This window comes from Meles meles, chromosome 11, assembly GCF_922984935.1.
Source record: "Meles meles chromosome 11, mMelMel3.1 paternal haplotype, whole genome shotgun sequence".
NCBI classification, from domain to species: Eukaryota; Metazoa; Chordata; class Mammalia; order Carnivora; family Mustelidae; genus Meles; species Meles meles.
Window position 1 is genome coordinate 2,163,465 of NC_060076.1, and position 279,434 is coordinate 2,442,898.

The 279,434-nt window shown below is 61.3% G+C and overlaps 3 protein-coding genes and 1 long non-coding RNA gene across 6 annotated transcripts; 1 reads left to right on the top strand and 3 right to left on the bottom strand.

The window, feature by feature from the left end:
* Positions 1-47,438: 47,438 nt before the first annotated feature.
* LOC123953189 (ficolin-1-like) lies at positions 47,439-53,413 on the top strand. The gene is made up of 9 exons (XM_046023204.1): positions 47,439-47,541; positions 48,823-48,936; positions 49,168-49,221; positions 49,743-49,778; positions 50,556-50,585; positions 50,969-51,096; positions 51,573-51,702; positions 52,283-52,417; positions 52,949-53,413. The coding sequence occupies exons 1-9, from the start codon at positions 47,439-47,441 to the stop codon at positions 53,194-53,196; spliced, it is 978 nt and encodes a 325-aa protein (XP_045879160.1). The 3' UTR covers positions 53,197-53,413.
* Positions 53,414-63,044: 9,631 nt separating this feature from the next.
* Positions 63,045-64,180, bottom strand: LOC123952685. Its single transcript, XR_006820691.1, has 3 exons — positions 64,025-64,180; positions 63,640-63,902; positions 63,045-63,198 (listed from the first exon to the last, which is right to left on the bottom strand). It is a non-coding gene; the product is annotated as an uncharacterized LOC123952685 (long non-coding RNA).
* A 2,037-nt stretch (positions 64,181-66,217) lies between these two features.
* LOC123953150 (ficolin-1-like) lies at positions 66,218-72,592 on the bottom strand. 2 transcript variants are annotated; one of them, XM_046023122.1, is made up of 9 exons: positions 72,449-72,592; positions 70,703-70,816; positions 70,418-70,471; positions 69,860-69,895; positions 69,054-69,083; positions 68,543-68,670; positions 67,922-68,051; positions 67,221-67,355; positions 66,218-66,689 (listed from the first exon to the last, which is right to left on the bottom strand). In XM_046023122.1, the coding sequence occupies exons 1-9, from the start codon at positions 72,528-72,530 to the stop codon at positions 66,442-66,444; spliced, it is 957 nt and encodes a 318-aa protein (XP_045879078.1). In that variant the 5' UTR covers positions 72,531-72,592; the 3' UTR covers positions 66,218-66,441. The 2 variants fall into 2 exon arrangements, with proteins under 2 accessions (XP_045879078.1, XP_045879079.1); XM_046023123.1 differs by lacking the exon at positions 69,054-69,083.
* A 12,859-nt stretch (positions 72,593-85,451) lies between these two features.
* COL5A1 (collagen type V alpha 1 chain) lies at positions 85,452-227,302 on the bottom strand. Of its 2 annotated transcripts, none has more exons than XM_046022302.1 (66): positions 226,752-227,302; positions 191,643-191,810; positions 186,176-186,389; positions 184,776-184,938; positions 163,444-163,575; positions 162,515-162,652; positions 161,906-162,145; positions 160,782-160,940; positions 160,590-160,646; positions 156,832-156,873; positions 156,571-156,633; positions 153,715-153,789; positions 152,805-152,897; positions 151,230-151,286; positions 150,317-150,370; positions 149,896-149,949; positions 147,897-147,950; positions 146,625-146,678; positions 145,496-145,549; positions 143,870-143,914; positions 142,131-142,184; positions 141,584-141,628; positions 141,010-141,063; positions 140,747-140,791; positions 140,033-140,086; positions 136,093-136,137; positions 135,208-135,261; positions 131,914-131,958; positions 130,882-130,935; positions 128,505-128,612; positions 127,717-127,770; positions 125,776-125,829; positions 121,619-121,663; positions 121,440-121,493; positions 120,334-120,378; positions 119,846-119,899; positions 118,930-118,983; positions 116,243-116,296; positions 115,422-115,529; positions 114,388-114,477; positions 114,239-114,292; positions 112,955-113,062; positions 110,286-110,393; positions 109,432-109,485; positions 108,547-108,600; positions 108,339-108,446; positions 107,270-107,323; positions 107,073-107,180; positions 105,919-105,972; positions 105,447-105,554; positions 104,821-104,874; positions 104,473-104,526; positions 103,181-103,234; positions 102,510-102,563; positions 101,789-101,896; positions 101,625-101,678; positions 101,480-101,533; positions 100,405-100,512; positions 98,773-98,826; positions 98,000-98,035; positions 97,530-97,583; positions 96,707-96,962; positions 95,768-95,880; positions 93,560-93,628; positions 90,257-90,490; positions 85,452-86,609 (listed from the first exon to the last, which is right to left on the bottom strand). In XM_046022302.1, the coding sequence occupies exons 1-66, from the start codon at positions 226,879-226,881 to the stop codon at positions 86,463-86,465; spliced, it is 5,529 nt and encodes a 1,842-aa protein (XP_045878258.1). In that variant the 5' UTR covers positions 226,882-227,302; the 3' UTR covers positions 85,452-86,462. The 2 variants fall into 2 exon arrangements, with proteins under 2 accessions (XP_045878258.1, XP_045878256.1); XM_046022300.1 differs by lacking the exon at positions 93,560-93,628 and adding an exon at positions 93,690-93,758.
* Positions 227,303-279,434: the final 52,132 nt, after the last annotated feature.

The window sequence follows — 279,434 nt, forward strand, 5'->3', positions numbered from 1 at the left end:
CCATTATTAGCACTCAATCAAGCACCTGTTTTAAGATAGGCCCCCGGAAAGTGACGGCCCGCAGGACGGAGGAATACGTGTTCGAGAAGGGCAGGGAAGCCACGGAACCACACGACTTTGTCAGCGCGGCTCCCTGCCCGGGGGTGGGGGGTGAGGGGGCAGAGGGCAGCCGTGAAGGGGGTACACAGGGCTGCAGGCGCGCCCCGGGGGGCACTGGGGAGGAAGGTGGGTCTGGGGACGCTTCCCGTTGCTGAGCAGCCTCCTGAGGGAATGACCCCCTTGGCATCCTCTGAAGGCTCTCCGAGGTCCACACCAGCAGCCTCGCGAACCGATCGTGACAAACGCCTCACACGTGCCATCTGGGTCGCTCCAGGGCCCGGACGACCGGCCTGGTGAGTCTGTGTCCACAGCAAACTCCGATAATTAAACACATCCCGTTTGGAACCATAAAATAACCTCACAGTGAAGAAACCTGACAAGAACCACCTCCCAGGTGACCGAGGTCCCCACCAACCGTGGCGAGCCACGGTGGCAGAGTGGACCCCTGACCTGTGGGACCAGAAGGAGCCTTCCCTCGGGGGTCTCCCTAAACCCCCCACCCATCTAACTCCCAGCAGACAAATCCCAGCTGAGGGCCCTCTAGGAAATCCCTGCCCTGGGCTCCCAGAGCCATCAAGGTCACCAGCAGGAAGGAAAGTGCGAGCATATCCTATGGAAACATATCCTAGCCCTTTGTCCAAGATGACTCTCCTCTTGGCTTTTCCTCCCCTCCCCGCCACACAGTAGGGCTGACGATGCTCTCCTCTGTTAAGGTCCTTCGCACCTTCTGTGGCTCCCGTGGCTCCTGCTCACCTGTGGGCAGGGGAGGGGCAGCCTGCTCCCGGGGGCCAGGTGCCCTGCCCCCTCGCCCTCCCCAGGGACACCCTGCTCCCCGCCACGCACGCCCGTCCTCGTCACCTAAGCCTTCCCCACGACATGACATGGCCAGTCAAGGCTGCGAGGCCCCGTCTCTGTGCTCAGTGGAGGATATTTTCAGCCAAGCAAAAAATACCTTTGCGGGAGGAATTGTTGAGATCCCAAGAAAAATAATAATTGCACAGCGCATCTGTCGTGAAGTCTATTTTGGGAGCGCTTTTCTGGTGCTGTTGATCCCACCTTAACTAGGGTTGTAAGAAGTGACGCCCGTTTGCTCCTGTAAAGCGAAAACCCTAGGACACCGTCGTGCAGTGTAGCTCTCCAGGCCAGGCAGAGGCCCCGTGCGGGGTGCACTGGACATTCCCTACAGCTTGGCAGAGGAAGACCATTAAGGCCCGGAGTCGGGATCGGGACAGCGAGCGAGCTGGGCCACGCTGATGGTGACAGCTGCCACCTTCAATCCAAGCACCGATGACAGCCGGGGGCAGCCGCGGCGGCTGTGGGGCCGGAAGGGAGACATGGGGGGAAGTGCGGGGCCGGGAAGGGAGAACCTGCAGCCCCCGCCGCTGGGGCTGCCCCCTCCCCCACCCCCACTCCTGCCGGCGCAGACCTCAGCCAAGGGGAGGCCGGGGGCCGCCAGGTCTTCGAGGGCCTGAAAAGGAAGGCTGGGCTGCTTGGGGCATCCGTCTGGTCCCGGCTCCTTGGTGGGTGTGCCTCTGTGGTCCCTCTCCGTCAGCATTCCCCACCTGGCGTCGCCTTGAGTCTCACCTGACTCCGAAGGTGGGGGCCAGCGCCGAGCTTTCTCAAAGCTCCCTGGGCCATGGTAACGAACACTGGTTTGCAAACCTGGGTGGGGGGGGGGGGGAGGGGCAGCGGCGGCGTCCTCCGCTCGCGGGATGGTCCCTCTGGACGCTCCCCGGGCATCTCGGATCCACCACACCGAGAACGTTCTCCTGCGTGCTGCTCCCTCAGACTCCTGTAACCCCGGGAGCGACTCCCACCCACCAGAAATCAGGGCGTCGCGTCTCACTCCCCCCCTCCACTCCCACACCCGTGGCCATGTGGGGTCAGAGCCGGCCTCTCCACCGTGAGCTCCGAGGCCTCCAGAACTCCACGGGCTGGACCTGCTCTGACATCGTCCTTCTCCCTTCGGCCACCTGCCCGGGTTGGAGGACTCCGCTCAGAAGCCATCTCCTGGGGAGGACCCCCCCACCCCGACCTTCTCAGGCTGGGTCCCACTCTGGCCCACCCTGGAGGGCTGCTCCGGCTCCCCAGAGGTCAAGGCCACAAGCAGGTGTCCCAGGGCCCCTGGCAAAGAATGGGGCCTCTGTAGGTATTTAGTGAACAGACAGGAAATGGGTGACACCAGCAAAACTTTGATCCTAGAAACCCTGGGGGCACGTTGTCTCCGGTGCTCAGGTGCGGTGAGTGGTCGGGAGGACTCCGTGAGGGTTCTTCTGTCCTCTGTCCTCTCCTGATGGAGCCATGGGCTGAGCCCTCCTGTCCCGCGTCCCTGCCCTCGGCTGCCATCTCTTTGCTCACTTGGGCTGCTTCCCGCACTGCCCGCCTTCCAGCCAGAGGAATGCTCTAGGGCCCTGCGACTTCTCCAAACCTTTAAATACTGATTTCCTGGGGCACGTACAAGTCACCAAACAAATAGGAGTTTAAAAAGGCTTCTTGCTATTTGCTTTGTGGTTAATTACTCGTTGTCTCAAAGCAGAGCGGGAACAGCACGGAAGGAATCTGGAATTGTCCTCAAAGCTCCAAGCAAAGGACCCTTTTCTGTCTGCTGAAGCCTTGGGAGCCTTGGAGGGAGGGCCGGAGACCGGGCCAATGGCGAAAGGAAGCATGTGGCTAGGATCAAGCGGGACAGCGGGCTAGAGCGCTGTCCCCTGCCCGCAGCCCTGCACACGCCTGTTCTGCCCAAGGGACCTAAAGATCTTCTCTACCAGCGATTTCCAAACTCTGCACCAGAATCTCACGCGGTATGTGAAGGAGAAATCTTCCCTTCCCCCTCCCCTCCCTGGCAGGCAGGGTCACCAGCGTTAGCAAATAAAAGGACAGCGTGCCTAGTCAAATCCGAGTGCCAGATAAACAATGAATGATTTTTTTGTACGAGAGCACCCCACACAATATTGATGATATGCTTACACGAAAAAGTTACGGTTATTTATCTGACAAAAAGAATCAGACCTAACTGGGAGTCCTGTGGAGGTTGCCTGCCCTCTCTAGACCAACTAGTCCAGTGGGGAAGCTATCCTAGACTCTAAGTGACCCTCCAAGAGCCAGATGACTAGCTGGTGGACAAGACTACTGGGAGATCTCCTGATTTAACTACCACCCATCTGTCCATTCATCTAACCACCAATACATCAGTCAACCACTCACGCAACCGTCCACTCACCCACCCATGCACCACCATCCATCCATCCTTCTACCATCAACCATCTACCAGCCATCCCTCCATCTGTCCACTTAGCCATCTGTCCACCCGTCATCCATCCCCCCCCTTGCCTTATCCACCACCCACTTCCATCCAGCCCCCCATCTGTCCTTCTAGCCATCCAAACATCTACTGCCCAACCATCCTTCCATCCTCTCAACCATCCGTCCACCCCCACCCACCCACCCACCGTCCACCGTCCATCGTCCCCTCACCCAGCTATTTTTCCATCCACCAACTCTCCACCCTACCCTCCTATCCACCATCCACCTTCCATCCGTCCACCCACCATCCACCCACCATCCCCCATCCATTCACCCCTGCGTCCAGCCAGCCTGCTCGCAAGTAAATATCTCTTCAGAGCCAAGTGGGCTCTGGGCCTTATGCAGCTGCTGGACAAACAGACGTAAACAGGTGGACTTCATGACCCAGGGAGGCCTTCATGAGCCACTGGGGGAGCCGACGGCAGCCCGCCACTAGCCTACGGAGCAAGTTTTCTGCTGCTCTGATCACAGTGGGCGTGGAGTGCCCTGGGAGCCCCCCAGAGAGTCCCACACGCTGGTGGAGGGAGGGGTGGTCCCGGCAGGTGGTCCCGGGCTGTGTCTTAAAGGAGGAGAGGCACCTGCTGACATCTGCTAAGGAGAAGGGAAGCAGGCGCAGCAGGAGAGCGCGGCCGCGGAGACTGGGATCCAGCGCTGGGGTCCGCTCCCCCGAGGCAGCGGGGCGGTCTGCGGCACCAGGCATTACCCTCGGGCAGGGATTCACCAAGTCAGCACGACTGGCCGGTTTCGACAAGATTAATTCTTTGTTTAACTCCATCTCGGTCTCTACCCTCTTGATGCCAGAAAAGTTGGGACCATGAAAATAACTGTGGCTCCTCGCGCGTGACCCCTGAGTTTGAGGCTGGAGGGGCAAAGACCAACGCAAACATGCTCCCTTCTTCCAAGCGGGTTATGGTCTTCCCAGAAACCCCACGGCGCTGAAGGTGGGGTCCACGGTGCCGAGAAAATGCTCGCAAGGATCGCCGCGGCCTTCACAACGCTCGGAACCACGGCAAGCGCCTGGCAGAAGGCCCCCGCCCTCGAGGGGTCCCAGGACGAGCTGGTCGCTGCTCTCCAGCAGGCGTCACCAGGGCGTGTGGACATGTACCAGCAGACTGTAGGGACACACTGTTTGTCCTGCACGACGTGCGGTTGGGCGGTATTTTGATCAAACACCATCATCTTCTATGTACAAGCTGCACGAGTAAATAGAAAAATCACCCAGTCCGCCGCCCCATGAAAAATTACTCTCGGGTCCGTCCTGCACGCACTTCCCGAGCGGTCTGGCTAATTGAGTATGGGGAGGGGACGGGGTGTCACCAGCGCCGCCGTGAACCTCACGTCTCCATTTCAATAAGCTGGAGCTTCCAGAACTTTCCGCAGATGTGTGGATTAAAACTGTACTCGGTGGCTTTTTAATCAAACAAACCTTACGGAGGTTTCAAAATCACGAATCATTTAGGACACTGCTAGACAGGAAGCCCCTTTGGGAAACGATTTCCCGAGGTACGGCATCACCCAGGTTGGGAAGCAAGTCCTTCTCGTCAGCGCGGGCCCTCCCCGTGGGCTCCTGTCCACACCTAGTGAGACAGGCTTCGGCTTCGGCGTCGGGGAGAGAGGGGGTGCCGGGCTGCCCGGGGCTGGCTCTCGGGCCGGGAGCATCTCTGTAGGGCCGTGCTCCCTCCCGACACCCTGGGGAGGGTCCTCCCTGCCTCTCCCAGCTCCTGGGGGCCCAGGTGTCCTTGGCTCAGCGCGGAGTCCCTCCATCCCTGCTCTGTCCTCACACGGCCTCTCCTCTTCTCCCTGCGACTCCGCTGCATCTCTCATGAGGACACTTACCACTGGATTTCGGGCCACCCCAACCCAAGATGATCTCAGCCTGAGGCCTTCAGTTAAATCTACAAAAAAACTTTACCTTTTTTTGTTTTGTTTTGTTTCCATTCCCAGGTCCTGTCTGTCCTTCCTTGGTTCTCAGGGTCCCTTTTGTGGCCTCCTGTCTTCTGCCTGACAACCAGTTCCTCTGCACCCTGCTCTCTGCTGGTACACCGTGCCCCACCCAACTCCTCCCTGGAACTCGCGGCCGACACAGCGGAAGGTGTCGGAAGCGGCTCCCGGTCCCCGGCTCAGGGCCGGCGTCCACACAGCCTCGAGATCGGGGTTCGGGGTGGTGACGGGCTTCCTCCACTGGGACCGTGGACTTCTCCCTCCATGTGTCCCTCCAGCACGGTGACTCTGGAGGCCGTGGGGGACGATGGCAGCCCCCCGAGCGGGCTGGCACGGGCACCCGAGCCCCCAGCCTGAAGGGTCAGTCCCGCAGCCGCATTCCCAGCCTCCTGGAGGGAGACGCGAGCATGCTGACGCTGCAGACCCCAAAGCGGGCACGCGTGCCCTCGCCCCAGGCCGGCGGGAGCTCCTCCTGGGAGCTGCGCGCGCTGCCGGCCCTGGGCACTGTGGGCCGAGTGCCCTCTCCGAAAGGCGCTGTGCGTCATGTGGGTGCTCCTCTGCACAGCTCTGGTACTGACAGGCGGCCAGGACCGATGGGCAGACAGACTCGGGGAAGACCAGTGAAAGCGGCGGGCGGTGGGTGTGGGAAGACCAGGTAGGGGAGGGGGGCCGGTGTGACGTGGTCCCCTCCCTCCTCTCCTGCCGGCACACAGTGTCACCAGCGCTGTGGCCGAAACCAGCCCAGCTTCTGCCTCCCACAGTTCCAGGCTCAGGATCTGAAATCAAGGCGCGTGGAGGCGCCCGGAGGTGCCCGGAGGAAGAAGCTGCTTCCTTTCTTCGTCCCGCTCCCAGACACACCTGCTTCCCTCAGCTCCTGGCCGCCGCCTGTGACCTCCGCTTCATCCAGGGCTCTCAGCCCCCACCTCCAGCTCCCAACACCGTGCTCGTCTCTCCAGAGCCTTCCCCGCTTTGCTATTCCCTCTGCCTCGAAGACCCCACCAGCCCTTCCGACCTGGGCCCCCTCTCACACCGCCTCCTCCAGGAAGCCCTCCATCTCCTCCTGCTCCCCAGCAACTCCTCCCTCTGCGGGGAACCCAGCTCCCTGTGTCTCTCCGACGCGGACGCTGGGCCAGAACTGCACGAGCTGCACAGCCGGGCGGGCACGCGGGTCCAGGTGCTCCCGGCACCTACTCCTGAGCCCGGCTCGGATCCATCCACGGCTGCAGGGGCTGGGCTTCCTCCCCTCCTCCTGCCGTGGACTCCGGGCCACAGCCAGCTCCCAGGGCCCCATGGAACAGGCTGACGGACCCCAGATCAACACACAGGTCCGACACCTTCCAAAGGCTCCACCTGCCCTCTGGAATTTTAGTATATGTGCTGCCGAAGCGAGCACCACCTGCCCTCTGGAAACCCAAGGTGCTCACCAAGCTCCGGGAGCAGCACCCCTCCCAACCAGGACAAAGCCCTCCTCTCTTGCTGTCTCCTCAGGGACATCTGAGGTCACCCACGTCACTTCCAAGTCAACCTCGGGTCATCTCCTGGTCCTCAACACGTGGGGCAGCTGCCTTCTCCACCCCCTAGTGTGCTCTTGCCCCTTCCCCTCCCCCTTCCTACCCGCCGGCCCTCCCACCCCCTGCTCCCTCCACCCCTGCCCCCTGCTCCCTGCCCCCCTGCTCCCCAAAGCACGGGCTGAGGAGGAAAAGAAGCAGCTTTAATTTGCTAAAAGCAGCTGGTTTGGCTCAGCTCATGGAGCCTGAGCAGTTCTAATTAGCGCCATCCAGTACTGTTCAGAGGGATTTTGCAAACTTAGCAGCTCCTGGTTTTTCCTTTCAGCGTCCCAGAGATCAAGTCACAAGAGGAGGCCCAAGGAGAGCCCCAGGGTGACCCTGCAGAGCGCCCGTCTCTGTGTCCCGGCACAGCCCCGGCAGCTAAGCAGGCTCCGCAGGCAGAGGAAGGGGGGATGGGTGGGCACGGAGGCTCAGGACGCAGGTGGGTCTCGGGCCACACGCGGCCACCGTCAGGAGGCCTGCAAGCCAGGCCTCGCTCACTCAAGGCTCCTGGCTGTTGGGAATCTCGGGCGGCCACCCCACCTGTGAGCTGGGGAAGGCTGTCATCGTGGGTGAGTGGCCGGGCAGGTGCCTGCCTCAGTCCCCGGGACCAGACATTCTGCCAGGCTTGGATCAACTTGTCCTTGTACTTTGTCTAGCATTGACTTTCTGCTCAGTCTAATTTCTTCCTGGAGCTGACTTGGCCACCGAACGGGGCCTCGGCCGGTCTGGAAGTACCGATGTCTGTGTCCTGACTGTCAGCCTCCCGCGCGGCTCGGGGAGGATCTGCAAAGTAAACGGATGAGCAAGTTCATTCACGGACCGATGTTAGGGACTGAGACCAGGTCTCCCAACAGTGTGTTCCCTGACAGCCCCTCAGTGTGTTGTTGTAGGGAGAGAAGGAGGGAGGAGAGAGGGGGAGAGGAAGCGACTCTGGGGACCTGCTCACGGTGACACAAGCCCCCCCCCGCCCCCACCCCACCCCGAGCTGCATCCCAGCCCCCAGCTGCCCAGCCTGGACTCTCTCCCGCACACCGGGGTCTGACGAACACTGATAAGGCTCGTCGTCGGGGAAGGTTCGGCTGAGCAGACCCACCTTGGGGGAGGCCATGATTGATTAAGATTTCTCCCTGATGCCCACGGAAGATTTAGATTTTTCTAAAACAAGGCTGGGAAGACAATTCCAGGAAGTGGGAACCGAATTCAAGGCAGACCGGCCCCCCAAGGGCTGCTGCGGAGCCCTCCTAGCGTGGAGGGCTCCCCCACGTCGGGAAGAGAGACGAGCACCCCATAAAGCCTGTTGAGCCCGTGACGGGGCCCAGGACAGGTCAGCTTCCCGAGGAGGCTTCTGTGGGCACCCACTGCCCCTTTCAAGCCACCCCCACATCCATCCTCTCATTTGGAGGAAAACCAGCGTTCCAGGAGCGCTCGGAGCGCGCCGTCTACGGGGCAGATGGCGAGGAACCCAGAGGCTGTCCAGCTGCGCGGCCCACCCGGGAGGGCGTCCCCCCCGCCCCCCCCACTCCCCCCAGCGGCCCCCTGACTAATGGCCAGCAGCCCACCTTTCCGTGAGAAGCAAGGGGTACGGTAACAATGCCAAGGTCGGGTGTCATCGGCGCCGGTGGGATGCGAGGAGTTCATACACGCTCCTCCCTGCGTCTGGGGAGTTTTGAAGGTTTCGTAACAGAAGTTGACAACAAAGAAGTGAAGCAACCCGAGCGGTGGCCGGCCCGGGCTCCAGAGTCAGGTTTTAAAAGCTTTAGGTCAAATGATAAAATGACGGTTAGAGCAGACTCTCGCCGGCACTTCTTGCTGCAAAGGAAATTTAACCTGCACCTTCTAGATGCTCGTCTCCCCGGCGTTGACGCTCAGACGCGTGCGGAGGGGTGTCTCCAGACCCCACACCCGCGTTCAGTGCTCACGGAGGCCCCGAGTTTGCTCCTGCGGGTGCCGATGGCCCCCCGCACCCGGAATGCTCACCTCTCCGGGGAGGGCCCCGTGGGGGCACCGGGAGCAAACCTGCCGGTCAGGATTTCACCCCGAAAAGCACCACTGACTCTGGGGGCGCAGGAGGCCCTTGGCAAGGTGGTGGTGAGGGTCCTCCCTCCCTCTGTGCATCCCTGGGCCTCAGCTTCTTCGGCCGCAGAACAGGAGTGTCCATGGTCAACCTCGTAGGTTCACCGCGAGGATAAAATCGATGAAACAGGAGCCTGGCCCCTAGCACAGGGCTCGGTAAGATCTTCACCCGGACCGCACTGGCTGCCTGGGCCCGGAGCGGCGTCTGTACAGACGTTCTGCAGAAATCGCGGATGGCCCCTCAGCGGGCGGACAGCCACGTGCGGAGACCCTCTGGAAGGACCCCCGTGCACCCCTCTGCAGGCTCCTACGGGGTGGACATCCCTTCCTGCTCCCCCAGCCAGATTCTCGAGGGTCCAGCTCGGGCTTGCAACGGAGAGACCGAGGAAACAGGGCGGCTCCTTTTTCTGGGGAGACTGACCCACTCCTGGAAACCCCTGGGCAATAATTCAAGACTGCGTCCAAGGTGACATCAGGCCCAGAGCGCGATGCCTGCAACCCCCAGCATGCAAGTGAGAGGTGTCCGGAGCCTGGGCGGCAGGCGTGCCAGGAGCCGGGAGCCGGAGCAGGGCCCGTAACAGGAGCCGAGGGCCGGGAGCCGGGGGTTCTCACCCTGAATGCTCCCTGCATGCTCCCTGCACACCTGTGCCTGCACTCCTGACCAGGGGACCCGCGGCTCCCTGCCCCTCCAACAACAGTGACCCCCTCTTCTCACACCTCCCTGTACCCTGGGCTCTGCAGACATTGGCTTGGGACTTGCGTGTGCATGTCTGGTTCTCAGCAGCCTCCAAAGGCACCTTGTGCACAAGTCACCGTATTCACGTCCAGACCCTCGGTGCCTGTACCAGCCACGCCACAGGAGGGAAACTCGGAGAGACCGGGCCCTGATGACCACCAACAAAACAGCAAGTGGCACCTGCTGGTTGCGGCATTCTGAGCTGCCCGACGGAGTCTGGAGCGAAAGGAGGAACCACATCCTGAGGCTCATCTGCTGACATTCTGGCGTCCAGTGCAAAGTGACAAAACATTTGTGGTCCCCGAGGCCCCGTCACCAGCTGCCAGGCCCACCTCCCGCTTGATGCCCTTCCTGGATGCTGGGCAGGTGTGGCTTCCCACCAGCGGCAGACTCGGTGCCCGGGGCTTGGGGGTGTCCTGGGGCCCGAGGTCTCCAACTGTTTGTTCTCACCGGTCCGTCCGGTCTCCGGGGCTCCAGGAGGCAAAGGCTCTTTGTTCTTCCGGTTCCTCACCAGCGGGTCCCTGGGCCCCAAAGGGCAGCACACAGACGGGGGTTTTAGGAAGGTCCAGGCACTTCGCTTGTCCTGGGGAGCTCACCAGGCTGCCACCATGCCTGGAAAGGACCCTCAGCTGCTGGGCGGGGAGACTGAGCAGCAGGGAGGGGCACGGTGCACCGCAGACCTCCAGGGGCCAACGCCCTTCATGACATTCAAGGTTGCTGCCACAGCGAGCGTAAACACTCCCTGGGACGGCTGAGGAAATCTGTTTAATTAAGGATTAAGTCTTAAAATTAAATTATGAAGAAACCCGTAAATCCCTTTTGCACAAATTGGAATGAGATGGCCGCTGCACCCTGGAGCTCTGGCAGGTGCCGCCCCCAGACGAGGCCCCAAATCAGAAGGGTCCCTCTGCAGGGCAGCTGGGGAAGGAGAGTGGATCGTGGAGCCTGGATGCCAGCTGTGCCCCAGGCTGGGTCATCACCCAAAGCCTTGTGTAGCAGGTCCCCTGAGCCTCCCCGAGCACGGAAAGAACGGAGACCCCAGGGGAGAAGCGGCACCACCTGGGGCCCAGGGAGACACGAGCCCCGCTGTCCCGTCCACGCTGGGCTGCTGCACGGCCCCACGGTCTCCCTGGAGGGCCGTAAGTCCGTTTCTCAGAGCAAAGCCGCTTGAACCGAGGAGGGAGCAGTGTTTGTTCTCCCTGATGCTGCGGAGCCCCTGATCTTCCCTCCCGGTTCTGGAGGCGCCCTCCACAGCACCCCCAGCACAGGCTGGGGCACGCAGGTGGTAGGGAGGGGCTGCCGCAGGCCGGATCCCTGCCCCCAGCAAGGGTGCACGCGAGCTCCGGGCAGGGAGGGGGGCCCATCACCCTGCTGTCTCTGGAGCGGAGGGAGGAGGGCCTGACGGGTTCAGGGTGGGCTCCAGCCGAGGCTGGGGACCTGCTGGGGAGAAGGAGCTCACCGGCCGCTGGGAAGTCGGGTATGGTGATGCCCCTGGCGGCAGGGCAAGGGCCAGCCCCATCTCTGAGAGCGCGGGACGCCACAGAGCTGATTCCAAGTCTGGAAGCAAATTACCAAAAAAACAACTTTCCCTGCTGAACACTTGTGCTCCATTCTGTGTGCCCGGACCCAGACCCGGGAGGCCAACAGGGAGCTCTGCCGCCAGTCCGCACAGGCAGACAACACTGAGGGCTTGCACGGGAGGAGGGCCGGGGAAGCTGGCGGGGCGACGACAGCGGCTGATGGAGGAGGCAGTGAAGGGCAAGGTTAGCGCTGCCCGGCTGCTCAGATGCTCCCCCAGGGCAGCGGTGCCTTTCCTGCACACCCACCACCGCGCACCTGTCCCCCCGCCCCTCCGGCCACACCACGGCTCTCCCACAGCCTCCACCTGTGACCTGCTGCCAGCAGGGGTTGACGACTCTCCCTGCCAGCAGGGAACACTGGGACCCTCCAGGGATGCCCCACCACCCAAGGCCATCTTGTTCTGAAATCTTCAGGGAACTTTATCCCATCATTTCTTTCTGGACTGTTTGCATCTGCCCCACCAGCGAGGGCTGTGTGCATCAGAGCTCCTTGGCGTGATTTGACCATGAAATTGAATTAGCCTCTTAAAAACTGAGTCCTAGAATAATCCATATTGGCAGCCGGGAAAATGAACTGGGGCCCCTCGTGCCCAAAAAGCTAGATGCAAAACACAAGGACACCACCTACATCCCACCACACAGTCCAACTTCCTCCATGCTGACCTGCTGTGCAAAGGCCCTGCAGTGAGCTACCTTTAAGCCCTGAAGATGCTGACCTCCTGCACTCCTATTACAGAAACATGTCCAGCCCTCCATGGCTGGGCTCTCCCCCTTACTGTCAAGAAGGACAAATGAGAGCAGACAGCTACTTATCTCATTCCCATTCTACATAAATTCCTAATCCTGGATTACTCAAAGTCTGGCTGCAGAGATAAAAGTTCTGCCCATTAAATGACAAAACAGACAATGCAGATGTGAGGGGATTAAGTAGTAAACAGTGTGGTTCTTAGCAGGGAGCAGAGGCACACGTGTGTGTAGGGAAGGACTTTCCTGGGAGAGGAGACTTTCACACCAGGGTTTGAGACAGCCAACATTTTACATCCTTACTGCTCTTGGGGTCAGCAGTTTGGGTTGGCCTCGGCTGGCCGCCTGTGGGGTCCCTCACGCAGCTGTAGACGTGTGGCATTGGATGGTGCCAGATGGCTCCAGTGGCCTCACTCATGTGCCGGGCAGTAGCGGCTGTTCTCTGGGCCTCTCTCCCCTCTGCACTGGGGCTTCTTTACACAGTGTCTGGGCACAGCAAGACAGAGGGTGAGACCTACAGCTCCTTCTCCAGCACCTCTAATTGTCCAAACGGGTCTCCAGGTCAGCCCAAAGCAACAGGTGGGGAGTAGCCTTCCCCTGTTGAGGAAGAATCTGCAGAGTTACGGACCAAAGGGGCCCGTGCTCAGGGAGGAGCACATCCAGCAGCCCAAGAAACAATCCAACACCCTTGGGGAAACATCAGCGTTACAAACCATTAGGGTCAGATGGGACCTTCCCAAGACATCAACCTGACCATGCCGTCAGGGAATGGGGCAGCTGGTGATAAGCCACAGGCCAGCAGCACCAGGAAAGCAACTCCAGGATCACCGCACAGTGCAAGGAGAGCTCTTTGGCGTCACTTTGAGTGGGAAGGAGGAGGCGGCGGGAATCAAGCACACGGCTAATAGTTAGCCGGGGCCAAGGGGCACATGTGTGATCCCCAGAGTTCGTGTGATGGGCTGCCCTGGGTCTGACCCTGCGTGGAAGGGAACTCCACTCCTCTCAGTCCCCAGCATGAAGTTTGTGAAGCAGGTCTGGTCCGTGCTCATACAATTATGTCCACATTTATTGAGCACTTTCTGCATGTAAACATGTTGAATCATGACAACACCCTTCCAGGCAGCTACTGTTCTCTTCTTGTCACACACCCAGCTACGGTTCCTTCCCCCACCTGTGATGTCCCAACAGGTAACATCTTCTTGCCCACTCCAGGGAGGGGGACTCAGACCCTGAGGAGGCAGCTTTCAGGGTCTGGAACCTGAGCAGGTCTCTGTTGGGCTTTGACACATACTTCAAAACACCAGTACATTTAAATCTTGAAGCAAGCATCCAGCGGAGCAAGGAAGCCCCGCCTTACCTCTTCCCTCACCTCCCCATCATGTCCTTGCTCAATCCGGGAACAAACAGGCAGAGACCTTCCTGTTCCCAGCCAACATGGACTCTAAGGAAACCAGGGCCCAGTGGTGGATATGGAGAGGCACTACCCAGGCCCCCTTAAGAATGGCCTGGATGCTCTGCTTTGGGCAGTGGTCGGCACACAACCTCCAGCCATCAGTGCCCTTGCAGTCCTACCAGTTTCTGCTTTGTGTGTTTTGAAGCTCTGTTATTAGGTGCATACATGTTGAGGACTATTATGCCCCCTTTTAACTGACCCCTTCATCATTATGAAAAGACTTTCTTTTGGTGATATCTTTGCCACAAAATCTTCTTTGTCTTATAATAGAGCCAAAGCAGATTTCTTTTGATTACTATTAGCATGATATGTCTTTTCTTATTCATGTTCTTTGGGGCTATTTCTGTCTTTATATTTAGTATGGGATTCTTATAAGCTAAATACAGCTTGTTTACCCAGTCTGTCAATCTCTGCCTTTTGTTTGAGGTGTTTAGACCATTTACACTTAATGTGATTATTAATTAGACGGGTTTTCAATCTACCATCTTGCCTTTTTTCCCTATTTATCCCATATATTCTTTGTTCCTTTTTCCTCTTTTCAAAGTGCTTTTAAAAAATCAACTGCAATTTTTTAAAGAAAATTTTAACTCTTTTGTTGGCTAATTAACTAACCCCTTGTTATAGTATTTTATTGGTTACTTTGAGACTTATCATGTACACATTTAGCTTACCAAAGTCTGTGTTCAAGGAATACATCATTTCACCTATGAAATAAGAGCCTCGTGGGCACCTGGGTGGCTCGGTGGGTTGAGGCCTCTGCCTTCGGCTCAGGTCATGATCCCAGGGTCCTGGGATCGAGCCCCGCATCGGGCTCTCTGCTCAGTGAGGAGCCTGCTTCCCTTCCTCTCTCTCTCTGCCTGCCTCTCTGCCTATTTGTGATCTCTGTCTGTCAAATGGATGGGTAAAATCGTTAAAAAACAAACAAACAAACAAACAAACAAAAAACCCTCCATCATCACTGTCCTTCCTTTCCCCCTCCTATGTTATAAACTTCATAACACTTTTTTGTTTTTGATTTAAATAGATTTCCATATGGTCTTATTTTCCTTCTGCTTAAAAGACTCCCTCTCGTGCTGCTTGTAGTATAGATCTGTTAGTGAAAGATAGTTTCAGCTGTTGCATGGCTAAAAAAACCCTTTTTATCTCACCTTCATTTCCTAAAGATAATTTTCCTGATAGGAGAGTTCCAGCTTACTCTAAGAATTGATAGCATTTTTTTTTTATCTGAACAGTGACGCTTCTGAAAAGTAAATAAATAATTCCATTTATATTAGCCTCAAAGACAATAAAATACTTCGGAATAAATCTAAGCAAGGAGGTGCAACATCTCTTACTTTGAAAAACCACAAGACATCGATCAAAGAAATGAAAGACACAAAACAAATGGAAAGACGCCCGTCCCCATGGACTGGGAGAACTGATATTGCTAAGGCGTCGATACTACTGACAACGGTCTGCAGATTCCGTGCAATCTCCATCGAAATCCCCACAGCATTTTTTTCCCCACAAAATAAGAAAACCACCTTCAAATTATATGGAACCACGAAAGACTCCAAATAGCCAAAGCAATCTTGAGAGAAAAGAACAAAATAGGAGACACCGTACTCCCCGACTGCAGCTTACTATAGAGCTGTAGTAACTAGACAGGGTGGAACTGGCATAAACACAGGCAAAAAGACCAAAGGAACAGAGCTGAGAGCCCAGGAAAACACATGTTTGGCCAACTAATACTTGACAGGGAACCAAGACTACTCTGTGGGGAAAATACAGTCTCTTCAGTTAGTACTGGTGGGAAAACTGGATCTTCCCAAGTAAAAGAACAGGATGGGGGCCCCCGGGGGCTCAGTCATCAAGCGTCTGCCTTCGGCTCAGGTCATGATCTCAGGGGCCTGGGCTCAACTCCGCATCGGGCTCCCTGCTCAGTAGGGAGCCTGCCTTTCCCTCTCCATCTGCCTGCTGTTCCCCCTACTTGTGCTCACACTCTCTGTCAAATAAATAAATAGAATCTTTAAAAAAAAAAAAAGAAGAATGGATTTGACCTTTATCTTACACTATTCACAGAAATTAACTCAGAATGGATTACAGACTTAAATGTAAGCTCTAAAACCACGAAACTCTTGCAGTTTTCTTCCTAGAAGAAAATGAGAAAAAAGCACACTGGTATGGGGCTTCATAAAGATGTTTTGGAAATCACACAAAGGAACAAAATAAGAAATAAACAAGTGGGACCACATCAAACCGAAAGGCTCCTGTAAGCAAAAGAAACGGTGGACAAAGCGAAAAGATGGGCTGGGAAAAACATGTGTAAGACTTATATTTGTTAAGGGGTTATTTCCAAGATGTGAAGAGTTCATACAACTCAACAGCAAAAAAATCCACAACTGATCCAATTAAAAATAGACCTTTTCCCAAAGAGGACATGCAGATGGCCACAGACACACGGAAAGATGCTCACCATCATTGGTCATCGGGAAACACACATCAGAACCGCAATGAGACCACCTCACAACCCGCCAGGTGGCTAAGATCAGGCACACGAGAAACACGTGTCGGCGAGGAGGCAGAGAAAGGGGAACCCTCTTATCCTGTTGGTGGGAATGAAAACGGGTGCATGCACTATGGAAAACAGTATGGAGGCTCCTCAAAAAGTTGAGAATTAGAGCTCCTGGGGGTCTCTGGCAGTGAATCATCTGCCTTCAGCTCAGTCCTGGGATCAAGTCCTGCATTGCACTCTCTGCTCAGCGGGGAGTCTGCTCCTCCTTCTGCCTCTCCCCTGGCTTGCGTGCACTCTCTCTCTCTCTCTCTGAAATAAATAAATAACCCCCCCCCCCTTTAAGTTAAAAGCAGCAGTACCATATGATGCGGCAATTCTACCTTTTGGTGTCTGTCCAAAGAAACAAAAATACTAACTTGAAAAGTTTTCTGCATCTCCAAGTTCACTGAAGTGTTATCTACAGTAGTCAAGACACAGAGACAACCTAAGTGTCCACCGATGGGCGAATGGGTAAAGAAAATGTGGTGCGTGCGCGCACACACACACACACACACACACTGTTCGGTCACAAAAATAAGGAAATCCTACCATTTGCAACTGCGTGGCTGGGCCTTGAAGACTAAGTAAAATAAGTCAGACAAAGACAAATACTATATTATCTCATTTACATCATTAAAATACCAAGGTCAGAAAATAAGATTGGATTTGTGGTTCTCAGAGGCTGGAGGACGGGCATGGAAAGTTGGGACCGGGAAGGTGGCGCTCAACACAGTCAACGCTGCTGAACGCCATAGAGGAACGATCCCAAGCGAGTAGCCTCTAAGAGTTCTCACAAGGGGAACATCCTTTCCTTCTCTCTTTATTGTGTCTGTGGGAGACGATGGAGGTGGACTGAGTCCGTGGAGGGTCATCATTTCTCATGGATGTGGATGAAGTCGTCGTGCTGGGCACCTGTCACTCCCCGTAGATGGATGTCCGTCCCTTCTCAGAATGCCAGCTTGACAGCCCTGCTCTTCTCCAGACTCCAACGAGGCTGATTTCTCTGCCTCAGGTTGTTCCAGCAAAAGCCCTGACCCGTCCTCCCCTCCTCTGCATGCACGGGTCCTTTTTCTCTGGCGACCTGCAAGATACTCTTGCTATCACTAGTTCAAAGACCGAGAGTATTCTGTACCGTGGGGTACCTGTGTTTGGGGTTTGGGTTCTTGGAACTCACTGGGTTATATAGACTGTGGGTTTATAGTTTTCATCAATTTGGAGAATGTTTGTATTTTATTTCTTCGGGTGCCTTGGTGGCCCCATCTTGTGTCTCCCTTGGAGACGTCAGTCACACATCTGTCGGGACGCATGCGGCTGTCCCACAGCCGCCACACTCTGCTACCGCTTTCTCTTGTTCTCTGTGTTCTGCGTGGTGATGTCTCCACGGCTACGTCTCTAATTTCCCCAGGGGTCTGCTCTCCAGGGTTGGCTCTGGCGCCAAGTCCTTCGGATGATCTCCTCCTTAGAATTTGCTGTTTCCACGTCAAGAGCGTTGACTCCGCTCCCTTGTGTCTCCCGTGTCTCTGCATGTCATGTCTACTCTTCCCTGTGGCTCCTCGTCCACATGGGACGTGGTGACACTAACTGGACTGTCCTCCCCTCCCAGTCCTGTTGTTGGTGTCATTCCCAGGTCAGCTTCTATGGGCTAATTTTTCTTTTTGGTGTGGGTGGTATCTCCTTGCTTTCTTCATGCCCAGTAAATTTTGGTTAGACGCTAGTTATCACGAATTTAACCTTGTTGGATACCCAAGATTATATATAATCTGATAAATTCCTTGGCTTATTCTGGGACACAGTTAAGTTACGGGAGACTTGTTATCCTTTCAGTGAGCTTTTCCGGATGAGAACATCTGAGCCATCCGGAGCCACGCTCCTCACTGCGGAGGCCACGCTCTTCCCGGAGTCCCATCCGATGCCCTGTGACTCATGACGTCACACATGCCTGGTCTTGCATGTGTTCCTGGGACTGCTCCCCATGATTCTTTTGGGTGTTTTCCCCCCTGGCCTCACATGCTTATTCACTGAAAACCCATAAGTCTCCTCTGCTGACGGGCCCCCCGTCTTCAGTGCTCTACCTTGTGGATGCTGACCTCCAGGGCCCCCCAAACTCCCAGCTTCATTTCCTCCACTTTGTGAGAATTCAGGGGTCCTCCCAGCTCACCCTTCTTGTCTGCAACCTAAAAACTCTCTAGGTAAGCAGGTGCAAATGTCCTGGGGCTTCTTTCCTTGGTCTCACACCTTCCAGGGTGTATTTCTTTTTTGTTTGCTTTCCAGACTCCTGAGAGCCATTGTTTGATACATTTTTTTCTAGCATTCTGTTGTTTTGTGTTGTGTTTTTTCAGTCGTGTCAGGAGGGAGAGAGTAATCTGGTTCCTGTTACTCCTTCTTGGCTGGAAGCTATGTTAGTTTTCAAATTTTCCCCAGCCACGGAAAGGTTTCGCTAGAAACATTCACTCCACAAATATTTATTCACCAAATGTAAATACGCCAGCCAGGGGCCTGGGCACGGGGAGGAGAAGTGGGGGCAAGACAGATGGGACCGCCGCCCTCAGAGGTGAGAGAGACATCAAGCCAACCACACAATGACTGTTTCATTACCGTCGTGATCCCCGAGGGTTATGAAAGCTGACGGCATCCAAGCAGATGCGATCAAGTCAATGTGATTATCCGTGAAATGTACATTTCTGGGAAGTGACTAATGATGAGTCATTTGCAGAATCAGGTAGAAGAACAGAAACGGGTCCAAATGGCCACGGGAGCGAGGCGCATCCTGGTGGCGGCTGGGGGCAGAGGACGGAGCACAGGGCCTCTGGAACACCCGCCTCACCTCCAGAATGCCCAGGGAGACGCGGCTTCCGTGTCACTTGTCCCTGCAGCCCCCTCCTCCCCGCAGCCAGCAGCCAGGCGAACATCCATGCAGCACACGAGTGCCAGGCCTGGACCGGCTGCTAAGAGCTAAGGAACAAAGAGCACAGAGCCCTTTGGTGGGTGGGGCCGAGCGAGAGGGGGCTCGCCAGGTGCTGGAGTTTGAGGAGGGGCGGAGGACCCCCCAGGCTCTCACTGACTGGGCAGGTGAATCCGTGGTGGGGGCAGTGGTCAGAGGGAAGGAGAGGGACAGGGGTGAGGGGGCCAGTGGGGGCTCCTGGGGCAGGAGGACAGGAGTGATGCAGGAGGAGGGGGCAGCAAGCTCCCGGGAGGGGCTGGGGGCTGGGCTGGAGCCGCCTGGGACCCTGAGTCTGCCTTCCCTTGGACAACTCGATCTGATGGCCCCAAGCACCCACGTGTCCCAAGAACCATCCGGGCATCGGCTGGACAGGACGCCGTCTCGGGGCACAGGGTCCGTCAGATGAACTCGGGATGCAAAGGGTTAAAACCCTCATCTTCTTGGGTCACCTCAAAACTGGAGCAGAGCTGGAGAAGCATTTCAGCGGGTTGTGTGGAGCCCTTCTGGGCAGGATGGAGCCTCCACGGAGTGTCCTTGCCCTCCACCAGGTGTGCTCCAGACACGCGGAAGCCATCGTGCCCCAGAGGCTCCAGGGCCAGGTGACGGGGGTGACAGGTGCGTCTCCTCGTGGGCCGGGGGCAGCGGCCGACGGGACACCGAGGCCCCCCAGCCAGGGCTGGAGGAGCGGCTTCTCCCTGCATTGGACAGGAGCGGGACGCCTTCGGGACTCTGCCCGTGGGCTTGACCCTGCGGCGCCCGTGGGGTTTCAAGCCGTCCATGCAGCCTCACACGGTCTCGGCAGGAAGGACCAAGCAGACTGAGATCCTCAGGGGCTCTGAGGCTTTAACACAACTCTCCTGGCTGTGCCCCCGCGGCTCCAGGAGGCGGCAAATGGGCCAAGATGGCACCGTCCCTGGATAGCCAGGACCCCACATCGGGGTCCTCGTTGGCCTGTCCTGAGCTCTAGAGAGGACCTCGTTCCACGGGAGGACCCGGGACCTCTTCTGCATGGAGGACACGGCAACCTCAGCTGGGCCGCAGGTGTCCTGGGAATGAGGACACCCCTGCCCGCATGTGGAGGGGCTGTGTCTCCCGTCCCCCCCCCCCCACTGTACACTCCCCGCAGTCCAGACGCTCCCGCTGTCAGAGACACCTCAGGGTGGGGCTCGCAGGACTGCGCAGGGAAGGGAGGCAGCTGCCTTCGACGCCTGATCCCAGACGCCTCCGCCTCGCCCGGCCAGCGGGAGCACCCCCGGGTCAGGGCATCTGGCCGGAGGGGGACCTTGCCCTCAGCGAGGACGCTGGGCTGGGTGGGCGGGGCCGGGTCCTGGCACGTCCTCAGGAACCCCGGTGCGGGGCCGGCTGGCCCTTCCATTCTCCGTGGCTTGCACGTTCTTGCCCTAAACCGCCTTGAAAATAGCAACCCATCGACACTTGGCCCTTGCTGGCGGAACGCACTGCCATTAATTATTCATACCGAGACGGTTTTAGGAGAGGCCGAGCACTCATTGACTGGGAAGTACGATTATTATTTCATTAAAGATTGATCACACATGCGGTTGGTCATTTAAGTAATGACTCTGCCGGCGCCGTTAATTGAATGACAGATGATCCCACCCTTGCTCCTCTGCGTCGATGCAGAGTCTACGGAGAAGCAGGGGCCCCTCCCCCACCCGGGGTCCTGAGACAGTCAGGGCAGGGCCATGGGAGCTCGGGCTGCAAAGCGGGTCGGCGTGGGGCTCCAAGGCACCAGGCCTGGCGTCGGGGCCCCCGTCCAGTGGCCACGGACCCACGCACAGCCGCCAGCTCTCAGTCCACAGCGAGCATCTCCAGGAGGAACAGAATTTCAAGGTCGTGAGACAGATGCCGGGTGCCGTTTAATGTCACTTGGTCACAAAAAGCAGGTTGATTGATGGAGGTTGATGGTGGGGACGGTCCTCCCAGGTCCTGTGACGTCCGTGTCGTCTGCATGAAGTCAGAACTGCGTGAAGTCCAGCCTGTGGGCATCCGAGGGTGGCACGGGGCATGCACGCGTTCGCTCACATGGGCTCAGTGAGTGAACGTGGGAACTGAGATCAGGCACAGCCCGCTGCCCACACCCCACTGACTCTCCTCGGTAAGTGCAGAATAAGACGATTCCCAGAGAACCATCCCGGGGAGACCATCCCCCCCCCGGCCCAGCGCCCACCGCAGAAGCCCCCAGTGCCCACAAGTACTGGCACCGGGACCCTGGGGACAGCCTGAGAAGCATTTCCCGGAAGACAGTGCCGCACCAGCCCCAACCCGGCTCCTCCACGGAGGGCGAGTCTCCAGGCAGAGCCTCCAGCGAGCAGCAGGCGGGAGAGAAGGTCTGAAGTCCTGGGGTCTGGGGTTGTAGATCACAGGGATGGGGGACAGGGAGCAGGTGCGGGATGGTGACGGGGAAGCTGGGGTGCAGGGGATAGGTCTTGGGCTCCCTGGAGGAGGTGCCCTTGGGGGGCTCCTCTGCCCATCTCAGAGTCCCTGCACCCAGTGGGGGCTGGGGATGAATTTCCCTCTGGCCCAGACTGTGCTTTCCCTGCCCGGACCTGTGCCCCTGCGAGGTTTCTGCCCAGGTGCGTGGCCTCCCAGACCCCCGGGCTTCTCCAGCCATGCAACCCCGGGAGGCCACTGAGCCCCCTGCCTGGCCCCCTGGCCCCATTGCCCTTCCCTGGGCTGACACCAGGCTGCCTGTGGGGTGGGGAGGCAGGGGGCAGGGGTGATGGACGGCCCCCTCTTCCCACCCCCTGCTCTTCCCACCCTCGCCTGAGAGCCGGGGAGGCAGTCAGCCACATTCGTGCCCAGAGGAGCTGCCTGGAGCTTCGCCTCCGCTGAGAATAATGAGGCTTTCGTCTCCATCAGCGGCTCTGGCTTACTAAGCACTTCCCCGCTGGCATTTTGCGCCCGCCACCACCACCCAGCTCTCTCCTTCCAGATGCAAAAACGGGGCTCCAGGCGAGTGAAGGTCAGCTGCTCTCTCAGGAGGGAAGCCTCCGCTCCTCCAGATGGCTGGGGTGCCCTCAGACGTCCCCTTCCTGCTGGGGCTGCCTGGGGGACCCCCCAGGCGGAGTGGGGAAGCGGTGACTCCCCCGAGCTGTTCATCTGCTGTGTGACCTTGAGAAACTCACGTTGCCTCTCTGGGCCCACGCTGGGGCCCAAATGTTGAATGTTCAGTTCCCAGCCTGGAGCCATTTGCCGCCACCTTCCCCGATGAGGTCACCAGATGGAAGGTTCCAGGGCCCAGAGTCCCCAGCGTCCCTCCTGCGGCTCACCTCCTCCTGGTCCTCATTTCTTTTCGCTACAGAAGGCGGGCGGGAAGCCAGGCAGGGGACTACCTCGAGACCCTGGAGAAGGAGGCGCCGGGGGGCTGAGCCCACCGCCCACGCTCCGCTGAGATGGGCTTGTCTCCTCGGTCGTCAGCGACCTCTTCTCCATTAAGGAGCGAACGGTCGCTTTTGTAGACGCCCATCTCTGAGCTCCACGAAAGGGAATCCGTAGAATAAAGGACTGGCCCAATTACATCTCTGCTTTTTAAGGAAAAGAAACCCAAATTTAGCACCGTGGGAAGCGGAGCTACAGAGAAAAGCAGCGCGAGCGAACGTCGTCCGTGCCCCGGGGCAGCCCCTTCCTGAGGGAGCGGGGGCAGGACGACCTGGGCGGGCCACGGCGCTGAGGCTGTGTCCACGCTCGGCCACCGTGGGTGCTGCTGCGTGGGGCCCACCTTGCAAGCCACAGGAGAGCTTCTCTCGTGGAGGATGCACTGGAGAGGGGAGAGGTCCCTGCGCCTGGAGGCCGCGCCGTCTCGTCCAGCCAGGACGGCACCCGCTGGGTACAGGGTCCAGTCACTCATTCTGGGCCCGGCAAGGAGCGGGCCTTGCTGAGTGGTGTTTTAATTTGTTCTAAGGTTGCTGACCACACGGAACCAAGCTGTTCGTAATGACGAGTGGGAAGCTGCGTGTAAGGTGAGCCGTGAACGCCGCTCACTCCGTTCCCGTCCGCATGCCTGGCCCCAGCCTGGCTCCGCTCGGCCACAGCCCTCCCCCTGCTTCCCGTCCAGCTGCCAGAGGGGCCTCTCGCGGACCCGTCTTCTAGTTGAGGAACCCGAGCGTCAGGGCGCCAGTGGCCCAGCATCCCAAGAGGCTCGGTCATCAGGACAACCTGGCTAGGGGCTCCCTCCCCGAAGTCCCTGTTCTCACCAGGGGTTTGGGCCACAGGGGACCCTTCCTGCCCCATCCTGGGCTGCGAAGCCCTGGGTGGGGGGGGGTGTCTTTATCACGGTCTCATCAGTGTGTCCGGCTCCAGAACTGTCTCTCATGGGACACCTGTGCCCATGGAGTTCGCCTGCAGCCTCGGGTCACAAAGGAGAACATGGGCCCAGACACGAAAGCGGGGACCTGGGTCACCCAGGGGCGTGTCCAGCCCAGACTGTGGGGGACGCCACCCACCAAGCCCGACCCGGCTCGGGGCTGCGGCCTGTGAGTGCCGGGCAGAGCCGACCACGCTCCAGGCCGCCAAGAGACTGCTGACCGCCCCCAGACCAAGGCTGTGGACCCTGCTGGCGGATGAAATGAGTCTCTTTGTCACAAAGAAACGCGAAATTTGGAAAAATGGTTCTTCTCTGCACGGCGGCCTCAGGCCATTAAGTGCCTCTGTGGCCCATCACGGAGCATAAGGACTGGCCCCTGGTGGCCTTTCCAGGAAAGCCCATTAGCAGTGGGGACAGTCCGGGGACAGAGGAGGGGGCCGCTCCCCAGCTGGCTCCATTAACCTCGTCTCCTTGGTTCTCAGTCCATTTGGACGAGCTCTTCTCACGGAGCCCGGAGCCCACTTCCGCCCTCTCAGGACGCCATAAACGAGCTGCGCATCCCGGGGAGGGGTGGCGGGGGGGACGGGGAGCCACGGACACGGAGCCTGGCTTGTGGACGTCTCCCCGACAGCTGGCACGGCGATGCTCCTGGTGGCTCATTGCAGGGACAGTGGCAGGGGCCCCGGGCTCAGCCCGATTACTCTCACTTTCTCCCGCCCCCGCCCCCGTTCTAAAGGCCACACACATACTCGTAGAAGCCTCAATGGAGAGAGGCTTCATCCCTTGCCTCAGCCTGCAGGACCCGTGGGCTCCCACTGTGCGGGGTGCACTGACGGGCAGAGAGGGCACAGACGTGGGTACGGGGTTGAGAGAAATGACAGCTAATGACTCACCCACGTTCACGGTCAAGACGGAGGTCCTCAGGGCGGGTGCCTAGAGAATCAGGAGAGCCTGGGGAGGACCATGAGGCAGGCCTGGGGCCACGCACCTGCCCCGAGCAGCCTGACAGGCCGCGGTTGGGGTTTCACACCCACGGGGTCAGCTCCTGCCGTCAGGCTGCCCGGCCTCAGCTCACTCCCGGGGCCCAGCGGGGGCTTCCCGGCATCGCACCCGGTGGACACGGAGGAGAAGAGGCGGAGGGAAGGGTCAGCGTCCGCCCCTTCCCCTCGCCAAGACGGTGTATTAGCTCTTACTGCTGCGTAAAGCGTGACCCCAAAACACAGAGGCTCACTGACAACCCTTTCCCATCTCTCGGCTTCGCAGGGTCAGGCCTTCAGTCGAGCTTACACGGGCACTGTCTCGGGCGTCTCGGGAGCCTGCCGTGAGGCTTGGCCGGGGCGGGGTGGTCTGAAGGCCAACGGGGCGGGGAAGCCGCTTCTGAGACGGCCGGGAAGGAGGCTTCGGCTCCTCGTAGCATGTGGACGTCTCCCCAGGCTGGCAGGTGTCCTCACGTGCGGCAGCCGGTGTCCCCAGGAACTCAAGGTCCGAGAGAGGGAGCAAGGGGAAGCCGCAATTTGGTGACAGTCTCCAGAGCCACTTGCTATCCCGTTGTCCACACTCCCATAAGGTAAGTCCCGGCCACGCCCCTGGAGGGACGGTTGCTTAAGAAATTGTAACATGGTGTAAGTTGTCTGTGAAACCCGTCCCCGTTCCTCCACGCGACGTGCGGCGGCGGGTGCAAACACTCCTTAGTGCCGACCCCAGCCGCGCCCTGCGGTCTTGCTGTGGCGCCGACCCCGCCCCTGCGAGGAGGCGTGGCTCGCGGCTTGGCCGGAGACTGCGCGCTGTTTCACGAGCTGTTTCATGACACACGGGCGCAGGACGAGTCCCCGGGGCCACCGCTCGACGGCTTTGACTCCCGTCCCAGGGGGCGTTCACGCTGCAGTCAGCGCTCACGGATCTGAAACAGACTTCGGGCGGGCACGGGGTCGGAGACGGCCATGTGCACGCTGTCCGCGCTCTCCTCCTCCTGGGGGCTCTCGGTCCCACAGGACCCGGCCCCATGAACGGAGACCAGGTGCCACATTCCACTCCAGGTGGGCCAGGACACTTCCCAGGTGCGTCCTGCCTTGCCCTCCCTCTCTGCCACCTGAGCCCAGGAAGGTGGGCCATGAGCCAGGGGGCTTGGGTCCCTGAGCGCTGGTGTGGCTTTGTGTCCACAGCTGGCTTCTGCTAGAGCCCACCTCGCCCCTGTGCCCGGTGGTCTCCCGAGATGGCCTCCAAGGGGCACGGGACTGCGTCAGAGGACACGTGCAGGGCAGGCAGCCGTCCTCGTCCTCCGGGGTTCCTCTGTGCCCGGCCTCCAGCCCCCACGAGCCCTCCACAGACAAGGCAGGAGCTGACCCACCCAGACGCTCTCACCAGGGCTCGGGTCCTTCCTGTCTCTAGCTCTTGTTGCTGTCCCCTCCCCCTGGGCTGCGACCTGACCCGGTGGACTCAGGTTTCAATAAAGGCGTGTCCAAAGAGCCTGCCCTCCCAGTCCCTGAGGGGTGGACAGCCTGAGCAGCGGTGCCCCCCAGCCCGGGGAACCTCTGTCCCTGCTAGGCACAGCCGGGCTCCCTCCTCATGTCCACCACATGCCGAGCTCCCACAGGGCTGCTCCGTCTGGTCCAGCTCAGCACACAGAAGGCACAGGGGAAGCTCATCGTGTGAATGACGGGAAACAAAGACAAGTGAGCAAATGTGTGGCCGAGGTGAGTGCTGGGCCGGAACCATGTCCCCCCAAAATCCTAACCCCAGAACCTCAGAACCCGACTGTGTTTGGAGGCAGGGTCTTTGCAGAGGGGACCGAGTTCAAGTGAGGACATTAGGATGGCCTCCCCCAGGGGCACTGGTGTCCTTATCCAAAGGGGAAAGTAGGGCACAGGCGCACAGAGGGACAGCCACGTGAGGACACGCGGTAAAGACCGAGAGGGACGGGCGCACGTGTAGATGACTGAAGGGAGTGGGACTCGGGGACCAGCCCTCAGGTTTGTGCTCCGTGGACCTCCAGAACGGGAACCGGGCCCCGCCGTGGGGGGACAAACACATGGCCGGCTCCGGGGGACGTCCACCCGCATGTACAGAACAACGGGGTGTGAGGACGCAAGTCCAGACAGCGAGACCCAACCGTGGCGGCCGACGCACAAGGCCCTCAGAAGATGTCGCGAGCATCTCCGCGACCTTGGCCACACAGTGCGTCCTCCACTGTGACCTGGAAAGCACAAGGAGCAGAGGGAAAAGACGGATCGTCGGACACGATGAAGACTGAAAACTGCACACCCGAGGACGCAGACGCGGAACGGCCTGACAGCGCGGGAGGGGACCCGCGTGCGAGCCGGGCGGGGCCTGTATCCGGACGCAAGGAGTCCTTGTGACTCAGTAACTATTTCAGAAAGGAAAACACCCAATCGTTTGAAGGGCAGAGGATTTGCAGCGACATTTCGGTAAGTCACATACGCAAACAGGCAGCCAGCGGGCACAGTGATGCTCCTTATCACCGGCGATCAGAGACGGGCGTGGAGACCACGCCCCGTGTACCCACAGGGACACGGAGACACGGGGACACGGGACGAGGAGGGGCGGGTCCACAGATTCGCACCAGCACAGGGAGGCCGCTCCCCTCGTGCGCGCTGCCTAACGCTCACGCAACGTCTCCCAGCCCCTCTGCCCCAGGGAGGCCACGCGGTGTGAACCCCGCCTGTCCGTCCGCCGGACTCTCCCGTCCCACCTGTGCAGGAGGGTCCTGGGCAAGCTCAGGCAGACGCTGGGGAGGGACCCCTGTAGCAGTGCAGGATGTCAGCAGGGGCGCGGCCCAGAGCTTCGCGGGTCTCTAGCAGATGCTGCCAGCCCAGCCCGGCGGCGGTCGGAGCCACGGGCAGTGCTGCCTGGAAGCGGCGGCAAGGGCGACGCCGGGGCGCGACCCTGGGGTGGGGCTGCAGTCGGGGTTAGGGTTGGGGTTGGGGTGACGCTACTTCTCAATTTGCTTCTTTGATTTCCGCCTGTACCCGAAGCTCCGGAACGGCAGTGCATCGCTCCCAAGATCAGGGTCCACGAGTGAGGGGGGCACGTGCCTCTGCGCCGACCCTCCCTGAAGTTGCCCTGGATCGGCCCTGCTCTTGTCGCTGGCCAGTGGCACGGCTGTGTCCTTGCCCGCTCCAGGCCTCTCCCGCTGGTTGCCATGGAAACGCCTTACACTTGGTGGAGCCCTGGTTAAGACACCTGCCAGGATCAGTGAGACACTGTGGCCGGGCCGGCCGTGTGTCAGCTGAGTGGCTCAGAGGGTGGTCAGGAACCTGGCCATCGGGTGCTGCTTTGGACACGCCCCCACGGGGGCCTGTCTGCCATCGGCGATGGGCCTTTGGGGCTCCGTGGAGCTGGGCTGAGAGACCTCGTCGGCCAGCACTGTCCTGCCATGGCTAGGGCTGGGGACACGAAGTCCCTGGGCGAGCACTCAGGGTGAGACATGACTCCAGCATCTGCCTTCGTGGGGTGGAGTTCGGGGCAGGTGTGCTGGGGCAGGTGGCCCACTGGCCTGGGCCCGAGCATGGCTCTGTGGCTTGCTGTCCATGACCTTCATGGACGCCTCTGTCCTCCTCTGTGAAGCCGCCCCATCCTCCCCGCTGGCCGAGCGGCCCGTGGAAGGTGTCATGCAGCAGGACAGCCTGAGGTGGTAATGAGGTGCCCGGGCAGGGAGCTGAGCTGTTTCTCCGGCTCCGTGCCCACAGCAGCCTGGCCAGGCCCCGAGCTCCCTGAGAAACCAGGGTCAGCTGTTGGTGACTGTGGGGCTGCCCTGGGCAGTTTGGACCCAAGGACGCCCCTGGGTGCCGCAAGGCGGGAAGAGTCTTCTAGCACATTCCGAGGGAGCCCAAGCCTTCTGCTCTGCTGGTCCAGCCCCACAGACCCTAGGCCCGGGGTTTCCGGTGATGCTCCGGCCTCTGGAATTAGGAAGCCTGCCCGGGGATTGGGACCATGCTGTGGTCAGAGCTCTTCCTTCCCTTCTGCCTCCCCGAGGCCAGAGCTGCTCATCTGTCAAGTCGGTCCAGGACCCTGGCCTGCCGGCTCCCCACGGGGCTGTCGAAGGCGAGGGAGCGGCTGGGCGAGGCCGAGCGTTTGAAAGCCGCCCGCACAGGTGGTTATCACCACGGCCAGCACGGCCTGTCCGCCCCAGCACCCCGTAGCAGAAGGACCTACATCTCCTGGCTGGAGGCGAGACGGGGGCTGTCCGGGCTCAGGGAGCACGGAGCCTCATTCCTGGGCAGGGGCATTGGCTTGGACGGAGGAACCGCGGGCCGCACCCTGGCAGCACCTGGATGAGGGGGGGCTCCTGTGAGCGTGACGGGCCCGGGAGGCGAGGGGCACGGGGACGCAGGCGGGAGAGCAGGTGCGCGTTCTGCAAGCCCGTGTGTGCATGTGCGTGTGTATGTGTGTGCGTGTGTGCACGTGCGTGTGTGTGCACACGGGGGTGTAAATTAGGGCTCTGGTCAGCACATCGCGGGGGGAGGGGCGGATGGGGGGCCACGGGGGGGGAGACAGACTTCCCCACCCTGGGCCCTGCACCCTCCACCCTCCAGAGGCTTTCTTGCCCAGGCAACGGATCCAGAGGCTTCCGGCAGGAACCGGGAGCTCAGGACTCCAGCCCACCTGCATCCAGCCAGGAGGCCCGGCCCAGCCCCTTTCTCCCCCAGGTCAGATCTTACAAGGGCAAGGGCAGGGTGAGGCCACCTGGAGACAAAAGGTGGGATGCGAAGGGCTCACTGCTTCTCCGTAGCCTCTCACCATCCGCCACGGTTTGCAGGCAATTCAAGCGCCTCCTGCCCCGGGGACCTTGGTGACACCCTTGTGCCCACCTGGGGGGGGCGCTGCATCCCTCAAGGGGGACCTGGGAGGCAGCACTGGCCAGGGACGGGTTTCAGGCAGAGGCACAGAGGCCCCCAGTGTCCCAAGAAGGGACTACACAGAAGTGGGCTGAGCTGAGCCTTGGGACAAAGTGGAGGCCTCAGCCCATCTGAGTCCTCTCACGCCTCCGGGCCTCAGTTTCCTCTTCTCTAAAAGGGGTCACAGCCCAGAGTCACAGCCTGAGTGAGACGACGCGTCCATGTTAGGGTCTCTCTTGTATCCGCACTTGGAGCACGAGGCCTGTCCTTCCTCCCGAATGAGCAGAAGGGCTCGGCCCGCTTCTGAGGAACATGCCTCCCCCCATCCCACCTGGTGGCTCAGCCGGGAGTCCTGGGAGCACTTTTCTGGAACCGAACACCGTGGCCTGAATCCGGCGGCTGCTCAAGGTGACATGGGGCGCGGGCTGCTCACGGCTCTGCACCTTCCTCCCCTGGGCGGCCCGTAGTCTGCGGCAGGAGAGGCGAAGCCCAGAGAGAGGCTGGTCCGGGAGAGACCAGAGCCGGGGCGGCTGGGAGAGGAACCGAGAGCCGGTGCCGGGAAGCCCTGCTGAGCTCGCTCGAGGAGAGGGGGACAGTCCCGAGGGGAAAACCGCTTCGCGTACTGCATTCATTTCTTCTGTTAGACAAAGTGCTCCCTCCTGGCTCCCGCCCAGGCCTCCAGAAGCCAAAGTGCTTCGCCAGCCCCGACTCTGGGTCCCCATTTGGAAAGATCATCGGGACTGCCCAGGCCCACTTAAGATCCGGAGAGGGGACTCATTCCCGCCGGGTGACCCCAGGGAGTAGAGGGCAGGATGGCCCCTCACCCACCTCATCACAGCCCACGTGGGCAAGGACAGGCCAGGGGCAGAACGGGACAGCCAGGCTCCTGGGGGGGGGGGGGGAGGTGGAGACAGAAGCCCCCCGGCCAGCCTTGTCCCCTGGGAGGTCCGGAGCTGGTCACTCCTGGTCAGCTTCCTGATGGCCCCATGCGGATGCTCTGGGACTGTTGTAGGGGGACCCACAGGCTGCCTGTGGCACCGAGACCTCTGGGTCCCTCCATGTCTTTGCTGCTTTCAGCTGACGACCCTCAGCCTGGGTGGGGATGCCCGGTGGGCACCTGGCATGCTGCTGCGGGACAGGGAGGTGGGCGTCAGGCAGAGCTAGCCTCTGCCTGGGTTTTCATGGCTGGGCACCTCATGGAGCCCTCCTGGGGCGCGCTGAGGCCCAGCTGTGCCCATCCCCATTTACACGCCCAGAGACGGAGATTCCCGAAGTCCTTTGAGACCCTGCAGCAAGCCCGGAACCGGGCCGAAGGGTCTGTCCTGGCGGCACTTTCTATCCAAGCCCCCCGTGGCCCCTGCTTGCGCCAGGAAGGACCCTGGGACAGCCCCCCCAGCACCTCCCGCCCCCCCAGCACCTCCCAGGATCTTTGAGTGGCCTCCTGGGGGTGGGCGGGGATTACGGGTCTGACCCAGGCAGACTGGAGGAGAACAGTGTCTGAGAAGAGAGGCTCATTCCAAGAAAGTTCGTCTCGGCCTCAGTTTCCCCCGTGTAAAACGACCGGTGTGGGTAACATGCAACCTCTGGGTTCCGAGAATCAACCCTTTGCTACTGGAAGATGGTCAGGAGAGAACCTCAAAGAGAAGCCGGGTTCAGAGAGGCACTGCCCCGCCCCTGCACGTGCCCTGCCCCTGCACCAGCCCCACCTACACGGGACCACCTTCAGCCCCTCCCACTCCGTGGCAGGTGCAGGGTCCTGCCCTCCAGGTGCCCTGTCGGGGGTGGGCGGGGGAGCCCACGAGATGTTTAATTTGTCACCCGTTCCAAGAATGGTGGGAAAATCATAATGATTCTGTCTTGAGCAGCGAGAGTATTATTTACAGCTTCAAACTCTACAACAATTCGAATGCAAAACAGGACGTGCTGTATTTATAGCTGTTTGCCCAGCTGGGGAGGGCAGCACGGGCACCCAGAGCGGAGCGCTTGGCTCGCAGCCGCTCGCTGGGAAAATGGTGAGTCCGCCAGCCCTCCCCGGGAGCTTCGAGCCGGAAAGTGTGCACGTACCAGAGAAAACCGTGAACAAAAGCAGAGGGAAAGAGCCCTCGGTGGCAGCCCAGTGGCTTCCTTTTTATTGAAAATTACATTTTTATTGATTCCTGCTTCTGTGCCTGGCGAAGCTGGAGAAGCAGGCCGGTACGACGTGGACGAAAGACGCCCCCAGAGCCTGCCCACGGGGCGGGGGTGGGGGGCGGCTGTCTCCAATCTGCGCCGAGGGGACGGGTTGGGGGCAGGCACACCTGACTCAGTTTCCCTGCTCCTGGGAAAAGAGCCAGCCGGCACAGCCATCCCTGGGGACGGAGATGATTAATGAGCAACCCAGGAGAGCTGTGAAAATGAAAAATGTCCTCACCGTCCCAGGGATTAATCATCATATAATGCTTGTTCCATATCTGTGCGGGGACTTAATTACATACCGTCGGCGAACGGCGTCCCCTGCTCCTCGGCCGAGCCTGCGGAGCAGAGTGTCGGTGGAGAACAAAGCTCTCCTTTGCAGCAGCAGAAAAGCTCTGGCAGCTTTTTCACACAAGAAGGAACAAAAGCAGCCTCAGATGGAGACGGGCCTTGCAGGTTCTGAGGCTGGATCGGGGAGAGTCAGAAATGGCTCTTCGCTTGTGGTTCTAAAAATAGGATTGATCCCATTTGCCCCCCGGGCTGGCTGGAAGTGTCCTTGGCCCCACAGGCTGCCTTCCCGAAGGGGTCAGGAGAGCACGGACGCTCCCAGATATGTTCCCTGCATTGAGTTCGAGCTGACTCCCTCCAGCTAGTTTCTGGGGTGAAGACCCTGGTCGTGGGGGAGTCTTGGGGGCAGAGACTTGACCTGTGGACACTTCCTGCTGCGGTAGGCACTGGGCATCTGCTTTTTCCTTCCTGAAGGCTTGTCATAGGTAAGTGCGGGTTAAAGTCCTCCAATTCTGAATGTCACCACACGTGAGCGAGAGCCTTCCACGTGCTCTGAAGATAAGAAGTGTCCACACACCTCCGTCCACCCGGGACAGCGGGCGTCCTTCTCCACCTGTTAACCCGTGCAGGGACCCCTTTCCATCTCCAAACCAGAGATCCCGTCATCTGGTTGATATGAAAGGGCACATCTGAACTGGTCTCCAAGATCAGACAGGACCTGGTGAGAGAGACGCCCAGAGACGCAAGTTGAGACACCAGTTACAACGGCGGGTCCAGGAGCCCCAGGGTGACCCCATTTCCGGTGGTGATGGCAGAAAGGCTCCTGCAACAGAACCTCTTGGTTTTGTCCCCTGGAAACTGGAGATGATAACGGGACCTGCTTGAGACGTGAGCAATGACTCTCATCAGTGAGGGTCCAGCGCTGGCAGGGCTCCATAGCAACACCCCCATCCGCCTTGGGGCAAAGCTGAGCGCTCAGTCCTGCCCTCCATGCCCCAGAGCAAGGATGAGAAGCTGCGGATGAGAAGCGCGCAGACATCTGACGGGTGGAGAGGCCCGAGGCTTGGCTTTGCCGCCACGGAGCCGGGCAGCGAGATGCCAAGCTGACAGGACCCACCACCCCGGCTTGGCTCAGTCTGGGTCCCACTCGGACCACATCCATTGTTGTCGATGTTGGGGTCCGTTATCAGAGGAACGAGACTGAGACAAAGTGAAGGTTATGTGAAGCTTTATTCTATGCCAAGCATCAGAGGTCAGACTGCCCGGCCAGGGCCGCCTCCGAAGAGGGCGACGCCCTCCCGATCCCACAGGCTGGTTTTAGAGGGCAGAACCGCAGACCCAAGGTACGTGGCTTCTATTGTTAAGGAGTTTACTCCCGGAATCAATACCTGGGACCATACCAGGAGCTCCGGGGGCGTTTATTCCCAGAATGAAGTCCGCGGATATAAAGAACAATGCGGCCACCCAGGCACTATGGAGTCGCTCTGGCTAAGCAGGCCCGAATAGTCAGACAGGTTTTAACATTAAATCGGCCCTAACGGTCAACCGCAAGGTGAAGGAGCTCAGCCCAGGCTGCTACCCACCGCAGCACCCGCAGAGAGCAGGGAGGGAGCCGGCAGAGGGCCGTGTGGGGACCGCGCCCACCCGCACCACCAGAACAGACCCGGGTTGCCGTGGAGGGCGGAGCCTGGCCACTTCCCAGAGTCCACGGTGCACCTTTCACACTGCCTTCCTGCAGCCTGTGGGCCTGAGGAAGGAGGGGCAGCCCAGGGGCAGGGTCTGCCCAGAACCTGGGAGGTGTCCTGATTCGAGCGGCTGAGGGAGGGGCAGCCCTCCCTGGACGGTGAAGCTCATCGCCTTGACAGGAGAGCGACCGTTATTCCGGTCAGATCGCCTCTCGCGTCCTTCAAACCAGACAGATTTGATCAGAGGAAATAAAACTAATTTGAAGGCTGAGCCCCACAGGGAGAGCACCCATGAGACCGCTGGATGCTCTTGGTGGGGGACATCTAGGCTCAGAGGCCGCACCCTGGAAAGGGCGGGAAGCTTCCTCCTCGCCGAGCCCAGGTCCCACACTCCTCCTCCGGCCGCAGCGGGCTCTGTGAGCTGTGCCGCTGGCCTAAGGCTCCTCGAGGGTTTACACTGCAGATCGGAGGTTCCCTCCCCACCGGGCGGGGATGGTGAAGAAAGACGGTAGGTGTTGGTGTCTGGCCGTCACCATCCAGCGCATGCCCTCTTGGACACGCTTCCCGTCAAAGACGGTTGAAATGTGCACGTGGGCTCTGCGCCGTCCACTCCACAGCCCACCAGCCCCCCCCCAGGTTGGAAGCATGCGCAGGTGACCCGAGGCCCCAGGGCCACTCCTGCCATCGACACGGCACAGAGCTCTGGGCTGCCTAAGCCCTCTCCCTGCTGTCCGCGCAGCTCGTGGGGCCTCTAGGGAGATGCTCGGGTCTTTGTCCTGAGCAAAGGCAACAGAGAACACCCCGATGTCTAGAGCATCCTGGGACCCAGGACGGAGCCCGTCAGGACCGGGAGCTGGTATGACCCTTCACTGACTTGTCTTAGGAGGACTTGCCGGAGCGGAGGGAGGGCCGCAGCTGAGACCCGAGTGTGTGTGACTCGCAACTAACTGGACCTGAAAGAGGAAACTGTGGCGGGGGGTGGGCCCTGGGCTCCCGGCTGCGGTTTCCAGCCGAACCACGGGGGACTCGGCGGTTTGCTTGTTCTGAGGAAAACCCCACAAGCCGCACTCTGACCTTGTCTTGGTTCTTGTTTCCCGTCCCTTTTGCAATGTCTCCTTTTAATAGGCTGTGTGGGGAAATCGCCCAGATGAAAAGCTTAAGAAACACCACAGCCGGCTCACCCAGCCCCCTCATGGGGTTTGGAAATTTCTAGATGGGTTAGTGTGCTTTGAGTGACTGGCCATCTGGTTTGCCCAGGACCGAAGGGTTTTCTGGGACATCGATCTTCCACTGCAGACATGGGGACATGGGGACATGTTCCCAGGCAGGGAGGGTACGTGGGTCCTGTCAAGGTCCCTGGTGGTGGCCCAGGAGCCCCACCTCCCTTTCCCTCCCTCATGGGGATTGGCTAGCGGACAGCCAATCAGAGGCTTCCCTGGGAGTTTCCAGTGGGATGTTGGGTCATAGTGTCCCTTGTCTCCCCGGTCACAGGGTGGGACGGTGGTGACTCGTCAGTGACCGTGGCAAGGGTCTCTTGCCTTCTAGAGAGCTGAGAAAAAGCCCCGGCAGGGACACCGCGTGTGCCTGCCTGTGTCAACACACCCCTTGTGGCCAGGATGACCAGGATTGGGGATGCCGAGAGGACAGTCGGAAGGCTGCGGTCCCACCGAAACCTCTTGCCCCGAGCCCCCCTCCACCAGGCAAAGAAGCCGCTCCGCCAGTGGCTACAGGGGATGCACGGAGGCCACGGAGGCCACGCAGAAGGGATCCATGTGCAATAAATAACTCCCAGCGCTTTCCTATAACAACGTGTGTCCCAGATCCGTGCTGTTCACTCTGCCCCGCCGCGGCCCCTTTCAGCGAGGCTGATCCTGTCCTCACCCAAGTTCAGAAGCGAAATTCACTGCGGTGAGCGCACGGCCTGGCAGCCCCGGCCCGTGCGCTCACGCAGAGCAAATTGAGGTGCACAGCGGCTCCGGGGGCAGAGCTCCGGGACCGGTGGTAAGCGCATCCGGTGTGGTTTCGTGGCTTTGGTCCCTCTGCTGCCTGTTTCACGCCTCATGTATATGACAGCCCGGGCCAGGCTCACACGGGACCAGCAGGCCCACAGCCACTTGGCCGGTATGTGAGGTCAAGAGCAAACCGGATTGCATCCTGGTTCCTGGGAACAAACAGCAGGGGAAGGCTTGGGGATTTTGCCAAGTAGTTTAACATAGGTGAGAACGCACGCCCAGACTTTTCTCGTGTGAAGGTACACACAATACACACTAAGCCAGCGGCACAGTAAACCAAACAGAACAGAACAAGCCCCTCCGCTTCCTGCTCGTCTTCCTCCAGTTTCCGGAAGGTGAAGCTGACCTCTAACCTGTGCAAATCAGGGGGGCGCCCCGTGAGATCCGCTTTCTCTGCAGCGTTCGGGGCTTGCAGACTCAAGTAAGATACAAAAACAGGACCCAGGCACCAGGGCTCGTCCTCGGGGGAGGGCTGTCTTTGTCTGTGGCCTCAGTGAGCAGCGCTATGTGAACGCCTCCTGCCCCAGGGATGCCGGAGACTTCGAACGGGGATTATCTGCCTCCTGAGATATAAATTCCAATTTACTCTGACACAAACTATTACCCTGCGAACGCCGGTCATCTGTCTTCAGGTGCCCGGCGGATACTCGGCGCCTGCGTCATTATCTTGGGGAAGTTGAAGGGGCGCGGGCTGGGGGCTGCCTCCTGCCCGGCTCACCTGGGCTCCGCCTCGCCCTCTCCTCCCCACGGCCGGCCCCATGGCACGCTTCTCCCGCCCACCCCCGCACGGGCTGGGGAGCCCCTCGGATAGAGGTGGGCCTGGACTGCAGCCAGCCTGGGGGTCCCGTCCGGGCCAAGGAGAGGCTGATGGAGCCAGAAACGAGGAGATGAGCAACGGGAAGCCAGGCGGGCTGGGCTGCACAGAAAGCAGGGCTCTGTCCCCACCCGCAGAGGCAGAGGAACCCTCTGTTCCAGGTCTCCCGGCTCAGTCCTGTGTCTAAGGCCCGTCCCTTCTTCTCAGCACTGCACGCCTTACTGAGATCTAAGGCCCCCCAAGTCCCCCCACGCGCCGTCCCACGCTTGTTAGCATCTTCAGACCATCCCCACACTCAGGTTTAGGTCATTGTCATCCCCTCGGAAGAAACCCCCTGCCCTTGGCTGTGCCCTCGCTGCCCGCCTCCCCCAGCCTCTTCCCACCTGCGGATCGGCAAGCTCATGCACACAGTAGGGCGTCAGCCCTTCCTGCCTTCTTGTGCCCCGAGGCTAACCAGTGTACGGATGGGCCACGGTTGGTTGATCATCCGTGAGCTCACGCACACTTCGGCGGCGGCCAGCGGTGCTGCCCTGACCGTGGCATCCGAGTCCGGTGCGGATGCGTTTCCAGGTCTGCCGGGGACACGGATGCGTCGGAGGGCCGTCGCCGGGTGGCCTGGTGGCTCTGCGTCCAGGACCGCGTCGGGGTCTCTAGGCGGCTGCCCATTTCACGCTCCTGGGCCAGCAATGTCGTGATATGTTTTGTCTCAAGCCTGGAGACAGGGGGCCGGTGAGCAAGGACACTTCAGGGCACCGACGTCCTACAGACCTGGGGATGGTTGACCCCGAGCAGACTCCTCGCCTCAGCCGGGGGCCTCACATGCACCCCATGAGGCTCAAGTCCTAGAGGGAGAGCCGCACATGGCCAGGGTTCTACGGGAGGATGTCCAGTGACCCTGGGGTCCCAGCGGGGAGCCAGCGGAGCGGGCAGGTACAGGGTCTGGAAGGACTGTGGGGGAAGATGCCTCGCTGTAAGAAAGGAAAACCGAGGCTCTGAGCACGGGGGTGACAGGGGTGTGCGCAGACATGCGTGGACGCATGGGTGTGCATGCGAAGAAGGAATTCCCATTCTGGGGAAAAGGGAGCTGGTTTTGTCAGCTTCGGTTTTAGCGAGTCACTGATGTTTTCCCACGGCGGTGACTTATCCGGAACATAAAGGTCAGTAGACTCAACAGATGTGTTGGTTTGTCTGTGGACGTCTTGGGTCCACGAAAGCCAAAGCCGTTCGTTTTCCCTGGCATCGATCAATTGGGAAATACAGGTTTTCGAAAGGTGCCATTCGCAGTAGGAACCGAAGCCATAAAGCACGATGGAATGAATCTAACCCAAAATTTAGAACTCTGCTGTGAGATGTAGAAGCCGACCCAAATAAATTGGAAGGCCTCCTGGCATTGTAATGACGGCAGCAGTCTCCAGATTAGCCCACGGGTTCAGTGCGGTCCCAGGGGGACGTTCTGTGGGGCTCGCAGGGGACCCAAGCCTTACCTGCAGGGACGAAAGGCCACGGAGGGTCATCTCAGTAAAGTGGGCGGACTTGTCCTGCGAGAGAGCGAGGCATCCCACAGGGACGGGACGCAATGCAGCACCGGCCCTGGGCCACGGACTGGAACCAGCAGCTCAGGGACATGGCCGGCCGCGCACACGTGGGATCTTTCGGAGGAGCGGGAGCCCCGCACGGCCAAGGAGGGAAAGACAGGCTTGGGTAGATGGTTGTGGAAACCCGCAGAGGAGGGGGAACATCACAGAGCGTCCCCGTGTGTGAGGGGCTCACGTGGCAAGGAGCGTCGCGTGGAAGGAAGGACCAGGTGCCAGAGGAAGACGAAGGAGGATGGACGAAGGAGGATGGACGAAGGAGGATGGCCAACGGGAGGCAGGCACGGGCTTTTGGGGCTTAGGAGGCTGGAAAGGTCTCATCAATGAAACTTCAAAAGCAGAAACTGTAAGCTCAGAAAACGTATCTGGGCAGTCGGTGGGGAGCTGCCAGACGGAAGATGTCTGCAGCCTCTCGCGCCCGCACGCGATTAACGCCTGCAAAGTGCAATGGAAAGGCAGGACGTCTACGAGCCAGAAATCAGATCAGGCAATGAGGGGAGCAGTTTCCGTGACAGGAAAGCCTTGCAGCCCAAAAGCTGGGCCAACTGGGCCACAGCCGGCCCCAGACAGACAGTCGGACAGACAGCTGGATGGACAGCCGGGGAAGGCAGGACCCAGTGGGGACGCACAGCCATTCTGAACGACAGGCCAGTGTTACTAAGGCAAACTAAGCATCTGCAGGCCCAGCACCCCGAACCCTCACTCCGGTGGGACCCTGGGGAGATGTTCGCAGGTCCCCAGGAGCCTGCGTGCAGCCCCATGCTGGAGTGGGGGGGTGGTCAAGGCCACACCGCACAATCCCTGGGGACGCACACACGTCAGAGATGACCAGGACGCCTCTGAGTGTAACTTGGCAGTTGAGGACAAAGCGTGGGTGTGTATTAAGACGGATGTTCCCAAGGGTCACACACACACACACACACACACACACACACACACTCTGGGAGCTCGGTGCAGAAAGCAGAATTCAGAATGAAGCACAGTGAATGCCATTGACCGAAGATAAAAACACACACACAAAAATGCACTTTGCAAGAACATGGTTAAATTTTTTTAAAAATCCACTGAACACATTACAGCAGGAGGGGCCTGCAGTGTGGGGTCTCAGGACAGAAAGAGGGTGAGGGCAAGAGGGCGTCTGGAGATCAACCCACTCCAGCCCCTGGGGGCTTTTAGGGACCAACTGCCCCCCTCATTGCCCTGTGCTGGCGTTTGCAGAGCCCCTGACCGGCCTGGAGCCCCCCTCCTCACCCCGAGCACACCGGCCGGGGGATTCCCGGGAGCACAGGTGCGCCCGTTCTTTCCTGGAGATCCCGAAAGAGGATTGGCCTTCCCTCTGGGCTGCTCTCCTTTGCTGGGTCTCCTCCTGGAGACAGAATTCACCCCGCTGGGGAGACGAGGTAGAGCGGAGGAAGGTAGGGAGAAACCGGTGTGGGGGGAGGGCGTCCTTGTCCACGTCTAAGGTGTCCCTGGAGACGGGAGCACAGGCGGGGTTGCACCTCATTTCCCCCCAGAGGCCTTTGGATGAAGAGGACAAGGTCCCTGCTGCCCTCAGAGATGCGGGTCGTGGCTGTGATGGCCCCGTCCCTGCTCCTCTGGGTGCAGGTGGCTCAGGTCAGTGTCCCCACCCGCAGGCCACAGGAATCCTGCTCTGCACCTGGACCAGGGGCGGCTCCCCCAGGCTGACCCCACGTGGCCAGTGCGGCTCCCAGGCCCCCCGCCTGCTCTTCCTTCTCCACACCAGGGACCGTCCTCGGAAGGTACGACCTTCCGCCAGGACCGCTCTGCAGTGTCTTTCAGCCCTTCCTTGATGGATGTGAAACCAGGGGACGCCCCTCTGTGCAGCATGACCGTGCTGCTGGCCACCACCCTTGTTGGTCCAGGGACAGGGACCGTGGGTGAGGTTACACACCGAGCTTGCCATGGGCCAAGACGGCCAGCTCAGTCCTCTCTGGGCACTGCCTTCCAGGCCACCAGCGCCCAGCGAGCTCGCAGATCCCTGGAGTGGGGTGTGCAGGGCAGGAAGGGGCGTGAGATGGTGGAGATCTCGAGGGCTGGCCGAGCAGTCAGGGCACCTGCCGCACTTGTGGAGAGAGACGGCTTGCTCCTGGCAGCCGGCAGAGCCAGCCCCGCCCAGCAGCGTCCCTGGGGGGCCCCGTTGTGCCCTTATGGGCCCCTTCTTCCATAGAAAACACGGGAAGTCATATATTGTAACTGTGGGGGCTCAAAGACAAATATCATCTGGGGTAAATCTTGTTCGTTTTCTTCTGATTTTAAAAGAAATAAAAAATAAATGACAGTGGGCCCTTGAAAATGTCACACGTTGTGGACACTGTGTCCCCAGGGCCTTTGTGGACCTGTCCATGCTGGGTGCCCACAGAGCCTCTGCCAGAGCCCTGGCCACTTGGGCTGCTGCCCTCTGATCCTGGGCGCCACAGGAGAGCTCCCCCTACCCCCCGGCAGGACAGCCATGGCCAACCCAGCGGCTGGGGGCCGGGGGCACGGGGAAGCCACGAGTAGGTCATCGGGACTGCCGAAGCTTACAACAGTGACCGAGAAGCCAGGGGGCTCCTCCACCTGGTGGTAAAACACAGAGCGGAAGCTGAGGCTGGACCCGATCCCAGCAGCCAGGCCGGGGAGGGCGGCTCCTTGGAGCTGGGAGGTGGGGTGCGGTGCAGGGGAATGGGCCGCGGATGCCCCTGTGTGCCAGCATCCAAATGTGGCTCCTGCTACCCGGGCCCCAGGGGCAGGCCTGGAGGGCTCCCAGGTCCCCTCTGATGGTGCGTCCACACACGAGCAGTGGATGGCTGGCCCACCGCACAGTGTGAACCAGCTATAGGGACGTCTCCAGTTCCTGGAGACAAGTAGTGCTCAGCCGCTTGCCTCTGCCGGCCCCGAGCGGTCAGCTCCAGGAGGAAGTGGGCCAGACCCTGGGTGGCTGCCCTGGTTGTAATCAGGGGGTGTTGGGGCCCCAGGCCGCGGGGAGTCGCAAGTCCTGATATTATTACGACAGCACTTTGTTGAGCCATAAGCCACTGAATTTTATAGGGCGACCACTTCTGTCCTCCCAATGGATGGCGTCAGTGTCCCCCGGATGAAGGGGTGGTGTCCCCTGTCCTGCAAGCCCAGGGGACAGTCACTCCCTCTGTCCAATGACACCCTCCTCCAGCCAGTCTCCTCCTGGTCACTCAAAGACCCATGGCAGGATTCACATTCAGCACCAAGAGCACCAGCCTGCCAGGAGTGAGGCAGGAGGAAAGCTGATACACGGGCACTTTTGGGGAGCCGCCCTTTTTGGAAGCTGACACACCAACACTATCACACAACGTCCTCTCCTTTATGCCCAGTGCACGTTTGTGAATTTCAACATTTTTGCAGGAAGCGGGATTCCTTCACGTTATGTCCCGGCAGACCACACCTCGGGGGACGGGTCCGTCCTGCCCCAGACGGACGTTCCGGTTGTCTGAAGTTCGGAGCCTGACGTTCTTCAGCAGGTGTCCCCTATGCCTGGGCACACACTGCTTTGGAGGAAGACTGGGTTTCCAAGAGCTCGTCCCAGAGCTGGAATATGTGTGCGACTGTAGGGAGCAATGCTGATTTCCAAAGTGGCCATGCAGTGACCCACACTGAGCGGTGCTGGAGGACGGCTCCCCTCCTGCTGGAGCAGCCTCACCAAGCTTGGCATCGCCCTCCTTGCCGGGAAAGTTCTGCCCTTTGGTGAGTGTACATGAATCGATCTCGTGTGGCTTGAATTGCATCTTTCTGCTGACAAAGCAGGAAGGCATAAATACCCAGTAGTGCAATTGCTGGGTCATAGGGTAGCTCTACTTTCAACCTTTTGAGGAACCTCCAAGCTGTTTTCCAGAGCGGCTGCACCAGCTTGCATTCCCACCAAGAGTGTAGGAGGGTTCCCCTTTCTCCACATCCTCACCAGCATCTGTCATCTCCCGACTTGTTAATTATAGACATTCTGACTGATGTGAGGTGGTGTCTTGTTATGGTTTTGATTTGTATTTCCCTGATGCCGAGTGACGTGGAGCAGTTTTTCATGTGTCTGTTGGCCATCTGGATGTCTTCATTGTAGAAATGTCTGTTCATGTCCTCTGCCCATTTCTTGATTGGATTATTTGTTCTTTGGGTGTTGAGTTTGCTAAGCTCTTTATAGATTTTGGATACTAGCCCCTTATCTGATATGTCATTTGCAAATATCTTCTCCCATTCTGTCATTTGTCTTTTGGTTTTGTTAACTGTTTTCTTTGCTGTGCAAAAGCTTTGGATCTTGATGAAATTGCAATAGTTCATTTTTGCCCTTGCTTCCCTTGACTTTGGTGATGTTTCCAGGAAGAAGTTGCTGCGGCTGAGGTCGAAGAGGCTGCTGCCTGTGTTCTCCTCAAGGATTTGGATGGATTCCTTTCTCACATTGTGGTCTTTCATCCATTTTTGGGTCTATTTTCATGTGTGGTGTAAGGAAATGGTCCAATTTCATTTTTCTGCATGTGTTTGTCCAATTTTCCCAACACCATTTATTGAAGAGGCTGTCTTCTTTCCACTGGACATTCTTTCCTGCTTTGTCGAAGATTAGTTGACCATAGAGTTGAGGGTCTATTTCTGGGCTCTCTATTCTGTTCCATTGATCTATGTGTCTGTTTTTGTGCCAGTACCATGCTGTCCTGATGATGACAGCTTTGTAATAGAGCTTGAAGTCCGAAATTGAGATGCCACCAACTTTGGCTTTCTTTTTCAATATTCCTTTGGCTATTCGAGGTCTTTTCTGGTTCCATATAAATTTTAGGTTTATTTGTTCCATTTCTTTGAAAAAAATGGATGGTATTTTGATAGGGATTGCATTAAATGTGTAGATTGATTTAGCTAGCATAGACATTTTCACAATATTTGTTCTTCCAATCCAGGAGCATGGAATATTTTTCCATTTCTTTGTGTCTTCCTCAATTTCTTTCATGAGTACTTTATAGTTTTCTGAGTATAGAGTCTTTGCCTCTTTGGTTAGGTTTATTCCTAGCTATCTTATGGTTTTGGGTGCAACTGTAAATGGGATTGACTCCTTAATTTCTCTTTCTTCTGTCTTGTTGCTGGTGTAGAGAAATACAACTGATTTCTGTGCATTGATTTTATATCCTGACACTTTACTAAATTCCTGTACAAGTTCTAGCAGTTTTGGAGTGGAGCCTTTTGGGTTTTCCACATATAGTATCATATTATCTGCAAAGAGTTTGACTTCTTCTTTGCCAATTTGGATGCGTTTAATTTTCTTTTGTTGTCTGATTGCTGAGGCTAGGACTTCTAGTACTATGTTGAATAGCAGTGGTGATAATGGACATCCCTGCCGTGTTCCTGACCTTAGTGAAAAGTTTTCAGTTTTTCTCCATTGAGAATGATATTTGCGGTGGGTTTTTCATAGATGGCTTTGATGATATTGAGGTATGTGCCCTCTATCCCTACACTTTGAAGAGTTTTGATCAGGAAGGGATGCTGTACTTTGTCAAATGCTTTTTCAGCATCTATTGAGAGTATCATATGGTTCTTGTTCTTTCTTTTATTAATGTGTTCTATCACATTGATTGATTTGCTAATGTTGAACCAACCCTGCAGCCCTGGAATAAATCCCACTTGATCGTGGTGAATAATCCTTTTAATGTACTATTGAATCCTATTGGCTAGGATTTTGGTGAGAATTTTCACATCTGTGTTCTTCAAGGCTATTGGTCTGTAGTTCTCTTTTTTGATGGGATCCTTGTCTGGTTTTGGGATCAAGGTGATGCTGGCCTCATAAAATGAGTTTGGAAGTTTTCCTTCCATTTCTATTTTTTGGAACAGTTTCAGGAGAATAAGTATTAATTCTTCTTTAAGAGTTTGGTAGAATTCCCCTGGGAAGCCGTCTGGCCCTGGGCTTTTGTTTGTTTGGAGATTTTTGATGACTGTTTCAATCTCCTTACTGGTTATAGGTCTGTTCAGGTTTTCTATTTCTTCCTGGTTCAGTTGTGGTAGTTTATATGTCTCTAGGAATACATTCATTTCTTCCAGATTGTCAAATTTGTTGGCATGGAGTTGTTCATCATATGTTCTTATAATTGTTTGTATTTCTTTGGTGTTGGTTGTAATCTCTCCTCTTTCATTCATGATTTTATTTATTTGGGTTCTTTCTCTTTTCTTTTTGGTAAATCTGGCCAGGGGTTTATCAATCTTATTAATTCTTTCAAAGAACCAGCTCCTAGTTTCGTTGATTTGTTCTATTGTTTTTTGTTTTTTTTTGTTGTTGTTGTTGTTTGTTTGTTTGTTTCTATTTCATTGATTTCTGCTCTGATCTTTATTATTTCTCTTCTCCTGCTGGGTTTAGGCTTTGTTTGTTGTTCTTTCTCTAGCTCCTTTAGGTGTAGGGTTAGGTTGTGTATTTGAGAACTTTCTTGTTTCTTGAGAAAGGCTTGTATCAGGTTACGTATCTTAAGAAACAAGAGTTCTTAATGTCAACCTCACTTTTTAGACTTCTCCTTTACATTTGGAGCTTTCCTGTCCTGTGTAAGATGCCACCAAGCTTATTTGATATCTAACAATGCGGTCTACAACTACAATTGTCTTCCCTTCCACAGTGGGTCTAGCATTCTTTCAACATGAATTATGTTTGTACAAGGGCCAATGTGGTTTTCTTGTTTTCCCGTATGAATATTTAGCAGTTCACACCATTTTTGGAAGCCTTCTTCCTTCCCAGTGTTCTGTAGGGACACCACGAATGTAAACCAGGGGGTCAGTGAATGCCCGAGCCTGTTTCAAAACTATGTTCCCTTCTGTCATTTTATGCTGCATCCTGGAGCTACTATCACATTCTTAAATAGCTATATCTTTATGATGATTATGGTATCAGGTTGAACAAGCCATCCTTCTTTATTCTTGCTCAAGAACAACTTAGTTATTGGCCCTTTGCCTTTTATACAAATATTAAATCCACCTTGTCATTTTATTTCACAGTAAAATGGGCACTTGAGTGACAATGCAGTGACTCTGTAGATCAGTCAGGAGTTTTATAATATTGAGTGTTCTAATCCAAGAACAGAAAATATTCTTCCTATTATTTTGATCTTCTATGGTGTCTCTCAGCTCATATTTGATAGCTTTCAACACAGAGGATTCACACATATTTTGTTAGGATTCTTTATTTAACTTGGGTGTGGTTATTATAGCAAATTTTTAAAATGTCATCCTGTAATACCTTGTGATAATTTTTAGAATTATAACTTATTTTTGCTAAACCTATTCATTCTAAAATTTTGATTTCAGATCCTCAGATTTTTCACATATTAAACATATCTTCTGAAAATAATAGCAGCTTCATGTCTGCCTTTCCAATCCTTTTATACTTTATTTTTTCTGCCTTGCACAGACAATGCAATCCAGTATAGTACTGACCACAAGTGGAGATTATAAGCACCCTTGTTTGTTTTCAGTCTCTGCTGGGGCATTTCAGTTTTCACCATTAATTATGTTGTCATTTCTGTATCTGCAGCATCTGGGGATCTGTTTCTATCATCTATTGCTTTGATTCGTTCTTCTACATGTTGCCTTTCATCCTCATGAAACTGGTTATCTTGTATTGTGTTCTAATAGTTAATTTGAAACAATATATATATATATATATATTTGCTGAAATAATGTAGGTCCTGGGATGAAGTTATTCTCCATCAGAGGACATTTTTGTTAGTTTCAGCTGGAAGCCAGGGGGCACTAACAACCTCATAAGGCCTTACAAGAATTCAGGAGTTGAGACTTTTTCCTGGGACACACCGACATGTTTTGGTCCCTGCAAAGGCTGGCCATGGATGGTTCCATCCTCATGAGTGGAGAGCAGCCCTCTGGATCCCAACCCCTGATTCACTCCCTCAACCCCACATTTTGACCTTTATCATGCAAAATTGGCAAGGTCACTGAGCAGCTTCACAGCTGTCTTTTAGGGATTGGCAGAAAGAGGCTCTGGGTGCGCATTTTCCCTCTACAGATTTCTGTTGCTCCCAAGAGTTAGGCAAGATAACCCTTTCCTGTGTGGTTAACTTGGTCGTGCCTTCAAGCAAAACTTTTTAACATGTTGCTTGTTTGCCCTTAGTGGGTAGATGGCCCCAAATACTAGAATGCCATTTCCAAAAGTCAAATGCCTTTTATCAATCCAAATTTAAAGTATTTGTACTTGACAGAAGCTTACATCCTTTCTGATTCTTTGGCCCACCGATCATTAAGAACAAGAACTTGATATCTGAAAGTATTATTGACATCTTGCCTAAAATAATCCTATCAGCAATGCAAAGAGGAAGGACCCTAGTGTCTGAGGGCTGCGGCAGTTGGGGTCTGAGGGACATAGACCCACTACTTCTCTCCCTATCCTGACTCATGCCAGGAGAGCATTCCTGAACTGACTTCTCTCCACCAGACCAGTTACATCAATGAAGTCTAGACCTGTGCCTGCAGAGAGAGGCTGCCTGTTCCAGTAGCTCAGGGAGGCTGAATGGTGCCTCAGGCCATGCAACCCACATGTTCCTCTGTCTTTTAAACATTTTTTAAAAGATTTTATTTTTGTATTTGACAGAGAGAGAAAGATCACAAGTATACAGAGAGGCAGGCAGAGAGAGCAGGAGAAGGAAGCTCCCCGGTGAGCAGAGAGCCCGATGAGGGGCTTGATCCCATGGCCCTGAGATCATGACCCAAGCTGAAGGGAGAGGCCCAACCCACTGAACCACCTAGGCGCCCCTCCTCTGTCATAATAGACCGAGGCCACTACACCAAAACATGGAAAGCTTCGTGTCTTTGCAGTACACAGAGATGGACACAAGGTCCTAGGTGCCCCTTGACAGCCTACTCCTTTCAGGAAACTTCTTATCTGGCCACCCCCACTTCTATGGTTGGACCACAGCCCACACACCCTGGCCCAGGGAAATCTCAGTTTTACCCTCTGCTCTTCCTCTTGATACCATCCCACTCTCACTGGTGACCATGTCTACACCTCTCCAGAACCTCTTCCCAGAATCCCCACAACGAGCAGGATTCATAGCATGAGATATGGAGTAAGGCCTCAGGGGCTTGGGGGAAAGACGTATCCATGCCTCTGGAGGTAATGAACAGCCCCAGGGATCCTTGGTGCATTCAATGAACTCGACACAAAGGTCTGGCTCTTCTTGGGTCTGTGACTTCAATTTCTCCACCTGTGAAATTCAAACAGTCTTATCCACCTAATGGGACAGTGTGAGTGGCACTTGGCACAGAGTAAGTACTCAGATTTCTTTTCCTCTTCTTTCATGTTGAGTGCCCGGGGACTCACTCAGACCCTGAATATTCTGGAAATCAGGTGAGGGACGGAGATATCTTTAGTCAGCTCTTCCTCATACTCAAGGCCACAGAGTATTGTTTGGGTATAGCTCGGTGCTGGGAAGGGGGTTTGGGGTCTGGGCTTTCCTCAGCCACACACAGAGCAGACCGTTTCCAGGAGAGGGGTTCTGGGAGCTCCCTTAATGGGAAACAGGATGCCCTTGCTAAGGGAAGTGAACCTGATTTAGCAGAAAGCTTGGTGGGGCCCAAATGGAAGGAAACACCCTTGGCCATCACCTGATACTCCCCGTGGGTTGGACTGAAGAGCCTATAGCAAGTGAGCGTCCCTCTGGGAGTTGAGAAATTGCTGGCCCAGGCTGGGGCCAGCTTCGGTGCCCTATAAGAGCTGGGAGCCTCTTCGACGTGGGAGACCAGAGGACATGGAGCCAAGCAGAGTCACCCGGCCCCTGGGGCCCGCTGGTCGCCTCCTTCTGCTCCTCTGCGTCAAGACCCTGGCCACCCAGGCTGCGGACACCTGTCCAGGTGAGGCCGACCTGAGGGGGTAACTAGATCTCGCTAGCCACGGGTGAGCCCTCCACGTGCATCTTCCAACTCTCCTCATCCTCCTCAGAGGCCGACACCTGCCGGGCTGCTGGCGGGAGGGAGGGAACAAGCTGTGATGTCTGCCTCACTCTTGGGTCTGGGACAGGCCCCAGGAGCCTCACTTCTAGGGCTCCGCTTTGTCTCCAAGGAGGAAGAAAATGCTATTTACGTTCTGTCTCTGCTTGTGGGCCTCCCGGAGACGATCTCTCAAAGTCGCAAAGCCCTGGGATCTCACACTCACGTGGGGCTGTTAATGCGCATCCCTGCCCGTCGCCGCAGACGGTCTGGGTCAGTAGACGCAGGGGCAAAGGGAGTGGGGTCCTGCTCCAAATCCTAAGCAGGAGGATCAGGCCCTGAGTGCAGGAGAGCAGCCTCCCCCTTTGGAGGGCAGACTGATGGAGGAGGCACAAAGGGCACCTCGAAGCCTGTGGCACAGGAGAATCCAGAGGACAGGAGGGAGACACCCCAGGCGGTGGCAGCTGCCGCGACCTCCGCAGCAGCCTGGGGTGTCCGTGGCCCCCAAGGCACCCCCAGGCCCCGTGGAGGCATCTCTGAGCTTCGTCATCCACACGATTCAACTCCACCAAGGGAATAACCCTCTGCTCCCAGCTCTGCGGGCCCGGCTCTGTGTCCTGGGAGCCAGCTCGGCCCTCTCCAGGCACCCACAGGGACCCCTTCTGGCTCAGGACTTCCGTGCGCACACGCCTGAGGTCTGGGGGTGAATTTCCCACGGTGACCCCAATTCCCCAGGTTTCTTCTCGGTACTCGTTGTTCGGTTCTCCCGAGAGTCCCCGGTGTGCGGGCAGCTCCTTCCAAACGCCACGGATCCCACTCAGAGTCTAAACGGGGCACCATCCGATGTTCCCCCGCAGCCCTCGTCCGATGCTCTCGGGGCCCAGAGGACAGAAGCCCCGAGGGGTTGAGTGACTTGTCCGGGGACACACAGCACTGAGGAGCCGGGTTGCCTCAGCAGGGAGGACTCCCAGGCCGTCTCCTCCGGCCTGACCCGCACACACAGCAGGGCAGAGGGGGGAGAGAGCAAGTCGACCCCACACGTGAGAAACCCGCCTCCAGGTTGACCCTGTGGGGGTCCCCGGCGGTCTGCCCGGGCCCGAGGACAGCACACAGACAGGAGCCTCGGAGTGGGCGGCCAGTGTGCGGGACCTGCTGAGCCACCAGGCCCGGGGAAGGCACCGACCGTCACTGCGTGTTTCCCTGCAGAGGTCAAGGTGCTGGGGCTGGAGGGCTCCGACAAGCTCAGCATCCTCCGGGGCTGCCCGGGGCTGCCCGGGGCCGCAGGGCCCAAAGGAGACGCAGGCGTCAATGGAGAGAGAGGTACGGGCACCGGGCCGGGGCGGGGAAACCGAGCTTCTGCTCCTCTCCAGCAAGACCCGGGGGTGGGCTAGGCACCCGGCCCCCTAGTGGCCATGGCTGCTCCGTCCACCCTGGGGCAGATGTTCCGTGGCTAAGTGGCGCTGGCGGGCCTTAGGACCCGGGACAGAGAGGTCAGGTGGGATGTGGTGGCTGCACCTTTGCCCATGAGGTCCGTGTCCGTGGAATTTGCAGGAGCACCCGGGTCCCCTGGAGTCCCTGGCAAGGCAGGACCACCGGGACCCAAAGGTAACAACGGGATGAAGGGCGATGGCCCCTTGCGGAACCCCGGGCTCCGGCCACGGAGAAAGGAGAGAGGAACACAGACAAAGGGACAGGGAGACAAAAAGACGGGGACATGGGGACACAAGGACACAGGGAAGAGGACAGAGAGAGAGATGGGGAGGGACATGGAGGCAGACAGAGGGACAGCGGGCCTCGGGTCATACTTCCAAGGAGCCTTGGAGCTAACTTCCAAGTTAGCGCGTGACCAGGGTCCTGACCCAGGGAACGTGGTCCACAGGGACCTCTCCTTCCGGGGGACGGGATCCCAGGCCTCGGGGTTCCGCCCCTGCTTGCAGACCCTGGCATTGGAACCCTTGGAAAGCCACCGGAACAATGAGGGTGCCCTGCCCAGAGCAGGAGGCCTGGGCTCGGCCCCCACCGACCCCTGAGGGCAGAGCAGGTGGGGGGTGTCTGAGCACTCAGGCGGCCTCTCCCTGACCACACCCCCCTGTGTCGGGGGTCCTATCCTCCTGTCTCTGCTCCAGGGGACCGAGGGGACAAAGGAGTGTGCGGGGAGAAAGGTGAGTCGGGCTCACAGTCCTGGGGCTTTGTCCACGTGGGGGTCCCCGAGGCCGCAGTCAGCCTGGCAGCATCTGCCCAGGGAGGTCTCAGACCCGAGTCCCTCTTCCGTCAGGGAAATGCTGGGGAGCGCGCAGGGTCTGGGTCAGGGCTGGGCTCGCTGCCCGGGTCCGTGACGGGGCGGAGCCCGGCGTCTGCGTGCGGGAACCCAAGGGATGACAAGACAGCGTTACTGCTGAATGTGGACACTGCCCTTACCTTCCCCTGTTTATTCTCACCTCTTTATCAGACAGATTGTGAGAGGCAGAAAAGGCAACTCACAAACTCGAAACCCAGTCCCGTGCTCCCAGCACAAGTTAAGAGGGCAGGATTGGGGCACCGACCCGAACGCCCGTCGCCCCCCCAGGGTCTCCCCGAACAGAGGATCAAGGGGACGGTGGGGGGAGCTGACGCAGACCAGAGGGACCCAGAGGAGTCCATTCCCGCGCCACTGAGGACGCGGGGCCCTGAGGAGATGGCCGGCTCGGGGTGCATGGCGGGACCCTGAGTGACGGCACTGCCCCACGGCGCCAGCCCAGGCTGGACACAGGGGCCCAGCAGACCCGCTTCCAGGGACGGGCAGTCCCGGAACCCATGCCTGGGACTGGACGATCTGCCCTGGACAGATCCTGACCCTATGTCCACGCTGTGTGTCCCGGCCAGGGAGCACCTGTGGCTGAGGGGGACGGGGGGGCGCCCATTGCTAGACCGTGACGTGTGTGTCCTGTCCCCACGAACAGGAGAGCCTGGGCCTCAGTCCTGTGACACAGGTGACCGACCACGCCACCGCCCTCCCCCGCTTCCCGTTCACCAGAGGCCGGTCCCACGCTCAGCCGGGCTCCAGAACCCAAGGACCACACAGTCTTAGACACGTTTCCCTCCCGTGGCTACTCAGCCATGGGCAGCCGGCACCTGGCCATGTTCTCGGGAAGCCCAGATGTCCCCTGAAGACCAGGGGTCCACGGACTCAGGTGGGGTGGCCCTGGGAGGGGATGGCCAGGTAGACTGGGCTTGGCCGTCGCGACTGGGGACCCGGGCCTTGGAGTCTGTCCGGCCCAGGGTCCCCTGCACCCCCACCCACCCAGACACCCCAGTACCCACCGCACCCCGCCCAGGGCGCCCTGCCTGACATCAGCCTCCGGGTCTGCCCCAGCACCTCGGACCTGCAAGGACCTGCTCGTGAGGGGACACTTTCTGACCGGCTGGTACACCATCTACCTGCCCGACTGCCGGCCGCTGAGCGTGCTGTGCGACATGGACACGGACGGCGGGGGGTGGACCGTGAGTGTCGGCGGCCGGGGGACCGCCCAGGGGTGCGGGGGGACAGTGGGCCCTACCTGGGGATCCCAGAGAACAGCTCGTCCGCTGGCAGGGAGGACACGATCGTGTGACTGTTGGCAAACTGTCCAGATCCCCCCGTGAGGCCGACCCGTCCCCTGGCCCCGGCCGGGACGAACCAGACAACTTGGTGGGGCATAAACGCTATGGGAGGGACTGCAACGTTGGGGCGAGGCCCAGAGGGAGCCCAAACCTCCAGCTGTGTGGCTTTGGACGTGTCCCCACCCTCTCTGGTCCTCCTTTCTCCCCCTCCCTCAGCTGTGGGCTCTGCCCAGCCCTGGGGTCAGACATGAGGACGCACAGCCATGCCGGGGCTCGGCAGGGATGACCTCTGAGCCACAAGGCCTCCCCCCCATAGGGTGTCCCCTGAGCCGCGAACCCCATCAGGGCCCCGGTGCCGAGCCCTCCCGCGTCCGCAGGTTTTCCAGCGAAGGAGCGACGGCTCCGTGGATTTCTACCGGGACTGGGCCGCGTACAAGCAGGGCTTCGGCAGTCAGCTGGGGGAGTTCTGGCTGGGGAATGACAACATCCACGCCCTGACCGCCCAGGGTACGTCCCCACCTCCACCTGCCCCTACCGGGAGCGGAGGACTCCGCCCTCCTCCTTCAGGGGGCTGGCTCTGTTCCGGGACCCGGCCTTCATCTCACACACCAGGTGGGGGCACGTTAGGACGGAGGGGAGGACGGAGGGGACGGAGGACGGAGGGGACGGACTCCAGCAAGTGATCCGGACTTAGATCCCAGGACAGGAGGGACCAGCGGCCTCAGGGGTGGGCTCCCCGTCCAGCCCTGATCCCACCGGCGCCAGGGAGCGCACAACCTTCTCACCGCGGGAACGTGCCAGTACTTCCCGCACGGGGCGGGGAGTGATGTCCCAAACCGCCCGGAAAAGGCACACACGGAGCGTAGTGTCGTGATCCAGCGCGTGAGCACGAGGAGGGCATGTTGGGGGCAGAAGGACCCTCGCCACGTGGCTTCCACGCCCCGTCCTATACCCACGGACATCGTCCGTGACTGTGCCAACCCTGGATGCCGGGTCCACACAGCCCCTGCATCCATCCCTAAATTCCCACCTGCCAGCCCTGGGTCGAGGGTCCCTCTGCTGGGACCTCACAGCCTTTCTGCCCCAGGAACCAGCGAGCTCCGGGTAGACCTCGTGGACTTCGAGGGCAACCGCCAGTTTGCCACGTACAGCTCGTTCCGGATGGCGGGCGAGGCCGAGAAGTACAGGCTGGTCCTGGGAGCCTTCACAGGGGGCAGCGCGGGTGAGTGTCTGCCTGGGCCGGGGCCCGGACGGCAGCGCAGAGGGACCCGCTCCCCGTCCCGGCTCTGCGTCTTCCTCAGGGAGAGCGGAGGCGCCAGCCAGACGGGGCTCTCCCTCCGTACGTGAAGAAATGTTACCCACACCTCACGGGCCCCTCCAGGTGGATGGGACCCATTTAGTAGGAAGTGCAGGAAGAGCCACTCTTCTTCTTGCTGCCGCTCCTGACACAAACAGGGACCCGGTGATAACGGAGCCCATCTCTGTGGATCCCGGGTTCCCGCTTCACGGTGCCTGGTGCTCTCTGCTGAGCAACCTAGGAGCGCAGGGCCGGGAGTGGCCTCCCTCCAAGAAAGGGTGCCTGCCAGCTGGGAGGGACAGACGGGATTCCAGAAGACCTAGATCACTGTACCAGAGAGCAAGGGTTCACAGGAATCCTCTAGAGTTGTGCAGTGCACGACCTGAACTCCTCGTCACTGCAGTTCTTGCCTAGAACTAGGATCCAAATGAAACGGCCCACTCTCCCTCCATGCAGGTGATTCCCTGACATACCACAACAACTACCCCTTCTCCACCAAGGACCAGGACAATGACTCAAGTACGGAAAACTGTGCTGAGCGCTACCAGGGGGCCTGGTGGTACAATAATTGTCACCTGGCGAATCTCAATGGTCTCTACCTCGGGGGTTCCCATGGAAGCTTTGCAAACGGCATTAACTGGAATTCAGGGAAAGGCTACAACTACAGCTACAAGGTGTCGGAGATGATGGTGAGGCCCGTGTAGCACGGGGCCGTCCACGCGCACAGTGGCCGCAGGGAGGGCTGGTCTGGACCCTCTCAGGGCAGGGAGCTCGCGCTCGGGGTCCTCAGCCTGGTCCCTCCAGGGACCCTGTCGCTTTGTGCCCTTCACCCACACTAACGCCCCTTTTCCCTTCCAAGCTGGTGAGAACAGGGAACCCTGATCTCGGCAGCCACGCATGTTCTCAATAAAGACATTTGCTTCCTCGCTCGGCACACGTGGGCGCCACCTGTCTTTCCCTGACCACGGGTCACGCCGCCTCTGTTCCTTGGTTCGCGCCCCACCGTGGACGCTGAGGGAGTTTCTGGGGCTCTCGGGCCAGGGTTGGCGCACAGGGCCCGTGGCCGTGCCCTTTGCCTCCGCGTGCTGGTGGCCACGGTCTGTGGTCCCCCGGCCTTTAAGCCGCTGACACGGCAGAGCGGCCGGACACAGACCACGTGCCCACAACCGTAAGTCCTGAAGTCTTCCCCAGGCAGCCCTTGAGAAAGTGTCTGCTGACGCGGGGTCAGAGGTGACCTGGCCTGTCCCAGGCCCCAGCCCCGCCCCAGGTCCCCTACTCAGCCTCCCCACCCCCTCCCGGGCTCCCGTGGGACGCACTCGGGACAGCCTCAGACATTGAGCAAGGCTGGCACTTGGCCCTGTGCCGTTCGTGTCCTCCTAGACCCCCGGTGACCGCTCCGGCTTTGTGGTCTCCTTGTAGAGAATCTGGGAGGGCTCGAGGGGGATCCCACCTTCCTTGCCCCCAGGGTCCCTCCCGGGGCTTCGCTGGTCTAAGAGCCACACAGAGCTTCTGGCAGACGGTATGTGTGGTGTGTCTGGATCCTTCTGGAACACATGCCTGGTTTTCTCTCCGTTCCTGGAGGGAGATGTGTCCCAATGATCCGGAACCACTGCTCTGGCCTCGGGCTCCATGACCCGCCCCTGCTCTGGGGGGAGCCCATGCGGGACACCATCCTCAACCCCAAACCGCGGGAGGAAGGGCCACGGCCCGACCCAGCGCTGGGCAGTGAGGACCGTGTCCCCGTGGGCATGGCAGCACTCGGAGCCTAGGGTCTCACGTGCCCTGACCTTCAGCCCTGGAAATGGGGTCCTCCTGGGAATGACCTTCCTTCAGGAAGCCAGGATCTCAAAGAAACAATTAAACCCTGAGAAAGCACTTCGCCTCTCCAGAGCCGGGTCATCATGGTGCGAGGCCGGAAGAAGACCGTCAGACAAACACAGAAACATCCTGAGCCTGGCAAGCCGGCATTCTTTTGCAGTCGCGTTCGAAAAATCCATTCAATTAAGAGATGGGTTAAAAGGTTAAGAAAAAAAAATTGTAATTATTTAATTTGAACCTTGTCGGACTCCATTGACAAATGCTCTCTTGCTTTTAGGACCTGGTCAGGTTGTGAACGGTCCCTCTCAATTGCGGGCATCGGTACTGGGGGGAGCAAGGGGCTCCGGTCACTAACCTCAAGGAACAGCAGGTTCATTTGCATGATGGCCACCTGTGTCCCCTGGGCTGGGCTGTCCCCTGTCCTCCCTTGATGCTCCTCCACGGTTCGGGTCTGCGGTGTGGGAAAGGGGGAAGAGGCCCGTGGGTCTGTGCACACGCCCTCAGATTCTCGACTGTGCTGTGACCTCTGTGGTCGCAGGAGGACACGGGTCCTGCCTGGCAAGACTCGTTTTGGTGGGAGCTGGGAGCAACCCCTGAAGACTTGCGAAGCCACGAGGCCACCCCACAAGGTCAGGACAGTGCAGCCAGGGTTCCCAGCTGTCGGGGGAGGGGGCAATGATCCGGTCCAGGCCGAGGAGGGCCTGTCGTGTGCATCCACGTCCCTGGGAAGGATCGGCACTGCACGCGTGCGTGGAGCCATGGACGCCCCTGCCCCTGGTTTTCCCTCCTCGACTCCCTCTCCTCCCGGGTCCGCCCTCTCACATTTGAACTGCTTCTGGCCCCAGTCTGATTTCTGGTTTCCTCTGCCCTGTGCTGTCCATCGTGGGAGGAAGACCCTTCTCCCAGCCAGCATGGGTGGCCTGCTGGAGCCTTCTGGAGCCTCCATCTCCTTACCCAGTGGCTCTGGGACGCTTGGACTCAGTTCTTGCTGCGGTCTGCCGTCCAATGGGTCTTCCCTTCCAGTCCTGCACCTGGGGCTCTGGGGTCCCTGCCCTGGCCAGCCATCCACCCATGCCTGGAAGCCCAAAGTTGCCTCCCGGCATCATCTGTGACCGCTGGGCTTTGGGACTCCCAAGGGCAAGGTCCCAGAGCAGAGCTGCTTCCGTCCAGAAGAAGCAACTGTTTGTTTCACTGGGGCTGTGCCCAGTTCTGTGTCTGCCTGGGCTCTGCTGGTGATGTGACCTCGGGCCATCGCTTGACCTCTCTGCGTTCTTCTCCTGTGACTGGGGGAACGGGATGGCTTTGCGGACTCTGGGGTAAGGCCAGTGGGTGTGCAGCTTGGGGTCCGCGATAGACGCAGGGGTCAGTGATTGTGGTGTGGGCTCTGGGCATCGCCCGCCTCCTCTGAGCCCCCTCCATAGTCTCCCTCCCAGCTCCTAGGAGCCTCCTTGCCCGGGCTGGCCGCCGCACCTGGCTCCGGACTCAGCGTCCCTTCTGCCGTCACAACCTGGGGGGAGGAGCCCCTTGGCTTCTGGTCACTGTTGTATGCTGGGCAGCCCCTGCCCACCCACCCAGGGCTTCCCCGGGCCCCCACCCCGCTGGGGGTGTCGGGGGTCTGCCGTGGGTGGTCTGGGATCGGAGGTCGCTGCCGCATCTGCCTGCAGCACGGCTGCCCATCCGTGCCCGGCGTGCTCCGAGGGGCCGAGCAGAAGTCAGGCTGTCCGGTGTCTCAGAATCCACCAGGGAAAGTCTGCTTCCTCTCTCGTTCTCTCCTGGCCTGAGGAACATTACCCCCTTCCCGAATAAAGCTGACCTCCAGGGGCCGTGATGGGCCCCAAACCAGTTGTGGGCTCTTGCTCCAGGCTGCCAAGCCTGCTTGCTCTGAACCCCCTTCCCCTTTGCCTAGGTTCACAAGTTCTCCTAAGGCTTCAAAACCTTAGAGCATGTTATAAGAGAAGGACTTGGAAGGGGTCAGCTGGTGCATTTTAGGCTCAGGCGGGTCGGGGGAAGCAGGACACTGCTCATCAGAAGGAGATGACGTTTCAGGCTGCATTAATGAAGGCACGATGTCTAGAACTGAGGAGGAGACGCCACATTCTTGTCTGCACTGGTCAGGCCACACCTGTGCCTTAGGTCCTGCGCGTCACCCTTTAAAGGAACCAGGGAGGGCTAGTGGTCTGGGTCTGGTCCTGTCCACGTCTTGCCTCCTACAACATAGAAGGCAGCTCCGTGGCTCTGAGGGAAAACGTGAGAACCAGAAGCCCAGTTGTCCTTGTGTAGCATTTGCTGCTGAAGAGGCCTCGTGAGGGAGAGGCCCACCTGTGGGGAAACATAGCTGTTCGCATGCCGGATCCCCGGAAGCGGGGCCTAGGAAGTTGAGGTCTTGCAGACTGGAAAATGCTGGGCATTTCTAGACCCCAAACAGTGAGAGATGGGATTTTGTTCAAGCCCCCGAGGAAAAGACCAGGGGACCGTGTTAGGGACGAGTGGCCCTGCCTTGCACGTCACGGTCTTTGTGCTCAAGCCTGGAAGCCCCAAGCAGGCCTCGCCACGACGCTGGAGGCACAGGCGTGTGCACATCCATTAGCAACAAATGCAGCGTGAGAAGCGTGTCAGGAGGAGCGCGTGGAGACGGTGGGCAGGAGGGGCTGGTCCCCACCTCGCAGCCGCGCTCACCCACCCCGGGGGCGTCGGACGTGACCTGGGGAGGAAACACCTCTGTCTTGTCTTACAGCCCCGAGATAGGAAAGTTAAGCAGCTGGCGGTCGCTCTGCTTGACACAGAGGGGCCAAGGTATGGGCGGACAGACGTGGGAACGGCAGACCGGAGCCCGTATATGCGCCCTCGTCCTGAAACCCGCCGTGAGCGTGAGCCCACGTAGGCCCCTTCCTGTTTCTCTAACCACCCTCGAGCTCCTCCGTGGGGCTGTCGTTGTCCCCGTGACTAATGAGCCATATGGGGAGGGGGCGGCCCATTAGCCGGTCCCTGGAGCCTCGCAGAAGCCTGGAAGCCCCACCCGCCCACTGTGCAATGTGGCGGAACTCCCAGTCAGGAAGCCCGGAGAGCCAGCAGCCATCTGGAAAAGTCCATCTGTTCCAAAGCAGCAAATACGCCCCCCCGGAGTCCCAGGCCCTCCATCTCGAGAGGGCGTTCCCGGTTTTAACCCGGGCTGGACGGTCAACGCCCCATCCTGGGATCGGGAACAGGTGCAGCCGCTCTGGTCCCTGCTTTCACGCGGGAGGAGGACCGGTGGCTGCCCGGGCCCCGACCGCCCCCGCGGGCAGCCCTTGTGGCGTGACGGGGCAGTGGTCAGTGGCATCAGAGCTCCTCGGCCTGTGGAACGGGCCCTGCCTCGCTGCAGAGCTCAGCTCTGGAGGGGGCCCAGTGGAGAGCAGGACAAGTTTAAAGTCCTTGACCCAGGATCCCCAGAAGGAGCCGACTGCGGGGCTGCTACCCGGGACATCAGAGTCAAGGGCAGAGTGCACATCCAAGCTAAACAAAACCCCCAAACCATGTTGGACAGGCTGGCGAGGGCCCTGAGGCAGTGGTCTGCACCCCTGAGTGGGGGGTCCCACGTCTGAGGAGCTCAGGCCTGGCGGTCGGCCGGGGCCTGGGCTGCGGCGTCTGCGGGTGGCCGGCCCGGCTCTGCTGCTCCTGGCTTCGGGCCGCGTGAGCGCGATGGCGGAGCCGCATTCCCACTCAGGCCTGCGTTCCCGACGCCTGCAGCATCCTCTTATGCACAAGCTTGGCTGTTCTGAGCCACGGGGAGTGGGGCCTCCGTTTGCTTGCCCTCAATCACCCACCAGTACCCCGACCTGCCTGAAACCTGCAGGCGATGGGCTCTAGACTGGGCTGCCCCTCAGAACCATCTGGGAGGGTCTTAAAAAGTCAGAGTCGGGGGCTCATTCCAGACCTACAAGACCGAGATCTCAGTGGGCAAGCGGGGCTGTGTCTGCGGACGGCTTCCTGCTGCCTCTATGACAAGCCACGTGGGAAAACCCACGCGCCACGCCGGTGGGCGTCTCTGTGGACCCCCAGTACCCCGTGCGCCCTCGAGTCCTCAGAGCACAGCGCCAGACTGGCAGGGCAGAGCAGAAGCCAATCGGAACACTAAGAACGTCGAGTCGGGATTGGGTTAGCGCACGGTGGGGTGACGTGCCCTCCGTGTTTCCCACACAGGGCCACTTTCACAGAGAACTCTACGGGCTTGGAACCGGCAAGCTCACCCCGGAACTTATTTCTGGAGAAAACTTCACAGACGAGGGAAAGCCATGGCATAGACGCATTCTTTACAAAGTCACAGGTCTACCCAGTCCCCACCAGGAGGAGGGTGACGGTCCCCTGGAACGAATCCAGGGTGACCATTGAAACAAGGTGACCGGGGTAGCCCCAGGGGGAGGGAAGCATGAGGACATGCTCCCCAGAGTCCACGAGTGGATGAGAAAACAGGGACCGGCCACCTTATGAACTCACGACAGGCGTGGGACCAGGTTCAGAGATTCTCTTTGGAGGCGGACGGGGACAGGGCTGCAGGGGACGGGGTCGGAGGAGCCGTCGGGGCGGGGTATTGCTGGGACAGAGCCCATGCCCCCGGGGGCCGCGGCTGGGCACAGCGCAGGAGAGGGCTCGCAGACGACACCGGACTGAAGCCGGGGCTGGGGATGAAAACCTGGAAAACAGGCGGGGGCGGGGGGGGGGGGGGGAGGGCCAGAGCAAACTGCCCACGCATGTGAGGGGAGGCCTGGGAGCAGGGGGGCAGGGTGGAGGGGGTCCCAGCGAGCCTCACGCACCCCTCCCAGCACAGGCACGGGGGCAGAGGGGAAACCTTAGAAACCCCAAGGAAAAGGGTCACATGCCTTCAGAGGAGAAACCCTAAGGTCTTGTGCAGAAACAAGAGCATCTCAGGGCACCCGGGATGGGGGAGTCCGTCGGTGGAGCGTCTGCCTTCGGCTCAGGTGGTGATCCCAGGGTCCCGGGGATCCAGCCCCGTGTCAGGCTTCCTGCTCAGCGGGGAACCTGCTGCTCCCTCTCCCTCTGCCCCTCCCCCTCACGCGTGTTCTCACACACCCTGCTCCCTGCTGGCTCTCAAAGCAATAAACACAAAATCTTTGAAAAGAAAAGAAATGCCGGCGTCTGGAAATGCTGGACGTGCCCTCCCCAGGGCTGAAAAAACTGCCCGCCGAGAATTCCACACCCAGGGAGGGCTCTTTCCAAGACGAAGATGTTTGCCGGAAACCAGAGGACTGAGTTGATCACCGGCAGACCCACGCCGGAAAACAAGCAAACAAGAGACCAAAAGAAAAACTCCAAGAAACAAACGGAAAGCAGGAAGCAACAAGAGCAAGGCACCCGGGGCGAGGGGGTGGACAGGCCACGAGGGGCAGAGGGGACAGCGCTGTGCCATCCATGCCCACGGGGCTCCAGGGGGTGGCTGAAGCAGGGTCGGGGCAGCGGTGACAAAAGGCAGGAGGGGGGCAGTCAGGGGCTTTGGCATTCTGTGCTGGTGAAGGGCCCGAGGGACCACTGACCTCGTCTTTAAAAGGTCCAGGGCGATGCTCGGTCACCAGCGTCCACTCGGAAGGTGTGGGGGCGCGTGTACACAGGGGAAGCTGGTAGAGGGGCCGTGGGGTGATGAACGCACCCAGGGGACGCAGAAGGGCCCAGAGAGCAGAGAGGAGGAGCTTGGGGACCAGGCTGCGGGAAAGCCCTCCATGGGCACCTGTGGGCGGGGCCACGGTGATGCTCCTGCCCCTCCCCCCCACGTGGGGCTCCCAGGGCCCCGCCCCCTAGTTCTCTCCCTTACTCAGGGCAGATCTGGCCATCACCGAAATGTCCCCATTTGAGTGTAGGAAACTCTTCCTTGGTACTTTTCCTTTTAAAATTAATGTGTGGTTTCTGAAAGCTACAAAACCACACAAAACAAAACACAATGTAACTTCCCTGATCACTGGTCATTTACGTCTGGTCATCGATCTTGCTTTTCCACTCACAAGACCTGCAAATCCTCACAGTCAGCTTTCCCGGGCCTTTGACGACGGCACGTTTAATTCATAAGTACCCTCGACACTTCAAATTGCAATAATAAAGTGTAAAAGATTCAAATCCCTTCTTGGGCTGTTCGATCGTCTAATGAACAGAATCGTCCTCGTGCTAATTAATTTTTAGAAACCGGAGTAATTTCACTCAGAAAGGCAATGAGCCCACAGCCCCCCAGGCGCCCCGCGTAGACGCGCACCAAGATTTCCACGCAGTGATATGAGACCAAGTTACTTACACGTCTAAGGTGGGGTTCGTGCGACTTTCTCGGCAACGGGGCAAATTCTTTCAACCTAAGTGTGAGATACCGAACCTGCCCAGATGCCTGAATGCAGAAGTCGTAATTCCATGACTTCTTGCGTGAACGATAGCTACACTTAATTCACGTCTTCCCGGGTTTCTAGGGTGACTTCCTCCTAAGGAATAAGGCTTCGTCCCCGTGAGCAGACGTGGCTTTCCCTGCAGACTGCGGCCAGGACCGGGTGGGATCTGGCCAGTGGCTGGGCTGCAGGGGGCCGCACCGAAGCAGGGACCCGAGATGGGAGGGAAGGGCGGGTGCATCACCCCCATTCCTGGGCCCAGGGAGCGCACGTTCCGTACAGCCGTGGATGCAGGACGTACAGGAGAGTACACCTCGTGGAAATGTGGCCCCGATAATTTTATCCCGGTGGAGCCAGCGGCAGATCGCCGCCCAGGAGAAGAAACGGGGCACATGGGCCCCACGCAGGCCGTCTGCGACCCGTCCCCGAAAGCCATCGCTGTCTTGGCTTCCTTGTGTCTGTTTATGGCCCGAATGTGCAACCCCACGTACCACATACTACGGGGCATCTTAACTTGGAGAACAGCTTGGCGTGCGGCGGGCTCCCAGCCCTCACTCCTGAATCTGGCCCCGCTGCCGCCCTGCCTGGGCGCTCGCGTATCCGCGTCCTTGGCCGCACTCGCCACGGCTCTCCCGTCCTTGGGGAGCAGAAGTGCCGCCGGTGGGGGGCTGTGCTCAGCTCCCAGCATTCAGCCCAACTCTTTCCCAGGTCGGTGGCATCAGCCCCAGCTCTCGGCCGGTGCGCGAGCATCCGCCCAGAGCCCCGCATCCCTGCGGCCGCCGGCCGTCCGTGTGAGTGCGTGATCGGACCTCCTTCTGGTCCTAATTCCCGTTTCCCCGAGAACTCATCAAGCCGAGAACTTTTAAAAAAATACGTCTGTGCTGTGGATACCATCTTTCGGGAAGCGTCTGTTCAAATCTCTTACCTGCTTCGTGCTGAGCTGTCCTAATGTTCTGACTGATCTTAGGAGTTCAAGTTCTGGACGTGAGGCTGCTTTTCCTGCCAGCTGCCGTACGGAGAATCATACACCCGCCGCCACAGGCTCCCGCCGTCATCCCCAGACCGCGAGGACCGTGTCACCTCACATGGCCAAAGGGAGTCGGCAGACAGCATGAAGTTAAGGACCCCGAGATGGTGGGGGCGCGGGGGGATGGTCCTGGGCGGTGCAGGGGACCGACCCGACCTCCCATCCTTCCACGCAGAGAGGCTTTCCCGGCTGTGCTCAGAGGGAGACGGGGGCCCCGGGAGCAGGGCCGGGAGGAGATGTCGCGGGCTGTGAGGCTGGGGAGGGGCCTCAGCCAAGGAACGCCAGTGGGCTCTAGAGGCTGGAAAAGGCAAAGAATCAGACACCCCCCTCGAGTCCCCAGTAGGAACACATTCCTGCTGGTGACTCACGTCCTGCCCAGTGAGACCCAGGTAGGACTTCAAATGCACAGAACACGTTTCTGTCCCTCTAAGCCACCAGGGCTTTGGTAACGAGCTGCGGCAGCCGCGGAAGTCCGGATGTCCGCGTGGTGGACGGAATGTCTGAGTGCGTGATGTCCCTTCTATTCTCGCACGTGCTCTTTGGTAGACGGGGGCTTGGATTTCAACGTGGCCCAATGATCAACCCGTCCCCTGGTGTCTGCTGCTTCTAAAATCCCAGTTAAGGGTCAGTCCCTGGCCTGAGGACGGGAAGCGGTCCTCGCTCGAGGTCTGTGGGGACCTGGGGCTGCGGTGCGGGCAGGGCTGGCTGGCCGGCGGCCCCACGTGTCTCAGCAGGTGCGGAGGTGCCTCCCAGGGCTGTCCAGCTGCTCTCCGCAAGGTCCGAAGCTGAAACGTTCCCACAGAAACTTCTCCCCCTTTCTGAAGAGAGTTTTCTAGGTTCAAAGGGACCTTTGGGGTGGTGTGGATGCTGTGGGGGGGCTGCAGGAGTCTTGGGGGGAGCGGGTGGGGCTCCCCGGGTCAGTCAGTGGGGGGCGTGAGGCTGGGGGCTGCTCAGCAGGGGGACATCTCCCCAACCGAGCGAGCTCAGAAGCCCCCACTGAGCCAGAGCTGGGGCCGAGGCCCTCGGTGACTGCTCTCAGAAACGCAAATGAAACTGGACAAAAAAGGAAAAAAAACAAAACCCGGGTCTGTCGGAAAGCAAACCCTGAAAAATATCCCCTTCCTGCTGCGGTGCGGCGGGTATGTGCGTCGGACACACGGATGGGCCAGAACGGCTGGGAGACGGCCGGGTTCCCGGGCTGGGCAGCGAGGGGTGGCAGGGGCGGCGGGGGCCGGTTTTCACTGGGGCCAGCGTCGCCGTGCGGAGGGCTCTCCACCGGCATCTCCAGCCCCTCACAGCTGCGGCCCGTGGACTCCCCGCAACGTCCAGCTGATGCCGTTCGCAAAGCTCTTATGCTCCCCCCCCCGCCCCGCAGAGAGGGTTCAGGGAGGACAGGTGACCCCCGGGGGACCCCCCTTAGGTACCGCTCAGCACAGGCTGAAGTCCTCAGCTCATCGTCCTTGTGTGGCCGGAGAACCCTCTGCTCGGGAGAGCGGTGTGCGAGGCTGGTGTGGAAAGGGCCCTGCCTTCAGGAGCCTGAGCCCTGCATCCCTCCCTCTGCACGGGCGTCCACGAAGCTCCCAGGGAGGGACAGTCTGCCCAGGCCTCGGAGGCACACGACCCCCCCCTTCCCACTGTGCGTTGCCCCCGCTGCTCCGCAGGACCCTGAGGACTGCCAGGGCCGTCCCCTCCCTGGCCAGTGTCTTTAGTCCCCTGCCTGGGCTGCTGTGGTCACCCCCAGCGGAAGCAGCAAGCCTCATCCGGGGCCGCCTGCTCCGTCTTCAGCCGTGAGCAGGGAGCCCACCCCCGCCTCGGCAGTGCAGTCTCCCCCCCAGCCTCCCTAGACCCTCTACACAATGGGGACAACAGGCCCTGCCCGGGGCTTCCCTCGGCCTCCCCCATCAGCCCATGTGACTCACGGTGCACAGCCCCCGGGCGCCTCTTACCTGCTCTGCCCACAGGAGCGCACAGCGTTCCGCAGCCCCGGGCTCCAGATCTCAGGGGCTTCTGTCTCGGGAGTTCTCAGGGCCTTCAGGGAACGCAGGTCCACGGCATTCCCGGGAGCGCGCGCTGTAGGAAGTGTCCCGTGCCATGAGCACAGTCTGGAAACCAGGCTCCAGGAACCGGTGCGAGATCAGCCTCTTCTTCCCCAGGCCCATGGGGAGGAGGATGGGGAGCCTCAGGCCCCACACACAGGCGCCTCGCTGTCCTGCGGGCACAGACGGAGAAGCCGGGACTCAGGGTGCGGAAACCCCACTGGGCCGGGCTGGACTGGGACGCAGGTCCCCTTGGCACGGCAGCCCGGACCCCTCTGCCCGGGCGGACACTCACCGGCGCTGCCCCCCGCGAAGGCTTACAGCACCAGCCTGCACTTCTCGGCCTCGCCCGCCGTCTTGAACGAGCTGTAATCGGCCGATTGGCAGTCGCCCTTGAAGTGTGCAGGGTCTACACAGAGCCATGCCGGGGTCCACGGCTCAGGGGCCCCACCACGTGGGGGAGTCCTTGTAGCTCAGCGGGATCGCGGCCTGGCTTCTGCTCGGCCCCTCGGAGCACGCCGGGCATGGGTGGGCAGCCGCGTTGCAGGCAGATGTGGCAGCGACCTCCGATCCTGGACCCCGGACGGCCCACAGCAGACCCCGGACCCCTCAGTGGCAAGGGGAGGGCACGGGGAAGCCCCGGGTGCGTGGGCAGGGGCTGCCCAGCTTACAACAGTGACCGAGAAGCCAAGGGGCTCCTCCACCCAGGTTGTGACGGCAGAAGGGACGCTGAGTCCGGAGCCAGGTGCGGCGGCCAGCCCGGGCAAGGAGGCTCCTAGGAGCTGGGAGGGAGACTATGGAGGGGGCTCAGAGGAGGCGGGCGATGCCCAGAGCCCACACCACAATCACTGACCCCTGCGTCTATCGCGGATCCCAAGCTGCGCACCCACTGGCCTTACCCCAGAGTCCGCAAAGCCATCCCGTTCCCCCAGTCACAGGAGAAGAACGCAGAGAGGTCAAGCGATGGCCCGAGGCCACACCGCCAGCAGAGCCCAGGCAGACCCAGGTGCGTGTGGACACAGAGCCGGCACAGCCCCAGTGAAACAAACAGTTGCTTCTTCTGGACGGAGGCAACTCTGCTCTGAGACCCAGACCTTGGAAGTGCCAAAGCCCAGCGGTCGCAGACAGCGCCGGGAGGCCAGTGTGGGCTTCCAAGCATGGGTGGACGGCTGCCAGGGCAGGGACCGGCCTCGCACCATGATGACCCGGCTCTGGAGAGGCGAAGTGCTTTCTCAGGGTTTAATTGTTTCTTTGAGATCCTGGCTTCCTGAAGGAAGGTCATTCCCAGGAGGACCCCATTTCCAGGGCTGAAGGTCAGGGCACGTGAGACCCTAGGCTCCGAGTGCTGCCATGCCCATGGGGACACGGTCCTCACTGCCCAGCGCTGGGTCGGGCCGTGGCCCTTCCTCCCGCGGTTTGGGGCTGAGGATGGTGTCCCGCATGGGCTCCCCCCAGAGCAGGGGCGGGTCATGGAGCCCGAGGCCAGAGCAGTGGTTCCGGATCCTCGGGACACATCTCCCTCCAGGAACGGAGAGAAAACCAGGCATGTGTTCCAGAAGGATCCAGACACACCACACACACCGTCTGCCAGAAGCTCTGTGTGGCTCTTAGACCAGCAAAGCCCCGGGAGGGACCCTGGGGGCAAGGAAGGTGGGATCCCCCTCGAGCCCTCCCAGATTCTCTACAAGGAGACCACAAAGCCGGAGCGGTCACCGGGGGTCTAGGAGGACACGAACGGCACAGGGCCAAGTGCCAGCCGTTGTGGGGACCCGCTGCCCAGGCTGGGGATGGGGTCCCCTGAGGGCACATGGGTGGCGGGGGCAGAGAGGGCTGACTAGACAGCTCGGCAGACAGGGGCTCCCGGGCTAACGCCCCTTTCGTCTCTCCGATGTCCTGCCGGCTTAGGGGCGGGGCCGTCCATGCCCCGCGTGCCTGCTGGCCAGGTGTGGGGACGCCTGACCCTGGACCCTCGGACCGTGCGCCCCTCCCCCGGGCCGCGCAGAGCAGCCGCACGTGCTGCCTTATACCCCTCGGTCTTGTTCCTGCCCAGGGACCCGCAGGCCTGTGGTCAGCCTTGCTCGATGTCTGAGGCTGTCCCGAGTGCGTCCCACGGGAGCCCAGGAGGGGGTGGGGAGGCTGAGTAGGGGACCTGGGGCGGGGCTGGGGCCTGGGACAGGCCAGGTCACCTCTGACCCCGCGTCAGCAGACACTTTCTCAAGGGCTGCCTGGGGAAGACTTCAGGACTTACGGTTGTAGGCACGTGGTCTGTGTCCGGCCGCTCTGCCGTGTCAGCGGCTTAAAGGCCGGGGGACCACAGACCGTGGCCACCAGCACGCGGAGGCAAAGGGCACGGCCACGGGCCCTGTGCGCCAACCCTGGCCCGAGAGCCCCAGAAACTCCCTCAGCGTCCAAGGTGGGGCGCGAACCAAGGAACAGAGGCGGCGTGACCCGTGGTCAGGGAAAGACAGGTGGCGCCCACGTGTGCCGAGCGAGGAAGCAAATGTCTTTATTGAGAACATGCGTGGCTGCCGAGATCAGGGTTCCCTGTTCTCACCGGCTTGGAAGGGAGAAGGGGCGTTAGTGTGGGTGAAGGGCACAAAGCGACAGGGTCCCTGGAGGGACCAGGCTGAGGACCCCGAGCGCGAGCTCCCTGCCCTGAGAGGGTCCAGACCAGCCCTCCCTGCAGCCACTGTGCGCGTGGACGGCCCCGTGCTACACGGGCCTCACCATCATCTCCGACACCTTGTAGCTGTAGTTGTAGCCTTTCCCCGTCTTCCAGTTAATGCCGTTTGCAAAGGTCTCATGGGAGCCCGGGAGGTAGAGACCATTGAGATTCGCCAGGTGACATTTAGAGTACCACCAGGCCCCCTGGTAGCGCTCAGCACAGTTTTCCGTACTTGAGTCATTGTCCTGGTCCTTGGTGGAGAAGGGGTAGTTGTTGTGGTATGTCAAGGAATCACCTGCATGGAGGGAGAGTGGGCCGTTTCATTTGGATCCTAGTTCTAGGCAAGAACTGCAGTGACGAGGAGTTCAGGTCGTGCACTGCACAACTCTAGAGGATGCCTGTGAACCCTTGCTCTCTGGTACAGTGATCTAGGTCTTCTGGAATCCCGTCTGTCCCTCCCAGCTGGCAGGCACCCTGTCTTGGAGGGAGGCCACTCCTGGCCCTGCGCTCCTAGGTTGCTCAGCAGAGAGCACCAGGCACCGTGAAGCGGGAACCCGGGATCCACAGAGATGGGCTCCGTTATCACCGGGTCCCTGTTTGTGTCAGGAGCGGCAGCAAGAAGAAGAGTGGCTCTTCCTGCACTTCCTACTAAATGGGTCCCATCCACCTGGAGGGGCCCGTGAGGTGTGGGTAACATTTCTTCACGTACGGAGGGAGAGCCCCGTCTGGCTGGCGCCTCCGCTCTCCCTGAGGAAGACGCAGAGCCGGGTCGGGGAGCGGGTCCCTCTGCGCTGCCGCCCGGGCCCCGGCCCAGGAGGACACTCACCCGCGCTGCCCCCCGTGAAGGCTCCCAGGACCAGCCTGTACTTCTCGGCCTCGCCCGCCATCCGGAACGAGCTGTACTTGGCAAACTGGCGGTTGCCCTCGAAGTCCACGAGGTCTACCCGGAGCTCGCTGGTTCCTGGGGCAGAAAGGCTGTGAGGTCCCAGCAGAGGGACCCTCGACCCAGGGCTGGCAGGTGGGAATTTAGGGATGGATGCAGGGGCTGTGTGGACCCGGCATCCAGGGTTGGCACAGTCACGGACGATGTCCGTGGGTATAGGACGGGCCATGGAAGCCACGTGGCGAGGGTCCTTCTGCCCCCGACATGCCCTCCTCGTGCTCACGCGCTGGATCATGACACTACGCTTCGTGTGTGCCTTTTCCGGGCGGTTTGGGACATCACTCCCCGCCCCGTGCGGGAAGTACTGGCACGTTCCCGCGGTGAGAAGGTTGTGCGCTCCCTGGCGCCGGTGGGATCAGGGCTGGACGTGGAGCCCACCCCTGAGGCCACTGGTCCCTCCTGTCCTGGGATCTAAGTCCGATCACTTGCCGGAGTCCGTCCCCTCCGTCCTAACGTGCCCCCACCTGGTGTGTGAGATGAAGGCCGGGTCCCATGCACGGGGGGACCCGGAACAGAGCGAGTCCCCGGCAGGAGGAGGGCGGGGTCCTCGGTTCGGGGTGGGGCAGGTGGAGGTGGGGACGTACCCTGGGCGGTCAGGGCGTGGATGTTGTCATTCCCCAGCCAGAACTCCCCCAGCTGACTGCCAAAGCCCTGCTTGTACGCGGCCCAGTCCCGGTAGAAATCCACGGAGCCGTCGCTCCTTCGCTGGAAAACCTGCGGACAGTGGGAGGGCTCAGGGCCGGGGCCCTCCGGGGTCCGCAGCTCAGGGTCCGCGGCTCAGGGGACACCCTATGGTGGGGAGGTCTTATGGCTCAGGGGTCATGCCGGCCGCCCACCCGGCATGGCTGTGCGGCCTCATGTCTGACCCCAGGGCTGGGCAGAGCCCACAGCTGAGGGAGGGGGAGAAAGGAGGACCAGAGAGGGTGGGGACACGTCCAAAGCCACACAGCTGGAGGTTTGGGCTCCCTCTGGGCCTCGCCCCAACGTTGCAGTCCTTCCCATAGCGTTTATGCCCCACCAAGTTGTCTGGTTCGTCCCGGCCGGGGCCAGGGGACGGGTCGGCCTCACGGGGGGATCCGGACAGTTTGCCAACAGTCACACGATCGTGTCCTCCCTGCCAGCGGACGAGCTGTTCTCTGGGATCCCCAGGTAGGGCCCACTGTCCCCCCGCACCCCTGGGCGGTCCCCCGGCCGCCGACACTCACGGTCCACCCCCCGCCGTCTGTGTCCATGTCGCACAGCACGCTCAGCGGCCGGCAGTCGGGCAGGTAGATGGTGTACCAGCCGGTCAGAAAGTGTCCCCTCGCGAGCAGGTCCTTGCAGGTCCGAGGTGCTGGGGCAGACCCGGAGGCTGATGTCAGGCAGGGCGCCCTGGGCGGGGTGCGGTGGGTACTGGGGTGTCTGGGTGGGTGGGGGTGCAGGGGACCCTGGGCCGGACAGACTCCAAGGCCCGGGTCCCCAGTCGTGACGGCCAAGCCCAGTCTACCTGGCCATCCCCTCCCAGGGCCACCCCACCTGAGTCCTTGGACCCCTGGTCTTTAGGGGACATCTGGGCTTCCTGAGAACATGGCCAGGTGCCGGCTGCCCATGGCTGAGTAGCCACGGGAGGGAAACGTGTCTAAGACTGTGTGGTCCTTGGGTTCTGGAGCCCGGCTGAGCGTGGGACCGGCCTCTGGTGAGCGGGAAGCGGGGGAGGGCGGTGGCGTGGTCGGTCACCTGTGTCACAGGACTGAGGCCCAGGCTCTCCTGTTCGTGGGGACAGGACACACACGTCACGGTCTAGCAATGGGCGCCCCCCCGTCCCCCTCAGCCACAGGTGCTCCCTGGCCGGGACACACAGCGTGGACATAGGGTCAGGATCTGTCCAGGGCAGATCGTCCAGTCCCAGGCATGGGTTCCGGGACTGCCCGTCCCTGGAAGCGGGTCTGCTGGGCTCCTGTGTCCAGCCTGGGCTGGCGCCGTGGGGCAGTGCCGTCACTCAGGGTCCCGCCATGCACCCCGAGCCGGCCATCTCCTCAGGGCCCCGCGTCCTCAGTGGCGCGGGAATGGACTCCTCTGGGTCCCTCTGGTCTGCGTCAGCTCCCCCCACCGTCCCCTTGATCCTCTGTTCGGGGAGACCCTGGGGGGCGACGGGCGTTCGGGTCGGTGCCCCAATCCTGCCCTCTTAACTTGTGCTGGGAGCACGGGACTGGGTTTCGAGTTTGTGAGTTGCCTTTTCTGCCTCTCACAATCTGTCTGATAAAGAGGTGAGAATAAACAGGGGAAGGTAAGGGCAGTGTCCACATTCAGCAATAACGCTGTCTTGTCATCCCTTGGGTTCCCGCACGCAGACGCCGGGCTCTGCCCCGTCACGGACCCGGGCAGCGAGCCCAGCCCTGACCCAGACCCTGCGCGCTCCCCAGCATTTCCCTGACGGAAGAGGGACTCGGGTCTGAGACCTCCCTGGGCAGATGCTGCCAGGCTGACTGCGGCCTCGGGGACCCCCACGTGGACAAAGCCCCAGGACTGTGAGCCCGACTCACCTTTCTCCCCGCACACTCCTTTGTCCCCTCGGTCCCCTGGAGCAGAGACAGGAGAATAGGACCCCCGACACAGGGGGGTGTGGTCAGGGAGAGGCCGCCTGAGTGCTCAGACACCCCCCACCTGCTCTGCCCTCAGGGGTCGGTGGGGGCCGAGCCCCAGGCCTCCTGCTCTGGACAGGGCACCCTCATTGTTCCGGTGGCTTTCCAAGGGTTCCAATGCCAGGGTCTGCAAGCAGGGGCGGAACCCCGAGGCCTGGGATCCCGTCCCCCGGAAGGAGAGGTCCCTGTGGACCACGTTCCCTGGGTCAGGACCCTGGTCATGCGCTAACTTGGAAGTTAGCTCCAAGGCTCCTTGGAAGTATGACCCGAGGCCCGCTGTCCCTCTGTCTGCCTCCATGTCCCTCCCCATCTCTCTCTCTGTCCTCTTCCCTGTGTCCTTGTGTCCCCATGTCCCCGTCTTTTTGTCTCCCTGTCCCTCTGTCTGTGTTCCTCTCTCCTTTCTCCGTGGCCGGAGCCCGGGGTTCCGCAAGGGGCCGTCGCCCTTCATCCCGTTGTTACCTTTGGGTCCCGGTGGTCCTGCCTTGCCAGGGACTCCAGGGGACCCGGGTGCTCCTGCAAATTCCAGGGACACGGACCTCATGGGCAAAGGTGCAGCCACCACATCCCACCTGACCTCTCTGTCCCGGGTCCTAAGGCCCGCCAGCGCCACTTAGCCCTGGAACCGCTGCCCCGGGTAGGACGGAGCAGCCATGGCCACTAGGGGGCCGGGTGCCTAGCCCACCCCCGGGTCTTGCTGGAGAGGAGCAGAAGCTCGGTTTCCCCGCCCTGGCCCGGTGCCCGTACCTCTCTCTCCATTGACGCCTGCGTCTCCTTTGGGCCCTGCGGCCCCGGGCAGCCCCGGGCAGCCCCGGAGGATGCTGAGCTTGTCGGAGCCCTCCAGCCCCAGCACCTTGACCTCTGCAGGGAAACACGCAGTGACGGTCGGTGCCTTCCCCGGGCCTGGTGGCTCAGCAGGTCCCGCACACTGGCCGCCCGCTCCGAGGCTCCTGTCTGTGTGCTGTCCTCGGGCCCGGGCAGACCGCCGGGGACCCCCACAGGGTCAACCTGGAGGCGGGTTTCTCACGTGTGGGGTCGACTTGCTCTCTCCCCCCTCTGCCCTGCTGTGTGTGCGGGTCAGGCCGGAGGAGACGGCCTGGGAGTCCTCCCTGCTGAGGCAACCCGGCTCCTCAGTGCTGTGTGTCCCCGGACAAGTCACTCAACCCCTCGGGGCTTCTGTCCTCTGGGCCCCGAGAGCATCGGACGAGGGCTGCGGGGGAACATCGGATGGTGCCCCGTTTAGACTCTGAGTGGGATCCGTGGCGTTTGGAAGGAGCTGCCCGCACACCGGGGACTCTCGGGAGAACCGAACAACGAGTACCGAGAAGAAACCTGGGGAATTGGGGTCACCGTGGGAAATTCACCCCCAGACCTCAGGCGTGTGCGCACGGAAGTCCTGAGCCAGAAGGGGTCCCTGTGGGTGCCTGGAGAGGGCCGAGCTGGCTCCCAGGACACAGAGCCGGGCCCGCAGAGCTGGGAGCAGAGGGTTATTCCCTTGGTGGAGTTGGATCGTGTGGATGACGAAGCTCAGAGATGCGTCCACGGGGCCTGGGGGTGCCTTGGGGGCCACGGACACCCCAGGCTGCTGCGGAAGTCCCGGCAGCTGCCACCGCCTGGGGTCTCTTGGGTCCTCACCTCACTGCTCAGGTCAATGTAGACTTCATGTTTATTTTTGCTAAATTTTTTCTCATTAAAAAAAGAAGACTTGGCTATTTTAGGCACATTAGGAAACAAGACATGTTTAGGGAAGCAAATTAACTGTCCCCTGATATCCCTCACGGGTCCCATGCGTGTTTCAGGCCTCACGCATCAGACCTCTCTTGGGCTACTCAGTGTAAGTTGTGTCCCCGTCCTGCCCGACCCCACTAGGAGGAACGGAGTGGCCCGTGGACGCTTGGACGTGCACTTGTTCCGTCCCACCTGGTCCAGAACCTCCCACGGCCCAGCGCCACTGGAACAGCTTGTGAGAGCAGCCGGCCAGGGAAAGCCTGCCCTGTCCTCTCCCTCAGAGACATGGTGCGACTCCCGGGTCCCCAGAACCTGAGAGCCACAGAGCATTGGCTGGGAGGTCTCCCACGCCTGTGCCAAGGGCACACAGTCTGACCCGGGGGCGTCCGCCCTCTGCCTTCACACACCCCAGCAGTGGGACCAAAGGGTCAACTCCGGCTCATGAGCCCTGGTGATCGCCACCCCGGCTCCTGGACCCCGCTGACTCCCCCCGGCTCGTGGACCCCGAGACCCGGCGGAGAAGGATCCTGCGCAGGCTTCCCCACCGACGGCGCGGACGGGGGGCGCAGATCACCTCTGGTGGGGCTGCGTCTCCTCCTTTGCCCACCAGCCTCCCTTTCTGGAAAAGGACACTCCGAACGCGCTATCACGAGGAATGACGAAGGGAAGCTGGCGGCGGGCCGAGCTCGGGCCTGGCATGCGAGCGGAGGCCACCCGCGGCCGACCTGGTCCTGGTCCGTGCGGCTCCCCTGGCGTCTGACTCACCCGGACAGGTGTCGGCGGTGGCCCAGGCCCCGGTGCACAAGAGCACAGCGAGGGCCGTGAGGGCAGCTCCGCTCCGCTCCATGGCTCTGGTCTGTGCTGCTGCGGGAGCTCCTGGGCTCTGAGAGGCCGCGGCCGCCGCCTTGACCTCTGGCTTTATTTCTCACGGTGGCCACTTCCTCCCGAGGCCGGAGGTGACCCAGCCCCACACCCTACTTGATGAGCGTCCTGTGTGACGGCCTCACTTCCCCCAGCAGGGACGCTCTCCCCAGGAGGAGGCCCCCAGGGGTGTGTGGGACAGGACCAGCCTGGCTGTGTGCGTCCCAGAGGAATGCCCAGGCCGCCGGCCCTCTTCCCCAGGCTCTGCGGGACGAGCATCGGGGCCTCCGCAGGATGCCAGGCTTCAGAGCACCATTCGCTGGCGGGCGGTGGGGTCAAGTCTCCAGCGGGTCCAAGGGGAGGGAAGGGCAGAGTGGCCACCACCGGAGAGCCCCTGGCCCGGTGCCACATGTGGCCGCTGACCAGCTGCCCTGAGAAGGGGTGTGGGGGGCCAGGCCAGTGACGCGGACGGAGAACAGGCTGTGGGCCATGCCGGGGGAGCTGCACGTTGGGGGCGGCGGGCGGGGGCTGGGGAAGGTCCCACATAGTTGCCCTGGGCCGTGGGACCCTGGCTGCAGGCAGGCGCACCCCCGCGGGGAAGTGAGCAGTTGGCCTGTGTCCCCACCCCACTTGCCGGTAGCCCCTGTCCAGGTGTGACCTTAGAACCGTGACCCCAAGTGAGACCACAGCCTGTGAAGCTCAGGCGTCCCTTGGAGGTCATCTCAGTGCCCGCGAGCCGGCTCGGAGGGCCCTGTGGCCTCTTACGGGTTCAGGGGGGAGACACGAGGGACGGATGTCTCTGCTGCCCTGGGCAGCTTGGAGTGTGGCCCAGGTGCCATCATCCTGGGGCAGGAGAGGGTGGCCCCTTGGGCAGAGGACCTGCTTCAGGAGAGGTGACCCAGCTTCAGAGGAACCTCCAACGGTCTGGCAGTCGTGACCGGCTGTCTGCATGTGGGGTCACTCCTGGCCTCATGGCTGGCTGACCACACTCCCGCAGGGGTGGCATCCTGGCTCCCTTGCAGGGGGCTATCTTCAGGAGGATGAGGCAGGTCAGGACAAGCCTCTCCCCACGTGTCCTTTTTATCAAGTGCCCACAAGTTGCAAATAAGCCACAGGCCCACGGGGCCTATCTTGGGAGGGCACGTCCCATTACCCTCAACCTGGGCTGGTCCGCAGTGGGGAGAGGCCACACCCCAGCGGCAGGAAGAGGCGTGCTCCCTGGGCACCCGCGGAACCGGACCTCCCTCGGGGGTCGGCCCTCAAAGTTTGCGGCGGGACAGATGCAGACAGCGGGGCCCCCGGAGCGACAGCTGGAAGCTGTGGTGTCCCGCCTGTGTGGCCCGGTTCCGCCATCGGGGACGGCCTTCCTACAGCATGAGGACAGGTCGAGGGACCGAAACACACAGTCCGGATACTGGAGCATAAAGCCTCGACGGTCCGAGGTTCTGAGCGTTGGCCGCAGGGACAAGAATCTGGCCTGTTAGAGGGACGACCGGACAGTCCAGGTGAAAACAGGAGCCGGGGTCGCAGCCCCGGCAGGTGACCTGGTGCGGAAAGAGTGCTGTGTTTCAGCTGTGGAACAGGAGCCGAGCCCCGGGTTCCTCACGTCCGCGTGTTTGCCTGATTAGTTTTCTCAAGGTCAGCTGACGCCCGCGGCTTCCGTTAAGGGCCGACAAGCAAAGGCTGAAGCGAGAACCGGGAGACGTTCACTGCATCGACCGCTGATGATGCTTTCGGCTGAAATTCTCTAAGTGAGCAAATGGAGCAAGGATTACTCAAGGGGCCTCCGAGAGAGCCCGAAAACATGCCTCTCACGCCCTGGACTCCGGAAGTTACGATTCTAACACTCGGAGCAGATTGCACTTGGATTCACACATGGTAAAGACCGTAGCGGGAGGAGCGGTGGTCTCTGGGCAAGAAGCCAAGCAGGACCCCGGGAGACAGCACAGAGGGACATGAGTCCACAGGCAAGGGTCAGCCCCAGGTGTTCCCCTGCAAAATGAAGGGCGTCTCTGGTCATCGATGAGGGAACCAAGGCCCAGAGAAGGAAGGAGCCGGTCCGGGGCCACACAGCTTGTTACCCGAGCATCAGGATTAGAACCTGGCTCCCGGAGTCCGTGGGATGCTCGCGCCCCTGCCCCCTGCCTCCCTCTGTCCTGCCTCTGTCCAGGGTCCTGCCCCCTGCAATCCGGCTCAGCCAGGTCTCCGTCCCGTGGTGAGAGGTTTGGGTCTGTGCTCAGGCCCCAGGCCCAGGGCCCCATCCGCTCGCCCCTCATGGGCAGCTCCTACAACAGGAAGTGGCCAGTCCGGCCTCCCCTCCGGAGGCTTATGTGCCGGCATTGGGGGTGGGGGGGGGACAAAGGACTGACCGTACCCAGAGAGTGCATTTTCAAGGTCCCTGTTTGCATCGTGATGCTTTTGCCCTCATTCACGGACTTGCATCCCAGAAGATGCATTTCTCATAAGCGGCGCATCCCGGGATCCTGGTTTCCCAGGCGAGCTAACATCCAGGGTGACAGCAGACGTGCTCAGGCGGCGCTCACGGGCTCTTGTCCACGCCCCCGTCGTTGCTCTCTCCTGCCTCGTCTTCGCTGGGTCGACCTGGTTTCTCCGCGCTTTACGCTCCCTCTGCCTTGACACCTGGGCTCTGCCTCTTCGTGTGACAGTCGGTGGCCGGGCGGGGACTTGCTCAAGGCCTCTCCATCATCACTGTCCCCTTCGGTGACCAGCATGCCAGGTCACAATTCACATGCGAACGTCCCACAGGCCTTTCCTTACAGTTGTTATGGGTTTGCTGCTCCATGCTATGAGCCCCTGAAACGCATTTTTCTTATTTGAGTCTTAAAAATCCAATTGTCGTTCAACAGCCTCTTTAAAAGGCGGGGGAGTATTTTACACACATTTACCTTCTCTGCCGCTCTCGTCTTCCTCGGGATCTGCATCCCCACTCGGAATCCTAAAGAACTTCCTTCCCCGCTTCGGGGAACGTGGGTCTGTGGGCAACACGTCTCCTCTGCTCGCGATGCTCGGGAAGTGTCCTTAGTTCAGCGCCACTTGTAATCCCAGCTTCGTTAGAGTCTATGTGAACAGTTTCTGCCTCTCAGCTCCTCCGGACAGCCTTCCGCTGCCCTCGGCCCTCGGCCCTCCTTCGCCAGGAGAAGCCCCCCAGCCCGGTCCCCCAGCACTGAGCTGGTCTGGCCCCCACCCCGTCCCTGCTGCCTGCCTCTCCCGTCCCTCGTCCCCTGCAGTTTCCAGCCATACATCTGGGGTGGGGGAGGGGGGTTTCCTCCTTTTCCCCCAGCTTGGGTTCTATGGAGTTCTTGATCTAGAGACTCATGCTATTGCTTGAATGTAGCCATCTGGGGCTCATATTTCCTCATACATTCTTCTGCCCCGTCCCCCCTCCCCACCACTTCCAGCAGCAATGATACGGCTCTCGCAGGTCAGGTTGGTACCTTCCCGGTGATCAAGGTTTTATTCACGTTTTACAAAAACCTTGTTTCCCACGCTTCAGTTTGGGTATTTTCGGGGTTGTGTTGTCCGTTCAATGAATTCTTTTTTTTTTTTATTTCAGAGACTACAAGTTTTTATTTCTAATATTTACCATTGGTTCATTTCTTAAAGTTTCCTTGTCTCCTTTGAAATCCCTCACTTCCTCAGCCATGACACCCATCTTTTCTCGGACACCACATGACATTAATCTACGTGTTTTGCAGCCCGTGTCTGTAAGTTCCAACATCGGAGACACCATTCATTCATTTCCGTCGACTTTTGCCCTCTTGATCATGGGTTACATTTTCCCTCTCTTGCGTGTCTTGTAAACTTTGATTCTATGCAAGACATTGCGGACAAGGTGCTGCAGAGACTCAGGGCTCAGGGCTCGTTCTCGGAAGAGAGCTGAGGTTTGTGCTGGTAGCTCTGGGCCCGGGCTTGCTAGGGTGGCCCTATTCTGTCCCTGATCCTGAGGGATGACTTCAGTCTGGGGATACCCATCCCAGGGTTGTGTCTCCTGGGGTTTCAACAGAAAGCCTGACGTGTCTATTAGATCCATCGAAATGACCGCACTTGAACTCAAGGAGCCTCCGGGCACCGGGGAGTGCTGGCCTCTCCACTCTGCTGTGTCAGGCTGCCAGCGGCTCCCCTTGGCAGCCAGCCGGGGGCAGGGGAGGCTGGTGTGACGAGCTTTGGGCTCCTCCCCATGTGTTTTCTTGTTTTCAGGATTTCCCAGCTCACCTCCACCGCTCTGTAGCCTAGAGCTCTGACTCCAAGTCCCCAGCCTGCTAAGACAGCCTCCTTCTGCTTCAGCAACACCCCTCGCATCTCGAGGACCAGGGAGGGCCCTCAGGAGAAAGTCGGGAGCCGGCACCTGGTCCCACGTGTCTCCCTTCTCTAGGCTGACCCCACATCCAGTTTCTGCTTTTTGTCTCTATGCAGGGACTTGAAACAGTTTGTTTTCACCAGTACTCTAGAACGTTCTGTTTCTATGGGTGGAACGTTAAGACAATGTAAGCTATCTTCCGGTTTCCAGACCCTAGAAGTCAAAGCTCTTCATTCCACGGGTGGCATTTGAGAAGAGAACTGAAAACCATGAGTCAGACACGCAGTTTCTCGGGAACAGTCTTACAGAAGGGGGATGAGAGCTCAGTGGATCTGAGACAGAGCCAGGAGGCAGGTGCCGGGATAAAGGAGGAGCGCAAAGTGGGAACCAGCATGGGAGGAGCTGACTAATGCGGGAACACTGGTACCCACTCCCGCACCAAACAGAACCAACATTCAGGTGACTCTGACACAGACTCAAGAGTGAGAGCCGTTGGCCAGCACTTTCCGGTGACTTCCAGGGCCTGGCCTCTGAGTCCACCTGCTTTCCTTGAGCATGAGAAGTCCTCCCATGACAAGCCCCTCTTCCTTAACTCCAAATCTCTCACCTCACCTGGCCCTCAGAGCCCCAGATCGACATTCTCTGCTCCATCCATGAGCCTAGATCTGGAGCCCGATGGACTCCACTCTAGTCCCCACCAATGGCCGCCAGAGCCGAAGTCTGGGCCAAGCTGGTCTCTAACTGAAAGTTTCGCCAGCCTCTGCCTCTAGAGAACATGCCCAGTGGGGTGGGGGTGACCAACGCTCATTTGCAGTCTGTATGGTGTGTCAGGTATCCCCCAGTGCCTGCCAGGCCATCACAAGGGCCCCGTGGGGAAGATGCCAGGAAGCTGAGTCAGAGCCACGAGCTCAGGAATGCCTCCAGCCTTGAGGAGCACGTGCTGGGATTCGTGCCTTTCCTGAGAAGACCTGAAGCCCACAGACTTGGGGAAGCCAGCATTGGTTCTGGTGTCCCATGACTGGGGAGGGGGATTTTGCCAGGAGCCACCCAGCCAGCTGGTCCTGGGAAGGCCCTGGAGGAGGAGACACAGCCCAGCAGGAGGGCTGTCCCCCAGCCGACGGGGAGGAAGCAGGATCACAAGAGTCACAGCCAATTCATCGTCCAGACCTGGGCCAAACCCTCTCCTCCACAAATTCTCTCGATGACGGGTACTTGCGGGGACCCCTCCTCGGAACCTGAACCCCTGTGGTAGCCTACTGATGCCTCCCAGGTAGTGGAGCCCCAGGGACGCACAGTGGACACCTGGGTGCCCTGTTTCCATGCTCCTGTGGACCTGAAGGCAGGTTTGCAGCCCCTCCGTGCACGCACCCTGTGGCATTTGCAGTGGCCCAAGCTGGGGCTGCCCGAGGGCAAACAGACGCCATGATGCCACGCACCCTGAGCGCCCCCCAGGCTGCCTTGGCTGCGGTCATGGGAAATGAGCTCTCTCTGCTCCCCCATGGCCAAGCACCCCTCCCGTGTTCCTTTCTCCTGCTCCGGGATATCCACCTCAAGGGATCGGCTCCAGTGGCCAGCCCTCAAGGGCAAGGGGTCCCCTCTATAGACAAGCCCAGACAGTCCTTTCACAGACAGACAAATATCACAGGGGTAGGCACGAGAAATTCCAAAGACGTCCTCTGCACCCGTCCAAATTCTGCTCTCCCGTCCCTCCACCTCCTCCAGGGGCACACACCCGTCCACCATGGCTCAGCCTGTGGCTTTGGAGCCTCAGGCTTTGGCAATGACTTGGTCGCCCCCGGCGCTGCTCTGGGGCGCTATCCCTGAGTCCTCCTCAGATGTCCGTGAGCTCGTTGCAAGTCGGATGCTCTTGCCCGAACCCCCGAGAGGTGTTTGACCCTTCGAGGCTGCTCAGTGACTGATGTTCGCAGTGTGATGCTCGGCATCCTGAGACCAGGGGGCGAGTAGCCCAGATGTGGCTGGACGGACACCGGGGACGCAGAGCTCTTGCAGGACCTGGTGCTGAGGCCCAAGTTCACAGGCTCCTCATGCATGATCTCATCTGACCCGACAGCCTGGTGGAGCACCAGCTACCTCTATGTTACAGAGGAGGACACCGGGCAGCTGGCGTCGACTTCTGACCTGTCCCCTTAGGGGCTAAGAAACTAGCCTAAGGTCACAAGGTTGCCGAGGAACACCCAGCATTTGCATACACGCCTCATGAATGCGACAGCGTGCAGACCCCAAGCTGGCCCCCGGGGTCCTCAACCTCCCGGTATCCTCCCCTTGGGTAATCCTCTCTGTAAATGTGGGCTGAACAGAGGATTTGCCTGCAAGTAAGAGAATCTAGCAAGGTTGAGGGGCTGTCCCTTCCACGACCAGCTTACAAAGATTGTGCTTCCGTCTAGCTAGCGGACTTCCATCCTTGCTGGTTTGGATGATGCGTTGCCATGTTGGAAAAGCCCCATGCAAGGCGCAAGATGCCTCCAGCCAACAGTCATTGATGCCTGAGGCCCTCAGTGCAATGGCCCTCAAGGCAACGACTCTTGCCAACGACGTGAGCAAGTCCCGCAGGTCTCTCCCTGGTGGGGTCTCTGGGGGAGACATTGGCCAGGGCTGGCACCGTGCCTGCCACTGTGTGAGGCCCCAAAGTGGGGATCCATGCGAGCACAGTTGGCCTGATACGGGTGTGTTGTTCGGAAGCTCTAAGTTTTGGGGTGATTTTGATGTAGTGATGAGTAATACAAGCCCTGGAAGTGGTTCCTTGTCTGTCTCTCCAGAAACTCGAGTCTTCCAATACCCCATGCCGGTGTCCTTCTTGTAGCACTTCCTCGGTTTAAAGTGAATTTGAGAAAATACCGAAGGGAAAGCCAGATCCTTGCAACAGAGACCATGTCGGCTCCCAACGAACACCCGCGAGCTGGACGACTCCCAAACCCACATGACAGCACTTATCCGTTCGGGAAGGAAAAACAAGAAGGCAGGATGTTTGTGCAATGTGGCTTTTGTTGAAGTCTTTACTCCCGGAGGTCGCTGGGAAGTGGTATTTTCTTGCCCGGGACACAAAACACAGCCCGGCTGCTGGAGGGGCTGCTGGGCAGCGCAGCAAGTTGGGGCAGCAAAGGCGGGTGGGCAGATCTCCCCGTGTGCAGGGAGAGGGCCCTGGCAGCCACGGTTCCTGTTACCTCTTCTGGGGGCCCCTCGGATCGCTTCCTCTTCAGCTGAAATCGACCTCGTGATAAAGTCTCACATGTGAGATGGTCGGACCCAGCGAGACGATTTTTTTTCAATGCTCCAGACAGCGTTTGCCAGGTCAGCAGTACCTGACGCCCTGGCAGCCTCCACGGGCCATACGTTTCACACACGCAATGTGTTATCTGTTGCCTACATGTTTGCACCTCCTCCGTGTAGAGGAGCTCTACGGGACTCTCCGTACAGCTCGGACTTTGTTCGGCGCGATGTCTCAGGACCCGCCAGTTAGTGGTTGGCCTGTGAATCCGTTGTGGGTACAGACTCAGCCCACTTTGTGCCGTGAAGGGTGTCGTGGGAGTGCTGAGGTGGGAAAGGTGGCCGAGGGCAGGTGGGGGGGGCAGGCCGGAGAGGGGCTTCCACCTGCAGAAGTCTGGGTGGGCGGGAGGAACCTGGCTGTCTCTGCAGGCCCCCAGCCCCGACCAGTCACAGAGCCTGTGGGGTTCTGGCCACTCCCATGCCCAGGGCCTCTGCTTTAGAAGGTCTCGGGCTCCACAGAGAATCGGCACCTTCGGGAAGTGGTACGGGTGATTTCAGTGGACAGGCAGGTTAGGGGAACTGCCAGTGAGCAGACGTCAGGGGCCACCACCAGAGGACCACGTTGTCCCCACACCCAGCAGTGGCTGCCTGAGGCCACTTCCTCCCAGGAGCATGAGTTGTCCCCTCCCCAATGGGCAACTTGTGAAACCCATGTCCTCGCCCCTCAGCCCGTTCTCCATTCAAGGACACAGGCAGCCCGCCAGGTTCTGAGGGACCCCTGGTCCCATAGCAGCAGTGACCCTCGTGTCGTGTGTCCCATCTTACGCATGGGCAGACAGAGGCTCCGAGTACTGGGCATTGGTGGCATCTGAGTCTGGGTTACGGAGACAGCTGTCCCCTCTCCGTTCATCTGCCACACCTGTGTCTCCACGTGCAAACGGTGCCCGCACCTGCCGTGGTACCGGGGGTCTGGTCCCCAAGCTGGTGTCCCCCTCGGGCTCCCTGTTCCGCACTGCCCCACCTCTCTCAGCAAGCCCTGCAGACTCCATGTTAGAAACACCCAGACTGGGACCATTCTCAGCGTGTCCCCGCACGGTCACCTGTCACCTGGGGGACTGCAGACGCTGGCTCTGTCCCAACATGGCTCCAGGGGTGAGCGGTCCAAACACGGGTCCTGCCGCATCACACATCAGGTACACGCCACCCACACGCCACACACACGCACACACGCACACACACGCACACACGCGCACACACATACACAGGCATGCACCCGCACGCACCCGCACGCAGGCGCACATTTCCTCTCTCCCTTTCTATGGCTTTGTTTATGCTTAGAGAAAAGGGACACCTGGATCCCTTACGCATTTTAGCTTTCCTGGGCCCTCACCCTCCGGACGGGCTTCCCGCTCTTCTCTCCTTGTGTCCGTTTCCACCCGAGAGAGGCCGGGCAGGGCGGCCTCTGCCCCTGCTGGCCCAGAGCCCGACCTGTGGCTGACGGTCACTAAACTGGACGTCCCCAGACGAATGAAGGAAGGTTTGCAGTAGAACGTCTTGGGGGCGAGAGGAGGAGGTTGGGGCAAGGAAGACGGGGGCGGGGGAGCGTGCTTCCCGCGGAAGTCCCTTCCCAGAAGGACAGGCCCTGGGAGCAGGTGCTGCCACAGACATGGGGGCTCTCCCCGGGGTGTCCGTGGGCTCCCAGCCCTCCTGGGGCCCAGCTGCCAGGTTGACGCTGCTGGCAGGTGTGGACGCGCCCACCCACATGGGTGACCCACCTATTGTCCGAATGAAGGCGCTGCCCCCGGCCAGCTGGGACCGGCACAGCTCTTGGAGGCCGAGGGCCCTGGCAGGTAGAGAGGGACCTGTGTCCCGACACCTGGGGCCCGGGAGCTCAGCTCTGCAGCCACGGGGCCCTCTTGCCAGGCCGGTGCTCACACATCCCTCCCTCCTCCGTGCCCCTCCTCCCCCCAGCACGAGGCAGCATTGCTGGGACAAGGGGACGGAGGACACTTTGCAAAGCAGGAAAACTTGAACGGTTTCCAGCTCCAGACGGTGAACAATGGCCTGCTGGCTCCTTCCTGGGGACAGACGTTTCCCCGGCCCAGCAAGAGCGGACGCGGCCCCCCGGGAGCACTAACAGGAAAGGTCAGCGGCCACCCAACCCCCGTGGGCCCACGTGCAAACAGGGCTCCCAGGTGGACCCCGAGCTGTGGACCCTGAACCCCGCTCTGCAGCGAGGCCGGGCTGGGACACGGTCACTGCCACAAGTTCTCATCTCTCCCGACACCGAGGCAAAGGCCGGGGTCACGTCTCCACTCCCTTCTCCACGGGGCCCGGCCTGGACGTGGTGGCTGCGGGTGTCCGGAGAGCTCTTGCTGACGAGTTGCCGGGATGGACGGCGGGCGGAGGAGAGCGGCGCCTGCGTCCAGGACCGGGGATACCTCCTGGCAAGCATCCCCGGGCTCTGGGCCGCGTCCCTACCTGCTGGCTCTTCCCCTTAACCCAGCTGAGGGACAGGCGCTTGCGTCCGGCAGGTTTCAAGGATGGGGGAGGCCCAGAGACACCGGCGGCTCTGCAGGACCTCGCCCCGGGCAGGCCTCACCCAGGACCGGCTCTCAGTCCCCGCCCTGCCCGGGCCTCTGTCTTCTCCCCTTTGGGGCTGAGAGCAAAGCAGTCGCCTCCCTTGCCACACCCTTGGGTACTCGGGGCAGCCGCTGGGGCTCTGGGAGTCCCAGCCACTGACACCTTCGGGCTAAGGTGGCGTGGTCGCTGGGGGACAGCTGTCACGAACGGTACCCAGCATCCCGCCGCAGCCGCTGCCGGGCCCCCCGGCTCCACGGTGCCCCCTGCACGGCCCGCCAGCCCCTCTCCCTCCTGATTCCCCGCCGCAGCCCTCAGGCCCGTCCCACTGCGACGGGGGCCGCTCCTCGCGTGGTCCTGCCTCCTTCATCCAGAGCCACCAGAGTCCGTGCCAACGTGGTCCTTCACGCCGCTGGTGGCCGAGCTGAGCCCGGCATGTCCGCTGGCGCTTCTCTGCATCCACGCTGGTCCCCACAAAGGGTTGTCCCCTCCAGTCCTAGAGGTCCTTGGTCCCTGCTGGCTCCTTCCAGAACTTGTGTCTACCCTATACCACCTTCCTGTGCTGTCCAGAGCGCCCGGCCTGGCCGCCGCCCTTCCGGCTCCGGCCTCTTCCCTCGGGGATAACCTGCCCGCGGGCGCCGCAGGGGTCAAGAGCGGTCGGAACCACCCCAGCCTCCGGCCGCCCCGTGGCTCCGCAAGACCAGCTTCTGGCTCTCGGGCCCGTTTCCATCGCTCAGGACGGCCGGTAGGTCCGGAGCCCAAGCGGGCAGCAAGCCACCTGAGGCCTTGTGTCTGAGGCTCGGAGGCCCGCGACCTTGCATCTGGACGGAGGGGACGCTGCCGGCGCCAGGACCACACGCGGAGGCCTGCGGTCCAGGCTCCGGCGCAGCCGCAAACGCTCCCGGGTACTTGGCTTGAAGCAGCGAACGCGTCTCTCACTCCGCGGCAGTTTCCTCACGGGTGAGCCGAGGACCCCCTCCGGGTCCACTGGGGACGCGGCCGCTCCAGGGACCAAGGCTGACGGCACGTGAGAGGGAGCCCCAGCTACGGCCCGGGGGAGCCGGGGTCAGGAGCAGCTCTGGGGGTCGGCGGCCGGACGGGCCCCACGAGCTCAGGGGTGATCCGGAGGTGCAGCCGGACAGTGCAGTGGGGAGGCTCGGGGACGTGCACCGGGGCTCCCGATGAGGGGGAGGTCTGCTCACGGCCAAGGCCTGGACCCCCGAGCGCCCGGCCACATCCTGCCAGCCCCCCAGGAACGGCTCCGTCCTCCGTCCTGCTCGCGGGGGATGCACCGCCTTGGCGGCACCGCCCTCCCTCTGCGGCCGCCGGCCCCACACAGCGAGCGGCTCCACGCAGGGGGAAGGCCCCGGCTCCCGGGAAGACCGCCCGTCGCGTCTGTTCACGGTGGAAGCGGTGAGCTCACTCACTGAGCGACCCTTCAGGGACGTCTGCGTCACACGGGGTTACATGACTGTGAAAGACCCCTTCCTGGGCGTCACAGACAGGACTCGGGAACACGCCTGTGGGCTTCTCAAGCAATGGGCAGGTGTCAACTGACATCGTGTGTTTAAAGGGCCCGATGGCCTAGAATCCTCGCTGTGGGTTTTCCGGTGGTCGGTTTTCCCCCTTCCCACCGGACAGGAGGCGGAACAAGAACCACACCAGAGAGCGTCTGCAAACGTAAGAAGTACTTTATTGCAATATACCATGGCAAGGTGGCCTCGGGAGAAGGGGACACGTCTGACTTCCATAGAATGACAACAACTTTGAAGGGGCCACAAGGATGAGGAGGACGACGTAAGGGGGGGACTCGGGGGAGAATCACATGACCTAGACAAGGCCCACGGGGCACCGCGTGGCCGTCCTCGGATATGGCTTCGCTTTGGAAGAGACAAATGTGAGAGTCATTGGCACGTGTCAGCCTCCTGGGCTCGGGAGAACCTCGGAGCCAGACTTCTCTTTGGCGACAGCAAGACTCCACGTCCACGGGGATGCGGGAAATACTCGCGGGTGTTCCTGACGCCCGGGGCGGGGGCTCTGCTGTGGTCTCCCCAGCGGGAGGGGCGGCCCGGCGGGCAGAGGGCAGCACCAGAACTGCGGGTCACAGCGGCTCCCAAGGGGGCCGAGCAGGGCCCGGGGGCCCCGCCCACTCCCCCCAGCACCGAAGGAAAAGGCGTTGCTTTTCACAGTGAGGGGCAGCCCTTCCTGGCCGGTCCCTCGGGCACTCCGTCCGCAGAAGACGGCCCCCCGGCCCTCGCTCGCGAAGCAGCCCCCCAGCCCCGAGCTGCAGGCCGGCAGAGGCCGGTCCCCCGCATGCTTGCAGGTGGACATCCAGATTGCTCACGTGCGGGAAGCAGCCCCGCCAGCAGCCCCGAGAGACCCCCGGGTTCATTGCACATCTCCCCGTCTGCACAGGCAGCTTCGGTCAGTTCTGAGCACGAACAGGAATTAGCACCAAACGTTCGGCACACCGAAGACGACCCGCTCGTTGGCACACCGCGGACAGCGCGGACAGCGTCTTCGACCGTGGGTGTTTTCTCCAATCCCAGAAGCACAACGTAACGCTAGCACGGGCCTCGCCGCGGTCTCGGGGCGCAGAAGCACGCGGGCCAGCGGGAAGGACGGCGAGCGCTCACCCTCCCGTCCTCCGCAGGGACCCATGCTCCGTGTGGGCAGACACCGGGACGAAGAGAGGCGGGAGGAGGAGGCACGGCCGGGTGACCCCAGGGTCCCCTTTCAAGGAGATCTCAAAACAGATAGCACCACAAAGGAAAAGGGAAGAAGTGAGCACCAATTTCCATTTAATTATCATCTACAGAATGTGGTTTCCCCACTCTGGGGGACACTCTCCCATCAGGCTCCGCGGGGAGAAAAACGGGGAAAGGAAGCAATTAAAATTAATTTATGCCGCGATTTAATCTAAGTGCATGTAGGAAAGGCAAAGCATCAAGTTCTTTTTTTTTTTCCTCTCCATTAAAAAAAAATCCAGAGCGCATCCAAAAATCATCTGAGAAGGGGTCCGGCACCCACTGTTCAAACAGCAGCGCGGCCTCCTGCCGCCCTGGGCGGACCTCATTGCACGATCCTGGCCCGGCGGGGACGGGGCTGCCCCTTCCTCACCGGAACCGGACGCCCACCCTCCTCCCCACCCTCCCAGTGGGACTGAAGCCGGGCTGCCATGCGTGATTGAAAGTCGGGGACACTGAACATGTATGACAACACAATACAAATATTTACTTAAAACTCACAAAGACGAAAGCACCTTTAATCCATCGGAAAGGCACGTGCAGAATGACATTTGGCCCATGAATGGATCGTGTAGCTGAGAACAGAGGCTCCGGCTGGAAGGGGGTGACCTTTATGAGCCTTGCCTCTGAATACTTTTTGAAGGTCAGGGGAAATACACATCTTCAAGTTGAATTAAAAAAAGAAAGTGATCTCCAAATCCTGCAGCCCCACACCCCGGCCCGGCAGCCTCTGTGCGGACAGATCGGCCGGCGCGGCAACGGCAACGGCAAGAGTGGCCTCGTCGTCCCTGTGGCGTGCGGTGGGGACAGAACGGGGCTGGCGCGACGGTGGGGCCCGGTGGCTGTGGGCTGTCTAGGTCATGTGATTCAGCTCCGGGTGGGGGACTCGGCTCTTTCCCTTTGCTCTCTGTGGGTCTGGGGTCTGGCTCGGTGCAGAGCCGGGCGCAGACGAGGTCAGGGGAGGGACGAGGGGCCTTCACTGTCCAGGACGCCCGCAGACGGCGCGCTGAGGTCACGAGGTTGCTCTTGGGGGCCGGGCTCGTGGCTCCTAGCCCAGGAAGCAAGCCGGCCCCACTTCAAATCCGAATTTCTGGGACGCTTCACCGAAGTCATTGAACATGATGTCCACGATGGGCACCTGCTCCACCTTGGGCGTGTCGATCTCCAGAACCGTCTTCTGATGCCCTTTCCTCGTCTGGGAAGCAGAAGAGAGGCCTGTGTCAGTAAGCGGGGTGGGGAGCGGGGGTGGGGTCCCTCGCGGGGCGGACCCTCCCCCGCCCCACGCTCCTGGGCTCCCACACACAGGAGCCCATGGCCGGCAGCTGAGAAAGCGGGTTTGCGCCATCTGTCTGGGCAGGTGGAGGGAGGGAGACGTGCCTGACCGGGGCAGGCAGCGCCCCTCCCCACCCAACATCCCATTCAGCCCTCCCCGCAGTCCCAGACCCGCGCCCGCCCCTGCCAGCTGGGACACCCCACGGCAACCCCGCCGGGACCGGCTCCAGAGAGCACAGCCCCGCCGGAACACACCCGAGCCCCCGCTCCTTGTTCAAGACGCGGAGTTCTAAGACGGTAACGGCGGATTGCCAGCCCTGCCCTTGGCAATCCCACCCAGAAGCAAGAGGAGTCCATACTCACAAGTGTGAGAAGAGGAGGGAACCTGACCCACTCCCCGGTCTCGAGGAGTACCGGGTAAACTGGGGCACAGAGGGCCAGGGACAGCAGAGGGAGGGCGCGGCGTGCTGCGGTGAGCCCCTTGCTCAGACGGTCTGTTTTATCTCCGTGAGAGTCTCGAGTCACCCTTCGCTCAACCTCGCCACGGCCTCCAGGGAGGCTCAGAGGACCATGGTGGAGTTCGGACATGACCGCCACGGAGCCGGGCACCCTCCCCTGCCCAGCACCACTCTCAGGACAGCAGGTGCACCGCTGGCTGCTTTCTGGGGCAGGATCGTGGCCTGGACCGCAGCCATGCTGGGGCTCAGGCTCGGGCTCCTGGCCAGCAGCGCTGGCTTCTTTGGACCCCACGGTGGAGAAGGAGGAACTGGGTCCTTCCAGCTCTGAGCGAGGTGGGGCCATTGGGGCTCAAATCTCTGTCCTTTTGGAAGGACGGCAGCTCCCCCAGGCGGGGCTGTGCAGCTGTGTCTGGAGGCGTTTGGGGCTGTCACAGCTATGTGGGGGACTGACCTCTGGGGGGTCGAGGCCACAGACACTGCTCAACACCCTACGATGCAGACAAAGCCCCCAACTCCACACACCCCGCAGACGCATCTGGCCCCAAAGGCCGAGGAGCTCTGGTCCGGAGTCACGTCTCCTCTGCCCGACTCAAGGCGCAGAAGCAGGAAGGAGAGGTAGACATGATGGGCAAGAGGGTTTTAGCTCAATTCCCAGAAGATCTTCCTGACACTGAAACTTTGCAGCCACGGCCACGACTGCCCCAGGTGGCAGTGAGTTCCTGGTCAAGGGAGGCATTCAAGGACCAGCTATGCCGGAAATGGACTACGGTGGGAAGGGGCAGGCATTGGGAGACTGCATTCTGCCATATGCTAAGGGCCTTGGGCAGCTCACTGGACCTCTCCTGACCTCAGATTTTGCTTCTGCAATTAAAGAGGAGACCTGACCTGCAGCTCTTCCCCAGAACCTGCAGTGGCCCTAGAGGCGCTTGGTGCGTGGAGGCCAGGTTCTGCCAACACACCCAGGCCACCAGGAGACGGGGCCAGAGAAGGCAGGCCTTTGGCTCTGGGGTCAAGGAAGACGGGAGCTGGACCCCGGGCTGGCCTACAGCAGAGACCGGAGGGGGGCTCCGAGCTGGGCAGCATTGCTGGGAACCCCCGGGGGCTCCGGGATTTGCTTTGGCGATGAGCAAGACAGGGGGCATCAGGAGAAAAAGGGATGGGGGCACCAGGCTCCTCCTGGGGAGCTCCTTGGGGTAACAGGTGTGTGTGAGCGGGAGTGAGGAGCCGGGGGCGGCCAGCCCTTTCCCCGCCGGGGGTTCCCGACTCCCGAGAGGCATTTCCCAGTCCCCCTCGCAGGGAAGGCTCCCTTCTTCTGGAGAACCCGTCTGCTCGCTTCACCGGAAGGCGGGTACTGGCCTCACCCGAGTGTCTCCCTCCTGCCTCAGAAGCCAGGATGCTCCGAGCTGGGCTCAAGGCCCCGGGGTCCTGCCTCTCCTCTGGAGGCCGAGACACAGGGAAAATTCTACTTGCTGCCTCACGACCTTCTCAACACAGCCTGGGGCGTGCGTCAGAAGCGCGAGCAGATGCCAGGGGCGAAGGCCCCTCCCCCAGTGTGTCTGGACCCCGGGGTCGGACCCCTCTTCTTCAAACGGGGATGAGTCCTGCACATTCCAGCCAGACCCAAGGACTCACCCCACAGACCCCAGGATCGGGGGAGCAGGGAGGAGGGGCAGGGTGCCACGGGAACCCTGTGCTCTGGGCAGCCTCCCCCATCAGCCCCAAGGTGGCCCTGGGGTAGGGAGCAGGATCCGCGTTCCCCAGGGCGGGACGGGGCTGCCCCGTCCAAGGGCCTCAGCCAGGGTAGGATGCAAGTGGCGAGCCCGGGTCCCTTCCTCGGCTGCTACTGGGCAGCTTCGTGCACTCCCGTTTCTGCGGGACCCAGAAGCCCCGCGGAGCCGTCCACGACACTCCGGCCTGGCCGGACAGCACCGGATGGCCTCGGCAGACATGAGGGAGCGCCGTCACCTTGCACGCACGCAGGTCCGGGAGCAGCAGGGAGCACTAACCCCGAGGCAGGAGCAGCGGCTTCCCGCAAGCCCAGGGTGGCCGCTCAGGGCTCGGGGACGCCTCTCCCTGGCCTGGGACACCCTGGGACCAGCTCTGAGAGACGCTCTAGCTGCTCCGTTCACAAAGGGGGTGGGAGACTAAGTGTGGGAGCGCCGGGCCAACGCGCAGACATCTCCAGTGACGTGTCCACCCGGAAATGTGCGGGAGGGACGCGGTCTGGAGCGGGTGCTGAGCGTCCGGGAGAGCCTCCGGGCCACACGGGGAGGGCACGGCACCTTCCAGGGACGGGCCCCGTGTGCCAGCTGGAGGGAGGCCCTGCAAAGGGTTGGCCCTGGACACAGAGCGGGGCTGGAGCCCACGCTAGCCCTGTCCCCACGGGAGCTGGCCTGGCCACCATGGACAGAACCTCTGAGTCCAGAACTGGAGGACAGAGACTCCCAGACAGCGCCACACGGCAACCCCCACCCCCAGCCTCTCTAAGGCCACACGAGGGCCATGCCTGAGGGTTTCAACGGGACCGGACCCCCTGGCTCATGGCTGCGCCCTAAACACCTCCCAAGACACGAGGACACAGCTCCGAGCTCCCAGGTTGACGGCAGAGCCTGCCCCCGCCCCCCCCCCCCCAGAGGCACAGAGCCGAGGAGCTGGCCTTTGGGGGGGACCCCGACCTCGCTCTGGGAGGCCACAGGTGGGGTGCACAGGAGGGCAAGCGTCCCGGGGCCCAGGGTCCGAGGCGTGAACGCAGCTGCGGCACCGACAGGCCATACGGGCTGAGCAAGCCTCCAGTCAGGCCAGCGAGCGGAACGGCCCTTACTGGCGGGCGCACGGGGCCCGGGCACAACCTAGCACGGCCACGCTAGCCCGGGGGCTGGTGCCAGCCCCGAACCCACAGACACTGCCCAGCACCGTGCGTGTACTGGCCGCTCCCGGGAAGGCCCTGAGGAGAGACTCTAATCCAGGCCAGACGGACACGGGTCCCATGTCACAGCCGGCCGGGGCCAGGACCCGGCTCGCTGGCCTTCCCGTCCGGGCTCCGCTTTCCCAGACCCGCACCCTTGCCTGAGGGACGAAGGCAGAGGCCCCAGTCGCCGCATGCGATACTCACAGCACAGCCGTCCACCAGGGCGCGAATGTAAGGGCTATTGTCATAGGACATCTCCTCGTCGTTGGAGCCCAGGAAGCGCATGGCCTTGTCGTAGCTGCCCGTGGTGGCGTCGTGCCAGGCCACCGACTGGTAGCAGTTGTAGGTGACGTTCTGGTTGGCCGAGGCGCTGAGCAGCCGCAGGAAGGTCATCTGCACCACACCCACGGGGTTGCCCTCGGCGTCCACGTAGGAGAGCTGGGGGGACAGGAGGGGCGGCGCTCAGCAGTGAGGGGACAGGACCTCCCTCACGGCCCAGCCTTCACGGTCTCCGTCCGCGCGCTGTCTCCTCCGGAACGTGAGCCGTGCCGGGGCGCCGCCCTAGGAATGCGCCACACGCCCAGTCCCCGAGGCCAGAACACACTGGCTCTCTCGGCGGCTCCCCGAAACAGAGTGAAACGCACCGCATTTCTTTCTGAGACCTACACAACCCACCTGCCCTCCTGGCCAGGCTGGACCCTACTCATCCAGGGCTCAGGTCATGCACCTTCTCCAGGAAGCCTGCCCGGGCCAGGTGCCCTTCCCCACCCCGGCCTGGCTCACTGGCTGTTTTCCCTCCTGGTCTGCAGCCGTCCCCAGACCGTGAGCACCCTGGAGGCAGAGACTCGGCCTTGAGTTCTGTCGCCATGGCCTGAGGCCGGCTAAAGGAAGGATCTCTTGAGATTATGGTAATAGATGAAAAACATTTGGTAGGTGCCCTGGCCAGGGAGCTGTGGACAGTGCAGACAGAGAGGGCAGGGGGTCTCGGGGGTAACTCGGGCCGGCTAGGGGCATGCATGGGGCGCTGGGACGTCCCAGCAGCAAGAGGGACCTGAGCCATTTGGCCACAAGCTGGAGAGCAGGGTGACCGGGCGCCCTCCTGCAAGGACAGGGAGCCCCAAGATGGCACACGGGAAAGGCCGCTCCTGCCTCTCTGGGGCACAGAACCCAGAGGAAAGCAGAGCAGACCTTCCTGGCCTGGGTGCTGGGACTCAGCGGTGCCCAGGCCACGTGGGGGTAGCGGGGGCCACTCTGGGGACAGGACTCCCTGCCAGCAAGCCCAGAGCAGGGCACTAGGAAATGACGGTCCCGTTCTCAAGGGCCTTCCTGGTGTCACCGGCTCCCCACAAACAGGTCCTGAGCTCCAGGGGTGCAGGGAGGGCTCAGGGCGTCCCCAGAGGTGAGTCTCGCTGTCTGCGTCCTTGCAGACTCCAGCTTCCGAAATAGCCAGACACGGCCAGGACACACGGGTGCCTGCCTCCCCCGGATGAGGCTGGGCCTCTCCCCGTCTCGGCGCTCTGCCGGCCTCCCCGTGGGAGGCAGAGGGCGCCCCGCTGTTTCTGGGCGTCTGTGGAGGCCGTGCCGGACACACGAGAGCAAATGGAGGCCCGTGCTGTCCCTCACTCATACACACGTCTGCAGAACTAGCGGCGTGGAGGCGGGGGCCCGGCTGGCGACCCTGTCCCTCCCCGCCAGGGCCGGGAGGTCACCGCTGCCGCCCAGCACCAGCTCAGCCTGCAGCGACCGCACACTTCACGGTCAGACCCTGGGGAGGAAAACCGAATACCAACCAGCAATCCGGGCCATCAGGCGCTCCTGGGAGGACGCTCGACTGACTGGGAGAAGCGCGCATGCACGGGGACAAGCCAGAGAACAGCAGGGACACAGAAGGACCCGAGGCCCCCAGGGCTGGGCCCGCCCTCCCGGGGAAAGAGGCTCCGCACGCGTGTTCCTGGGCTATGGCCAGAGCGGCCCCGACCAGAGCAGAGGCCCGTTTCTTCAGGACGGGACCTGCTCTGCGTCCCGTCCACCAGGACGGTCCCAGAGAGCTGGAATCCCCAAAGGAGAAGCTGGTTTCCCCCGGGGCGTCCCTCTGCCTCCAAGCTCGGTATCGAGTCTGAAATGGGACAAAGGGGGGAGGCGGGCTCCCCAGGTCGGTGGTGGAAAGCGGGTGTTCTATGTAAGGTGCGGGGTGCGGGGCTCGAGGGGTGCCCGGCTGTCTCTGTCTGGGACCCCAGCTAGCCCGACCCGCCCTCATGGGCCCCAGCCCCCGGCTCGCTGGGCCCAGCCCACGCCAAGGGGGCGTCCGCGGCATCCTTCTGTGTGTGGCTGCTCTTCCCGAGGCGAGCACGGCAGGGGTGGAGGGAGGAGGAAGAGCAGGGCGGGAAGAGGCGAGAGGCCCGCCATCCGCACAGACAGAAGGAAGTCTCCACGGACGTGGCCAGGAGAGCGCGGACCTCCAGAGGGTCTGTGAGAAGCCGGAGCGGCTTAGATCAAGGACACGGAGCGTGGGCGGTGCTGGCAGCCAGGAGGGGCCTGGGGGTCGCAGAGCGAGGGGCCTTGAGAGGCGGGACAAGGCAAAGGCTGGCAGGAAGCCACCGCTCTGGGAGTCCTTGGGGACCTGGCCTCTGTGGAACCCCCTCCCGAGGAGGCCATGGTGCCCGCACGGACGGCGGCTGGCCAGGTGGGAATCACGGAGCTCCCACAGGACGGCTTCTAGGCGACGAAGGACCCCTCCCGGGGCACAGAGTGGGGCACGAGCAGTTCGGACGACGTGAAGGCAAGGAGCAGCGTCAGGCGCCTGCGACAGGTCCACCTCGACCTTTGGCCCTTCCACTTGCTAGAAAGGGGGCACAGGGCCCAGCTCAAAGCCCTGGGACGGTCGGGCAACATGCCCGAGCCAGCGGGTCAGCCTTGGGCCTGGCACGAAGGAGCGCAGACCGGCTGTCTCCGGCCGGCAACAGGACATCCCCTTCGCTTCCTTCAAGGGACACCTGCGTCTTTCCGATTCTGGGACGGATGATTTTGAGCGGCTCCCCAGGAGTTACAGCGAGGCTAACCGAGGCCCATGGGTGCACCGAGAAGCCACGGCCAGGCCATCAGGATGGCCCCCGCCCGGCAGCTGCAGAGGAGTGGCCTCCGTGGCCCCTGTCCTGGGGAGAGCTCGGTTTAGGGGTCTGGGACCCATGTCATCTGACCTGGCCACTAGGACTGAGAAGGAGAGAACCCTCCAGCTCCCAGTGTCTGGTTCCCGCTCCTGGCCATGCCCTGGGCACCCAGCTCCTGTCCCAGGCTGGACTGGAAATCTGTCCCCCGGCTCCCAGGCCGGACGAGCTCTCATCGGGGGACAGCAGGTGTGGGCGCCGAGGTGGTGTCTGGCTGTCACGTGCCGTGGAGTGGCTCGGCCGAGGGGGCGAGAGCAGGTGCGACGCACGGTGGCCACGCGTGCCATGCAGAGCCGGGAGCCAGGCCGAGCGGCAAGCGGGCAGCGTCCCGGCAGCCACTTACCAGGGACCCTCGCTTGTACTGACTATACCAGGTGGCAGGCCGCTCTTTGGGCCAGCGGGCCATTTTACTCTGTAAGACACGGAATGGACGCGTGTGAAAGGCGACTGCGGGAAGCCAGAGGCAGCCTTACCAGTTTACCGCGCTTGAATTCACTGAACCAGGAACCCGGGTTTTCTTTGGGCCAAGAAGTGATCCTGGCCTAAACACGGAGCGGGCGGGGGAGGGAGAGAAACAGAAGGACAGCGTTACTTCTCCCGCCGCCGTGAGCAGCGCCCCCCCCCACCTGCAAACACGCCTTCCCCCGCCCGACCTCGCCCCCCACGGCCGAGGGGGTTCCTGCGGTGTCGGGGTGCTCGCCCTGGGCCAGACTGCGCTGAGGCCTGGGAGAGGCCGGCCGCCTGCGACCCGCACGTCCGTGCACACCCGGGCTCTTGTGTGGGGCCCGCGGCTTTGGAACTATGGGAGGGGGATGCGTCCCCGGGTGCCCGAGGCACTGGGGACCGGAGGAGCCAGCGTGCACGGACGCGCCAAGAGAAGGACCCGCAGCTGCCCCTTGTGGGGTCTCATCTGATGCGCGTGTCCTGCATGGCTGTGTGTGGTGGGCGGGGCCTCCCGAGGTCGCAGCAGGATGCTGATGGTCACCCGGACAGACAGCCTCTGCCCAGAAGCGGGGGCTCCCACTAGGGGGTTGCTGGGCGCGGGGCCGCCGCAGTTCCCGAGGACAGACATAGCGCCGAGCAGGCTCAGGCGTGCTGTGGGGCCCATGAGGAAACGCACGACCCCCTCTAGGAGGATGGCCTGCCGCGGGCTCCAGGGCAGAAACGGAGTCACTCGCCGCACAGCCAGGGAGCACAGTGGACCGGCCCACAGGCCTCTGCTCCGCCAGGTCCTGGTCGTGCCCTGGGGGAGGCGGGAGCCCGACTCCCCGTTCAGTCCCCTGGGGCTCCCCTCTGAGCTGGTTGCGTGCAGTGGGGGAAAGAGGCCCAGCCGCCCTCCTGTGTGTGCTTCTGGGCACGCCCGCGTCCACGCTCAGATAACACGCGCCTCCTCCGGGAACCGGGCACAGGTGCGGGCGGCCGGCAGAGCATCCCTTCTCTCCGGGGGCTGAGCCCGAGGAAGAGCTCGGCGCAGTGGGGGTCACTCGGCCCCTGGCCTGCTGTCCGCCCGCCGACACCACCAGCTCGGGCTCCTGGGGCGCCCAATAACCCTCCAGCAGCAAGGCCACGTGTTGGCGACAGCTAGTCATAAAAAAGATGAGAAACGACGCCTTTTCCACCCAAATCTCCTCCCGGGGCTCTGCCAAGCCGGAGGCTCCTGAGGCCTGCATTTTCCCTCTGAGCATCAGGCTGTGTGCTGGGGGCGTCCGGGTGACCAGGGGCTTCCGGTCGGGGAGTGCACAGAACACAGCGGTCCCCATGGCCCCGTGGGGCCAGGCCTTCTGTCCAGGGGTTCTGGAGCTCCCCATAGGGACAGTGAGATGCAGGGGTGAGGGAACGGCACCCCTGCAGACCACAGGAGGCCTGACTCCTCCCGCACCCGAGCCACGACCTGCCTGGACAGCCGGCTGCCTCGGGGCATGGTGGGGGTCTGCATAGGCCCCACACAGAGGCCACTGCGTCACGGTCATCCTGCAGTTGGGGACCTCGTCTGCCTCAGCTGTCCTGCACCCAAGGGGAAAGCAGCCCACGTCCCCTGCCCGTCCGCACGCACACGCACGCCGGCCCCACACACGTCCGTCCCACCCCCCCATTCACCCCCATCTGCACACACACGAACTCGCCCACGGAAAGGATCGTTAGCCGCTGTCCCCCGACTCTATGCATCAGAACCTCGCTGACGAAAATCCCACCCAGAGCAGATGTGGGACACTCGTGCTGCCCTCGGGAGAGGGGTGCCCAGATGTCAGCCCAGATGAGAACAAGGCAAACGCCAGCTTCTCAAAGACGCATTGGGGGGATTGTGGACTTGCCCCCGAGGCACCCCCACGGATTCCGGCTGCTCTGGGGGCAGACCTGCGGGGCCGTGTCCGGAAGGAGCCGAGTGCCCCACGGTTGGAATCTCCACGTGGGGCCAGCCGTCCCCTCCCCGGCCACCGCGCCAGGCTGCGCCCACCCCGTCCCACAGCTAGGTCTACTTCTTGGGGAGAAACCGTGGCTTTGAACCCGACCCTGCCACAATGGGAAGGCAGCTGGGCAGGCAGGCACTCACCCCTTCGGACTTCTTGTCGGGGAAGACGCACGTGGCCCCTCCGGCTGTGAAGTTGCAATACACTTTGAAGGAATCCCTGGAGCAACCCTGGTTCGGGTCCACCCAGTACTCTCCTGCACGGCGGACAGAGGACGTGAGCGGCTCCCGGAGTGGCTGCAGAAGCCGGGGAGAACGCAGCCGGCCGGGCGCACAGGCCGCCAGCACAGGCCTCCCCGGGGCTCGTCGGACGCACACGGCTTTCCGGGCTGCGTCCAGAGCCACGACAGACCCATCCCCAAGGGCCCAGCTGGACGGTGGGGGCCACGGCGCCCGTGCTGCAGTGAGCAGGGGAGGGTGAGCCGGCCGCCTCGGTGGGTCGGCGTCGGACACTCACCACCCCGGGACTGAGCGAGGATGGGGAGCGTGGACGGCCCTGCAGCCACGGAGAAAGCTGCTCACACGTCCCCGGAGGCAAAGCCCCAGGGGCCAAGGACGCTGTACTCCAGAGGCTGCGTGTGGCTTAGGGCGGTGAGGACGGGAGGGGCTTTGGTTGGGGCTAGTCCGGTTTCCAGAGCACCGGCCCAGCGCACCCCGACACGGACGTCAGTTTTGGGTCTGACGCGGGCCCTGCCGACAGCGCCGACGCCGGCTGTGCCCGTGGAGCGAACCCTCCGGCTTCCTCTGAGAGGCAGGGTTTGGCCCCTTTCCACGGAAGGGTGACACAAGGCTCAGGGTCACGCGGGACAGCGGCTAAGACCGGCCAGAACGGGGCTCTGTGCCCCACAAAGCCTTGCCCTCCTTCCCTGGCCGCCCGGGACCCGGTCACGCCCCGCGACGCCTCCGTCGGCTTCCGGGGGAGAAGCCCAGGCAGCCCGCGGCACAGCCGTGGACACGGAGGCGGCGACCTTCCCGCGGCGCCCGCCCCACCCCGTGCCCGCCCGCGCGGCCCCGCGGACCCACCGTCCGGGAAGTCGGGATGGCACAGCTGCAGGTCCTTGCACGTGCGCGCGGGGTTCTGCTGCGTGCCCAGCGGCCGCTTCATCTGCTCGATCTCCAGCTTCAGCGAGTTGAGCGAGCCGAAGATCTCCTCCATGCCGTCCGCATAGTCCGCGTAGTTCTCGCCCGCCCCGTCGTCCAGCAGCTGGCTGGCGTCGATGTTCCGCCGCGTCCTCGACGCCTGGATCGGCAGCGGCTGGATGACCTCGCCAGGGGGGCCCTGTGTGGGCACAGGCCCAGGTGGGTCCCGATGGGAGCAGCGCCAGGGCCGCCGGGACCCCGTGTCCCGCTGCAGACGCCCGTCACCCCCGCCCCTGAGCACCGCACGCCCAGCCCTGCCTCCGGGCCTCCCTGCAGTGCGCCGCCCTCCTCCAGGCCGCGGCCGGGCCGGGCGTTCGAGCCTCTGCTGGGCTCAAAGCGACCCGCCCTCCCCTGCCCCACAGCCCAGCCTGGGGCCGCACACAGTGGGGCCACACGGACGCCTGCCGGTGTGGGAGCCCCAGCCGAGGACAGAGACAGGAATCGAGAGACTGTTGAGCCAACCAGGGGGGACCCGTGGAGGGCGTCCCACAGTGAGGCTCATCACGGCCCCTACCCACGCCCTGGGGGCCTTGTTGGGGGCTGCGCACTATCACGGGCACGCACACACCCAGTCTCTCCCTCCCTCCCGGCCCCGGACTCCACCACGTTCTAGAAAGTGGACAGCACACACAGACGCTCCCAGCACGGCCGTAGCATCGGGAGAGCCCCCCCCCCCGCGACTTTCAAGTCTTCGAAGGCTACTCACCGGTGGGCCGGGGGGACCTGGGTGGCCCGCCTCACCCTTCGGGCCAGTGGGACCCTGGGAGACAGAAAAGACCAGCTGTCATCACCGAGGCTGCTGTGACTTGAACCCCCTCCATGCTCCAGGATGATCCGCGGGGACCGGCGCGGAGACCATGAGGGACAAAGTTGAACACGCCAGGGAGAAGGATGGCAGGGACCCTCCGGTCCCCAGCCCCAGATGGAAGAGTCTGACGCCCCGAGATGGGAGTCTGGGGGCACCTTCCTGCTAAAGTGGGGAGCAAGAATCCACAGGCCGCGGTCTGTCGCGACTCTGGTGGGGGACACGCTCGGGACAGTCGGTGCTGGAGGAGAAGCCCGTGGGGACATGGCTGCCACCAGTCAAGAGTGTAGAAGGCCCGAGTGGTTCTCACCGAGGAGAACACACCCCCCACCCAGGGCAGAAGGGGCCTGTCTGGGGCACACACCACTTACCGAGGATCCCTTAGCACCTTTTGGCCCAGGAGGACCCTGTAGAGAGTGGGGGACAACATCAGCTCATGCTCGGGCGTCCCCTGGCCACTGTCCTTCTCAGGCCTGACCGGCTCTTCACCCGGAGCCCGCACCCAAATCCCCTCTCCCAGGAGTCCGTGCTTGTACTCGCTTGACGCGGGGGCAGGGCAGGGTGCTCGGCCACACGGAGAGGACAGTCGTGTCCGAGTCTGATCACCCTGCTCCCACGTCCCCCCACCTCCAGCTGCAAAACCATGGTTCAGGCAGCCAGAGTCGGAGGAACAGCAGGGAGAGCGTCAGACTGTGGGACTGCCTGGGACCTCGGGGACCCAGGAGGGGCAACTGGGGGCTCACAGCCCTGTAGGATGGCTCTGGCATGCCAGGGGCCCCAGCAGTGTGGGGGGGGCCCTGCACCGGGTAGTCCCTGACCCCTCTCATCGGGGCCAGGCAGTCTCGCTCACGCTGATGGGGACAACTCCTCGCCCTGCCCAGGCTGTCTGAGGTGCCACATCAGGTCTCCTAAAATGCCCGCCTCCCCGGCCTGAAACCAGGGCTCAGAGACCCCCCTCCCCGCTTCTGTCGCTCGGGGCCCTGACGCGGAGGGGATGGGCCACGTCCACCCGGTGGCGGCCCCACCCCGGGGCTCCCGGCCGTCCTAGAATCCTCCTGCCGCGCAGAGGCCCACGGCCCAGGCTCGCCTGCCCCCTGCTCTCCCCACAATGACACAGGACCATCCACCGCTCCCAGATACACACCGGCAAGCCGGGAGGGCCCGGGGGACCGATCGGGCCAGAAGGTCCAGTGATGCCCTGAAAAGGAGCAGAAAACACAGTCACACATCACTCGAGGGTCACAGACAAACTCTCCTGCCTCGAAGCTGCGGCCGTCCACGCTCCCGGTCTGTCCCCCAGCAGACGCCCTCCGACGAGGGGCCGGCCGCCGTGGAGGGGAGCCGTCTCTCCTCGCGGGGCCTGGCGGGGCCCGAACACGCTCCAGGAGACTGACCACCCCCGGCTGGCCGTCCGGGCCAGGCCGGGACGCGGGCATCTTCAGGGCCGCGGGGAGGGGTCTGCGTGTTGTCATCCCTGCGAGCGCTCTGACTGGAAATTCAGAAGCTCCACACCCAGGGGCTGGCTTGGTCCTGCCTTGTTTCCCATTCACGGCCTGTGTCTCCCCGACCCCAGCGCAGGACACACAGAGCGTCCCAGGGTCCTGTCTGCGCTGCCTGCCCGCCGCTCCATGTGCGTCTCCCCACTGGGAGCTCGCGGCCTCCGATCAGACCCTGGATCCGTGCAGGCCAGGCCAGCGGGCGCGGCCGGTGATTCGCGCTGGTTTTCGCACCCGGCACCATGGCTGTAGGGGCGCCGCCTAGAACCCAATTCCACACGGCACCCCCCGGGGCTGAAGGGGCAGCCGGACAGAGGGAGGCCAAGAGCAGGTGCCCTTCCCCTCCCCTCCGCCTTAGGGACTGGGGCAGCTCATCACCGTCAGAATCTAAGACAGTCTCCAGCCAGCACCTCCCACCGGGGACGCTGCAGGGACCGCTTGCGGTGAGGGCACAGGGCGGTGCTTACACTGGGGGCCGGCACCCCGGACATCTTCCAAACTCCCGAGGTCACGGGCTGCCACGGCCCGGACGGCACGGGTGCAGGACACGGCCGACGCCACAGGGAGGGCGCCGGTGGACGGAGCAGGGCCCCGAGGACACCCCCCAGGACCTACGGGGCCCCCGAGGGTCTCCTGTCACTCCCCGCCTCCCCGGCCTGCCTCACGAGACCAGTCCCCTTGCGGTCAGGCGTGGCCCGACGGGGGCACCGAGAAGGGCACGCGCACCTTGGGCAGCAGGGATCTCTGTCTGGAGGGAAGCCCGCATGTGGGAGGGACACAGATGCGGCAGGTCGGCCACGTGCCCCCACCCCCCTGCACGGCCCACATCGCCCTTCCCCTGACCACGGAGTCCACGTCCAGTGGCTCACTGTGCAGGGTGGGGAGGAGGTCTCCGGCCAAGGTTTGCAGCGCTGTGGTTTTTGGGGAAGTCTGGGGCCACGACTTCACATCCAGGGTCAGGGTGTGGGCCCCGCGCCTGTGTCTGGCAAACACGGGCCGAGCCTCGCCAGTGGCCTAGGCAGCCAGCTGGGTCAGAGACCTCTGCGGGGCCGTGATGTGAACCAGCCTCCCCTCTGTGGCCCAGCAGGGCCCCACAGAGGAAGCCAGGGGTGGCCAGTCCATGTTCGCGTCCCCTCCGCTGTTCCATCCAGAGATGATGGACGTGAGGACGTCCTTCCAGCTCTACCTGGACTCAGGTCCACTGGGCACCAGGTTATAAGCAGCTACTCAGCACCGCGAGGGGCCGCACTGGGTGGGGGAGGGGTTACCACCTCACGCACCTGTTCTCCCTTAGGGCCAGAGGAGCCCTGGGGGCCGGGGAGACCACGGTCACCCTTCTCGCCCTGTTCACCCGGAGGTCCGATGAGTCCAATCAAGCCTGGATGACCCTGTCGGCGGACAAAGGCAGGAAGGGGCGCTCACTGGGGCGGCGTGTCTCCGCCAACCCCGTGGGCCGGCTGGACGGGGCAGCAGGTCCCTGCCACGGGGACCACGGAGACGCCAGCCCACTTCTCCCGGCGGGCGCGTGCCTACAGGCAGGTCAAGGGACAAGACCGCAGGAACAACATGGACGGTCTGTGGTGAACATCGCACCTTGAGAGACGGGGAGACGTGGGTCCACGTACAGACCCATGTGAGGACGCGGTGTTTTCCCCAGTGGCTCTGTGCGTCGTGTACGCGTCAAAGCGTGCACCTTTTTGTACAGGGCACGGAGACTCGGAGACTCTGTGGACCCCGTGAGAAAAAGCTGCCGAGTATTACAGACGCTGTAATAATTTGCTATTTTTTTCCAAAAAACTTCCTACAGAGGCTGCCATGTGTTTGTTTTACATGAGCCTGCAGAAAGTTCTAGAAGGGTGTTTCCAGCTTTCCTTACTTCAGAGGCTGAGCGGTGACAGGCACCAGAGTGGAAAGGAACAGACTTCTCCGTCCCTCAGATGGGACTGTCTGGTTTGTGGACGTGCCTTACACGTGTCAGGAAACCCACGTGAGCCGAAGACATTCCCCCGACCTGAGAAGGCACGTGGGCTTGGCCCTGCTGCGGAGCCCTGGCCCTCGCCCTGAGAGAAGCGTCCCGGGCCACCGTGTCCAGAGGGGGCCACAGTGTCCAGAACGGGCGCGCTCCTTGAACCCTGATGCCCCTCCACCGGGAGCCTCGTGCAGGCCTCCGGGGTCCCCAGCGAGGGCAGGGACAGAGTGTCCCACGTAGCACTAGCTGGTTGTAGTTCTCAGTCCCCCAGGACCCATCCCCAACCTGTGGCAGGCACTGCCCGGTTGGGTGACTGATAGTTAGAAACCCCGTGTGTCTGAGGGGCCCCGAGTCACAGCCTCAGAAGCAGCTAAGTCCTGTCTTACCTTTTCCCCTTTGGGGCCAGAATCTCCTTTGAGGCCGGGGAGTCCTGGGGGACCCTGCAGGAGGAGACGACGGGGTCAGAGCTGTCCTCCCCAGCTCTGCCCTCCCCCACTGCTCCCCGGGAGCATGCTTGAGGTTATCACTCACCATGGGGCCAGGGGGGCCGTCAGGGCCTGGGGAGCCTGGGAGACCTTGTTCACCCTGAAACACAAGGGGCCGTCAGCATGAGCCCCACGGGCTCTGTCCCCGTGTCCCTGTGCCCACACCACACTCCTGTAGCAGCCACCCCTCTCTGGCCCCCGTCCACTCACCACAGGGCCCGGGATCCCTCGCAGGCCATCAGGCCCAGGCTTCCCGGGGGCCCCCTGGGGGCCGATGGGGCCAGTCTTCCCAGGAGGGCCTTCCAAGCCGGCTTCCCCCTGCAGGGTGCACGGACACAGAGGGACAGAGATGCTTGAGGCTGTGGCCACCCTGGCCCAGGACCCCTGGTCCGAGAACCCCAGACGCCCCCAGATGGCTGGGGCTGTTCCAGGTTCTCCACGCTCTGTGCAGGAGCCGTCCTGTCCCATTCTTTGTCCCCTAATTTCCTCAGCCAGCGGAGTTTCCCAGTCTCCAGAGATCCTGGCCCCCACGGCCATTCTGGGCGGCCCTGCACTCGAGGGGACAGGGCCACCATTTCCTAGACCTGCACGGGGCTGGATGGCTCCTGCCACAGCCTCCGTTCCCAACAGGACAGCTCAAGGAAGGGGCAGGGCCATGGGAGTCACAGGGAGCAGCCCCTCGAGGGCCCTGGGCACCGGGCGGCGGGTGAGGGGCTCAGTGCAGATGCCCCGTCTTCTGTCCCAAGCATGGGGGCGGCCGTGGGGGGACCGATGGCCTGTGTGGCCAGGCCCCTCCCTGTGTGGGGTGAGAGCCCCCGGATGCCCGTACGGCTGTCCTGGGTCCACACCTCTCACTCCCCACCCCACTCAGCCGTCACACAGGTGGGAAAGCTCTGGAAGCTCTGTGGTCACAGCCGGAGAAGCACGTTACCTTGGCTCCCTTCTCTCCCTGTCTGCCTTCAGGGCCTGCGGGGCCTGGGGGGCCCTGGAACAGAGCAAAGGAACAGCGTGTGAGAAGCAGCTTGCAGAAGCCAGAGCGATGAGCTCGGTGTCTGCAGGGAAACAGGCCTGCGCTCAAGGGGCACTCAGGGAGGGCAAGGAGGGTCAGGAGGTTGGGGTGGGGGCTGCCGGGCCCCGGCCAGCCAGGACAAGGCCATCGGAATGAGTCTCAGGGACCCCGGTTCTGGGAAAGACCTCTGAGTCCATCCGTGGGGGCCTCTGGCAGCCCGCAGTGCTGGGGCCCTGATCTGGGTTGCACCCTCAGGCCGGCTTCCTGCCACACTGGCCAAAGGCTCAGTATTCCCCGTGCAGAGAAACGCCGTGTCCCCCGCTCGGACTTTTGAGAAAGGTCTGACCCAGGGGGTGAGGCCTTTCCGGCCTCGTGGGTGCCTTTCCCCCACACCAGGCATGACTGATGGGTGTTTGGCCTCTCCCCGAAGCAGGGGTGAGGCCCCTAGCGGGCGAGACGGCTAAAGATGTGGCCAGGCTGCGGCACACACCCACCAGGACCAGCGAGAGCACGCGGGGCTGCGCGGGGGGCCGGGGGCCGGGGGAGGCTCCTGCAAGATGCTGGCGGCCCAGGACAGTCGCAGGATCACTTACCCTTTTTCCTGGAGGCCCAGACGGCCCTGGTTCGCCAGTAGGGCCTGGAGATCCCTGGTGTCAGAGAGAGAACACAGAATTTGGGAATCAGGGTCGGTCAGGGGCATGGCGGGTGTGGGCTGGCGTGAGGCTGACACACAGAGTCCCCCGTGTCCTCTGTCCTCGGCCAGCCCTGCGGCCGCCTCTCTTCCCGTGCAGCCGCTGCGAGAGGTCCCAGATGAAGTCAGGCTGTACTCGGCCTCTGCCTGGACCTCTGGGCTTGTGCTGGGCTGCGGCAGTGTGGGGAGCCCGGCTCACATCTGTAGTGTGGCCGCATTTGATCCTAGTTTTTTTAGGAGATTTATTTATCTGAGAGAGAGGGCATGAGCGCACAAGCAAGGGGACGGGTCGAGCGAGAGAGTCCTCAAGAGACTCCCCCACAGAGCAAGGAGCCCGATGCAGGGCTTGAACTCGCGACCCTGAGACTGTGCCCTAAGCCAAATCAGGAGTCGGATACTTAACCAACTGAGCGTCCGGGCGCCCCAAGTGGTCACATTTTAAGAGAGAACTTTCTCTTCAGACAGCAGTTACTCTGGATACGGGGGGGCGAACTCCGGCCACAGCCCCCTCACCCCACACACATCCCCTTCTACAGAGCGGACCCCCGAGGCACAGGGAGGGCCAGGGTCATCCCAAGTCACAGGCCAGGGCGCAGGGGGTCCTGGCCTCCAAGCTGGTCTCCCCAAGATTTCTTTGCTAGTTGTTCCTCTGAAACCAGTCACACCAGGCCAGGCCCATGGGGAGGACATGCCCAGCAGCCGTCTGCCTGGCTGGTGCAGGGCGGGGGTGAAGGAAATCCGGGAGGATGCCGGGCCGTCCGTCCCCAAGGGGAGGACCACTGGGGCGGTTCCGGACCGGAGAGGCCCGGCATGAAGCAAGCATTCAGAAACTCAGTGTCTGTTGGGTATAAGGTCGACTGTGAGCTCAGCCCTGGGGGCTGGCCGGGCAGAGCCCTTTGGAGGAGAGGCGCAGCCCAGTGAGGCAGAAATAAGGCCGTCCTGAAGCTCGAGGTAGGCTCGGGGCAGTTGTGGACCCCCCTGGTGACCGGTGCCAAACCCTGGGCACAGCGTCACTAGCTCTCAACAGAGCCCACAGGGGCTTGCGGCCCCTATCACGGTTAGAGCTGATCCTACAAGGTAACCAGGCTTGGGTTTTTCTCGGAAATGAACAGAGCAAGCTGCAAATCCCCAAGTGCCCGCCAGCCTCCACCAGGAAGCCGGGCCGGGGTCCCTGGAGGCCACGAGGGGACTCACCGTTTGTCCAGCTTCACCATCGTCCCCTTTGTCGCCAGGGGGGCCATCTTGACCCTGTGGGGACAAGAGCAAGTTCCTTCTGCCTCCTGATGGCGCCCGAGCTGCTCACCAGTGCGCTGCATCCCCAGGCCCTCCCTGAGGCTCCAAGTCCGCCTGGGCGGTGGGCACGGTGGGCACGGTGGGCTCAAGCAGGACCGCGCCCCGTGACCACCACCACCAGGACGCCGTCTGGAAGAGCACCGTGTCCCAAAGAGAGTTCGCAGAAGACACCCGAGAGAAAGAGTGGGGGCTGGCCAAGGCAGGGGCAGGGCTGCGGGGGTGAGGGCCTCGGGGGCCCGGAACACCTACCGCAGGGCCAGGCTCTCCGGGGGGACCGGGATCTCCGGGAAAACCGACAGGGCCCTGGAAGGGATGAAAACGGGCACATCAGGCCCTCAGTGCCTGAGCCGCTGCCGCGGCATCGGCTTCCCCTGACCCCTCCTCACCCAGCCCCTGCAACACCCTCGGTCCTGACGCCAGGAGGTCGACGCCTCATCGCAGCCACACCACCCCCGGCAGGACAGGCTCAGCGTCCCACTTTCTGGGCACACGGAAGACAGGCGCCCCGCCTGCACTTCTGCTCCCAGAGCTCCAGGCCAAGGCAGAGCCCAGACCTTCAGGCTTCTAGAATGTTCCATGCGCAGAACCCCCTCCGGAGGCAAAGCCAGGGCAGGCCATGGGAGGGGGCCTCCCCACAGACGGCTGTTCGTGCAGCATGAAAGCAAGCTGCCCGGGCTCCGCGTGGGGGGCCCCCAGCCCCCCAGCCCCCAGCCCCCAGCTCGCTTCCTCACCTGCACAGCCCTGTCTTGGCAGCTGGTGCGGAAACCCCTGGACTTTAGAAACGTTACCCTAGACCGCAGCGGTCAGCAGGCCTTACTGCAGCACCGTGAGGGTAACCCGCGCCCAGAGCCCGCCAGCATCTCAGAGCTACTCACGGGGCTGCCTTTGGGTCCGTCGTCCCCAGGGGGGCCTTTGGGTCCAGGGGGTCCAGCGGCACCAGAAGGGCCGGACTCGCCCTTCTCACCCCGTTCTCCTTTGGGTCCCTGGAGGGAAAGGCCAGTGTCAGTGTCCTCAGAGCCAGACTCCGTTTCCGAAAGCGCAGGGCTGGCCTCAGGCGTGGCCCGTTCCCGTGCGTGGGCCGGCAAGTGCCTGACGGGGCCCCACGCTGGGCCCAGAGGACAGGATTATGAACAGGAACGTGCGTGCGCACACAGGCATGCTCGCACACACAGACGCACACGCGTGCTCACCCCCATCCCCCTCCAGCTTGTTACAGCCCCTCCAGGAGCCAAGCATGAGGGGAAACGCGGCCCATCGCATGGATGGGAAAACTGAGGCCAAGTGTGAGCTTCCCACCCAGAGAGGACCACGGTGCTGTGCCCCCACGCCGCCCCCGACTCCACTCACCGGGGGGCCCCCTTCTCCGGGCAGGCCAGGCTCTCCAGCTTCACCAGGCTCACCCTGAGGAGGAAAGAGTCATAATGACGGTGGCCTGGAGATGAAGGGTCCCAGCTCCCAGCACTTAGCAAGTCCTCCCAGCTGTCAGGCCCAAGCGGTGCGGGCCCGGGGAGAGAGCGCGGTCACTGCACTCCCACAGCCCCCGGGTCAGACACATCCGTGTCAGGAGAAGTGACACGGGCAGGCTGTGACGGTCACCCAGAGTTGGGGACCACAGCACCCGGAGCGTCACAGACGGCGCCCCGCGTGAGCTGGGGGAGAATCACAAGGAGCCGGCGGAAGGTCTGGGAGGACAGCACGGACGGGAAGGGCCGGGCAGAGGTGGCCAGAAAGCATCATGTCAGAGGGCGCAGCCGCCCGGCAGAGGCCAGAGCCCAGAAGGAAGATGCCTCCGGCCGGAAACAGGCGCACGTCACGAATCCGTGGGCTTAGCAGGACACCACGAGCAGGACCGGTAATGCTCGTATCGTAAAAATGAGCAGTGTCGGAGGACTTCTTCCAGTTTAAGAGGCTGAAGTCAGAAAGTTCTGGGAACGGCGCACGAGGAATGCAAATGAATGGAAACGTGTCGGTCTCATTCCTTTTATCCCAAGGAGGTAGGGTCCGTGCGTCAGAAGCAATGCACACGCAGTGTGTGCCCGCCGCACACACGCTGTACGGGCACACGCACACGTGTGCACACACAGAAACCCGCCGTGCTCATGGAGGCGTCCCAGGACCCATCCCCCAAATCAGCCAGATCGGATGAAGCTCCCGGGCCACACGAGCACAGAACTGACCACAAGGGGGACAGCAAAGCGCCACCCCCGGCACTTCCAGGACGGAGAAGCAGACCCATCGGAGATCCTGGAGAGGGGGCGGGGCCGGCTGCTGGTTGTGTGGCTTGGGGATCGTGCACAAGGCCACGGTGAACAGGGGTTAGAGCCCCCAGCTCCCAGCACACACCTGCCAAGTGTCTAAGTGCGTTTGACGGGAATGGCCCAGGCACGCCCTGTGTGTCTCCGTATCCACAGCAGGACACACACACACACACACACACACACCCGGGGTCTCCCACACACATTCGCACGTCAGACGCTACCGCAGGAAGGGGCAGGAGTCACCTTCTCTCCCACGGCACCGGGATTGCCGATTCCACCCGGCGGCCCTTGGGGTCCGTCAGCGCCTGGAGCTCCAGAGGGGCCTCGGGGGCCGGGGGGACCTGGGGGACCCTAGGGGAAGGAGAGCCATTGAGCACAGACGAAACGCAAACCGCGGCCACAACAGGAGCGGGAGGCCGGTGCGCCCCGGACGCGCTTACCATCTGACCCACGTCCCCGGTCTCGCCCTTCTCTCCGGGAGGTCCTGGCAGACCCTGCGCAGGAACACAGAGGAAACTCAGCGGCGGGCGCCGCACTACCCCAGGACCCCCACGGCGCCCGCCATCTCCCCGCCCCGGCGCCACGCGGGCATCCGACGGCCTCCGCGCGTACTTCACGTGTGGCCGGGTAGGACACCCCCACGATGCCGTCTCAGAACCAGCCTGAGCAGACCATCCGAGGGTGCTCGGAGATCTGTGGACCGAGACCCTGGCTGCGGGGGCCCAGCCAACAGTAAAGCCTGCCGGGCCAACAGCAGGGAAACGTCGGAACAAATCACGTTACCGAGTATGTCGGCACGCGGCGCAGGGACGAAACAGTACGTCTTCAAAAATAAACCAAAAGGGAGCCGTCCAAAGACTACTGAAGCACTCTGGACGCGACTCGAGAAAGGGATGGGAGAAGCCGTGCACAGTCCTGCTACACACACGGCGGGACCCTCGGGCTTTCCAAAAGCCCCAGGAAGCCACACGGGGACACGCGCGTGAAGCTTCGGTGCTGAAACGTGCCCGAGCGCTCCCAGCCACCCTCCCTGGGTGGTCCGTGTGGAAGGCACCGCTTTCCTTTACGTGTTTACGATCGGCCGATCACTCCCGGCATCTCTGCAGTGAGCTCAGAGACGTCCCGCTAGTTAAGAGACGCAAATACGGACACGTCTGCAGTTATGGAAACTGGCCTTGCTTCTGACTAAGGAGGAAGTCCTGGGAGGTCCCCAAAGCCTGGTCTGAGATTCCCCACTCTTTTCATGTAAGGGGAGAGGGAAGGAGGAGGGGAGGGAAGGGGAGGAGAGAGGGAAGAGGGGGCAGGAGAGGAGAGGGAGGAGGGGAGGGCAGGGCAGGGAAAAGAGAGGAGGGGAGGGGAAGTAGAGGCAAGGGGACCGGAGGGAGAGAGCAGGGAAGGGGAGAGAGGGGACAAAGGGGACAGAAGGGAGGGGGAGGAGAGGGGAAGAGAGAGGGAGGGGCAGAGAGTGTCTGAGGTAGACCAGCAGCCGCCCCCAAACCCTGTATTTACCTGCAGCCCCACCGGCCCGGGGGGCCCAGGAAAACCTCTTGGACCCTCGTCACCTTTCTGCCCAAAGAGGCCTTGCTGGCCGCGAGGGCCTGGCTCGCCGTCGGCTCCCTGCAGGAGAGAGTGGGGCGTGGGTGAGGAGCAATTGGCTGTGCCCCGCCGGCGGGAGGCGCTCGGGATGTCGGGGGGTCCCCGAAGCACAGATACTCACGGAGGGGCCTGGCTGTCCGATGGGGCCCTGCGGACCAGTGGGCCCGGGTGGACCCTGTGTGGAAAAGAGAGACACGGTTGCTTCCCGGGTCACAGCGGAGGCCGAGGGCACTACGGTGCGAGGCCGTCGGCTCAGCCCCCCCACACGGCCACCGAGGGAAGAAGTCCAGCCCGATGGCGCCGGCTCCCTGTCGGCTCTGGGTTCAGGCCCGAGCGTGTCGTCATGGGCGGGGCAGGGGGCAGCGGCCCCGGAGCCTCATCTTTGCTCCACCACACCTAGGACCTGGGCCAGAGCCTGTTCTGAAAGCAAGGCTCCCCACGCCGAGCTAGGACCCGAGTGCAGTCCGTGCCTGGCAGTGTGACATCGGCCCCCACGCGTCCCCACGCACATTCCACGACGACCGGAACGAGTGCGAGAGGGAAGCCAGGGGCCTGGACAGCGCCGTCCTGGGCGTGCGCCCAGCACCCGGTGGCAGGAAGGTCCCCACTGCCAGGAAGGACCCGGCAGCCGAGGGATGCGCTGGGACTTCCGAGCACACAAGGAAAATGAAGGGGCACGGCTCAGGGGGCTGCTCCTGGGGGCGCCCGCGGTCCCCAGCGTCACGGGGCGGCCGTGACCCGGGCTGCGGAGCTGAACAGCGCACAGACCCCCGCTCTATTCCGCAAAGCTGCGACTGCGTCCTGCTTGCCTGTGGTGAGGGCTGCCCGCGGACACGAACACGCGTGTGCATGTGAGCACCCCCAGGGCACGCGTGCGTGCCGCCACCCACGCACGAGTTCCGGCGGGAACGGAAGCCCGGGAGCTGCGTGCTGCTCCTCCGGGCGGCCGCCGCGGTCGTGTCCGGGACGGCGCCAACATGGACGGCACGCGCGTGCGGCCCCATACCTGCTCGCCCTTGTCCCCTTTGCTCCCCTTCTGTCCGGGCTCCCCGATCTCTCCCTGCGGAAGACGAGGAAGGTCCGTTAGTCCTGAACTGTCTGCATGTTCTCCGCGCCTCATGATTACTTTTCCTGGGGATTAAGACGAATGTCCTCTCCAGGGCGGCCGGAGAGCGTTCCGAGGAAGAGACGCTTCCATAAATTTGGTTGATCTCCCTTCTCAGCAGCGCACGGGCGCGAGGCCGGGATGTCACGCGGTGCAGGGGTGTAGGGGACCGGAGGATCGGTGACAATACTGTCAGGTGCACGGCCTGCACAGCACCATGGGGACGGGGCAGCGACTGAGCCCCGGGGTGGGAATTAATGCCTCTAGCGTCGCTGCTCGGAGCTGCGCCCCACCCCCAGAGGCGGCGTCCCTGCGCAGGGACAAGTCAGAAGTGGATCACAAATGCCGGGTCCACCGGAGGAGCTACATTCCACCGTCCCCGCTGCGCGAGGACCGAGACACCAGCTCCCGCAGGAGCCGCGCGGGAGTGAGAAAGCTCGGGGCGGGAGGGGGCCTGGACAATGCGAGCGGAGACACTGGAGAACAGATACCGAGTGAAACCTCACTACCGCGGCCCCACGCCCAGCGCCGAGGTGCTGCATCGGGAAGGGGAAGGGAAGGTCCCGGTACACGGCACCCCGCGCACGCGGAAGCGTCTCCCAGGCCCCCCGCGACCACCACAGAACCGTGAGCTTCTCTGAAATCACGCACGGGCACCCAGTGCGCAGGGTGGGCCGGGGTCCCTGGGAGCCAGTACCCACGGGCCGTGCTGCGTGTCATCCATGGGCAGAAGGACCTGTCCCAGCTCTCCTTACCTTATCTCCATCTTCTCCCGGGGGGCCCACGGGGCCAGCTGGACCGGGGAGCCCCACAGGACCCTGGAGGCCGTCTCGGCCAGCTGGGCCTTGGGGCCCTTTCTCACCCTACAGAGGAGAGAAGATCCCTGGTCAAAGAGAGCTCCGTCATGGGAATGTCCCGCCACCACTCATCGCCCCGAAGAGGGGCCCATGGGCAGGGAGCCGGCAGTTTGGGCCAGTGACCATTGTCATGGTCCCCGTGGATGTTAGCCCCCGCTACGCAGAGGGCGACTCTGAGCTGAGCCCAGCCCTGTGCCACCTGCTTCCCGGGCACCGTTGCCTTTCGTCTGTGCCCTTCTTACAAAGAACGCTTTTTTTTTTTTTTTTTTTAAGATTTTTATTTATTTATTTGACACAGAGAGATCACAAGTAGGCAGAGAGGCAGGCAGAGAGAGAGGAGGAAGCAGGCTCCCGGCGGAGCAGAGAGCCCGATGTGGGGCTCGATCCCAGGACCCTGAGATCATGACCTGAGCCGAAGGCAGAGGCTTTAACCCACTGAGCCACCCAGGCGCCCCGAAGAACGCTTCTTTAGAAATGGGGAAACAGGCATGGCGGGCAAGCAGTGGGGCCAGGAGTCAGCCAAGCCGGATTCCTGAGCCTGCGGGTGGGACCATCTGTGCTAGTGGCTGAGGGCCTGAGCTCTGGCCTCCAGCCACGTTCCCACCCTTCCAATTCTCTGCCAACACCCGGGGCCAAACAGGCATGCACACGCCCGTCTCTCTGTTCCTGTAATTCTATTGGTTCATTTCCCTCATAGCTGCCCGTGGGAATCTCAAACGTCCTAAGGCCCAGCTTTGCTCATATTTCCCAGGTCAGAACCACTCTGTGAGCGCAGAACGAGGTTGGGGTGCGTGTTGGGGAGGGGGACGCAGGAGAGAACACGAGCTCTCGGTCTCAGGACCCAAACGCGGCCAGCATCTGCCCGGACATCACTGCTCCATCCCATCCCTTCCCACCGCACAAGTCACGCCCTGGGCCCTCAATTTCATTCCTGTCGAGATAAATTTCTACCCTAATGAAGCCAGAAAATGCCCAGGCTGCCTCTGGCTCGCCTGGAACCTTCCCACCTGACATTACTGGTCAGGTTGGCTGTGCTCGGAGACAACGGGCCTTGTCCTCTCTCCGGAGCTCTTTGGGGGGAATGACATGCTTTCGGCTGGTGAGTGCCACTCCGAGAGGTTTCCGCTCGAGTGTTTACTCTCCCGAAGCAACAGACCTGTTTCCCACTGGTCTGTGCGCTCTGTGCACACTGAATGCCCCAGCGAAGGTGGGCTCCTCGCACGGGTTCTGCTGGATGGGTGTCCGTGGCCCCAGTGGGAATGATTAGCTGCCGTCAGAACGCCCAGGCCAGACTGGATGGGCTCTTGCAGGGGCAGACGCTCCAGCCTGGTCTCAACGGGGAGCTCCCGCCCACAGAAGGCACCTGGGCCCTTCCCGCCCACCGACCAGAGCGCAGGACGCCGGAGTTAGACTGCATCTCTCTGGCAGGAGTCCGGCAGCGGGGGCGTGCTGACCCCACCGGAGACCACCTGCGTGCACATTTGCCCTCTCCCCCCAGAACGCCGCTCATGCTGACGTCTGACGGCAGACCGAAAGCTGGAGTGAAATTTGTCTCCACGGCCATTGGAACGCGAGGCAGGGGGGAGTTTGCAAAACCCGCGGGGTACCCAGACGCGGTCAGAGCAGGAGCCTGCCAGGGCAGTAACGGGCGTTTTGTGGTTATTTGGGGGGAGCCCTCGGTGAAGGGCAGCCATTGGCTTCCAATAGCAGTCCAGACAACACGGACCCGTTACTCTCTTGCAGGGAAACCAAGGCTGGGGCGGGAGGACTCACAATGCCTCCACGCTCGGCGGGGCGGGCATACATGTGGTCACTGAGAGGCTGGCTGTCGGGGGTCCAGGAAGAAACTTCCTCCCAACCCATCTTTTCTCCATTCCTGTCCCCAGACTAGCAGAGGGGACTCCCATCCCAAACACCCACCCTTCTCACACAAAGACCAGCCTGGCTCAGGCCGGACAGAGGGGCTGTGCACACAGCAGGAAGCTAAGACCCGTCCACACATGGTGCTCAGAGGCCAGACCGAGGCCAAGGCCACACTGGGACACACGCTGTCCTCAGCCCTTCCCTCTATCTGACGTGCCGGGACACAGATACACAGGTGCGACAGGCTAGGCCTTGGCCAAAATGCTCCCCAGGACCCTCCTGGCTCGGGTCACTCCCTGATAAAACCTGGCCAGCCCTGAGAACCCAGCCTTGGAGCTCAGTCAGGATGCTGGGAACAGGGGCGCCTGGGTGGCTCAGTGGGTTAAAGCCTCTGCCTTCAGCTCAGGTCATGATCCCAGGGTCCTGGGATCAAGCCCCGCATCGCATCGGGCTCTCTGCTCAGCAGGGAGCCTGCTTCCTCCTCTCTCTCTGCCTGCCTCTCTGCCTACTTGTGATCTCTGTCTGTCAAATAAATTTAAAAAAAAAAAAAAAAAGGATGCTGGGAACGTATAGACTTTCCTGGGGGACAAGCATGGGCTCCATCTACCTCCCACATCCTACAAGCCCCTGGGGCACCCACACTAGTGGCAGGGACGGACAAGGCTGGGGTGGGGAGGGCCCTGTGCCCCCGAGGCAGTACTCACAGGAGCTCCTTTCTCCCCCGCTGGCCCTGGAGGTCCTTGGGGCCCGGGTCTCCCCGGGATTCCGATGGGTCCAGCAGCACCGGCCGGGCCTCTCTCCCCCGGAGACCCCTGGGGTGGGCGAGAAGATGGTTCATTTCCAAGACTCTCAAAGGACATGAATACGGTTTCCCACTCTGCTCGCCCTCGCTCCAGATCCCTCAACAGCTCCCAGGGCCCTGGGCGGCACGGACGACTCAGACCAGCTCTGGGTTTCTCTTAGCTCCTCCCTTCCTATGATCCCAAGCTCGTGCCTTCCTCCTCCTCCTCCTCAGCTGCTCCCCTGGGGTGATCTCCTCACCTGGGCTCCTCTCTGGGGCCCGCCTGCCCACAAAGGGCTCCCTCTCTGCCCTGCTCCCCCACATTCTACGGGTGAGGCTCAAGACCCGGGAGCACCACTGATGGGCGGGAACCAGGCCTACTTCGAGGGTCAGCACTGGCCTTCATCGGAAAGAAAGGCAACGTTTCAAAGAAAGGCCTGGCTTCCCAGCTGCTGACTCTCTGAAACGGTCCATGACTCAGTTGGGAAAAGGTGGTCTGTGTCCAGACTCAGACAGGGCCCCGGGCAGCTCCTGCGACCCTCCGATCTGTGCAGCAGAGCACGGGCTGTGAGATGGGCCCCATCTGAGGAGTGGGGGGAGTCACGTCCATCGAGTGTCAGCCCAAGCATCTGTGGGCAGGGTGGTCACAGCCCCACATGGCTCCCGTGTCCCCCAGACCACAGAGGCAGCTTCGGGGACACCGTATCTTCAGAGGTCTCATAGCTGGCCCTGAATGCTGGAGGGACCATTCGGGTGACAGGCAACACTTGCAGGAGTCCCCAGGGCTCAGCTCTGGGGACAGACTGTATCTGTGCTGGCTGGCCTCTGCGTGGGCAGCCCGGGGCACGTGGGCCGTCCGGCCCTCAAATCCACGCTCTGGGGCGGGAGAGATCCGTGCCCTGCCACGGCCCCTGGCCCAGACCTACACTGAGCGCGCCAGCATGCTCCTCGCTCCCCTCAAAGCGCGATGGGACCTCGTGGCCCTGCCTTCCCTCTGCCCACTTCTCCACCTGCCCGCACCGTGCCCCTGGCTTGCTGTCCCCCGGGCCAGCCTGCGGCCCTCCGTCCCCCTCCCCCCATGGACTTCTCAGGACCCACAGCAGGCCAGGGCGGATGTGAGCGCTCTGTCAGGCCGCCTGTCTTGCCTGCAGACTAGGTCTTGAGGCAGCGGATGGAAGAAAACCTCGGTGCTGGCCACAGTACTCACCGCGGGGCCGGGCGGGCCAGGCGGGCCTTCACTGCCTTTCAGTCCCAGTGCGCCCTGCAGAGCAACGAGAGTGGGGTCGGGGCATCGTGGGGACAGGCCCCCGGGCTGGGCGGTGTCCAGCTCCCTCCCCCGCCGGGCCACTCACTCACCACTGGGCCAGGAAGCCCTCGATCCCCAGGGAAGCCGCGTAACCCAGGGGGGCCGTCTTTCCCGGGGAGGCCGGCAGGACCTGGGTCACCCTGAAACCGGAGCCATTGATGAGTCTCTGAGCAACGTCCAAGAGCTGGGGGGCGGGGGGTGGGGGGTGGGGCGGGCTTCCTCCCCCGGCTCCACCTGGGCTCAGGCAGCGTTTGATTTGTTCCACAGAGCTTCCAGAACTTTCTCTGGGGCCTAGCATGGGAGCAGAGGGGTCTCCGGCCAGCACGCCCATGGCCTCCTTCCCAGACTCAGAGGGCCCCTCGGGGACTGGGATATACACCTGCCGTGCCCACGTGTGTTGTGCCATGTTGGGGACACATGTGCGTCCCAGCTCGCACACGTGTGCACCCACAGAGGCACGCAGGATTTACCCGACCGGTGAGGTTTTACGCCGCCTCATGGTTTTGGGGTTTAGTCTTGCATGTGGCCGCATCGAAACGGCTGGCTTTGCTGTGTCCCTCCCTGGAGCGTGGCAAGGGGAGGGCTCGCCGTCTCCAGCTGATACACGGTCGTGGAATCACGACCACCACGTGGGGCGCCCTGCGGTGGGGAAAGGGGGTACGGGACCCACGCGAAGAGGTAGGACTGAAAAGCGACTGCTTGCCTTTCCATTTTTATCACTTATTCCTTCGCCTCTAGTGATGGGAAACTTTCTGAGGGTCACTTTCTGCTCAATTAGTTTCAGACACGAAGCATGTTTCTGGGAGCCGGTGTGGCAGCCGGGGGAGGGGAGGTCAGCAAGACCCGGTCCCGGGGCAGAAAGCCAAGGACGACCTGAGCCGCAGCCCCATTACCACCCATCCCTGCAACAAGCCGGCCCGCTTCCTCCTTCAGACCCGGAGAAAGCGGGGCCAAGTCTGCGGTCTGGGAAGCGGACGGGCACGAACAGCATTTGTCTGAGAAATTACTCATTCAGAGTCTTTCCAGGGCAGGAGAAAACTTCCCCTGGGAAGCCTGGGCTGGCCAGAGGCCCCGACCAACTCACCTTCGTGCCTTCTTTCCCAGCCAGTCCCGGGAGCCCCTGTTCCCCGGGGGGGCCTGGGGGCCCAGGGTGGCCACGCTCGCCCATCGGACCGGTCTCTCCCGTGGGACCCTGAGCGGGAAGTCAGTGTCAGCCACAGACATTTCCAAGAGACATGCCAGGGAACAACCTCTCTTCCCCAGCTCGGACAGCCCTGGCCGTGGAGGCTGAGGGCCCGCTGTGTGCCCACCAAACCCCATGCCGAGTCTCCTCCTTCCCATAAAAATCCCAACGGAAGAGAGCAGAATGGACGGGGTGGGAGTAAAAGGAAGCTGGTCCGTGAGGGGGTCAGGTTGCCACACCGAGGTGGGCGGCGTGTGACCCAAGGCCACAGCGGGTCAACGTCTCATTTACCGCTATGAGAGGAGGGAGCTCGCCAGGAAGCTCGAAGCCGTCGGTCCTGGCTGCGAGCCGCCCGGCAGTGGGAGCACCGCTGGCGGGTAGCAGCACAGGCCGGGGGCGCTGACCAGAGCCCAGGGTGGGAGGCCTGGGCTGCGGCGGGGGTACTGGGGAGCAGGGGAGATCAGGCACAGCGAGGCCCTGCCTGGCTGGCCCCGCCCCAACCGCCCGCCGGCCCTCTCTGTTCTGCCTGCGCTGTTCTCACTGACTGCTCAACAGAGCGTCCCCCGCTCTCCCATCTGGCTCCCTGTGCGGGGCTCAGCTCTGAATGCCAACGAGCCTGTGGGACGCGGGACTCTCCAGGAGCCGCACCTACACCTTCCGCATCCGGGGGGGGGGGCGCCACACGGATGGCCCACGGAGGCCAGGGATGTGCCGCCGCTCACCTGAGGCCCGACGACGCCCGGGGGCCCGGGGGGGCCGGTCTTGCCTTGGAAACCCTGCAGAGAGAGTCAGCACCTGAGCGGGCCGAGCGGCTCCCTCCAGAAGCCTCACGCCCCAGCCCCCCGCCCCGGCCCCAAAGAGCTCAGGCTCCCGACTTCACCCAGAGGGCCCAGCTCTCCTGTTCTGGGTCCGCATTAATTTCACACAGATAATGAAGCCAGACGAGTTGGCTTCACTCACTGCTTGCCACTGCCGTGTTTTCGTGCCGAAAAATAGATTTTAAAACCGTTTTCTTTATAATGCCGCTAAGTGTTCATTTTCCCAGCCGAGGTGCTGCCGGTTCTCAGCCTCTGGAACCCCGACTCAGGCGCGACCTTTGGGCCATTTCTCATTAGCAGCTCCGGAAGGTCATCCTGCGCGGGTCATTAAGGTCTCTGCCGCGTGACAGGTGACCTCACCGGCCCCTGGGCGTGCGTGGAAATGGCTGCTCTTGTAGTCCAGCAGCTGGAAGGTGCCGTGAGCTCGGTTCCGTGGGAATTCCTCGCTTCGGCCCGCACGCTGCTCGCGGGCAACGACCCCGGCTTCCCTTGGGACGTTGGCTGGCTGCACACACCTCCTTCAAGGAGCAAGCAGACTGCAAACTGGGAGGCTCGCTTTCTGGCATGTCTACAGAGCACGAAACATGCCAACGACATGCCACCTGCAGGGCCACGTGAGTTGGCGGAGACGTGCAGATGTGACGCCCAGGAAGCCGTGGGCGGAAGCTCCAGGACCTGGAGCGGGAAGCCGTTGGCCCCAGTGACAGCCAGAGGGCGAGCGGACCTGCCGGCGTGGCTGACGGTCAGGGGCGGTCCCCTGCCTCCCCGGGAGGACGGCCACTGTGCCGGCCTTTGAAACTTCCTGCGACGCCGCTGGACCGCGCAAACCTGTGGCGAGTCGGCGGCGAGTCGGCGTCTCTTCAGATTCTCAGAGGGCCCTTCTCTTTAGCCCAGGGCAGTGGCATACAACGCACGGAAATGGCCATTTTCCAAGCAGAATTCTTTGTAGGCAGCACTTCCAGGGGCAGAAATGAGGGGCGGGGGACAGGCTGAAGACCCCCTGCTTTGTGGGCCAGGGTCGACGTGCCCAAGGGGAGCCGCGGCCTGCGTGTAAAGGCCGGAAGGGCCTCTCTGCCGCAGAGGCAGGACCATCATTGGCTGCTGAGGATGGAATCGGTCTCCAGCCCCGGCCAGAAACGGGCTTCGGGTTCACATCTAGAGGAGTCGGTCTCTTGAGCATGTATTTCCTGAAGACTGAAGTCAACCCCTGACCAAAAAGACAACTTCTGGAGGATGTGTTTGGGTCCCCCGTTGGAGCCGTCTGTCCTGGCCGGGTCCGGAGAGGGCTGCTCCCCTGTCCCCGAGGACAGCCAGGCGCGGCGGAGGTCCTGGGGGTTCCGGGGCTACTTTCCCAGCAAAGACTTCGTTATTCTTGCCGCCTGCCTTCAGGGCAAGTCAGAGGGAGAAATCCACACACTTGGCAAAGCCTCCTATCTCGTCTCCTCGGAACAGCATTAGAGAAAAACACGCAAAGCCCAGATGAGATGATTTAATTTTTCTCCACAAACACAAGAGCGAGGTAGACTGCGCTCATCAGCCAGCACCCGCCGCGCGGCAGAGCGCCGGGAAGGTGTCATTAAAAGCGGTTTCATCACAATGAACCAGAGAGACAAAGGGATGTGTTTTTAGGGCGAGCACCAAGAAGACATTACATCTGGCGTTCCAAGTCTCGCTGGACACAGGGACCCTGTTGGCCGCGAGAGACTTTCAGAGACCTGTGACCCCAAAAAACCCAGCTGTGGGGACAAAGGGCCTCCCAGCAACCTCCCCCATCTCTCTGCGGACTAGGGGCTCCCCGGCTGTCTGAACCTGGAGCTTCAAGGTCACAGGTGTCCCTCACCACAGTTTCCCGCAGGACACGCCCGTGGTGGACACCATGTGCTGGGTCAAATCCCAAATGGCCCATAGGGCCAAGAAGTGAGCTTATTTCTGAAAAATGCTTTTGTTCCCAACCGAAGCGCCCAGATGGCACAGCTGAGGCCAGGCTCTCCTAAAGGGAAGGGCGAGGTGGGCGGTGGGCGTGGGGCGGCAAGGTGGCCGACGGTGAGCAGAGCCGGAAGCCCCCGTCTCCTCGGAGGAGGCCCTGCCCAGCTCCTGCCGTCAAGCCCGAGGCCGGAAGGGCCCGGAGAGAGGAGGCCCGGCCCGGTGCAAGGCCCGTGGCCGTCCTCCTGCAGCTTCCCGCATGGCTCCCCTCCTGACACCGCGGAGCCCTCCCGGTTCCCTCCCATCTGAATGCGACGCTGCCCTCACAGGGATTTCACGGAGGAAGAGGAAACCACGTGCAGGGGGCATCTGTCTGCCACGATGGTTTACATGTGACCTTGGACCAGAGTCGCTGGGACGAGGTAGAGGCCGGCACCTGCCTCTTCCCCCAGAGCTGCCCTGGGTGGTGCAGGCCTGCCCGGGGCCGTGCACAGACAGGCTGACCCCGGGTCCGCGGGAGACGGCCCGGGCCTCAGGAGCCCTTCCCGAGGCGGCCGCTCCCTCCAAGCTCACTGAGCGCAGGAGGCGGAACCCCCGTGCGGGGCTGCGGGAGAGGCCGGGCCAACCCTCATCCCTGGCCCCCGTGTGCCCACACGGCCCAGACTCACGGTCTCTCCTCTCTGTCCAGGGTGTCCTGGGAGCCCGTCCTTGCCCGGCGGGCCCTGAAGGAAGAAGCAAAGGGAAGAAGTTTTATTCGGTTCTGACATGCACGCTGCTTTGAGATTTAATCCCATACCGGGGGGTGACTGCCACCCCATTTCGGAGAAAATGCCTGTAGCCATTTGTCACGGCACCTATACCATCCCGAGGGCCGCTCTTCACCTCCCGGGGGGAAACGGAGGCAGGCGGCTTGGGGACCCAGGGTCCTGTCCTGGTCGCTGACCTCTAGGCATATACAGTGCCTCTTCCGAATTACTGAGGTGCGTCCCTCAAACACAGGTTGAGTCCTCATCCCCCACACCTGCGAGGGTGACCTCACTCGGACACCGAGGCTTTGCCGACGTCAAGTCAAGACGAGGTCACACGGCACTAGGGTGGGCCCTAACCCAGTGACCGGTGTCCTCACAACAAGACGGAGGTTTGAAGACCCCAAGAGGCCCAGGGAGGAGGCGACCACGTGAGGACAGAGGCAGGACAGGGTGAAAGCCAGCCGCCAACCACAGGAAGCCAGGACAGGGACAGGGGACAATCTCCCCCAGGGCCCCCCAGAAGGCACCCGCCCAGCCAACTTCTGCACTTGGGAGCTTTGGCCTCCAGACTATGAGAACATGTCGCTGCTGTCGGTGGTCACCCGGCGCAGCCCCTGCACACTCACACGGGCCCCGCTAGAAGGTTGTGCTGCTCTCAGCGAGAGCGAGCTCCGCGCTTCCGAAAGGCAGCTCTCTCCAGCCAGTTTCCCGCCCACCGGCCCACCGGGAGGGCCCCTCCCCCCCCCCCCCCCCCCCCCCCGCACAGACCCCCCGGGGAGGGACGAAGGTCTCCAGGAATCCCCGCGCCCGTGCGACAAGGAAACACATTACTTACAGGGGGGCCCTTGGGTCCAGGGAAACCGGTGGGTCCTTGGGGTCCGTTGGGTCCCTGGGGACAGAGCATGGTGGCTGAGCACAGAAGTCATTTCCCCGCGGTGTGGGCACCCAGCCGCCCCCACCGCTGTCATCCGGAGTTGTCGGTTCTCTGAGCGATGGTCCTCTCTGCTCCCACCACCCCCGGACCCCTTCTCCATTTGTTCCAGCCCCTCCTCACCGACGTGAACAAGGTCAGGCCCGGGAGCTGAGGGCCAGCCTGGGGCCGAGGGCCCAGTTTTCTGACGGCTCAGCCGCCTCTGAGCCCCAAGACCACGGCCAAGGGGAGGGGGTTGCTGACTTCGGCAGGCAGGAGACTTCACTCCCACCGACCTTGAGGGAAACCCACTCCTCCAGGAGGGTCCGAGGCACACCTCCTCTCCCCCCGCCCACCCCAGGAGGAAGCGGACGGGACAGTTCAGGCAAACGCTGCTCCCCAGAGATGCTCACCCGTTCGCCCGGCGGGCCGGCCGGACCATCGCCCCCAGAGTTGCCCTAGGGAGGGAGGGACAGAGCGAGAGGAGCTTCATTATCACCCGTGTTATTCCTGTTGGCGGCAGAAAGACTCTGGCCCGGGACAGCGCCGGGGTCAGGGTCACAGACGTCACGTGAGCCCGTGTGCAGGTCACCCGGTTCTCAGGAAAGAGCAGAGAGCACCTGCCCTTGGGGCACGCCCCAAACAGCCGTCTGTCATCTCGCCTCTGCACCCAGGTCAGACACTGAGCTGTGACCTGCAGGGCTGTGACATTTCCCCGAGGACAGTCCCCTGCGGGGGGACGAAGGCTGTGCTCCCACCAAGAAATACATCAAGAACTCCTGTGGGGAGGACGCGGCGTCCACTCCGAACCCCCGCGCCGAGGCAGCGGCCACTCCCTGGCCTTAGCGGCTCTCGCAGGAGAGCCTTACGCCCGCGTACGGGAGCGCGCTCCTCATGGAAGAGCGCACAGTGGCCTCCAGCGGCCACATCGGTCAGCCTGGTGCGGCCCGGCTCTGCTCCGCGGCCAACCAGAAGGCCCACGTCCCTGGTGGGAATGCACTTGGGACTGGCGTCCCGGTGGGACAGGGAGGGCCTGCTTGGCGGCCGTGCGGCTCCACACAGAGAACCGGGGGACTTGGCGTCAGTGCCCCTTGGCGGGAAGAGGGGACGTGGGAGACGGGCTCAGGCTCTCTCCTGAGGCAGAAAGAACTTTCTTTCCATTTCTGGCAAAGCTCTCTCTACAGCTTTCAAATGCTTCTCAAGAAAAGAAATAGGGCTTCCCCACCGGAACTGGATGGTGGGTACCAGGACGGTTTGGTGTTTATGCAAAGCGCTGTGGGCCCGGCTTCCTAGGGCCTCGGGGCTGCTGTCTCAGGGGTTCCAGTATCAGGAGGGGCCCTTCCCACCTCCACTCTCGGGGTCGAGACACGTGATTCCATTCAACCTGCCCGGCCCGGGAGCTGCTGGACCAGCTCCTTCTTAAATACCCTCAAGCAAATGTCTTTCTTTCGTTTCTGTTTCTCCAAATGAGAAGGCCACGGGTAACTGGCAGGCACCCCAGAAGACACTGAAAACCTACCTTGGGGCCAGGCTTCCCAGTGATGCCCCGGGGCCCTCGTTCACCCCGCGGACCCTGTGCAGGCAGGAGAGAGGAAAGGTGAGCTCAGAGCATCCCAGCCCTCGAGACCACCCTGCCCCTCCCACCGAGCAGGCTCCCCACAACGCGCTCCCGCTTCTGGAAGCCCGGAGGGCAGTTACCGTCGGGCCTCGTTGCCCCCGTGGTCCCGGCTTCCCAGGCGTGCCCTAGAACCAGAGAAGAAGGGGCTAGTCAGTGGCTCAAGACACCTGCCACGGCCTCGGTGCTGGCCATCTCCGGGTCACGGAGAGGGGGCTCGGCGACAGAAAGGAGGAAGGCCCCCTCCTTATCTTTGCTTTTACAGGAGATTTTTCCAGGCTGAAGGACTGCACGACACATTCAATACACAGGGCTTTGTGCTCCGGCTCTGGCCTGCAGAAATCCAATTTTCCTCCCGCACCCTGATGGATGTGTACCACCGTTATCTGGTTTCCTTCTCACAAGCATCAACACCCCTCCGCCCACCCTCTCCCTCTCTCTCTCCCAGCGGCGGAGGTGGTGGTGGGGGATCATTATTGCAAGAGAAGAGAAGAACGTCAACCCCTTTCATACATAATTTACTTTTGCTACTGTCGAGAATATTAGCCATTAAATTTTCAACAGGCTCCGCAGACAAGCAAACTTGCAACTCAATGGATAAATCACACACCCAAACTCATTTGCTTCTTCTAATAGAATGGGGACTCCTTTTTCTTGCTGTCGTTGTTCTGCATTTTCCAAACCACGGGAAACAGAGGCGCTGTATCTTTTTTTACCTCCGAAGCAAAGCTCTGATAACCGGTAAAGGCAGTTTACCCACGGCGTGCGGGAGCAGCGGGCTGAACACCACCCGGGTGTCCCCACCGCCTCTCGACTGATTTTCCAGAGAATCTCATCCCGGTTTCTACCGATAGCGCCCAAGACAGAGCCGTGCAGCTAACAGCCTGACACGCAGCCTCTCCCCAGCCCTTGTTTGCTACCAGAATCGAAACAGCTTCCTGCAGCCTCCCATCTTGAAGTGAATTTAATAAAACCGTGTATGATGATGAGATAATTATGTTGCCTTTTAACAATGCACTCTGGTTTCCCTGCTTTAATGATACAGCAATATCCTTTGCCTTCAAATAAATATTTGAATACGAAAATTAATGAAACATTTGCTTTCTTCTAACGGTTGACTCTCACCAGCGTGGAGGCCGGGGCCAGCCCTGGCTGCTGCTTGGCGTTTGGGGGTGCACGAAGGTGCACGTCTCTGCACCCCAGCCTCCACCCAAACCCCCACCCTCGGCACCCGGCCCACGGTCGTCCCGCGGAGACGACCCGCCCCAGCGCGGACAGCCGCCGTGGTCCACCCAGGCCTCCCAGGTCTTCTTTGCAAACTAAGCCACGCCAGAGAGGCACGGACGCTGCTGGACGGGAAGCAGCCGAGCACGGTCTTCCTGGTGGCTTGCCTGTGAGCGCCTGTCCTCACGTCCCCGCTGCTGAGGCACAGGCAGCCCCGAAACAGCACTGCTCGCGCCGAGAAGCCAAACGCAGATGGTGTCTCTGGATCCTGGTCCCCCTCGGCCACCAGCCCGGCGGCGCCGCCCTCCGGGTCAGCGGGGGCTCAGGGCCGGCGAGGAGTAGTCTCCGCCACCGGTACCAGGAGCTTCCGCTTCTCACCGCCTTCCCCCAGGTTCTCGTCCGCATCTCGATGATTTCCGCTTCAGACCCTCGGGGAGGACGCTTTAAACGCAGCCAGCGCCGTAGGTCAAGCAGCAAGACCTCACCGCGCTCCCCGGGGTGGCTCTGAACCCTGGAGACGCCGTCCCTTCCCTCCTCCACCACCTGCTCACCGTCCTCTCGCCCGCGGGACGGCCCCTGGCCCTGACCCCTGCTCGGCCCCCCAGTCAGGCCCGCTCATGCCAGACATCTGTCCCTGACCCCTGCCTGCCTCTGCGGTGACCCCTCTCTGCCCATCCTGCTTCGTGTGCTCTGAGCTCGCACCGCCAACTGCTGCGGCTTCGGCTTTGCTTACGGATTCGCCCACTGGCCCAACCTCTAGAAGGCAAGGTCCCCGAGGGCGGGGATGTGGGCTTCTCCGCTGCGTCCTCAGGGCTCCAAGGGCACCTGGGACACGGCGGCCGAGGAGGTGCCCCACGCTTGCTGTCTGTACAGATGGACAGACAGACGCAGTGTCAGGATGCCAAGAACTACCCCACGAGTTGGTTGAGCAGGGGCGGCGAGCCACCAGACTGCCACCGGCCCTGGAGGGTTGAGAACCACGAGGGCTCAGGGAAGGTCACTGTCACGGGGAGACAGTTCCTCTCTCCTTCCCTGGGGAAGGTTCCAGAACACAGACATCTCTCTCCAGAGGGGGCGCCGGGTGGACGCGCGTCCTCGGGGCTCCTCTCCCGCGCAGGGTCACAGGTTCTCAAATGCCTGTGGGACCTGGGGCGTGGGCAGCCCACGAGCGAGCAGTGAACGTGCGGGTCTCCCCCGGGCGTGCATGTAAACCCACGGTGGGATGAGGTTCGCTAGTGCGCGGGGCCGTCTCAGACGGCAGACACGGCCATGTTCCTCCAGATGCCCCATGCTCCGCTTGCCTCTGTGTCCCCAGACCCCAGGAGGGGCAGGGGGACTATTTCTCTCCCACGATGAGTGGACGTTCTGGCCGGTCCTGTTTGGCCGTGGCCCAAGCCGTTCCCTTTTATCAAAGTTCACATCTTTGGCCTCTGGCCCCGTCCTCACCGGGTAGTCACCACCACTCACAAGCTACAGAATCCCTGGGAACTCCCCGCATGGATGGTTTCCTCGGGGTGTCCGTCCTTCCGGGCCTGGAACCACGAGCTCACCGGTGCAAGCCCCAGGCCCCACACCGCCCTGCTCGTCAACCACCTCGGTTTCTGCGGTGCCCCCGGTGACCCGTGGCACCAACGCAGGAGGACAGCCCGGCCCGGCAGACGCCTCCACGGCCGGCACGGAGGTGAGGTCAAATCGCAGGACCGAACGCTGACTGTCACGACCCCCACCCCCGGAGAGGCTCCCTGCAGGGTGCTGTCAGAGGTCACCTGGCCTCCACCAGGAGCCACCCCCTTGTCGCCCTATGCTGCGGTGGCCTCTGTGAGCACCGCAGAGGACAGCCTCCCCTGAAGACACCTGTCAGACTCTCCCTCAAAGGAAGAAGCAGCTGGACAGACAGGAGGGGAGGGAAGTGGGCAGATGACAGATACGCGGACAGCGACAGACAGACAGGGAAGAGATGCACCCGCCGATGTCCATCCAGAGAGAGATGGGATCTACACGGAGACACAGAGCAGAGAGACAGAGCCAGACCCAGAGCCAGAGGGTGACGGTGCCCCGTGTTCACACGGCTGGCTGGCTCCGAGAGCGGTCCCACGTTCTCTGCCCCGTGCACCGGGCACACACGTTTGTTCACGCGGGTTTGGCTGGTTTGCCGCGTCTCTCTGTTTCCAGGAAAGCTCACAGTCTCTGCTCCCACCCAGTAAGGACAGTCTGGAGCACACGCTCCGAGCAGGTGCCGTCCCCGCCTGTGCCAGGGGCTGTAGTATGGGGCTCTGTGGGGCAGGCCTGTCCCAGCATACCCAAAAGCTGCACTCCTTCTGAGGCCTGGGGTCCCCCCACATCTCACAGACTGGCCCCTCGGTCCCCATAGGCCCGCGGATCCCGTCCTGAGGGGCGCCCTCAGGCAGCCTCATGTAAGCTCCCGGCCGGGAAGCCTGGGCCAGCAGAGCTTCGGGACGGAGTCGGGGCAGGGCTTCCCCCGCCCGTCCCCGCAGAGCGCCGAAGTTCACGGTGACAACGGGGACCACAGCACGCCACACTGGGCCGACGCCCAGTGACTACGGCAGCTGGGGGGTAACGCGGGAGGGGAGGGGAGCTTCCTGAGTCCGACGAGCAGAAAGGGTGACACACAAAGTAGGAGAAATTCCTTTTTCTCCTGAACGTAGCCTGGGGGACGTCACTTGGGTTGAGAGGGATGAATCCCGGTTTCACGAATGACCAGAGGAGCTGTCGGGGTCGTGGTGGTCATTAGAAAGCGCTACACCCCCCCGACACGCTTCTCTGTCCTGCTACCGCCCCTCCGACCCCACCGCCACCCAGCCTCATGCGCAGGACAAGTCTCTGGCCTGTGAGCCAGAGGCCACGAGCTCAAGGTCGGCTGTCCGGAAAGCAGTTTTGGCAGCAAAGTGGGTGAAAGGAAACGAGATATCCTAGAAAATATGCCCACATATACCAATACACCACAACGCCAAGGCCGCAGAACCAGCCCCCGGACCAGAGGTCAGGCTGTCCTTACCCTGCCGCCCTTCTCTCCGTTGGCTCCAGGAAAGCCAGGAAAGCCAATCGAACCCTGGAAGAGAGGAACCGACGAAGAGGTGTGAGAGCCGGGCCTTGGGGTGAGCCATGCTACATGCGTAGTGCGCAGCCCAGGACACAAGTACGCACCAGCCCACCCACCCGTCCACACACCCACCTCTCCCTCTAGCCGTCCATCCGTCCACCCGTCCCCCCGTCCACGCATCCATCCATCTGTCCACACGCCCATCCATCCGTCCATCCATCCACCCACGCACTCATCCATCCACCCACCCGTCGTCCGCCACCCACGCGTCGCCCACCCTCTGGATCAAAGTTTCCCAAGCATCTCATAGAGTCCACATCTAAAAGCCAAAGCTGTCTTAACCACGCTTCTCGCTCTCCCTTTCTCCACAGCCACGGCTTCCAAAGGCTGGTACTTGGGAGGAGCAGACCTCCCAGATCCCTGAGACGCACCAGAGATGACGTGCGGATCTCACGTTCAGACACGTTGTTTACTGTGCCTGTTGTCAGGTTCTGTCACCTTCCCAGAACACCTCTAAATAAAGCATGGCGGCTGGCAGAGTCCACAGTCAATGCAAACTTATGCCCTGACCGGGCCGACCCACAGCTGTTCCTTCCAGAAACCTACAAGGGGCACGCGGACAAACGACGCACTCGGGACCTACGAGCTGAGCCTCCCCGTGACGCGGAGGCACCCCACGCTCGCATTCACAGGTGGGGGCCTGTCTTCAGAGTGGGTCCCGGCTCCCCGTGCGGCTTGAGACCCTGACCTGCTTAGGTCAGGAAAAGCTCACACACGTCCAAGCCTGGCACTTCTCACAGGGGCTGAGCGTGGCCCACCCCCTCCCCCCCCGCCCGCCCGCCGACCCAGGCAGGGGACCGTGCCACGGACACCCGGGTGTAGGTGCCACAGAGCTCCGTGGCTGCATCCAGGCACTCCCAAGGGCTTTCAGAACAGCCAGGCAGCCTCGAGGTTCCACCCTTGCCTTCCAAGGACACTGCCTGAATTTGAACCACACACCCTCCAACTTCTCTCGGCTCTGCCCCCCGAGGGTCACGCACTTCAGGAGAGAAAACCCGTCCATCAGCCCCTCTTCCTCTAAGACACAGTGGGTGCCGCCACGTCACAGCCTCGTCCCGCACGCCACCGTCGGACACTGAACAAATCCCTGCTTAACCGCAAACCACCTCCCTGCGCACAGGGCGTGGGTCTAGGCCCGGGGGTGGGTCTTAGCCTTCCAGGGAGGGACTGCTGTTTCCTTAGGCGGCATGGGAATGCCCTTCGGGGCAGCCCGTCCCCAGGGCGCCTCCTGCTCATGGGACAGAGCCTGGGAGTCTGGAGCGGCCCGGGAGCCAGGGAGGCAGGAAGGCGCCGACGCAAGCCTGGGCGAGACGGGAGCTCTCCTCCTCCACTAATTATGTCTCCGGAGCAGGCGGCTGGTTATTTTTTAAGGAAGAACCATGAATAATAAAAAATGAGTTTTGAAAAAAAAAATCATGTTTTAAGTGATTTCCAAACCCTCGAGGAGCTGTTTCACTTAAAGCAGGACATGATTTTCATCTGAGGAAGGTTTCATCTCTCTCTGATGCTCAGTTACGAGCAAATAAGCTTCCAGTCTCCAGGGTGAAGCAGAGATGAGCGCCGCTTCTCGGGTGCCCGGTGGAGAGAGAGCAGCGGCCACGCGGCCTGCAGCCCCCGGCTCTGGCTGGCTCTGCCCCCTTCTCTGAAAGCCTCTGATAACGGTCCCAGCACTTCCTTCCAAACTGGCCGGACTAATGCCAAAGGCCGTGAATATGGCAGAACTTGCAGGGGACGGGGCACGCAGCAGCCTCCCCAGGAGCAGGGACCGGGCGGGAGGGGGCAGGGCAGGCAGGAGCCCGGAGGGGTGTCCGAACACCTGACGTGCCCATAGATTACCTTGGGTCCTTGTCTTCCTGGGTAACCCGGCAATCCCGGCACTCCGAGTTTTCCCTGGGGAGAGACAAGGCATTGTGTTATCCGGCCGGCACCACCTTCCTCCGTCCGCGTTCTCAGAGCAGAGAAAACCAGCACGTGTCAGCCGGGGCCTGAGCGGGCTGCGGTTTCCAAAGCCCGAAGGACTCAGAGAGACCCCCTGCCTGCCCTCTGGAACCGCATCTCCGGAAAACCCTGCCTTAGCCAGTTATAAAAGCCAAGGTTCCTCAAGTAGAGACAATGCGACGCTGAAGCAAAAGCAACTCAAGGCAAATCTTCCATAAAAGAACGTTTACCCTTGAGACTCTGTTTAACCCTTTGGAAAAGGGTCCTAGGCTTGGGGCAAGACGGGGCGCTCTGGGAGCCCGATCCCGTGCCAGGGCAGAGGGGAAGGGCGGGCAGCCTCCCACAGCCCCGAGTGCAGGGGTAAGGACAGCCGCAGGAGTCCCCGCAGGCAAGCAAAGCCGGGGCAAGCAAAGTCCCCAAGCTCTGGGAACCCTGCGGGAAGGAGCTCTCCCAGGATGCTGGCAAAGTGCTCAGAACAGCCGGGCTCAGGACAAGGATGAACCTGTCCACAGACACACTCCCTGGGAAGGCTGGCAAGGGTGCCAGGGAGGCAAAGGGGACAGGACCCGGGTCAGATCACGCCCATCCCTCTGGGGACCTCAGCCTGGTGGAGTCACCAGCTGGACAGCCAAGGCCATCAGAAGGGTCTATCCCCGGGGGCCGATGGAGCATTTCAAGTCACGTACCTTCTCCCCGGGGGGTCCCAGAGGACCAGGGTCGCCATTCGGACCTCCGCGACCCTTCGGGCCCTCGGGGCCATCTTCTCCTCTAGGACCAGGGGGGCCGATCTCCCCCTGCAAGTCAGAGAAGAGCAGGTGAGGGAGAAGCCCCCAGTCTCTCCCTCCACACGAGAGCAGCCCATCTGGGCCCGAGAGTCCAGGTCAGACCTTGTGGCAGGAGCCACTCAGCCCACCGGGTGGCCCCAAGCAGATGGAACGTGCTCGGGTCCGACCAAACCAGAGCTGCGTGCAGCAGGCTACAGGCTCTGCTGACCGGCCAGGCCGTCCCTCTGCACGGAGGCAGGCGGCTCTCTCCTCAAGGCCGCACGCTCCTGCTCCCCAGTTACCTTCTCCAAATGAGCCCCTCTTGGCTGAGATGACCGGTAAACGCAGGAACTCTGAATCGCTACTTCCCCAAACACGCAGAAGAGCCCGTGCACGGGGACCCGCTTTTCCCCTTGAAGCCCCAGGAGGCATAGGGCTGGACCACAGCTCCTGGCCGGGTAGCTGTCGGAGCACGGCTGGCACACAGGAAACCACGGCACGTGTCCCAGAGATGACAGGGTCCCAACACTGCCCCATCCAACTTGCCTATGGTACGGATGGGGAGGCCTGGGCCCAGGCAAGAGCGAGCGTCTGGGGGCTTGCCGAGGTCAGCAGCTGCCCGCCAGCCAGGGTCTGACGCCCACCCTGGCTCTCTGCCCATTGCCGACCCTCCCTCTGATCGTCGGCTCCCCCCCGTCCCATGACTGCGGCACAGTCACGCCACCCACCACAGAAACGCACGCCGCACAGATGAAGACCAGAGACTCCCCTATCCTTAAGGTCCAGCCTGTCTGCAGGCCCAGGTCCCTGGATCCCTAACAAGCGTTTTTCTCCATTAACAAGAGTCCTTCACACATTCACTGAGCACCTAGAAAATGCCAAGTGCTGGGCGGAAATTTCTCTGGGGGAAATTAAAACGGACGACTCGGACCTCCAGCTGAGGAAAGGTCCCAAGCCCCAGTCCCGCCCTCTCCCAGCTCCAACAGCGGGCCGGCCCACGGAGCCCGCATGTGCCTGCCAAACGTCTTTTGTGCGGCCTCTTTTGAAAACACGTCCTTGTGATAGAGACCCTGAAGGCGGGCTGCCTTGTTGGAGCCAGAAGAAAAAGGACTTTGACCAGCTGAACAGAAAGGACCCTCCGATGTGGGCGGTCGGGGTCCTGTCACCATGGAGAAAGCTCTAGAACAGCGGTGTGTGGCAGGAACATATCCGGGACATAACTGTGAACCCGTTCTCTCCCTTTTATTCCTCCTCCTTTGATAGACGCCAAGACTGCTTTTGCCTTTGGAGCTGGAGACGCCACGCAAGCGTGTGGGGCTCGGGGGCTCGGACGTGTTCTGAAAAGGCACCTGCAGGCCCTCCTTGTCAGGGGATAATTTTGGCAGCCACGTGACGGCCCTGGGTCCGCGGAGAGCCGCCCATCCAGGTGTGCGTCCGTGCCTGCCGGGCGGTCCAGGCACCTGGCTCCCTCCTGCCCGGCCTGGGCTCACTCTGAGGCTGGGGGGCAACCTTCAAAGTGCCCGCACCGCGGTGTGTGGCCGCGGGTCCGCTGCCCGGACACTCCCTGCTGCGCCGTCTGCATCAGCCTCTCCTCATTTAGATGAAAATGCGGCCGGGGGCTTCCCGCGGGACACCTGCCTAGTGAGTCACCTCCTCCTGCCCCCGCACCGGCCGCCGGCCTCTGGAGCGGAGGTGAATTATTGATTAAAACAACGGGTTTGTTGCAGCTTCTGATCGCCCAGGAAGAGGTTACAGACACAGGGGCTGCTCGGGGTCCTCAGAACACGCAGGGACACTTGGCGGACCATCCTGCGGGGGTGGGCAGGGACCCCGGCCCTCCCTGGACAGAGGGCAGCCCCTTCCCCTCTGCTCCCCACAGCGCTCCCACCCTTCTGAGCCAGAGGAACTTCTCTGCTGTCCAGAGTGCCAGCCGGAACCAGGCACAGGGGTAGGTGACCACAGGTGACCCCAGTCATGGGGCTTAATACCAGACAAGAGTCACCGTGGCTCTGAGCCAGAAATGAGGGGCCCATGGTGGGGGAGACACACACAGAGCCAGGCCTCTGGGCCCCCAGCTGCCCCTGCCTGAGGGCCTAGAGCTCCCAGGAAGGCTTTACCTTCTTTAGAGAGGCTGACCTATGGCCTCAAACACCCCAGCCTTCCTGCCCCGCCCCATGGCCCGGCTCCCGACCCACCTGCAGCCCCACCCCAGCCCCTCTCCTGACCCTCCAAGGCCCCTCCCCACATCCCTGCCCCCACCCCCAACCCCGCCTCTGCCCCGACACCCCAAAACACTCACCCGATCACCCTTGATGCCCATGTCTCCTTTAAAGCCAGGAAAGCCGTCTTCACCCTGACAAGGGACAAGACAGTGCCCGGGCTGCTGGGAAGAGCCCACCTCCCGGATGGCCGGTCCCCACAGTCAGCACGGGGCCCCACAGCCTCACAGCCACGGCCCCAGGAGGACACGCGCCAAGTGGGGGGCTGCTGAGTGAAGGGCGTCCCTCTAACCCTTTGCAGTCGTGGGGCCAAGCTGGCGATCTGCAGCCTGCACAGCTGGGCACAGCTGCCCCTCCCCATCCCCCACAGCTGCCTCCGGTCCAGGCACCGCAGGGGCCCAGTGACCGCTGACCAGCGAGCAGCAGAGGGGGGGCTCTTCTGCCCCACAGAAGCCGGGACCAGTGAGCGCTGCAGGCAGGGAAGGGCCTGGGGCTCAGACAGTCCTGCTGCGGGGCTGCCCTCTGTGACAGTCCTGCCTTTTCTGGCCCAGCAGGACACATTCCTGCCGTTTGTGAATCTGGGGATTCACTCACATCAGTGGCCTGCCGTCCACTCAAGTCCACCGAGACACCCACAGAGACCCTCAGGAGGGTCACACAGGCCCACCTGGCTCACCCTTCCCTCCCAGTGTCCAGGCCCTGCGTCCTGATCTGGCCATAGCGGCACCACGTTCCCTCTGCGCCCGACTCCGTGGCAGTGCGAGGGGCTGTCCCTCCCCTTGCGAGGCAGCCGCACGGGAGTGGGGCGTGGGACGTCCACGGCCTCTGCAGGTGAGGGGCGGGCTGTGTGCTGGGCAGGGGGTGTGAAGACCCAGCACCTCAGTCCCGCCGGGAGGGACACAGCCTGTCCCCTTGGACACGTTTTTCCTTTTGCAGACAGCCTGGCCCACAGGGTGTGCCAGTCCCTCCGTCTCAGAGGCCACGGCAGCCTCGTCTGTGGCCAACGCTGTCCCAGTGGACCACCTGCCGGAACCCTGCCCTGGGAACCCTGCCCTGGGAATCCCACTCTGCGCCACGTGCTCCCAGCGGCCCCGGCAGGAAGCGGCACTCACCTTCTCGCCCTTGGTGCCCTTCAGCCCGCGGATGCCATCTGCTCCCTGTGTAAACACAGAGGGAAGAGAGCGAGTCAGAGCCTCTCCAGAGCTCTCGGAAGGAAAGGCTCTGCACCCCGAATGACCAGGAGGGAGAGCGCTCGGCAGCCCCAGCCCAGGCAGCTTCCCTGGCACTCCCAGTCTCAAATCAAGGGCTCCCTGGGCTCACAGAGCAACCTCCTGTCCTCGCATCCCACGCGAGGCCCCCGTGTCTGTGATTCCCTGATGGCCTCCACAGGCATCTCGCCCTCTTTCAGAAACCTCCGCCTCCCTGAGGTCCGGGGAGCAGGTGGGACGCGAGGCCTCAGCGTGGGCTCTGGAATCAGGTCCCGGCCCCAGCTCTGTGGCCTCGGACACGGTCCCAGGTACCTGGTGCCTCAGTTTCCTCATTTGGAAAGTGGGGGTGAAGACTAGCATTACCTTGTTCCGGCTGGTGGGAGGGGGACACCAGGCAAGGCCCCAGGACCTGGTGGGTGCTCAGTTATCAAGAGCAACGTGCTACGGTCACTCGGGATTATTAACACGTGGGCGCTATAATCGCATTAATTACTGATTAATCATAAGGACCGCAGCGCCAGTAATAACCAGCTCAGGACATGCCTCGTCTCTGGGCCAAACAAGAACTGTAAGGGACAGACATGTCCTCTTCGCTATGCCCCGCCCCGTGCTAGCGCCGCGCCCAGGCCGGGTGACGCCGTCCGTGGCATGGAGTTAAGTGGCCACGGCCTGGGCCCTCCAAGCAGGCAGCAGAACTGACCGCTGACTCCCAGAGACCAGCTGCCCGCGGGACCCCAGAGAGAGGCCGGGCCCCCCATCTGCCTCCAGGGGAGGCTGCAGACAGGACAGCAGAGCCGCCTCCCGGGACCCTCGGGCGGCCAGCGGTCCTCGGGCGGCTAGAGGTTTGCACAGACGGTGCGGTTTGCCTCTTCCCGGGGACTGAGGAGGGGCTCTAAGAGGCTGGACAGGCCTGGGGGGCGCGGCCTCCTGCCACCCAGATGCCTGCAGGCCCCGTGGGTCCCAGGCAAATGGATGCCTCAGGGCAGAGGGGAGGCGTGGTTACCCTGAAACCCCGATGCCCTGGGGGGTCTGGCACCAGCCTCCTCCCTCTTGCCGTGTTGCCGGCAAGGACTTCCCCTGCCCACCCCTCCTGGACCTGAGGTCAGAGGTCGGGAGAGTGCTGCCCAGGGGACAAACAGACCGGGTCTCAGAGCCCCGGCCCTACTGACATCCAGGGCTAGGTGACCGTGTCACGGGGCTGCCCTGTTCCAGAGCAGGGGGTCGGGGGCAGCGTCCCTGACCTCTAGCCATCCGATGACAGTAGGCTCCCTCCAAGTTGTAACAGTCAGAAATGTCCCCTGATGTTCCCCAGGGGGCACGAATCCGCCCTGGTTGGTGGAGCACCACGGGATGCCCTGTGGCCCTCGTGGGCCAGCCTGGGGGACCGGAAGCAAAGGGACCTAGAGAGCAACAGGGCTTTGCCCAAGGCCTTGAGAGGATTCGTATCTACGGTCTTCCCCAGCCCGCCGGCTCCTGCAGGCTGGCAGAGCGGGGGGGGTGACCCTGCTGGCAGCCAGGCCCACGCAGATGTCCTCGGGAAGGTCGGGGACGTGGGCGCGTACAGAGGGGCGCTTCCCCGGAAGGAAGGGAGGCCGGACATGGTGGAGAAGAGCCGGGCGCCCTCACCGAGGGCCGGCCCTAGCGGAGACCACACGCCACCTCTCGGCCCTGCCCAGTCACCTCCCTGGGGGCCTGCCGCCCCTCAGGCCGCGGACTCCTCTGACGGCTTCCGAAGCCCGGGAAGGAGAACCTATTTCTCCAATGACAAGAGCGCTCGGCTTTGCTTTCCTCCCTCTCTGCGCTTCCAAGTCTAAGCGGCTCGCTGGCGGCGTGAATGAATTTTAATCAGATAGACAAGATAAGCGCATCCTCCACAAACATTTTACAGCGAACACCTACGGCTCACAGACACAGCCCTATGCAAGTAGCCACGTACGGGGCCGGCGGGCGCTTTTTCTGTGACAAAATGCGTAAGATCAACCTGCGAGAGCTCACATTATCAGCATTTCCGCCGAATAATCATCCTGGCACGACTCACTAGCGAGCTGGTAAAAGCCTGCACCGGGGAGAAACCATGGCCTCCGAGGGCTCCCGGCCCCGGGAAGTCTGTCCGCGGTGGCTTGGGCCCTCAGAAGGCCACGATTCCTGGGACACGCAGCAGGGCAGCTCAGGGAACAGCCCCGGGGCTCTGGGTTCAGAGTAAGCAGGTCTGGGTGTGAGTCCTGCTGAGGCACCGATGTTAGGCTAACTTGGCCCATGACTGCACCCTGAGCTCCTAGCCTCTGTCCTCCGCCCGCACACTCGCTCGCTCCCGGGGCACGAGGATGCTCAGGAGAGGTAAGCACCAAATGATGCAGGGCAGGCCCGGGAGCCCGCGCATGTGTTCACGCAAATTCCTCAGGCTGCTCTGGCTGTGTGTGTGCACGTCGTACATTTCCCTGCACAGCAAGTTACAATCACTCGGAAGGAAAAACTCCATCAGCTTTCTTCAAGCCCCAAGACTGTCTAGAGCTCTCAGACGCGCCGCCGCCATTGTCCTCGGAGAAGGGAGAACTCCGCCACCCCGACGCACCCCTGCCCAGCACGCGTTCCTGGGACACATCCCTCTCCGCATAACCGTGCCCGACGTGTCCAGAGCCGGCACGGCTGGAGACCACGTTACGTGACTCAAACGTGGTCCGCTCTGGCAGGAAGAGCCGGGGCCCGGCGTTGGGTTCTGCTCCGGAGCTCTGTGCCCCGCTGAACCAGGCTCCGGGAGGCCTTCAGCGGCAGGAAGGCAGTCGGGGATGAATGGCCATCTCCCCCCAGCTGCTCCCCACCCCCACCCCGCCGCCACCGCCGCTCCGTCTGCCCCGGTGCTGTCCACGGGACGGGCTCGCTCGCTCCAGGAAGCCGGACACCCCCAGGAAAGAATGTGAGGCCCTTCCCCTTGGCTGAGGCGTGTGTCCCTTCAGGGCTTGGGAGGGAACAGGCCCCAGGTGACGACTACAGCAGCGTCCCAAGAGAGGCACAGAGAGCCACCGTCCTGTGTTGTCGCGACACACAGACGCCCACTACGGGGGATCAGCCCCATCGGGCCACAAATGGTCACTCCCCCGCCTGCCCAGGCCCTCTGTCCTGGGATCCAATGAGCCCGGGAGGACCAGGGCTGCTGTGCCCCACAAGCCCAACCGTGACCTCCGGGAAGCCGAATCTCACCTTGACTCCTCGAGGACCCGGATAGCCGATTGGGCCCTGGGGGCCAGGCGGACCCTGAAACCAAAGGGGGAAGACCATTAACTCCGACCCGGGTGGGCAGGCGTTCTGTGCCCTCCCTGCACAGCCGGAAAGCTTGCCTTCCACCAACAAGCTCCCCCAGCCCTGAGCAGGGCGGACATCCCAGATCAGACCCTCAGGAGAGGCTCCTCAGGAGACACGCAGACCTGCTCCTATGGGACCCAGTCCCCCGGGAAAGCAGACGTGCACGCTGTCCCGTGATGAGAACACCAGGGACCAACCCAACGGCAGCCCCAGCCCAGCAGCTGGGGAGGGGGAGTGGGGCAGCGAGATGGGGAGGGGGCTCTGACGCTTTGGAAGGGCGGGCTGCCCTGAAGGGAGCACAGAGTCCACAGAGGCGGCTCGGATGACGGGGGACAGCTGCCGGCTGGGGCAGGAGACAAGGGCTGGCCATCTGGGAGGGGGTGCCGGTGACAGCCAGCGGGCCTTGCTGACCAGTGTCCCGTGCACGGAGCGGGGTGGCCCAGGGAGGGCTGCGGATACCATGGGAGGCACAAGGGGACTTTGGCCACAAACAGGGCGGCAGACCCTGGGGACTCAGGCTGCCTGGAGACTCTTCCCGCCTCCAAACCGCCAAGTCCTGGACCCCAAACAGACAATGGCAACTGATCAGGAGGAGCCCCCGGCCCAGGCCCCGCCCTGTCACCAGGCTTCTGTGTGGCCCACGTGACGGCTGTGCCTGCAGCCCCGTGTGCAGTAACCAAGGAGGGTGGCCGGGTCACAGGGCTCTGCGTGGGAGGAGGTGCCCTGGGCACAGACACCAGAGGGAGGGCCCGGCTGCTCCCACTCATGTCATTCTGAACCCACCTGGCCTCCTTTCTCTCCTGGAGGGCCTTCTTTGCCAGGGTGTCCCTGTCGTGAGAGAGAAGGCAGGTGTTAGTCGGTGATCGTCCCCCACAGCTGTGGTCACATGTGGGAGGGAGAGCCAGACCCCCATCTCCTTCCCCCCACGCCCCCCGCCAGAGATGCGGACGTCAAAGGCATCGGGCAGCTGAGCCCGGAAGTCACCCCAGACACGGGCCCCGAGCCAGTCCTTCAGCCCGGACCCTCGGCTGCCGCCTCTGTACGTGCGCTCCGCGTGGGCCCAGTGATGACCTGAGCCGGCACGGAGGAGGACGTGCGTGGACACCCGCGGGCGGGATCTGCCCGTAGTGATGTCACCGGCCCAGCCCGCCCCCAAGTGCAGGTGGCCGGGACCGGGACCACAAGGCATTCGCTCCACAAGGATTCTGTGCCGAGGGAGGGATGATGTGGGGCTGGGGGTCTGGACACACCACCTTCCGGACGGGCAGGCGCCACGCTGTCTGCAGGACCCTCTCATGCTGGGAGACGTGCGGGGGGCGGACAGGCTGGTGCCCGGACAGGCCACGCCCTGTCATTCGCCTGGATTCCCCGTGTGGCCCTAAGTCCTTGGGCAGGTTGCCTGCCAACCTCTTAGCTGATACAGGCCGGAGGGGACGACCTGCTCCCAAGATACAGGTCCAGAGCCGACGCCCAGCAGACACGGTCGCGGCCCCAGGGGCACTGCCCTGTCCATCCGAGTCCCAGCCAAGCCCGTCCTCAGAAACACGAGCTCTGACTTTCCCGCCTAGGTTAGTCACTAGCTTTACGCCCCTGAGCTCCTGAGGCAGGCCCGGGATACAAGCAGAAAGGGGAATGCTTCCCTGTCTGGAATTAGTCCAGGGATTCTAGTGAAAAGGCTGCATGGTGCGGCGAGGGCACGGTCTGATTCTGGGCTTGGTTACCCCCGACCCGCTGCGTGACCTTAGGGAAGTCATTCGCCCTCTCTGGGCCTCCATTTGTTCACGTGTCAGAGGAGAGCGGGGACCAGTTGCTCCTTCAGCTTGAGGGCTCTAAGCATCAGGGACCCTATTCCTAGAACACAACGGCCTTGTGAGGACCTAAGTCTCCCCCTTCTGAGAATAAATGCTTGTGGGCGTTCCTTCTGATTCCTGTTAGCCGTGCACTTGGATTTAATGTTGCACAAACAGCCTGCTTGGAGAGCAAAGCAAGCAGGAGGCTACGGAAGGTCCTCTACAGGGCGGGGTGCCCGCAGGGAGCCTCGGGGCAGAGCCTGCCGGTGCCTGCCTTTGAGGGAAGTCAGGCGGCAGATGGGCCACCCAGGGAGACACGCTGCCGTCCGTGCTGCCTTTCCCAAACAAAGCTCATAGCACCCACGCCTCAGGGTGGCAGGGCTGGACCCAAACAGTGCCAAGGAGAGGGTGCCCTGCCTTGGGGTGACCGGGAGGGTGTGGATCCTGGCCCGCCATCACATGGCTTCTTGGCGGGACTTTACTCCAGCCCATTTCCACTACGGACCTGGGGGTACAGGGAGGGCAGCTGGGGTGCTCGAGCCCCGGGCACCAAGTGGGTCCCTTGGAGGGCATGCCCACGCCCTCCACGCGGTAAGGTCCTCGCTCACGGGGCGCAGACGACCACGTGCCTGCCTCACAGGTCGCTACAGAGACGGGACAAGCAGGTGCACCGGGCCCTCAGGACTGTGCCCAGCGTGGAGCGAATGGCCAGCACGTGTCCGCAGTTACCGTAATTACTAGCTTTATTTGAATGGAGGCCAAATTTCTTTAGGCGCATTTTAAGTTGCATTTACAGAATGAGAGCAACCACGGGGGGACGCACAAAGCAGGCTCATTAAAAATGTCGGAACAGGAAAATACTGAAAGGAAATACATCAAAATAAGAGATTGATTCCTTCCCCCTAGGGAAAGGCCAAGCTGTCTCCCCTCCTTTGCATTTTTGCAATACCCCATAACGAGGATATGCTTGTATAATGGGAAAATAATGAAGCTTAAATTATGTGTATTTGATACTTTTCTGATTAAAAAAGTAATATATGTTTTCTGTGGCCCATCAGGCAAGAGGAAAAGCAGACGCGGTCCCTGCTCACCTCACCGACCACGGCACCCCTGGCTAACTGCGCTAGAGACGCTCTCATCCGTCCTCCGCACAAGGCACGCAAGACGGGCGTCGTATGATGTGGTTTTAGTTTAGTGTCGCGCGGCGGGCCTTTTCTCGCGTCACCGAATACACGCCAGAAGTCGGTTTCTCCTAGCTCCGCAGTACTCCCTCGAACCATAATTCACACTCCCGCGTCCCCGCCGTGGGCTCTCCGGGATGATTTCACCACGCGCCCCAGCGCGTCTGTCCGGAAACAAGGCTTTAAATCAACCTTCCTTTTGGCAGCCAAAGCCAAACCCAACTCCAGGGAAAAGAGACACAAAACCGTCTGTTTAAGGACGATCGACAGCGCGCTGCCTCGTAACGAGAGTGTGTTTCAACGTCTCTGTTCCTGCAAATTCCCGGGAGACAACCGGCCGGCTCGCGGGGGCCCCGGCACCTGTCCCCCTCCCCCGCCCCCGGGGCGTCCGACGCGTGAAGGACCTGCGCGTGCTCCCATTCTAGGTTCAAGTGTTCGCTGAGGGAGAGAAGTGCAGCCTATGGGCCCCGCGGAGCAGGGAGGGGGATCTACAGCGGGAGGAAAACCAGACCCTGCCAGGCACCTAGCATGCGGGAGGACGGGTCAGTGTGGGGATGGGGTGGGGGTCTCCCAGTCAGGTCAGGGAGGTGGGAGTCAGCAGCCCACCCCACCCCCAGCACCCTCTCCCTGGAGCCGCTGTGGGAGACGCCCCTCACCCCAAACACTGCAGAAGATGCACGGGGGGTGGGGCACACAAGGACACGCGGCCCCTGCTATGGTGGGCTGGGCCTTGGAGATGGCGTCAAGGTGGTTTTCGTTTTGCTGTCATTTCATTTACTTCGCTAATTTCCTGAACCGGATGTGTCATTCTACAGTCAGAAGAGGAAATTCAGTACAAACATAAGTGACAGGAGGGACGCGACGTGCTATGTCCACGCTCGCAGACGCGCAGACGGGGGAGGACACGGGAGGCCAGGGCAGCTCATGCACGGTGGGGCAGGCGAGCCCCCGGCTTGGAGAGGGACAGGGCGGTGGCGGACGTGTGATGCCGGGGGCCCAGCCAGGGAAGCCGACGGCCGTGCCTTACACGGTGGCCCGTGACTGTCAACGTACGAGCTCTTGCTTAGTTTTTAGCGGCTGAGATGTGAACGAGACGCCCTGCCCGCAACAGGTAATTCAGCCAGTCACGGTTTTGGCAACAGCCGATGCAGGCAGCATCACATGAATCTTCTCGAATGAACCCAAATCCCAGATCCCACCAGCAACGTGCAAAGCCGGCGGTGGGAGCGGATGAGGCCCCCACACCCACCACGTGGCCCCTCCCTGCCCCTCCCTCCAGCGGCGCAGCCGCGGTCGGACCGTCACTGACTCGCTATTTCTAGCAGGGGCGAGTCTGGCCCCACAGCTGTGCTCGCACATGCTGACGCCCTCCTGCAGACCCTCCCTCTCAGCAAGCGATCGCTAAAAACACCCTCGTCGCTGTCCGTCCCGTCGACACCAGCGACACAGGGACGCTCGGGGCCCAGCCCGCCCTCCTCGGAGTTAGAAACGCAGCCGGGCTCCGGTCGTGAAGCAGCGTCCCACACTCAAGTCCGGCTCACGCCATCTCCACCCCTTCCTGGGGACCCTCGCTGGGAAAGTGTGTCCAAAGCCGGGTAACTACCGGGCACGCAAGCTTGCAACCGATCGGGTCTTCATCGGCAGAGGAGAGAGAGAGGAAATGAGGGGCGAGGGGTGGCCTGGGTGCCAGGTCCCGCCCCTGGGGGGACCGGGGCCAGGTGTGTGCAGGGGTGAGGCAGGCAGGGTACTCACCGGGGGTCCGTCAGCACCGGGCATTCCTGGGAGGCCTGGTTTACCCAAGGGACCCTGGAACAAACCAGAGACCCCGTGAGCCCCCTGGGTCACCTCTTCCCTGGGCTGCCCACCCTCCACCTGCCCGAAGAACATTTCTGGAAAAGGATGCTCAAGGCCAGAAGCTTCCAGCAACCAAAGCCCCCGGAGAGGGGGGACTGTTGCCTCTGCTGCTCCGGGTTCCTGGAAGCTGCCGCCACCCATGGGGCTGAGAACCACACCATACAGGCAGCCCTGACCCAAGAGAAGCACGAGCTCTCGGCAGGTGCCAGGATACACTCAGCGGCCAGATTCCGCAAACACACAGCAAAAGCAAACAATGAAACAGGACGCCGGGTCAGGCTGGACGTCAGGCAAACAACAAACGGTCAGGTCCAGCTGAACGCCGAGCTCACTTCTCTTCCTTAATCCGGCGACCCTATGCAGAGCTAGACAAGCAGTGTGTGGGTGGCCCAGCGATCGGGTCAATGAAAGACAAAGATCCCGCTCTCCCCTGAGCTCATCTGCTCCGTGCACAGGGCACGGAGCATCCCTGCCGCTGGGGGAGGACAGAAGCTCATGCGGCCAGGGACGACTGGCACCCCCGCAGGCCGCACCCTGGCAGAACGAGCTTGCCGGGGCAGAAACGCCCTGTTGGCCGATGGGACCATCCCTGCACCTGCACAGCCCACTCACCTTATCTCCTGGAGGCCCGATGGCACCCTGGGGGCCTGGAAGACCCTATGAGAGGAGGACAGAGCAAGAAAGGTCAAGGAAGTTGGCTCCAAACACCTCCCTGCCACCTGCCCACCTTCCCCGGCACCCGCCCCCTCATCTGGGCACCAACAACTCAGTCCTCACATCTAGGCTGTACATCCCTTCGGCTGGGACAGGCAGCCCAGGGCCCAGGACACCCCAACACACCCACACCCCTCACCGCCCCCCCACTGCTCGCTTACCTGGGCACCTGGATTACCCTGCTGTCCTGGGGGGCCAGGCTCTCCCTGGGGGCCCTAGAGGGAACAAAGGCAAGGCCACTCGTGGGAACTCTGGAGGGCATGAGTCTGCTCTCATGCCCAACACCTCCCATGCCAGGCGGGAAGAGGCAGGCGGCCCCATGGCGGAGGGGAACCAGGCCTTGGCACCCGCGAGGCTCTCCACACTGACCCGACAGGAGGAAAGCTCTGTTGTTTCTGCTGGCGACCCAGACGGCCGCTGGCAAGGAGCCCGTGAAAGGAACAGACGAGAAACTGTTCTGTTTGGCAGAACGTTTCCAAAAACATTGGGATAAAGTCTCCCAGTAGAGCCATGAGACCCGTCTCTCGTGGGCTGGGCTCACAGTGCCCGCTCAGCGCCGGGCTGCGCGCAGGGAGAGGGCCAGCTCCCTCAGGGCTGGTCCGGCTCTGGCGGGAACGAGCTCTCCAGCAGCGGCTCCATGCAGGGCCAGGGCTCAGGGCCCGCACCGCCCTCCTCCTCCTCACATTCCCACCCCATTTGATGGCAACCACCGGGTGGCAGACCCTGGACACTTACCACGTTTCCCTTCGGGCCTGGTTGGCCGTCCATCCCCGTCACACCCTGGATGAGAGGGAAAGGGAAGGATCACCAGGACAGAAGGCTGAAGAACCCACAGGGCGCCCAGGGACCATCCCACTGGACTGGGCTCGGTGTCCTGCCCACATGGTCTCGGGATGCCACACCCTCTGGGGACGGGGCAGGAGCTGATCCCAAATAATCCCACAGGCCCGATGGGCCAGCGGACGGTGGAGCTGCTGGGCCCCCGCGTGGGGTGGGGCAGGCCCAGGGAAGCCACCCACCCGGACAGGGCCCCACCAGACCCGCAGGCTGCCTCCTCCCAGAACTTTCCCAGGGGAACGTGAGGCATCCGGAGGTTATTGGTAACAGCACGTGAGGCATGAGGATGGGGAGATCCACACGGCCAGCTGGGCTCCGTGTCTCCACCCGCAAAGGCACACGGGCTAGAGGGTTCCTTCTGCCTGTGAGCAGCAGAGCCCTGCTGACCTCACCAGCCCCGGGCAACTGTCCGAGTGGACAGACACGCAGAGGTGACAGGCCTTACCGGAGGTCCAGGAGGGCCCGGGGGCCCCTTTGGTCCCAGCAGACCACGCGGCCCCTGCAAGAGGAAGGAACAAGTTCCCACTTGGCCAAGAAGCCTGGCCCGGCCCGGCCCCAGGCAAAACCTGCAGCCTCGCTCCTGCCAGAGCCTTTGCGGTGCAGGCGTCCACACCTCCCCGGGAAGCGTGGCCGCGCCCTGTCCTCGCCAGCCTCACCTCCTCCCCCCGCCCGGCCTCTCCGCCTCCGCTCTGGGAAGCAGAGACGGGAGCCAGGCGCCAACGGGCAGCTCAGACCGGGGATGAAGGGGCGCCTCAGAGCCTTTCAAGTCGGGGGGCCCTTCCACACATGTGCGGGGCAGGTGCCCATACAAGCTCTCCTCGCGGAGGCCACAAAGACAGGCGGCTGCGTGGTGGGCTTTTGTCCACGTCTCGTCACTGGCTCCCTCTCAGACCCTCCCATGCAGGGACCCGGCGGCCAAACACGAGAGACCAAGCGCGGAGCCCAGGTTTCTTCTGGGACCTGCACAGCCCCGCCCTCCCCTGCAGCGAGGGGCACGAGTGGGGACAGCCGCTTGTGCTCATGGAGGGACACGGCCCCAAGGCAGCGCCGACCCCAGCACGGACTCCCGTGGCCCCACCCAGAACCGCTGGCCCCTGCCTTGCCCGCGGGGGCTCACCCAGCCCTTAACCAAGGCGCGACCACCCTTTCGATGGACACGCTTCAGACCCCCTGGAAGAGAAATTCCCACACGCACTGCCGTGCACCTGTCCCCTTCGCTAGGTAAATGTCTGGCCTCGTAAACGCTTCCTAGGCGTTCGTAACCCAGAAGGCATCACTTAGACGCATGTTAAGATGAGGACCGGGTAACGGGGTCTCCTGGGGGGCTGATCAGACATCGGGGGATAATTTCATCCCCCGTGAAGGTGCACGCGCAGCCCAGGCCCCCTCTGTGCCGCGCTGGCAACGTTTCTCCTCCGTTAACGTCGCCAGAGGCTCACGGCCGTGGCGATGTGGACGACAGAAGCAAGACGTCTGCGAACTACTCTCAGTAAAACGAAAGTGGTGTTCTTTCTCACCGAGGAAACGGGCCTGGGCCCTGAACAGAGGTCGGCCTGGAGAAAAGAGCTGTTTGATGCCCCGGGAGGGCCACCCGGACAGAGGGCCCCACGATCGTGAAGCGCTGACACCAGAATGGACGGTAGTCGGACGGGTCCCTGCAACTGCCCTGGGATACTAGCCTGGCGTGCTGGGCATCCGCCAAGCCTGCAGCTTGCACGCCCTCATGAGGGCCCCCCGGATGCCCCCCGATGACCTTGGATGCCCCCGTGATGACCTTGGATGCCCACCATGATGACCTTGGATGCCCCCATGATGACCTTGGATGTCCATCGTGATGACCTTGGGTGCCCCCGTGATGACCCTGAACACCCCCATGATGACTTTGGATGACCACCGTGATGACCTTGGACACCCACCACGATGACCTTGGACATGCACCAGGCCCATGGCCTGGGGGCCCAACCACAGCCGCCCAGGCCTCAGCTTCTCCCTCTGGGCAAGGTCGTATTTGCCCCACCAGCCTTTCCAATGTGCTCCTTCTCTTCTTCCCCCGCTGAGTCTCTGTTTCAAGGCTGACCCCTTCTCTAATCTATGCTCTAGGTCGGTCCCTGGTTCTGCCCAGAGCAGAGCCTCCTTGAGCAGCCCATCGCCGTGCTGAGCAGACAGAACGCGATCGAGACTTACGGGTTCCCCAGGCAGCCCTCTGGGCCCGACTTCTCCATCGTCACCCTGTGGGGGAGAAAAGCAGCAGGATTTCAGAGACACGTTCTAAAGCCTGGACAGAGACAGTGCCCCTGCCGCTGTGCGACAGATGCTTTGTCCCGGGGCTGCTTCTGCCTCGGCCAGATTTACTGGTCCTGGTACCAGCCAGGAAGGCCCAGAAATGTCCGCAGGCCCAGAAAGCTGCAGGATCGGGCAGGACCTGGGGCCCCGGGACACTGCTCAGGAGGCCACAAACCACAGCTCCAACGAGGAGAAAGCTGCACGGGAAGGGTCCTGGGAGCAAGGGATCTGGTCGCCTTCATGGGTGACGATGGGTACGAAGGACGGAGGGGTAGAAGCTGGACAGAGACGGAAAACAGGGAGCGAGGGAGGGAGGGAGAGAGGGGGAGAGGGAGGGAAGTGGAGAGGGACGAAGGCAAATGACAGGAATGCGAGCGGCAGAAGCTAGGGCAGAAAGGAGTCACGGACGATCCCCAGATCCCCGCGCCGACCCCGAGGTAGCCCGACCTCTCCGCCAGGGCCTAAGAACGGCACAGGGAGGAAACCCAGATGAGTCTTCCTTCCGGCTGGAGAAGGCAAGGCTGCCCCGGCTTGACTGGTCCCAGATCAGGAGCTGCTTGTCAACACCCCACTTCTGTCTGTCAACGCGCCGCTCCCTTCCCTCCTCCCCGCACACGCGCACACGCACGCGCGCACACACAGGCACACCCAGGCCTGCGCATCTGCGCGTGAGCACACGTGGGTATCAGGCACACACGAAGTCGTGCCCGCACACGCGAGCACACGTACATATCCACACACGCGTGCGCACACACACGCACACACCTCCGGGAGGACCCTTCGCCTCTCCCACGGTGCAGTGAACTCTGCTGGGTGCAGACAGAAGGGGCCGGGACAAAGCCAGCCTGGGAGCCACTGAGGACAGAAGCACGGCCGGGCCCGCCCTTCCGCTGCCCTACCTGCTCCCCTTACACTCAGGGCTTCTAGACCCTGTCCCTGAAATACCCCAACACCCCAAGACACGGTGTGAGTGATGGGGGTGTGAGGAGGCGGGGCTCAAAAGCCCCCCACGCTTCTCCACCGCAGGACCAGGTGCTCTGGTCTCCCAGGGAGCCGCAGCCCCAGGAAGAGCCACCGGACAAACACACACACTCCGCGGAGCCCCCAGGGGAGGGCCGTCTCCCGCCGCGGCCCCAACCTCCAGAGCCGCCCACTCCAGACTCTCCCCCATCTCCCCAGATCCCCAGGCTCTGCACCCACAGCCTGCATCGGAGCCGTGGACGAGCAGGGACACGGAGCTCACACTTGCCAACACGTCTCCACAGTGACCTGGGCACCCGCCTCCTGGAACTAAGGGCTCTTTCTGAGGCCGGCGACAGCTGAAAGCCGCTCGGAGACACCACACAGGGCAGGACCAATGGTCAAGCGTCTCAGAAGTGGCTTGCAGGCTGTCCCCACATGCCATGGCTTCACTGTCCCCACCCCCCACCCCCAGCCGCACGCCTGGCGGGCAAGCACTCTGCTGCCTGCATTTCCCAGCGGTTCGCAGCCCAGACCCCGCGAGGGGACAGGCAGGCGGGGACATACCCGTTCTCCATCGTCTCCGGGAGGTCCTGGTGGCCCAGAAGGCCCAGGGTCACCCTAGGAAGTCAAGCAGGGTCAGCATTAGGCACGTGGGAGCAGACGCCCACGACTGTCCCAAATGCCCATCTATCTTTTTGTGATTCCGAGTCTGGACGTCCCGAGCCCGCTGAAGACTCCCAGAGCCGTGGAAGTCCGTTCGGGGAGCTGGTGTCGGGAGGCAGGGTCCGGGGCAGGTCCACAGACACGGGGCCAAGGGACACTGCAGCAGGGCTGAGCCACACCCCGTGAGCTTCTCCGTGGCAAGCCGGGGAGAACCCCAGCCCCACAGGGTCCCCCAAGAAAGGGCTGTGGCCCTGGACAGCGAGTGTCCTGAGGGTGGGCGCCGGGTCCCCTCCCACCCCTGGCGGCTTTGGGCCTTGCACACAGTCGGTGCTCAATACGGGCTCATCCATCGCACGGACGGGCCCTGACCTAGCGGGTGCTTTCTTCTGGTCTCCGTGTCGCAGTTGGAGAACGCGGACAACGCAGCTTTGGTAAACTGCTAGGACCATTTCTCAGCGTGCTACGGGACGTGATGGGTAACCGTCTGCCCGACACAAGCAACCAGCGTGCGAACGTGCACGCACACGTACACACACGCACACGTGCCCGCCTGTCCACAAGGGCCAAAGACAGGCATCGTCTGCTTCAAAGGGAACAGGCCAGATAGAAGGTGTCCGGCGGGCAGCCCAGGGCTGTCGCATGGAGACCGCCTCCCACAGGAGGAGAGACGGGGGTGCCGGCCACTGCACGCACCCGCCCTCGTCAGCAGCAGCCACGTGGGCCGTGCAAAGGGTCCGTGGCCGCTCGTGCCACGCCAGGCCCCCCCGACCGGACAGCGGGCTCCTCCAGGGCAGGCTTACCCTCGCCCTCCATCACCCTCGAGCGCGGAGCCCGATGGCTCTTTCATTAGAAGCTGCTCAGGAGAAACCCGCTTTCTCTGGGCTGACGTTCCGGGGCCGCACTGGCACGGGTTTCCCCTCCCACCACCTGGGACCGGAGGGGACCCGGCCCCACGCGAGAGCGCTAAGGCCTCCCGAGACACACGTCCATCAGTGTCTCTGTGCCAGAAACGCACAGGCAGGACACTTACCCGGTGGCCCTTCTCTCCCGGCAGTCCCGCGAGCCCGTCGAAGCCGCGGTCACCCTGTGAGGGAACAGGGAGGCTTTTCAGAGACCACGCCGCACACGGCTCGGCTGCCCGGCCTTGGGCCGCACCCAGGAACCCTGTGTACCGTGACCCCAGCCTCCACTCACCACACATCCCACTGCCTTGGGCCTATGTTCCCGGGCTCTTTTCCCCCAAACACCAGCAAAGCCCAGAAACACTTCGGTGCCTTTTTCCTTGGCCCGCAGACTCTGAGCCTCGTGGCAGAGTGACCACGGCCATGCGCCCGTCTTGCTCACTGCTATGCCCTCAGCGCCGAGCCGCACCCAGCACGCACAGTCGCCTGTACTCATCCAGTGGATGGCCTGACCCTGGGCTGCCAACACCGTGGCTCCCGGCCACCCCCCGGGGTGCCTCAGGAGCCCAGGTACAGAGCCCTGTCTCGAGGATGCCGCAAACCAGGTGGGGAGAGGCCGAGAGTAGCCGGGCTTAAGTACGCTTCTGCGATTGGAAGAAGACTGTGGTCTGCGGGGAGAGATTCGAGAAGCCTTTCTTCCCTCCTGCCGCTCCAGAGACTCGAGACCAGAGCCTCACCGGAGCTCGGCGTGGGAACCGCACCAGTTACTAAGTGGACAGATGGCTCGGACACCTGGCTAGGGCGGTGACCCGTGTTCTGGCCGCTCCAGGTAGCAGGAGCAGTCCACATCACAGCGTGCTCACTGGGGACATAAGCCTTTCCTCTCGTGCCGCGCACAGCCTGGGCCGGCTCTCCGGGGGCCGAGACGGGGACCCCACACTCGCCCACATGCACTGTCTACTCGGTCCCTGCCATGCCGAGGAGCAGGTGTCCCAGCACGGACAAGAAGGCTCCCTGCCCGTGCACTTGGCGTTCCTGCGTCCCCCCACAGTGTGTCTGACCGTGTCACCTGTCCTTGCAGGAATGGATTCTCTGACTGGGATTCTACCCCTGCGAAGCTCACCACCCCCTGGAAAGGAGCAAACTCTCTGCAGCTGTCACTCCTGCCCGTGACAGTCACCCCCCAGCCCGGTCCTCGTGCCAACACGTCAGAGAGACTGAGCCGAGCAGCACCTTCCTCACGCCCAAGCCCCCACCCTGGATGAGCACGGGCGTCGTGAGTCATGACTTGTCCCAACTGCAGTCACCGCACAACCAACATGTTGGCCACGTCGCCAGCATGACGCCGGCGATGGCGGCCATGGCCGCGAGGACCCCAGGAAGCAACGAGCGTGGCCTACCTTGGGGCCAGTCTGTCCAGGCATCCCTCTTGCTCCGTCACTCCCAGCTCGGCCCTGGAACAGAGGAGGCCAAATGTCACGGGGACCCGTGAGCGGGGCCTTCCTGGGACGCCCAGCAGAGTCGCACAGCCCCGCGTGGCCGGGCTGGTCGAGAGGACCCAGGCCCAGACTCCTGGGGCTGCTGTGCGCCTCTTGACGTGGTCCCCATCTTTGAGCCTCACCACCTGAAACGCTAGACGCGGCGATGCCTCTCTGTTGGGGGGTGAGACTGCGCCGCAGGAGAGCCAGCAGGCAGCGCCGTGTGGCCACAGGACTGGAGGTCTGTGGGTCTGGGGCTCCCAAGAGAGCGTGTCCCCACAGCAAAGCCCAGGCCAGCACCCTGCCAACTGCAGAAGCCAGATTATAGACAGGAGTCATGGAAAGCATGTGCCAAGGATCGGTCCCATTGGCCACGAAGCAAACTGAGCCTCACGGTGGTGGCGGATCTCACGGAAGCCACACAGCTGCCCACGGAAGCAAGACACCCCGTCCGCGGGGGCCACACAGCTGCCCACGGAAGCAAGACACCCCGTCCGCGGGGGCCACACAGCTGCCCACGGAAGCAAGACACCCCGTCCGCGGGGGCCACACAGCTGCCCACGGAAGCAAGACACTCCGTCCGTGGGAGCCACTCCTGGACCCATCACTTCCAGCCCACTCCCAGGAAACCACAAGGACAAGCCCAGGGTCCCCACCTGACTGGCCACAGGGACGAAGGGCAGGGCCCACTCCAAAGGCCCCACAGCCATCCCGGGAGAGCCCTGCCAGGCTTGAGGCACCTGGACAGGGACGGAGACTCAGCCAGGTGCCGACACGCTAACGCACAATGTCAGCCGGCTGAGGAGGAAGGGCCGACCCGGACCGATGTCCTCTCTCCTCCCCGCGTCCTGCGTGCCGCTGATCAAACAAGGCCACCCCGGCCGCACTCGGGGCACCTGGGTGCTGTCACCCTGGGCCACGGAACCCCGCCAGCCACGGGAGGACCTGCACTCGGCCTTCCCCACCTTCCCCACCCCCGCCACGCCAGCCTGAGGAACCGCTCCCGGGGAAACGGGGCAGTATGCATTCACAGAGACTCACAGAAACCTTGAATGAAATAAAAATCTTTCCGGAATCAGACCCGAGACAAACCCCAGACTGTCTCCCAAGAATCAGCGAACTCCAGCATCGGTGGCCCACATGTGGAAGCATCGGTCCGACCCTGCATGGGGCCTGCATCTCCCTGGCACCGGGGACCTGCGTCCTGAGGGCCACACGAGGGCCGTGCCCCGTCACTCCCGCTCACGACCACTGTTAGCCACCCCTGCCCCCTCAAAGAGTCCCGTCTGCCCCGCACGCTCTCCAGGCAAAACGGCCAGGCAGGCCCAGGGGACAGCACTCCTCAGACAGACTCACACCCAGATCCCTCTCCTCCCTCACTCGAAGTTTCCTCTGGCTGAATTGACCCACTCCTTAGCCATCTTTCTGATGTGATGTGAGATCATTAGGCTCTCCCTGGCTTGTCTGGACGGGGATCGTCGATGTGTATTAGCCTGTAAACACACGCCCCGTTCAGCAGCCACGATCATACGGACACAAACTAGTTCCATCCGCTAAAACCAGCCCCCAGAGTTCCAGGGATCCTGGACATCCACCTGGCCTCCCCCCGCGGCCCCGCCACCAAACTGAGGCTGTTTCCGGAGAAACAAGCCCACCCCAAGGAAATAAGGCCCACCGATCACTTTGTCTTCCCCGCACTTGCTCCCCAAGGGCCTGGGAAACTGCTTCAATTAAAAATGTTTGTGAAACTAAATTAACGTGCTCAGGACGGAGGCCAGGGCACCAGAGGCGAGTGAGTCGCACCTGCCCCAGGGAACGGGATATGGCCTTGAAAACAGTTGCCCTTCGGTGGGAGGGGAGCAGCCGGCCCTGGGGCCCCGAGCAGAGCAGACTCCACCCCCGCAGGACCCGCAAAACTCACCCTTCTCCCAGGCTTTCCAGCCGGGCCAGGCGGGCCCTGCACACCTCGGGGTCCCTGTCCGGAAGCAAAGAGGGCAACGGGTCAGGCTGGGTGTGTGTTTTCCAGAAGTCAAAGCAAAGCCTTGTCCCTGTGCTCATCAAGCTGGCCGGTGGGGGCTCGTGGGTCGCAGTGGGTCGGGCACAGACCTGCGGCCCAAGTGAAGGCCCGAAGGGGCCCAGCCCACTGTCCCCAGTTGTCCCCCAGCTGTCCCCAGCGTGGAACAGTTATTTCTGCCCCACTCCCAGCTGCACACAAGGCCACAGTTTCAGTTTCCACCGGCTCCCTTGAAGACATGCGGTGTGGGGGCCCCCATTCCAGCGGCCTCCCCCTCTGAGGCACATGGGGTGCCCCCCAAAGCAGCGAGAGTGAGATGCCCACGTACCTGAGGCCCCATGTCTCCCGGCTCGCCCTTCAGTCCTCCACTCCCCGGAGGGCCCTAGGGAGACACGGTCTGGGTTAAGGAATGCACATCAGACTTCCGGGAATGGGTCACCCCGTGGGGCAGGGCTTGCCGCTGAGAATCAGTGGTGCTCACAGCCCTCAGAGTCCGAGGGACGAGCAGTGAGTTCCCAGGGATGTGGGTGTCCCCTTAGTTTTGAACAAAACGCTGGACAGTGGCGCGTACGGGACGGGAGCCACAAAGCCCACGCTGTGCTTATTTCTCTCTCTGGGATGAGTGTGACTGGGGTCTGTCACGGCCCACGGCTCAGGGCAACGGCTGGGCATCCTTGGGGCCCATGACAAGGCAGGAGCCGCAGGTGGACAGGAGCAGCCCCGAGCCTGCCCTGGCGGGGAAGGGGCTGGTGCAGACCCGGGACAGAGAGCCAGTCCACCGCTCCCGGGGGAACGGGCCTGGCAGGTGGTGAAATCCTGTCTCCTTGCAAACAGCAGAGGCCGCCCGCACTCCCTGGGGATCCCGCTGGCCGGCCCTGAGTGTGCTTGGGCACACCCCATGCAGGGCTTGAGCAGCTGGAGGGGTGGCACGTGAGAAATCCTGGGTCTGTCCCCACTCGAGTGCTCTTGACTTTGGGAACATGATTGTAAAGAGTAAAGACACCCGGAAAGAAAGGCTCCCAGGGTCAGGAGGGAAATCCCAGGCAGAGCAGGCGTGGCAGGCCTCCCAGCTCCCGGGCCACCACCCCGGGGCCGCTGGACCCGCCGGGGCGCCGCTGGTACATCAGTGGTGGGTAAGAGCTTCAAGGGTGCTCTCTCCGGGAAAGCCCGGGGCTGAAGCGACTGACGAAGGACACCCCAGCCCTCACCACGCTCCCCTGCTCTCCCCGCCAAGGACTCACCATGGGGCCGGGCCTTCCAGTAAGACCCATCGGGCCAGCCGGCCCCCGCAGCGCCAGCTACAAGAGAAAACAGGGCAGGCTGAGGAACAGCGGGGTACAGGTCCTCACGCGGGATGCTCCACCAGGCGGGAAAGGCCCGACAGGACATGCCAAGGACGGGGGCTTCTGCAGGAGGGGTCAGACGGAGCTCCAGAAACCCGGCACCGAGACTCCCCTGGGGCCTGAGCCAACCCCGCATGGAACGGAGAAGGCGGAGGGGGGACCTGGGCGTGGCGTGCCCCTGCTGCGGGGATGGGTTACCTGCTCCTGTCCCCCAGCCGGCGCCCGCACCCCGCCCCGGGAGGCCTGCCCCAGCCCTTTGCCCCAGGAGTGCGCCTGGAACGCAGCCTCCCGCTCTGGGCCGGGGTGGGCGTGAGCTTCCCTCGTGCACACATGGTACGTCCCCGAAGAGACACCTCCAGCAGCCGGGAGAGCCCTGGGGCCTCCGCGGGGTGGGATTACAGCTCCCAGAGGAGGGAGTTGTTGGAGCCCCGGCCACAGACCTCTGGGAACACCTGCCCAGGGCGCCCCTGCCACGCCCCTGCCACGCCCAGCCGCTGTCCCACGCCCGGCCGCTGTCCCCCGCCCTGCCCTGCCTGGAGCTCGGCTCCCACCTGCCACAGCCCAGGTCAGCCCCCTTCCCCGAAGGATCTCCTCCACTCCTGTTCTGTGACTCAGTTTCCTGCCCCCTCGCCCCACCCCACCCCTGAATCACGCCATTTTCGTTCTGGAAAAGATTTGTTTGCATGACAAAATCTTATAAATTCATCACCCACTGGCTTCAGTGAAAGGTCTCGGATGAACAGCCAGTCAGGCAGGCCCAGCCGGCAAATTCGGCCGCGGGCACCGGGGCAGCATCACGCGGACCATTTATCCGGCAGCCACAGCTCGCGTGCGGCCGGCTGGCAACTCCGTGTGTGCCGATCCCTACAGTCGCCCCCACCGGCCACAGCCGCATAGACATCGCCCGAAGGGGGGCTATTTAACAGCTCCCTGAGATGCCCCATTAAAGGCGACACCCCGTGGGACGATCAGTCACCCCAGCCGCCCCACAGAACCGGGCTTTGCTCTTGTCACCGGCAACCAGCGACCGGGAGCATCGTTAGTTAAAACCTCGGTTCACTCGCCGGCTGATCTGCTGTGAGTGGAGTCGTCAGGAAGCAAGGGGACCCTTACGCCAGGCAAGGGGCTTTGGGGCCCACAGGAGCTCTCCCAGAGGCTCTGTCTCAGCCCGGCCCCACCGCGGGAAGCCCCTTCCAGGTCTGTCCATCCCCAGAGCCCCACGGGGACAGCTGATGGCCCTGTGCATCCGCATCCTGGAACCTGGACTCTCGGTGTGGACAACGGAGCCCTGAGATCCCCCCTGCCCTTTTCCCAGTGCCGGCCTGGGCCCCCAGCTAGCCGTAGACGGGTGCATGCCCTACACCAGGAGGCAAGCCCCACCACACCCCTGCACCAGGGATGCAGACACCACTTATCCCCCAGGAGGCAAGCCCTCCCCCCCCACCCCTGCACCAGGGACGCAGACGCACTTACCCGGGCCTGCTGCAGGATGGCCTGAGCCTGGGACTCCTGAGCCGACACCATGGGGCCTTTGGAGCTGGCGTCACCGCCCCCTCCGAAGCGAAACTGCGGGTATGAGGTGGGGGTCACCCGGGACGCACCGGTGCAGGTGCCCGTCCTGGGCCCAGGGCCTCTCGGGTGACTGCAGAGCCTTGGGGAGCCTTCTGGGGCAGCATCTGGCACCAGAGCCCTCCCAGCACCCACTGCCCCAGCCCCACCTGCCAGCCTCGGCCCTGGGGCCCCCTGGAGACCTGGCCCAGGTCTGGGGAGAACGTTCTGGCTTCTGCGGCCCCTCGCCCTGAGACCCCGCAGCCCCGACCTGTTACAAGAAAGACCCCAGGGCCCGGTGCAAACGCCTGCTTAGCCAGGAAGCTCCCGGCTCACACGGTGTCTCCCTGAGCTCTGCCCAGCCTCCCGGGCAGCACTGGGCCACCGTCAGAAGCCTGCCCTCCAGGCCAGCATGCCACACACGCCCTCCTGGGCCTGGGCTCCCAGTGAAGGAGATGGCCCCATGAGGTCAAGGGCAGGGCAGGCACAAGGGGGGAGCAGCTGGCAGCATGCCCAGCCAGAGTCCCAGCGGAGAAGGACAGACACCGCTCGGCGCATGCCCAGCCGGAGTCCCAGCGGAGACGGACAGACGCCGCTCAGCTTTCTTGCAGAGAGCCAGACTCCCTGCCCCTTGGGTGCACCAGCCCTGGAGACCTTGGCCACCAGGGTCCATTTTGCACATCGGCAGAAACACCCTCAGAGGGCCTGTTTCTAGAGACGGCCCACGTCAGAGTGATTCTGTGGCCAGGGGACAGACCCTTAGACGCTGAGCCCACGGCGCCCTCCCCACCCCATTCTGAGCCCTGAGCCCACCCCCACGAATCAGGATACTCACAGGCAGCATGAGCATGGTACCAGGAGGGCCAGGCAGCCCATCAGCCCCAGGGAGGCCTGGGCGTCCAGGGGGACCCTGTGGACAGAGGGCACAAGACAGCTGGGTCACGATGCAACGGGGACGGAGCAGGGCTATGTCCAGATGAGGAAGTCAGAGCCACAGCCCACGAGGAAATGCACAGGCCAAGCACAGAGCGGAAAGACCCCATGGCACAGAATGTTCCAGAGGCCAAGCGCAGGGAAGACAGGGGCACTGGCTTTGGGCAGGTGAGGACAGGTTTCTAGGGGAGAGGGATGAGGAGGGAGGGGGCTCTGGGCAGGACCCAGAGCGATTTACTGGGAGAGGTGGGAGACGGCAATCCAGAGACACAGGGACAGTGGGGAGCGGGCAGCGTCCACCATCCAGAAACGCGCCCTCCAGGCCCGCACACCAGCAGCTGGGGCCGCCCCCAGGGGCCAAGGCCTGTGTCCTCCATCAGCCAGTGCGCTGGCCCCCCCGACCCGGTCCCCACCAACGCTCTCTGTGATTGCTCGGACGGAAGGCAAGGCGGTCTAAGCATCCGCTTGCTGGGACAGATGCAAGGGACGTCCTGGGGACACAGACCCTTCTCGAGCAATTTCAAGAGCCCGTGTGTACACAGCCGACCCCGGGGCTGCTGTGGATCCTGTTAGTCTGGTCCCAAAGGCAGGTCCCAGACAGACGCCCCTCGACAGATCCTCTGGATGAACCCTGGCCTTTTCCACACTCAAACGTAAAACAAGAAAGACAGTGTATCTTCAAAAAACAAATGTTTTCTCTCCCGGCTTCCTCACGGAGCCTGGCGGACTCCCACGGAGCCTGAGCATGAAGCTCGGTCTGTGTCCAGAAGGAGGTGTGACTCCCTCTTCCTGAAAAAGGGACCCCCACTGGCCACACCCCAATACACCGACAGGCGTCAGGCCCAGCCCTCTGCAGCAGGCACGGCTGCCCGCGGACAACGGCGCTCACACCCCGGAGGGCGAAGCGGCAGGCACGGCCGGCGACACCCATCCCTGGTTGCCAGCCAAGAAGACGGAGGACCCGCGGCCCCCAGGCATCACCCTGAGGGACATGGACTGTCCACGCCTGAACCCATGGTGGCTTCTCTGGTTATCATACTGTCGACGCGGTCCCGGCCTCGAGAGCTGCTGTGGACACGATCTCTACAAAGCGGGAAGGGAGAGCTCCCTCTCCTCCCTGCACGGCAGCCTGCACGCAGAGCGCGCCCACGGGTGTGCGGGGCGTGCGTAGGGCCCCGGAGCTGTTCTCCTTCTCCAGGAGGTCCCCCTCCAGCGCCGCCCGGCACTCGGCCCCTTCTCTCTGCTGCGGGTTCCTGCTCACGAGCTCAGTGGCCATAGACCTGCCCCTGCGTGACGGGCCCCCCGGCGCCCCTGCCCGTCTTCCGCAGGCACAGGCTGGGCGCTGGGTGCCCGGACAGCCGCGTCAGGGAAGTCCCGGAGGCAGAACCGCGGGGTCAACGGTCTGCTCCCAGACGCAGCCGAACTGCCCTTGCCTGCCTTTTCAGAAAAAATCCACAGAAAACAACAAGTGTGAGCAAAAAAGAAAAAACTGGGAGCAGGTTTGGCCACCGGGGTCCCCTCTTGGAAAGCCGGGGAGCCGCCCACTGCTGGGCCTCGTGCCTCAGAGGCAGTCCCAAATCAAACCCCAGTGTAAGACCAGGGTCCATGTCCGCCAGGGACCAGACGCTGTCCCCGCGGTGTGCGTGCAGCTCGGCGGCACGGGAGGCTGTGTGACGGGGTCCCGCAGAGCCCCCCACCCACCACGGCTTGCAAACCGTCAGCAAACCTCTGCCTGTCACGTGTTGCCTCTGTCACTTCCAGACCCAGCGGCCTCTCCATGTGACCGTCCCCAGCCACCGTCCCCAGCCGCACACCCACCCAAACCGTTAGGCCCGTCCTCTCCAGGCAGCATGCCAGGCCCTGGGGATAAACGTCCGTTAGGACCCACACACGCTCCTAGTTTCCCCTGCCCGCAGCGTAGCGGTCTGGTTGCCATCCGACAGGCCTGCGCTCCCGTCCACGCTGGTCAGACCCGCAGGAAAACTCAGCGAAAAGGAAAACAAGCCCAGCGGACGGGCCCCGAGGCTGCAGTACCCCCGAGCCCCACCAGGTGGCAGAGCGGAATCGCGGTGTCCCCCCTCAGCCCTGTCCAGCAGCTACCCTGGCCGGGCAGGGACCCGGGGACCCATCCCTTTGATGGAGGGGGGCCCCAAGATGGGTCCGTCTGACCCAGGGATGTGTGCCTTTGATCGGGGGACCTCAGACCTGGGGGGAGTCAAGAGTGAATCCCTTTGACTGGGGACCCCAAGATAGGTCTCTGTGACCAGAGGACCCCGGGACGGGTCCCTGTGACCAGAGGACCCCGGGACGGGTCCCTGTGACCAGAGGACCCCGGGACGGGTCCCTGGGACCCAGGGCAAGCCCTCCGTGCTGGTGCCTGATCCCCAACAAGGAAGATGGAGTGAGGGGAGGGCGAGCCCAGGAAGCTCCCATGCAGGTCCGGACCCCGCGCGCCAGGGACAGCACTCGTCACCGTCGGGCTAACGCAGGCTGCAGGGCCCTCCGTGAGCCGAGCGCAGCAGCCTCCGTGGGAGCCTCGCCGTGGCCACCTGCCCCAGGCGCAGGGCCGCCAAGGAGGGCCGCTCCCTAAACTCCCGCAGACGCGGACGCCATAGGAGGTGGGTGAGAGGCAGCAGGCCCCGCGGCGTGGGGAGGGGGACTGACGAGCCGGATGCCGGGGGTACGTGCGAGGACGCCAGCCACAGAGCGGAGAGACACACGGACAAACCCCGCGAGTCAAGCGCTGAGTCGCCCTTACCCTTTCTCCAGGGTCACCCGCTTGCCCAGTGGGGCCCATCGTTCCCGGAGGTCCTGGGAGACCCTGGAATTGAAAACGAAATCAGGACAGAATTCAAAGGTTCAGCCACGAGGCAACACCCATTCCCGCCTCGCTTCGCGGGGGATGGTGGAGACGGGCCCCTAGGAGGGGGGTCTGCAAAGGGCGGTCAATGGCCCCCTCTTTTCCACCCCCCGCCCCCAAGCACCTCCCACAGGCCTGGGACGTGAAACAGACACTCACCGCGGGGCCTTCAGGGCCCGGCGGCCCCTCCATGAGCATACCCTGGGAAAGACAGGAGACAGTGTCTGAGACCCCAGGACCACAACCCTCCTGAGATCCCAGAAGACGCCTGGGTCCCCAGCAGACCCTGCTGGTGAGGCGGACCCCATGAGGACCACAGACGCGGGCCTCGGGGGCGCGCCAACCAGAAGCCCCGAGCAAGAGGGAGATGCCACCAAGCCCACTGGAGACGGGCCGCCCTCCTGCAGAAGCCCCTCACCCCGCCACTGGCCGGCACGCTCGGCACCCCCAAGTGGGGACAAGGCCTCCGCATCGGCCTGGACCCCAGAGAGGCCGTGAGGGCAGCTGAGGGGTCCATGGACAGAGCTCCCTGGCCCGGGGTGGGGGTGGGGGGTGGCCCCGCTCCCCAGCGTGCACTTCCAGCCCTGTCCCGGAGCAGGACTCTCCGCTCTCCTGGCCAGGCAGCAGCAGGCCAGGCTCCTGCACCCTTGTGTCTCACGCCAGCCTTGGGCACCCTGAGACAGCGCACAGCCTGCGGGCGGGAAGGGGTCTCCCACCCCCGCAGGGATTTCCTCGCCGAGAACGCAGCAGGAACAGCATCTGTGGCTGAGCAGGCTTCCGCCACACTCGGGACCCACAGAGTGGACAGCGCTGCGCTCCTCCCCACGGATTCTTGAGACTGCAGGGACAGGGCTCGGGGGCCACAAGTCCCTGGCCCAGGGACAGACCTTCTGCTGCTCCGTCCTCCCCGAAGGCAGAGAAAGCACAGACTGCTTTCCTCCAGGACGGTGTGCGCCCCTGTGCCCAGACTTCCCTTCCAAAGTGAACCGGGCTTTTGAGAAACGTGCCCCGCCCTGGGGACAGGGGAATGCCCAGCTGAGGCTCAAAGACCCACACTGGTGAGGGGCACCGGGCCGCTGGGCCCTCCGACCCACGAGGGCTCCCCAGTCGCCGTGAAGACGTGTTTACACAGACGTGCTCTCGGAGGAATTTCTGTCTCCGAGATGTACACAGGCAGCTCATCCAATCGCTTTCGGATTTCCCCCTCGGACAAAGGCAGCTGGGGAGGCTCAGCGGGGGAGCTGAGGGACCTCTGGCCATGGCGGGGCCTGGGGCCTGCAGCTCTCTTCCAGACACTGGCTGCTGCTCTCGGGTTGCTGGGGCAATGCCAGCCACAGATCTCCCGGGAGGCCGGGCCGGAGCGGTCCAGGGCGGCCTGGGAAGGAGGTCGGGCGCCAGGATGAAGGAGCCCAGCAGAGAAGGGCCTGAACTTTCCCGTGGCCATGACCCAGGAGGGAGACAGGTGTCATTGACAAGGGAAAGTGGCGGACGTCCTCTGGGCTGCTAGCCCGGTCTACTCCCCCCAGGGTGCAGACGCCTGTCTCAACACTCAGTGGGAAGGTGACTGAGTGACGGCCTCAGCCTGGCCCAGCTGGAAACAGCTCTCAACGCAGGTGCATCGGCCCGCTGAAGAGCCCTCAAAAAACACGTTCCTTCCGAACCACCGCGGAGAGCGGAGACGGCGATGCGTAGGCCTCCCGGGAGCGTTCACCGGGCTACCATGAGATACAGTCTGGGGATGGGTCCCTGGACTCCCAGGATGCCGGTAAACCTGAGTCCCCAAGGCGGAGAGGTCTGCTGCTCTCTCAAGGAGCCGCGGACCCTGCTAACAAACGACGGGAGGTGTGGCAGGGAGGGCGACAGAGGCTGGTTCCGAGGGCTCCATGGACAAGAGTCGCTCTCCCCAAAGGGCGGGCGCTGGGGCAAGGTGGGGGCCCGGGAAGCGGTGGCCACCCCGTCCTCTGTGGTCAGCGACGAGAGCCACGCCGGCCGGCTCCCGGGACTCGGCCTCCGTTTATGGAACTAAGACTCAGGGCATCTCTGGGCTGAGAAGTTCTGACTGTTTACAGGGCATCCCCAGGGGCCCTGGCGGGGCCGGGAGGACTCAGGGAATGGACTAGGGATGGGGCAGGACTGAACGCCCAGGCCAGAGGAGGGAGCCCTTCCCTAGCTGTGTCCAGATGCCTCGAGATGAGTTGGACCTGGTGTAGACGCTGTAGACACACGGTCTGTGCTGGACCAGCCCCTTCTCCAGCCCCGCCCCCGCCCGCCCCCAGCGGACCACCCTGGCCGCCGGGGCACCAGGGCTCCCCTCCAGGGGTCGTGCGGTGGCTGTGAGCGGACAGGAAGCACACCCAGGTGCTGCCGGCCTCGCCCTCCCCAGCACCTCCCTATCGGGGCCACATTCATCCCACGCAGGAAGTCCTGCCACCAAAGCCAGGCGGACCCCACGGAAGGAACCCGAGTCAAGAGCAGGTCCATCCGGGGACCAGAGTGTCTGCGGACACGAGCCATGCTGAGGCCAGGACCCCGTCACGACTGCAACACCTGCTGTCCCTCCGGGGTGCCCCCGCCCCAGCTGCTGGCTGCTCCCCCCCACTCTTCCCCTGTGGCTGGACTTGACGTCAGGAATTTTCATGTCGCCGAGCAAGGGGTGTCCTGGTGCTGGTCCTGCCCCTCGGCACCTCTGCACCCTCCCCTGTACCCCATCGGCCACCCCCTTCCTTGGACCCGCAGAAAACTCTGAAAGGGATGTCCTCAGCCTGAGAAAAGGTTGTGGGTCTAGTGGGCACAGCCTGTGAGGCTGACGGGTCCCATCCCCGGACAGGCCCAGAGCAAACACCACAAGGGGCTGCCTTCGCCACTCTCCAGATGCTTCCAGGGGCTGGGCATGGGGCCAAGCCAGGAGGGCTGTGCTGAAACTCTGCCCACTGGGCATTTCCCCCAGAGATGGGCCGTGTCCCGTCTGCCCTGGCCACTCTGGAGAGGCCAGCAGTGAAGGTTCTAGAAGTACCTTCCCAGGTCCATGGGAGGACGGAGGCCACAGAATGCCCCATCCCAGGAACCCAAGGTCATAAGGAACCAGACACCCCGACATCTTGTCTAGAGCTGAGCACCAGGAACCACCCTTGGCCCAGCTCCGCCCTGTGACCGGCCGCGGGGCAGGACGCCGGCCTCCTCCCTCTGGTGCTTGGACGACGTGGCAGGGTGGGCCTCGGCCAGCCCCTCCCCGCCGTCCTGCCCACAGCAGCTGCCCGGCCTACAGCGCCGAGGCCGCCCCACGCAGCTGCGGAGCCCGGCCCTCCCAGCCCATCACGCGGCGCCTCGCGTCTGACCCTGACCACTCTCAGGCCACGGAGTAGAGTCCGCCACTCCCAGCCGGGCTCCCCGGGGGCAGAGGACAAGCAGCAAGGAGCGGCCCCTGGGCCCCCAGCCACGAGCCTCCCCCTTCCCCGCCCCACTCGCTCAGCACCATCCCATCTAATCCCCCTGACCCCGCAGCCGGCAGAGCGAGTTCTCAAGCTCCCTGGCCACGGGACAGCCCCCAACACGTCACCAGTTTCCACACTCACCCCAGGCGGTGGCCACGCCGGCCCAGCCCGGATCCGAGGTGCCCCACGAACCCCCCGACCCCTCCGGAGGGGCTGCCCTCCTTCTCACAAGCTCTGGGTCTCTCACCCCGGTGACGACGGCCACGCACAGCGAGGCACTCAGACCCCAAGTGCACAGCGTTCTCCCTGCCGGGATCCCAGCGGCTGGCACCTCAGTCAAGGTCTGGAACATTCCTCCACCTGAGATCCTTTTCTGAAGCCTCAGCAGCAAGCGGCGTGTGGCGTCCGCGAGGGGCCCCCGGCCGAGCCTCTGCCTGCCTCACCCGGCACCCACGGACTCCGGAGAGGGGCTGAGAGCGTCCTTACCGGCTCGATGATGGCGGGCTCTCCCTTTTGACCCTTCTCTCCTCGCGGTCCTTCAATCTGGGGTCACAAAACACAGGTGGACAGAGGGTGAGCGGAGGAGGGAGCTCACCAGGCAGGGGCAGCTCAGAGTCTGCCCTCCCCGAGCCCCGAAGGTGCCGGCAGAAGGAGCCCCGGAGCCCCACAGCCCCTCACCCCTTCGTAGATGGTGTCCTGGTTGGCGGGCATGCCTGGCCCTATCTCCGATGGGGAGACAGTGGGGTCGTAGTAGGGGTCGTAGTAGGTCTCGTCCAGGTTCCGGATGGTTTCTTCTGTAAACTCCCCTTCCAAGTCATCCTCTGGAGGTGGAGCCGGCTGGGAGAGAGGGGCAGCAGCGGTCACCGGAGGGCCGTGTGGAACGGGGCAGAGACCCCTTCCCTGCCCAGCCCCATAGCCCAGGGACGTCAAGGACGAGGCCTCCCAGGAGTCCAGTCGGACTCGCTGAAGCTACTCCTGGGTCCCGGTGGCCCCTCACGCGTCTTCCCTCTCGCCACAGGGGGACTTGACCCCAAACCCCACGGGACCCCGCGGCCAGCTGGGGCGACGTGGGGACCAGCGTGCTGAGGGGCAGTCAGTGCCGTCGGGGGACCCAGCCCAGGGCCTCACAGTCGGAGGCAACAAGCCCCCAATCCCATGCTGCGGACAGAGGGGCTGGACCGTCAGAACCGGGTGTCCTTTCTGTGCCGTCAAGAACCCGGCTCCACGCGAAGCCGACTTCGCAGCGTTCGCTGTGTGCGCTGCTGAACTCCTCCCTCGTGTGAACACTTGCCCCCAGCCCCTAGAGGTGGACCTGGGAATGCCAACTTGTGAATGACAACGGAAATCCACAGGGGCTCTCCAAGGTCGGGGACGGGGTTTCGAGCCAGGTCTGCCCGGCGGGAAAGCCCACGGTCGTACCCGGCACTAGCTGGCCCCATGTCTCTCCTGACCGTCCAGACCCCCCGCTCGTGCACTGTCCTGCCTGGCCCCCTCAGGCCACAGAGACGGACACCGCAAATGTGCGTGTCCTCGTCCGTCCCCACCCGAAACCCTGAGAGAATGGGCGGGCAGGGCTCATTCCACCCATTTCGCCGATGGAAAACAAGCAACAGTGAGACGGGCTCAGGGAATTGGGGACCCCAAACCTGCTCAGGGCCCCTGGGGGCCAGGGTCTGCTGGGCTGTGGAGCAGGGAGCCAGTCCAGGATCCCCGAGGTTAGAGCAGAGGAAAGACGGAGCCCAGAGCGCTCCCCCGCCCCCACCCTGCCCCAGCCCAGGCCCACGTGGAAGAGAAGCAATTACATTGGAGGAGTTGGCGGTGCCGGCCGTGCCGGTGGGGACCTCGGCCCCGGCGCCGTGGTCCGGGGACTGGTCGGGGTTCTCGAAGCCCTCGTTGTAGTTGATGTCATCGTAAGGGGCGGGCGTGTAGTAGTCCTCGCTGGGCATGTAGTCATAGTCCCCAATGCCGGGGTCCTCCTCCTTCCCGGCCCCCTCGCTGACATCGGGCACCGCGGGGGCTGCCGTGGTGGGCGGGGTCTGCTCCTGAGATGGGGGAGCAGGGCGGGAGTCAGGGGGTCTGGAGGGGACCCCCAGCATGGCCCCGTGGCCGCCTAAGAGCCCTGTGGATGCCGTCCATGCCGGGAGGCAGCCAGCCCCGGGGCGTGCTGTCCGTGGCCCAAAACCCCCCATCCTGCCCTCGGAAAGGGCGTTCTGCAGCCCCAGGTTTAAGAGGAAAAGACCTCAGACGCAGAGCTGCACGCTCCCCCGCCTCCCGGGCCGAAGCACGGACGGTCACCAGGCCCCTGCGGCGCTGCTCCCTGCCGAGCTCGCACCCACCCCCTCCCGGCCTCCACACCGGCCCCGGCGTCCTCCCCACTGTGGCCAGCAGCGCCGGGCGGCCGCCACACAAACCTCAGCAACCTCCGTGGTCTCTCTAGCGGCCTCCACGGGCTTCTTGGTGGGGGTGGGCTCTTTGCCTGGGTCGTCCGTGTCCTCGTAGTAGGGGTACTCGTAGTAGTACGTATCGCCTTCACCTTCTCCTTCCGGGTACTGAAAGCAAATCGGGGCCACGTGAGGAAGGCGAGACCCCACCGGGAGCCCGGCTGCTCGCCTCACCGTCCAGGTTCAGCCAGGAAGAGCGGACACCAGGAAGTCGTGGCTCCGAACGGGCCTCTGCTGTCTCCAGCTCCTTGGGCAGCTGAGGCAGCCCCATGAGAAGCACAAGGGAAGGAATGGGGGGCCCAGGGCCCCCTCAAAGAAAATTGAGTTCTAAAAGGTACAGTTGTTCTGATCCTTTAGGACCGAGGGCCAGGACAGCCAGCCAGGCTGTGGGGTCCTGTGGCACCCTGCTGTCCCTCTGAATCCTCTGACCCTCACTGAAGCTCCAGACCATAGTGACAGAGAAGGTCTCACCCCTAAAACAGGTGCAGGGGCCCAGCCAGGAGGCCTTGGCTGCAGGGACTCAGCCCAAGCTCAGAAGACCTGCCTGGGCCACGGGACCCCGGTTTCATGCGGATCACCCTTCCTTCTCTTCTAACTGGTCGTGACAGAAGGAGACCAGGAGGACTAATGACAGCAGGGTGAACATGACAGAGGACGGGCACCGCTGTGACCAGGAGGTGAGAGACGACCGTCACTTGTAAATGGCGGCGAGAACTCCAGGCGGGCTGAGCCACGGGGCTGCTGGGTACGGGGCAGCACCAACCTTGGACTCTTGCCCAGCAGGTTTATTTTAAATAGGGGTCGCGTGGCCTTTGTGTCCCTCCACCCCGGCCTGCCTGACCTGCCCCCTCCCAAGCGGTCTGCCTGCAACACCACTGTGAACCCGGGGGCTGACTCACATATTCGTCTGGATTGGGATCCTGTGACTGGGGCTTGTCGGGGACGGCTGTGTCACAGTCGGGGCTGTAGTGCTCGCAGTAGTCGTAAGCTGCCCGGTGGTCCGAGACGAAGAGCAGCTGCTGGATATCACCCTGGAAAAGGACAAAAGCACTTGAGTAAGTGACATACAGGGAATGAACACGGGGATCCAGGAGGCTGGTGGCCAGTAGCCCAGACACACCTTGGGAGGAGCTTGTCCTCAGGACCAGCCTTCCTCTCAGGGAGCTGCTACCTCCAATTACCACTCAAGCTAGGACGGCCCGCCCGTCCACCCATCCATCCATCAACTACTCATCCATCCATCCATCTACCCATCCACCCATCCATCCATCCACCCATCCATCCATCATCTACTCATCCATCTATCCATCCACCCATCCATCCATCCATCCATCCATCATCTACTCATCCATCTATCCACCCATCCATCCATCCATCCATCATCTACTCATCTATCCATCCATCCATCCACCCATCCATCCATCATCTACTCATCCATCTATCCATCCACCCATCTATCCATCATCTACTCATCATCTACCCATCCATCCATCCATCCATCCATCATCTACTCATCCATCCACCCATCCATCCATCCATCCATCTATCCATCCACCCATCCATCCATCATCTACTCATCCATCTATCCATCCATCCATCCACCCATCCATCCATCCACCCATCCATCCATCCATCCATCCATCCACCCACCCACCCATCCATCCATCTATCCATCCATCATCTACTCATCCATCTATCCATCCATCCACCCACCCACCCATCCATCCATCTATCCATCCATCATCTACTCATCCATCTATCCATCCATCCACCCACCCACCCATCCATCCATCTATCCATCCATCATCTACTCATCCATCTATCCATCCATCCACCCACCCACCCATCCATCCATCCATCTACCCATCCATCCATCCATCATCCATCTACCCATCCACCCATCCATCCATCCATCCATCCACCATCTACTCATTCATCTATCCATCCACCCATCCACCCATCCATCCATCCAACCACCCATCCATCCACCCACCCACCCGTCTACCCATCCATCTATCCATCCAACCACCTACCTACCCATCTGTCCATCCATCTATCCATCCATCCATCCATCCATCCACCCACCTGTATATCCATCCACCCATCCATCCATCCACCCATCAATCCATCCATCCATCTACCTACCCACCCACATAACTATCCAACCATCCATCCATACATCCTTCCACCCACCCATTATCCATCCATCTACCCAGCCATCCAGCCATCCATCAACCCATCCATCCATCCATCTACCTACCCACCCACATAACTATCCAACCATCTATCCATCCATCCATCCACCCACCCATCCATCCATCCATCCATCCATCTACACATCCTATCCATCTACCTACCCACCCACATAACTATCCAACCATCCATCCATCCATCCATCCATCCATCCACCCATCCATCTATCCATCCAACCACCTACCTACCCATCTGTCCATCCATCTATCCATCTATCCATCCATCCATCCATCCACCTACCTGTATATCCATCCACCCATCCATCCATCCACCCATCCATCCATCCACCCATCAATCCATCCATCCATCTACCTACCCACCCACATAACTATCCAACCATCCATCCATACATCCTTCCACCCACCCATTATCCATCCATCTACCCAGCCATCCAGCCACCCATCAACCCATCCATCCATCCATCCATCTACCTACCCACCCACATAACTATCCAACCATCCATCCATCCATCCTTCCACCCACCCATTATCCATCCATCTACCCAGCCATCCAGCCACCCATCAACCCATCCATCCACCTATCCACCCACCCATCGATCCACCCATCTATGCATCCACACACCCATCTATCCATCCACCCATCCATCCATCCACTAACCCACTTACCCACCCATCCATCCACCTACCTACCTACCCACCCACACAACCATCCATCCATCCACCCCCGCCACCTACCCATCCATTCATCAGACACTTGTTGGGCACCTGCCAGGTGCCAGCCAAGTGCTCAGAGATTTTTGCGAACTGTGGGTGATAAATGCAAGCTGTAAACTAAACTGTGAGAGCTTGCAGGTGCGCTCTCACTTTCCCTGTCACCCCCCACCACGGGTGAGGCAGGATTTATTTTTAAAGAGGAAAATACCATCTGACCTAGAAATTCCAGTCCTATGAATTCAGAGACGTAAATAATTCACTCAAGAAAGAACTGCACTAGGTATCAAACAGGTCCACAGACACCCATGCTCACAGCAGCATTATACACAACAGCCAAGTGGTGGGAACAGCCCAAATGTCCATCAGTGCATGAACAGATAAACAAATCGTGGTCTATCCACACATCGGAATATTCAACCATGAAAGGAAATGAGGTATGGACACAGGCTATGGACCACCTGGATGAGCCCACACTACCAACCACACAATATTCTGGTTCACTGCCATGGCAGCCAACATTCCCACTATGTCAGATGGGAAAAATGCGACAATTCCATGTTGTTTTCCTCAAGATGTGTCAACAGCAGACAAACAAAGAAGAACAAAAACCATGGGTCTGATGAATGTTACCAAATATTTGATGTCTCCCCGGCAGGGGAACTTAGGGCTCCAATCAGATGGCTATAAACTGGCCAATATAATAATGATTTTATTAATGATTAATGTTTAGATAGTGTTTACTATAAATCAGGTATTGGACAAAGAACCCGCATGCTGTCACTTCCTTTGTGTCATTAATTCCCATCTGAAGCTGAGAAAACTGGAGCCCTGAGGTCACCTCAGGGTCACACAACATTCATGGTCACACAACAGGTGAGATGGAGCCAGCTTAATGCAGCCTTCATGGTATCCATCACCATGTAACATGCTGGGCTCAAGGAGGGAAAGGAACATGGAGGAACATGCCCAATGTTGAAACTATGTCACTAGAGATGGTGCTCAAGAAAGGATAATTGTGGGCCATGCCCAGTGTTGAGCTCCTTGGCCCAGAGCCCACCCTGCCATGTGCACATCCATCTATCCACCATCCATCCACCACCCATCCATCACTCATCCAACTATCCACCCATTCATCCATCAACCACCCACCATCCATCAACCATTCACCATCAATCCATCATCTACCATCCATCCATCCATCATCCATCCACCCACCCATCCATCCATCATCCATCCACCTCCATCATCCATTCACCATCCATCCATCTGTCCATCATCCATCCATCCATCCATCCATCATCCATCATCCATCCATCATCCATCCACCATCCATCATCCATTCATCATCCATCCATCTGTCCATCATTCATCATCATCCATCATCCATCCATCCACCCAACCATCCATCAACTATCCACCAACCATCATCCATTCACCATCTATCTACCATCTGTCATCCATCCTTCTAATCATCCAGTAGCAATCATTGAGCACCTACTAAGTCCTAGTCCCTGTATTACACACGGAAATGTAGCCATGGCCCAGAACCACTGCCTGGCAGTGTCTACACTCTTTCTAACACTTTGCACTTGCCTTGTGCCCCACGGGTAAAAGCACATGCATACCCACACCCATGTACTCATGTGGTTGTCAGAGATGCCCCTCGACTCCCACTGTCCCTTTCTGTCCAGACACCTGAGGCTACCCCTACTCCTGCACGTCCACTCTCCCATGGCCCAACAAAAGGCCCATTCTGCTCCTGAAGACAAAGCCATGAGGGAAGCAAGATAATATGGTATCCGTGAGCTTGACTGAAAGGAGGCAGTGCTCATTCTGCACATGTCAGAACCACAGGCGCAAGCAAGGAAGCCATGTCCTCCATCCCCTCCGTTTGGTAAAGGTGTGTGAGCCCCTTCCCTGAGGTGGACACAGACTAGGCTAGATGTGGAAGGCTGAGAGGATGTGCCTCTCACAGTCACTGGGTGTGGCTCCCCACGTGGCCTCCCAGGGACTGGGACGCTAAGTGCCAGCCCCATGCAGGGCTCTGAGGGACAGGATCCATCGCCCTTCCCTGGCTGGCCAAAGCTTCTGTAAGTTCACCGGCCCAGAGACGGGGTGGGGAGGGCTGACACAGTGGCAGAACTGGGTGAGTCTTACAGTCCAGAAAAGGCGTCTCCTGCCTGGCCCCTGAGACGTGGGTCCGAATTATGTGGCCCCCAACTTGGGATTGAAGACCCTGAAGCGAGGGCCTCAGAACTTGCCCCAAGCAGACCGGTCTCCGGAGAGACGGCGAGACGCTCCGGCTCCGGCTCCGTCCCTGGAAACAATCCTGGCCCCTCCCCCAGCCCTTCGAGGGGCAGAACCGCAGCCTGCCTCCCTCCCTCCCTCCGTCTCTCCCTTCCCCGACCTCGCTGCCTCCTCCCTGTCCCTCTCTGCTTCGCCATCCCTCCCTCTGGGTGTCAGAGGCTGCTGGCCCGTGCTGTAAACTCTCCCGCGGACAAGAACCATGTGACAGGACCAGTGAATCAAACCACACGGTTTTATTAAGCAACACGACTTCCAGTTCAGATTTTATCCAATTCAAATAAAATATGTCCTTCGCCTTTCTGCTGGCAACTTGACGTCTGAATGTGCGTTCCCCGGATACAGTCTCCGGAAGGGAGAGGAGGCTCGGGGGCCTTTGGGGGTGGCCGTGGCAGTCGCCACCCAGCGCTCCCCTCCATCGAGCCACCGGCACAGGGGACCACAGGTGTCTGGTAAAGGGCCTGCCTCCCCAGGAAGCCCAAGTCCTCGGGCCATGGCCACGTGTGGCACACCTGTGTCCCTGTACCCCAGAGCGCCCCACCGAGAACCAGGCTTCACAGGCCCCCATGCGGTGGCCCAGGCTGCCCCCAACACCAGGCAACGAACAAGGCTAAAGGCTACGGCGTAAACACCAGGAAGAGGCACGGCCGAGCGCTTCCTGCGGACTCACCGGCGCTCTGGAATCCGAGGGCACGGTCGGCGCTGACCTGAACCTCCCCGCCAGCCCTGCTTCCCTGCCTGCCTCGCCCACGCCACACATGGCTGCGAAGGGAGCACGTGGTCAGCAGCAGGTCACCTCCGGACCCGGCAAGCGCGAAGCCCCCTTCATTCCCAGAGCCCACCTTCCTCCGCAGACTCCTAGGCTTGTAGCAAATCCTTTCCCCACAAACCCCCGAGGGGGTCTCCATACCAAAGTACATGTGTCCCTTTGTTCCACGGGTGTGTGTCTCAAAGGACAGGGATCCGTCCACCCCCGCGCCTCTGTGAGAAGGGGAAACAGGCGTGGGTCCGAGCCTCTTGGAAGCCCTCGTCCAGGGCTCCTGCCGCCCCCTCCCACCTCTTCCCTGCACACACAGGAGTTGTGTGCGCAGGTTGACATGTCGAATACCCGTGTGCTCCTTGCAGAGAAGCTGTCCCCCACGGACCTTTCTCTGGTTGGGACCAGACACAACCTGAGAATCTTTGTCAACCTAGGGCTGCGGCAATTGCCACCCTGTGCCTTGGAGACGGCTCGCCCGTGGCTGACCCTGATCTGGCTCACACTGGATCTCACGGGTCCCATGGATGCTCATGGTGTTGTGACTGTTCTGAGAGCATTTTCATGATGCTTCGTGGGGCAAAACAAGCTCCAAGCCACAGACCCCGAGAGTCGATTGGTGACCCCTTTTCCCAGCAGAGCTTTTCTCTGTAGCCGCTGGTGGGAGATGTGGGGGGCCTGGCATGAAGACCCCTGCTGCCCACGGGGCAGGGTCAGCGGGACAGCCCTGGGCGTGGCGTGTCTGTGTTCTGGGGGGACGAGACGGACGGCAGGAGGCGGGGGCCGGGATGGGAGGCCCACCCATGAGCACAAGCAGGGGACCCGGTGAGGCCACTAGCCTGCAGCTTCTGGGCCCTCAGGAGCCGAATGCCAGCGCGGTGAGGCTGGCCAAGGTCAGAGCTGCTGGTGGGTCCCCTGACTGTCTGGAAGCAGTGAGGGCAGCCCAGGATATTTGCGATCCAGCTGTCCTCTCGGGTCCGGGGAGACTCTGACTAGGAACCCTCAACCAGCCTGGCCTTGACCTTGGACGAGTCGGGAGCCCCCTGCCCTGAAGGCAGCCTAGCAACCTCCAAACTCGAAGACACATGACCCACTTGTAGCCTCTGGAGTTTTCTGGGTGTGTGCGTGTGCGCGTGGGCAGGGGCACACGTGTGCACGCGCAGTGCAGTGGATGACCTTCATGTGACCTTCTAGGCTGGCTGACCCACTCGTGAACAGAAACCGAAAGAGAGCCTCTGTCCTTGGGGACCCTTGGGAGAAAGTGAAGGGACATTATCCCCTCTGGACACGAGGCACCTTGAACTTCAGTCAGGAGTCGTGGGGCGACAGAGGGCGGTGGCGGACACCAGGCCTGGAGCAGGAGCGCCCAAGAGAGGCCGAGTGCGGGGGAGCCTGGGGCTCACACCCTGGCCCAGCACACTGCCCGGCACGGTCACACTCCCACAGGCCCCAGCACGGGCGAGCCAGGAAAACGCCACCTGCCTGGCTGCAGGATCCCCCTGAAGCCTAGGGATTCACGTTTCGACGATTCCAGGTGCCCCATCAATAACCCAAATTGTTACTCAACTAGAATCAAGGGCCACTCACCACCCTGGAGGCGCCGGACCCCGTCTCACGTGGTGCCTTCCCTTTGCTGGGCGCTCGTGGGAGCTCCGTGCGTCCCACTCCCATGGCCTCCCGGCCCCTCAGGCTCCCTCGGGACACAGGGATCTGGGCTCTCAGCCCAGCTGGGGCATCTCAAATGGGGTCCCGTGGAGGAGCCTGGGGGTCCCCAGCAGGGTTTACACACCAGCATGTCACACAGGATGGTAGTTAAGAAAGCGTTTACGGACTTGCGTCACACAGGTCAAAACCTGCGACGAAGTAAAATGGTCTCACTTCGGACCAGTAGTGGGAGGTCCATGGGGTGGGGGGGGTCCCCCGAGAGTCCCCGCGCTTCCGTGCAGCTGGGCTTCAAGGTCCAAGGCCAGGGGTTCTCTAGTCTAGGGAAGGTGCTGGTGGGTCCCCAGTGCACCACGGCTCCCCTGAACCTCCCTACTGCCCCTGTTCACAGAGGGGAAAACTGAGGGATCGAGGGCCTGGAACTTTCCAGAACCAAGAAGGACCCACCCCTCACTCCGCATCCCCGTGTCATCCTACCGCTGTCCCACACTTGAGCTTCCGGCGCCTCTCCAACAACAGCGGCCAGAATCGACGGACAACTCCCCCGCCACCGTCTCCCCCTGCAGACTCTGGCTTCCGGGCCTAAGGGGCTCCCCTGCTCACGGGCCTCTCACACTGTTCCCCTGCCCCACGCCCAGGCCACCCGAGCCGACTGCCCGCTCCACCCCGACCGGCTGGCAGGCATGGCTGTGGCTCTCCCCGGGGCCAGGAGAAGCCCTCTCCCTCCACGGAGCCTTGCCTGGCTTTGCCCCACGTGCCCTCAACACCCTGGGTGGCAGGCGAGCCCCAGCCTGATTCCCGCCCGACCGCTCCGTCCAGGGGCCCCAGCGGGCAGGTGGCTCCCCCAGCTGCCCTCCAGCCTCCCTCCGGGAGCACAGGGCACCCGCCCCGGACTCACCGGCCTGATAATGGGCATCCTGCTCCCCCCAGAGGGCAGCCGTCCTACCAAGGGGCCTGCGCCCCTCAGCAACAGCCACCTGATCCCAGGGCTCTGGAGACGACCCAGCCCCCTCCCCACCACAGTACCCTCCACCTGCACGGCCCCCACGTGCTCGTCGCGGCTCCTCTGTGCTCACGAGGGGTGGGGGTCACCTCGTGTCTTCTTTCTTATCCCCATTTTGTGGACGCGCACACTGAGGCTCAGAGAGGCGGGGCCTCGCGCAGGAGCACAGAGTGGGGGTCTCCGCCCAAGAGCAGCCTGGCCCCCGTGGAGTTCAAGTGGAACGTCTGCGTGGACAACAACCGTGGCCTGACCCCGGCCGCCCTCTGCGGGTGCAGACCCTCGGGGTGCAGGTGGCACCTGAGTCCGCATCTGGGCCCCAGGCCCGCAGCTGGCCCGGTGGTGGCCCGGACCCCCTGCCAGAGCAGCCCGCCCCCGCTGTTTTCCCTCCGTCCCTCGTTCTGAGGCCGACCGCCGTTTCCGGCCCCTACACACTTATGTCCGCCACGTGCCAGGTCAGCAAAGCTCCGCCCAGCCCCCAGCAGCTTCTGCCACGGTACCTGGTGGTCATGAAGGCCACTCCGCTCCGCGGTGCAGCCTCGACACCCCAGGAGACAGTGGGCGCCCTTCCCCTGCCGAGGACAGGCTGGCATCAGGCCCGGGGACGCGGCGGGGCACGGGGGAGCCTCGGCCCTCGCTGAGCCGGGAGCATTTTGCTGAGGGAGTCGGTTCTACGCTTCCAATAATGAGCTTTCCTCCAGCCCGCATTTCTGCTTCGGGCCGAGGATATTGCAAAGTTTCAGCTGGGAGGCGTGGCAGACTTGGGCGCCGCAGCGCCGGAAGCCGGAGTCTGCCCCAACAAGGGCCCCTCCCTACCTGGCGCACCCCTGCGGCTGCCCGTGATCCCCTCCCGTGCGCCTGAATGCAGCCTCCCTCCTCTCGGCAGAACTCCCGGGCCCCCGGGGAGCAGCCCTGCCTCCATGGCCCCCACACCACGGCCCCCCTCATCCAACCCACACAGGCCCCGTGGGGACCCCCGCCACACAATCGGCTTTCCCTGTGGGTTCTGCCATCTGACCTTAGAGCACTTCATGACCTGAGACAGGGCCACGAGAAGGGAGACACTTCTTGATCGAGATGGCAGCCCGCGTGGTCGGCAACCACGCCGTCCCTGCAGCCAAATCGAGAAACTTTCCACTTCCAGCCACCAGCAGGCTCTGGTCACAAACCAGCGGTGCCTGCGCGAGTCTGGATGCCCGTGGCCCGGTGTGTGGCCACCTGCAGCATGGGGAGGCCCAGGGCCCCAGCCCGGCTCTCACGGGACAGGAGGGAAGGGCAGCGGGGAGACCAGCACACCGAGTTGTCATCCCAACCGCAGAGGCAGCGAGCCACGACTCCCTCGACTGAGGGGATGCAGCATCGGACTCGGGGGGCTTCTGGGAGAGTGGGACCCCAGTCTCTGTGACCAGCGGCGGGGGCAGGACCGCCTGGGCCCAGCAAGTGACTCGGAGCTGCAACGTACACACGGAGCCCCAGGGACACATCGGCGACGGGCCACCGCTGTCTAGCTGGCTAAGCGTTCTTCCCCAGGACGCCTGGTGGGTTCTAGCCACCGTGTCCCACAAACAGTGGCCAGGGGACATACAATCGTCACGTGTATTCTGGTGTTCATGCTCTTGGGACCACACAAGTCACGCCTAAAGTCGTGTGTGGCATTGTTCACCCATGACGTGCGCGTGATGGGGAGAGAGGCCCCAGGCAGAGCAAATACCTGTTCCCCGGTTTTCGGGGGACCCGTGGAGTCTGAGCAAGTGGAACACTCTCTGGGCAAGTGTCAAAGACATACTTCCATGTGGCGGGAAACCACTCTGCTGTCCCCAGGTGCCACCCCGCCCTGCGTCCCAGTCTGTGACCTTCCCCACCACGTGACCACCGCCAGTCCCCCTACAATGATCACCTGCGCCACCAGCCAGAGCCTGCCCCAGGGTGTCGAGGGGCGAGTCTGCTCACACCTGCGTCTCCCTGACAGGGCACGGTGGCCAGGGGTGGGGCGTCACGTCCCAGCCACATCAGACCTGACACTGACCGCCATGACTAAGGGTCAGCTTGGTGAAGTCGGAGAGGGGACACCTTGTCCCCGGACTGAGGGACGGGACAGCAGAGCCAGTCACCAGGGCCTGGCTGTTGGGCGCCCCTCGTCCAGAGCCCCTGAGATGCTGAGGGCCCGGGTCTCCCCCGCCTTCCCGCCGGTGGTGCGGGACCCTTCGCTCCAGACGCTCAGCTGCCAGTCCAGCCACGAGGGCCACGTTTGCACGTGGGCAGCACCCAAGTGAGGCGGCCCCGTCCTTCTCCCCCTGGACTCAGAGCAGAGAGCCTGTGGACACCGGGCTGACTGGGGAGATCTCTGCGCACAGGGGACATGGGCTCTGTGACAAGCTGTTCGGAAGAAGGAGCAGGGACCCTGGGAACCGCCGCACGGAGCCACGGGGCGCCGACCACCGCGGCCTGTGCGCGTGCTTCATCCCCCCGGGCCGCCACTGTCCTCCGCGAAAGACGACGAGGAGCCCTGCCTGGCGGGAGCGTCCTGAGGACGGTGTGACAGTGGGTGCAGCTCACGCTGTGGGCGGGCACCCGGGGGGCCCGGGCAGAGGAGCAACGGCCGGAACCACCAGCGCCTCCTCCAGAACCGCGACCTACACCACCACCGGCATCACCGCCCACACCGGCTCCCTCACCAGCACCCCTGCGTTACCTCCACTGCCGCCATGACAGCAGGCCACCAGCAGGCCACCAGCAGGCCACCAGCGTGGACCCCCGACAAAGGCCCGCAGCGTCTCCTGCGGGAAGGGCTGATGAGCCCCCGGCTCAGGCGGCGGCCTCTGCAGCAGCCCTATCAGGAGACTCATGGACACGAAGATGAAGAAATCACGTTTCTGACCACAAGCCTCAAGCTTTAACGCTTCCGCGGGAGGTGGTCCCAGTGGCCGAGTGACCAGCCGCCAGGGTTCAAGGGAGGCCTGCTGAGGCGGCTGGGCCTCGGTGCTGGGACCCGCTGGAGGTGGGTGCCACAGGTTCGCATCCGTACCCGGCCTCTCCGGGGTCCTCCCTCGGCCACCACGCCATCCGCACCCCCCGGAGGAGACTCTCAAGCCCCAGGCACGAGGTCCCTCTCCACCCCGCCTTGCCCGTCCCAGGCTCAGACCCAGGTCTTCAGCTCAGCCTCCGCGGGACACAGCCCACACCTGCGGTCACCTTGCCCTCGGTCCCGCACACATTATCGTAGCCCCGCATCACACTGCGATCGCTGACGGGCTCGGCACACGCCGACCCCTCCACCTTCTCCGTAGGAAACGCTGCCCCCGCATCCCCCTGGTCTACACTGGCACCACTGGCTGTTTGGAACCGAGGTGCAGAAACCCACTGTCATCCCACCGGATTTCACCTCCTTGGCTCCAGGGCGTGGTTCCAGCCTGGAAGACCTTTCTGAGCCTCATCTGTCAATCAAGAGGGTAACTGGGCGTCATCTGTGACCGTTGGGCTTGGCTGGAGTCATTTAACGCGGCGTGGGGGATGGGGAGGCGGGGGGCATTGAGGGGCAGTTTGGAGGCCAGGCTGCTCCGCGCGCCTCTGCCTTCAGGCCCCCACCTGCTCCGTGACCCACCCTCACTGCAGGCCGCCGTGCGAGGGGTCAGGCATCGTGACAAAGGCCACGTACTGTGACTCCAGCCAGCATCCTGGGCTACACCCCAAGGCTGGGCTATCCCGGCTGCAAACACCCACGACTAGGCCTGGCAGAGACAGGCTGGGTTGGCGTGACTCGCTCACGGGGATAATCTGTGCTCCCCAGCTCCTGAGAAGCGGCTTCCAACACAGCCCCCAGAAGCAGGAGCTGTAGGCGAGTAAGGCCCAGCTCTGGAGAGGGCCGTGTGCGCCCAGAGGAAACCCAGTCCTCCAGGAACTAGAGGCCCCCGGGAGGGCCAAGAGTTCTCCCAGTGTCCTTGAGACCCGCCAGACCCTTCTCCAGGGAGTGCTTGTCGGTGCTTGTGGGCACCAACAGTTGGACTGGCCGCAGCCGGACAGAGGCCTCCTGGAGGGGCCTGGAAGTTCCAGCGTGGACCAGAGAGCGGTGGCTCCAGGCTCAAGTGAACAGCAGCAGGGCCTGGGGCGGCTGGGCAGGAAGGAGAAGGTCACTCTGAAGGGCACTCACAGGCCTTGGGGCCCAGGGGCCGGTTGGAGGGTCACCAGCAAGAGGCAAGCTAGCACGCAGCGGGGTCTGTCGGGCCGGAGGGTAAGTCATCTAAAAGGAGGACGGAAGTCTGACGCCCAAGGCCCCTCACCCTCCACGTGAGAACTGGAATGTCCTTCTGATCCAGGACGTCCAGCCCTGGGCCCAAAGTCTGGCCCCTCACTTCCCTGCTGTGCAACCTTGGGCAGGTGGTTTTGCCTCTCTGGGCTCCAGGTAGCCCGTGAGCACTGAGGAGCCAACAAAACACGCCCGTCCCGGGCTGCTGCGCAGAATCGTCGGGCAATTATCAGGAGGCTGTCGGCCGTTGGGGCTGGAGGTACCTCCTTAGCGCTGGGAGGGGCGTCGCCTGTATCTGCTTTTCCACACAGAACAGAAGGACATTGGGAGGCACAGCCCCTGCCCAAACGAGCCTCCCAGTGCGGCCCGGTGCCCGGCCCCCTGGACGCCGAGGCCGCGCCGTGCAGACCTCACGGGGCCTGTCCTTCCGGGCGCCAGGAGCATCCGTGCAGATCCGGGATAGCACGGTGGGAAGGTGAGTCCGCGCTCGCCCTTCCACGTGCTCAGAGGAAGCCCCCCGACAGGCGCTCGCACAACGTGAGAGGCTCCCCCACGCCCCCAACACAGGGACACGTGCTTAGGAAAGGGGCACCCGGCAAATGCCCACACAGACGCCCCAGGCCAGGAGTCTCTTTGTCCCAAGGTGATGTCCCCCCCGGAGGCCCAGGGACGCTGAAGGCCCATAGCCAGCCTGGGGACCCCCTCTGCCGCCCACGCAGGCCCACGCGGCACGTCCCTCGGAGGTCCCACCGCACCGCCCGTGGGCCGGCACTCTGCAGGTGCGGGCTGGATGCCGGCCCCGGGCCCCCCACCCGCCGGCTGCTCTCGCAGTCTCCGACTCTCACATCTGCAACACGGGGACGGGAATGATGGTACCAACCCTTGTCATCACAACCGCCAGGGCACACGCCCCTCCCCTCCCCCAGCGTGGTCCTGAGAGTCTGACGATTCACAGCTCGCTGGATGAGGAGGGACACCCACGAGCCCGGCAGCACCACCTCCCGCGGGAGGAGACGGAGTCCCAGGCCAGCCCCGAGCTGTGCGAATGTAGGGGGAGGCCAGGGCAAGGCTGAAGCCTCCCCAGGCCCCCTGACAATGGGCAGCAGTAGAGAAAAAGCCCCCCCCAACACACACAGTGGGGCCCCCGTCCTCCGGTCACCCACAGGGGCAGCTCCCAAGCTTGGGCACCGCTGCAGGCTGGCTCCCAGGGCTCCGCATCCAGAAGCATGGGCCACAGGCTCCGGCCCCTCCAGGAAAGCCACCGACCCTCCCCCTGTCCACGGATGGGCCCTAGCCCATCCCTGCCGCAGCCCTGCAGGTGACCTCGAGATGACATGCCCTCCCTGGAGCGCCAGCACCCATCCTCCCTAGGGACCCGCACATCAGCAGGTCATTCCACAAGGCCGGGCTCCCAGCCTTGCATCAGGGCTGCATCCCTGGGCTGGGACAGGGTCCCGCTGCTCAGAGTTTCCACGGAGCAATCCCGAAGCCCTCCCGGGCCAGGGAGCAGGGGCTACCTGGTCCCGCACCACGTAGGCAGAAGCAGGCCTGCCTGATTCTGTGGGGTCTCTCCGACCGCCCCTAGCTGCCACCCCCACCCTACCCCCAATCCCGGGTAGAGACAGATGGTGGCCCCAGCTGCGTGGCTCAACAGGACCAGGGCGACCCGGGCCTGCTCCAGGGGCACATCCTCAGGGCTCAGGCCTCACCCCAAACACCCTGACCACAGAAGCACAGACGAAAGGCCCTGGGTGCGGGCGTCAACTGAGACCCACTGTCCCACTGCTCCAGCCAGCCTCCACGAGGCAGCCATCCCGCCCGACATCCAGCTGGTCACTGGTCCCCCGCCTGCGGGCCGCTGCCACCTGCACCAAGCACAAGTCCCAGCCCGGGCTTGCCCACTGCCCAGCCCTTCCTGGGCCTGAGCTGGAGACAAAAATATACCTCAAAAGCCCTGCACACCATCCTCATTGGCCGGCAGTCGCCCATCCAAGCCAGGAGGCAGGCGGGGGGCTGCCCGGGACCATCCCCTCCAGCCAGGAGGAGCTCACCGTCCTGCCTCCCCGGCCGGACTCAGCAGCAGACGAGGAAAGACTCGACTGGAAACCAGCCGCACATCCGTGTCCAGCGACGCAGGCTTCATTACCCACACAGGCCCTGCAGGAATCAGCGGGTGAACCCCCTTCCGGGCTGGTCTGGAAACAGGTTCAATAACGACCCCCACGCCCAGTCCTACTCCCAGACTCTAGGAACGGGACCTTCTCTGGAAACGCACTCTTCATGGATGGAAGGACGCTCAGGTTCTCGAAGGAGCCCGCGCTGGATTAGCCCCAAATCCCGTGAGAGCGTCCTCAGGAGAAAGATGAGGGGCAGACAGACAAGAGGAGAGCTGCGAGCCGCTGGGAGTAGAACCTGCAGCCAAGGAACCCTGGGGCCACCGGGAGCTAGGGGAGGCAGGAAGGACCCCCACCCAAGGTCCTCGGAAAGGAGCAGAGCCCTGCTAACCCCTTCAGGTCGCACTTCTGGCCCCCAAAACTGGGAGAGAAACCTTTTCCATCCTCCCAAGACACCAGACTTTGGAGACTCGTGGGGACTGTCATGTCCCTGCCCTTCCTGGGAATTAGGGAAGGCCCCTGGGAAGGGGTCGGAGCCGAAGACCGGGGAGCGAGGCTCTGACCTTGCTCACTCCTGTCCCGCTGCCTCCCTTGGGGTCCGCCAGAGAACTGCCCTGGTGGACGCGGGGCTGGGCCTCACGCGGCCACACAAGGCAAGGAGGTGCCCCCGAGGAGAGCTTTGCTGGCCACTGAGCAGAGGCAGGGTCTTGTGGGCCTAGGGATGGAGCCGACGGCCAGGCTCTTCAGGGACACTCTGCCCACTGTGGGCCCCACCCAGGACATGCCATCTGAGGTCAGAGCACCTGGGTTTGAGATGCCCGCCCTCTCTCCCAAGGCCATCACTCAGGCCCGTAATTTAGCCCCGGGAGCTTCCATGTCCCCATCTAAAGTCAGGGGACACAGGCTGGAGCAGGGAGAGGGTGCCATGCAGACGGGGCTCCCTCCTCAGCTGCTCTGCAAACGCGGGAGGCCCTGGGACTCAGGGCCTGTATGTGGGCCCACGCCAGCCCGGGGAGGGCAGGGATGTGGGCACCGTGCTCAGAATGGCCTGCGCTGTTGGGCAGCTCGGGCTCTGTGCACAGAACGCAGGAGGACCGTGCATGGCACGGGCCGGGACCGCAGCACCCGTCTTGCAGTGCGGCAAGGAAGGGCCCTGGGAGGTTTCTAGACACGGTCCTCGCCGGGTCCCGCGTGGAGGCTGGTTCCTCCTGTTCCCGGCATGGGTCTAACTAGCCACACCAACAGGAGAAGCACCCCTGGGCTGGGAGCGGGGTGCAGGGCAGGGCACAGGGGCTTCTGAACCCCATCAACCGTGGGGATGCAGGGGGCACGGGTGCTTTATGGGCAAGGGTCCCAGAGCCTCAAGCCACGGCCGATTCCCCACTTGCATCCCCCCGGCGTCTGAACGCGAGCTCAGGTTTGGTCCCTGCCCCCCAAATGCACCGCCTTCCAAGGACGGGAGAAGCAACCGCAGCTCCCCTCCACAGAGAAACCTGGGTCAGCGCGACACGCCCACGGGGAGCACGGAAACAGACCAACAGAAGGGCGGCCTCCCAGCCCCAGAGGGAACCGGTCCTCCGGCACACGGTCCTCATGCCACAGTCCCCGGGGAGAGTCCGCAGCTCCCCAGTCACGGCCCGCACTCTCCGCTGGCCCTGGGTCCCCCGGTGCATCCCCGTGGCAGGTAACGGGATGGTCCCTGGAGGGGCCTGGGAGCTCAGAGGCCACAGCGTGCACAGTGCAAGCGGGGACGGGGATCCAGGCCTCCGACACCAAGCCCACAGATCTCTCGCCTTCGAGACACTGATGCCCGCAAGCGTGTGCGTGGACGGGGAGGGCTCTATGCTGCCCAGAGGGTCCCCGCCGCCTCGTGGATGGCCCAGAAAGCCCAGCCCAGCAGAGGCCCGCTCCGGCCCCAGGCAAGCTGCATTCCAGGAAAGAACGTGTCAGTGGAAAAGCCAGGCCTCTGGAAAACGGGAATCAGAGATGAGGTAACCCCTTGTGTCTCCAAATGAAAGGCGGTGGACAGCCAGGAGGACCGTCTTCTCCTGCCGGCACCTGGGGCTCCGGTGAACAGTCCGTTCGGTCATGTTGCCCCTCGAGACACCTGAGAGCTTAGAAGTGGGTCTGGCGCCCAGCCCAGAGCGCCCTGGCTCCCCGTCCCCTGGGGTGGGCCTCCCTCTGTTCCCGACTCACCGGAGAGGAGGGTCCTCCCACCACAGAGGCCCTCCCTGACCCCGGCCAAGCCCCACCCTCCAGACCCCTCCATCTGGAACACCCGCCGGCTCCAGGCCCCCCTGAGGAGCAAAGGGTGAGGAGAGGTGTCTGTGCCCCCATTCAGCCGGTGTTTCCGGGCCCTGCCGGGGACACTGCTCGGCAGGCCGGGCACGGAAGTCCAGCTCTGGCTGCCAGTGAGACTGCAAACAGCCTGTGCTGGCTCCTTCTGGAAGGTTCTGGAGCTTCACTGACCCCACAGGTCAGGGCACTCTGATGTCCCGGGGGCCCACGTGGGGCCCAGGGAACAAGCAGCCCCTGGCATCCCTGGGACCACCCGGGATTGGCTCCAGCTGGGGAAGGTTGTGACCCGGTTTCTGAGGTCCCGGTGGCACGGGTCAAGGGGACGGAAGCAGCACGGGCTGCTGGGGGTGTGGTGCCTGCCACGCAACGTGACATCAGAGCAGCCCGTCAGGCTCTCGGCAGCAACAGGGCCAGGGCCCTACCCGGCTCCCCACGGTTTTCCGGGCTTTCTGCGGGCTCTTCTCCCTCTCTGCTGCCAGTGCCCCGGGAGTGGCGAGGGGTGATGGCAGGGCAGAGCCCTTGGCAGGCACCATCACGGGCCCCGCTGGCCAGCGCTGCCCTGGCTGGCCTCCCCCCCAGCTCTACCATGGAAGCAAAACAACCACTTCTCAGCTCCTGCCAGACACATTCGCTTTCCCTGGCACTCTTGTCTGTGTTTCCAAAAACACAAAGCTCGTTCCTAAGCCCTGGAGGAAAACAAGCCTTTCTCCTGCCCGGGGAAGCCCGCAGGACCCGTCCTCTTCTGAAGAACGGCTCCGGCCTCCCTCATGGTGGGCCCTCAGCCCACGCAGCCCCCACGCCACCCGGGACCCTGGGACACAGGCACACCCCGGGGAAAGCCGCAGGACACGAGACGCACAGCTCCCAGTGACACCGTGGTGAACAGCGGCCCGGAGCAGACCCGCAAAACGCACTCTCCGCCTCAGAACCCGCGGGCAGGGTCCACAGGGGAAGGAGCGAGGCCGTGGCCGCCAGCCAGCCTGAGCCCCTCAGCTCACTCCAGCCCAGCACTAGGGACGGCCTGGCCAGGGGCCCCTGCCTGGGGCGGGGTGCGAGCACAATGGCTCCCAGCGCAAGCCCTGGGGGACTGGGAGGGCCATGTGCAGGCACAGGCCAGGGCAGGTCCCCGGAGGGCTAACCTCAGCTCCGGGTGCACGCCCCTGGCCAGCCCTTCCGGGCCGGCCCCCTGCCTGCCCACCTGGAGGCCCTGGTCTCGAAGGCAGGCGTCCCGGCACTGAACTTGCAAGGTGAGTCTGGAGACGTGGAGAGGAAGGACAGCTTATGAGCCCAAGCCGCCCCCTGGACACACGCCCATCAGTGATGTCCCTGCAGGTGAACGTGGACAAAGGGCCAGAGGGCCCCAGAACGGCCTCAGCTCTGACCTCCAAGGGTCTGGGGAAGTGTGCTTCTCTGGGGCCTGCAGGGGGTTGGGGGGCATTTTACCCAGATTCCACCCACAGTGCTGGCCTCCCCCACCCATTTTCCAGATGAAGTCGTTGGGCTTGGAGAGGTTTGGCAATGGGCTGCGGCTATCAGCTGGAAAGGAAGCGGATAAGGCCCAAGGCCCATGGGACCTTTGCCTGCACCTTCCTCCTGGGGCGGCTTCAGAAGGGACCCGACGGTCCCATCCCCGTCCAGCAGGACGGACCCGTCAGAGGCTCACATCGGGGCTGGGAGACCGGGGGCTGCCAACCTGCACAACCAGGCCGAGGGTCTGCCCCTGGAAGGAAGGGTTCCCTGGAGCTCCGAGCCCCTATGCCAGGCTCTTGCCCTGGACGGCACTTTCCTTGGGACAAAGGGGCCTCTGTGGGGCCCCGTGCACCCCAGGAAAGTCCCCAGTGCCCCAATAAGCTCTCTAGAGTTCAGTAAAGCCTTGTCTGCACACAGCGGTCAGCGCGGGACTCTGTGTGCCCGGGGCGGGGGCGCCCCCACCAAAGTCACCCCCAATCCTTCCAGCTCACCAGGCCCTTGCAGAGCCGTGGGACAAAGTGGCTTTTGATGAGGGGAAGACATCCTTCCGGGGAAGAACCCAGCTGCTGCAGAAATCGTTTTCAACGGCGCCGCCCCCTTCCCCGTTCTGAAGGTGGGGGAGGAGCCAAGTGCCCGACACGGGGGGGGGGGGGGGGGGCGTTATTTGAAATCGGGCACAGAGTACAAGACTTAGTCACTTCTGCTTCAAAAGAAGCAGAGACTGGTCCTCCCTCGCCATGACAGCCAGGCCGGCTGGGCATCGAGGGCCGCCGCACGCAGCTCAGTGGCTGCTCTGGGAGAAGAGAGGCCAGACGGAATGCTCCGGGGGCCACGGGGCCACTGGTTTCGCTGAGAAAGTCAGGTCACATTTTCCAACACGAGCAAGTCCGGCCGCCAGGAAAGTCCGCGTCTGGGACAACATTGCCCGCACAACACGAACCCCTTGCCGGCCACGAAGCCTCCCATCCCTGGCAGCCACTCAGGCCAGCCGTTTCGAGCACATTCCCAACCTGCCGTTTTGATCCAAGGCCGGCCCGGCCCCAGCCGCACTGGGAGGCCCGCACGGCCTCACGCACGCACCCCCGGCTCAACACGGCCGCCGGCCCACGCTGCAGACGAGGACCCTAGGTCTTGGACAGGCCAGGCGGCCCAGCCAGGTTCCCCGCACGGGATTTGGGCCCTGAGCTCTCCCGCGGCTCCCCCACAGCGGTGCGGTTCCAGAATCTGGTGCTCCCGGGAAAGCAGCTCCTTCTGGCTCGGCCGGTGTATCGAGGTAAGGCAGTATTTGCTTTAGGATCCTAATTTTTTTTTAAAGATAAAACTTGTCCTGTCCTCTTTACGAGGACAGGCACCTGGGAGCACACAGGAGGCAAGAGAAAGGATGTGGCTTTTTGCCCCGCACGGAGAAACTACCGCACAGTAAGCGAATTCAAATCCACAAAGCCACGGCCCAGCCTCGGCAAACCTTCCCGCCTCCGGGGGCAGAACTTCAACCAACAGGAAGATGGGTCGTGTCCGCGGTGACCCTCGGTCCCCATCACGAGCGGGCACCCACGCCCGGGGCTTCGTAGCTGAGCCCAGGTGAGCCCCCGCGACGTGGCATGGCCGCTCCAACGTCAGACAAGTGAGGCCCAGAGCGCGGCAGCGTGCCCTGCTTCCCGGGATCTGAACCAGCGGCCGCTCGATCCCAGTCTGCCTGACCCCGCTGCCTCCGACCCCAGCTCCCCGGGAGAGCCCCACAGCCACCCCCCCCCCCCCCCCCCCGCCACCTGGCTGCCGGCCCTGCAATTCCCCGCCGGCCATTCACCCGGGTCTCCGGGCAAGTCAGGTCAGAAGTGGGCCCAGGGGGCGCGTCTCCAGAACCTGCAAAACTTGGCAGCACCATAGGGTTCCCACTGTCCCGGCACACGCCAAGGGCCACCACTCCCAGCAGGGCCCACAGACCCGCCATCACGGGCCGGCCCCCCCTTCTCTGAGCGGCCCTCCCACCCTGTGTCCGCAGGGACATGGCTGTTCTGGGCCCTGCTCGTCCGTCATCCCACCCGCCTTGACATGGAACTCAGACCAAAACCAAGCCACTAACCTTCCTCAAGCGCCTACGCTGAGGGCCGCCGTGGGCCACGGCCACAGGAAGTACCACGTTCGTGGTCCCACTGCACAGACGGGGAAGCTGAGGCTACGCCACGGCGGGGCAACTTGCCTGAGCCCCCAACCCAGCGCACGATGGTGGGGGCCTGCACCGGGCCAGCCGTCCCCCTGTAGGTTTTGTCTTCCTGCCACATGCCCCTTTTTGACTTTGCAGAAAGATGAGACTTTGGGAAAGTCACTCTTTCCCTGCTCAGTGGCAGACCTCCCCCACCGGCCAGCCCTAGCGTCTGCAGAGATGTGACTCCCTCTAGAACAGAAATGGGAGTAACAAGGCACATTCTCTCCCTCCAGGGTCCCCTGCCAAGCACCGGGATCGGGTCAGCACCTGACCAGCCCGGGGGGGCCTCTCCAGTTCTCGAGCAGATGGAGGGGCCTGGAGACCCAACCTCAGGTGTGCCCGCAAGGCCGGAGGGCGTGGAGCATTCCTCAAACACGGCAGGGTATGTGTGCGGTCGCAGGACTTCCAAGAGGAAAGGCTGCCCCGTAATATGTACAAGAAGGAAGTCCAACGGAAGGGTCTGGCTGTCACCTCGTCCCAGCCAGAGGGGCCACCGGTCACCTGAAGTGCCTTCTAGAATGCAGATCCCAGGGCCCTGCCACAGGGCTGGAGCCTCAGCTCCTCGGGAGGCAACGCCTAAGCACCTGGACATGGGAGAGTCCTCAGGGAACACCGGTGTGCTCCCCCACGGCTTCTGGAAACTGCTAGCCCCGGCGGAGGTGACCTGCTCCTGCAGGACGGGGCTCTCTAACGCTGTCTTATAGTGACCCCCAGTCTTCAAAGGAGGGAAATGCAGGGCCCTGCTCGGCCCCCGTCCCGGTCCCTGAGGCAGAGAAGCCCGGCTCCAGGCGGCAGGCGTGCACTGCCAAGGGACAGCGCCCCTGAAGGACGGCGGCTCGTGCCTCAGCACCTGCGCCTGGCCCGGCACTGGCCTCCGGGCCCCCCAGCCCAGCTGCCCCCTTCCCAGGTCAACCCTCAGATACCAGATGGCAGGAGTCCACGTCTATCCACGAACCCCAGGCCATGCTCACCAAAGCCCGTGCCTTTCCCAAGCTCGTGCCCAGGCCCCTTGGGCAAGGATGGACACGGCTGTCCCCACATAGCCTCTCCATTCCCACAGGCCACAAAGAGCCCTCGGGATTGTAGCCGACGCCGCAGCCAACAGAAACCACGGCCACATCAGAATGCCAGCTGTCCCCAAGCCTGTCTCCTCACAGGCTGCCAGCAGCAGCCACAGCGGCCGTAGGCAGGAGTGACCCCTTGCCGGCTCTGGTCCCAGGTGACCGTGGGACAGCCTCCCCTTCTCTTACCTCAAAGACTTCCTCATCCAGGATCCGGGTCCCAAACACGATGATGCCATTGACATCTATCATGGGATGGTCACTGCGGGCCAGGTGCTTGGTGGTCTTCTTTTTACAATCCAAGATCAAGGTGACGTTTTTCTTGTGGATGCTGAGAGCAATCCTGTGCCACCTGCAAAGAAACAGCCCGGGCGGGTGACGGGGGCCCGGGTCACAGGTCGCCAATCCAGGGGACACCTCAGCAGTTGCGGTGGGGCTGGGCCACTCTGAGCCCAGCCTCTGCCATCAGACCGGGTTGCCCAAGGGCCGGCAGATGCCATGGTCCGGCCTCATGTGAACCTGAACCCCACAGCAAACTGCTGGGGGCTGCTGGGGAAGACGGGGTTTGCTGGGGAGCGGTGGGACGGAGGGATCGCCAGGGAGCGGTCAGCGAGAAACCCGGGAGCCACACCCGGAGGGGCTCTACGGTCAGGCGCGCGGTGTGTCAGCCACGGAGGAGCTGACTTCCACGCCTCCAGGGTTCCGGCATGCCCTAGACAGAGAATTCCAGAAAGACGGTCCTTTTTTTTTTTTTTTTTAATCATTCACGCCCACATGTAATGTGGCTGCATCCTGAAGGACGTCGTACATCGTTTACGGAAGACACGGTACATATACGCAACGGAGCGCTACTCCGCCATCGGAAAGGACGGACTCTGCCGTTCGCAACGACGTGGCTGGAGCTAGAGGGTGTTACGCTGAGCAAAAGAAGTCAGAGAAAGACAGACACCGTACGACTTCACTGACATGTGGAACTTAAGAAACCAAACAGGAGCCTAGCGGAAGGGAGGAAAATAAAACGAGACGGAATCAGAGAGGGAGACAAACCGTAAGAGACTCTTAACCATAGAAAACAAACGGAGGGCTGCTGGAGGGACGGGGCGGGAGGAGGGGTGGCCGGGGGATGGCTGTTAAGGACGATGCGTGATGTAACGAGTGCTGGGTGTCCCTCGCAACTGATGAACCACTGAACTCTAGCTCTGAACTCGTAATACGCTGTGTGTTAATTAATTGAATTTAAATAAAAAAATCAATAAATAAAAGGATGTCGTACATCCTTTCCGGAAGGAGTTGGGCATAACCACACCATCTTCAATGTCCCTTCGAGACTAGGAGGCCAGCACTTGAGATATTCTAGTGCATGTGAAGGAGAAGGGGAGACCCAGGAAGATGTAAGGACCCCCCGCGAAGACGCAGACGACAACTCCAGCCCCGTTGTCTCTCTGCCCGGTGCCCGCCAGTGTGCACGGTGGCAGCTTCCTGCTTTTTTACCAAGTGCGTCCTGCCGCAGCTCCCTTGCCGGGCTTTAGGCGGTCTGCCCAGACCCCCCAGCAGGAGTAGGACTGGGTTGCTGAGTGGTGCTCACTTACTTGCCATCCGACAGGTTGATGCCCCTGAAGAGGGGGTAATCCTCTGGCCCTGGTTTCCCCGTGTGGTCCTCATAGAGGAAGACCGGAGAGCGGCCCATCTCCAGGCCGATCTGCTGGATGCCCTGCTCATTGTAGATGGAGACCAGGAAGGCCTGGCTGCCTTTCTTGGCTTTCACAGTGGTTAGAATGGAGAAATCCTCAGGAAATGAAGATGCTGTAACAGAAGACAGAGATTAAAAGGCAGTCAGGAGCCCCCAACGACACGCAGTCACAGCTCTACAGCAAACCGGCTTGGGGACCTGGCAACTTTTGATGCCTACAGTGGTGCACGGCCATCTGCTGCACACCTGTCCCTGGATCGAACTGTTCCTGCAGCCCTTCCCTCTCACCACATGAGCAAGCCTACCCTCTCGGAGGCTCAGTTCAAATGCAAACCTCATTGGTCCTTCCATCAATGAGCCTTCAATGTATCTCCTCGGTTCCTATACCTCAATACATCTGTGTATAAATCCTGACTAGAACCTCCTAGAATGTCCGCTCCCTCGGGGCAGGGGCTGTTTCAGATGCGTCTTCATACCCTCCATAGTGCCTAAGGCTGCACCTAGCAGATTGTGTCTCCTCGAGTGCCCTCGGGAGGGGGGTGGAGATGGGGTGGAGGGAGGCCAGGGGCAGGGATCACATCTCCTGGCTAATACACGAAACAGAAGATAAGTAGAAAGAAATGGGAAGACCTGAACCCAAATTTTGAAAAGGAAGAAAAACAGCAAACCCCGTATGTTAATGGCAGGGAATGCTCTTTACGATCCAGGACAGAAAGGCCACGAGGTCATCAACGGCCAGGCCCACGCCAGCCCACCGAGGGGAGCGTGGGCCTGCTCCACATGCCCCGGATCTCCCCACAGACGCGCGCCCTTCCCCGGGCCACGGCAGGAAATCTCGGCGCCTCCTCCCCTCGATGCTGCCGGGGAGGAGCAGCTCTGCCGCGGGCCCCGGGCACGGAGCAAGCGTGGCTGGTCCCCGGAGCCTCCAGGAAACACTCCGCTGCACCGGCCAGAAGGCGTGGGCACGGGCACCCTCGCGGAAGAGGGGCTCTGACCTGGCTTACGGACCTGGATAAGGAGCGACCCTGTAGTCAGACCCAGTGTGACAAGTTGGAGCAGCTGACCCCGAGGCCTGTGGGGCTGCAGAGCTCCGGTCAGGGCCGCTCACTGCGGAGACGCTACCCGTGAGCGCCCTCTGCTGACAAAGCCGGTGCGGCCGGGCGGGGGCCTCTGCTCCTGCTCAAGGGAGCCCAGAGTGGCAGGGTGCCGTGTCGGGCACAAGGGGACCTTCAGGGCACCAGGCCCGGGGTGGGGAGGGGTACGGCCTGGCTGTGGCTTCCGTGACCTCTGCAGGACCCAGGGTGGGGAGATGTTGCCAGGGCGAGCCAAGGGCAAGAGAGGCCAAGGCTGCTTCCATCAGGGAAACCAACGGGCCCCCAAATTGCAGCTCAAAGACTCGCATGAGGTCCCAGGCAGACACAGAAGGCAGCTGAGAGGTCCGCCCCACGGGCCCCACGCCCCCAGCCAAGGTGCCATGGGGAGACGGAGGCCCAAGGCCCCCAGCCCCAGGGGTCAGGCTAGGGTCTCCCTCCCCAAAGGGTCGTCTCAGGTCCCTTCCCACTGTGAGGTGACGCTGGGCAGCACGGCCATCCGTCCCAGGACAGGCCGAGTCAGGCCCCCCTTCCACGCAGACAGGAAGCCTTTGGGAAGAGGTGTGCTGAGGTCACCAGGGTCACAGAGCCCTCGGCTCCATGCTGTCCCTCCACACGTGGGACGTGAGGGGAGTCAGAGCCACTGCCTCAGCCCTACCCCCCCGGGGGAGCAGCAGCCACTGGGCAGGAGAAGCCCCGACTGCAAGGCCAGGGGCAGGACCTTGGGGCCCTGTTGGGTTCCTGGGGGTGGACGGGCACCAAGGGGCCTGGGGGGCATTTGACCCAAGCTTGGAGCCACTGTCCGGGTCCAGAGCGGCACAGGCACGGTCCCTCCCTGGCATCTCAAGGGTCACCGGCCCCAGCCCAGCCCAAGACGACGCCATGCCATGTACAGCCGTCGTCCCGTCTGAAACACAGAAGATCGGGGAACGAGAGCACAGCCCAGGGGGCCCTGACCCCCAGCTCGTGAGGACACCGTGTCCCAGTGTCTACACCCCCGTGCGAGCAGATCTCGGCTCAGAGAGCCTGAGAGGATAACTTATGCCTGACATGAATCTCCCTGCTGGCGACATGCACCGGCTTTAACGTCCCGGAGATGGTCTGTTCCAGGCGTGGTGTGGGCGGGACGCAGACAGCTCCATGACCCGCGCTGTCTGGGCCATCAGGGATCAGTGTCTGGGTCCCGCCCTTCCCACTAGATTTCTCAGAGTCGCAGGGGAGAGGCCCAATTACTTCCTGAGGTCATTTCCTGTTCCCTCCGCTGAGGCCCAAGGGCACTGGGGCCATTTGGGTATACAGCAGGAACTTAATAAAGGCATCACTATTCAACTGAATCCTACTAAGCGAACAGCTCCCGGGCAGGACGTTCTGCTGGGCCGGAGATGATCTGGAGCCCTAGGCCCCCCTGGAGGGAAGGACTGGGGCAAAGGCCAAAGGGGGTTTGTGACGAGGGGACACTGTCACATCCCAGCCCGGTTTCAGATCCCGAACGTGAAGGGAGGCTCAGTGGCCCCGAGGTTACCAGACAGACGACAACTGGAGAGAGGACCCCAATCCCAGGCAGGAGCGTGGAGGGGGGCTGGGGATCTTGGGGAAGCTCGCTGTGTCCTGGGGTCCCGGAAGTCAGGGCAGCCCAGTGGGACACACGGCCTCCATATTCATGGAGAATCCACGATGGCTTCTTCTAGGTTCTTGGGACTGTCCTCCACTGATGCCCCCTCGCAGGCAGACAGTGGTGAGGCCCCGAGACCCCAGGAAAGCAGGGTCACCCTCCCTGGCTTGCCCCCCAAAGTGTCCCAGTTCTGGGCTCTGCCTTGTCCTTACAGCCTGTCAGGGCCACCCAGGGCCAAATGTCAGGAAAGGCCCATGCCTACAGTCACGCTATGGGGTCCCACTGACCGCAGGACCTGGACCACTGGGTGTAAGCGAGACAAGGAAGGCCCCTCGGGATCAGGGAGGACACATGTCTCCATCCGGCAAGCAGGTGCAGACATCACCAAACCGGAAGGAGGGCGGCCCCTCAGCCGGGCCTTCACTGTGCCACCCTGACTCCCTGGCCCAGGGAGCCCGGGACCGCAGATGGCTCGTAGAGAGTCGCCCGACAGGCGAACGGGCATGGTGGGCGCCACGGGCTCACCCGCGACAGGCACAGGCTGGGGGAAGAACACGCCCCCACAAAGCTCGGCCTTGGCCATAGAGCGCTGCTCCGTGAGCCCACGACGGGCCCTGTGTCCTCAGAGCAGCTGGGCAACTCCGGGGTCTTCTCGTCACCGCCACGAGTCACCCGGACACGGGCGTCCTTTGTTCTAAGACTCGTTCAAACACGTTCACACTCACTCAGGCCGCCTGACCCCTGGCTCGGCCCGCAGACACGGGCATCCAAAATGCAGCCACGCTGCCCCCTGACCCGGGAGACGGGCCTCCCAGGGAAAAGGTCAGCCAGGGTCCAAGAGAGAAGGGACAGAAGCCACGTGTCACACCCGAGGCCACAGGCACACGACGCTGGCCTGGAAGACCATCCTGTGGCTGCTTTCACGAACTCCACACTTTGGGATTCGGAGAAGGGACCCCCGCCCCCGAAACTCCTGCTCAGATCAGCCCATGGCCGTCTCCAGCCTTATTTGGGCGTGAGGAGGGGCTGCCTCTGCCCGATCCTGTCCCGCTCCCCACGCCGATCGTGACCAGAAGACCCTGTCCGAGCGTTTACACGGTCTCATCAAGTCACTAATTCCAGAGCTTAGGGGAAACACAGGCTGAGAGACTGTGCCTGTCTTACAGGTGAGGGACCCACACCCATCTCCCGTCACTCCTCCATCCCCGGGATCCGTGCAGTGTCCGGAGGGCGGGACAGACTCTCAGCCTGAGCGGGGCGTCAGGGATCAGACTGATGGCAGATCCGTGCCCGGCAGGACGCCTGGCTTCCCCGGCCTGGCAGGGGGACGGCATCGTGCACGCCCCACACAGCCGCCAGGCCTGGGGCAGTCACCCCCGGGGCTCCAGGGGGTGACTCGGTCTCTCTAGGATGGGGGAATGTGGGGACAAGGGGGATGTGGGGCGGAGATGAGAGCAAGCCGCCCGGTGGGTGATTCTAGAAGACAGGCTCAGCCCCGAAGCGGAGGGAGAGCTCTGGGGACATGTGGACCAGCGGCCCGACAGCAGGGGGCCTGACCGTGACCTCATCTGAAGCCCAGGGCAGCCGGGCATGCAGAGGTGGGCTCCCGGGAGGTCCTGGAGGGGACCCAGTGCCCCAACTGACCTCATCTACCCGAAGTGACCTTCGTGAAAAGGGCCGACCCAGCCTCTCTTGGGGACAGACTCTTGAGGGCCCGTGGGTCAAAGGCGGGCTGAGGGCAAGGGGCACCAGAAGCAAGCACGGAGCCCCTGAAGGAGCGTGGCCTTCGGGACCCCGTGGGGGACGCGGGAGCACAGAGACACCATGACTTGTCCATGGGCTGCCCAACGTCGGGGTCACAGCCAAGTCACCAAAAAGTGAAGCGAAATCCTCCCCTAATGACAGTGTATTACAGCCCACGGAGCAGCCGCCTGCCGGGGGGGGGGGGGTGCCTGCCTGGCCCCCCCTTTCTGACCCGAATCAGAAGGAGCTCGTTTAAGCGGGGGCAGGGGGCTCGGTGATGGATCATGGGCTGCTAACCCACATCCAGATAAGCCCCGAGGGTTTAGCTGACCCCAGGGGAGGGGGTGTTTATCCCACAGCATCCACAGCCGGGCCACAGGGACAACTGGGACGGCCCATGTCAGCAGCCAACGTCGCCCCCCGCCCGGGCACAGAATTCAGGGCAGCGATCTGGCACCCGGCAGCTGCTTCTCCTAAGAAGCCCGCACCCTCTGGCTGCGGCCGACGCCCCATTCCTGGCTCTTCGTGTCACCGCCCCAGCTGACCTTCTGCTCCGGCGCACGTCCCTTCCCACGACCCTGGGTCTCTCTCGCCCTCGCCACGTCACGGGAGAACCAGCGGTCACCCTTTTGCGTGTGGCGTCGAGGCAGCCTGTCTATGCGGAAGAGACACCTGCTTGGAAGGGCAAGGGGAGGCCGCCCGGGCTGTTTCACCAGAATGAGACCACAGCGGCCCCCGGAGAAGGGCTTCCCGGAAAGCCAAGTGTGCCTCCCCGGCCACACAGGCACCCCGCCCTGCGCCCCGGCTGGAGGTGGGCGGGTGCGGCCATACCTGTCCCCGCACACGCCCGTCCCCACCCCAGCCCCGCGCCTGGAACACAGGCTCCGTCCCTCCTCCCGGAACACACACGCGTCTCTTACCAGGGTACAGCTGCTTGGTGGGCGCACTGAGCTGGGCATCCTTCGTGACTCTGTAAGCGACATCTGGACCCTTGGAAGATCTCCGCGTGGCACAGAAGCCTGTTGTCTTGGTTATGCCATCAGGCAAGTTGTGAAAATCGAGGACCTTCAGGAGATCTGCCGGCTGAGCTGAAAGGGCAAAGGGAAGCCGGGGTTAGCCGCAGGGGAAGCCCAGCAGACAGAACCGGCCACCGGCCGGAAGCACACACATGGCAATGGGAACCAGCTCCAAACCAACCGAGAAACTGGGGGGGCTCGGGGGTGCAGGATGGGCCGCTCGGAGAAGAGCACACGTGCGCGTCCCCAGAACGCTGCTCCCGGGCCAGCTCCAGCTGCGCCACGCACCAGGAGCGAACCATCACTCGCCCCCCGCGCCCCCACGGCCTCCCCTCCCCAAGTTTGCGGACTTGGCTCCTCGGCCCCGTCATCCCCCACGGGCAGGTGCTGGAGGGACCCAGACACCCTCTCCCACCCCATCTTGGGAAAGCCGTCCAGACGCAAGCCGCCGGCCTGGACGGACGCCCCTGCTCACGGGGGCGGCTGCGGAGGGACGGAGGTCTTCCGGAGCGAGGCACCGGCAGCTCGCGGGTTCTGCGCTGCAGCCTGGCGGTCAGCACGTCCAGTGTGACCAGGACGAGAACCACAGAGACCGCTGGCACATTTTAGCCACCGTGGTCACCCGATCAAAATGCGATTCTCCCATCACTATTGACAGCAAGAGCCAATTTCCATTTCCCCCAGAGGACCTATGCCTAGGCAAAACAGTTGGAACCAAGGCCAAGGGAGGAGAGGATCCGTGCATCCCTTCCAAAAAGTTCTGGACCCTCCATCGGGGCGCTTCAGAGAAGGGCTGCAGAGCCTGAGGGCGTTCCCACCGCAGCCAGAGCACGTCCTGCAGCAAGAGCCGGCCCCCTGTGTCCTGGCTCCCTCCTTCTCGTCAGGAAGAGCAGGGACCGCCAGGCTCTGAGACCACAGCCGGGATCCACACACCTGCCCCAAACAGACCTCAGGGCGAGCGCCAGCTCCCATTCCTGCAAACAAGAGGCCCCAGGAGTCCCGGCCGAGGAAATAAACTCTCACTTGGAGTGGGACGGTTGGGCTGTGCAAGCAGCAGGTGCGGCCCTGGGTTTCGGGGAGACCAGGGGCCAGCACCCACCTGCCTACAGGGTGGGGGGGTGGGGGTGGGGACTGGCTCCACCCCTGCCGCTGGGCCAGTCAGGGCACAGCACCTCCAGGTGCCAAGTGCCAAGAGAATGCAAAGGGCCAGACTAAATCCCCTGCTGGGTCCTCCCGGCTCTGGGGCCCCAACCAGGGACGGTGAATTAGGAGCAGCAGGCCGCCCTCCCTGGGAGGGAGAGACAGACTCCTGCCACAGGGCTTGAGTCCCTGGATCAAGCCATGCCTGAAGGGGGTCCATCTACAATAGCCAGTAAGCTTGTCCTTACATTTAGGGTGGCTCGGGTTAGTAGAATCAGCCCCCACTGCTGGTGTGACCACGAGGCTGACGCAGAGTCCCCAGACAGGTGACCACATACATGCCCGAGACTCGCTCCAGAGCCAAGCCCACTTCTCTAATTGTGGCGGAGGATTTGGAGGGGAGAAACGAACCCCTCCCCCAGCATCGGTTTCCCCTTCTCCGGTCCTAGGAATCCCAGAGCCGGCAGTTGTACCTGGAGCTCAGGATAACCAGGGGAGGGGGAGAGAGACCCAAAGCCTGTGCCCACTCACTGCTCGTTCAGCAAGCCCCTGACAGAGGCCCCTCGCCCAGGAGGGCAGGCCTAGAGCTGGGCCGGGCCATGGCACCCAGGGCTAATGTAGATGGTCCCTCTTCAGGCATGGCTTGATCCAGTAGACGGTGACCTGGCGGGTGCAGACGGTCCCCTTCGGGTCCCCCTCCCCACACGGCGACGCACGAGGATGGGAGAACGGCAGCCTGGGCCGGGCCCTGAGAACACCGTGCTCCCCAGACCCCAGAATTCTGCCCCCGGCAACGTCATTTCCACCACCCAGCTCAGCGGCAGACCTGTCACTATAACCAAGGACACATGGGGGTGGGTGGGAACCCTTAAAGAAGGGACAGCATGGGGACCCAGGACACTCCCGGTCCAGACTGACCTCCACTCATGCACAGCATCATGGCCTCTTGTGGCCTCTGTGAATCACATTTTCCGGGCTGGCTCTCAGCGCCTACCCGGGGCCTGGCCAGCACACGGTGTGGACGGCCCTTCCACGCATGGGGGGGGGGCCTCCAAAGCACTCGGCACCAGGCCCCCACACACCGGCTCCCCTGCAGCCCTGGCCAAAGCCCGTCACCTGACATCAGGCACAGGGGCCAGCAGAGGCCAGGCCTGGGCTCGGGCCGTGGGAAGAGACAGCCGTGCCAGCTGCCGGCTCACCGGCCACAGTGACACGGCTCCAAGCTCTGGCTCATCCCTGATTCCGGTCCAAGGCAGGCGGAGGCCAGGGGATGGATCAAAGATCCCAGCTGGGGTTCCTCGGGCTCGTATCCCACTAGCTGGGGAGGCTCTTCCCAGATGGGCAGCCTGCAAACCTGTTTTCTCGCTTGCTGACCAGAGAGCTGTTTTCCAGAAGCCTCCGGGACATGTTTATGGGTCTCTGCTAAACAAGTTGAAAAGGCCACCAGACCGTTCAGGCCTAACACCACCCCTCCCGCCGGCCAGGGGCTCCTGGTGCCAGGGCTAAAAAAATACTTCAAAGTTGTGTGAAAGGTGTGGGACGGGCCTGGGAGGCATCTGGAGGACAGGACTTCCGTGGACTTTCCTTCCCATTGACAAGGAGCCTCCCCTTCAAAGGGCAGTTTCTTAGGAAACCTGAGCCCTTGCTGCCCTGGGGAGCAACGCCGGCTCTGGGGACAGGTGTGCCTGGCTTTGAGTCCCATGTCACTCCACCCGGGAGAAGGTCTTGAGGTCATCCCCTCTCTGGAGCCAGAGGCACGGGCTCCAGCAGCAAAGGCTGCCCTGGGCACATTTCCTGGACAAGCAGCAAGCCGTCCCTGCTCCTTCCTCCGTGACAGCTGGGCAGGCATCACCTCTGCGTGTCCCCGCCACCCAGTGGGGACAGAGTGGGGAACTGAAGCCCCCGCCCAGGGCCCACTTAGTGCCTGAGGCTACTGTGTACAAAGCAGGCCCCCGCCTGGTGAGACCTCGCCCTGCTCACCGCTGCCCAGGGCCACCTTGTGCTGGGATCCATGGACTGACCTATGGTGAGCAGGTACAGACGAGAACGGCCCAGGGCAGGACACACAGGCCCCAGCGACACATTTTACCACTGATGGGAACACGGCCAGGGGCCACACATCCACCAACCCTACTAGGATAACCTCCGTCGCCCCCAGAAGCACACTCCGCCATCCCCCGTCAGCCGGAACGGGCCCGGAACGGCAGGCCTCCATGCTGCCAGGGGCCACTGCCCCCATTTCACGGCTGCAGGACGTGAGGCACCAAGGTAGCCCCCAGCGGTGACTCCAGGGCCTTCGTGGCCGACCACCAGCAGGTCACACGGTCACCAGGCCAGCGAGGCTCGAGGGGACGGTCCAGAGCCCCGCCTTCCCCACAGGGCGGCTGCGTGAGAGCCGGCCTCGGGCTCCAAGTCCTCACCTTCTCGCTTTCTCATTTTTTGTTTTTGCTTTTCTAAGCCCCGTGTGTTTTCGAACCCTCACTACAGGCGAACAGCAGGATGGCTTCCTGTGGCCTCCAGGGCTCAGGGAGCAGGCCGTGGGCTATCAGAACCTGCTCTCCGGGCCTGCAACCGTAACGTGCCTTCGGACGCCGCCAGGCCACTCACGACCAGAGCCCCAGTGGGAGGGCACTTACCCTCCACCCCCGAGGCCTGGGGCCCCTAAGCCCGAGCTCACCGCTCCTCTGCCATCAGGGTGTCCTCATCAGGGCCGTCCCGTCCACCTGCCAGATGTCCAGGACCCTTGGTCCCTTCTCAGGTCCCAGGCTTCCACCAGAGCCCAGGCCCGGGCGGGATGAGTCGGGGCATCCCAGCACCTCCCTCTCATCAGATGACCCTCCGCACTGTCCCCCACAGTGACGGGCTCCATCAGCGCCCAGGCTTGGAGATCCCTGGGGATAGGTGCGGGTCTAGGCTGGTCCTTCTTTATCCCATGGTCACCTGCACAGCCCCCGTTTGCACCCGGCCCTCCTTGGGACAGGAAAGCCGTGGCCCTCCCGTGACACAGGCTCAGAAGGCTCCAGACCCCAGGTTCCCTGCAGGGCTGCTGGGAGGCGAGAGGTATGCAAGCAGCCTCCCCAGCACCTAGCAGGAACCATGCTGGCCCCACGCCATGGAGACTCAGTCCCTGCGCTGGGACCCCCAGGCCTCCCCGACCCCAGAACTCTGCGGCTCACCCTGCAAAGGCCACAGCCCAGCATTGCCAGCAGCAAGCTCTCCCGGCAGAGACTGGGGCCCAACTCCGCCGGGTGTCTGCGGGGACCTGGGTGACCTCGTAGGATGAGCCCAGAGGTGGGGGCGGGAGGGAAGGAGGGGGTTCTGCCCACTGCAGAGCCAACGTCGTCCACATCAAAAGAAAAAGTAGGCATTTCCTCAAGGACCACCTTCAAAATCCTCAGAACCCTCTAAGTGTAGAGCTAGAAGGAACCACAGACACCCCGGGACTAGGGCCCTTTTTCTGGAAATGGGCAGGTGTGGAGAAGGGGAACGACCGTCCCGAAATCGCAGAGCAGGCTGGCGCACAGTGGGGACAACAACACGGCCACCCCAGCCTCTGACCCCCACCGGCCCTGACACAGGACAGGCATCGCGCAGAACCAGCGACGGGTCCTCGAAGCACAGCACGTTCGCCTCCGACCTGCGTGTGGTGACCCCACTGTGGCCACAGCTGCGTCCCTCCATGAGGGGAGCTGACTCCCCGGCGTCATGTCCTTCTGCTGTCCCAGCTGTGGACCTCAGGAGGACCCTGCCGGGCGCCAGATGCTCATGACACCTGCCCCCGAGCGCTGCCCTCCGTGTCGGCGGAGAACCACGCAGCCGCCCGCCGACACGCACCTGCCCTTGCTCTGTCCCCGCGAGTTTCCTCCTCCGCTTCCGGAAAGGACACCAGCGAGGGGGACAGGCGGAGGCCCCCCTGGCCCGGCGCTGAGGCCCTCCCGCCAGCCCTCCGTGGCCCCATCAAGGAGGCCAGCCCACCGGGTTGAAAAAACAAACAAGCCTTTGGAGGCCGTGACTGAAATTCCTCTTCAGTGACCAAACTATGGGAACAAAGCAGAAGGGCAGGGGGTGGCCAGCGTGCCGAGGGCCTGGACAGGCCGCCTCCAAGTCCTCCCCCTCCCCGACCCCGGGACTGTCACCTCAGGGCAAGTCAGGCTCGCTGCCACGCTGGGAACACGGGTCCCTGAACACCCTTCAGTGGCTCCCATCACCGAGCACTCACACCTCTGCCAACATCAACACCAGGCCCGGCCTGCCGGAAAGGCCCAGCTCTCCCTGGCTGCCAGCCCACCAAGGTCACGGCATTACACACACCACTCCACCGTGGTCCCTGAGAATGGATCCTGGGCTTGTGCAGTGCACAGCATGACCACCCTGCTCAAGCATCCAGGGCTCCACCACCCCCCCATGGCCTCAGCACCCCTAGACCCCACTAAGGCACTTTTGCAGCTAGAGGGAGCTGGATTCGAGCCTGGCTCTGCCCACCCTGCCCCATGCAGGATGGGACACGAGGGCCTGCCTGGCTGGGAGCCCACAGCTGGAAGGGGCTGGCTGTCCCCACTCCTCCAGCTGGGACTCCACCAGACTCCCCTACAGCATCCCTGACCACCTGTCAGTCTGTCTCCCACGGGGGCGAGCCCGGCACGGGGCCCGCATCGCCATGCCCGTCACTCACTTCTGGCCTGTTTTTCAGTTTCTAAGGGAGAGCTCGGGGCCTGCTGCCACGGCCTCCTGGGGGAGGTTTTCCGCTGAAGGAGGCAGCTTTCCTGTGTGACTGTTTGTACGCTCGTGCACCATCCGCCTCCTGGATTAGACAGACGGCCGGGACAGGTGCCCCCGAGGCCGCCTTCCCTCTGAGGGCCCTGGGGTTAGGGCCCTGCTGACATGACTCTGGTCCTGGCTCCTCCGGCCTGCGGTGCCGCGGCCCTGGGGAAAGTGGGTTCCAACCCTGAGCCTCCCTGCCACCATCCGTGAAAGGGAAGGAACCCGGCGAGGGACACAGCCAGCCCTGGGATGGGAGCAGGCGCGGCCCTGGGGCAGCCTGGCCACAGTGTGGGCCGCATCGGCCTGAGATGGGACCGCTGGACAGCGCCGAGGCCTCCCCCTGCCCCCACAACCAGCCCCACAGGGTGCGGGGAGGAGGGCAAGGATGCTGGGGCGCGGGACCTGTTCCCTGGGAGTGCTCCTTCTGTGAACCAACAGGAGAGCCCGGAGATGGCGGGAGGCGGGAGGGCTGACCCCGTCCTGGTCCTCACCGCGCCTTCACGGCAGCGTGCTGAGCGCGAGGGCCGTTGGGGCGAGGGGAAGGACGAACGAAAAGCTGATCAGAACTGAAAGCCTCAAGTTCTCCCGGACAGCCGGGAGCAGAGGGGTCCTCGAGCCCGTCACAGAGCCGGTCAGCAGGTCAGGGCCAAATGCAGGACAGCCCAGCCCGGCCTCGCTCAGTTGGTGCGCACGAACCCGGGTTCTCGCTCCTAAGCGGGGTGTCCTCGGCCCACACGCCCCGCCCACCCCGCTTTTGGGAAATGCCGGCCGCCCCATCCCTGCTCTAGCCTCCTGGGGCCCAGAAGCCCCCCAGGCCACAGCTCAGCGTTGGGAAAAGCCCCAGGGGCCATGAGCTTCTTCACAGGGACCTGACCGGCCTTTCCCTCCCGGCAAATGTCCGTGGCATTCCGTCCCCGCTGCACTTGTCACCCTGGAGAGGTGTGAGTCCTGTCGGATCACTCAAGCTGTCATCACGGGCCATCCGGCTGCCCAGCCCGGCCCAGGAAATGGGGAATCGGCGAGGGGAGGACAGCAGCCAGGACACACACAGGCTCTGAGAGGCCACAGGAGAGCAGCAGGTGGAGAGGGAGGGTCCGCCTTGCTGAGCGGGCAACGGCTCGTACTCCTTCCCTGAAGGGCCTCCCGCCAGGGGACAGACACGCTGGGGGGGCGGGGGCGAGCGAGTGCAGTGAGTCTGGTCAAAGAGGGACAGGAGGGCAGCAAGGGCCAGAGGACCCACCGTGCACCTGCACGACCTGGGAGGGGTCAGCTGAGGCCCCGAGCACCCACTGTGTGCCCACACCACCCTCTCTAAGAGCGCACCGTTCCTACAGAGCGTCGCCGTGGGGGAGGCAGTTCTCCTGGTCTGCGCCGTCAGAGGCGGGACGGGTCTGAAACTCGCTCCCGCGGCTGCGACCCCCACCTTCCACCTCTTGCCGGAGCTGAGCTGAGGGCCTAGACCCCTGGCATCTCCACGCCACCCCACACCATGGCCGGAGGCTGGCCAGGCGCCCCCCGGGGCTCACACACATGTGTGCCAACACCTAGGCCGAGGGCACCTGCCCACAGGCCAGCCTGGGCACCCCCCGATGAGAAGAGAAGCCTCAGCCCACACACATCCCCTGGGAAGACGTCCCGCTGCCCACCAGGCCTTCCGTGAGCGACGGCTGGCACGGCCGAGCACACGGGAGGGAGCCCTGCAGGAGGAGTGGACAGGAGGGCGGCCGTCCTGGGGGGGCAGAGGAAGGCCCTCGGCCTTGTCCGGGGCCACACGAGGCGGTAAGCCGCCCACCCAGCAGGGCAGCCCGGGGACGTCCCGTCGGGGCACAACTAAGCCTCACGGAGCAGGCCTGGCTCCTGCTGTGCCAAAGACCGCGGGTGCTCCAGACCCGGCCTAAGACCCAGCACCCGGAGGAGCGGGAGCCTGCGTCATGACCGGGGCACGGGAGGTCTCTTCCCGCCGGCCTGGCGCGGACGGCACGTGTCCAGCTTCTCGCCACACCTCCTCGGCACCTTCTCCCTCTCCTCGGTCATCCCTGCCTTCTGGCCGGCTTCGGAAACAAAGGCGCATATCTGCGTCTCCCTGCATCCTTCCACAAGGGGCTACGGACCGAACAGGGCACAGACGGGAGTCCTGCGGCCCGCTGCAAGGATGGCTCAGGCCAGGGGAGGTGGCCGGGGCTGCGTGTGCACGGGCGCTGCCAGCGGGAGCCGGTCCAGCCGCGGAGCCCGCAGGCGTGATGGGAAACCGGATGATTAGTCTTAGTTTCCTCAGAGGTAATTTGTCTCCTTGTTCTGGAGGAAAGGGGTGGGGATGGCACCAGGCGCCGGATTCCACTGGGCTGGAGCTGGCTGTGTTTGCAGGCACAGGCTCAACCCACTTGCTTCCATGAGGCCCAGAGGCTGGGCGGGCTGCCATCGGGCCAGCTGGGGTCACACTGGCAGGGGCCCTCTGCACCCATGGCCTTGCCCAGGCCCAGCACCCAGGGAGTGCTCAGGGGGGTGTGCAGAGGAGGCCGGGCGGGCATGGGCCAGAACTGCCCTAGATCAGACGCACAAACAGCTTTGTGCAATGGACACGTAGGACCAGTCACTGCGGGGCTGTGGGCCTCACTCGCGCGGCGACACTCTCGGGGTCTCCGGGAGGCCAAGCACATGTGGAAGGTCGGCGTCCGTTCTGCACACCCTCCCGGCGTTCCGGACTCCGGGCAAGGCCTCGACTGCACTGGCCTGAGCGGTTCCAGACCACTGGCCCCCCACCCTGGAGGGGCACACGCTTCCTGCCTGGGGGCGGGGCCGTGGTCTTCAGGACTCAGAATGAAATAAACCGACACACCATGGAACCAGGTAACTCGCACGCCCCGGAACCAACAGCAGCCCCACCACCCTGAGCCTCAGTCTCCCTATTACAAAGGGGCACAACGACAGAAGCTGCCTGTCCTAGAAAGCCATGAATGGTGGCCAAAATCAGTAGCACCAACAGAGTCTCAGGCTCCTTCCCTCCCTCGAGCTACGATGGCAAGTCAAAGTGGGGTCCATCAGCAACCCCACGGCTTCATGAAGCTCAAGGAGAGCAAGAGGCCCCACTATAAACCGTGACACCCCAGGGCCACACCACAGCCTGCTCACACCGTGCCCTCCCCGACTCCAGCAGGAGATGCCCCAAGGGACCTGCCATCTCCTGGACTGTGAGCTTCTTGAGAGAAGCATGTCCTCCATAATCACGGTGGGAGGAGAGAGCATAGCCCAGAGTGGAAACACCGTACAGTGAGTGGACAAGCCAGCCAACCAACTAACCAAAGAGCCAACCAACCAAACAACCAACGAGCCAGCCAACTAGCCAAACAGCCAACCAACCCACCAACCAACTGACGAACTGACCGGCCAGCCAACCAACTAACCAAACACCCAACCAGCCAGCCAGCCAGCCCGCCAACCAGCCAACCAACCAGCCAGCCAACTGAGCAACCAGCCAATCAGCCAGTCAACCAAACAGTCAGCCAACTAACCAACCAACCAGCCAGGCAACCAATCAACTAAACAATGAACCAACCAGTGAACCAGCCAGGCAACCAACCAACCAACCATTAAACAGAAGTTTAACCATTAAACACCAGCCACTAAACAGAACCATCCAACATACAAGTGAAGGAAATGGTGTTTTGCACACTCAAGATAAATCCGGTAAGGGAGGAAACTCTTCGTGGGGACAATTTTGCAGCATCCCAATTAGGACACACACAGGCTTTGACCTGCCATTCCCCGCATCAAGGCTGAATTCTGCAGAAACCCTACAAAGGTATAAGGACGTCCATGGTAGAGTCATTTGTAACAGCAAAGAATGGAACCAGGTAAATGCCCACCAGGTGGGAGCTGGTTAAGTAAACAAGCTGAGGGTATGAAATCCCCTGCAGAGGCTGCATGGGAAAGGGCTGGGCTCATTGGCCTGACCCAGGGCAGACTGCCAGGACATGTGAAAAGAGCAAATCACAAAAACATTCACAGCGCGCCATCCCTTTCATGTTAAAATAAATAAAAAACTATCTATGTAACCTGAAACCATGTCATGTAAACGCACACACAGAAAGGCCCAGAACAATACCCACCCAACAGTGAGGGGCTTCCATCCGGGCAGGGGCTGAGCCCTGGTAGGGGGTGAAGGGGGACGTCTGCTCATCTCTCTATGCCCCTCCACTTCTGAAAAATGCTCTAAGTATACAGAGCCACACAAAACCTACATATATGTATCAACAACCACGACAAAATACGAAACACATTTTTTTAAGTGTGGCCGTTCTAGAACGGCCACAAATTCTTAAGTGCCCATTAAGATGTGGTGTCTATGTCCCCTCCCTTGAATGGGGAGGGAAGGCAGATTCCAAGACCACATGACCAGTGGGAGGCAGTGGAGGCCTTGCACACCAGCTTCTGGGTCCCAGCTTAAAGCACCTTGGAAGAGTCTTTCTGGGAACCAGACTCCATGCTGCGAGGAAGCCCAAGCAGTCCCTCGAGGGGCCCATGTGAAGGGAACCCAGGTCCCCAGCCAACGCCCAGGGCCACCCCACCAACCCCAGTGGAGCAGTTCAACCAGACCAGGGGTGGGGGGGTGTGGGGTGGACACAGGGTCCCTGCCCACCAGCCCCACTTGCAGGCTCCAAGCCAACTAGGATTGCTAGAGCAGAGGACTGCTATTCAGACGGTAAGTTCTGGGGGCGCCTGGGTGGCTCAGTGGGTCAAAGCCTCTGCTTTCAGCACAGATCATGATCTCAGGGTCCTGGGATCGAGCCCCACATCGGGCTCTCTGCTCCTCGGGGAGCCTGCTTCCTCCTCTCTCTCTGCCTGCCTCTCTGCCTACTTGTGATTTCTATCTGTCAAATAAATAAATAAAATCTTTTTTAAAAAAGACGGTAAGTTCTGGATGGTGTAGAGGCAGGAAAGGATAGTCAAGAAGTCAGCAACAAATGGAGGCCGAGACTTACAACAGCAACACTCCTGATAGATGTCTATGAAACTTGCAGCTAAGGAGGGAAATCAACAAATAAATCATGCTCGATGTCACCGGTAGTTAAATACACCCAAATTAAAGCAAGATTCTTTTGTCTCCCATCAAACTGGCAAACTTTTTTTTTTTTTTAATGTACTAAATTTTGGCAAGGATGCAAATTCTCATTCAGTACAGATGGGAGCCCAAATGGACACCTTCTAGGAGACAGTGTGACACTTGGTACTGAAACGGCTGGGAACCCAGTGGGAATTTACCTCCAACACCAAATGACAAAAAAGTATAAAAATTCAAAAAGCTTCGCCACAGAGTCTTGCGCAATACCAAAAAACATTGAAAGAAAGTCAATGTTCCAGCCTGGGGGGGGAGGCAGTGAGCAAACATACTATTGGACATCTGAATAGCAGAATATCACACACTCATTTATTTATTGTCATATTAATGTTAACTTACGGTACTAACACTTAATTGAGTGATCACTGATATTAATAATAAAGGGGTATTTAATCATCTGGGGAAATGCCCCTGGGTTTTCTTTTTGTTCATTCTTTTCAAGATTTTATTTACTTATTTGAGAGAGAGAGAGCAGAGACAGAGAAAACACGAGCAGCGCTGGAAGGAGCAGAGGGAGACAGAGAAGCAGACCCCCCGCTGAGCAGGGAACCCAACGTGGGACTTGATCCCAGGACCCTGGAATCATGACCTGAGTCGAAGGCAGACACCTAAGCCACTGAGCCACCCAGCTGCCCCATTTTTTTGTTTGTTTGTTTCATTGAAGTTGGTGTTTTGGAGGTATCATTTGCATGTAGTAACATTCATTCTTTAAAATTCATTCTTTTTAAGTCTACAGCCCAGGAATCCGACTAATGTGTGGTTTTGGAACCACCCATCACCGTCACGATAGAGGACATTCCCATCATGTCAAAAAGCCCCTCGTGTCCCTCTTCCACACCCGGCCTCTGGCTTCTATTTTCTCATCTTTTTTCTATAGTTTGGCCTTTTTTCGAATGCCACGTGAATAGAATCATACCCTATAGCCTTTGTGTCTGCCTCTTCCACTGAACATAATGTTTCCATACCCACATTGATCACATGTCCACTCTGGCTATCGCTGTGAAGGATCCCACTGCACGGGTCCACCACCACTGGCTTCACCATCTCCCCACTGATGGGCATTTGTGTTGTTCCCAGTTTGGGGTGATAAAGCAACATGTGAACATTCACACGTGCATCTTTCCATTGACACAGGTTTTCATGCCTCTTGGGGAAACACGCAGGAGCGGAATTGCTGGGTCCTCCAGTAAGTATGACTGACTTTCTAAAAACCACCAAACTGTCCTCCCAAGCGGCTGCCCCAGCTTGCTCTCCCACCAATAACGTCGGACAGTTTCTCCACATCCTGGCCAATGCTCGTGTGGGTGCCCTGGTACCTGCTTGCGATTTTCATTTGCATTTCCCTGATGACTGCAGCTGTGAAGCATCTTTCCATATGCAAATGCACCATTCATCCATTTTTTGATGAAATCTCTGCTCAACTCTTCTGCCCAGTTTTAAATTGGGTCATTTATCTTTTCAACTGTCAAGCCATATAACACTCCTTTATCTCTTCTAGATGTGTTTATCACATATGTGTTTTTGCAAACATCTTATTCCAATCTGTGGCTTACCTTCCCATTTTCTTAACAGTGTCTTTTGAAGAGCAGAAGCGTTTAATTAGATCAAGTCCAATGTGTTAAATGTTTTTTATGGTTCATACTTTCTGTGTACTTTCTGAGAAACCTTTGCCTAACTCAACATTTTTTAATAAAGGGGGGATTTCTTTATTTGTTTCATTCTTTATAGTTTTAAATCTTACACTTGAATCTATGATCCATCCTACTTTTTATCTATGATTTGAAGTAAAGGGTCCAGGTTTTATTTTTTTGCAAATTTGTTCCAGCACCATTTGCCCATAAAGACTACCTTCTCACCACTGAAATTTCTTAGCACCATAGTCAAAAGTCATATAGGAGTGAGACTATAGACTCTCTTCTACTCCGTTGCTCTTCACGTCTATCTTTATGTCCACACCTGAATACTTTGATCATGGTAGCTTTAGAATAAGTCTTACAATCACACAGGAGGAGTCCTCTAAATTCTTTTTCACATTTTTGTTATTTGGGGTCCTTTGTCTTCCCATATACATTTCAGGATCATCCTGTCAATGTCTATTTTTTGAAAATGCCTACCAAGATTTTAATTTCCATTGCACTGAATCTGTAGATCTGTTTTGCTGAAAATGATGCCTCCACAATATTAAATCTTCTTGTCCATGAACATGGTATACCTCTCCAACTCTTCAGACCTTCTTTGATACCTCTAAGCAGTGTTTTACAATTTCCAGGGCACAATTATTTTGTCAAATATATCTCTAATTGTTTCGTGTTTAGTCACCTCTGCAGTGGCTGCTTTGATTTTTATTTCCAACGGTTTATCTCTACACTTTAGACATAGTGAGTGACTTTTTGTATTGACTTTGGCTCCTGTGACTGCACTAAATTTACTTATTCCTTCTGGGAACTTTTTTGTAAAGTTTTTATAATTTTTAACATCTACAAACATCTACATCTTGGTCTGCAAAGAAGAGAGTTTCCCTTCTCCCTTTCCAATCTGCATGCCTCGTGTTTCCTTTTCTTGCCTTATTGCACTGTCTAGGATCACCACACAATGTTGAATAGGCTCTTGGGAGCAGATGTCCTTGCCTTGTACCTGATCCCAGTGGGGAGAGATTTCAACACAGATTTTACATCAATGCCCTTTATCAGATGGAGGGAATTCCCTCTGACTCCTCATTTACTGAGATTTATGCATATTTTAAGTTGAAAACTCTTACAAAGTGGCCTGTAATGTTAATTTTGTAAACACAGGCATGGAACAAATACTGGAAAATAAATACATCAAAATGTTCGGCTGGTAATTTATTTGGTTGCATGAATAGAAACCATCACCAGGATCATGGTTTAAACAAGGAAGGGATTGTGGTTCATTTTTATGTTCCTCTTTATACTGTTCAATAGTTTTTCACATTTCTATGATGGGTGTGTATTGCTTTTATTTCAAATCAATTGAATAATAAATGCCAATTAGTGTTCCACAGGAAACAACATGATGATGAAATAATTGTCCTCCCCCCATGTCCACCTAAAACTAAACCCACAGGACTGTCACAGACCTTTTCACCTTTGCCCAGCCGGGAGTCAATTTTTTTTTTTTTTTCAGATTTTATTTAATTGACAGAGAGAGACACAGCAAGAGAGGGAACACAAGCAGGGGATGCAGGGGAGGGAGAAGCAGGCTTCCCATTGAGCAGGGAGCCCAACATGGGGCTCAATCCCAGGACCCCGGGATCATGACCAGAGCTGAAGGCAGACACTTAACGACTGAGCCACCCAGGCGCCCCCTCTGTAATTTTTAACTTCATAAAACAAAACGGCATTTCCACTTCCCAGGGACGCAACATCTCCTGAGTCTGACGTTGGGAGTGGGCCACCCCACCCCACTCATCCTCACAGGGGGCCCCTTGGTAAGGCACAAGTCCAGCTCACCCCTGCCCTTCCAGACTGCAACGTGGACGAAAGGCAAACCTGTCTGCCGGCTTGCTGGTTTTCCAGCACCGACTCCGGCTGGAATCTGCCGGGAAATTCTCATTGGAAGAGACAACTTTAGAAACAGACGAAAATTAGTCCTTGAACATGGTGTCACCCCCTATTAAATGTCACAAAGCAAACAGTGTGATAAGCAATGTTAAGAGGAATAATCCCCTTTCCAAATTAAAGCCAGCATCTGGCCAGGCAAGGCCCACACACCTGCCCGAAAGCTCCCTGCACGGCCCGGATGGAACAGCTTTCGGAGCCCGGCTGCGGAAGGGTCCCGGGGCTGTTTTGTTGGTTCTAGGTTGCAGTGCTGAAATTATGTTTTTCAATTATGTGATCCAAGTAAAAGAATATTGCACCGGGTCACTCTGACCTTTGGAGGAATATGTTACGTTACTTCCCCCAGGACCAGAAGGCATTTTTCAATTACTAGAGCCAAGCAAATCTTCAATACACTCTCACCATGACTCAGAACCAGCCACATGGACACGAAATGAGCACATAACCGCTCAAAACTGCTCAGCTCCCCTGAAGGACGCACCACAAACCGGTGGCAGAACTCAGAAGGGGCCCTCACAGCCATCGCGTCTGAGCTACACCCCCAGCCCCGCTGACTCCTCGGGCCCACACTTAGAGGATTGACCACGTGGAGTTCCAAAACCCGCCCTCCCTGGAGATTCCACGTGGCCAGGCTCCGTCAGTGCCCCAGGCAGCCGCGGAGTACAAGAGTGAACGGGGCGCCCACCCTCACTACTGGACGGTTCCTCCACAAGCATCCAGCCAGGATACTGCCCAAATGAAAGTGGGTGGGCCCTTCCCTTCATCCCTTAGCCTATCCCCGCCCAGGCCAGCCCGCTGTCCCGCCCACCCCTGCGGCATCCCAAGTACCAGCCCCAGCCCGCCCCCTTCCCTGGGGCTCCAGGGCACACTCATTCCGTGTGATGGCCTGGTGGGGAGCGGACCCTACAATCAGCAGGACCTGGTATCACCCTCTATTCAGCTGGCCACAGCAGAAACTCAGCAAACACACAGACCACGAGGGACAGGAAGGGGAGCAAAGGGGACACAGGGAGCATCTACTGATTGTCCACTTGGTCCCGGAAGGTCCCGCACGTCTTCTGATTAAACGGGAGAAGACATCCCCCTTAGCACGTGAGTGCTAAGTGTTATTAATGACCCACCTCTGAGGACAACACCGTGGGGCAGGGAGTGCTGCTCTGCCCTCCAGGCGAGGAACTCCACACCCTAGAGGCCTAGGCAGCCCAGCCAGGTCCGGACCTTACATGACAGCATCCCACTGCCCCCCAGGAGCACAAGGGGGAGCAGTGACCGCCTCAAGGCGGGTGGGCAGCCCCACTCTATCACAGGGGCCCACCTGGGGTCGGTCCCCAGGGACACTGCGCCGGGGCACAGTAGCCCCAGCAACGAGTACCGGCTGTTGGCTGGAATGACAGCTGCAGTAAAAGGACTTTAAAACACTCCTGTGTTCTACTGCCATGAGTCAGCGTCTAAGAATCCACCCCAAGGAAATAATGAGAGGCAGAAAGGATTTACCAGAAAGATGTTCACGCAGGTGTTATTTATAACAACACACGATTGGAAACAAGCCAAGTTCAACCCCAGGGAGCAGAGAGGTCAACTCCAGCGTGAGCATGCTGTGAATGACCAGTGCCCATGGGGCTGTTTACAGTCGGCAATGGCATGGGGAGTGCCTGTGACCAAGGCAGGTGCACCACTGTTCCTAACTGAGCTCGGCCAGGGTCAGGGGAAAGTGTGAGGACAGCGCTACTGAATGCTTGTGCCCCACCCCCACAAGACACAGCGAGAAGGCACGGGCTAAGCACCAGAAGAAGCATCCTCCCCCAGCCAGGCTGGCTCTTGACCTTGGACTTCCAGCCTCCAGAACCACGAGAAATAAACTTCTGTGGGTTTGAAGCCGCCCCGTCTGGGGTGTTCTGGTACAGCCGCCCGAACTAAGACAGAATGCAAAAGAAAAAGGCAGTTTTGTATCTCCCAGTTTGCTGCGGTAAGTACGCTTTATTTCGTAGTCAAGAAAATCCGACACGGTATTCGGGGAATTAGCAGACTTTCTGAATCTCTCACCAAACATCCTGAAACACAGACTCTAGCTCCCTGTCCCCTAGACGGGGTTTCTCTGACACCTGACTCCAGCCGCACGGCTTTCCCCATCCTCATCCCGCTTCTGCTGGGAGCCCCTTGACCCCCCGCGTCCCCAGCTGGCTCAGAGCACCCCCCCCCCCGGTGAACTCCGGAGACATGGCCAGCACCTCTATTATCCTGGCCACATGGAGGGCCGCCCCTGCAGCCGCAAGGGTCCTGCCTCTCAGTTCAGCCAACACACACAGCCGGGATCTAGAGGTGCCTGGTCCTTTGCTAAGCACGCGGCAGCTGACGCCAGCCAGCCTTTCCTCCCCTCGAGGAGCCGCCGTGTGACGCGGACGTCTGCAGGGCCCTCCCACCCTGGTGCGGGAGTAGAACGTGGTGTGGTGAAGGGAGCAGCCCAGTGCCGTGATGGGAGAACGGATGCGGGGCGGGGGGTGCTTCATGGTCTGGATCAGTGGGTGGGTGGGTGGGTGGAGGAATGGTTGATGGTCTGGGTGGGTGCATGGGTGGAGGAATGGGTTTAGCGTCCGGACGAGGTGATGAGCGGGTGGGTTAACGGCCGGAGGGGCCGGCGGACAGGAGTGTGGGCGGGTCCGCTGGGCGGAGGTTCCGACTGGCGGCTGGATAAAGAAGGCGTCGACCTTTGCCGATGCAAACTCAGTCAAAGGCGCCACAGCTTCATCTCTTGCTGCTCCCTTCCCTGCCATTCTGCTCCAGTCACGCCACACCCCGAAATCGAAGGCCGAGGTCAAACAGCATGAAGGGGTTGCACGTCCCGTTCCCCTGTCGCTGGAGTCCTCCTGTCGCCCAACCAGCACTCCCAGGGAATCCTCACTCGCCGTCACCTCCAGAACAGCGTCCCTGGGCCCCCACGCTGGACCGGTAGCCCACAACGTGGCACTCCCCCATGGCTCCACCAAGGAGACCCACCGCACACTCCGGGACGGGACGGTCCCCCCAGGACGTGGCGTTCAGGGGCAGGGAGAGCATCCATGCTCTAATGTCGGGCCTCTGGAGCCGTGAAGAGCCCACGTGTCGGCGCCCCCAACACTCTCAGATGAGTGGGTAAACAAGGGGGGTCTCAGCTCCTCCCCACCGTTCTGGGCTCCACCAGGACAGACCAACTCCCCTGCAAGAATGACGGTGGCGAGGTTTGGGGGCCAAGATGCACCTCCCAGCAGGGATCTTGTAGAAACAAGACAAGAAGGGCCCCAGGGATAAGCGGGGTTGTCAGCTTTCCTAGGCCCAGGATCTCCGGCGTCATTTGACACCTGACTCACCAGGGGAGGGACCCTCAAAGCCTCATGTCCGGGCTGGCCTTCCAGGGGGTGAGCAGAGACTCAGCTGGCAAGGGAGACTCCAAGGACCCTTATGACTTGCACTGGGGAAAGGGGCAAACCTCGCGACAGCAGGTGGCCCTGTGGCCGGACAGTCTTGGAGAGACTTTGCCCTGCGCTGGCGGGGGAGTGCGGGAGGAGACGGAGTCAGTGACCACCCAGCCAGGGCGGTTACCGCAGGGTCACACCCACCACCGCACCAGCTCCATCCCGCAGAACCTTTCCCGTGTCAACGCGGTCATGTCCACGGCCTCTGATTTTTCCTTCTGCCCCTGAGGGGCCCCCGATCTGCTTCTGTGGGATGGTCTGGTGGCAGGTGCCGTTCACAGCTTGAACACTGCCACCTGCACAGGAGGGGCGATGGGCGAGGCTTCAGCCCCTGGGGGACATCGGACCGGGGAGGTGCCGCCCTCCCAGGCCTGCTGCGTGGTGGAAGCCGCGGGGAACCGGCTAAATCCCAGCCCCAGCTATATCCCAGCCCCGGCTCCCGGCTGCGCTCTTGGTGCTGGGCAATTCCTTCCTGTTTATCAAATGGACACAAGGTCAGCCCCTGCCCCAGAGGATTAGCACAGACATCTGTGGACTTTGCCCCCAGCTGGCTCTGCGACTCTAGTAACATACGCACCAGCCTCAGTTTCCCCGCCTGCACACTGAGTGGATGGGGGTCGTGGAGGACAGTTTTGGCTCTGTGCCGCCAGACACGCGTGTTCCTGCTGTCAGAACAGCCTCGGCTAGCACACGCAGTCATCTGCCCAGTCCCTTCCTGAATAGCTCGTTTCTTTCCTCTTTCTTAACCACAAACTTTTTTCATTGACTAAAGCATTCCAGCCCAAAGCCGCTGCCTGCCAGCAGGAAAGGCCCGAGGCTCCCGGAGCAGCCAGCCCACACCTCCCTCCCTGCCCGCCTCTCCATCAGCGACACACCTGCCCCCCTTGCAGCCGCCCCCAAGCTCCAACGAGCCCACCACCCCGCTCACGGGACGCCCCACGCCAGCCGCCCACTCCAGCGAGCGCCACGAGTCCCACGGCTCCTGTGGGCGTCCTTACCACCTGCGCGCACACAAGCCTAGATGGGTGTGTTTTTCCTCTTCCAGAGAGGGGCGCACACGGCGGGAAGCCTTCTTCACTGCTTCCCTGTATTACGGTATCCGGTATCCAGACCAATCCCTTCCAGGAAACGCAAAACCAAGAAAGCCCTTTCTCTTAGTGGCTGCAGACCCTTCTTATGCGAATGGCTCTGATGACGCGACCCGGGCACTTCCGTGCTGCCCGACCCCACAGGCGTCGCCACACACGTGTGCACGTGGCAGCAGGGAAAATTCCAAGGCCCGGCGGAGTGGCCGGGGCCCAGAGCACGTGCATTTCAACGCTGGAATATTCAGAGAGATACCGCCTCTGCCTGTCTTCGAGGGGTGACCCGGGAGAACCCCCACTTCCCCTCCCAGCCTGGAGGCAAAGCGAGTGTTGTCAGGGTCCGTCCTCCCTTCCAGGCAGTGAGCGCCCTCTCATGCATTTAGAACTATCTGTATTTTGTTTCCTAAGTCCGGGGCGGGGCAGGGCAGGGGGCATGGGGTAGTGTGGGTAGTTTCTGGCCTTTTCTTATTGATTTACAGGAGTTTCAAATATTATAGCTTATCAATCCCTTCTCTGCAATCCATGTTCCTCTTCCCTTTTTTTATGCTGGTTGGTTGTTTTGGGTTTCCTTTTGGCCGGAGAAAAACTCTGACTTTTGCGGAATAAAACTTTTTCTTCTAACTTCTGGGGTTTCTGGGAACGGCCTCCTCACCCCCAGATTGTAAAACCCAGTCTCCCACGATTTCTGCTGGTCGCTGCACGGCTTCGTTTGCAAAGATCCGGTCTTTGATCCATCTGGAATGCGTTCTGGTGCAGGAGGAAGGCAGGGCCCAGCTTCTCTTTCCCAGATGGTGTCTGCGCTCTCCCAGCCCATTTCAATGACTAATCCTTTCTTTCCCGGCCAAGTGAATGCCGCCTTTATCAGGCCCCGAATTCCTCTGGGTGCTGTGCCTTAAAGCCCACAGAGAACAAAGGCTGCCCAGCCCCCCTTCACCGCCCACATGGAGGGGAGGGTCTCTGCTGGCCCAGCCCCCGCCTCCCCCCAGGAGCAGCCGGAGACCGGAGACCTGACACCCTGGTGTCTGGGATGGAAGCAGCTCCGGCAAAATCCAAGGCGCTCCTCCTTCAGGAAGGCCCCGGGCACTCAGAGTATCAAAAATGGAAAAACGACCCAACGTCCAATCAGAGGAGCCACTGCCCGCGGATTAGGCTTTTTACAGCAGTCCGACGGGGAGCAGTGGGCTGTCCTTACAAAGCGAAGCGAGGAAGTCCCGATGAGCTGTGCTGGGACTCCACAGCCTCCCCCTTCAGGGACAGGACACTGAGTGTGGGACGAGGGGTGGGGCTGTGGGGTGGGGCCCCCCCCGCTGTGCCCTCATTTCCAGGCCAGCACCCCTGTTCTTCCCTCCATCCCCCACTCTCCGTGCTCCGACCCAGCAGAGTTGGCATTTGGGCTTATGAGTGATTCTCATTGTCTTCTGCGCTTTTTGTGTTTTCCAAAATGACTCTAATGGAAAATGTATCCTTTTTCATTAAAAAAAATAATAATAATTACAGAAAGAAGAGGAGAGGGGGAAGACCTCTAAGGAGGGGCCGCACCCCTCCCCAGCCGGCCCGGCCTCTCCTCTGGGCATCCGCACGTGTCCCTCAGACACCCGCTGGGCCGCACGAGCTCACCCAAAGTCCCGGCTCCGGGCAAACCGGCAGCCTGGCCCCAACACGCCCTCGGAGCGCCCGGGTGCAAACCCAGGAGGGCTGGGGAAGGACGTGGAGGGGGACACGGAGCCAGATGGGTCAGGGGCCCGGCCCGCCCAGGCCACCAGCAGGACGTCCCCAACTGACTTCCGTGTGTCCCCAGCACCCCACAGGCACTGCCCTCCCTCTCCTGGGGGTCAGAACGGGGCAGCACAAGGGAGGCAATCCAGGGCCACCGTGCACGGACCACGGGACCGGGAGCCCAGGCTGTGTGCCCTCCCAGGGGTGCAGCGTCTGATTCTTGGGGCACCGCAGTGCGTACACTGTGGAGCTCCGTGATGCTGCACTGCGTTTTAGGAAGGGCTTGTCTTCAGCCCCCCGCCCCGTGGCAAAGCTGCGCACAGTCCCTCAACGTTGGGCACACAAGCCTCGCTCACAGCTCTGGAGCTCGGTGACAGGCTCGGACGCAGCTTGTGGCCCAGCAGAGATGTGATTAACGCCAGACCCAGGGCACGGTGTCTGAGCCAGAACGTTCCGTGAGAGCCCTCTCTCTCCCATGCAAGAGGGCAGCTGCCACACGGCTCCCTCCTTCGAGCACTGGGACAGCTAAGGCGGGGATCAGGATGCAAAAGGGACATGAGGGCCCTGGGGCCACAGGACAGGAGGGTGGAGAGGGACCCCCGGGAGCACTGCCGGCCCAGCCACTCTCCACCTTGGCGCTCAGCCCCGGTCCCAAGGCCCACAGCAGGGTGTATCTCCGGGGGGGCCTGGGCACGCAGCCCTGTGTGGGAGGGTGAGAGGGAGCTGAGCCTGCACAGCTGGGCCCAGCTGGGCCGACGCGGCAGCCGGAGTTTCTGAACCAGGCGCTGGGCAGTCACAGCGGGAGGAAGGGGCCGCGAGAGGGAGAGCATGAGTCGTCCGAGAAAAATGTTGCAGCCTTGAGCCTGACATACCCCAGGGACGGGCTGCCCAGAGCAGCGCGGTGTCCCGACCGTTCTGGGGCGCAGTCACTCCCCGGCTGCTCACACTGCCGCACAAATCAGACCAGGAACTACTTTACAAAGGGGCTGGAAAAACACCAGACTACCCCCCTTTGGAGGATTTTTGTTCTTATTTTCTTGCCAAGATATTGACCAGTGTTTATGGAGAAAGGCCTGGAGCCCAGCGTCTTTGTTGGGGCTTAAGTTCAGTCCGGGGAGGACTGGAGCAGGAGAGCGGAGAATGGCACACAGCGGAGCCAGCCCAGGCTCGCCCGCCCGGGGAGGTGGCTTGGGGCGTCGCGCCCGGGATCCAGGGCTCCACGGGCGGGCTGGGGGAGCAGGAAGCGGGACGCTTATGGCGACAGGAGCAAGCCCGTCACCCACCAGGAAGGCCTGCACAACAGAAGCGGTTTGAGGTAAGGGCCCAGAGGAGTCCTGATCTGGAGGAGGCAGGCAGAGCGGCTAGTATTTAAGGAATTCCAAAGCAGGGCTGACGGGGTTTCTGGAAGTTATTTACTGGGAATTAGAGTCTGAGGTGAACAGACCTGGAAAGGGTCATCTGGAGGGATGGCAGCTAGGGAGCCGGGTGACAGCTGAGAAATTATCCAGAAGACAGAGCAGGAGGGGATCGGCAGGAGGAGGCGGCCTGGGGTACTCAGAGCCGGGCTCGAATCTCAGGTCTGCTCCTTGTTAGCTGCGTCACCGGACACATGCCCACAGCGCCGCCCACCAGGGTTGTGGGACGTAAGCAATCCCGGGCATAAACCCCCGGCGCACGGGAGGCTTTGGGGCGCCAGGCAGCTCTGTGCTCCTGGGACGGTGCTCCCCGCTGCGCACACGCGCCCTGCCACAACGGGTCATCTGCAGGCGGATCCTCGAGAGACCTGGGATGGTCAGCCCGCTGCACCGATCAGCGTCCGTGGGGGGACGGTCCAGCAGAGCGCTGGGCCCACAGACTCCAGTCCAGCGCACAGAGGAGGCGTCCTTCCACACCTCCATGGCCAAATTCCAAATCCCCCCCCGTCCTCCCTCCCCGAGCCCCTACAGGGGTATCGCACCACGAGTCCCGTGTCTGCCAGCCAGCGCGGTACCCTCCTCCTTCCCCAGAATAGGCCGGGTCCCTCCACACCGGCCCACCCTCCTTTGGAAGACCCAACACATGGGCCAACACCCTGAGAGTCTGTGAAGGTCTCTCCGTTCAAGGTCACAAGCATCTACGGACCCCCTCCTCCGCCATGGGCACCATGCGAGGCCACAAGGTCCAGAGACCCCCCCCACCTGCGTTCCCCGCTCCACACCGAGCCTCCTGAACGGTCAGTGTCAGCCTGTGAGGGTAGCAGCCCCAGCCCCATTGCACACACGGAGAAACTGAGGCACGGGGGAGCAAGGTTGCACCAGGAGGTGTGGCACTGGCCGCCCAAGCCCCACGTGGGTCTCTGCGTGTCTAGCAGGGACTCTGGGTGAACCAGCCCCGTACTTGGTCTCAAAGTTCGGGTCTTCAGTGCCGTGGCCGCGAGTGCGGGCCGTGCACCCCCACCGCCGGCGGTGTGGACTTCTGCCTCCGGACGTGGCCCCCCACCAGACCTGCCCGGGACCACAGACACGCAATAAGCCCTCCTCCCTCGGTTTCAAATAAATTGAGATTCCCTGAACTTCTCCAAGTCGAATCCGTCTGGCCCGCACACACGGATGGGTGCGATACCCAAGCAGCAAGTCGTCTGAGGGGCTGAATGGTTCTCCAGGACTCATGACCCATCACGAGGCTCTCGCTCCGGTACTTGGCAAGCTTGCATGCCCCCCCTGGATTTTTGGATCCGTCCTGGGCACCGTGCTAGGAAGATAAAGGCGGGCTCGGAAAGCAGGCCCCGGGCCTTGGTTCTCAGGGGCTTACTCTCCTTCACTGAGATGCCGATGGTTTAAAGATGTGGGTCAGGTCCAGGCCCAGCTTCCCCGCCAAGGAGAGGCTGGGGCTCAGGCACACCAGCTCAACTCTTAGGACATCGGAGGGGCTGCTCGACTCCCCACATGGCTCTGGGAGGGGAGAACCGCTCAAGACGACCGCACCCTTATCTTTACACCCGCGGCTGGCTGGCACAGATCCACACGCTTCTCTTTCCCCGTGTGTCCGCTGATATGAAACAGGCAAGGCCCACCTGGCTCAGCCCCCGTCCCAAGGCTGCTCTTTCCTTCCCGCTGAAATGGAAAAACTGACTCAGACCAGGCAGCTCACCCGCTCCTACAAACACTCTCCCCACGGCCCAGCACAGGCCCCGAGACCTACCCCTGCAGAGCAACTCGGGACGGGGCAGAGAGGTCATGCGCGGTGGCCAGAGGGGTTCACCAGCCGCCCCCTGCCAGCCGCCCTCTGCGGGGATGAAGGCCCCAGAGAAGAGGAGGCGGCCAAGCCCCCCCGGCGCCCCGCTGTGAGGTCTGCCCTCTGACCTCTGGCTCTGCATGCCGCGGCCTGTTCCCAAGAGGCTGCAGGAAATCAGATTCCCCGTAGCTGAGACCCAATATTTTAGAGGCCGTGACTCTGCCGCTCACTAGTGCCGGGCCTTCTGCGGGCTTCAGGAATGGAAGGGGGGCCTTCACCTTGGAAGGAGGTCACTCTGTCAAAACGGTGCAAAAAGGGAAAAAAGCCGTAGAGAATCTCACTCTTTACCTTCAGAGAAACCTCTCAAGCAAGCGTACCTCCCTCCTGCTCTGCCTACATCCGTTCACCAGGAGAGCCCGTGGGGTGCTGAAAATCCCCGAGCCCAGAGTCTGACTGCCCCGCAGCTGACCCGCGGCCCACCAGAATGGTCAAGCCAAAGTCCCAGCCCTCTTGTGGGGACATGTGCCTTCCAGCCCCTGGATGGCAGCCTCCCAGGGCCAGGGTAATCGGACGGGCCCCGGGAAGGGGAGGTGGGCACCTGTCCACACGGACAGGCCCAGGCCGCTGCAGGGAGGGCGAGGACGGGCTGATCTGGAGCTTGGGACCCAAAAGTGTAGGCCTGGCCTACATCGCCCCCAGCACGCTCCTCTCCGCAGGTGGGCCCTGGAGGCACGGACACAACGGGAGGCCGTGGAGTAAGGAAAACGGGGAGTTGAAGCAGCATTCACTATATTCCTGGTGAGCAAGAAGCTTTAAGAAGTTGGAAAGCCCCGTGGTTTATGGCAACCAGGTGAAAACCAGGGGCTCTGGAGCCTGGGCTCTGGCACTTTCCACCCCGGGTGCCATCAGCCACCAGAGGGACCTGGCAAACAGTGGCCTCAAACCCTCCTGGAACAGAAGGAACCCCGGGACAGACCTGAGACCTCCAGGCTCAAGGCCCAGGACGCATCTGCCAGGTGCACACACCATCCCCCCAGTGGTGGAGATCCAAGACCATGGGCTTCCCCTCCCAGCGGCAGGACAACGGGTAACAAAGCCCGCCCCAGGGGTCTGCCCCCCCCCCCTTCTCAGCAGGCTTCAAGCCCAGGAACACCCAAGCCCTCCAGTTCTGAGCAGATTCATCAGCAAAACCACCCCGAGGCCAGAGGCTTACTGACTCCCAGTACGACCTCCAGTTCCTCCCCCAGGAGCCCGGGCCTGTCTGCTGTCAGACCTCGCACGCCCCCCCCCACCCCAACAAAGTAGCTCCTCGGTGTTCGGTGCAGAACCTTGGACAGCAGCCCCCCAGGGAGTATTTTCTATCAAAGGCACCGACCTCTTCTGGGTTCGCCCCATCACCAGCTGGGCCCTCTGCACTAACCGGCCAGCCACCCGTCAAGTACAGCAGAGCCCTGAACCCGCACACAGGAGCCTCATCCCCACCGTCCCCTTGACGGTTCCTGCCTCCCCGAGCTCTGCCGGTACTAACCACCGGCACAAAAGAACCACAGGGTTAGACGGTGTCACCACAACATGCTAGGAACTACAGTGACGACCTTGACCACAGACACTACTGTTATTCGCAGGACTCTGTCCGCCCTGCTGCCCTGAACGCGGGATCCAGGACAGCGCGTCACGGGCTCTGCATCCACACGCAGGCCACACACGCGAATCCGCGGATCCCCCCGGCCGCCCATCTGGTGCTGCCGTTGCCTCTCATCTGGAGGTGAGCTGACCCGGATCAGAGAGGTCCAGTGAGGCCCCGGAGGTCCCACAGCCGGGGCCACACCCTGCTCTCTTGGCCTCCGAAGCTGCTGTCCTCGTCCCCGTGTGCTGACTCATCGGGCTGCCCACCCTCAACTCCCGAACTTTCATTTCAAAACTCAAAGGAGCGGTGGACGGCAGGAGAGACAGGGGCTGGCCCCCCCACACAGGGAGAAGGAGCCCCGGAGGAGGTCCGGGCCCGGGCTCCATCTCCTGCTCTCGTCCTGGGGGATCCCCGGCGGAGCCTGCTCACAGCCCCACCCCCCCACAGGAAAGCAGATCTGCTCCCCCGCCTCCCCAGCTCCCAGTCAAGCCCAGAAACCACCAAGTTGCCCGGCCGGGGTCCCAGACTCGGGGAGCTGCGGTCCTGTGCAAACTGCAAGCAAAGCTGCTGTCTCTGGACCAGCCCTTGGGGCCGGGACATCCCTGTGGGGCCGGGGTGCGGGGGCTGCTCCAGCTGAAGCCACTGCCAGGCCTCCCGTGTCCCCGCGGTCCTCAGCCCAGCCTCTGGGCTGAGCCACGTCTGGCCACACTCTGTCCTCTGCCCTTTGTCCCCAGCAGCCTGAGAGCCCCCAGGGAAACAGAGCCGCGCATGAAGAGGCACCCAGTGTCCCGTCTCGGGAGTGTCCCACTCAGGGCCCGGAGCAGGTGGAGAGCCCAGAGCCTGCCCCGTGGGCCTGGCCCATGTTGTCCTTGGGCCTAAAGAGGACACCGCAGGTTGCTGCCTTCTCTCCTGTGGCACCTTAGCGAGTCCCAAGGGGCTCAGCTCTGAGGCCTGAATGAGCTGCCCCCATGTACCCACACGGAGGCCCCAGACTTGCGTCCTGCACTGAACACACCGCAGTCGTGACCATGAGAAGCAGCGCTGCGGTGCTCCTCAGGCAGTTCCTGGGCCAGTTCCTCCCGGCCTTGCAGCAGGCTTCTGAGGCAGGCACTGCTCCTGTGCCCACTTCACAGACAGGAAAACTGGGACACAGAGAGGGGCTCCTCGGCAGGGAGCCTGGGCCCTCGGCATAGGCAAGATGCAGGCGCCTGCCCTCCCAGCTCCCAGGGGAGTGAGGAGCCCCCCCCGACGTGCGGCGCCACGGTCCTCTGGCCCAGGACACCCAGCTCTGAGCTCCTCTCCATGTCCCTCAGGTCCCGCACAGACACGGCACAGACAGGGAAGGACTCGCACTGAGTGTGATGGGACGTCAGGGCTCCGTGGCACAGTCCTGGGGTGCAGAGGAGCGGGTGGGGCCAGACGGCATGAGGTCAGCCGTGGGCAGACACTGGTCGACCCCACGTAGATTGTGGGGAGCTGCTGTTCTACCTTCAAAATTTGCCCCATCACTGCTCCTTGAAGGTGGGGCCACACCAAGAAAGCGGGGCAGGCGTGGGAGTGGGGAGCCCCGGCCTCCTCCTCTTCCCTCCTGGCCCTTCTCCCCTTGTAGGTGTCCCCCCCACACCACCATGGATGCTGAGGCCGGCATCCATGCCTAATCAGGGAGGGACGGTGACCCTGAGAGAGCTCCCGCCTCCCCGCCAGCCCCTCCCTCCCCCACTCTGGGCTGACTCCAGCTCCGCCCTGGAGCTCGCTGCTCGCGGCCCCCCCCACGCCAGCCCCACCACCCTGGGTGTCCAAGAGGCCCCGCGTGGGTTCCCCAACTTCAGTGAAACGTAGCCACCGTCCAAGCAGGACTTGCTGCGCTAAGACTCGGAATAACTGAACCATTTCCTGGAAAATGACCCCATTCGGAAACCCTGTCCTGAGCTTCCAGCCTAGAAAGGCCTGGTTGCTCCTGCCCTCTAGGGCGAGCATTTTTAGTCTAAGAGGACCTGGAAGCTGGGGTCCCTTCCTCCTTTGCATAAAGCAGCAGGAACACCCCTCCTGTCTCCTCAGAAGGACAGCAGCGTCTCCGCGGGGCGCTGGCACCAGAGACCACCTCCTCCACCTCCTTCCCCCAGAGCAAGCTGGGGCCCCCCCAGCACCGCACACTGTCTCCAGGGAACACAGAACAGGAAAGAGGTCCCAGTCACTTCTCCCCACAGACCCGGAACACACGAGAGGCCCAAACAGGGCTCAGGCTTCCCGCGACCAAAGGGAGCTCCCGGCATGAGAGGGGGCCCTTCCTCGTCTCCATCTCCCTGCATGCCCCCTGCAGGTCTCCGGGCTCCCGGCTCTCCTGGCACCTGCTCCAGGAACCCACCTAGGCAGGCCAGGGCACCAGGGGCCCACTGGGTGCACAGGCGCCGGGCTGTCCTCCCCAAGAAGACCCTGACGTTCAGCAAGGCCCCGTATGGCGGGAACTGACCAGCCCAGTATCAGATGAAAGACACAGCGAGGCCAAGGCTCCCAGACTGCCCACCGTGGGCAGGACACCGCCTCGTTCTCCCGCACAAAGACAGGAACCAAAGTCCCAAGCTGCCAAGGACCCCTCGCCGGGCGTGGAGAATGGCAACCCGCACTAGCATCTGCGCGGGTCCTGCACCTGGTCCTACACCGGGTCCTACACCCGGTCCTACACCCGCAGGAGGGTGCTTCTCGCTGGCCGGGGACCCCCTGGCTGCGAAGCCTCCACGTGCGCCTCTGCGGGACGGGGCCAGCCACACCCAGCGCAGCGGGAGCCCAGCTCCGCGTCCCACTGAAGAGGAACAGGAACCAGAGGAAGGACACAGCTGGGAAAGCGCCCTGGGTCCTCCCAGTGGAGCCTCCCTTCAAAGTCGCCCAGCGCAGGCCTCTAGCAACCTCAGAGCCCTACAAAACAGGCTGGACTCTGATTGGCCAGCGCCCCGCAGGGCTGATAGGGGCCTCCCCTCTGATTGGCCACTGGCAGCCCCACCTGCGGTGACTGTTCCACTCACTAGGCCACACGCTGCGCTTCGCAGGGACGGTCCTGGTGTGGTGCGGAGTCTGGGTCCCCAATGCCCCAGAAGCTCCCACGCGCCGGGCGCTCACCTGTAGCCCGCGCGCACCTGCCGCCGGGGCCCGCACAGATGGGAGCCGCTCGGGAGGCCCCACACCTCGGGGCGCAGGGCCTGCGCCTCCAGCCCCTGCAGGCGGGCCCAGCCTCTCCGCGGCCCCTCGGACCCTCCACCCGGCTCGCGGCCGCTCTCCGTCACCCCAGGCGGAGTGGAAGACGACTGGCCCCGCCTTGCAGGGACGTTAAAGGGCGTGCTGTCCTGGTGTCTGTCCGGGTGGGATCGCGGCTTTCCAGCGCAGGCCCGGAGCCTCAGCACCGCAGATGCCTGCGCGCGCCCACAGGGGTTCGTGGCAGTCCGTGAAACAGAGCTCACTGGGGTCCCTACTGCCCCGGTGCCGGCCGGGAGACCAGCCAGACAGGGCCGGCCGCCCGCCGAACGGGTGCTGGAAGCAAAGGACCCTCGGGCTGGCGCTGAGATGTCGCAGCGGCCCCGGGCTCAGTGCAATGGAAGTCTGGAGAAACTGGGTCAGACTGTGGTTCCATTTCTTGGGCCTGAGTCACCGAAGAATGGCGACACTTACTTCTAACGTGGGGTTACCACGGAGGTTGGGGCTCTGCCAGAAAACTACCGGATGAGTCAAAGCTGATGGGCCGATGCCTCAGACCAAGTGACCCCCCTGACCGGCACCACGCAGCTACACACACACTCACAGCCACACACCCCCTCACAGCCCGCCGAGCATTCCTTCGTCCCACGAATGGCCCTCCAGCCACCTGGGACAGCACCCGCACCGAGCAGCACCTGAGCGGGCAAAGCCCCCACCTGCGCGCCCCCCAGCGTGAACACGTCCAGGGCACCTGCCGTCACTCACGGTCACGTCACGGAGGCAGAAGACCAGAGTCCCGCAGGTGGGATGTGGGCAGGTCTGTTCCCATCTCTGGACTCAACTCCTCCTTGCAAAGTGGGGGTGGCCCGAGGAGGAAGGGCAGCTACCTCCGTCCCCTGGCCTCAGCACACGGATCGTCCACGGGAGAGAGAGGGACGCGCTCACGCAGCCAGCCAGCAAGCAGGACCCCATACCTGCGGCCTCAGGCTGCCTTGGGGTCTGGGAAGGACACACGGTGATAACCGGGCTCACTCCGTGCTCTGCACATGTTATGCACCGAACCCCCACAAAGAGCCCTGCAGGACTTACGACTGTCACCCTCTTCTTAAAAATAGGGAAACTGAGGCATGGGGTGCTAAACGCACAGTTGGTAGGAGAGGAGCTGCGGTGTGGCCGCCCTGAGCATCACCCACATGGGGTTCCCCATGCTGTGCCCCCAGCCCTGCAGGTCTGCCGGCGAGAAGAGCCAAAGCCGGCTCCGCCTTCAGGATCTCAGGATCCCCGCGAGCCAAGCCAGGCCAGAGGTCTTCAAAGGGACGTTTGGCAGAGTGCAGACACCAGAGCGCCTTCTGTGGGGGACCACATACGGGGGGAGAGAAGGAGCAGCATCTATCGCCGCCCTCCTGTGAGTAAAAGCATCTCATCCAAGGACGGGGCCCAGCAGGACCTTGCAGGACCCCCACCTTGTGGCTCCCCAGCAGGCTCCGGGGCCACGGTTCATCTCCGAGTTTCCCATCTGGCAGGACTGGGGGGACACCCATGGTAGGGAGGTCAATGTCACCTTGCCCCGGGCTGCCCAAACACAGAAGGTCCTCGGGAGACCACAAAACATAGGCATACGCGGAGACAGGACGCACAGACGCGTGGGTCCACACAAATCAGCTTGTCACGCATGAGCCCGTGCCCGACATGCACACCCAGAAACACGCACGCGTGCCCAAGGGGCTTGTCAAGCGTGTCCCAGGTGACTCGTGCAAATCACCCAGGAGGCAACGTGGAGCCGATGAGGGGCGCACACTGACCCAGCCTGGGGGTGACAGAAGCCTCTGGGAACGGGGCCTCCTCGGCCAGCCACACCTCCCTCTGCCGGCTGCTTCTGGGGTGGGGCGGGGGTCACAGCGTGCTTGCTTGCTTGGTTCCTCGTGCAGAAATGCCACCCAAACAGCAGCCATGGCGTGTCCTCCCTCACGCGGGGGCTCACGCGGCAGCGGGCAGTCCTCACTGCCACCCCTCAAAGCAACTCGGCCCATTTTCTAGATAAGAAAGATGAGGCAGGGTGACTGGCCCAGACCAGCCACCCAGAGCGGGTCTCAGAGACGAACCCCAACAACTGTCCGTGCCGCCCCTGGGGTTCAGCCATCAGATACCCCCCCACACCTAACTGCCTGTCCCCCAGCACAAGAACCCAAAGTCACGGCCAGAAGCCACCCCCCCCCACCGCAGCGGTGGCTGTCAGTTTGTCCGCGGAACTCACCCAACCACTTGGGGCACCGGCCTCCATGCAGGCGCAGAGAGGGTTAAGGAAGCTCCCAGGTCTCTGTTCATCCCCCCACCCTGCAGAGACCCCCTCTTTCTCGCTGCAGCCACTTCTGCTGGCGCAGCCCTCCCAGGACAAGTAGAGCTGGGGGCGCCCTGCCAACCGAGTTAATGAGGGGCTGTCCAGCCAAGGGAAGCAGCCCCAGGGAACCCGAACACCAGAGCAGAGTTTGGAATGTCCTGCCGAGAAGGAGGGGCAGACAAGAGTGAAGCCAGGGGTGGAGGAGGGCACCTGCTAAGGAAGGGGAAAAAGAGGGTGGGAAAGACCAAGTTCGGCATCACCTCCTCCAGGAAGCTTCCCCAGATCTCCCCAACGGGGCCAGCCCCCCCAGACTATGGAAGGTGACACGTGACACTTGGCACAAAAATGAAGAGTGGAACAAAGCCCTGTGCCCCCGCCCAGAAGACTTAGAGCTCCAGCAGTGAGGAGCTCGGCCCCCTTCACCTCTGTCCTCCCGTATCCCTCCGGGTCAGCCTGCGTGGAAGGCCCTCAGCATGCAGCCAGGTCTTGAGGATGAGTGAGGGGCCAGTTAAAGCGAAGGAACTGGAGAGTGGAGACTGCAACCCATCTGGTCCCTCTGGAAGGCATTCCAGTGAGAAAGGAAGGAGGGGGGAGGGGGAGGAGGGAGAGGAAGGGAAGGGGGGTAGGTGGAGGGGGAGGGAGCGAGGGAGGGAGGGAGGAAGGGAGGAAGATAGGAAGGAAGGAGTAGAGGGAGGAAGAGGAGAGGGAGGGAGGAAGGGGGGAGGGAGGGAGGAATGGGGGGAAGGAGGGAGGAAGAGAGGAAGAAAGGAGTGGAGGGAGGAAGAAAAGAGGGAGGGAGGAGGGAGGAAGAAAGGAAGGAAGGAGTGGAGGGAGAAAGAGAAGGAGGGAGGAAGGGAGGAAGGAGGGAGGAAGAAAGGAAGGAAGGAGTGGAGGGAGAAAGAGGAGAAGGAGGGAGGGAGGAAGGGAGGAAGGAGGGAGGAAGAAAGGAAGGAAGGAGTGGAGGGAGGGAAGGGAAGGGAGGAGAGAGAAGGAAGCAAGGAAGGAAGGAGTGGAGGGAAGGGGGAGCAAAGGCAACACGGCCCTCACCCTGGGGCCACAGGGGGCAGGACCCCCCCCCCCCCACTGCTCAGGGCACCAGGCCTCTCCCAGGGAGAGCAGATAAATGGGGGTGAAGAGGTGCCCCCACCGTCCCCACCTAAGTCTGAAGCACTGAGGCGTGGCCATGTCAGAAGCATTGGCCAGACAGACCCAGAATCTGGGGTCCCTCATCCTGCAGGCCTGTGTGAGGGTCCAGTGAGATGACACAGCCAGGCAGGGGTCAGCACATCTATGACCAAGGTTACCAGGGCCCAGAGGCTCCAGGGGCAGGGACCCTGCTTTGCTCCTTAAATACGGCCCACAGGCTCCAGTGCGGGCTCAGCCAGGGTGCCTCCGGGGTGTTGGTGACTCATCCCTGACTCTCGGGGCTCACCGCTAGTCTGGCCTCTGCTGTCCTGTTATTAAGTGGGGGGCAGGGGGCAGTGGGCATCTGCTCCCCACCCCCCTCGGCTCCACCCAAGCCATGTCTAAGATCTAGGGAGGAGGCAGGGCCAGAGGGCCAGAAGGCAGGGGCGGGGCAGGCAGGCATCAGCTGTGCTGGGCTAAGGGCGGGGCCGAGGTGGCTGTCCAGAAATATCTGATGGGTGGGGTAACGGGGCAGGCTCTGGCCAGCACCCCAGAAAGGGCCCTGGAGCAACATCACAAAGGCCCTCTGGGCTCCGGCCTGGGAAGACACTCCTGCCTGCGGCCTTGCCGGGTGGTCACACCGCTGGGCTGGGCAGTGACCACAGCCGCAGCCCCTCCTGTCACTGAAATCTGGACCCGATGAGGGCAAGGAGGACTCCGGAGCTCCTCCCACTGCCTGTTCTCTTGTGGGGAGGCAGGCAAGGGGGAAGGATGGAAAAGGGTGTCTCTCCAGCCAACTTGATTGAGTCAGAGGGAACTTAACCATTTCGCATCTGTCAAGCCCCGCAAAACTTGGACAACCCTTCCCACAAAATTACTGCAAGAAGCAGTCACGTGACCAGAGCCGCCCAATGCCGGGCTGAGGAGATGACCTCAATTTCCAAATATTGGGGTCATGTTTCATTTCACATACTCTCCCCCGCCCCTTACAACGTTAACCGGCCCCAAATGCAATCTTACTTTTCATTCCTTCACACACTTGGCCAAGGAGAAGGTAGGAAAAAAGAGCCATGTTCAGGGAAAACTTGGAAAACATCTGGCGAGTCCCAAAATGGAGAGAAGAACAGGCTCCCGCCTCCCGCCTCTGGGGTGCCTGGCCGCCCACACGGGACCCCCGCACTGGCCTGCCCCGGACTTCAAGACCCATCCCACCCCGGGGGGTGGGGACAGGTCTGGGAACCCGCTCAGAAAAGTGACTTCTTCCACGCTTTCGAACTGCTGTTCTGACCCAAGCCAGCTGGGCAAGTTCTCGGCCCCTCTGCCACGCGTCTGCTTCCAAGGGGCCGCCCCCGCCCTCGGGGAGCAGGACACTGTTAACACCCGGGGCCCCTGACCGCATCCCCCAGTGCACTGCAGGCCACTTTCCTGGAGACCACGACTGTCCTCCACCTTCAGCTGATCCCCGCAGTCAGCCCAGGATCTTGGGCAGGTTACTGGCATCTCCGGTGTAAGACAGCAGGTCCCCAGAGCTAGGCTCGGCACCCCGTGTCTCCCCCAGCCCCATGTTGGCTGGACACACTGACTCCTGCTCATCGCCTTTGGCCCACCACACGCTCAACATGCCAGGAAAAAGGGAGAGAGTATCTTAATTGGCCAGCGGAACATGGAAAGTGATTCTTCCCACATGGTTTCAAATTACAAAGTGGAGGAGAGAAGGGGGCCCGCAGCAGAGCCCTCCCTCCCACCAGCGCCAGTGGGGCCAGCTGAGCCCACTGCCCCACCCCTGCGCCCCTCACTTTTCCTGACCTCGCACCAGCAGCCCGAGCCTTATCTCCCCACCCATTAATGGGGACTGGGGGGGGGTGGTTCTGGGGTTGCTGATGTCTGAGGCTGTGTGAAGACCCGCTGCACAGGTGATCACCAAGGTGATGCTTGGAATCCACGGTCCCATTGGGAGGCTGAGTGGGAGGGAGCGGGGAGCTGTAAGACTCCCCATGGGAGAGGGCTCCCTCCACGTGAGACCTCTGGCAGGAACAGTGCCCCATCTGGGCACCATCTGAGCCATTCTGCCTGACCCTCACCATCATACACACCAAAAAGACCAACCTGCCTCCCAGGGGGCCAGGAGGCTCGGGGTGGGATTAGGAGCAGGCCTGGTCTACCAGCCTCCCAGCTCCCCCGCCGGAGGGGCACTTGCTGGCCAGGATGGCAAGACTCCGAGGAGAGCAGAGACCCAGGCTGGCGTGTGCCTGGGGGAGAAGGGCAGGACTTAGGGGCTCAAGCCTCTGGGATCCCCCCACCAGCAGCCAGTGTCCCCTCGCCCGGCAGCCCGGCCGGAATGGACCGGCTGTGACTCTAGGGGGCGACCCTTCCCCGTTTTCAGGAGAGGAAGTTGGGCAGCCGCGCGCGAGTGCTGCGGGAGAAGCTAAGTTTCGGGACAAAGTTTGCCGGCCTCGTGGACAGCCCCTCTGGCTGCTCCGACGCGGGGCCGTGCCCCGGCGCGCGCGACAGCCCCCCGGGCCCGCCCTTGGGCGCGCGGGGCACCTCGCTGGCGCGTCTCCGGCCCCCGCGCTCACAGCCGGCCGTCGCGGAGGCGGCCCGCGCCGTCCCGAGCCCGGGGACAGCAGCAGGGAGGCCGGCGGGGCCGCGATGACAGCCGCCCCCGCGCCCGGCCCTTACCTGCGCGGCTCGGAGGCGGCGCCCACAGCAGCAGCAGCAGCAGCAGCAGCAGCGGCGACGGCGGCGGGGACAGCAGCGGGGCGCCCGGGCGCGGCGGGCTGCGCGCTTTCCAGCGGGTGTGGACGTCCATGCCGGCGGGGCGCGGGTCGGGGCGCGCGGGGACACGCGGGGGCGCGGGGCACGGCCCGGGCGGGAGCGGACTCGGCGGGGGCCGCGCGCTTCAGGAAGTCATGGGGAGCCGGCGCCCGCGTTCTCTTTGTGGCGGCGGCTTCGGGCCGGGCCGGCTGGCGCGCTCGCCCACGGGCGGGGGTCGACCTTGGCCCCGGGGCGGCCGGGACCCCACTCGGCTCGCAGCCCGCGCCTCCTCGCTCCTCCGACTCCTTCTCGCCGCCTCCTCGCCGCCGCCGCCCCGCGACCCGCTCCCCGTGGGCGCTCCGCTCGCGCGAGGTCGTGCGCCCGCCGCGGGGACCGGGAGTGCCGACCTCGCCTTGGGCGCCGAGCGCTTTTCCCCCCTTGGCCTCCCTCCCTCGCGCCGGGAAGGCACCCGCCGAGGCTGTCGATCCCCCGCGCCCGCAGCGAATCAGAGCGCGGCGCCGCGCTCGGCCGGGCCGGCCCCCGCCTCCCACTGGGCGCCGCGGGCGCGGGGGTGGGGCCAGCGGGCGAGTCGCGGCGAGGAAGGGGCTGGCCCGGGGCCGGCGCGGGCGCGGGGCGGGGGCGGTGCCGTCGCCCCGCGAGTGCGCGCGGACGCGCCCCGCGGGCCCCCCCCCCCCGGGCCCCCGACGCCTCCCGCCCGGGTGCCCGCACCTGGCCCACCCCCAGGAGCCACACTGGCGGGACCCCAGGTTTGATCACTTTGGGTTAAAAAAGAAAAAAAGTTGCAGCGCGGCCCAACTTTTTCTTTTACGTGGAGGAGTTGCGAGCTCGTCTTCTGGGCGGAGACTGAACATCTAATCCTGCCAGATCGGGGCGCCCAAGACTGTGGCCATCTCGTCTACCCGCCCAGAGGACCCGCCCTGCACCTTCCCCCTCCCTGCAGACTGGGCGCGGGAGCCCAAGTCAGGGTCTGACTTCCCCAGGGTCCCAGAAGGAGCTTGGAGGTCGCACATCTAGGATGTTAATCAGGGGCGGTTGGCAGGCAACCCCCCACTCCCCTCCTCACTCCTGCCTCGGCCCTGGTGACCCCTCTGCCACAAGAGGCCACCAGAGAAGATGCCCCTTGGGGAGGTGACAGCAGGCAAAGGAGTAGGGGTCAGGTGACCTGCGGCCCTGGGGACCGCTGCGGGGCGCCTCCCCTCACTTCTTTAGGCCTTGGGGAGCTGTCCCTGGAGCAGCGGGCTGCCCCTTCCATCGGCCCCCCAGGCCCAGAAAGCCTCCCTTCTGGGAGAGCTGCCGAGCTGGTTCTCAGACAGAGAAGGGGTGAAGGCGAATCAGAAGTTCTGTCGGCCCCCCGGAGGCGTCCACCCCCACCCCCGTGAGCCAACAGCTTCCCGCCTGGGTGCTGGGACAGGGCTGGGGCCCGGCTCCGTCTCCAGGTACAGCTCCAGACTGGTGGGGCACTCCCCAAATGCCCTTAGTCCCCACCGTTCTAGAAATACGGGGAAAGTTAACTTGGCTGGGTCGGCCACATGTTGCTTCTTGAGGTGGGTGGTGGGTGGCGGCTGCCAGCTTACTGGCTGGTTCCCGTCCGCCCCGTGTGCCCTCCCACGTGCCGACAGAGCATGGAGAGGTGCGCGAGACACGCTAAGTAAAGCAGACTGTTCTTTCCGGTTTTTATCGTTCTTTGGGTTTTTTTGTGGTTTTGGTTTTTTTGCAACCTGTGTAAATCATACACACGATTGGGAAAGAGTGTGCGTGTGAGCTGTGTGCACGCATGTGTTTGTGTATGAGGGTGTGGGGGGTAGCGCTAGAGCTGGCCCTTTTATGCAACTTAATGAGACCTTCCACCTCACACTCCCGAGCCCCCAGTCCCCAGCCCTGTCTGGGTCCTAGCGTGCCCCCCACCAGCGGGAAGGCCAGCCTCCCTCCTTGACCTGGGGTGCTGACATAGGTCAGTGGCCTGGCTACCGGGAAACACTACAGACTTGGGGGTTCCAGCGTTTCCCCAAGGACACAGGGCAGTCCCTCCTGGACACTCAGAGGGCTCATCAGGCGCCCACCCAGCCTCCCTCTCTGCAGGGACAAGAAGGTTTGCGGCTCATGGCCCTGAGCAGACAAGACAGATGCGTCCTGCGCTATCCCTGGAGAGCAAGGAGCGCGACGTCTGCGCCAAGCTGAGAAAGGTGGGTTTCCTCCCCAAGCCTGGAGCTAGGTCAGGAGGCAAGTTTCCATCCCACCAGGAAAGTCAAAGAAAAGGCCCCAAACTGGGCGGCCTGACCCACCGTCCTGGGGCTGTAGGAGAACTTGACTGTCTGGGTCACAGCTTGAACGCTGGTGGGTGCGGTGAGACAGTCAGCCACCCTACAGGGGACGCAGCAGGGTCAGGGACTCACCCAAAATGCCAGCTCATCTGTGCTGGAGCCAGAGTTCTCACACCAATTGCCCTTTGGGCCCGAAACACGTTGACCACCTCACCCAGATTCACACAACAGTGACGTTCTGTGACCCCAAGCCCAGCATCCCCCCAGCCCCCCACCCCGGCCCTCCCGCGACGGATTAAAATGAAGAGCCGGTGAAAACTTCATTTAGCTCTTGGCTCTAGAGAGTCTGTGGTGAGCGAGACACCAGGGTCCTTTCAGCATGGGCCTGGGGGTGCCCGGACAGTCTGTCATCCACCTGTGCCGGGAGCGGCCCCGTCTGCATCTTCTGTAGTTAACGCCAGCCTCTGCTCCTGCCCATCCCGGCGCCTGTGCTTCTCGCCATGGGAGGGAATCGCCACCATCCAGGGCTCTGTGCACCCCGGCCACTGTCACAGTAGGTTTCCCACGGTGCCCGGGGGACAGCGGGGCAGTCCAGGTGTGCCCCAAGCTTTGCAGCAGGGATCTAAGCACCCAGCTCGCCCTCCCTCTGCTGGGAGCCCTTCTCACATACTGTGAGCGGCGGAGTCGTGGCTCTCCACGAGGCTCCATGCAAGCACCGTGCGTTGTCTCCCGCCCCCCCCGGGCGGTGTCAGCCCCCCGCCTCCCATCTTAAGGGGCCACTCAGCCTCCCAGAGTCATTGCCTGGCTGGGAAATGGCTGGCCCATTCCCAGGGGAAACCTCCAAGGCAGCCGGGTTCCTTCTCTCCTTCCCCCTCTGCAGGTGGGAGCCTCGGGGCCCTCAGATAAGGGGGAGGAACCCAGGTATCTTCTTGGCCTCCCAGAGATCAGGGTTCACTGGGGGCACCGAGGCGGGCCCAGGGCATCTGGAGGGCCCACAGGGTGAATGGCTGGGGCTGCGCCCACAACCGCCCACAGCGGGGGGTAGCCTTGGGGTGAGGTCCCTGTGCCTGCCCAAGGAGGATGCTGCACACCCGTATCCCCACACCTGCAGGTGGTGTCCCGGGATGGGAGCCACCGCCCGGACTGTGGCCTCAGTGGCAGCCACGAGTGAGTTCTCCCCAGAATTGTGCAGCTTGGAGCCGGGGCTCTCGGCACGCTGGGCCACGCTCTGCCCACAGCAGGGGCTTCCTCCGCACTGGGGGCTGGTGCGATTAATCCTAGGGTGACCTCTGAACAATTACTGGCCAAGGTCACCACTTTAAAGACCAAGGACACAGCATGTCCTTCGTCACGCCGTTGGCAACACGTTCCTCATTCCACGAGGACTCAGTGGACATGGGCAGGGAGAGGGCTGCGTGGGCCCAACAGCAGGCCCGGGCCAGGCTCCCCCAGCCAGCAGTCGGCCGGGCCGGGACTTAACAGGGGAAGCCAGTCTCTGACGGTCCTGGGGCAGGAAGTCCTAGATGAAGGTGTCGCTGGTTCTTCCCGGCCTCTCTGGGAGTGCAGTGGCCTTCCCCCACTCACCCGAGCCCGTCCTCCGTCCTTGCCTGCCGGTGTCGGAACTCTTCCCAGAAGGACAGCCAGTCGTACTGGATGAAATGAAGACTTTTTTGTTTTAACCTTCGTCACCTCATTAGAGGACCTGTCACCAGAGCCACCTTCGGAGGTGCTGGGGGCCAGAGCTTCAGCACGGGAACGAAGGAGCACGATTCAGCACGCGCTACCGTGGCAGTCCCCGTCTGTGGGCCTTCTGGAGAAATCCAGGGCACTGTGCTTCCAGGACAATGCGGGCATTCTGACGCCCACGGAGGTCTGGGTGGGACCACGTCCAGCAGGAGGGACCTCCGATGGCATCTCACCCTGGCTGCTGGTCCAGCCCTGCCCCTGGTCTTGCTCGTTCGGCCCACGGGGTGGAGCGTCTAGTATGTGCTGCTGGGTTGGCGGGGGGCAGCACTCAGACTGAGGCAGGGCCGCCTCCTGTGAAGGCTCCTGAGTCCTCAGAGCCTCCTTTCTCCCTCCCTACCTTCGCGGGGTCCAGGAACCCTGGCCTGCTTCAGGTGCCCCAGATCGAGAGGCTCGGGGCGTGCGGAGGAACATGTCACCATCTGCGTGACCGTCCGCGGGCGAGCAGGGGCCCCCAGGCATCATGGGTGGGAGCCAGCCCCAGGCAGCCACGCGGCCACGCGCACACCCTCCAGCTCTAGCAGGTCAGTGGACGAGCGGGTTGGCGTCCCCGGCCCGGCTCAGCTCACCGTCCGATGTGCTGGGCGAACCAGACCGCGCGTCGGGCTGTGCGGGAGGAGCCGGCTCAGGCTCTCGTGTTCTGGTCCTCGTTCCCCCTCAGAGCTCCAGACCCCTGGTTCCCACTCAGATCCCACGGGTTTACTCAGCTGGCGTCCCCACGGCGTTCTCCTCCAAGCACGGTGAACTCCCACAGCTCTGAGAAGGGAAGCCCCACGCCCATCACCCCTCCGACCCACAGCCCTGCAGTTCTGGGAGCCACCTGCTCCCAGAACTCACACCCAGGACCCGGCGCCAGGACCACCGTGCAGGACCGGAGCAAACCAGTCATGGTCGCGGGCCGTCATTCAGACCAAAGGCGCAACGTGCGGGAAGGAGGCTGGAGCTTTTATCAGAGCCTTGGGGCACCCGCCGAGCCCGGGAGGCAGGCTCTCCGAAGCCAGGGGGCCGCCGCATCCCCATCCCTGTGGAGCCCCAGAACAGGGCAGCGTAAGCGGCCAGCACGGGCCAGCCACGCCGTGGCGGGTGAACCCGCTGGGGCCAGTCCCTCGCTGGGCTTTGTTTCCATGTCATGCTCGCGACGGCCTGGTGTGACTGAACCTCCATGTTCCCATCAGGGGCCAAGTAAACTTCGTCGAATAACAGAAATTCCAGGCAAAACAGTCCATGATGGATACCCGATAAGACTCCAAACACAGAGAGTGAATTTGCAAGTATGCAGACCTCGGGATGAAGATACGTGTCTTCCAGACGTGACTGGCTGGGCTTCCTACCCTCCCGGAGAACGTTCTACAGATAAAAGCTGCGTTTGCGGCCCAGGAACAAATGTCCCTTGGGAGCATCTCTTCAGTTAACTCTTGTGGAAAAGCATCCGCACAGGTGCAGAGAGCTGCCCGGGGGTCAGCGGGCTGTTCCCCAGCAGAAAGAGCATCCCCAGGTGCCTGTGGTCAACCGGCGACCTTCCCCGGCTCCTGACCTCGCTTCTGAGGTACGTGTCCGTGAAGCCCGGAGCAGAGGGCCTTCTGGGCATGCGGGCCTGACTCGGACATCGGCCCCTCATGTCTTTAAACAAGGTTCTGGGCGCCTGGTTGGTTCAGTTCGTTGAGCGTCTGCCTTTGGCTTGGGTTGTGATCTCAGGGTCCTGGGGTCGAATCCTGCCTCAGGCTCTCTGCTCGACAGGGAATCTGTGTCTCCTTCTGCCTCTCCCACTGGCTTGTGTTTTCTCTCTCGCTACTCTCTCTCTCTCTTGAATAAACAAAATCTTTAAACAGAACAACAAGGTCCCATGTCCAGGGGCCACCATCAACTCACCATAGCCCTAGAGCTATCCCGTCGTCCCCACTGGTGAGCCCGAGAAGACACGGAAGCCAGCCATGGTGGGGGACAAGGGGTCAGTGGCACCTGCTGCGCGGCCCAGTGCCCATGCCGAAAATCCCTTGTACTTCCCGTGTCCTGAGAGCAGGGGATGTCCCCAGCAGCAGGCTTGAGCTGGCAAGAGGACAGGGGAGCCCGGTGGAGCCCTGCGTGGACGGCACATTGCCCGACGTGCCAGCACCGCCTGGGATTGTTGTTCTTTCCAGTAGGGCTGAGTTTTGTTTTCCTTTTTAGCATTAAATCAATGTTTTTAATGGAAATAGCTCCCGCATTAAATTTTCTTCCATAAGAGGAAGTAAAAGGGAATATAGAAATTTGAATGAGCCTCCCAAACTGGACCCAGCCCAGAATTCAAGCTCCTTTGCTCCCCAGAACCTCTGAGCTGAGCCCGTGAGCCCGGCCAGTGGGAGGTGTGTGCCGCGTCACGTGCAGGTCGGAATTCAGGTTCAGAGCATTTTTGGAAATGCGTGTCCAGCGCCGTCGGGTCAGACAGCGGGGGAGCCAAGGTCCCATTCCAGGCCCGTCCACCCCAGGATGCACGCTCTGCCCATGGCGCCTTCCTGCAGCAACAGCACAGATCAGATCCGGCCTGCCCCTGGGAAGGCAGGAGCAGGGGGACAGAACTAACGGGGATCCCAGATCCATCTGGCTGTGTGAGGCTGAGTGGTTCCCAAAGACAGTTCCAAGTCCTAATCCCCAGAACCTACACTGTGACCTTATTTGGAAAAAGGGTCTACACAGATGTGCTTGAGTTAAGGGCCCTGAGATAAGGAGATCATCTTGGTTTGGCCAGTGGGGCCCTAAATGGGGCCCTAAATGCCGCAGAAGTGTCCTCAGAACAGGAAGACAGGGGGGATTCAAAACAGACAAACCAAAGTCAAGATGACAGGATGGCTCAGGCAGACTGCAGAGACTCTGCCCCGAGCCCCAAGCCACAGGACATCTGGGCCCAGCAGAAGCTGAGGAGACCAGGAAGTCCCCTCCCCTGCAGCCTCGGCCAGGAGCACAGGCCTGCAGACCCCTTGATCTCGGGCTGAGGGCCCCCAGAACGGGGAGAACTCGACTCTGGGTGGTCATTTGTTACGGGAGCCGTGGCCCACCAGTATACTAGCCTCCTGGGGCCGCTGGGCCAGGTGGGCAGGCCCAGAGCACGGGGCACCTGGACGGGGTCTGGGGAAGTGAGGGTACCAGGTGGCAGGTGTGGCTTGTGTCTAGGCCCTTTTGCTGACATGGCCCAGTGATTCCATGTCCTCCCCACTGGCCAAGGGAGGGCAGCTGTCCCCGCACTTGGCCAATGGGGTATGGAGAAGGCACTGGGCCTGGGTCACCCTAAATGTGCCAGGTCTGGGAGGAGGAGAGGGTGGGCTCAGGGAGGCACAGGGTGGCCCTACGTCCGATGACAAGTGTCCTGTCAGAGCCACATGTGGAGAGGCACTGGGAGAAAGGGGGAGGCCGTGCGACCACGGAGGCAGAGGCTGGAAGGTGCCGCCACAGCCCAGGGACACCGCTGGGACTCCCAGGAGCGGAGAGGGCCCCAAGGGGCCGACTGTAAAGAGAACAGATCTCTAGGGCAAGCCTGCAGCCTGTGGCACTCTGCCGTGGCCTCTGTGGGACACAGACACCCTGGGCAGGGAGGTCCCCCACAACCCCAAAGCTTGAACATCCGAGAGACCAGCTGAATGAATGCTCCCCGAACGGGGACACGGGGTCCACCCTCGTGAGCGCCCGGCACTGTGAGCCCAACGCCCACCGGTGGCGCCGGAGCTCGGAGAAGGCTGGTTCTGCAGGCCCAGCTTGCCGCGACTGTCCCCCCCGCCTTCACGTCCCACCTCTCCACTAAGTTAAGTCCGGACTCTGCGCCAAGGAAACTGAGACAGAGTGTGCGAGCCACTAAGGAGACCCTGGGCCTGGCCTCTTCGGCTGCTGCCCCAGGGGGCACATTCATCCACCAGGGAACCCTGCCAAAGCCACAGCCCGCTTAGGAATTTCCCCTCTGAAGCCCGAGGGTCCAAGCCAGTTTGGAACCTGGGATCCGGCTCCTTGCAGGAGAGCAAAAGCAATGGGCCAAGGGCGAACGCTGGCGTTGATTCGGCCCCTTCACTTTTGTGGACAAGGAAATTTGTCTTAATGGGAACCAGGACACCCCTTGGTTGCAGACTTGTCCCCTCCCTCGGTCTCCACTGCAGCTCCCTCCCCCGCCCCACCAGGCAGGACAGCTGTGAACTTTGTGGAGGGGGTGGAGGGAGGCTGGGGAGGGTACCTCGGGCCTCTGCCCTGGCCCCCAGTTCCTCTGCCCAAGAGTTCTCTGCGGTGGGCACTGCCCCTCGCCACGGCCCCTGGCTGCCCCGCCGCCGGGGGACACAGGCTGACCCACTTCCCCAACTGGGCAGAGAGGCCCAGGAACACAAGTGCTTCCTGGGAGCCCCACGGACACCGCAGCCAGGACACTTCACCTCTCTCTGCCTCATCCTAAAACTGGACCGTCCGAGGACCGTCGTGCGGATCTCATGAGATAAAACGCACATTCGTGGTGGGTCTCACATCTGCTAATGTCAGGCAGGCTTTGGCCAGGGTGCCAGAGTCAAACAGGAAGGCCCCCGGTGGCATGTCTGTTTCTGAACTGGCCGGCAGGGGCACCTCGGACACCAGGGAGGGCAGGCACCGCTTATAACCTCAGAGCTGATAGGGGCCCCTTCCCCACGATCCAGTGGATGGCCCCTCTCTTTTACTTCTACAGACCCTGGAGAATCTAATCTCGACCCTGTCTGTCTGGCCCGAGGTCCGTTTACCTGCCCCATATGCGAGGAGAGGCTCTGTGTTCGGCTGGTGCTGGCGTGTCCAGACTCGCAGCTGGCTTCATAAAATGCGCTTCCGAAAATGTGGGAGTCTTTACACCACGGAAATTGGCAGACAGTACAGATCGGGGTCTTTCTCCTTAAAGGCTCGGGCAATCACCACAGAAATTGGCAGACGGTACAGATCTGGGTCTTTCTCCTTAAAGGCTCGGGCAATCACCATTTGCCAGTGCCCCTAAGCGGGCACCTGACCTTGGTCTACATCCTGGAGGCCGAGGAGGTGGCCGCCATCTTTCCCCAGAAGCTTTCAGGGACCTCTCCAGCCCTCGGGGGAGGACGGGAGGCAGGCTCTTCCCCTTATCCATTTTAAAAGCCCAGATTTCCTGTGGGGAGGCCATCTGCTTTCCTAAGAAGCTGTCTTTTCTAAACAGCTGTCTTCAGATGTTTAAAGGACCATCCGCTGGAAAAGAAGTTCTTCCGTGTGCGTCCAGGGCATAGAAGCAACCCTCGGTGGGTATTTCCAGGAAACGTTTTCCTTTCATTCCACGTGCATGTCAGCGCTGCAGACCCTTCCAGGGCATCTTCTGGTCTGAGAGCCTCTCAAAACTCACCCTAGTGCCAGGGATCCGTTCGCTGGGCACGGACCCCTCCTGTGCTTTCCTGCCAGGCGTGCCCACCCCCTCCTGCATGGCCACCCGGGTGCGGCGGGAAGTCAATGCATGTTGACCAATAGGCCCCTTATTCGCATCAAACTGCAGAACCACAAAGCAGGGCTACGTCCGGGACCGTCACTTGAGGTCCTCAGCAAACAGCCTTGGAGGTGGATTCCGTGTTACCGTCCTTGACTGAGGTACCAGGCGCCGTAAGGCTCGCTGGCGCCTGTCCCTGTGGGGTCTGGGGCTGTGTTTGCAAACTGTGAGCTTCCATTCAGACCAGCCACTGGACAGCCTAGATACAAAGCTTCTGTATTTTGTTTTGTCTACTTTCCCAACACATTAAAACCACAGTGGATTTCAAACTGGGTTGACGGCCTTCGGGAGGAACAGTGAACCGTCTTCGGAGGGGACGGTGATGCCTTCGTCTGCAAATCAATCTCGAGTTAATGTCACAGAAAACGAAAGTGACAGGTATCATCCAAGGCATGCAAAGGTCTCCTTCTGTTTGCTGGCTGTTCACAACGGATGCAATGCTTTCAACACATCATGCCTCGTGTCCTTCTCCAGAAACTCAGAGGAGCAAAGACGATGCGTGGAGGCCCCTCGTCGGTGCTGCGCGCCCCAAAGCCCGGGGCTCCCAGCCGCTGGGCAGGACTGTGTCCTCATGGAGAATGAACGGCTGCCTCCCAGACACACAAGTCAGGGCACACTGCCCAGGAACTGAGTGCCTGTGGAGGTACTCAAGACCCGAAATCCTGTTTTATTCTTGCAACAAGCCTAGAACGCGGCAGCTCTCACCTCTGCCTCACGAACGAAACCCCAGGCTCAGGGAAGGGAAGAAGCGTGCGCTCTGGGATTCGGACCAGCCTCCCCGGGTCCACAGCCGCCTTCCTGTTTCCGTCATTACCCTCGCTCCCCCATGCCCTTGCCACTTGGGGCACCCGAACTAGTTGTCTCTGTGCTGAGGCCCTTTAGGCTTGAGCCAGGGTCGGGGAAACACGGGCCGGCTTCCGTTCCAGTGCACGTGGAGTTGTGAGTTTGAGTGGCTGCCGGGTCTCTTCGAGAAAGCATCAGCCTCGGGGGCAGGAGGGCCTGTGGGGTCAGCTCATTGCCTAATTCCAGTGGCTGACCTACTTTTCCTCCTCCTCTTAGGGGTGAGGCTGCCTGCCCCAGAGAGACTCTGCCCCGTCTGCTGTACCCTCCAGGCGGCATGAGTCAACGGGCAGGAAGGTCCTTGTCACTCTGGGCATTGAGCAGCTGGGCTGGGATTCCCTGCTCCCCCCCCCCCTCCCCCCAGTTCTGGAGGCACTGGGACAGCTCCCGTTCCCCGCTGGGACAGACTGTTCCCAAAGGCCAGAGTGTGGGGAAGTCACAGGCCATGTCGCCCACTCCAGCCCGCGGGCAGGCCCAGCGGGGGACAAAAGGGCGTAGAGGTGCCATGCAGGTCTTGAGGCAGCTGAACCCTGGCCTGTGAGAGCCTCAGTCAGATGTAAACGGGAGGAATTTGCAGTCGGGTTGAGCAGAACGCCAGAAAGCAGGCTTGGGTGGTGTCGGCCTTCCTGAGGCTGTGTAGTAGCCGCTGGAGCATTTCTGAAGTATTCTAGAGGCTTCTGGGAAGCCGATGGTTCCTTTGTGCAGAGACACGAAGGGAGGTAGACCAGACGGCTGGCTAAAATTTTGGCCCCATTTTTTTAATAGGGTTTGGCTTTGTCACCACCACTGCTCCCTCCACCAGTTCTGAGAAAAGAATCTCTGAGACGCGTCTGAACGCCCAAACGTGAACCAGCTGATGCCTTACTCCCGCACCACGGGACTCTTCGCGCGGTCTGAGAGGCAGGCAAGCAAGCCCGCGTGCGTCCCGACCTGCCTCGTGGCCTTCACAGCTTGCTGTCCCCTCTGACCTGCGCTTACCCTCCCGGGTCCTGGCGAGGATGAACGGGGATTGCCCGCGTGGTGCGTCTCCCCGTAGGGAGCACAGAGCGCACGGCCTGCAGCATGCAGGCCCCAGCCCCGCCGAGACCCCGGCCCAACCAGCGCGGCAGCACCCCCGAGGCGGGGCATAACATTGGAGCCACAGGCGACGTGCGGCTGCAGAGTCGTCCGTTTCAGATGCATTAAAATCAAAGACAATCTCAAGTCCAGCCCTCGGTCGCACGAGCCCCCCGTCAAGCGCCCAATGGCCATGGGCGTGCGTGGAGTTCTACTGGACTTTGGGCAGTGTAGGTCCGGAACCCCAACAGGCCCACAAGCCGGGACACGGCCTTAAAATGCAGAGCCTGCGTTCCACCCCTGGAGGTCCCGCTCAGCGGAGCCCAGATCCTAAAGCCCGGGATTCGAGTGTTTGAGAAGCTGTGGGTGAATCTGACGAGGGGTACGATGAGCAACAGACATCCGCTGCCCTCGGTGTGCCGCACCCCTGTCCAGGGAGCCCTGGCTCCGAGATCTCCCTCATGGACGCTCACCGTCAACTGATGACGGCTGGCCCCAAAGGCTCGGTCGTCTTCCACGTGCACCTCCGCGGCTTCGTCTGCGGGGTGAGGGACCCAGCCCCCTGGATGGCCGTGGCGCACTCCGGGCTCGCAGCAACACAGACGTAGTGATTTCCGTGTTAAAACCAGTGGCCCCGAAACAGTCCTTGCCATGGAGCACAGCATGAGCCCGGTCCACTGAAAAATAGCCTCAACCCTCAGAACGTTTTAATGGAAACGACTTCCAAACACAGAGAACTGGCAAGGGAGCCAAAAATCAGTTTCTTGAAAATGACTCATGCCGTCTGGCCCGCGTCAGGCCCTTGGTCCCTGCACAACTAATGCTTATTTCTGTCCATTCAGAGTTTGTAGAGTCTGCTCGCGATTCGTTTGAGTTCTGGAAAATTCATCAGCGCGACCCAGAGCAGGGCTCTGAATGTCTGTGCCTGGCCCTGCCAGCAGGGCGGCCCTGGCCTTCCTCCTGCAGCTGGCCGGCCACAGCCAAGGAGGCGTCCTCGGTCACTGGAGTTCGCCGTGGTCCCCGCCCGCAGCCAGCCTCTCTCTCAAGACCACATGCCCAGGACGCTGTCAGATGGCTCCAGGCTCCCACTCAGCTATCAGAGGGCTGCGGAACAGCAGCCTGGGCTGGCTCCAGGGCTGGGCACAGAGCACAGGCCCTGCCTTTGAGGGGCTCAGTCGGCAGCTCACTGCTGTGCACCCCAAGAAGCTCCATCTGAGAAGCTGGAGAAGTGGTGTGTGTCCGCAGGAGGCTGAAGTAGTTCTGGAAGGAGAAAGGGGGGGGGAGGGGGGCAGGAGGAAAAGGAGGAGGGAAGGAGAGAGATGGAGGGAGGAAAAAGGGAAGGAGGGAAGGGAGGGGAGGGAGGGAGGAAGAGGGAGGAAGGGAGTGAGGGAGGAGGAAGGAAGGATGGGAAGGAGGGAGGGAGGGAGTGGGGAGAGGGAGGGAGAGGGAGGGAGGGAGAAGAGTGGGAGGGGGAAGGATGGAGGGCAGGAGGGGAGAAGAGGGAAGAAGCCAGTCAGGGAGGGGAAGAGGGAGGGAGGGGGAAGGAGGGACAGGGAGGAAGAGGGAGGACAGGGAAGGAGGGAGGGGGGAAGGGGAGGGAGGGAGGGAGGAAGGACAGAGAGCGATGGAGGGAGAGGAAGGAGGGAGGGAGAGGAAGGAGGGAGGGAGAAGGGAAGGAAGGCAGGGATGGGGGGAGGGGGGAAGATGCTTTCCCAGGACGAAAGGCCTCGCTGAATGAACGCCGGAGGCACAGAAGGCCCCGCGGGCGGTCAGGCTGCGGAGGAGTGGACGAGGCCGTCCAGGGCGGTGTGTGGGCATCAGTGTTTTGAAGACAGGAGGGCACAGGAAGTGATGGTGGCCGTGGGCTGTGAACCACGGAGGGCCGCATCTGCCCTCAGCGGTATGACTTGTCCCCCAGCTGCATCAGACTGAACCAGAAGCACAAGCCGGCTTTCTTCTTCAGCCCTGCTCCCCAGGGTCGAGCACAGAGCCCAGGACACGGGAGCCTGACGGGGACCAGACTGAGCAGGAATCCCACGGCGGGGTGGGGGGTGCGGGCGCAGCTTGTCCCTCTGCGGCCTGGGAGCTCCTGAGCCAGTGGCCCTGGCAGGGCCAGCCCCCAGCAGGGTTGGGTCCCCGTCGCCCCACGCTCCATTTCGGCCGCGTCCCCAGACGCAGGTCTGGCCCGACTCCTGCACAGAATAGAAGCAGGCTTCTCGACAGCAGGTTCTCAGCCTCCTGCTGCCCACACGGGGCCCAGACGACTCTGTCAAAGGCCGCCCTGCACCCTAGAGGAACTAGCATTTATCCCCGGATCCACCCACCAGACGCCCGCAGCCCCCCCGGAGGCAAAGCACAGCCTCTCCAGCATCGTCACATGTCCCCTGGGGGCCGCAGGCCGTCCATGGAGAGCCACTGGTACCCCCGGACTTGGCATGAGTCCTCGGCTGCCCTTTCTGGCGGCTCACAGAACCCCCAGCTGCGTGCCCGCGTGTGTGCTCACACCCAGGGCGTTCTCCGGGGAGAGGGACGGGCGGAGGATGCTCACAGCCCCTACAGCTTCAGACCCGTGATGGAGAAACGCAGGAACTTTTTCTGTGAAGGGTTACACGGTAAACACTTTTGGCATTGCACGAAAATCCGCGCGACCACACAGCTCTGCGGGCATGGCCGAGTCACAGGTCATAACCAACGATGGGTAGGACTGTGTCCAGGCAAAACTTCATCCATGGACCCTGGAATCTGAATTTCATAGAATTTTTATGTGTCCGGAAACAGTCCTCGTCTCCTCCTTCTTTGAACTGACCGGCTGAACGTGGAAAACCACCTGTAGCCCGGGGAGCACACACGGGCAGCAGCTGGCTCTGGCCCGTGGGCCGTGGTTTGCTGAGCCTGCCCCCAAGTGCGGCCTTTTCCAGTGGTGCCAGCGGTCTGTCCCGTCTGACGCCACAGTGGCCTTCCTGAGACAACCAGCCAAAAGCTCCATTGTGGCCTGTCCTGGGACCATGTGCCCTGATATGGGAGGGGGCTCGCCCCCGTCGGCGTCCGTCCCAGGACCCCCCAGGAACTGGACACACCGTTCTCTCCCTGGAGCAGGAGTGGGTGTCTGGAGACGAGCAGGAAGGGATGGACATTAACAGGAAAAGCTGCACTAATCAGTGACCTGCGTTAATCCGGCTTGGTGACAAAGGTCATCAAAAATGTGACAGTGATGGCCGGGCCACTGCTCATCAGAACCGGGGCCACTCGGCCTGTCTGACCGGAGGGAGGGTCACTCGTCTGCCAGGCCCGGCTGTGCCGTCCTGCCCTTGAGCACAACGCTGCGACGCTGGTCTGCGACACCCTCAGCCCGAAAGGGTTCTTCCCTCCGGGCACCGGCTGCCCTATTTATAGCTCGGCCCGGGCCCTCTCAAGATGGCAATTTCACGCCCATCCATCAATCTGCCCTTCCAAACTGGTACTTGTAGGTCCACAGAGAGAGTCCCAAGAACCACAATTACTAGACTCTCCATCTAGGGTTGCTGGGGTGGGGTCACAATTAGGATTCCAGAAAGGCTGTGGCCCAGGGCTTTGTCCGCGGGCAGGACACGTCGGCTGTGGGCAAGAGTGGCGTCCCAGAGGTCACATGGGCCGGCAGCCTCCAAGACCAGGCCCGGGCAGCCCTGTGCCCTAGTGAGCTCCACTAGCCAGAACCCAGGAGCTCACAGGGACCCGGGACGCCCTGACCGAGCCCCACGGTGCGTGGGCATGGCGCAGGCTCACCCCCAGCACGCCGCACAGGCGCACGCCAGGCAGCTCCCCACGCCCAAGGGGCCAGGAATCCACGTCGCGGACGGCTCACGCAGTCGGACTCCTGCCCTGGATTCAGATAAGACACGGGGCCTCCTGCGAAGGATTCGCCTGTCGGTATGAAGAGCCGAGTGTGTCCTAAAAACACCGCCGGCCGGGGGTGCGCCGCACACCAGAGCCGCCGGGGGTGGCGGGACGCAGGTGAGGGGCACCAGTCCGGCCTGCGCACTCAGTGCCAGCTCAGTCTGACCGGAAGTCAGGCCGGGCACCAGCCCAGCCACGCGCTGGCTAGGGACCTTGGCTGTCACTCAGCTGCTCTGGGCCGGCTTTCTCTCGGCCCTAAAAGGGGCAATTGGACTAGGCGATCTGGGGTCCAATTCCAGCCTTCCCAGCCAAGGCAGCCCACTCCGGAGTCCTTCCCAAGCCCGGCCCCACGCAGCAGAGAGGACCATCCGGGGCAATCGGTGAGCTTCGCCTTCAGACAGCTGTAGGTTCAAACCCTGGCTCCCGTGTGTCCCACAGGACGTGTCCTTTGTGAGCCTGTGGGTGAGGAAGACCCCAGGGCCCCACATATGTGTGTCCAGCAGATGGGGTCCGGTCACCTGCAGAACGGGCTTGGGGCACCTCTCCAGGGCCGACCTCCTCCCGGGCTCGTCTGGTCCCAGGAAGGACCATCTGGCCTGGTCTCCACAGAGCAGGAGACCCATGCTGGCAGAACCCAGCATGTGTCGGGGAGCCCCATGCTGAGAGCGGGTCCTCCCACAGGTCCCTCCGGCCCACAGCAGAGGTGCCGCAGGGAGCCGCCCTGGGGACCCGCCCGGCCGGGGGAGGCTGGGAGCTGCGGGTCCGCTCGGAGTCGGCAGAGGGCACCACGAATGCTGTCACGGGGTCCCCGTGGGTCCCTCCAGCCCTCGGGCTCGCAGGACAAGGCCGGCCTCTCCCACCCTGACCTGGCTCGGTCTCTGCGGCAGGTGGTGAGCCCCCGGCGAGCCCCTGGGGCTTACGGTAGGGCCACCCAGTCCGGGGACTCCGGGGTCACACGCCCGCCAGGACCCAGTACGTCATGACAGTCTGCCATGATGAAGACAAGAGGCGCCATGGGTGTCCCTTGAGGTCTGGGTCAACCCCAACTCCACCACTGACCGTAGACAGATGGCAACGTCCCACCACCATGTCCTCAGATTCCAGCAGAGACGCGGGAGACTAGGCTTCGCCCCCATCCCCGCCCCCCGGCTGCCAACACCCGGCCCCAAGGCAGGGGTGCGGTAGGGCGGGGCCGGGGGCAGAACGGCCTCCGCTCACCATGCACCCGGCCAGGCCCCTACCTCCTCTTGCACACATCCTTCCTCACACCCTCCCCTTGGAAGCTGGACCACCCCTCCAGGACCCGGGGCCACCCCCAAAGCCTGCATGCCGCTCTCCCCTCCACAAAGAAGACAAGGCCCCGTACGGGTCTCGAACTGCCTGGATTGGCCCATGCCGCCCTCTGAGCAAGGTGGGCAAGGGGCCTAGACCCTGCCTGGGAACCACCTGGCCGCCACGTCCACCCCGGTCCCCGGGCGGCCAGGCAGGCAAGGCACGTCCGAGAGTCCCGAGAAAGGGAAGTGAAGGAGCCTTAGGACAAACAAATGTCGGTGAACTTGAGGAAATGGAAAACATCGACTCTGTTCCCTGGCAGGAGAACCAAGAGAAGGCCCGAGCAGAGCCAAGGAGGGTTCCGGCCGGCCCGGCGGGCTCGGAGCAGCTGGTCTGAGCATCAGGCGCGGGAGCCAGAGCTCAGCATCCCGGCCGACGCGCCTCATGTGTGCAGGACTGTGGGACGCTCATAAAAGCCACTGGTTCTAGGTTGGAGAGGGGAGTGGCGCAGGGGTGAAGGACAGAGAGCGGTGCAGACAGCCCTGCAGCTAAGCTCTGCCTTCCCCGACCCACCCGTCTGGGTTCTGCTGTGGCTACAGGGGCAGGGAGGGGAGGGTCTGCTCCCTTCTGCATCTCCAGAGACGACATGCCCAAGAACTCGATCTGGGTTCTTCAGGGCAGGGGAACAACAGACAGGCCCTGCGATTCGGGCAGGGGAACAACAGACAGGCCCTGCGATTCGTGAGGCAGTGAGACCCCGAAGGAAAGGGCTGCAGGACTTCATCCTCAGGGCAGGAGGGCGCTGTGGGGGGCAGGGGAAGGAACTGCAGTCTGAGCGCTGGGAGGCTTGGGCTGCAGTCACAGAGTCGAGCTAAAGGCCCGGGACCAAGGGGCGTGACAGGCTGGGGGGGGCATGCAGGGGTTAAGGTAAGGCGGTTACAGGGCACCTCCGAGGCCCGTGCACCCTCCAGGTTTCCAGGCTGCCCTCCTGGGCCCCAGGCAGCCCCTGGCATCACACCTTACACACCAGGGCCTGGAGGCCCAAGAGCACTGGGTCTTTGCAAGGACTGTCAGAAGAGCTCAGGACGGGCCCCGGAACTGCCGCTCCACCAGAATTCCTGGCCCTTCCCGCCCCAGTCGCAGGAGACAGGAGCAGAATCACCATGACCGGCTGGGGCAGGGAGGGGGCCAGGTATGAGGCAATGCTCAGGGGCCACCAAAGACCCTCGTGGCCTCCCGTTTGCTGGTGCCGTCACCGCCGAGGAGCCAGCTCTCTGGACACTGAGGGACTTTGGCCATGCCCACCGGCCCGAGCCACTCCTCAACCCAAGCTTGTGCCTCCTACCTCCCACCTCTGGCTTCCCCGCCCCGGCAGAGTCGTGCTGTGAATGCCACTCAGGGCTGAGGGCAAGCATCCGGGAGCTGCACCTGCAGACGGTGACAGTCCACAGGGACCCTGCAACCGACGGGAGCAGAGCCAGAGGGTAGAATCTTCCCTCTCCTTCTAGAGGGAGCAGGTGTCAGCATTCCCAAAGCTCCAGGGGGCTGCAGCCCCAAATCCACTTGTAACACATGGTCTTTGTCTCAGACTAGCACAGCCGCATTCCCTGAGCACGTGACAGCAGGAAGTGGGACCAGCTCCCAAGAATCAGTCAACAAGAAAGAGCCATGCAGGAGGCCGCTCATGCGGTGCAGTTCGGTAAGCGGGAAGCCCCAGAAACGGGAACAAGCAGGGATAAAGTTTGTCCGAGCGACACCTTAAAGAAAACAATGGCTCTGGGCCCAGATGGTTGTATGACCGTCCTTCCAAACACTCGGAACCCTTAGTGGAATTCCATCCCACTAGAACTCATGGTTCCCAGGCTACGCACATGGCTGCAAACCACGGAAGGGTGCAAGCTTTTCAGGTCACTTTACGGAATTGCGTAGTTCTGCCGAGATCAAACAAATGGAAAGTAAAAAGTAGTGCATGAGTGCTTCTAGGGGTCAAATACTGCCTGAAGCACGTTATTTGTCGAATGGCATGGGTAAAATTACTGTCGCCCACCTGACATAAGGGAAACTGAGGCACAGCTGTGGTGAGTCAGGAGCAGAGTTCAAACCTGGAGGGCACACACCAGAACCTGCCCCATGACAAACTGCCCTACCTATGAATTCAGGTGGAAAAATCCCGAATAAGAAGAGGAGGAGATCAAACGAGTAGCGTATTAGATGATTAATACAACAGAACCAGGTAGGAATATCAGAAGATCATTCCTGTCTTTTGTAAATTAAAAAAAAAAGTTTTCATTAAACATTGGCTTGATGAAAAATCACATTTGTTAAGTAATTGTCACATACCACAAAAGAGTACAGCAAAGACCCACACACCAATTCCCAGGGTAGGACACAGGACATCGCCGTCTGTGCCCTCACCAGCCCTCTGCTTTCTCTCGGAGGGAACTCATTCCCACGCTTCATCCTATCATGACCATGGTGCTTCACCTCACAACTTTTATCCCAATATGTTGGATTTGCATGCTCTTGGAATTGACAAGTGATATCTTGCTGTGATTTTTCCTCCTCCTGTGCTTTTTAAAAAAATAATATTTATTTGACAGAGAGAGAGAGAGACAGTGAGAGCAGGAACACAAGCAGAGGGAGTGGGAGAGGGAGAAGGAGACTTCTTGCCGAGCAGGGAGCCCCATGAGGGGCTTGATCCCAGGACCCCGGGATCATGACCTGAGCCAACAGCAGAGGCTTCACTGACTGAGCCCCCCCGGCACGCCTCCTCCTGCATTTTTGACCAACCCTTTGTTTCTGAGATCGTCGGTTTCGTTAAAGGCTGTCTGGCATCTTCACTCTCGCACGATACTCCATCACATGACTCTAATACAACTTCTGTGCCCATCCCCTGCTGGTGGACATTCAGACGGTTTCCACAGTTTGTCCCTGTGAACAGTTCTTCTGCGAGTTCTCATGGGTGTACGTCCTGAAGCCACACCCTGTCGTGGGTCTGCTGGGTCACAGGATACTATCCTACCTACTCGACATGACGTCGTACACCTGACCCTGTTCCACAGCGACTGAACCAATTGACATTCCAAGGAGCTATTGCAAGAATGTTTGCTGTTTTCCCTCCTTGCCAAAATTGATATTTCTGTAATTTTTTGTTTTTACATATGGTAGATGTGAAAACATGCAGTTTTATTTAATTTAGTTTGCACTTCCCCATTACTAATGATAGTGAATGCCTCTCATTTTCTGAACTAAATCCAATTGGTCCTGTGAAGCCTATTTCTAGAGCCTCTGTTTTAGTCCATCAGTCTGTCTTTGGTTGCCCCGAAGCCCCACTGCCTGAAGGACAGTTAGCTTTATAATGAGTCTTGAATGTGGGGAGTGTAAATCCTCTTTCTCTTCCTCAAAACTATTTTGGCCATTTACTCTAGGCCCTTTCTGTTTCCATCAAAACTTCAGACTTAACTTATAAGTCTCCATAACAGTCCTTTTGTCAGTCCACTGTCCTCCTGTATCAGCTTTTCAGCTAAATGGAGATTTTGGAAATTGCAATACGGATTCTTGACTTGTTACAGTCTCTCAGGCACGTCACAGTCAAAAATGCTAAATATCACAAATGAAATCTTAGAAGCAGCCTGCGGGGCATGTGTAATGGAAAGAGCCCGCGCTCCTCCAAGCAGCAGTCGTGAGCATGACGGCTGACTTTTCAGCTCAACTATGGAAACCAAAAGACAGTGGAATGGCATCTTCAAAATCTTGGCAATACAGAACTCTATAATCAGTCAAAATGGTAATCACAAATTGGGATAAAATAAGGGCTCCTGGGTGGCTCAGTTATTGTGACGGCCTTTGGCTCAGGTCATGATTCCAGGGTCCTGGGATCAAGCCTCACACTAGGCTCCCTGCTCAGTGAGAAGCCCGCTTCTCCCTCTCCCACTTCCCCTACCTGTGTTCCTTCTCTCACTGTCTCACTCTGTCAAATAAATAAATAACATCTTTTAAAAAACTGAGATAGGGGCGCCTGGGTGGCTCAGTGGATTAAGCCGCTGCCTTTGGCTCGGGTCATGATCTCAGGGTCCTGGGATCGAGCCCCGCATTGGGCTCTCTGCTCCACAGGGAGCCTGCTTCCTCCTCTCTCTCTGCCTGCCTCTCTGCCTACTTGTGATCTCTCTCTCTGTCAAATAAATAAAATAAAATCTTTTTAAAAAACTGAGATAAAACTGTTTTCTTTAAAAAAAAAAAAGGATTGTTTATTTGAGAGAGAACAAGAGAGAGAGCATGAGCAGGGAGAAGGGTCAGAGGGAGAGGGAGAAGCCAACTCTTCGCTGAGCCAGGAGCCTAATGCGGGGATTAATCCCAGGACCCCAGGTTCATGACCTGAGCCAAAGACATATGCTTAACCGACTGAGCCACCCGGGCGCCCCTACGGAGGTTTTCATATAACAAAGGAAAGCTTCAAGAGTTTGTCACCAGGATTTACACACTGTAAGAAATGGTGTAACAATGCAGGACAAAACAAACTTTATGGCACAGAGGGTATGTGTGTAACGGAGTGAAACTGGTGTCAAGTTCTTGCATTTGGGGGGAAGTCACCCTGATAAAGATTCTTTTGTCTCAAGTCTGTTCATCTGATATTAATCTGTCATTTTTCTTATTATTACTGTTTACTTGGTCTATCCTTATGTTTTAGATATCTCTCTTCCAAATAACTTATAACTGGATTTCTAAAAACTATGGCTTAGCAATCTTTATATTTTAATTGAGTTTTTAATCCATTTACACTCATTTTAATCACTGAGGTGTAGATTCATTTCTGTCCTTTATTGTGTATTTGTCTTGCATCTTTTGTTTCTTTTTCTTCTCTCTTCTACCTTCTTCCTATTGTTGATTTTATTTTCCCTTTGTAGTGACATGAGCTTTTCTACTATTAATGCCTCCCTAAACATTTTAACACACACACTAAACATATCAAAATTCAAAGTCCTTCAATAGATTTACTTTCAAACAGTGAAGATTTAAAATTCCTTCAAATCATTTCTCACTTTCTGACTTTTCTGTTATTGTAATTTTTAGAACTCTATAAGGCACGTTCACTGTTTTGTATAGCCAACGTCTTACTACATTTGCCACATACGTACCACTCCCTTTGGTCATCACTTCTACTTCTGTCTAATCTCCCACCTGAGATGATCGTCACGCAGCCCATATATCCTCCAGAGTCTCCTGTAGGGAAGATGGGTTGATAGATAAATTTTTGTTAGTCTACAAATGTTATTTTCCCCTTATTCTTGAAAGTTTATTACCTTCCCGTAGACACATTCAACATTGATTTTTCTTTTGTTATGTTTTTCCCCAGAAAGTAATGATTCCACTCTCTTCTGATTCCTACTGTTTGATGCTGACAAGGTAGGTGTCACCATCATTCCTTGTGGGAAATTTGCCTCCTCTCTTTAGTACTTTTAAGATCTCTTATTCTTTGGGGTTCTGCATCTTCACCATGTCTCTGGGTACAGAATGGATTTTATGTGTCCTGCTTTGGATTTACCAGGCTCAATGAATGTGAGCATTAGTGTCCTTCATCAGTTCTTGGAATTTTTGGCCTGGTTTTCCCCAGATATTGTCTCTTCTCCCTCTAATTGGATGTGAGTTAAACCTTCTCACCTGATTATTGTTCTCGTCTCTCTTCTAGATCTTACTCTCTTTTCCTTCCTTTCCTTCCTGTACTACCATCAGGGTGATTTTTACAGCTCCATTTCCCAGTTTATTGTTTCTCTCTTTCATTCTGTCTAATCTGTGGTTAACCTCATCCATTGAATTTGCAGTTTCAGTTGGAACAATTTTTATTTTTAGTGATTATTTTGGATCTTTAACACATCTCCTCAATCATTTTTTTCATATTCTTTCCATACCCCTATTTTAATGTCCACATTTCTTTAAGCATACCAAATACATATTCTTGTCGATTACTTCCAATATGTGAAGCATGATGTGTGATCTTCTGGTTGCTGTGTTTCATTTTCTGTTTTTCTGTTGGGTCTTGTTCATGGGGCCATGTTTCTTCATGTATAATGGGATTCAGACAACAAACCTCAAATCCCTTGAAGTGGTTTCACTTAGAGGAGGTTCTTTGAGATGTGAGTTTCCTTAGAGAGAGTTCATACTGTCAAATACTTCAAAGTGCTGCTAATTCATGGCCACTATAAGCTAAATTTTCAGGTTGAGGCTCTTTGGACCACCCAGGGAGTGTGAACTTGGGCTGCCAACTATGTGTGCACTGGCTTGTGGTTATGAATTTTCAGGAAGAATTGTTTTCTGCACTCAGTGCCAAATTCCTCATAAATGCCTTTCCTGATTGCCCCAGGGCACGCAGGTATGTCTAATCCAACTGACTGGGGTCTTTCAAAGTCCCAGTGATGGCCTTTCTTAGAATCTCCCTGTTGGGCAGTCTTTGGCTATCTTCTGGCTCCTGGAAGGCCATGAACACAAAAGCCAATGTTCCCCCAGTGTCGATGTGGTGAAGGCCCATTCCTGTTAACAGGTTCCCACTCAAACGGAGTTATTTTGCCTCAGGGAATCCCTTTTTTCTTGCTAGAAGGGAACTTTGAGGAAGTGATTTAGAAATTAATCTCAAAGAATAAACAGGTAAGGCTAGTAGTCAAGGTCTTTTGGGAAAAATAGTAGTGCGTCATGACACACACGGTCCCATGCTTTGATGGTCCATGTCAGGTGTCTGCTCGACTGGGCTAAGGGATGTCCAGTGGCTGTTAAAACATTATACTGGGTGTGTCATGAGGGTGTTTCTGGAAGAGATTAACATTTAAATCAGGGGACTACATAAAGAAGATCAACCTCCCGAATGGAGTAGGGGGTTAGCATCTGTAGAGGGCCTGAACAGAACAAAAAGTGGAGAAAAGGAGACTTAGATCTCTCTGCTCGAGCTGGGACATCCAACTTTTGCCCTCAGCCATCAGCACTCCTGGGTCTCGGGCCCTCAGATCACCCTGGAACTTATACCACCAGCCCCCTAATTCCCAGGTCTTTGATCCTGGACTGAGTCACACCACTGGCTTTCCTGGTTCTCCAGCTTGAATGCAGATCCTGGAACTTCTCAGCCTCCATACTATGTGAGCCAGTGCCTAGAATAAATCTCCTCCTACATCTATCTGCACATGTATCCTATTGGTTCTATTTCTCTGGGAACCCTTACTAATATGCACATTAAAGCAAGATACAAATCTTCAATACTTTTAAACGTGTGGCCCCCCTCTCGTGGCACAACTAGAGAGCAGTAAAATGAATAAAAGGTCTATAAATAGGCCCTGTGATAGTAGCTTTTCAAATCAGTGGGACAGAAAGAACTCGTCCACAAGCAGCCAACGGTTGGACGGTCCGTTACTCCTTTAGAAAAACAATTAGGGTTCCATCTCACACCAGAACAGAGTCCAGATGAATCAAAGAGCCAAGAGCAAAAAGTGAAGACACAGAACAGTACTAAAAGTAGAGCATAATATTTATGCAGTCTCCAGGTGGGAAAGACATTTGTAAGCATAAAAAGAAAGGCAGAAGACATAAAAGAAACTTTCAAACCACTTAAACTTCTATTCATAACAGAACATGGTGAACCAAAGTAAAAGGCAAAGATAAATTGTGTAAAATACGTGGAAGTTACAAGAGAGACAAAAATTCACATCCCTCACCTTTGAGGAATTTTATAGATGAATAAAACATGGGTTTCATGAGATAGGGGCAGAAATGCTCAGCAGACTTGTGAAATAAATGTTCAAGTTCACCGGTCATCTCAGAAACATACACTGAAGAGTGTATAACTTCCAGATTCATCCAGATTTTTCAGGGATCATTTCCAGTGTTGGCGAACTTTGAGTAGATGGGCATTTCCTACACTGATGGTGGTAAACTGACTCGTGATTTCCAGAGGAAAATTTGGCATTTTGTATTAAAAACTACAAAAGTATTTCAGCACTTAGACCTCACAATTCCCCTTGTAAAATGGCATTCCAAGGTGGTAGGCCTAGGCAAATATACGACACGATGACTGTTGTCTCCACAATGATTAAAAAACTCACAATCAATATCCAAAATGAAAACTGGCTAATGTATTATTGTATATCCAAAGAATATACGCTATTCACCATATTCATGACACATGGTGTGGTGAAGGCCCACAGTATTTAGTCGAATACTAAAAATAAAGCTTTGGACGAAGGAGCAAAGGCAATTCAATGGAGCAAAATGGTCTTTCAAAAAATGGTGGCCAAGAAATGGACACCCAGAGCGAAACAATAAATCTAGACCCAAATGTTACCCCCTTCACAAAAACCAACTCGAAATGGATCACAGACCTAATGGAAAATGCAGAACAATAAAACCCCTAGGAGATCACGTAAGAGAAAACTTGGTTTGGCAATGACTTTTCGGATAGGACACCAAAGATGCGTTCCATGAAAGAAACGAAGCAGAACTTCCTTAAAATTAGAATCTTCTTCTCTGTGAAAGACAATGTCAAGAGAATGAGAAGAGAAGCCACAGACCTGGAGGAAATATTTGCAGAAGACACTACTGATAAAGGGCTGCTTTATGCAGCCCTCAATATGCAAAGAACTCTCAATATGCAAAGAACTCTCAATATGCAAAGAACTCAATATGTGAGAACTCTCAAAATGCAAAGAACTCTCAAAACTCAACAATCAGAAAGTGAAGCTCTTGATTAAAAATGGCCAGAAAGAGTACAGCACAGGAAAGATGGTTAATAACACTGTAATTACTGCATATGGTGACCAAGGGCACCAAGCTCTCTCGTGCGGCTCACTGTCTGCAAACGTGGAATTGCTGTGGGATTCCCAAAACACCCAAAACGCATATAGTATTGCTTGTCAACTATGCTGCAATTAACACAAATGGGCAAAAGACATGAGCAGACGGCCCACAAAGAAGAAACCCAGATGGGTGAATCAGCATGTGAAAAGATGCTCCCCATTTCATATCCTCAGGGACGGGCAACGCAGCAAACCACCACTACACGTGCTGCACAGCGGCCCTGGCCTGGAATGCTGACCTCAAACGCTGCAGAGGACGTGGAGCAACAGGAACTCTCATTTGCCGTCGGCGGGAATGCAGCACAGGGCAGCCACTTTGGGAGCTGCTCTGGCAGCTTCGCACACAGCTAAGCACGCTCCTGCCGTACAATCCAGCAACCACACTCCTCGGGCTTTATCCAAAGGAGGTGAAGGCTTAGCTGGCATGGAAGCCTGCGCATGCGTGTTGATGGCAGCCTTCTCTGTTACCGCCGGCTCCTAGGAGCAGCCAGAATGTCTTTCATTACAGGAATGGTCCAGACAATGAAGCAATATTCAGCATTAAAAAGGAGCCATTCCATGACGTTCTGGAAAAGGCAGATGGGAGGCAACAGTAGAAGGACCAGTGGCTGCCTGGGGCTGAGGAGAGGGGAGGAAGCAGATGGAGCACAGGGCAGTGGGAGGGCAGTGAAAGCACTCCGTAGGACACCATAGAGCGCACAGGTGTCTCCATACCTTTGTCCAAACCCACGGAATGTGCAGCAGTGGGGCAAGCCCCAATGTAAGCCACAGGGTTTGTGGTTGGGGGACCGTGATGAGCCAGCACAGAAACAAAGGCACCACCATGCAGGGATGGGGTCGCCTGTGCCTGGGGCGGGGGGGGGGGGGGGGATACAGGAAATCTCTGTACATCCCACTTAATTTTTCTATGAGCCTAAAACTGTCCTGAAAAATTAATGCTATTAACCAAAAAGCCAAATTAAAATAAAAATCAGGCTTTGAGGGTGATTTCACTGCAGATTTCACCACGCGCTGCCGGTGGTATGTCAGGACAGGAGCAGGGTCTGAGCGGCAGACAGGACGGGCTGACCCATCCGGCCGACTTGGACCATGTACTGCACCACGGGCCGGGTGTGGAGGATCCCAGCCCAGGGCGTGCATGAGCGTGAGAGGGGCAGATCAAGTCTGGGAGGAGCTGAGATGGGGTGTGAATCGGCGGCTTCCAAGCTCAAGACGAACTCCACGCACACCCTTGCTCCCAGCAGGCGCTCAGCCCTGGACAATGACCCAACCTCAACCTCACTCTACGACGTGGCGTTCGTGGCCAACGGAGGGCAGTGAGGAGGGAAGCTCTTACAGGGCACCGGCAGCTGGAGGGCCGTCCCCTTGGTCTTCCTGGTTCCAGGCGTGGGTCACCAACACGGTGTGCACCCACGACCCATATCGCACCCCACAAACCATGGCCAGCGACCTGCATCCAGCGTGGGAGCAGTGGGTGCGGGGGGAAGACGAGGGTGGTGGTCACGGGACCAAGGAGTTAGGGAGAAAGAGAGAAATGCATTTGCTCAGAGAATTCTCTCTCTCATTTATTCATTGACTCAAAGGCCCGCCCAGTGTCCACTGAGTCCCAGGACCATGCCAGGCACACACATAAATGAAATCTCCGTGACCACCCCCGGGACAGACAGCTTCCTGCCCCCTGCACCCACGTGACCCCCCAGGGCAGCTCATCCCTGTGCTCTCTCCTTCCCGACCTCCTGGGAAACCTTCGTTCTTCCTGGGTTGGCTGGGGGCAGAGTGATGCCCCGGACCATGAGACACTCAGAAGAGACAGCGGGCTTTCACCGGCAGGAAGAAACCACCAGCAGCTCCCTAAGCAGAGTGGGGGCTCCTCCTCTCTGTGCCCCTGGGCCACCCAGATGGGACAGCTGTGTCCCTACGGGGCCAAGGACAGAGCTGCTCTCCTCCCGCTCAGAAGAAAAGTAACAGTGTGGAGAAGACCTAGCCCACGGTCTCTGTCTGCAAGTGGCAGGACTAAAGGCTGTGCCCTGTCCTGCGCCCCCACGGGTACCAGGCTTGTCAAACAGGATCATTCCAAGTGACTTCACAGAGCCGCTGAGACGCTGTAGTCACTCAGGCCCTTTGCCACCACCTCCTCCCTGCTGGGGACACTGCTTCATCCAGGAGGAATGTGAGGCCTCTGCTCCCAGCTCCCTTTTCCAGCTACCCCCAAAGGTGGGAGCTGGGGAGCCTCTCCAAAGCACAGACGGATTCCTCTGCTCTCGTTTTCAGAAATTCCGCGAGTTGGTCTGGGACGTGAATCATGCTTCGGGTTTGGAAAAAGTTGCAGAATCAAAGCCGGAGAGGTTTGGGGCCGCCCAGACGTGGCGGCTGGCCTGGGGGCCGTCCTGGAAGCTGGCCAGTGTGGTCCCTCTTGGCTCTGCGGGGGGACAGCCAGCCCACCTTTCCCAGAAAGCTGGGTCCAGCCGCTGATGCTGTCAAACGATGGATACAGACGTTGCCTCCAGGCTCCACAATCCCAAACGATTTCCAGGGGTGTCCCGAAACTCTCAGAATAGAACGCCTCCTTAAGCAAGCACACAAAATCCCTGCGGCGAATTATCTCATAAAACATTCAGGATGTTGGTGAGAGGCCAGGGGACGGGGGAGTCTCCTTCCCAAACAGTCAGGGTGTCCCGGTGATCCGGCTGTGGGCAGGCTGGCCCTCATGAGATGAAAGCCCATGTTTTCCTCTCAAAGACAGAGAAACTGAGGTCCAAACAGGGAAAAGGGCCCCTTTCCCTCCTCCCAACCCCAGGTCCTAGAGCATTACACAACACAAGCCACGTGACATGGGTCTAATCTAGAAATTTCCATCACTAGGTTTCCTTTAGGACCGTCTGAAGACGTGTGTGCGCTTTCAGCTTTCTCACCAAATGTGCAAGAGCCTGCGTGGGGCCGACCCACCTCTGAGGCCCTCGCCCCGACCTTCTCTCTCTCGCATGGCTGGGGTGCGCCCTCCAGGCGCACTTTTCCAGAAGGACACACTGCCTGGGGGAGGCTGCCCTTCTGTGAAAGTGAAGGCTTGCTGGGCTCAGAATTTAGGGTCACAACCTGTAACTTCAATGTCACTGAGTGTAGCTCCTGTTGGCACTTCTGCTTGCAGAGAAATTTGGGGACTGACTCGATTTTTGCTCCTCTGTGAGCAGACTTTTTCCCCATCCTGGGAGCACTGGAATGTTACGCGGAGGCTTAGTGTTTCCCACGAGAAACAAGGAACAAATCAGCCCAGACCAGCCGTGGTTCCCAGGGCCCTGCTAGGCAACAGGGCCAGGTCTGGGCCAGAGAGCCTTGACTTTGTTCTGTCACTAATTGGACTTGTGACCTTAAGAAGTCACCCACCTTCCTAAGGCACACTTCACTTTCTAATACGGGAAGAATGTTTCCTGCCAGCATCTGTTAGCACAGGCTCGTTTATGCCGGGAAACAAGCGTCCCCAGCATCTCTGTGGTGCAAATCGAGAAGGAAGCGTTCTCGCTCACTCAAGCTCCCCACAGCTCCTGCCACCTTCCTGCCGTGATCAAGCACTGCGGGAGGCTCCATCCCAGAGTACTGACCGTTCCCATGGCTCGGGAGATGACCTTCCCTGCTGCCTCTGCTCAGAAACAGGACCCAGGACCCCAGAGATGGGGTCGTGGACAGGGATGAGCCGCATGGACAGGCACCCCAAATGGCCACAAGTCCTGAGCAGAATCCAGCCCACGGTTACCGTCTACAGGAAGCTGGAAAAGCCTGGAGGGTAAGGGGGTGATCTGTCTGCACTCTGGGTCCCCCACATAGAAGCCAGGATGGCAGCCCCGAGGGTGGCCAGGGCCAGCACACACTCCCAAAGGAGCAGTGAGCGAGGCCGGACTGCGGGCGGCGCCCCCGTTGGCTTCCTGGCGCTCAGTGAGGGTCCTCTTCCCACGTCTCTTCGCTTCTGTAGGTCAGGGAGGGGCCGTCCTCCGCCGCAGGGGAGCCCAGCACAGTACCCCAGAAAGGAAGCCTGTGACCTGGCACAGATGGGGGTCAACCGATTTCTAAATCCTGATTCCTTTTGATCTTTAAAACAACGTCTTTTCATCTGAACCTCAAGATGTAACAGAACTCAGGCGAGATGGGGGTTCCCAGTGAAAAGTCCCAGGAGTGAGATGCGGACAAATTCACATCCAAGCCCTCTCCTTCTGCGCGTGCGCGTGCTTTGTCTGTCTCCGAGTGTCTCTCACTGGGTCTCTCTCTCTCCTGCACCCTGTCTCACTCCTTATCTCTCTCCCACCCTGTCTCTCACTGTGTCTGTCTCTCCCCCATCCCATCTCTGTTTGTCTCTCCCTCTCCCTGCTCTCTTGCTTTGTGTCTCTCTCCCCACCCCGTCTCTCACTCTCTGTCTCCATCTCTCCCCCACCCCGTCTCTTCTGTTCTCGCTCTCAAGCCAGACAACAGCATGATGTAACTCACAGCCCAAGCAGCCAACTTGTGTCTGCAGAACCCGTGTGTTTTGGGTGTCTCAGAAAAGAGCTACACCCTCTTTCTCCTGGGAACAGGATAGAACAACCCTATCCTGGCGTTCAGCCTCTCCCCAGAGTAGGGAGACCCCTGAAATTACAAGCTGGGCGTCCCTTGGACCTCCAAACCCCCTGGCGCACAGAGGCCCTTCTGCTCATGGTTCCCCCCCCCCGCCCGGAGACCGCAGGCCTCCCTCCCGCCAGGCAGCCCCGGGAACAAGCTGGCAACGGCCACTGGAGACAGCGGCTAATGGCAATCGCAGACTGTGCTGGAACCACTGGTCTGGGCGCAGACAGGACAACGTCCCTGCTTCCAGGCTGTCTTGTTTGCTGCACTGCGGTCCAGCTCTGCCCGCTGGAGACATGTGGTGGGCCGCTCCCCTCCCGCGTGGGTGTGACGCGCACCGGGGGCGGGCCCCAGACCCCATGGCCCACGAGCCACTCCTGTGCAACGAGGCGCATCTTGGGCTCGGGAGGGACAGCGTGGGTTCCCTGTGCAGCGCTGGGGCAGAAGGCGGGCCTGATGCCAGCATCCACCACCCACCGCAGCAGCCGTCAGCACGCAGGGACCAGACGTGCGTGCCTGGTGCTCACGCAGGACCACAGGGCAGCCCGGGAGCTTGGAACCGAGCAGGATCCAAGGCCAGAAGACGTACGTTCCTTTCGATCTTGGTTTTGTTTGAATGGGTTTTCAAGGCAGAGAAGTTTGAAGACAGGACAGAGTCGTCCCAAATCGCAGGCTTCTCTCCCCTGGTGAGACAAGAGGGAGCCAGAGGGAGGGGAAGACTCGTTTGTCCGGGGTCAGGCTGAGCCCTCCAGGGCGCTGGCAGTGAGGGACACATCCCCGGTCTGTCCCAGAGCAAGTCCGAGCACAAGGGCGGGGAGGGGGGGGGGCAGGGGCGTCCCTGTCCACAACGCGGGCGCTGGCTCTCAACTCCTCCGAGATCACAGAGAAGAGCTTCCACACACGGACATCCCGGGCGAGAGTCTGGTCTCACCTTACGGGTGGGGACGCTGAGGCACCCCTGGGGGCTGACCTGCACATGGCTCTGGTTCTGTCCTATTTCCTCTTTGTCTAGAACTTTCTCTGGGGAAAGAGCAAGGGGCTGTGGAACAGGTGTGTATCTTCCTTTAGACACCGGCGTGGAGACGCATCATGGCCGTGCCATCCGTGCTATTGTCCCAAGACCCCCCGGCCTGGGCAGCATCACTTCTCCCGGGTCTGAGGTCAGGGTGCCCACAGATTCGGGTCCTGGTGAGAGGCCTCCTCCTGGCCAGCAGAAGGTCGTCTCCTCACTGTGCCCTCACCGGTGGCCAGAGAATGCTGGTCTGCTTCCTAGGCTTATAAGGACCCCAATCTCACTAGGGAGACTCCACCCACGTGACCTCATCTACACCTAATCATCTCCCAACGGCCCCCCGAGACCACATGAGGGCTTGGAGCTGCGACACGTGAAACTGGGAGCGTCACAGGCATCGGGCCCCTGACACTGTCCTTGGCTCCCCAGTGCTCCTGGATGGAAATATGAAGATTCAGCAGGGTCACCGCGGAAGGGGTGCGGAGGGTCACTGTCATCTCCAGGGGGCACTGGTCCCATGGGGGTCTGTGGACAGATCCCCAGAGTTGTGCAGTGCACACACCGGTCCCATGGGCGTCTGTGGACAGATCCCCGGAGTTGTGCAGTGCACACACTGGTCTCATGGGCGTCTGTGGACAGATCCCCGGAGTTGTGCAGTGCACACACTGGTCTCATGGGCGTCTGTGGACAGATCCCCGGAGTTGTGCAGTGCACAACCAGCACGGTCGTCCACAGGGAACCTGAGTCGGGCGCACACCGATGACTTCGGAGGCCCTGGATCTGGGGTTCTCCTGCATGAGTGGGGCCATCACAAGCCCCACCCGGGTAGTCCTGACGTCCCCTGGAGTTTAGAGATAATGGCGTGCAGACCCACAGAGGACAAGTAGTTTGGCCACCTTCATACGGCTCAGGCCCGCCTGAGGCCGGGCATCATCTCAGCTTCATCCAGCCTCCGCAGTGATGCACCAGGCATGGGGCAGATCTCGGGTGCCGTCACTTAGGCCCATCCTCCCCGGGGCTGGAGCAGCTGGCCACGAAGGATGTGGGGTGCAGAGGTGGGGGACGACCACGTGCCAGCCCACAGGGAGCCGCCATGCTGGGCACCAGGCCGCCTCTAGACGTTCATTCATCCTGGGCCAGGCAGTGGGACACCTGGAGACACATGGCAAGGGGACCCAACGGGCAGGTGCAAGGGAGGGCTTTCTGGAAGGTGACATTTCGCCGAGTTCAGGAGACGGGTAAGAAATGCTGCCCGAGGCGGGCAGAGCCAGGCGCCCACTCTCTCTGGGGAGCAAGGAAGCAGCAAGGCAGCAGACCTCGAGGCCGGGCACGGTGCCCAAGAGGGTGAAGCAGCCGGGGGGGGGGGGGCAGTGCCGGGGCTCCGACTTGCCTCCTCAGGCATGCGTGGTCTTTGGCGGTGGACGCGGGATGACCGGGAATCGGTCCACCCAGCCTGTCCTCCTGCGGTGCACTGGCTGGCAGATGCCTCCTGGGGCTCAGGTCCAGTGCCCACTCAGAAAGACAGGGTGACTGTTCCTGGGGTCCTGCCTGGAGCTGCGAGGGGCCATGGTCGAGCTTCTCCCCTGCCTGCCCGAGGCCAGCGCTGGACTACAGCAGAAGGAAATCCAGCTTGGAGCCCCTCTGGCTTCGTCCACGACCCGCCATCCCTCCTGCCCCAGCTCAGCACCCCCATGGTCTAGCAGATGAGGTCTCCGTGGCCACCACTTGGCTGGCACACACTGGGGACATCTTCACATCTGCAGAGGAGGACGAGGTCCCTGGGTCCAGCCCTGCACGGGGCAGGTCCTTTGTAGGTTCTCTGTGCTGCCTGGGGGACAGAGCTTCAAGGCACAGCTGCCTTGGCCAGAGAAGCATCTGCCACCGGCCAGTGCTGGGGGCACACACCTAACTAGCCTCCCAGTGGCAAGAACCCAAGCGGGGGGTCCGCCCCCCAGGCCACAGAGAAGCTTCCCAACACCAAATGCCTATTCCCAAGAAGTTCTCCCAAAGTCAGCTTTCGGCCTACGGTGACCTCAAAGACCCATGAACACAGCAGACCCTGCGGTGGGAGTCCATACGGATCCTCCCCCCCACCAGTCCTTCCAGCCCTGACCCAGGGGTGCCCTCAGGTCTAGAGGGGGCAGAGCAGGTGTGTTCCCAAGCCCAGAATGGACAACCTACCAGTTAGGAGATGCTTCCTGAATATTTGTGGGGCTGAGTCCTCTGGGGGCTCCTTCAAGGCCCCTTCACGATTCAGTCATTCGGCAAATATTTTGGAGCACGTGTTCTATGTTAGACTTCATGCTAAGCACTAGGGAAGTAAAGGAGGGAGGGAAGGGAGCAGGGGAAGGGAGGAAAGAAAGAAGGAAAGAAAAGGAAAGGAGGAAGGGAAGGGAAGGGAAGGAGAGATGGGCGGAAGGGAGGGAGGGAAGGTAGGGAAGGGAGGAAGGAAGGGGGAGGGAGAGAGGGAAGGAAGGAAGGAGGAGGGGGAGGAAGGAGGAGGGAAGGGGGGAGGGAGGAGGAGGAACAGTCCCTGCCCAGGCCAGCTCTCCTGCTCTCCTTGCCAGTGACCAGGCTTGACGGAGGCCTGTGGAGTCTGGAGTCGGGAGGTGCGGGGCAGACAGCAGCCATGTGGCCCCGGAACAGTAGGGCAGAGGAAAGACAGGATGGTGGGGAGAGCCCGAGGGTGGCCCCGGTGCACAGGGGCCAGGCAGGGCAGGGAGGGGCACCCGCGTCTCAAGGAGGAGTCCTGGGAGAGCAGAAGTGGAGGACGAGGGTGGGACAGGGAGCCCCAAAACCTGACGCCTCCCCACAGCCAGACCTCTCCCGGCCCGAAAGCAGCCAAAGGAGACCCTCCCTTGCAGGGGAACCCAGAGGCCCCACAGAGTGCAGGAGGGGCTTCCAGAACCAGAGGCCGCTGGCTCAAGACCTCTCCCAGCACCTCTATGTGGGAACGCCCCCCAGAGCCCCGATTCCTGGGCCGCGTTGCACAAGCGTGGCCGGAGCCTGCGAACCCAGGGGGCCCTCACAGCCGCGGGCGGGGGATGCTTGCACAGTGAGTCAGCGCGGCGGCGGGGCTCTCGTTACACACGCATCCACGGAGGCAGGACACCAGGCCTCACTGCCACGGAAGCCTCACGCCCACGCCCGCCCGCCAAAGGGAGGCCCTGGGAGGGGGCGGGGAGGGCCGGCTGGAGACAAAGGCCGTGGCCGTGGCCGTGGCCCAGGGCCAGTTTGAGTTAGTGAACATCTGAAATGAGGAAGGTTTTGTTCTGTTGGAAGAACCCAAGTGTGTCTGAACAGTCGCCGCATTTCGGGGGCCCAGGATCACCGCCAGCCGGCGTCCTGCTCGCCGGCCTGCAGCAGCGGATATAAATAACCCGCCTGCAGAACGTGGACTGTTCCGCGGGTGAAGGTCACAATTAAAGGGACCCGAAAGTCAGCCTCCCGGGACCGGGCACCCTGCGATCTCAGGGTCATCAAGCGGCCTCGTGGTCGCGGCCGGCACAGGGCAGGGGCCGGGCCGGGCGGGGGCTCAGAGCCGCTGTGCTGGGGGCTCTCGCGGTGGCCTCCTCGTCTCTGGGAGCTTCAGGACTGCACCAACACTCTCTCTCCCACCGGCTGCACGGTGCACGGATAGGAAAACACACACACACACTCCAATTCTCCTGTGGCTAATTCATTCCAGAAGGCACCAGACTGAATATCGCTACTGTAAATAGATTTCTTCATTATCCTGGGGCATTTTTTGGCCAAAAGACTAAGGAAAAAACCAGGCGAGAGCCAGTAAGTGTCTGGGCTCCCAGCAGGCCCGGCAGGGGTGTGGGAGGGAGGCCCGGGAGGCTGCGTTCCCACCGCGGCCCTCCGGCTGGTTCCTTCAGGTGCGCTGGCTCGCGGGGCTGGGAGCTCGGGCTGCTGAGTGAGCAAGGTCGCTGCGGGACAAGGGGCACCCGTCTGCGCCTGGGAGGGGCAGCCTCGGAGGCCTTCTGTGATCTGCCCCGGAGTCCTTGTACGGAGGTGACCAAGTGCGGACATGAAGGGTTCCGTGCCATCGAAGAAGGTTCATTACTTACAGTGGGCACGAGGCAGGGCTGTGCCACGCAGGGCACGTGGCAGAGCACCAGACTTGGTCGGGAGGCAGAAGGAGCCCAGAGAGTTCGGCCAGAGTCCACGCTGTGGTTTCTTGGGGCAGAAACGGGCCGGGCCGGGGATGCAAGTCACAGTGAACTCAGCACTGGCGGGGGGCTGGGTCATCCCCAGAGGCTCTGGGGTGTCCCTAGCTCTCTGGCCCCTGGCCCAGGTGAGTGGGGTGGGGGCAGTACTGGCTCGTGGGTGACGGCCAGACAGGAGCACGGACACGGGTGCGGGCTCCAGACCAGCCGGTCGGCCTGAGAAAGGCGTGCTTACAGGGGAGTTGTCTCTGACCCCAGGAATTAGCTACCATTGCAGGGAGGGACCACTCCTCCCCAGCCGGCAAGGCCCCAGAGATGTGAAAGCCCCCTAAAATCAGGGAAATAAAACAGGATTAACACAGGCAACTGGATGCTTCTCCCGCCTAGGCCCGTGGAATCACCTGCCCTGGGGATCCAGGGAGTCTCGTGCCCAGACACTCCCCGGGGCCTGAGCCTAGCGCTCATCCGTGTTCACTACTGTGCCCTGGGCGAGCTCCGGGTACATGTGCAGGCTGGACACCCCACCTCCCCGCCCCATCTCCCCCTGCTCCGGCCCTGCTCCTGAGTCCACACCTGGGGACACACCTGCAACCCGCCCCACGGACCCCATCCGTGCCCCAGGCCTCTCCTCCATGCATTGTCTTGTGCTGTCTCTGGCAGCCAGGCCTCTTGTCCTCCCCGGGCCCAAGCCAGAAGAGCCCCGCGGTCAACCTCACCTCTGCTCCTCCTTGTCCGCCCCACCCCAAGCCCATCCCCCGTGGCGGCAGAGGGAGGAAGCAGAGAAGCCCGCGGCTCGTCCCGCTGCTCCTCCACGTCCGACCTGCACCCACACTCACCGCAGGGGTTGACCGCACTCAGAAGTGGACCCCACGTGAGATGACACGACCCAATTTGGGGCCACCACTAGCCGGGTGAGGCTAGGTGCACCATGACCCAGGCAGCCAGTGGTAATCCACGCCGAGCCCACCTGACCAGTGGGCTCTCCCCATGAAAGGCCAGGGCTTTGCTCCCCATACCTGTGCTCTAGAAACCTCCTCCAGCATTACTTCTGCCGGGGAAAATCCACGGAGTCAGACGGTACAGCTGGCTTCCTGCGTGAGTCCCTGGAGGGAAGTGGAAACCACGGAGACTCGGGGGGAGGGGGCTGCGATCTCCAAGCAGAGGGCCCAGGTGGGGTCTCCTCCCCAGGGGGGAAGCAGACAGGCTGACCGCAGCCCCCTCCTCCCGCTTGCCCTTACTGGCTCCAGGCACCCGGAGCGGATCGCAGTGGCTCGGCGGGAGGAAGGTGCGGCTCAGCACGCCTAAGAGCCATGCGGAGGCACCGAAACGGGGCTCCTGTCCTGCCGCAGAGCATTCGGGTTCACGCCCTGGAAAAACGTCAAGTGCACCCACCACGGGCTGCCAGTGCCCCCAAGGCTCAGCCCTGCTGTCTGAGGCCCAAGAGCTGCTCGCGCTCAACGTCAGGCCACCAGGGAGGTGCCGAGGGCCAGACAGTGAGGCACGCGGCCTGGAGTCCTGGTCTCCTCCGCCTCACCTCCCGGAGGAGCGCCAGGTCCCAGGGCCGCCACACAGGATGCAGGGCCACAGGCCCTTAGAAGGCACCGTGTGCGGCCTCCGGGGTTCTCTGTGGAACTGGCACACCCACCTCTGAACCTCCAAGGGTCAGGAGCGCCATGGTGGGCCCCTCAGAGTCCCTTATTCTAGCCGTGCCCGCGGGGTGCCATCAGCAGGCCCATGGAAGCCCGTGCGCACCCCGCAGGCCCAGAGCCACGCCCCTGCTTCCCCGGGGCCCCTCTCGGCACATTGAGAAGAGCACCCCATCTGCTCCAGCCCCGTCACCCTCTTCCCACAGATCTCGGGGAGACAGGAAGGGGTATGGAAGGTGTCTCTGGGGCCAAGTGTGGCCGCAGTCCAGGAACAGCTTTGGAGTCCCCGGGGGCAATGCGGGGCAGCGTTCCAGCTGGACGCGGGTTCCATCTGCCTGTGCTGCCCGAGACGAGGCCAGCCATACACAGAGCTGGGAAGGAGGGGAGGCCCCAGAGCGGAAACGGGGGTCTGAGCGCAGGACAGTCAGTATGGCCGGGGCTTGAAGGAGGCAGACTGCTGGGCAGGTCCTCCCAGGGAGACCCAGGGATGGTGCTACAGCCCAGGGCTGCCTGGCCAGCCCCCCCGTGCCCTGGGCTCAGCAGCAGGACGTCAAGGAGAGCCACCGAGAGGGTAGTTGCAGGCCTGAAAGACAAAGCCTGTGGAGCATACAACCAGTGGGGACCGTCGGGGCATCTGCAAGAGGTCTCGCACCTTCCAGCCCTGCGCGCCCCTGCGGCCATCTGCTTTAAGCTGTTTTTACTGATACTGTAATTCTTATGTGCCCGGCCGTCCCTGTGCGCCTTCAGCCTCTGCAGCACAGGGGCCGTGCACTCCCGCTCACGCTCCTCAGCCCACAGACGTCTGAGCACACTCGAGTGACCCTGAGGGCTTATGAGGACACAAAGGTCCCCGGTGAAAGAGCCCAAGCTCGCCCCACAGCAGGGGCAGGGCACCCAGCTCCCGTCTGCTCCTGCCGCTGCTCCTGCCGTCACTGGGGGATGGCCCTTCATCGCTTGCCATGCGTCTGCCAGTCCTGCTATGTAACGTGTCACGGAGTATCTCAGAAGTCTTTCCTGCGGCCCCAAAACAGTCCCCCTGCCCCTGCAAGCGTCACACTGTCGTCACACGTCATGACTTAAAATGCACCTGTTTTGAGCCACACATAAATGGAAACACACAGTTTGGGGGGTTTGGGTTGGTCTGTTTTAGCTCAGCCTGAAGCTTTCTCCCCCTACATTCTCTTTGTGATCCGAGCCCGTGGCCCGTGCCGAGGGCAGCCGTCCATCGACCCGCTCGGATGTGCGTGGACACTGGGATTCTCTGGCACTGAGCAGTCGCAGAAACATTCTTGCACGCACACGCTGTCACGTCTGTGCACACCAGCGCGGGAGAGAGCTAAGTCCCCGGTTTACAGTGTCAGCTTCGGGAGCCAGTCACCGTGGTGACATCACTGTGCACCCCGCCCCCACAGGGTGCGGGCGTTCCGGCGGCTCCAGGCTCTCGTCCCCACTCAGTGTGTCAGTCGTTCTTAATTCGAGCTCCTGGGGAGGGGGTACAATGCGTCCCTGTGGTTAAGGGAAACTCATTTACTGAGTGAAGTGCACATCCCCTAAACGGACCATGTGCAAGTGAACGGACCCATGGCACGTGCCTCGCGCGGCCACCAACCCTGTCTAGCTCCAAACATCCCCACGGCTCCGAGGCAAAACCCTCCCCCTCCACGTAGCTCCTAACCCCCTCTACAGCCCCCGCGGCCATGGGGCATTATGACTCTTGACTGTGTGCCCTAGGTGGTTCCCAGAGACAGACTCACACGGTTCGTGACCTCCTGTGTCTGGCTTCTTCCACTTACTCATGGTTCCCAGATTCATCCCTGCTTAGTGTGTGTCCTGAATCATCTCCCACGGGAGGAACGGACCGTCGTCCTCTCGCCGTGCTGTGAACGGGCATCTTCGGGATGGCCCGAGCCGTGACGCACCCCTCCAGGCGTGGCTCGGCCTTCCCAATACCTCCTCTCTCGAGGTCCTGTTCAAGTCTCTTGCCCGTTCTTCTGCTGGGATTTGAGTCGTTTTCTCACGGACCCGCCAGAGGCTCCTCGTCAGTTACGGCTGTAAGTATCTTCTTCCACTTCCTGGGGTGCCTTCGGCTGAGAGCATCCTCTTCCCTCTGTCTGCTATTTCTGTGCTCGGGCACAGAGACAGCCACAGCTGGGGGGCCTGCTCCAGACCCCTGCCTGCCCCTGGCTTCTGTGCAGTCGAAGACATGACTCACCCCCACCTTCCTGGCTCCCCCAACATGCTTGAGTGCGGGCCCCAAGAAGGCTCACTACAGGGTCTCCTCCTGGACTCCCATCTGCTGCCTGATCACGGCACAGACCCCAGGCCCACTGGGGGAGGGCCCAGAGGACCCCACCGATTCCACGCCCCTGAGCAAGCCTTCTATGTGCAACCGCTCTGCACCTGGTGGGAAGCCAGCCCCATCCACACCTGCAAGCAGCTAGGGGTCTGCTGGTGAGAGCCACTGGAGCCAGGCCGGGTGGGGGCAGGGCACACGGCCAAGCCCTGCACACTCAGACCCCACACTCCACAGCGGCAGCGTTAGCTAGGAGCATCCGAGGGAAAGTAGACATCCATGAAGGAGATAGCCAGCACACGGGAACGATGCTGACGTCCCCAGGGCCACCGTCACAGAACCTCACCTTCAGCCCGCAGCAGTGGGAGGGGCACGGGCATGTCCCCCACAACCCCTGTCCTGGGAACTTCCTCGAGGAAGGGAACCACCACGGGCAGGGTTGGTCAGCTGAGTAACGGCCCCCCAACATCCCACATCGTGATCACTGGTACCTGTGAACGTCGCCTTGCATCCTACAGATATGACTGTGCCTTTGAGAAGGGCCACGAGCCCGGTGCCCCAGGGGGCCTATGTCAACACAAGGGTCCTGATGGGGGCGGGGTCAGAGTCAGGGGAGGGTCTGACTCAGACAGCAGGGACCTGGAGGATGTGTTTGAAGATGGAGGAGGGGGCCGTGAGCCAAGGAATGTGAAGAAGCTGAGAGGCAGGGCCGCATGTTCTCCCCAGAGCCTCCAGAAAGAACCACACTTGTAGCCCAAAGAGACGGACTTTGGACTTCCGGCCTCCAGGACTATCAGGGAATAATCATGCTCAGCCACTGAGCTTGTGGTCATTTCTTCCGGAAGCCTGGCATACTCCACGGCGGGACGAGGCACGGTGTAGACACCCCATGCAGGAGGCCATCTACACGGGTTCCTTGGGCTGTGCCCCAACATGAGAGCGCCCAGCTAGATGCCCTGCACTAGGGGCAAAGACTGCACTCCCGCATTGGAGTTTGAACTCTGACCCCATCCCAGGCGGTGAAATGTGCAAAGTAGCTCCACCCGAGAGATGAGCTTCCTCCCAGGCTTGGAACCTGGATGACCTGAGGCTCGAGGACCCTGGTAATTAACGGGCTGCCATTGACCCGGGGGAAGGGCCATGGCAGCGACGCAGTGACAGTCACCATGCCCAGGGAGCGCCCGTCCAAGTCCAAGCACAGAATGACCCCGCAGTCCCCCGCTGCTCCTGCTCCCAGGTGAGTCCCCCAAGGTTCCAGGGAGGGCACGATCCTGACCCCCAATCCGTCACTTTCAACCCTGGCGCTCTGCTACAGTTCTAACCCCCTAGGGCTCTACTATTTAAGGTCAAAGCAAACAAAAACTGCCAACGTTCACTAATTCTCATTTTGCAAACCTGGAGCCTTTCTGAATGAGGCATTTCCTCACGGGTAATTCCTTTCCCCAGCACGGCCGCCAAGCCAGCCCTCGGAAAGTCTGAGAAAACACTGACAGGCTCTCAAAACCTCTCCTGACTGTTTACACAGAAGCAAGGAACAAATCCACACTCGTTATTCGTCCAGTCCTTTAAAGTTCTCCAGGGGACGATTTCCAGCGCCTGACACACACCTTCCCCAAGCATCCAGCAAGCTCTCCAAGACACAGATCGGTGCCTACGCTGGCCAGCTTACTCAGACTCCTCCAAAACCCAGACTGACCAGTCTCCTAATTAACTCAAGCCAGTTGACCGCTCATCGTTCCGCACCTGTCCTCCTCTCCAGCCAGCCTCTCCCTGTGCCGGCCAGCGTCCTAGGTGCCGCGGAGCCCGAGGCCACAGTGTACATCCACAGCAGTGAGAGCGGCCCAGGGGAGCCTGGACCCAGGAGGAGGAGGACACTGCGCCAGCTAGTCTGGGGGGCAGCCGGCACCGGCTCACCGTGTTGGCGGGACCAGGTGGGTAGGTGAGCCGGCCCGAGAGCTGCCATCAGCCCGCCCGAACTCGCGTCCCCAGGTCAGAATGAGGAGTCAGGGAAGAGCCGGGGCGGCGCAAGGAGACAGCCCCCTCCTGGCTCGGAGCTCAGTGTCCACCTGTCCTCGGCTGACTCCCTGCCCCTTCTCCCTGTCTCCCGGACTCACCTGTGTGCCCAGAGTGGAGTGGGTTAGCTCAGGGACTGCTGAGCCTGGGGATCTTATCAATCAGATAACAAATCAGAAGGCACCTGGGGGCTGCCGGCTTTAAAACACACCGAGTATCGTGCCAATTCACGACAGTAGCAAGGACGTAACGTCAGAACGAAGGATGCCGCCAAACACAGAACAAAGGCAGCTTCCTGAGAACCCGGGCAGGTTTTCCCTGTTTGGTTGAGGCCATCCTGGGCCTTTGGGAACACCAGCCTGCCCTGGGGACGCACGGGCTGTTGGCTCTGGGGGCCGGACAATCCCTGACTCGGAGCCACCAGAGAACCAGGGCAGGGCCGCTCTCGCACCGGTCTCCCTGACCCGCGGAAGTGCTCCAAGGAAGGGAACGCCGTGGCCCACACTCAGAACACCTGTCCTCAGTGCCCCCCACAAGGCGCCGCCCTGACCTGAGGGCCCCCTCCCTGGCTGCAGGGCACCGGGCTCCGGCGGGTGCTTGTCTGTGTCTCCTCTCCTACGTCTGTTCTTTATTTTTCTCTTGGGCAAAATGCAATTACGACTTGCAGTGAGTCCTTATTTACGGAGAACATGGGTCTTTCGCTTCGGGCAAGCGTGCTTCCCGGGGTCGCCCACCTTCTAATCTAGAAAGCTTGTGATTTGCATTCCAGCCGTGCCGTTTACCCAAGAGACGACGGGATTCCTGTCACCTCTGTCCTTCTTCATGTGTTGTCGCTGAGTCAACAGTACCTTCCAGATTGTTTTTCGTTTGGTCTCGTCTTTTGTCAGACTCCGTAAATTTCCTACATATTAATGTTGCAAAAGTAAACATTGTTTGAAGAGCGCACAATTCTCCGTAAGCCCGCAAGCATCCTGCGGCGTGTGTGTGTGTGTGGCGCGTGAGCGCGTGCGCGACGGGCCCCGACTCGACACACGTCAGCGGCCACGCTCAGGGACAGGCCGGGAGCCGCGGGCACAGATGCCGCGTCCGATCCAGCGCGCACATCTGCCCGCCTCCAGCTCGTCGCAGCTTCCCACACCCGGGTTACTTCTGGGCGAACGTGTAAGTGTCAAGGGAGGCAGCTCTGGTTTCTACATTCGAACCTTGTGTTACAGGCCGTGAAATAAACATAGTAAACGTCACGTCTTTGGAACCAACAGCTACAGACACCGATTCCGAAAAGCATGTATGTATTTACATCTACTTATTTATGTTTCCACCAAACAGGCTCACCCACACTTTGGTCTTAGGGTCGGCTGGGGTGGCATCAGGCCACAGAGGCTCTAGGGCTCTAACAATGTCACAAAATATAAGAAAATGCCTTGTTTTGGACATAGGCTTGCCAGGGCCCTTGGTACCAGACCACACTCATTCGCTCCCTTGACAAGTGGAAATGGGCCAAGGCCCACCCACACCAACAAGGGTCCTGTGACCCAGTCTCCCGCAAAATCTGGGGGTGGACAGAGAAGGGTATCTTGGGGTGCCAGGAAAGAGAGCTCAAGCACCAAGTGGGTCCTAGGACCACAGCTGTGGCCCGTGAGAACAGTGAGGGGCTGGCCCTGAGGCCTCTGGCCAGGCCCTTTGGGGAACCCGTGAGAACACTGAGGCCGAGGAGAAGGCACATCTTGGGGTCACACAGCGATCCCCAGCACAGCCGGGGCCTGGCCCAGCAGGATGGGGGCCGCCCTGCCAGGAAGACCAGGGCATTGGCTAGAAATGGCCATAGAACCTTCTGCTACAGAGCCATTGCGGTGGCGAGGAAAAAGGACACAGAAGGAAGGACATGTCAGGGCAAACCCTGTCCATGGCCAGAAAAGGCAGGTATGAGGCGGACTGGGACCTTCTCAAATTCACACAAGTTGGGACCCAGCCTGTGGGAGTCCGGAAGCCAGCCACAGCCTGGGGACCCCCACAAGGGCCATGACTCAGACACCACAATCCCCATCGTCAGCTGTCCTGCCCATCTGGCAACTACTGCAAACACTTGACCTGAGAAGCCACACTGGTGTTTCCTTGGACAGTTTTCAGAAGAGCGCAGCAGTGGGCTCTGGAACCTGCTCCTTCAAAGCGTTCAGTCATGGGACAGGAGGCCGGGAGTGTGACAGGGAAGGCACAGCTCCCCAGAAGCATCACTGGCACCAGGGACGGAGAGCCAGTCAATTATCCCGTGTCCATCTCATGGGCCAGGCCCCCGAGGCTCTGTGTGTCCAACACGACGTCGCAGATGGCCCCCATTGAGGACACCTGCAGGAACAGCCCCTTCCCTACACACCCTCTCAAGAGTGACCTCGCCGCCTCCGTCCCTCCCCATGAATCTGGGGACACCTGGGACAGCTGTGGCCAAGCAAGTATGGAGAAAGTGCCACGTGCTGCATGCACGGCTGACAGCCCCCAGAGCCCCGAGCCACCAGGTGACAAGGCTGTCGCCGGAGGCCACCATGCTGGGAGGAGGCCCCAGCCACACGGAGGGACCACGAGGAGGGGCTCTGGTCAAGTCCCGGCTGAGGTCGTCTGCCAGCAGGGACCACAACATGTGGGGGCGAAGACGCCTCCCAGCTACCCCAGACCCACTGTCACGTCACCCAGCAAGGCCCCAGGCAAGAAGCAGCGGGGACGGCCGCGCCCCCCGTGCCACGTCTGCTCCAGACTCTCACTGCAGGGCTGGTTCGGCGCAGTCCGTGTGGCCGGTGAGTTACGTGCCCTGATCACCGGAACACCTGGGGTTAAAGTCTTTAACTTCTTTCCAAAGTCATTCAGAGTTTAAAATTCGGAAGAAGGATTATTTCTACCAAGCGAAGAAAACATTCATCCCTATTGTACACGCCGGGCGCTCTTAGCGCGTCCTGACACCTTTGTTCCACACGGCTTCCAAGCAAGAAATACGCACAGCGTGTGGCCCAAGCCTAGTGTGGGGGAGCTGGACACGGCCATGCAGTGGCCCCAGCCACGCCACCTCCCTGCCTCCTCCTCCGTGCAGGCCAGGGGGAGGCTGGCACAGCCGTCCATGACCGGCTCCATGTGCCGGCCCGTGTGTTGTCAGAGACTGGCGAGCTCAGCACCCAGTGACTCGTCCGCGTGGCCCACTGAGTCTCGCCACCTAAGACCACCCCTCTGTATGGGTGTTACATACGCCCTTTGCTGGCAATGTGCCCAGAGATTGCTTAAAAACCAAAGAGCAAACAAAACAAAACGAGACGCGATTCACACACCACACTAGTCGTCTGTTTAAAGCCTCCAGTCCAGCGAGTTTCCGTGCGCTCCCAGACACGTGCAGCCGTCACCGCCGCTGGTTCTGGAACGTTCTCATTATCCCAGAAAGAAGCCCCCCAGCCCTTAGTGGTAACCCCTGCACCACTCCGCAGTCCTCAGCGACCGTTCACCCGCTTTTGGTCTCAATTTCCCATTCTGGACTTTTCTATGAATGGGATCAGCTGGTATGTGGCCTCTTGTGACTGGCTTCTGTCACTCAGCGGGCCCTCCTGGCTCATCTGAGTTCCAGCCTCCACTGGTGCTCTGTTCCTTTTTTTGGCTGAGTAATATTCCAGAGTACGGCTGTGGCCCGTGGCCATCCTCCGCTCATCAGCCCATGGGTACACGGGTGGTTTCCAGCTCCGGGATCCTATAGGCAATATGCCACTGCAGGAAGGGACGTCTTCGTTTCAGGAGGGGACGGCTGGCTCGTGTGGGGACTCTGTGCATGACCATCCGAGATGCTGCACGGCGGCTTCTTCCAGAAGGATCTGAGGGTGGGTGTGGACTAGACACCGAACTGTCCCCACAGTGTCCGTGGCATGCAGCCCATGACAGGGCAGAGCACCGACACCCCTGCCTTGCACCATCCTCAGCAGAAGGCAGTGTCTCGGGCTGTGCGTCATGACCTCTGACCTGGACTCACACCTGCCCCATTCCTGTGACGGGACCTAGCGGAGCGGCAACATTTGGTTCTGGTCAGTGACTGGATGTGACAGTTTCAGAGGGTTCAGCCTCATACAAAAGTCGTGCTTCCTTTCATGGATTTCTTTTTTTTTAATTTCCCCTGCCAGAACTTTCCTGTTCATACATGCTGCCCATTTCCCAGCTCGTCTGAGGGAGGAAGAGGTGCTCTCGCTGACACGTGGAGAGCAAACCCACGACTGCACGTGCGCTGACAAGTGTTGCCGGCTGCCCCGTGGTCTGGCTTTTCACCCTGCCCCCAAGGCTCCTTCCCCAGGGTTTTCTAACTGTAACTACAACAGATCTATGAAGGTTTTCCCGGCCTCTGCGCCCTTTCACATCTCAGGTAAGAAACGTGTTCCCTACCTCGAGATCATAATAAAAAATTCCTTGTTTTTCTCTCCTAGAGATGCAAAGGTTGTGCTCATCAGGTCACGTCTCCCACTAACGGAGGCGTATCTCCGGAGAGTGGCGCGATGTCAGCAGCCAGCCCATCTCATTTCCATACCAACGCTGAGCCACGTTAGCCACATGGACCAGCCTCTGTCCCACGCCGTGTGCCCAGTCTCCTGTGCCGGCTGGCCGCTCACCTCCTCCTCTGTCCCCATTTTTGCCACAGCCTGTACCAAGGCAAAAGGATCCCCATCTTGGTTTTCAAACGTGTTTCAGTGACAGTCCTGCCCTGGCTGGCGCTCAGCCACACACATGGTTGAACCAACTTATCGGGGTCGCCAGAAACAAATGCAGGCTGGGCACTGGGACTCTGTTGAATGAAAACAACAGGTAAGTCAGGACACATGGTGTCTTTAAGATCCTGAGTCTTCCCACCCGTGAGCCTGGGGCACTGCCTCCTTCCTTCTTCCCAGCTGTCCAGGATTTCACTCTGGGGAGGCACAGCACTTACCCAAGCAGCTCCCTACCGATGAGCGCTCAGCTGCATGGCTTTCAGTCATAAGCCACACTGCGATGAATCCTTCCAGGCACGGCTCTTGGGTGGTGAGTGGCAGGACATCTGTAGCATGAACCTCTAGAAGCGGGTTTTCCCGGCCATACAACCCAGCACTCCGAGTTTGGGAAGATGTATCAGACTGCGTGCTGGAAAGGGTATACCAATGTACCTGGCAAGGCTACCCACATTCGTGCACGAACAGTGGGCTCAGGGCTGGTGGGATTTCGTCCGTCCCGACCCCATTCAAGGCTGGCAAGGTGGAGGCGGTGTGCCCGGAGTTCATACCCCACTGGTCCCTCCGCCCCCTCACTGATGGGGCGCCCAGGACCGTGGCCGGTTGTGTGGCTCCCCCCTGACCTGGCCTGAGGCCTGCCCTCAACCTGTGCCTTTAGAGCTTATCTTGACGGAGTACAACCCTCAATCACAGGGATGGGGCCGCACCCCCAGGGTGGCGGCAGCCCGCCACGGAACCGGAGCTCAGGAAATGCTGGGTAAACTGATTAGGTTAAGAGCATGCCTGGCCACCGTGGTGTCTCTCAGGCTTCACACTCGGCAAGAACATTCCCACTTCCGTTAATACCTTCCCCAGGCTCCCGACGCACCCAAGGACCTAGGCATCATAGGAGCCAGGAAGCCACTTCCCCAGGACCAGGTTCTGCAGCGGCGGGATACCTGCCCCAGCGAGCCTCCGGCCTCACCTCCCGCAGGAACTCAGAAGTGCCTCGGTATCACCTCTGCCAGGCGTCACTGACCAGCGTACTCAGAGGGCCGGCCCAGATCCAAGAGGAGTGGAATTTACTGTTGACGGGCAGGTGACATCTGTGTCCAGGAAGGAAGGAACTGCCAGTGGCCGACCATGGATCCAGCTACCCCAGACGGTGGTCAAACTACCAACATCAGCACGCGTCGGTGATACGGCTGGGCTGTGCCAGGACTGGGCAACGTACGGTCCTTTCGATCGTTTTGTCTGGTACATATTTTTATTCCCATTTTATGGATCGGCAAACTGAGACTCTGGGAGGTCAGGGGTCTTGCCGGAGCCCCCGATGATGTGAAGCAGCAGCACCAGCGTTCAGAGCCTCTTCTGTCTGCCCAGAGATCCCACACCTACCGCACCGGGACACATTCTGGAGAGCGGCTCCAGGGTCTCTAATTACTTTCTAGGACATTCATCCAAGAGCACTCACGCGGCCTCGGCCCTCCCATACATTGTAACTCCTTCAATTACTCTCACTGGGAGACGCTAGCTACAAAAGAGCGTCCACGTATCCCCCACCCGGTCAGGACGCAGACGCCTCCCCCTTGCCCACCAAGTAGCCCCTGCATCCCTCCGGGGAAAACCACCGCCCTGACTCCTGTGGCCGCTGCTTCCTTGTTTCCCTCCTAGGTTTACTATCTAATTATGCAGCCCTAACAACACAGTTTAGTTCTGTCTGTGTTTTAATGTCATACAAGTGGAATCACACAGTAAGCGTTCTTTTATGTCTGTGCCTTTTCCCTCCTCCGAGTTCTGTTCTTCGGGCTGTTCTAGGATTTTCCGTGCTGTCTCAGGGAGTTCAGTCTATGCGCGCCTGTGTGTGGTTTCCATGGGTCTTGCTTTGCTGTAGGCCGTTTCACGGCGTGAACCACCGCACTCTCCGGGTGGCCATCTGGGCTCCGGCCAAGCTCGGGCACCCATCTCCCGGAGCGCGCCAGCACGGGTTCCCAGGACGCGGTTCCAGGCACGGGGCGTCTGGCTCACAGGGCAGGTGCTCCATTGGCTTCGCCAGGCGGCAGCCCCCACCTCCCCTCGTCTTCGCCCACCCGCGGAGACCACGTGCTCCCGAAGCTTGGCGTTCTTGCCGACACCGCTTACTGACAGGCTTTCTCCCTTTCATCCATCTGTTGTCTCCATCGTGGTCTCTCGGTGATCCCCGTGTCCTAGAGCACCATCAGGCCAATTCCAAGGGCGCCAGGAATGAGGAAGCCACAGCAAGGATGACCCTCTCTTGCGTCCAGAAGCCTGGCAGCACTCCCGTGCCCCACCCCCTGCTGTTCTAGTTTTATTTCTATTACCCTTAACGGTCACTGCAAAGCTGGGAAAGTGGTAAAAGCACGTGTCCTCCTTCTCTAATGAGGTGGGAGGACTGGGAACCCTGTGCCCCCTCTGCCCCTGCCTTCCACGGTCCCGTGATAAGCAGCACAGATGTGCACAAGGACGAGAGCTGCCGTCCGTGTGCACCTGCCTGGCACGCTCCCGGAGCCCTCCACGCGATGGCCGGACCCCGTGGCCAGTGGGTCTGCGGCAGCAGGGGTCACACCCTGCCGTCTGCTAGCTCACTCCTCCAACACACCTGTGACCTCGGGTCAGCCCTGAAGTGAGAGCTGGCGCACCCTTGGGTGCACATGCCCGGTGCCGTCCATGGCGTTCCTATCGTGTTAGCTCGTTGGACCTTAGAGGGCATCTTGAAGGAGGTACAATACTTGCCCCATTTGACAGGCAGAAACACCAGGGCCCAGAGAGGTGAAGTAAGTTACCCAAGGTCACACAGCTAACCAACGGCGCAGCAGGGGCGTCAGACCCGGGTAATCTGTGTGCAGAGCCCGCACGCAGAAGCACGGGTCTGTGCTGGGCCCAGCGGCACGTGTCCAGGGTGCCCTCCTGAGAGACCCACCTGCTCCATTCCAGGGTCCAGTACAGAGCCCGCGGCCATGTGACGGCAAACAGGCAGACTCGGGAAACAACGGAGCGAGACAGAAACGGAGCCACACAGGTATGCCTGAAAGTTTTGCAAAAATGCACTTTACATTTTAGAACAGTCCCGAACTTCCAGAAAAGTGGCAAAGCCAGTACGGAGAGTTCCGGGAGGCCTGGTTCCCAGGGGCCCCGCTGAGAGCATCGCACGCTCCTTACCCCAACCATTTGTCAAAACGGCGACACGGGAGGCTGTTAGCTACGCGCTACACCTCGTTCGGTTCGGCAATGTTGACCAAACGTCCTTTCTCTTCCCCAGGATCCTGTCCAGGTCACCCGTGGTCCGTGGTCACTACAAGCAGTGGTCACACCTCCTTATTGTCCTCTGTCTGTGACTACTTCTCAGCCTCCCCTCATTTCTGATGAATGTGGCAGTCTCAGGAAGGCCTGGTCAGGGAGCTCAGAGAAGCCCCTCCCTCAGGTCTGCCTTGGGTTTCCCTCCCAGGAGGGCGGGTGGCGGGGTCTGGGAGGGAGGCAAGGTGAGGCGTTATTGCGTCACATGGTCACATCGTTTCAGGGCTGCATGCTGTTCCCGTGGCTGTCGCGGGTGCCGGTGGCCCTGCTCCCTCCACCCGTTCCCTTCCAGACCACCTTCCCTCCATGCGCCTGCACTCCAGGCCAGGGGGGGTGGGGTAGGACGTAGACGGGAGCATCTACTGAAATTATCTGGAATTTTCCTACGGGGGAGACTTGTCTCTTCTCCCCATTTATGCCTTCAGCCACTGACACGGCTTGGTCGGGAATCGCCAATATTCATTTTACATTTCGGGTTGGAATCCAATTTTAAATTATTTATTTTGTGGCTCAAATCGTTCCAGATTCGTCCACTAGCAGCTCTCTCGGGCTGGCGCCTGTGGCCCTGTGACATGGCCTCCACCCCCCGTTTGTGCGAACGTCCCCACCGTCTGCCCCGTGGGACGCTCCAGGCCCCTCTCCTGTCTCCCTGCCCCGCCCGGGCCCGGCTCCTCTCACTGCAGGCGGCGTGAGACACCAAGGCTAGGCCCCGACTTCTCGGCTCACAGAGCCAGGGAACTCACCCTCGTACACTCGCGGCTGTGCACACACACGTGTCCCATCAGGTCCGTGCGTGTCCGTCCCCGTGCGCGTCACACTGACACGAGCTCGGACCGTGGCCCCAGCTTCAGTCCGCGCTTCGCCCTGGCCTCGTCCCCTGGCCTGTCAGCCACCCCCTCCCCCCGGAGAAGCCCGGCTCCTCTGCCCACCAGAGTCACTGACTCGCTGGCCCCGGGGTGTACGCGCAGCCGCCAGCCCTACCAGCCAGCGCAGTCCGCACACGCCCCTCCTAGTTTCTGACTTTCTAGCTACTTCGGTCGGAGCTTTCCACCCACTCCCTTCGGAGAGGCTCTAGCCCTCACTGTAACACAGTTCGGATCCCCTCCACCCAGGATCCCCCCACCTTCCAGTGGACTTCTTTTAAACTTCACACCTGAAGGGTCCCTCCTAGAGAGGTAAGGGCATGTGGGATGTGACCGAAGCGTGCTCTCCCCTACTCCGGGGCCGTGCAAGACCGTGCAAGTTCTTTCCACCCCCCCAAAGCACACCCGGGGCTCTCCCTCGAGGTCGGCTGCCTCCCCGACCCCAGCCCCTGACAACCACTGATCTGTTTTCTATCTCTGCAGTCTGGCCTTTTCCAGAATGTCACGTCAGCGGAATCCGGCGAAACGCTGCCTGTCTGGGCTGGCTTCTGTCACTTGCCGGGGCGCGTGCAGACTCATCTGTGATGTCGCACGAACGGACTGCGCGCTCCTTCTCACTGTTCCGCGACAGGCCACTGTCGGGCGGCGTCAGGGTTGGCGCAGCCCCCACTGACGGACCACGCGGCGGCTTCCCGGGCTGGGGGCTGCTGTGAACCTCGTGGGCGCGCTTCTGTGTGAACGTGAGCTCTCGATCCCCTGATGCGACCGCACAGGAACGTGAGTGCTGGGTCACCTGGGAAGAGCATGTTCGGTCTGGGGGACCCAGCGTCTTCCGCAGCGGCGGCCACGTCTGCTCCGCCAGCAGCTGCGGGAAGCTCCTGCTGCTCCCATCCTTGCTGGCACCTGGTGTGGTCAGCATTTGGGATTTTTCACCTTTCAAACAGGCGTGGAGTGGCGCCCCGCTGTTGCCCGGGCCAAGTCTCCGCTGACCGAGCACGTGGGGCCACGTTCCAAGCACGAATCTGCCAGGCGTCGTCTGCGGTGAGGTCTCTCCCCCGGGCTGGATTCGGCTTGTTCTCTCACCGGCTTGTGGGGATCTCAGTACCCCCCCACACCAGTCCTTCACGGGCGGCAAGACTCCCAGATGCTCTTCTCGATCTGTGGCTCGTCTGTCCCCCCCGTGCACTGAGACCGTCCCCGTTTTCACCCCACTCTTGCACTCTGCCGCCTCCAAACCCTGCGTGCTCTGCCCGATTTATGCTCTGACGGCTCCTTGCTCTTCCGTTTCTGACCACAACGTGCAGACGAGTCAGGGACGACGGTCTGACCTTTCCAACAATCGGTGCTGTGAAAATCAGTCATTTATGTGCAAAAAGAGATGAGCTCCAACCCATACTCCTCCCAGAGCAAAACAGAAGTATCTGACGCCCCCCATTCGCCAGACCTCTGCCCCAGCCGGCCTCCCGGGTCAGGGACACAGGAGCCCGATGGCCCGGGGTTCAAACCCCGGCAGACGTGCGCCTGGGCTGAGGGGCCTCCATGCTCCCCCAACCGCAAAGCGAGGACACCACCCCCATTTACTGGGGGCTAGGCATGAGAAGCACGTGCGAGACCCACGACACGCGCCGGAACAGGGTCTGTCCGAGCTGCTGCTGAACACTTTTGCTATTATCAAGGTCGCAGTCCTTAGCCCCCTTTGCTGGCTCCCACGCCCCTCCACCCTCCCCGAGGAGGCCTCCCCAGAATCTTGGGACCGTGGTTTCCAAGGGTCCTGTCATGTGTCCCAGGTGGGCTCCCTCCCTGGATCTCCCGGTCTGCCACCATCACTGAGGTCCCCTGTGGGAAGGGCCTGGGGCCTGACCCAAAGCTACAGTCTACGGTGTCAGTCCTGACTGAGTCACATGAGGTTCTGGGCAGAGGTGGGACGCGTCCCGGGAACACGGCCCCCAGCCAGCGAGCAGCTCCCACCCGCGGACAGCCCAGGCTAGGACTAGCACTCCCCACATCCGTACGTGCGCGGGAGCCGAAGTTCAGAGGGCTTCTGGTTGCCCCGGGTCACACGGCTCTGAGCAGTGGAGGGAGGATGTGCGTCTCACCTACCGGCTGCCCCCCAGAGACCCAGGCAAAGCAGGCACGTGGCGGGGCCGTTGTCAAACCTTTCTGACCCTTAGCCTTTCCTAACATGTTCCTGCGGATCACACTAAGGCCCTTGAAACCACTGTCCTCCCCCAGGCAAGTGGCACGGGGAAGAAACGCATCTTGGACAAACATGCGAGAGGCCAGATCGCCTATGACGCCACGGACCAGCCTGCCCTGTGACGGGCCGTGAGCGGTCTGCTTGGGGACTGCGGCTTGCCTTTGACAAACTTGCTGCCCCGAGTGTAGGCCTCACTCCGTCTCCTGCTCACATCTGCGAGCCAAGCGGCGGTGCAGGAGGCAGGCTGGGCCGGGGGACCTCGTCGGGGTGCGTGAGGAGCGCAGCCCGGCTCAGGCTCACTTCCTGCCCGGGAGAACATTGTCCCCCAGGGGGATTCCTGAGCCCCCAGCATTCTGGGGTAAATCTGTTTCCCTGCAGGCCGCATAGCTCAGGCAGACACACAACGTATAGAAGCTGCCAGGCCATCTGGAATGGAGTCTCTG

Bases quoted from the DNA above. Each gene is read 5' to 3' on its own strand.
- LOC123953189 (XM_046023204.1), top strand. From the start codon at position 47,439: ATGGAGCCAAGCAGAGTCACCCGGCCCCTGGGGCCCGCTGGTCGCCTC. The intron at 49,222-49,742 runs GTAACAACGGGA...TCTCTGCTCCAG, and splicing joins AGGACCACCGGGACCCAAAG to GGGACCGAGGGGACAAAGGA. The intron at 50,586-50,968 runs GTGACCGACCAC...GGTCTGCCCCAG, and splicing joins GCCTCAGTCCTGTGACACAG to CACCTCGGACCTGCAAGGAC.
- LOC123953150 (XM_046023122.1), bottom strand. From the start codon at position 72,530: ATGGAGCGGAGCGGAGCTGCCCTCACGGCCCTCGCTGTGCTCTTGTGC. The intron at 69,896-70,417 runs GTAACAACGGGA...TCTCTGCTCCAG, and splicing joins AGGACCACCGGGACCCAAAG to GGGACCGAGGGGACAAAGGA. The intron at 68,671-69,053 runs GTGACCGACCAC...GGTCTGCCCCAG, and splicing joins GCCTCAGTCCTGTGACACAG to CACCTCGGACCTGCAAGGAC.
- COL5A1 (XM_046022302.1), bottom strand. From the start codon at position 226,881: ATGGACGTCCACACCCGCTGGAAAGCGCGCAGCCCGCCGCGCCCGGGC. The intron at 105,973-107,072 runs GTGACTCCTGCC...TTTCCTCCTCAG, and splicing joins CCGGTGCCGTGGGAGAGAAG to GGTGAGCCTGGTGAAGCTGG. The intron at 105,555-105,918 runs GTGAGTGGAGTC...CTTTCCCTCCAG, and splicing joins CCGGAGAAGGGGGCCCCCCG to GGACCCAAAGGAGAACGGGG.